Source organism: Cynocephalus volans, chromosome 7, assembly GCF_027409185.1.
Source record: "Cynocephalus volans isolate mCynVol1 chromosome 7, mCynVol1.pri, whole genome shotgun sequence".
Classification (NCBI taxonomy): domain Eukaryota; kingdom Metazoa; phylum Chordata; class Mammalia; order Dermoptera; family Cynocephalidae; genus Cynocephalus; species Cynocephalus volans.
The window spans coordinates 154,860,309-155,126,522 of NC_084466.1; the positions used below are offsets into that span (position 1 = coordinate 154,860,309).

A 266,214-nucleotide genomic window follows, 5' to 3' on the forward strand; every position below is an offset into this window, starting at 1 on the left:
CTGCTGCGTCCCAAGCATTGTAGCAGACGTTCTCCAGGTGACGTGTGCTCACAGGGACAGCTGTGGCTGTGTGGTGGGAGGAGGATCAATACTGGGTGCTAACTATATGCCAGGCACTGCATTTAATGCTTTATATCCATTAACTCATTTAATCTTCACAACATCCTCTTGAGAAAAGTAGAAGTATGATCTCCATTTTACAGATGAGAAAGCTTAGGTTAAGAGTGGCTATGGAATTGCCCAAAGTCACACGACTTATTCCCACACTCTTAGCCTCCACTCTGTAGCTCCAGGTTGGCGCAGGGCAAACAAAAAGTGAGCAGTCAGAGCCTTTGACATTTCAGCATTGTCTGTACTACAGTGGCAATTAAACTGTGCTGCAGAGACCAGCACTCATCAGTCACAAAAAAAGCCCTGGGTATGTGGTGTATAAGAAGTGCTCTGTGAGCCAGCCTATCCGAAGTCTGTAAGAAACATTTGAGAAAACAATTTGTAATCAGAAAAACCCCAGCTTCTAAGAAGCCTGTTTCCTCATCTTTTTTGGAGAAACTGAGACGACTTTAAATTACCGAACAAATTAGTTCATTTTAATGTCAGAATGCTTGGGGGGGGGGGGCGGTTCTGAATGAAAGAAAGATAAGTGTAATTGCTTCTTTTTTCAAAATCGCATCTTACTTTGTTCATTATGAAATAATGAGGCATTATTTAATCCCATTACGAAATAAATGAGATTTAGTAAATAGCACGTCTGCATTCATGCAGTGACATAGAGTCAGGAAATGTTTATCCTACCGAAATTTAAAAATAGCAGTTCAATTTTTCTTAGTAATGAAATTGTAGGTGTTTTCATCACAAAAATATATTTTATAATAAATACAAATATGGCATTGTTAAATTAACTGTTGAGGAGCCTCTCCTGCCAAAGGATTTCCCAGCTGGTTGGGTTTTGAAATGCCAATTCACTTCTTCAAAATCGAAGCCTATCCATGGCAGTGATGGATATGAAACAAAATCACTGGTGAAATAAAACAAACAAAAGTCAGTAGGTGAGAACTGGGTTAAGTCCACGAAACCCTATTCCAGTATGTGCACCTGCCCTCTTGTGGTACGCCTCTGTACGATCACTTACCTTGCATTTTTAAGACTATAAGAAATAGGGTATCCCAACCAATATTCTAAGTAGCTGTCTATGCATCTAACCACAGAGCCTTGTCCCCATGTCATTCTGATTCTTTTCAACAAATGTTTACTAGACACATCCCCTGCTAGGCATTAGAGCCCTCAACGTGCTCACATTTGGTGACAGCAACATTGGAGCAAAACTCTTTTACTGGCATTTCACTATTTATTTTGTTCTCACTATTAGGGCTGCATATCAAATTACCCCAGAGCTTAATGGTGCAAAATAACCATTCTATAAGTCAGAAACTCAAATGGGAGGGTTTGTCTGGAGCCTCGGGGGAAAGGCTCGAAGGCTAGGGGCTGGATACTTCTGAAGGCTGGCTGGAGACTGGGGGCTGTGGACTGGGGCCTCAGTTTTCCTCAGTGCATGTGGGCTCTTCACATAGGCCAGGTTGGGCTTCTTCAAGCACGGTGGCTGTGTTCCAAGGGTGAGTGTTAAGAGCAAGAATGCCAGGAAGAAGTTCCATTCATTTTTATGCCCTAGCCCTGGAAGTTAGATATGGTCACCTCCACCATATTCTATTGGTCACAAAGGGCCAGCCCTCATTCAGAATGGGAGGGGACTACCAAGGGCATGAATCCAGGGTGGCAAGAGTCATTGGGGACTGACTTGAAGACTGACTGCCACACACTGCAACAATGAACCAGTGTCTTTAAGGGAGGTGTGGCACCCCGTCCTAACATGCTCTCTGTCCAACTGTGGGCCAGCATTTAGGATTGAAGTCCCCTGTCCCTCCTGCGGCTTGAACGTGTCAAGGAAAATGGTCAAGGGAGAAGTCCTACCAGAGGAAGTCATCCCAGGGAGGGAGCTAAGTCTTGCAGGATTTATCTCTCAGGGAAAGAAGGGAGTGCAGAGGAGGAAGTCTAGCACAGCTGGGTGGGAGGTGGTCAGGCTGCAGGGAAGGGTGGAAATGGGGGCTTCTCTCTTCTCTTCTAAGATGCTTCCCTCCCAGCCCCCATTCCCTACCCCACCTTTACCTGCATTTTAGGAGAATCCCACAAGGACTTCTGGAAGAAATACGAATGACTAATAAACATTTTTAAAAATCCTCCATCTCACTAGTAACCCTGGAAACAGACATTGAAGCAACAATCAGACACCTTGAAAGGATTTTTTTAGGCAAGAAAGGTGTGGTCAGAGTCCTTTCTCTGAGTGCAGCTGCATGTGATAGAAAGATTAACTGCTGCCTATAATTATCTGAGTACATCTCAAGTCTTAATTCAGATATTTATTTTTTAAAAAAAAGAGGTTTTTGACTTTTAAAAAATAGCCTGGTATTCAGGAATACCAGATGCTGATATTATGATCATAACCCACAAGCTATTTCAGGAGACAGCCACGAAGCCAGACGCTCTCGGGGTGTGGTCTTTCTACAAGACGAGGGGAGCTGGCTCCTGAACTTGAACATTCTGTGCTGTTGGGATGAGAGACCAATGTGCTTTCTGAGCACGCTATCTTAGGGGTGTGAATGATCAACCGCAGGAGTGCAGAGGAGAATGTGATTCATCCTCCTTGGGTTTGGGCGTAGAAGAAGATGACCCAGGGGCATGGTTGGGGTGTGTAAGGAGCCAGAGAAGAAGGGTTGTACCTGGGCCTTGAATGAGGATGAACAGGATTTTTTCCAGAACCTCCCCTTCTGGTGGGCTGTGGAGAGTAGTCTTCTAGGTGGAAAGAACAGCATGAGCCAAGGTCCAGCGGTGTCAACAAGTGCCATCTGTTTGGGAAATGGTAGGTGCGGGGTACCCTGGTTGGTGGCACGGGAAGTCGGTGGTTGGAAGCAAGTGAGGCTGCATATGGAGGTTGGTACCAGGAGGTTAGGGCCCCGGCAGGGAGGCTGGACTTGACCCATTGACAGGGAGCCTTCTGTGGTTTTTTAAGCAAGGGCAGCATGCAGCTGGGCGTGTATTTTAGGGGAGTCACTCAGTGTGGTGCTGCATGAAGAAGCAAGACGATATGCCAGGAGATGACTGCGGGAAGCTGGAAGGGAAGCATCACCGGGTGGGGGTGGTGGGAAGGGAGAGAAGGAAATGTTTAAAGAGACATTTCTTGGACAGGATGATAGGGTGTGGGGTGTGTCTGGGGGGCCTCCCAGGCTTTTGTCTTTGGTAACTACATAGATGGTGATGTCTTTAACCCATCTGTGAGAAGGAGACTTCTGAGAAGAAGAAAGAGCCAGTATGGGAGAGAGCTTGAGCTCCTATTTGGACTGGCTGAGGCTCCCTGCTTATGAGATACCTGGGCAGCGATGGGAGGAGATGTCCAGGAAGAGCCAGCTCTGGCCCTGCCTCGGGGCATTTCTCTCCAGAAATCATTTTGGCTTGTCTGCGTATCTCTTTCCACTGGATGCACGATCCTAGAGGGCAGATGATCCTTCTTTGTCTTGCATCGCTTGTGCCCAGTCCAAGGCCTGGCACCTTGGAAGGGCTCACAGGCTTTGCTGAAAACACGGCTGTCTAAGAAGTGATTGGCCCACAAAATGCATGCAAGAATGAGGAAAGAGGAGGGGAGGGAAGGGAGAGGGCCAGGAGTATAACTCTGAGGAGCAGCATTTGAGAAATGGTTGGAAAAAGAGAAGCCAGTGAAGGTGATGGGGAAGAACAGAAAGGAGCAAGCAAGAGAACCAGCCCAGCAGATGTACGTGTCTCCAGCTGTGCATGTCAGATCTGGTCCCTGTTCAGCCTGATGGTGTGCACTGGGCTGGGTCAGATCTGCTTCTGTCCAGTGCACGCGGGATGCACAGACACGTGAATAGTCCAGCTCGTGTCTCCCAAGCCGGGCTCTTCCTAGAAATCCGAATGATATGCACTGTTTGTGGCCTCATCTCTACAGAGGGAAACGTTCCTAAACGTCGTTAATCACCTGAAAGAATACGACAGGTGGGAAAACCTGATGAGGGATTATTTACTAATGGGAGCAACTTTTAGAAATCTGCAGGAGTCAACAACATTCCAGATGAAAGGTAAACAATTTAGTCTTATGAAACTTAGTTGAATTTCTTGGGTTTTAGCTGATTTGCTAAACATTGGAAGTTTTACGTGATGTTCTTTGTTCTCAGTAGAAGCATCTGTTAAACAATTAACTAATTGTTTTACCGACAGGCTTTAAAAAAAAATTCTTTTTTCTAAAACCAATCTAGCAGCAGAAAATTTAGAAAACAGAGGGAAAACAGTCTTCCTAAATCATGCCCGCAGCACAAAGGCGCTGGTAGCAATTGCCCACTTCCAGACCTTCCCGTATGCAGGTTGCTTTTAACTTGTAAACACAGTGTGCCTTGTATCCTGCTTTTCTTCACTCCACATTATCTGATTCTTTTTTATGAGCAATGAAATTCCATATGAAGTGCTGCTCTCGTGATATTTTGAAAGACCGTTGTTGGAAGGATTGGTGAGTAGTTTCTAAGCCCCATCGACTTCAGGGAATCAGGAAATTAAACTTTTTATTTATTGGTCTTTGACTTTCCCATAAATGGACACGGTTTTACCTCGTTTGACTGTGTTGTAAAAGTAGACGCGGGCAAAGGCATGCCTGGAGTGATTAGGCTTAGGCGGGATGTAGGGTCGCGTTTTATGGGGCCATGAGTATCCACCCCGCTGCCTTGAAGGTTTGAGTCTGCTCCTTGGGCATTAGGTATCTGTAGTTTCTTTGGTTTAAAAAAAAATACCTCACATGTTTCTTTTGTTTTGTCCAAATGTTTAAAAACAATGAACTGATCTTTGTACAGTCATCTAAGGGAAAGGATAAAGGACGTTTGTTACATATGTGATCTGGGGGGGAAAAAACTGCTCTGTGAATCTGACTAATCTTGTGTAGTGCTTGAGTGCTTGGGGGACTTAAAATATAAATAGTGTGATTTGTTCTGCAGGGTCAGTGGAAACCAGTTCTCAACTTTACAGTGTGTCTCTTTGACACCAAACAGAGGAGGTGACCTTAACTCGTTTGCCTCCGTACACTCTGTGACATCCCTGAGAGGGTGTGTTGTTGTGACAAGTTCCTCTGCAAGCCCACTGGGGTTGTCAGTCTTGACTGGAGGCCTGGGAGAAAGCAGTTTTTGCTCTGAGCGTTTTTCCTCGTCAAAGGCATGTCTTCATATACTTAGTCCAGAGTGACTTTGTTGTCTTCTCCACCTGTGATCACAGCTATTAAATAAGTAACTGGAGGGAATCTGTCTTCAGAAGAGAAAATCAGAGAGTTCTTTTCCGTGAATACGACCTTAGTAAAATGCTGTCATCTTGCCAGACAAGTCTTTACTTACCTGCTGCAGCTTCATAAAGCAAAATGATAGTTGTTGCTGCTAGGATGGATAACATCCATTTCATTAAAACTTAGAAGGGTAAAAATGCCCACATCTGCACGTCCTGGTTTAGTGGTTGGCTGTTTTGAAAACACTCACTCTTACCAAGAGCCAGAGAGAGCTAAGCACTGTGACAAGCTAAAGGCAGAGCAGATGGATGAGAAACCCTGTCCTCAAGGCACTTGCTGCCTGGGAGGAAGATGGAGCTCGCACAGACACTCAACATGTGAGAGGGCTGTGCTCACGGCTGTGCTCACGGCTGTGCTCACGGCTGTGCTCAGGGCTGTGCTCACGGCTGTGCTCACGGCTGTGCTCACGGCTGTGCTCAGGGCTGTGCTCACGGCTGTGCTCAGGGCTGTGCTCACGGCTGTGCTCACGGCTGTGCTCAGGGCTGTGCTCACGGCTGTGCTCAGGGCTGTGCTCACGGCTGTGCTCACGGCTGTGCTCAGGGCTGTGCTCACGGCTGTGCTCAGGGCTGTGCTCACGGCTGTGCTCAGGGCTGTGCTCAGGGCTGTGCTCGCTCACGGCTGTGCTCACGGCTGTGCTCAGGGCTGTGCTCATGGCTGTGCTCAGGGCTGTGCTCAGGGCTGTGCTCACGGCTGTGCTCACGGCTGTGCTCACGGCTGTGCTCAGGGCTGTGCTCACGGCTGTGCTCAGGGCTTTGCTCAGGGCTGTGCTCAGGGCTGTGCTCACGGCTGTGCTCACGGCTGTGCTCAGGGCTGTGCTCACGGCTGTGCTCACGGCTGTGCTCACGGCTGTGCTCAGGGCTGTGCTCACGGCTGTGCTCACGGCTGTGCTCACGGCTGTGCTCAGGGCTGTGCTCGCTCACGGCTGTGCTCAGGGCTGTGCTCACGGCTGTGCTCACGGCTGTGCTCACGGCTGTGCTCACGGCTGTGCTCACGGCTGTGCTCACGGCTGTGAGGGAGTTCAGAGGAGGAGGTAACATTAGTGCCAGCTGGGGTCAGGATGGAATGACCGGGCTTCCCTTAGCAAGGCAAGAAAAGGAGTCAAGGCCACGCCAGACCCACTGCCAACCTAATAGTCCTTGGTTCTCCAGGAACTGGTGGAATCTACTGTGGGTGCATGAATTCTATCTAGTGACTTGATTTTGTGATGATTTAACAGTGAAGAATCTTGACAATAAGTGGCCACCGCTCCATTGCTCCATGCATCTAGGAGAGGGGACCCAGAAGAGTCACCCTGCAGGCCTCACTGACTGGCCATTGGAATCTTCCAGGTAGCTAGAGCTCCTACGTGTAGGACTCTTACCCTGCATCTAGAACTTTGAAAAACATTTTGCATGCATTTTCTCATGTATTTCTCAATTGCATGAGGTTGGTTCTCTAATCAGCCCCAATATAAGGATCTGAAAAGCAAGACTTAGAAGTAGCTTGCCTAAGGTCACAAAGACAGTAGGTAACTGAGCTGGGTACCAAAGCTTTGCTCTCAACAGTAAGCTAAGACTAGCCTTGGTGACAGGGGATGTGCACAGTCTCTTGCCCCAAAGGCCGCCATCCTCTAGGCCTGATAGCCTGGCAATATCCTGGTGTCATCTCATCCCCCTGGGGCCCTGCCTGCTTTCTCACAGTTCTTTCAGTCCCTCGGTCATACCAGCCAACTCCCAGCTCACCGCATGAATGAGTGTCTGAGCTGGCAGGTCCCATTTGTGGCCTAGACTGGGTCCCAGCCCCTCAGTACTCTTTCAACATCTGTCCTTGGGACCGGGCAGCCTAGGTTCTAGGACACCACAAATATTTGCAAATTATGTTTGCTGAACTATTTTAGTTTTAGAAGCTTATGTGCTGTGATCAGGGAGAAAAGATAAATGTCATAGAAACATGTTTAGTATTGGATACATATTATATTAGAGAGCAATTATGAATTTGTGTTTCTTGTGCACATTAAAATTTGGGTCTGTGTAAAGGATGAAAGCTGAGTACCTTAGTTTTAGTTTTGGAACTATTTTAGATGATTCATTAAATGAATAACCAAATGACCAAGTAACCAATTTTGGTACCTTTGTAAAAGTTCCAAAGGAGTTCACAAATATGACTTTTCTAAATCCTGTGTCCCAGTTCTGTAAACCTGCTCCACACAGTGTGACCCACCATTGTACCAGTTGCAGTCCCCACCCTCACTCAAGCCAGTTCTAGCCTCCTCTTTCTTATTTTTTTCTTGGTATGGGGATCTGAACCCTTGACCTTGGTGTTACAAGGCTGTGCTCTAACCAACTGAGCTAAGCAGCCAGCCCTGGTTCTAGCCTTCTCCAGGCATGTCCATCTTACTCTCAGCCCCTACTGGCTTCTCCAAAAGCCCTGGTGTATTTTTGTGTGCATATGGTAAGAACCCTTAGCATGAAATCTAGTCTCTTAAATTTTAAGTGTACATTATTGTTGACTGTAGGTACAATGTTCTACAGCAGATCTTTAGAGCTTATTCATCTTACTTAAATGAAACTTTATGCCTACCGATTAATAATTCCCCATACCATCCTCTCCCAAGCCCTTGATAAGTACCATTCCAGTCTTTGATTTTATGAATCTGACTTTTTTAGATACCTCATATAAGTAGAATCATGTAGTATTTGTCCTTGTGTGCCTGACTCATTTCACTTAGTATAATGTCCTCGAAGTCTATCCATGTTGTTGTGTATTGCAGAATTTCCTTCTTTTTTCAACCTGAATAGTATCCCACTGTATGCACATAACACATTTTCTTTATTCATCTGTTGATGAATATTTAGGTAGTTTCCACATCTTAGCTATTGTAAACAGTGCTCCAATGAACATGGGAGTGCAGATATCTCTTTGAAATCCTCATTTCAGTTCTTTTGGATGTACATTTTCTCGAGTCTCACCAGCAGTTCTCAGCCCTGGCTGACCCTAGAATCACATGGGGAGCTTTTAGAAAATGCTGAAGCTGGTCTCACCCCCAGGGACCTGACAGCTGGGCGGTAGACTCCTCAGGAGACTTGCAGGGCAGTTGGCTTCAAGAACCTTGTCCCAGGCCCATGAGCACATCTCCTTGCTTTTCCCTACAGGAACAATTTCTACTCTCCTTTCATTATTTTCTCCTGTCCTGCTCCTGATCTGCTGAGCCCTGTTGGGAAAATCCCAAAGCGGGACCATGAACCCTCTGCAAATCCAGACCATCTCCCTGCTTCCTCTTGGTTATGGACATCCCCGAAATAGCAACTCCACACCCTGCCCACCTTCCTCCAGACCCCATCTCAGGTGTCTCATGGCCAACTGAAGACCTACCTTTCACCTCCCTAAGACAGAGCAGTCACTCCAGATGGCTTCTCGATCACCTTGCTCTGCCCTCTAAAGTTTCTCTCATCTCTTCCCACCCACTAGTGCCATGTGACCCCCACCCAGAGGTGGGTCCCACTTCCAGGAGCATCCCCACCCAGTACTGTACCTGCCTCACCTACCCCCTTCCCCATCCTCAGGCAACCCCAGTCTGTCGATTCCCATGCCCTTTTTTGCCTTGGTTTGTAAGCACCACTCTTTTCTATGTTAAAAAAACAAAAACAAATGAACACTCTTTTCTATGTTAAAAAAAAAATCCTTAAAAAAAAAAGAGAGGGGGAAAGGGAATTAGAGGACAGACCAGAGAGATGGCAGAGTGAGACGGACTCGGCTCAACGTTGCTGGCTTTGCTGATGGAGGAAGGGGCTGCAAGCCACGGTAGCTTCCAGAAGCTGGCAAGGGAAAGGAAATGGATTCTCTCTAGAGCCTCCAGAAAGGAAAGCGGCCCTGCAACCACGTTGATTTTCTTCCAGTGATACCCACTGTGGACTTCTGACCTCCAGACTGTAAGATAATAAACTCATGTTCTCTTAAGCACCTCCAAAATTCTTCTACTGACTCCATTTCTCCATCAAGCTATGGCTGCAGCTCTTCCCTACATGACTGGTCCTCATCCTGAGCTATTCCGGAGCTGAGTCACCACACCCAGCTGTGGGCTAGACATTCCCTCTGCCTCCCCTAGGCACCTTGAACTGAACCTGTCTGTGGTCACACTCACTTTCTCCCCCGACCTGGTCCCCCTACTGTGTCCCTGCACTGGTCCCTCCATTTGAGCAGGGGCTACATGCTACCTAACATCACCCAAGAGCAACACTGTGACTTCATGCTCCCAGCTGTCAGGTGGGAAAGCAGCAGACCTTCCTCCACCTTCTGAATAACCTATTCTCCCTCCCTGGTACACAGTAATTCTTCATTTTACCTACCAGTAGGCTTTCAGCAAATAAATAAATGAAGCCAAAATAACTGCTTATATCTATAAGTAATCAAAGTGCATTTAGTGCTTTAGTAAATAGTTTGTTTTTCCAATTTTCCTTGAATTAGCAAAGAAGAATTAAAATCAATTCCTTATCCAGCAGATAAGAAATTAGACTCAGCTTTTATCCTTTACACAGATCCAAATTTTAATGTACACAAGAAACACAAATTCATAATTGTTCTCTAATATAATACGTATCCAATATTAAACACGTTTCTGTGACATTTATCTTCTCTCCCTGATCACAGCTTAATAAAATTATAATTATGACCTTTCAAAGCATCATCGCCTGAGCCACACTTACTTGGCATCCTTAGCTGGAAATCTTGGCTATTGCTGGGGGCAGCTGCATTTTGCTATCTGACAGACAGACTGCACTGGATGCGCTGTGTGCAAGGATGGGGGCTGTTGCTGTCGCCTTTGTACCCCAGAGGCCAGTACAGTGCTAAACATGGAGAAAGGGCTCAAAACGTAGTCACTGAATGAAGAGTGAATAATGAGGTATTTGGGCAAGCCTTCCATGTGCTCACATTGGTACACATGATAGTGCAGCTTCACAATCCACCCCAGAAGGAATGGGGTGGGAGCCGGTGGGAGTGAGTGGTGGAGTTGGGGTGGGAAGGGCAGGAGGACCGTATTAGGGAATGAACTGGAAACCAGCCCAGATTCAGTTGGCAAACATTTTCTGCCTTAACCCAAACTGGTCTGATTGACTGAAGATACTAACCCGTCTCCGTGTGTCAGCAGAGCCAAATCCTCCCTTTAAAGATCTAGAGTGAAGGGACTGGTCAGTTAGCTCACTTGGTTAGAGCATGGTATGGGTAACAGCAAGGCTGAGGGTTCAGATCCCCATACTGGCCAGTTGCCAAAAAATAAATAAATAAAGATCTAGAATATCTCCGAGAGTAGGCATTGCTTTCAATACCAAATACTCTTTTGAGAAATGATAATGTTTCTCTTGTGTTGAGATTTCCCAATCCTCTTTTAGAATTGCAATGGCATTTGTTGGAGAAGCACTGGATATGCCACTTATGGCTGATACCAGTCATGGAACCTCGGACAAAGCTTATAAGCTGCAGAAGAATATGGAAGACAGTCTCGATGCTTCCCCTTCAGGCCTATGGGACAACAGTGTGCTCTTCAGCAGAGAGGGCTGTGTCCTGCTTGGGTCTCTTGTCATCCTGTGAGTAAGCATGTGGGACGTGGAGAATGAGCGGAGCTGGTCCTTCCATTTGGAACTAGGATTGTCCTCTGCAGACAATGCAGCGACATCAGTGCCCAAGTACAGTGGAAATAATTGTCCTCGGATCTGAATATTCTGCTGCTAGCTCCTATTTGGGCAGGAGGAAGACAAAAAGGGAAGAAAATATGACGTGTGTTCTAGTGTCTGTATTACCCAATTGGGGAATTTGCAGATCTGTTTAATTTCGACTGGGAGAGAGAATAAAGCACGTGAGGTTATTTTGGTTACTCTGTGCAGGAATCACACGCTACACCTAACAAATTCAACAATTCCACAGAGCCATAGTCAAGCGCGTGAGTTACAGTTTTATTCATCGTGCTTATTCAGTGAGTCAGGCTCTGACGGGGGGCTGAATTGTTGTTTAATATTTGGGGGGGTTATTTTGGTATATCCATAACATGTTTACTTCAATGCTGTATGTTAAATGAGATGTTTTCGTTTGTTTTGATGGGTACTTATAAAGGCAACACGCAGCATTTCACACTTAGGCAGCACTTGCCCATCCACAACATAGCACCAGGATTAGCGCAACGACTACCCTGTGTTCTTGGGAGGTGCCAGCCTTGTTTCACCCAGAGAAGGACAGGACTCGAAGGCAGGGTTACTGCCAAGCCTCAGAGCCCGAGGCAGAGCTAGAAGGGTTTTCCCAAATCCCTGGCTCCTGCCAACATCCTAGGACCAAAGATTGTGGGTAGCAGCAAAGAGCCCAGAGGAGAAAATGGAGTCTTCTTGCTTGTTTCATGGCTCTTAGGGTGTTACCATAACAGCATGGATTTTCCCTGAACTCAGAACATATGGGAAGCCTATATTTAGCTTATCATTTCAAGCCCTTCCTCCCTCACACCACCTCTCCCCCCAGGAATCCTCAATATGGAACCAATTTTTTTGTAGGTGAAAAAAAAATAATAATGTTGTTGAATTGGGTGAAATGTCCTTTCCTGCTGACCTGTGGACCAGCAGTGAGATGCCCTGAACTCTGACTGGAGTTGTAATTGACCACTAAACTGAAAAGTGGAAATTCTTCCTAGAATAGCTGTCGCATCTGCCACGGTAGGAGAAACACAGGCACTACATCTGATTCCAGTGTGTGCCCACCAGCACAGAAATGGCTTTGGCCAAAGACAGCCACAAGATGCTCAAAACAAAAAGAAGGCATGAGGCAATCTTTAAATCATAGGCATAAATGTCAAAATGGATCAAATGAGAAAGTGCTTCTCTGTCCAAAAATAGGCAGCATTTAAGAGTTGGTTTCACATAGGAAATTATCACTCTGTTCTTTTAACTGTCATGTGTAGGGGCATTTAGATCTGATTTTTGCAAATATAAATTAGAAAAAATCCGTAGTTATTCACAAGCCTACCACATGCACAGTAACCGAAGCTCTCTGGTATTGTTCTAGAAAGAATTTGCAGCAGCATCACTCCAAAACATGATTATTAAGCCATCAGCTGTTCTTTTAGTGTCTAAGTCATTTCTCACATGGCACAAATCCAAGTCTAATTCATTAAAACAGAAGAAATCTGTAAACACCTGCATGTAATTGATTAGTAAGTTGGGGTTTCTTTAACTGGTTGTTTGTTCCTCTGTTTGAAACAACGCAGTAAACACGCTAAAAACACACACACACACTAAAACAAAGAACCAACAATAGCAAGTCATTGACATTGTGCCAAGTTATTAAAGACTTTTATTTTTGTAAGGAAAGTTATTTCATTTGGGCTGTCCATGCTGGAGTCCGCAGGACTTACCCCTCCATTGAAGGGCGGTATCCTTTTGTTCTTGGTTCACTGGATCGAGAATTGTGAGGTAGTTGAACGGTGTTGTTGTTGGTTTTTTTTATGTAGAAAACAATTAAGTGAAGAAAGGCAGCTTTAAGGGGAAATAATCTAATTTGTGTTTCTATAGATGGTAAATATACCCTCCACTCGCTAATCCCCATGTCCCTCATTCACGTAATTGCTGATTTGATTCTGTATACCTTTTTGGTGATTTTTTGAATTTCACTTCCAGTAAGTTGAGTTATATGTTACTCTTGCTGGACATGGTTGGGGTTTGGGCAGAGACGGGAGAGAAGAGGCAGGAGGCTCCAAAAGTGGGGGTTTTGTGAGGACTCCCCGGGAGAAGAGAAGGACATGGAAGGAAACACACCTGGTGGAGCAGGGCATCCCTGCATGTCAGAGGCAGAGACGGGTGCTTTGCAGAGAACTTATCAGGGGCAGCTCTAAAGCCACATAACGCTGTGCATCACATGTGAACGTGAGAGTCATGTACACTGCAAACCCCCAAAGATTTTCAAGTGTTCAATTACTGTGGGTGTCTGCAGCAGGCATGGGGCCCAAGAAGCAGGACTGGACATCAGAAGAAGCTCTGATGTCACAAAATCTGCCTGTTGTAAGGCAATCTATTAAAACAAGCCCAAACCAAAACAAAGCATCTCTTTAAAACTGGGGGTAGGAAGGAGCATCTCCAAAGTTTCCCTCAAAAAAGGAATGGGAGGTGGAAACTACCATGATTATTAATTTAAGATGTATAAAATGTCGTTTGATATTCTTCATTTTAGTGTCACTTTTTAAAATTTAATTTTAGTGAATGTACCAACCCTTAGTTTGTGTTTCCTAAAGCGTGGGAGACAGTTTTTAGGTTGCTGTCAGAGGCAGTGTTAAAACACATTGACTTACATATTAAGAAAAATATTTCTTTTTCTTTTCTATTTCAAACCATCTGTTTAGGTTGAGGAGACAACCTTGGGCTTGGTGACAATATGTCTAACACCTCTCTAATACTTACTAATCTCTCATTTCAACAAACCAGGGCAGCCTCACACAAGAGGTCTCCAGGATGTAAAGACCTCCAACTGGAATTTAATCACGTTGGCTTGTTTGTTTTCTGCTGTATTTACTTTTAGATTACCTCCTATCTATGACAAGTGATCCTGATTTTCTAACTAATGGAAGACAGGATCAAACTGTACAGGTCAGGAGTGTTGCAAACGTGTTCACTGCTGCAACGGTGCTGGCATGGGGACAGTGGATTTGAGGAGAGGTGGGGCCCAGGGCATTTGATAGGGTTATTTTTAGAGTTCTCTGCCAGGGTTGGTCCCTATCACATTGCCTGTACCAAGCAGTGAACCGGATCCATGTCAGTGTCAAAGCAGATGGACTGAGAGTAGTTTCTTGGGCCAGGGGGACAGGACAGTGTCCCAGGAAATTGGAAATAGACAAACTGGGAGCCTCCTCCTTGAAGAGGAGCTGGTGGCTGCACCCAGGGCAGAGCATCCTGCCTCTCGCCCAACCTCTTGCAGGCAGTGTGAGAAAAACATATACACTGCTCACAGGGTCATGATCAGGGATCCTCAAAAAACAACATGAGCATAAAACCAAGATTCACAAAAGCTCTACGCCATGTAAGAAAGGCAAACAGACAGCAAAGAGGCAAAATGAGTGCAGAAAAATAACAAGATATTGAAATACGTGAAATTGTTATCAGACAGAATTACACACCGCATTCATAAATAAAAGCCAAATAGAGACGCTGGACATAAAAATGTTGTTTGGCTGTAGGAAAACCTCAGGAGATTGGCTAAATAGCAGCATGGATCACTGAAGATCCACTTAGTAAACTGGAAGATGGAGTTTAGGATTCTCCCAGAAACCAGTGCAAATAGACAAGTAGATGGAAAATATGAAGGAATACTTGAGAGTCAAAGAAGATAGATCTGGATATTTCAATATCCATTCCTGGTGAGAAAGATGACAACATGTGCGAGGGAGATTCTCCATCGGGGGCTTTGGAGATGGAAGGGGCCGTGCAGCAAGGAGTGCAGCTGCAGGAGCTCAGAGGGGCTCTGGGCTGACAGACAGCAGGGAAGTGGGGAATCTCAGCCCTCCAGCCATAAGAAAGTAAGCTCTGCCGCAACCACGTAGGACCCCAGGCCTCAGATGCAGCATGCTCAACGCATTTTAGCCTGTGAGATCCTGAGCCAAGCACCTTACCACGTTGCCTAGACTTGTGGAACCGTGAGCTAATGAATGGCATTGTGGTAAGCCACCAGGTTTGTAGTAATTTGTTGCACAGCAACATAAGAGGAATACACTACTGTCCTTCAGTTACACCAGATGTTATCACTGAAGAAAACTGGATGAAGAGTGGGCAGAACCTCTCTGCATAAATTTTTTTTACAATTTTGACCCATCATTATTATTATTTTTTAAATTTATTTAAAAGGGAGATTGCACATCCTTTTTGCATTTAAAAAACAGTCACAGAAATTGACTGTGTTAAGCCACAGGAACATTTTAAAATTTTCAGGAAGCAGAAGTTATACAAATCTTGATTGCTGACCACAATGTAGAAATTATTTAATCCATTAATAAAAGATTGACAATGAAAAATAGCAAAAAAGAATACATTTTAAAATACACTTCTTAATCATTCTTGGATTACAAAAGAAAACAATTACAAACTATGTTAGAATGAACAACAACAAAAACACCACGATGCGTATACATAGAGCAGCGTTCAAGAGTAACCTTAAGTAGGTTTACAAGAAAACAGGAAAGACTGTTTTCTAGCTTTTTGAGAAGCTAGAAAAAGAAAATCAAAATAAGCCCAAGAAAGGAATTAGTAAACATGAAAGCGTAAATGAATGCGATCAAAAGCAAAAAACAGCAACAAAGACGTAGAGTTAGTAAACAAGGCAGAGGCATGAGAACGACATTCAAAATATCAAAGAGCGGGACGTGGCTTTAAAGCCTTAAAGATAATAACTATATTAAAATACTAAGAATTTAAAAACCCATATAAAACAAATGACTTCCCCTAAAAACAAAAATGACCAAATTTAGAAGGAAGGAAAAAAAAAGAAAAAGAAGAAGAAGAAAAAGAGGAATAGAAGCCCCATACAGACCAATCTTCATAAAAATAAATAGAAGAGACATTTAAAACTCTGCACCTATAAACAGCACCAGGTCCAGGAGTTTTTGTGGAAAATTCTACAGATATTTGCAATTTATATTTATATCAGAGGATAAAAAGGAGAGAAAGCTGCCTTCAATTCATAGCTAAAATAATAATTGCAGAAGTTTAAAAACAAAAAGACTGCAAGTAAAATGTTTGGATATCAAATCCTGAATGTATCAAAAGAATGATATTTCATAACCAGCCAGAGGTTGTCCCAAGAATGCTAGAATGGCTGAAGATTAGAAAATGTATTAATACACTTTACTGCATCGACAGATTAATATGGAAGATATATATGCTCATCTCAATAAATGCTAGAACATTATTTGCTATCATGTCACCCCATACATTAACAATAGAAGTACAACACAGACTCTTAGAATCATTTAATCTCAAACAAAGGAAGTCCTAAGTAAGGCATACAAACCAGAAGTCATTACATAAAAGACTCATTCATTTTACTATGTCAAAAAACATGCAGGACTGAAAATGTGGTATGTACCACAGCAATGCAAGATGTTGATAACAGGGGAAACTGTGGAGGGTAGGTATATGGGGAGAGTGGGTATACTTTGCATTCAATTTTTCTGTAAATCTAAAACTGTTCTGAGAAATAACGTTTATAAATTTTAATACACTCACATACATGTACGAAACAAAGGGGAACAAAAAATAACAAACTAGATAAAACACTTGGAACACATTTAACACAAAGGCTTAATACCTTAATATATAAAGAAATCATACAAATGATTAAAGAGCAAAACAAACAAACCAATAGAAAAATTAGTGAAAGATGAAGATGTTTCACAGCAAAAAAAACACAAATGGCTGTACCACAGCTCCACACACACAATGAAAGATGCACACTAAAAGCAATACTATTTTTAGACTAACAAATTGGCCGATATGATAAAGTTTGATGATGCAAGGATGTGAGAAAACAGGTGCTTTCATATCTCCTGTCTTGTTAATGAAACTGTAAGGTGAAGCAAGATCTCTTCTAGAAAATTTGATAATATGAACTAAAAATTTAAATCCACATACTCTTTAATTGGACCAGTTTATGTTTATGAATTTACCATATAGAATTGCTCATTATTGAATGCAAATATTTATCTATAAAGATGTTTATTTCAGATTGCCTAAAGTGGGAAAAGACTGGAAACTGCCTAATGGCTGTTGAAACTACGAACTGTGGCACATCTGAGTGAGATGCCAGGCAGCCATGTTTTTTAAAAAGGAAGTAGATTTCTAAGCACTGATGTAAAATGACTTTGTAGATGAATTTGGGATTTTTTGGCCACAAGTTTTAATACATTTGAAATACTAAGATCATAGAAAATACGTTCTCTGACCAAAATAACAGGAGGAAATTTAGAAAATTCACAACTATGTGGAAATTAAACAACACTCTCCTAAATAAACAGTGGGTAAAAAGAAAAGTCACAAGGAAATTAGAGAGTACTTTGAGATAAAAATCAAAGTGCCACATATCAAAGTTTATAGGATGCAGGGCTCATGCAGTGCTTAGAGGAAAATTTATACTTGTAAACACCTATAATAAAAATAAGATCTCAAACCAGTAATGCAAACTTCTACCTTAAGAAAATAGAAAAAGGAGCAAACTAAACCAAAAGCAAATATAAGTAGGAAATAACAAAGATTATAATAGAAATATATGAAATAGAGATTTTAAAAAACAGTGCAGAAAATTAACAAAACCAAAAGATGACTCTTTAGAAAGATCAACAAAACTTGCAAACCTTTATCTAGACTGACCAAGAAAAAAAGAGAGAAGACAGAAATTACTAAAATCAGAAATACAGCAGGGGCGTGGCAGAGCCGGTGCTGCTTCTGTTACTCTGGAGTGGGCTTTGGGGACACAGATGTCCTCTTCTTTCTCCAGTCTCCATTGGTGATTCTCCTTGTGTCACCGCAGTGGAGTGTCTGGTGGGCGTCCTGCACAGCAGCTGTAGCTGCTGCTGTAGCATCGAGCCACTTTTGCAGCAGCAGTGGCTGTGGTGGTGGCTGTGGTGGGCCACCAGAGTGGAAGTAGTATCTTCGGCATTCTTCTTGCCTGCTTCCAGGCAGGGGGTACTGTCCTCGGCTCCTGCCCAGGACCCCAGGCGTGCTCTGTAGACATATTTGTATGTATAGTCGGTAGCGAAGTGAAAGAAGGGAACAGTGGGATGGGGGGGGGAGGAGTATGTGTGTCTGAAAAAGAGAGACAGAGAGAATCTATACACAGGCTACCTGAAAAGGATACACTCAAAAATCGGTCAATAGGGACTGGGAGGCAGCGATGTGAGGAAAATTCTCTTTTTACTATTTATTTTTATTTTCTTTAAAAATTTTTCCATGTAGATATACTTTTTAAAATACTTCAGGGGCAAAAGCATTTAGGAAACTAAGAACATAAGAGACTATCTTTAACTAGATAAAGGTTATGTACCCTAAATGACAACAAAAGGCAGATTTCTTGGTGGCACATTAGAAGCAGCCTCATTAAATTCAGAAATAAAATAAGGATATGCACTTTCTGTGATAATATTCAAATTGTACCTGAGGTCCTATCCAGTGCAATAAGATGGGGGGGAAGTATAAATGGATAAATATATAAAAGTATAAATGTTAGAAATGATGTAAAATTGTCACTTCCACAAATGATATAATTGTCTGCATAAAAAATCCAGAACAGCATCAACTGAAAAATTATTAGAACATTATTTTTATTTTATTAAAATATTTTTTTATTATTATAAGTTTATCCAGGTGGCCGAACAGACAAATTTACACACAGAAATCCATAGTTTTCTCACGCATCAGCTAAAATCAATCTGCAAGTTCAACTTAAAAAAAAAAGCCACAAAATTTCAAAATATGCAGGAATAAACACAGAAAAGAAATAGATCTATGTGAGGAAAACTATCAACTTTACTGAAGGACATAATATTTGAATAAGCGGGGAGATACAGCATGGTATAAAGATGCCAATTCTCCCACAAATTAACATTTAAATTTGGGAAATTTGCTATCAAATTGCCAATGAGTTTCTTTGTTTGTTTTTCATGACAAGCTTGTTTAAAATTCATGTATAGGAAAAATATCCAAGAATAAACAAGAAAATTTTGGTACAGAAGGAAGGTGACACTGACCAATTTATAAAAGGGAAATATAAACAGCCACTGTGCGGGGAAAGAACTCAACTTCACTAATTAGAGAAATGCAAAATAAGACAATAACAAGATGCAGTTTTTGCCCTTAAATATCTAAGTGATAACGTGAGAGGAGAGAAACAGACACTCACAGATATTGAGGGTAGGAGTTTAACTGGTCCAGTCTTTTTGAAAGGCAATTTAGCCATACTTATTAAAACTTGAACTGTGCACACTGTCCTGTCCAGCATTAACAAGGCAACTTTCCAGCGTCTACTTCAGAGGTGCCTGTTTACATGCATCCAAAGAGGCTGATTAAGCATGTAGCATTGTGTCTGACAGCAAAAAATTAGAAACAATTCAAATGCTCATCAATAAGAAGAATATTTTTAAAAATATGGCACATACATATTTGGGAATACAGTGCCAGCTTAAAACAAATCAGTCTATTCAGACTGACTGGGAGAACTCCAAGATACAATGCTAATATCAAAAGAAAGTTGTAGAATGTTATGTACTGTGTGACATAATTTATGTCCAAAATTTTATGTATTTATGCACATGCATATGATTATAAATGCACAGAATAAAAACAAGTGATTAACTTACTTCTGTTGTTGTTTTGGTTTGGTTTGGTTTTTTGCAACTGGCCAGTTAAACTGAACCCCTGACCTTGGTATTACCAGCACCACATTCTCCCAAGTGAGCTAACTGGCCAGCCCAGAGTTAACTTACTTCTGGTGACAGGACAAGGATTGGAGATGTGATAAAATCAAGGGAGACTTCTGCTTCCTCTGTATTGTTTGAAATTTCAAAATGAATATGTTAATGCCATATATTAATTATGTACTTTTAAAAACTCCTCCAAAGTAAATGTAGCAATCTTAAAAGTTTATTTATGCATGTGTATATCTTCACACATTTTTATTTTATAAGGACTTGAATGTTTTTCAACCTTCTTAAAAATCACAGAAATATTTCAAAGATTAAATGGTAGTGCTGGATCAGAAAACATGTACTTTTAGAATGTCTGATGAAATACCAATATTACTAAACTCATCAAGAATCTTCTGGGAGAATTAGGGATCCAGTGGAGAAATAGCCTTTTTGTCAATAGTGAACCTTACTTTGGGCTTCTTTTTCAAATACTCTGTATAGCTTCGCTCGGGAATAAATTTAAAAGTGCTCCATATCTCATTATAGTGTCTTGGAAAGCGTCTGAAATTTGAGACCACCATGGCTTCCTTATAGACATATGATATTTGGTTATTTGAAAAGCCATCGAGACAAGATGGAATGTAGTCACATGCCCAAAGATTGAAATTTCTTGAAACATGTTGCCTTTTATCTGGAGACATCTTCTTACGTCCCAGGCCCTGGGGAAAAAATTACAAGAAGATTAGGAGGAAAATATTCAAGGTCTTTATTAAAACCAACTACATGACATGTATGTTTAAATGCTCCATATGAAAACGTTACAAGTGGTCTCCTTTACCAACTTGTTGAATGCTGTCAATCAACACTCACAGCATCCTTGTGATGTTCTGTTATTGTTCTCACACCTTCAGTGCCCCCAATGGGGCTGGACTTTAAGAGACATGGAAGGCAGAAACAGAAAGAGCCCAGCCAGAAACAGCCTATTAATCAATTTCAACTCCCGGGGACCCCAGGTAGGTTCCCTGCACCCTGATGGCTCCTTGGTGTACCCATTTCTGGCTGCTTCCCCAGCACTCAGTGGGACAGATGGCTCTTTCTCTGACAAGCTTGAGGACTCTGAATTCTCAACTCCAAGGGTTCCCCTGAAGGAAGCAGCACCTTTGGGTCACAGCTTCCTCATTAGCTCTCAGCACCTTCTATGTGAACCTGAGAATTACTGTGTAATCAAAATCGTGTCTTCGAAAACTAGGAAAGAAAACAGTGTGCTGACACAAAAGACTGAGAGGAAGCAGACATTAGATTACATCAATCTTACTTAAATCAGTAAAGTGAGGTTGTCTGTTCACAAGGGTCAGTATCAGTCAGGTTTGCAGCAGGAGACCAATGGCACACTCAGATTAGGGCAATTGGAGGGGAGTTTATAAAAGGACTATTCATGTAGGGAAACCCCAGGGCACAGTACGGTGGCTCGGGGTCTCAGGGGCTTGGGAAGAATGTAGACCACACAGATCAGGCCCTGGAGCCAGAACAGGGAGCAAAAGGAGAGAGTGGCTCTGGGGGCACAAGTGGAAGATGCTGGGCACACTGTCCAAGCTTCTCCTAAAAATGACTCGAGGATACTCCAGCAAAATGAAAAACAAATAAAAGGAAGGGAAGAAGAGAAGAGGGGAAGGAGCTACGAAGAAAGTAGCAAGTAAAAGTTATAATTAAGTCTAAATACTTGTAGATAATGTGTTGGAACTTTGAGTGAGAATTCACAAAGAGTAAAGAAGGGAGAGAGAGGGAGAGGAAGAAAGAAAGGGGGAGAGGAAGGAAGGAAGGATAAAGAGCAAAAGAGAAAGAAAGAGAGAGAGAAAGAGAGAAAGGAAGGAAGGAAGCAAGCAAGCAAGCAAGCAATCTGGAACTGAAATTCCAGTATTTCAATCTGACTAGAGAAGTCAGGCTACTGCTTTGAACTCCAGGTTGACATCTAGGAATGGCACCTCCAGGAGTTGGCAGAACACGACCTGGGCCACCCACCAACACAACAGCCCTCAGGAAGGGAAGTGAGGCAGGTAAAGCACTCTGAAGACTTGCCTTATTCTTGGGGAAAAGCTATAGATATTAATCCATATATTCATAGAGTAATAGAGTGCTAATATGTTTTTTAAACATTTGTACTTGAGAATGTAATAGAGAGGATATCAGTAGAAGTCAGAGTGTGCAAATAAATTCAACTACTCTAGCAAAGTCATGAGAGGGAGGGAAAAAAGAAACAGAATGTAAACACGATAAATAGAAATGTTTACCATGTTTATGATAAATAGAAATGAGTTGTTAGAAATGAAACCAAAAACATAAATTGTCATAATAATGTGAATGGGTTAAATTCTCATATAAAGAAACAATGACTCAGATTTTTTAAAAAACCATGCTGTATTCCAATAGAAGACAAACCCAAAGCAAAATGACTAAAAATAAGTACAAATTATGAAGACAAAGGAATGGACCATAACATAAAAAAACAAATGTTTGCAGAAAGAAAGTAATAGTGGCAATTCCAGAATCACAAAGTAGAATTCATAGCTAAGAGCAAAAGCATGTTAAGAGCGTCACTTCATATTGACAAGTGGCAAAAGGCACCACGAAAATAAAACAATCACGAACTTTTATGCAGAAAGATATGATATTAAACTATAAAAGGTGAAAAAAAATCTTTAGAAATTTAAGAGTAACCTCAGAAGCAGAAATTGACAGATCGAGGCAAAAATTGAGAAAAGAATATGAAAGATTAGAATAACATAATTACCAGACCTGAATTAATAAATATAAAGCATTTTATTACCAACAGGGTAGAATAATTATTTTTTGTAAAAACCCATGAGACACTTGTTAAAATTAATCACATACAAGACAACAAAGATATTCTCTATAATTCGAAAAGTAAAAATCACAGATCATACTCTATAAAGTTTACTATAACCCATAAAATTAGGTATTAGCAACAAACAGGTGATCTTTAAAAACTTCTAAGCATATAGAAAATTTAAAACTTTCATCTAAATATTTTTTAATTAAAAGGGAAATTAAAAATTAAATCATAGACTATTTGAAAGCAAATAAGAATGAGACCTTAATTAGAAAAACCTTTGAGATTGAGTCAAAGCAATAATCTGAAGAATATTTATAGTTTTAATGAATTTACCAACAAAAACAATTGCAAGTATATAAAGAAACCTTCAACTGTAAAAATTTAAAAAGAACAGCAAAATAAGAATTTTTAAGAGATATTATATCAGTAAATTTGAAAGGAATTACTATTTTAGGCAAACACTTATCAGCAAAATCTACCCAAGAAGAGGTAGAAAGTTTGAATAGATCAATAATTGAGGGAGAAATAGAAAAGATAATAAAGAACTTACTCTAAAAAACATATTAAAGCCAAATAATTTTAGAGCAAATTCTATTTAACCTTCATTAAACTCAAAATCTAGATGTTATGTAAACTATTCCAGAACATAGAGAAAGTTGGAAAGCTGCCAATGTTTTCTACGAGACCATCAGAACCCTGGTAAAATACATGGGTACAATCCTGTTTAAATTGTTTACAAGATATACATTTAAGAGAGTATGTTTGCATGTGAGTTGCAAAAATTCTCAAATTTTACCCACCAAACCATTCTTAGCAGGGAATCATCAAGGTGAGGTTGTAAGGAAGGAAAATAAGGGTGCAAATTTTATTTTTAATTTTATATAATTCTATGTTTTTTGAGTTTTTAAAAGGACATATGTTACTTTGGTAATTTAGAACCCAATATTAAGCATTCCATTTAGAAAGGCAGGCAGAGTGGATATTCTGGTTCTGTTTTCAACACTCCACAGAGGCAAACCAGATTTTTTATGTTATGCCACTTAGATTTAGTTAAGACATCCTTGCACAGAGTAAAAGGTAATGTTGGGCAAGTCGTTTAACTTTACTGGTTCTCAATTTCCTTGTCTCTAAATTGGGGATGATAAAATAATTGGCCTGCAGGGTCACTGTGAGGATTGAATGAGATAATATGAGACGCTGGTATATGGCAAATGCTTAATAAATAATGGGTATTATTAACGTCATCATCGTCGTCGTCGTCGTCGTGGACATTCAGGTTCCGTAAGGATTCTCAGAAATCACCTGATACAACCATTTACCTAAGATATGTTAGCCCTGGGCTGTCCAGTCTGGTAGCCAACAGCCACAGGTAGCTACTGAGCACTTGAAATGTGAGCCGTCCAAATTGAGATGCACCATACGTGTAAAATCCACACTGGATTCTAAAGGCTTAGTTTGGGGGGAAACAATGTAAAAAAATTTCATTAATAATTTTTTGTATTGAGTATATGTTGAATTGAAAACTTGGGGAATTCTTGGGTTAAATAAAATATGTTATGTTATTAAATTTAATTTCACCTGTTTCTTTTTATTTACTGTGACCACTAGAGAAATTTAAAATAACATATACGGCTTGCAGTGTATTTCTATGGGACAGTGCAGTGTTAAGAACCACTAACAAATAGTACGAGTATTTGTGTTTTGGCTGGCCGGTTAGATCAGTTAGTTAGAGCGCGGTGTTGACAACACCAAGGTCAAGAGTCCGTATCCCCAGACTGGCCAGGTGCCAAAAAATAAATTTAAAAAATTAAAAAGAATTTGTGTTCTCCATGACAGGGAACTCACTAGCTCTAGCAAAAAGACAATTGCAGGCATTAGGAAGTTCTTTCTTTTATGTAAACATCCCCTCCCTCTCACCTCCTCCTTGTGGGTCTTGGCTCTGCTGTCCAGAGACACACACAGGTGATCGCTCCTTCTCAGGACAGATCTTCACAAGAAAGCTCACGAAACACACAACTTACGTGAAGTCATGTCGAGAAGCATGAAGTGCACATAAACCTGGGCAGAAGGCTGGTGCAGACTTTGAAAGCCACGTGGAACCTTGAGAGCTCCGTGCATTTTTTGGTAACCTGCTATGAGTCTTGTTTAAGACCTCACTTGGTTTTGACCTTGTTGCAGTTTTGAGTTCAGTCCTCTATCTCCAACATGCTGCAGACAATGAAGAGCCCTGATGTCACTCCCCATTTTATTAGAAATTTGGGAAGAAAATACTCACAGAGTCAAGGTAGCATCCAGAGTTCTCAAAACTATGCCGATTGTCATGCACAGAGAAGGGGAAGTTGCTGTCCACTGCTTGCTGGAAAAGAGCAAGGGGAGAAATGCAGAGGCGCTGGTCACAACTCCAGGACACTTTCGGATCTGGCACATAGTGATGAGGAGGGAGATGGCTGAGGCACAGCTACGCTAAGCAAGACCATTAAACCCGTCACCAGAGATGGAGCTACCAGCACAGGACGGCCAGGACACGGATGTGCGCAGTGGCTCAGGGATTTGAAACTCAACCTTACTGCCAACTTTCTGAAAATCATAAAAATTCTCTTCCAAAACACCTTATTTGGAGGCAAGGGTGGAAAAGTGCACAGGCTCACAGAACCAAAAGCTGGAAAGGACTTTTGAGGCCGTGGAGACCAACTTCTTCTTCTGACCTACAGGGATCCCAGAGGACCAGAGCCCTGGCCCCAGGTCGCAGGGTGAGTTTGGTGGGTGAGAGGTCAATTCCTGCTTCCCACTCACGCCGCTTCAGCGCCCCTGATGCTGCTCATGAATGGCCCAGGGAGGCAGAACGTGTATGTTCAAGAACTGTGAGCTGTAACCACAGGTTCCCGTCCACAGACGAGCCTAACTTAATTGTCTGGACTGGGAGGTCGCTCCTTCAGGAGAGTATATGGGTTGCCATAGTGACCAGGGAATGCCATGGGGATACGACCAGCCTTGAGGGGTCCAGGGATGGTAAATGAGCAGTGCCCTACAAAGAGGAATTGTCTGGCCCAAAGTGCCAGTGGTGGTACCCCTGAGACAGCTGCAGAAGCAGGTGGCCAGTGCTCCAGACTCACCTTCTCCCGGACTTTGTATATTGGCGGTAGCTTCTCCTGCACTTGGTGATAAAAGCGTGGACTACGGGGCTCTTTTAACATAGCACTGGTGATGGATTCCGGAGTCTTTTGCTTTAGTCCAATGTGAGGGAACTGGAAAAACAGCACATGCCTTGATTAAAACCAGACACATCTGAATCTATAAGCCAAGTATCAGGGCTTCCTCCGTATAGTGATTAAAATGTAATTTGGGTGCTTCTGGCATGCAGTGGAAATGGCCTAATTTTTGTAATTTTCAAATATTCTTTCCGAGACAAAAATCACTGTAATGGCCCAACGCCATCACTGCCAGTGTTTCACATTACCGGGGCCACCCCCGCTGCGCTGGAGCCCGGGACATGTTTCCACAGCCTGGTGAGGAGGGTGCGGCCTCAGAGAGCGAGCGGATGTTCTCTGAGAAGACTGAAATGTGTTATTTGAGATCCTCCTCCTGGTCAGGGAGATCCTGGTAGGTGGGGCCAAAAAGCCAACCTGTGTTCATAGGGGTGAGTCAACCTCCAACAATGTAGGTACGAGGTGGGCTCGGAGACAAGAGGAGGGTGAAGTGAGGACCTCAGCTGCCTGTCCACTGGGAATGGAGGATGGTAGAGGGTAGGGAAGGCCTAGAAAGATAAAAGAGGGGTAGAAAGGTATAAAGAAAAAAAGCAAGGGCAACAAAGACTATGCGGGGGTGCCCTTGGGATCTCCCTACAAAAGGGAGAGGTGGAAACAGACTGGGCAGGGGGAGGTGGTCCAGACAAGGGCCTCAGCCGACCCTGCAGGGACCTCTGGACATGGGATGGCTCTTCAGAGCTGGGCTAGGGGACCTGGGCTTTATGCACCCTAATTGACCAGTCTTCATACTGATTCCTGGGCTGCTCCTCGAAAAGGGGTGATCTTGGGCATCTCTCTTCAGCCAAGGGTTCCCTAGGGGTGGACGGTAAGGGCCACAGCACTGAGTCCTTCGTGCCTGAAGGAGGATGTGGTTGGCACTTTGTGGCCACAGTTGTTCAGCCCAATTCTAGTTGAATGGCACCTCTGAAAAGTACCCCAGTGAAGTGAGCTGTGAAATAGGGATCTCTAGGAGAAGAAGCTGAGTGGCAACTAAAGTAAACCAAAGACAAGACCCACATCTTGGTGACAGGTCCACAAGGGGAGGAGGAAGCATAACCCGGTGGTTGGGACATGGGCTGTAGGTTCAGAGGTCCTGAGTCCATCCCAGTGCTCTCTCCTAACTTAACCAAGCCTCAGTTTCCTTCTCTGCAGAGTGGAAATAATATCTACCTGATAGGGTAGACTTGATTAGAAGTGCAAAGGCACACACTCAGACGGTGCTCAGTAACTGCCAGCAGGTTCTATTTTTGCTCATGGCTGTCCACTCCCTTGTCCTCAAACCCACTTCCACCACCTAAGGTCAGCCCCCTTTTCTTCTCTTTTGGAGTCTAGTGACATTGGCCACACGGCTACTATCTCTCCTTTCCTTCTCTAGTCTCAATAGAACCGTATGTTCAGGTGGCTTTTGATCAATGTCTGCCCACGAGTGTGTTTAGTAGGTTGCTGTTTATGTAAAAAGGTGGGGAGATTGTGTTCTGTATGTTAAGTACTTGGTGGGGCGTTCTCTGCAAGTGAGAAGCAATGGGCTGGATGAGACATAGCCAGGGGCAGATATTTTCAATGCAGTTGTGAGTAGGAAGAAGAAAGCAGCAGAATGAGATCGTAGCCCAACACCGCTTATGTAAATAAATAATCCATGCACACAAAACCATACATAATTGACAAGAACACATCTAAATAAAAGAACTCCCACTAAACTCGTCTGAATAGCTGTGTGAGGGGTGAGGGGAATGGGCATGGCCACCAAGGGCAGCGCGAGAGGCCCACGCGCCCACCTGGCCTCCCTGAAGGGCGCAGGAGGCTGGTGGCAGGTCCCCTCTGTGCAGGGCAGAGGGGGCAGGAGAGACTTTCTTCCCACTGACTCTCATTTTGCACCATTTAAATGTTTCCTAAGTAAGTGTGCATATTCCATTGTCTCTTTTCCACAACAAAAATAAATATATTTGTTTCTGATTAGAGTTGGAACACATACTCCTGGTTTAAAAAAAAAAAAAAATTCAAACAATAAAAACATAAGGAAGTAAGTAAAATTCCCCTGAAATCCTATCACCCTTTCTCCTAAACTCTTTGGCGACCCTCCTTTTCCCACATCCTTATGTGAATGTATATCCGTATCTATGTGTAATTTTGCATATGTAGGACCACATTATAAATGTAATTTCTAACAATTAGGAATACCCTTTTATTTAACAGTAACTTTTGGTTGCTTTCTCCCTCTCCTTCTTGTCACTCCCACTGCCACCCCAGATGGCAATATTAACAACTGAGCTCTCACGTGGTCATACACAGACACCTATACATGTGGAGGGGACTTACATTGCTTTATGAACATCCGATCATATTATACATTCTGCTTTTCCCACTTAACAATATGCCCTAGAAATTTTTCAAAATCAGCCTATGTATTTCTAATACGCTCTATATTTTACTTTTAAAATAGAAATTCTGTATTCAATTTTTTAAATTCTATTTTAAAAATTGTTTTCTAACAATTGTATGTTAGAGATAAACATCAATAATACTAAAGGCCTTCTGGCTCATAACCTTCCCACTTGCCCTTCCTCCAGCTGAACTGAGTCAAGGCGTTTCTCTGGGAAGCTGTGGAAAATCAGGTAGAGGGTGGGGAGGTGGTTCCAACATCAGGAATGATCCCTCGCACCAGTTAAATGACAACTGACTTGAGTTCATTTGTATTCTGCAAGTCTACAGACTAAATTGCTGTTAAAAAATGGCTCTAGCATTTTAATTTCACTCTTTTAAAATATATATTTAATGGCTATAACATGATAGCTGTGAAATAAACCCTTCTGTTAGATATTGTAACCGTGAAATATAGCTTTTTAACTAGTTGGCGGTGAAATTTTTGCTGCATTCAATCACTCAATGACTGAAATATTAAATAGGAAGGTGAATGTGTGTAGAAAAAGCCTTTTCTACTCGGCAACAGCCAGATTACAACCAGCAAGGTCAACTGCAAAATGACTGTCACCTCTAATGTGGCAATTACTGTCCTCCCAAATGGGCTGCTGCTGACTCAAAGCCAACAATTTCTTTAATTTTCCCAACTCATCTACAAGTTACTCTGGGAAACTTCATGATCAGCACTATTCGTTTTAATGCTCTTAGGTGCTGACAGCAGAAAGGAGTCATCACAAAGGCTCAAGTCAAACTTTGGGGGACAGTGCCTCTCCACCTAAAATCTGGGCACTGGGCTCCATTCCTGGGCTCTGATGGAAGGATGAAATGAAATTTCTGCCTATAAATGTTGATTCTCACTTTCTCACTTCTACAGAACCTCTTTAGAGGGGCAATGTCGTTGGTTAAAAAATGCATCTCCAGACTCCTTTGCAGCTAAATTGGCCATGTGACCCAGTGAGATAGAAACAGGAATCTGCAGGGCAGGGCTCCTGGGAAAGCTATTGTTTTCCCAATAAAAATGGGCTAACTTAGCTGACAGGTTCTTTCTGTCTTTCTGTCCTTTGACCTTCCCCTTATTTTAATGCCTGGGTTGCCTAGAGGTAAAATAGCTCTGCACCAAAGGTGGCACAACAGAAGGCTGAACAGAATCTGGGCTTCTGATGGCTTCTTTGAGCAGCTGTGCCAGCCTTGCTTTGCCGACTTCTGAATTTTATTGTTACTTGAGAAATAGGGTTACTTAACCCGATTTGGTTAAGATACTGAAGTCAGCTTTTTATAATATTCAAACACAATTCTAGCTGATATGTAGGTGATTGAAACAGGGGAAGCTACTTAGTCTGAGAAACTTATGTTTTTCTCTTGATGGGCAATTAGCATTATGTAGCTGGTACTATACCCCCTTTTACTTTGGCTGCCAGGGAACTCAGAGTCAAAGCTGATGCTCACATATCTCCCATGGAGGCCATCATGGCCCTTATATCTGTGTTATATATTTTCCCAGTCTTAGCCTCTTATTCTAAAATATATTTAAAGTGGTCTTGGATTTTTATTTTGTTTATACCTTACTATTTTATTGTGTGTATTTTCCATACATTACTTAAAATCTTTGTGCAATGAAACAGGGTGTACATTTTGTGTGTGTGTATATTAATAAGATAAATTCATACTGAGTGATTGCTGTGTGCTCATGCATTACCGAGCACTTTTGAATGAATTATCTTATTAATCCCCACAGTATCCCTCTATCCTTCATACACTACACTCCCATTTTACAGATAAACTGAGATTTAGAATGTCTAAGCTACTTAGCCAAGGCTATGTCCAAGTGGATACAGTTTTTTTAAACACTTCAGACCTGAATTTGCCAAGGACTTTTCCATTTTTTTCTTTCAAACAAAAATGCTTAACAGTTTTCTGCATATTGCTGCCCTAAAAGGAGTTAACACCAGGTTCTTCTCTGATTCTGTCTCTCACTGTGAGTGTGAGAGTGGATGCACACAGCAGTCTATTGCTGAGGTTCCTTCTTAACATTCCTTTTATAAATGACTTGCAGAAATTAGGAACAGGAAAGGCCTGTGAGCACATGAAATATACATATTAAAGAGCAAACGAGAGAAGTGTTGGGCCAACAAGGCTAAGACCTCACACCTAGGAGAGACCCAAATTGTTCTCAGAGATGATAGAATAGTGATAAATCCCACTGGGCTTTGTAAATGTTATCAAAAGAGAGGGGTCTGGGGAAGAGTGTGAGCTGGAAAGGGGAAGTTTCCACTAGTGGAGATGGGTAAATGGTGTGTTCCTAGACTCTTCCCATTTCATAGGCTGGCGGTGCCAAGGGAATCAGATCACGAGCCTACAGGAATTTGTTTATTAGAGTTATCTAGCATGACATCAACTCCTTCAATCAATGTCTATTGAGTGCCTTTTATGCACCAAATCCTATTCTAGGCACTGAGGTTATGTCAGTGAGTTAAAAAGATAAAGATCCAGCCCTCCTAGAGCTCGTGCTCTAGCAAGGGGACACAGACGCTGCACGTAATGTAGTACGTCCTATAATAGGTTAGAGGTAGATGCTGTGGAAGATGGAAGAAGCAGAGAAGACAATTACTGCTCAGCGGACATTTACAAGGCTCCAGTGCGCTGAGCATTTTACACGCGTTATCTCCTTCAGTCCTCCCAAGAATGCGAGGAGATTCCCATTTCACAGAGGAAGGAACTGAGGCCAAGTGAAGTGATCCATCAGAGGTCATGCTAGAGGACGTAGCAGAAGCGGGGTCTGAACTCATTCTGTGGCCCTGACCACACCCGGCTGGCAAGAGAAAAGTATCAGCGGCACCTTCTTTCTTACCCATCTTCCATCCTTGTGTAAAGGTGGGTTGAAGCGTCTCCCTTTGGCCATTCTGTGCAGGAAGCCGAAGGTGGCTGAGGTTGGCTTCCTCACACCCCCGTGGCCTCATAGGCCCTGCACGTCTGGGAAGTGGCTCCTCCTCCGTGTTCCCGATCTGTTCTCATCCTCGACCAGGAGGGGAGCTGGGCGGTGCCCACTGTTGTCATGGAATGGAGCTCACCCGTCACAATGGGCAGAGGAGTCTTCCAGCCTCTGAGGATTCCTGCCACGGTTCCTCGCAGCTGTGGCTGCCCACGGCACGAGGCAGAGAGTCAGCAGGTCCCAGCTGAGGAAGCCCCGTGAACAGGTCAGACAGGTGAGGATGAGAAAATCTTGGGGGAATGGCAAACTTTTTGTACCCTCTAAATCCTCAAACCAATAATATTTGAGCTGGAGGTCTCCATGGTAACCACCTGTCCCAACCTCTTAGTTTTCAGAGAAGTAAACTGAGTCCCAGGCTGGGGGTGACCTTGTCTGCATCAGTAGCACTGCTGTGCCCGGGACCCAAGCTTCCTACTGTCTCCTTCCACAGAAGCCTCTATGTCCCAGCTCAGATCCAACTGCGACACTCACCCACGGGCACTCTCACCTGCCTGGCACAGCACCGAGGCTACAAGGAAGTAACATTCATGAGTAGTTATTATATACCAGGTGCTGTGATACACACTTTCCTGTGTTTTTATTTTATTTATTCTCCATGACAACCTCCAACATTTACAAATGAGTGTCACACAGCCAATGGATGGGGTGCCAGAAGTCAAACCAAGGTCATGGGACAGCTCCAGAGCTCATGAGCCTTTCCAAGGGCCACCTGGCTTCCCCGAGGCTGCAAAGGCTGCTCCTGAAATCTGGCCTTTCTTTCTGGGCTGGACACATAAGTCCTGCCTCAGTTCTACTCAGCAATGTGCTTTCTGTTTCCTTTCCTTCCTTCCTTCCTTCCTTCCTTCCTTCCTTCCTTCCTTCCTTCCTTCCTTCCTTCCTTCCTTCCTTCCTCCCTCCCTCCCTCCCTCCCTCCCTCCTTTATTTAGTGCTGTGTCTTGCTAACTTTCTTGGCTATTCCATGTGAAGAGTAAACATCTATGGAGACTCTGTCCAGCTTTCTCTTTTGCTAAAAACTTGTGTCCTCAATCCCCTCCTCCCCCAATCATCTCCCCGGGGATTCTAACAAGGGTGGCCGTGGTAGTGATATGGGACTTTATCCTCTGCCAGCCCTGGTGGTCCAGAGAGGTGGGCTCCTGGGTGTAACGCCAAAAGTGACATGGTGAGGAGGGGAGAGAAGGTGGTGGGCAGCCTCTTTTGTTGTTGGGGAGCCGCCGTGCCAGCTCTGGCCAGGCAATCCTGTTATGTGGGTAATAAACCTTTCCTGGGTTTCTGCTACCTGCTCACAGACCCAGTGCAGCTGATACAGTGTGTCAACCCCGCCAGGCATGCTGATCACTCTCCAAAGCCGTGCTGTCAGCACGTACACCCAGCAGATGCACAAGAGAGTCCTGTTGTTCTGCAGCCTGGCCAAGACTCTATATTGATTAGGATCAAGTTTGGCTGGGACAGGAAACGCAAAGTAACAGGTGCTTAAACACAATGGACATTTATTCTCTCTGTGTAAACCAAGTCCAGGGGCAGGGGATCCCAGCTTGATATGGCAGCTTTACTGTACAGGATCCTCAGAGATGAGGCTCCCTCCCCCACCTGTCACCACTGCACCAGCCCCAGAAGGCAGCTGTCAACTCTTGGCCTCAGCTGCATTCCAGGTAGCAGGGTGAGGGAAGGAAAGAAGAGGGGAAAGGGCATGTCTCAATGTGTTACATCGGACTAATCCCAAGCCCTTGGTTAGTGAGACACTCCTGTCATTGGCTTGGCTGCTTCCTTCTAAAGAAGTTCTCGGCAGCTGCCACACAACACTTCCTCTCATGGGACAGAACTTGAGCCACCTGGCCACACCTCCCTGTAAAGGAGGCTGCAGAATAGGCTTTGTCCTGGAGAAGTCATTGTCTAGCTCAAAGTTCTTGCACCACGGAAGAGACCAAGAACTAATATCAAAGGACAGCCCAAAGGCTCTGCTCCTCTCATGGGTGCTCCCTTATCTTTAATTTTAATTTCCCTGGATTCTAATGAGGATGAGCCTAACTTCATCCCTTACAGCACAAGCTGGCCAGTGGGGCAGAAGAGGATGAAGAATGTTGTCTGTGCTCCGCATTGTGGTGACACTGGACCCTATAAGACACTGTATAAACTCTAAAGTGCACTGCAAAGATAAGGAAGGACATGTATGGAAAGCACTTACGTGTTCACTGAGCGTTTTGTTTTTTGGTTTTTTGGCGGCTGTAACTGAGTGCTTTCATATTCATTGTTTTTTACATAACTTCAACAACCCTAAGAGATATGCTGGTTATTTTCCTTTTGTGTGTTACCCCTGCCCCATTCATTCTCCATTCATCCCTCCTATTCTGCACACTACAGTCTGACTTATAAACACTATATCAATTATTCTCTTCCCCTTTGGCTCAGGTACTTCATCCAATAGGAAGTACCTGTGGGAATTGGAAGGTCAGGAAGAGAAATGGACGGCAGTTGTGTGCTGGGAAATGTTTAACAACCAGCTCTCCAGGGGAAAAACAGCCTGATTTGTATCAGTGTTTGCCAACGTCCATGATGTAAATACTTCTACCATGGTGGATTTCAAGCTACTAATGTTACTGAACGTGGAGTTGGAAGGAGATGTGCACAACAGCTTCCAGTACACCACTGGGTCAAAGTATTGATCCCGGGCTCTGTTCCTACTAGGGCATCATTTGGGGGGAGCTCCTGTTGGTGAGCAGCCCCTTCTCTCAGCCACAGCCCTCACTGTCAACAACTCCCTCTCCCTGTCCCTTTGGCCTAGGGGTGGACAAGCCCTCCTGCTCTTGTTGGTCCCGGGGAGCTGCACCTCCCTTGACAATTTCTGAGAGGAGACCCTTCATTAAACCCTCTCATATCAGAGTGTGCCATCAGTCACCCTCCAGGACACTGACTGAAACAGAGGCAGCTGTTAGTAATTATCTCCACTTACAGATGGAGAAACTGAGTCTCGGAGAAGCAGAGTGACTCACCCACAGTCACACAGCTAATGTTTGGCAGAGCCCAAACCAGAACCCAGACTTACTGAGGCCAAGTTCAATGCCAGCATCAAACAGGGTTTGTTCTGTTGCACTTTCCTGACCCTGTTAAATTATTGCACTTTATAAGAGGATTCTTTTTAATCCCCTTTCCTTAATCTGTGTAAAACAGGGCCTGTTTAAATGCCTACACTTAGCCACAGTCCCTCTCGAAAGCGAGCTCTTGTAAGCCGGGGGTCAGGTGATGGACTCACGTGCTGCTCCGGTGGGCCCCCCCCCCCCCCGTAGCAGCAAAGCAGGCAACACGCACAGGTGGGATGGGCCACTGCAGCATTCTGCCTCTCCTGTACCCAAAGCTAAAGGTAAAGTCAGGAAGGAGAGAGGAAGCCCAAAACTCAGAATTTAAAAACCTGAAAACATGCCATTTCCAACACAGTATCTCATGTACATACCCTTTGTCTCCACTGATGGAGCAGAAGATCGCTTAGAGCTGAAACCTCATTTTAAAATACACTTTGCATCTCCTCTTTATTTAGTCTTATGCTCTGTTGAACAAAATGTATGATCACTAGTGAAGGTATGTTCCAATTTTCCTTTTTTGGATGATTGTTAAAAATTCTTACAAATTTGTCCAAAAAAATCAAAACCAAATAAAGAAAACCTGACCAGGAAAAAATGAAATTTGATTTTTCTTCAGCTAGAATTTCTTGGTTACAGATTGGAGTAGTGCTATTCATTGAGGATGTTACTATTTTCAGAGGTTTGAATTACTGGACTGCACTTTGCGACTCACTATTCTGAAAACAGGTCCTGTAGCACTCAGAATGAGTGGTCCAAGACAGCCTGCTATGGAGTATCTGTAAAGGCAAAACTGAGCGATTGGCAGGGCTTAATCCCTCTTTCAACAAATATTACTGCACATCTGCCATGTGCCAGCATGGTTTCTAGACAGCACTAAGGCAATCACCAAAAACCAGTTTCTTATAAATAGAAAATCATGAATTTAGCAATACGAGAGTACTTTAAAAATTTTATGGAAAGACCTGCATTATCTCTTAATTCTATTTTTCCATGAACTTTTTGAAGTACCCTCATACATCCAATGATCAGTGCCCCAAATTATTGATGAACCAAAAGTTATTTTCATTGAACTATGTACAACATTTATAGCAAATTGTTTCAGCCAACATATTTTTTGACATCACAGTTGCTGTGTACTTTGAATTTCAGATCTTTTACTTCGGAAGTGTTATGGATTTTATGAAAGGTAGGTGCATCTGCCTATTCCATGCATTTCCAGCACAGTGTTCTAGTCCTTGTTTTAATGAATAATTTGATGTGTTTTTCCAGGAGAGAAGATGGTAGAATGATGGGTGCTATGCAGGGAAGTTTTTGCATGTGTGTCTGCAAATGGTCTCAGATACTGCACACACAGGCATGTCTGTCATTCCACCAAATGTTATAAGTTTCATTTTCATATTTGTGTCTACAAATCCTATACAAATAAGCATGCATTTGGGGAAAGCCAATCCATTTGCATGTGAAATGTTGACCATCTGAGAAAGTCTCAGGTATCTGAACCATAAAGCACATTTTTGTTTTGCCCTGCAAGGGTGAATCTGGATTCTTTCTGCAAACAGCAACCAAATCAAGGTGACTTGTTTGCACTTTTTTATTATGATACATGATTCATATGGCACTAATGGAAATTGTAATGGATGAACAGCACATTTTTATGCCATCTTGAAAAGTACTCAGGCATCTGTAACGGGAAGCACAATTTTTGTTTTACCTTACATTGCAAGCTATCTGGAAAATGAACTGCATCTCTCTCCCTCACACTCAAGAAAACAATTCTTGGATCAAGACAAGTAAGACTAATTGAAAGACAAGAAGGATACATTAACCAACTAGAAAATGTATTAAATTGAAAGGCAAAACTCACTGTAACGTTTATAAAAACTCTTGACTCTGCCGACCTGCATGACACCCCAAATTCAAGTTCCATAAGACATTGTCATTGTAGTGACTGAATTTTTGACATCCTTGCTGAAATGTGAATTGCTATAAACTTTTCAAATCATTTCTAGAAAACCTTTTGTTTAATTAACAATTTGGAGAATTGGTCACTCAAAGAAGCACTGCGATCTAGCAAGTTGCACTGGATACAGTGATGGGCACAGTCAATATGGTCACTGTCCTCATGAAGCTGGCAGTCTGGTGGGGGAGATGGACATTATTACACAAATAATTGGTTATAATTGTGAGAAGTAAAGGTGCTCCAAGAGCATATGACAGGACCTAGATGAATCTGAAAGGTGATGAAAAAATGCAGAATAACTTCAGTGAGCCCAGGCAAGAGAAAGAGAACATTCCAGACAGATGGACAGCATGTCGGAGGCCCTGTTGGTGGGAGGAGCTTGGCTCACCCAAGAGGCCAGGAGGCTTTCTTGCCATCGAGAAGGGCACGGGTTGGAGAAGAGGCTGGAGGGAAAGAAGAGTAGGCAGGCAGGCCACCCAGGCCGTCCGAGAGCCGAACAGGCACCTTCCCCTCTGTGACCTTGACCAGCTGGCCAATGTCAGTAGGAGGCAGGAACTACAACAACGAAAAACAATTGAGAGCTTTGGCTTTTTGAAGAAAAGCACCTTAGAAGTGAAACTCACCCTAAAATGCAGCAGGCGTGCTGAGTTTATTCTTTCTTAAAAGTCCAAAAAAGACAGGTAGAAATATTTAGTTTGATTTCTGTTTCTCTGCTTGTTGGGATTTTTATTCCTGTTTCCACGTCTGTGTTTCAGTGTTCATTGAGGGTTATGTGAAGACTTCACGCTTTTGTTTTCACCCCCTGGAAAGACGGCTCCTTTTGTCCTCTCGCAGTTTGAATGGGACGGTCCTTCGAAAACACAGAATCAAAGACAGCAGTAATTACACATGTGGTTCAAAACAGAGGGCACTAAAATGGAAAATGCCAGCCTCCAGAATCATCACACAAAATGGCAAAATAAATATCTATTTTTCTGCTGAAGAGAAAATGAACAGTGTCTTGGAACATGACAGAAAGTTCATCTCTACCCCACACGGGGAGAGAGACGGGGGGAGGCAGGTCCCTAAATGGAGACAAGAGCTGTAGGCCTTTTAAAAACCTCCCTTATCCTCTTATTTTGTACTATAAAACATAATGGAGATTTCATCAACTTGGCAGGAAATTGTGAGCTCATAAAAGAGCCTTGTTACAAAGATAATAAGAAGACAAAGTCATAAAGGCAGTGGCTGGGCTCCGGCTTTAGTCCCCACTTTCTCCAACTCTGCAGGGATCCAGGGTTCATCCACTCGGCTGAGCATGTGATGACCACCAGTTTGTCCTTTCCTGCTCTTGCTCTTTCTTCATATTCCAGGACATTTTCACCCAGAGGGTGTGCCTTGAAAAGGCAAATAGGAGATACACACAGTATCACCACGCTGCCTTCTGCACACAAGTCACCTGCTTGATTAGCCCAGTAAACGAGACCCTGATGGAAAGCCAGACAGAGCGTGGCGTTGAGGCTGGTCTAGATACGTCCCTTTGCTCAAGGGACAACTAGCTTGTTCTCTGTGCACTTTAGCCTTCCCTGTGGCTTCCGGCGCCTCTTCTCACCAGAACATCAGCTGTCTTTTTGTTTTTTTCCTACTTCCTGCTAACATTCCAGTTAGCTGTGAGGTAGGAAACCCTCCCCATAGGGCCTTGCTGTTCCAAGAGTGGCCCTTGGACAGCAGCAGTATCATCACCTGGAAATTCATCAGAAATGCAGAATCTCAGGTCCTCACCAGACCTAGTAAATTAGAATCTGCATTTGAACAACTCCCGGGTGACTCATGGGCACATGACAGTTGAGAAGCACCGCCCCAGAGAACCAGGAGGCACACTTGGCATGTCGGCATTCAACACTTCCTCAGTTCTTCCAAGGGGAGGAGAGTGGATTGAGTGAGCCCCTGGGGCACATTTGACCTTGTACCTGCAGATAAGCCCTGAACCTCCTCTCAACCTGCTCCCTTTGGACAGTGATCAGTGTCCTGCTAGACTTTTAAAGATTCGGAAGCCAAAGTCAGAGCTGAAAGAGTGATCGGTGTCATGTTCACCTAGAAGGTGTTCCCCCAGGAGCTCGAAGCCTTTCTAACAGTGCCATACCCACCTTCCAGTGTGCCTGATATGGAAGCAGGGAAGTCAATAATGTTTCCCCTGGAGGATCCTGAGGCACATGCTGTGTCTTTGCGCAGTTACATAAACATGCTACAGTGTGGTTGTCTCAATGTTTCATTTAGATTGCTGCCCCATTGATTCAACGGTGGCTCAGGCAAATGAGAATCAACAAAACCCATGGTTCTGCCATGCCACGGTCCAGTCGCTTTGACTATGCAAGAATGATCACGTAAGGGTGTGCGCCTAATTAAGCACTTAGTCAATAACCTGCTCCCTCCGGACTGAGTCATTTGCTTTATGCATTGCGGGAGTGAGATCAAGCTGGGCAGTGAATGTGGGTAATTCATGCAGGAAGAACTCGTTTAAGGTGAGGGTGCATTGATTGGAATTAGTTATGAAAGTGCTTTTCCTCCTCAGGTGAGTCCAGTATTCCTTCACCAACAGCGAGGCAAAGCCTGAGTCCCGCCACCAGGAGCACAAGGGCTTATGGGGACCTTTGAGTGCCAGCATGCCAATGTGGAGGTGTTTACCTCCCTGTGCTGGGCTCAGAGATTTGGGGACAGATTCTGTTGCTGGTATGCACACAGCTCACTGCTGTAAGATTTTTAACAACTAATTGGATGCATCTAATTGTTCTGTAGTGAGATAAGAATGCTGCATTTTATGTGAAGTCACAAGACAGCTTATTGACTGCGCTGTCTGACTGGTACAGCACATAATGGCATTGTTAGGGGAAGTGTCAGCAGAGGCACCGAAGGGTGGAAAAACATGAAATCAAATTTCTCACATGACAATAGCTTGAATATTTGTTGGACTCTGCTTCCACCAAATGTGGCTGAGGGTTCTTTTCAGGCTGATTCAATCAGTCACGGTACTGTGTTTGTCCAGCCAGCCCAACCAGCAGTTACACGTTTCAACAGCTCCTCTGCTCGTGCTCCTCCCAGGAAGAGGTTTGCACACTCTCCCCACGCTCCACCAGTCTCTCCGCAGGGCAATCATTTTCGTAACATCCCGAGCGTCCTAAGACTTCATGTCACATTCTTTCATCAGCCATCTGCCAGGGTAGATGCGTCCATAAGACATCGTCCTTCGCTGGCATAATTAAAAGAGAGGCTCTCCTTTCGAATGTTGTGTTACATTTACATTCAAAGTTATTTTGCTCTCTCTTTGCCCTTGCCCTCAAGGAATTGTGGGAATTCAAGTTAATAGGCTTTTAATGGTTCTGTGATAACTGTGATTATAAACTGTGAATCAGATCAGGGGGGAGCAGCCAAGTTCAGCTGCATCTCATGCAAAGACACCACCACTGCTTTTGATCCTCAGTGGAGATTTGGTTTTCAGTATTCAGACACCACCATCCTCAAAAAAATTTTTAAAAAAAGAAAAAAGAAAAAATTAAAGGTACCTCATTTGCTTTGCAATTGCTTTGATAACAATTTTAAAGCCTTTACACATTCTTTTTTTGATATGTTAGTGGTATTTAGAAACATCCTGTTGCTAAAAATTAAATTTCAAAGTCTACGATTATATTTCCTGCTTCCTTTTAGAGGGGAAGATGCTGGGTTTATTTAAAACACATGCAACATGTTGGACACACACACACACACACACACACACACACATTGCCTTCAACCTTTCAGTGCCAAATATTTAGAAATTAATTTTTACTGTGTTCTCTGAACATATAATTACTGCTTTGAGGCTAGTTAATGAAAATATACTTTTCTTTGAAACATGTTGGCTCTACTAAATGAGCCTGTCCTTGTGAGTCCATAGATGAATCGATTGTGAGCCTCCTTGAAAAAAACCGCATTCTGATCATTGTTGCCAGATGTCTCAAGAAAGCCTGCCAAGCTGGGGCTAGAAACACAGCCTTAAAATAGTAGGCACGTAATTGTGCCATCAACCAATTAGGGCCCTTAGAGCAAATTAGCTCTCGTTCCATTGGCCAGAGCGGCTGTGACTTTTGCATGGATAGCCCAGGGACATTCCGGCAAGCATCTCCTACTTCGGCCAATTGTTGCTGGCATCTGACAAGGCTACCAAGAACGGTCAGCTCTCAATTTTAAAAACTGCCTTGCTGAAACACTTCAACTCACTTCCCAGAAAAATCCAGATGGGTATCCCTGGAGACCAGGCCATTGTCTGGGCAAAATAATTCCTGTGGTTGGAATAGTTCCAAATGGTAAAGCCCTTGCTAACATTGGCTTCTAGAAAGGTCTTGCTCTCAGGTAGCGGATTACTTACCTACAGACCCTCCTTCAGGGGGTGTCCAATAGGAAACCCATGAGAATAAAAGTGGAGTGACGGAGCCACAGGTGCACAGCACCGCCTTCTTCAATAAGCACGGTCTCAAGTTGGAGACTGCATTCACCTCCATTTTAAGAGACATTTGAACAGGGAGCAGTGGTGTGGATCGGACCCTTGTAGATGAGTTCATCTGTAAGGAACAAAGAGCTGCTGTAGCAGGAAGGCTCATCTGTAAAGGCTGGCTCTCAGCAACATAGGTACTGCTGGGCAGCCAGGAGCATTTTTGACACTGTCAAATCATGCTGCCAGGACTGGCACCAGGACCAAGAATTAGGAAATTACTATTGGCAGCAGGGAGCAGTTTGATATCCATGGCTCCAAAAAAGCCTTAAAAGTACCCATATGTTGTGATCCAGCAATTCTACTTCTGAGAATTTACCCCAAGAAAATGTCCACATAATTACACAAAGATATATCCCTGAGTATGCTCATTATAGTACTTGTTAGGGGGGAAAAATTGAAATACAATATAAATGCTGTTGAACCCAATGCAGTCATGAAAAATATAGAATGACCCAGAAAAATGTTTGTGTCATATTGTTCAATAAAAAAGGGGCAAATACATCCGTAGAATGATCCTAGTTTAGGAAAAAATAGATACACATGTCCATGGAAAAAATAGCAGCTTACACAAATATTTAGAATTCTTTCTTTCTTTTTTCTTCATTGGGTTTTTCCAAATTTTCATAATGAACATATATTGCTATTGTGGTCAGAAACAAAATTTAAAAAAATTTTTTTAAAGAAGGCACGGCAGACCAAGTACAGTAATACATGATCAATGTCTTACAGCAATTCAAGACCCAGTCAATGAGAAGGACGTGTAAATTAAGCTACAAAGTATACACAATCGGTGATGGTTTGTTAAGAGCAGAAAGGGCCAAATTGCTTACGGTCAGATCGTGAATTTGCGTGTGTTCCAGAAAAGTGTTTTACAGGCAATCCTCCACATCGCGTTAGGTGCTGAAGATACCACTGTGCGGAAGAGGTAGTCTCCACTCTAGGGCTCACACTTGCCTGAGGACATGTCCATATTTCCGTGGAAGCATTGTCATTCGACCATTGGGACAGGTAGAGAAGTTCTCCTGTTTGCGCCTGTGGAGTTTGCTTTAATAAGCCTTGCATTATGGAAAGTGAAATCATAGAAAGCTTAGTTCGCTGGGGCATGATTTGGCCCTACCCCAGCCTCTTAAGAGGGAAGTCTTGTAGTCCAACAATGAGGAAAAACAAAGCTCTAAATTCCAGTAAAAGCCCCGATAAGATCTTTAGGCAGGAAGGCCAGGACCTGCTAGAATGTCTTTATGGGTTCCTCTAAACACAATTGTGAAACTTCCAAAGCTTCCACTCACAGAAATCTGACACCCCATAAGGTAAATTGTGTCAGTTTGGGATGTATATATATATATGTCTCCTCTCCATTATTGAAAAGCTTTTTGGCATGATTTCTTTAGTATCTGGTGCTAATTTTTACAGTAAATAGATCATCTAAGAGATTATTCCTTAAAGGGGTTAGGGCAGGCCTCAAGGCAGTGTTCAGTCCCAGGGACTGGGTCTTAATTGAAAGGGGCAGTGATAAGGGACTTGGAGGTAGGAGGAATTAGGGGTATGGGGCTTGCCTCTCCACGTGATTTAGGTGGAGTTGATTCTGCCCTTTGCTCCAACACTAGCCAGTTGGAACATCCTCTTCCCCTGGCAATAATGTTTGCTTCTGGAACGGGCACAAGACCCAAATCAGAGCAAATTAAACTCAGTTCCAGAACTCTTATTTGAGCTGAGAAAGAACCTCCGTCTTTCCTGGTAGATTTGAATCTGAGGAAGCGCACGGGCTGGCCTTTCTGCTGCCACCTTCCCGCCTCTGCGCCTTGAGAATGAGGCCAGCTCAGAGAAGACCTGTGGCGGGGCCTGAACCTGCACCTGCGGCCAGCGCACCCCTGAACTTCCCAGCTCAGAAGCCAGTCAAGTCTCCTCCTTCTGTTGGAAGGGAAGGAAGATTGGGGGAGAAGCTGGGAAAGAAAAAGGCTCGACCTCCTGGGCTGAGGGGGAGAGGATGGCCGGTGGGAAAGAGCAGACTCTGCTCCTCCAGGACCAGAGAGCCCTGCGAGGGCCTGGCTGCAGCCTTATGGCTCAAGGACACTTTCCTCTTCCCCACCCGTGTCTCTGACTGATCCCCTGCTTGTCTCCACTGTTGAATGTGCCTCAGTCCTCTACCACCCTTATCTTCTGCAGGGAGGGGTCTTCCCAGGGACGATGCTGGTGGGAAGCTGAGCCCCACCGGAGGTGGGAAGAGGAGAGGGGGATTTCAAGCTCCCTGGTCCCTGTGGCCTGTCCATGTACCTGACTCCAACCCCGCACACCCACTCTGGGTTTGCACTCACCCTAAAACACCTTCTGCTCTTTTGGCAAATCCCAGGACCTCCACAACAGCCCCACTGCTCGTCCTATTGCTTGGCCTTTCCCTCCAGCTGGGCCAGACAACCTGGGATGCTTGCCCCAGGGATCGAGCTCCCCGCTCCCCATCTAGCCCTGATTGTGCTCCCTTCTGGCTAACGAGGTCTGCTCATGTGTTACCCCGGAGCCCAGTTTCTCCCTTTGGGATATGACAGGCAGGGAGAGGACGTTACATAGAAAACTTTAAAAAAGCAAATGGCAAAAGATCCACCAATTCTATTTCATTGAACAAAGTTGATACATTTCATATTTATTCCCTTATTAGTCCCCGTATCAATAGCATTAATATAAAGCTGTATATTTTTCCGTTAAAAAACAGGCATTTTCATCCTGCATCTTTGTTGACCATGTTTTCTGGATTTTAGTGCACTTGGACTCTTTGGTCTGAAAAAATTGCCAATCTCTGTTCTAACCCAATCTCCAGTGGAGTAAAACACTTTTAAAAAGCACGTCCAGAATAATTTGTTGTCTGTTCTCTGTCATACTTGAAAGAAAAAGTCCCCTGGATGCTAATGCCACACTGTTTCTCTGAACAGCAGGAAAGTTTCCCAACACTCAGAAAGCAAGCAGCAATGGCCCTGGGAAACCCACCCAGGGCGGTCCCTGGAGGTGGTATTGCCCTGTGGGTAAGAGCATGATCTTGGTGGCAGCCAGCCTGCTTTTGCACACTTACCCTGCCACTTATTAGATCTGTGATCTTGGGCAAGTTACTTAACCTCTTCAAGCATCTGTTTTCTCATCTGTAAAGTGGAAACAATAATAGTACCTACACAGGAAGACAGTAGTGGCTGGGGGCAGAGAAAGGGGTCTAGGAAATCAGAAATGGGCAGGAGCAGAGCTAGGGACCCAGGCCAGCTTGGAGCTCTGGAAGTCTGTCCATAGAATCAGGGCTTTGGGACATCAGAGGAGGCTGTGGCAGAGGCAGATGCTCTCCATCAAACCCCAGAAGCCTACCAGGAAGACGCCCGAACTTCCACGCTGGCTTCTCCACCAGCTGTCACAGGTCCTGCCCTCAGAGTCTACTCTTCATCCTCGTCCTCTGCTCCTCTCAGCTGTGCGTCTGTCCTAACATGGCTTGGGGGTGGGGGAGAGCAGCCAGGTGGCCCTCCCCCACCTGGGATGAAGATGAGGAGGGGTGCTATGGGGAAAGGATCCCAGGCACCAAGTGGGGAGCCTGGAGGCCTCAAGGACAAGAATGGATTCTTTACAGCTGTGCTGATGGAAAGCCTTGCTTCAGCCTGAATTGAGGCCTTCCAGGAAAAATCACGAGCGATGACAGGCTCTTCAATAGGGGTTCCAGCCAAAGGCCAAAGATCAAGCATCGCTGAATCAGAGAGAGGAAAAGGATGACAGTCAGACGTCTTCTTCCGCACACAGACTGTCATCAGCTCTCCACAAGGTCATCCTGGAACACCAAGGACAGTCCACACACCTCCTGGCGCTCCTCAGTAATGGGCGGAAGCAGTGGTGCAGATAATTCTGCCAAATGGTGGGTAATCCAAAAGCCATTGCTATTTGGCCTTGGGAGAATTTTCTGTGTTTCTCTAAGTGTGGGTGTATGCGAGCCTCCCTGCCAGATCCATGTGCCCAGCGAGGTCTGGGCACGGCCTGAGGTGCAGGCTGTACCCAGGGGACCGTGTCTCCTGCCAGCAGCAGAGGGGGCTGTGGCAGTGGCAGGAACAGGCAATGACACAGCCGCTTCAGAAGGGATGTGGCAGGTGGTCTCCCTTTGTCCCCCTTCTTTGGTCCGTTCTTGTCCTTCTCAGCCCTGCCCAGAAAGCTGCTGATGCCATGGCCTGGGCTCCTTTGCCCTCTGGCTTCCACATAGGTTTGTGCCATGGGCGGTGGGAGCAGAAAAGGGAGAGAAAAGCTAGATTTCTTCCCTGCTGCCTTCCTGTCTGGCACTGTCTCTCTTGTCGTCTCTGATCCATCCACCTGCTCCTTGGGTCCAGTTTTCCCCAGGCTCCGGGAGCACCATTCCCTCCCTCGCCCCTCCAGCCTCACCATCCATATGGTCTCTTAACCCTGCCCACACCTCTTTAATGAGGTTCCTTCATTCAGGCTTTTTCATTAAGCCATCTGGGGCAAGCTCTGTGTCCCACCTGAACACTGACAGACAGAGGGTAGTGGAGGGTAGGGCTGTAGCTGGGACTGGGGCAGTGGGAGTGTTTCACCAGATAGGTAGCTGGGGGCCCGCTCAGAGGACAGCCCCTCACTAGGTCTTGCTGAAGCTTTTTGTTTAGGGGACAACCTACCCCACCTTCCTTGAAGGTGGGGTCTGGTCCATCCCACCTGGAGCTCTGTCCCGTGTCGGAGGCCAGCTCAACTCCTCGTGGTCACCCGGGATGACGCAGCCCTCCACAGATGGTTGGCTTCCCTTGGAAATGGTGATTTCAAGTTTCAAAAGGAGCAACTAACCCAATAGCCTCAAATTTTCCTTGTTCAGAGCCTCCTTCTCCAAGTCTGGGACTGGGATTTTGTCAGCAGGTCCTTTTGTCGGTCACTGGTTCTACGATCTTGATCCTGACCCTGTTGTTTAGAATCATGATTCACATTCTTAGTCTATTTGACTTTCCGATGGTGGAAGCCACAACTGCTCCAATTTTGCTTCCTTAATAATCTATTTGGTTGTTCTTCTATGGCCAGATGATTCAGTTGTTTCTCACAGGTTTTTTTTTTAATTGTGTGTGTGTTTCCTGTACAGAAATTTTCATGTTTAACTAAGCAAAGTGGTCAGTCTTTCCTTCACAGTTTTTTCTCTGCTGAGATAAGTGAGTCCTGGGGTTGGACTTCTGTTCTGTGCTGCTGCTGACAGCAGGAGTGCCCAAAGCACTGGCCCCAACAACTGTGATCTGGGATGTCCCCTGCCAGGGCCCAGGACTGCTCTGTATTCTGGAGGGAAATGTGCTGAGTCAATACTGGTCACAGAAGTAAACTGTGAGCATTGAATGAAATGGCCTCTGAGTTCCCCTGAAGTTCTCAGATTTAAAGTCCTTTCTCCCAGTCAAGCCCAGGCCCAGACAGAAATATTAGTCTGTGTTTATTCTAAATAAGTGATATCATTATCTGAGCCTCTGCTTCCAACTGTGTTCTTTGTTATTTATTTATTTATGTATTTATTAACTTCTTATTATGATTGTACATATCTGTGGGGTACCGCATTGAATATCAATACCTGTGTGTAGTATGTGATGCTCAAATCAGGATAATTAGTATATTCAAAATTATCCCATGTAATCGGGCTGGCCGGTTAGCTCAATTGGTTAGAGCACAGCCTTGTAACACCAAGGTCAAGGATTTGGATCCCTGTACCAGCCAGCTGCCTAAAAAGTTTTGAAAAAATAAATTGGAAGATATTTTTTAAAAATGGGCTGGAGGTTAGCTCAGCTGTTTAGAGCACAGCCTTGTAACACCATGTAATCATTTTTTGTGGCTCTTTAGCAATCTGTCACTAAACTTCCCCCTTCCCCACCTCTGGTAACCTCAGTTCTGTTCTGATAGCTCTTAAATTATTTTCTCAAACCCAGTTATTTTCTGGAATTCCCTGCCCCGGTGGCACCATTGTCTGTCCAGTTCCACATACCAAAGACATAAGCGTCCTCTTTGTACTGCCCTCTCCTCCGCTCCCCAAATCCAAGCCATCCCCAAATCCTGGCATTTTGTGACTCTCCAACTCTGCTTCCAGCACTAGTTCAAGTCACCACTGTTTCTGCATTGGCAACTGCCTCTGCCCTGCAATGCCCGCATGCACACCACCCTCCACCCAAGCCATTCTGTATCCCATGGTCTCTGTAAAACATGAATCAGACCACATCCACTTCTGAAATCCCTTCCATCACACTGAGCACAAAGACAAGGCCCTTAGCGTGGTATGGGAACTATGTGCAGACTACCCTGGCCCCGCCTTTGTCCTGGATCAGAAAAAGAAGATAGGCAGCTATAAAGGATGATTTGAGACTACTTGAGGAAATTCCCATATGGACTCTTGGATTTTATTGCATCAGTGTTGCATATCTTTCTGTGATAATAGCATTGTGAAATGTAAAAGAATGTCTGTGTTCTTGGAAGAGCAATGATGCAATATTTAGGATGGAAGCATGATGAGAGAGAGAGAGAGAGAGAGAGAGAGAGAGAGAGAGAGAGAGAGAGAGAGAGGAGAAGAAAACAGAAGAAGCCAATGTGCCAAAATGCTAATATAATGAATGCAGGTGTGTATGGTCTCCAGGTGTTCGTTCTTCTTTAGTTTTTAATGTAGGTTTGAAATTTTTCAAAATAAATAGAAAAAAAGTCTGAGTAGCATAACAGCAACGCTGAAAGCTAAAACCAAGAACAAGGGTGTCTTACAGGATACTGAGTAGAAATTATATTCAATCCAGAATTCTACTCCCAGCTATGCTATCTACCAAGATAGTGAGAGTAGAACAAATATATTTTTAACACATGCAAGACCTCAAAATATTTATCTCCTGTGTACTTTTTCTTAGGAAGCTATTGAAAGATGTGCCTAGAAGAACAAAGATGGGATGCAGGAAACAACACGAGAGGGAAGGAAAAGGGGAGCCAGGGAGCACCCGCTCCAGACTGAAACAGGAGGACACTAGGCTTCTGGAAAAAAAAGGAAAAAGAGAACAAAACCAGACAAAATAAAAAAGAACTCCTGTGTCTGATCAAATGGAACCTGCTATTGGTAAACATGTAGCAGAGCTTTAAGGAAAATGTAACGGTGATACATAGAAACCCTGGCACACATAAAACTAATGCCACTGTTAACTCCAGAAAAAAGAAAAAGACACATATTCGAGAAAAGAGACGTGGGTCTGAAACATGTATGGCTCAGCAGTTAACCATATTTGCACAGTTACAATAAAAATAAAACCACTGTTTTTGTGACCAAAGCTAAGTGGGGGTGGGAACGGGGACTGCGTATGTAGAAGGGTACGAAATTGATTACGAGTAAGTCCTCATCTGTCAAATTTACCATGTCTGGAAGTCAAAAGACAATGTAAAAACCACTAAATCAAGAAATAACTGCCGAAAAGAATTAAAAGCAGGGGTTTGAACACATACAAGTATTTGTGTACCCATGTTCACAGAAGCGTTATCCATAATAGCCAAAGGCAGAAAAAACCCAAATGTCCATCAACAGATGGATGAATAAACAAAAAATGGGTTATGTCCACACACGGGAATATCATTCAGCCTTAAAAAGGAATGAAATTCTGACACATGCTACAACTCGGATGAACCTTGAGGACATTAAGTGAATAAGCCAGTCACAAATGGACAAATATTATAGGATTCCCATTATAGGAGATAGCCAGAATAGGCAAATTTATAGAGCCAGGAAGTGGAATAGTGTTGCCAGGGGTTGGGGGAAGAAGGTAACGGGGAATTATTGTTTAACGGGGGACTGAGTTTCTGATTAGGAAGATGAAAAAGTTCTGGAAATGGATAGTGGTGATGATTGTGCAGCATTGTGGATGTGCTAAATGCTACTGAATTGCATGTATAAAAATGGTTAAAGTGGTTTAAAACATAGCTGTACAAGATTAATATTTAAAGTTCAGGTGGTAACTTTCAGGAGAAACAGCCAAGAGGAGCTGTGAGTGCTTGTAGCCAGGAAGTGGTACTGGGGCATGGGAGGGGTGCTGCAGGAGATGCTGCTTTTCATGACAATCCTTTTGGCGCTCTTTTAAAAGTGTAGCATGGTGGGCTGGCTGGTTGGCTCAGCTGGTTAGAGTGTGGCCTTGCAACACCAAGGCCAAGGATTCAAATCCCCAAACCAGCCAGTTGCCAAAATAAATAAATAAAAGTATAGCACTGACATTTAATGCAGTGCTTACTGTGTGCCAGGTATGCTTTAAAGGCATGACATATATGCGCATTTAATCCTCCTGTCAACACTCTCAGGTAGGTGCCTGTAATGATCCCCATTTTGCAGAAAAGGAGACAGAGAGGCATGGAGGAGGTATGGACTCCATCGCAGGCAGACGGCCCCAGAGTTCCAGCTCTGCATCATCCCACTCTGCCATCTCTCATGCACATAAATTATTGGGATAAAGGTAAAAATTTAATTTAAAAAATGTGCTTCAGTGACCATCCTCGTATATACATTTTATGTGCTTGCGTGAGGATATCAGACTCCTAGAAGTGAAATGCTCCGATTTTTTTTAAAGATAAAATATGGCATTCAGTTCACCATGTAGGCATTAAAACTATCAGAGTAACATTGATACTGACATAACACTCATCTTATTATGGAATTGAAGCACAGAAGCAAATGAGTTTTCTTTGTGTTTGTAATTTTTAACAGGTCTTCCAGTTTTTCTAGCCCTTCTAATTTTTCCTCTCACCTCTCCTGTAACAATGATCATCAGAATGGTACCTGTGGAAGAAAACATAAGAAAAATGAGCATTGAAAGGGTAAATCAAGCTTCTTTTAGAAAGAGATGAAAATAATTCTGCAGTTGAGAAAACATGTTGAAACATTACTTTTACAGTGAAAATAGTTGGATCACAATTTTATGTTACATTTCCATTTGAAATGGAGTCGATTTGCACCACCTACTGGAATGTACAGCTCTATATAGTCGGAGGTTTAAAGTGAGGAAACCACTTTGAAGAATTTAGAGTTACATTTCTAGTTATCTTTAAGAGACCAGCTCCTTTGACATGTTGGAAATGACAAACTCTAATTGACTTTGGGGACCATTTTCTAAAACAAACTATCTTTAGAAGCCAAATTTAATCATCTAGCTAAATTAACAAATTGTACAACTGCTTATAAAAATAAAATGATTAAGCCAAATACGTCAACCAAAGAGATAAAAATGTAAATTAGAAGCAAAGCTGAAATCAATACACATTATCAGTTGCTAAATCACTATTAAAAAACGGGATTCAAGCAGACAACTGGAAAATGACAGGAAACACAAGCAAACATGATAATAAACAGAATACAACTCAACATTAATTAAAAAAAGAACTCACCCAATGAAAATTTGATAGTGTTTACATCCAAAGTAATAATCATCGTCATGGCTTAATTACAGCCTGAACATCAATACACAAAGTATTCATGTTTAGGCTCTTCGACATTTTAAAGGAAATACCAACAAAATTTTCATTTTTCATGACAACGTACTCTAAGCAATAGATTTCTGAATATATAGTAGAACATTTATTATTATGTAATTGACAGGGATTCATAAAAAAAATTACATCGACAATGTCACTACTCTAGACGAAATTGCTTTAGAATAGAAGGCTAAATATATTACATTTTAATTTCTTAAAACCTATTATAGCATTTCACTTATTTTATGGGTATTTTGTCTGAAAATTGATTTTATTTTTATATGTCAACTAAATTAGATGTCAACTAAATTAACTGAAGCATAAAATATGCTGGCAAGATATATTTATAAGTACACTTCACAAAATGGGGTGCGAATAACAAGAATCTGATTTAATTTCACAAGCCCTAAAGGATCCCACACAATGGTGACCAGCTCATCCATAATCCTTGTTGTCACAGGTGATCAGTGTATGACAAGCCTGTCTACAGTGACAGATATCAAATGCAAGGTTCCCAAAAGATTTTCCTTTCTCATTTCAGTTCATCGCTCATGTGATTTCATTTTTAAAGTTCGCATGTGTGTTGGAAAGCTGGGATGGTTTAATTTCAGCCAGGTAAGTAGACAGTCTTTCTCCAGGTATCACCTCCATGGCTTCACTCACCAAATCCATGGAGGAGACTCCCACACATTTTGAATCTGTAGCCCCAACCTCTTTTTACAGCTTGACAGGTATGTCCTGCTTACTTACCATCCTCTTAGAGGTCCCAAAGGCGCCTCAAACCCATTTGTCCCAAAGCCAACTCATGACCCACCCATCCCTCAAACTCACCTTCTCAGTGTTCCCGGCTCATCCATCCCATCGGTCCAACCAGGTATCCTTGGTACCTACTTCCCCCTCCCCCCAATCCAATCCATCCCTGAGTCCTGTCCATCTGTTTTCTCAATCTCCCTGGAGCCTGTCTACCTCTCTCCATCTTCTCCACTACCCACAGGTCTAAAGAACGATCATACCTAGCCTGGACCCATTCGATAGCCTGGTCTAGACTCATTTAACCTGGCCAGGTGACCCCCTTCTGAAAGCCTTTCACTGCGGATAAGTGCAAGGTTCTTAGCAAGGCCATGAGGCCTTTCCTTGTCTGGTGCCCACCTGCCTGTCCAGACCCTCTCCCACCTGAGCTCCTGGCCGCCTCTGTCCAGCCTCACCTCCATCCTTCGGTGCCTCACCCTGGCTGTGCACCCTGCTGCTGTCAGAACTTTGCCCGTGTTCTTCTGACTCTCTGAAATTCTCTTCTCTCCCCTTTTTTGCATAGTTCCTTCCTCCCGACTTTCCTGACTGGCTCAATGCATAGATGCAAGTTTACATTTTGGGGGACCCTTCTTTGAAACTTACTGCCTGTTTCCCCTAGACTGTTTTTACCCATCTTTGTGTTCTCAACACCCAGCAGCACGTGACCTGCACATAGGAACTATGGCATGATTCACTCAGGCCAGAGTCAGAGGGGCACCTGCGCTGGGCCCCTTGAGGCCGAAGCTCCACTCTGGCCCTCCTCTGACCACTCACCTGTCCAGGGTGCAGACACAGGCTCACCTGGAGCTCCAGGAGCCTGCCCTAGTGGCTCCAAGCCTGTTTCCAGGGCCTGTCTCCCAGAGGACCTGGTGCACACACCCCTACCCCAGAGTGTGGCCAAAGGGCTGCTGCTAGGAGAGCAGGAGGATAAAACATATTTTATTTGTTTCCAAGGGGAGGCTGTTATGAAGGTGTATTTATCAAGGAACGAGGATGGAAAATATTTTATTCGATAATTAGTTAGCTTAATCTATAAAAACTTCAAATATTTAGACAGCTGCCATGCAGACCTCCACTTGTAATCTTCCCCAGGCCCTACTAATGTCAGCACAGGGTTTGTTTCATGTGTATCCGAGAATGAACTTTATTATCTTTGCTTGATACAGAGACGATCCCGTACCCCTTCTGAAATCTGTGTTTAAAGGAGAACGGACTGTGAAAGTCAACAGAGGCAATAAACACGATTGCCCAAAGTCATTGATAAGCATGCAGATTGCGGGTGGGGATGGGGAGCAGGTACCAACTACTGAAGTCATCCAGTATTGAAAACACGTCCCCAAATCATTATACGACACCAGAATACTAAAAGTTATATTCTTTGGGTAGTGGAACAATGAATTTTCTTGCCTTTTCACATTTTGCTACTGCTTGAGTTTTTTTAAAGAAACGTCTTTACATTCATACTGAAAACCTCATTCTTTTTGAAAAATCAAGTTATTATTCTGTTTCATTCACAAAATGTGATATTTTGCCAAAGCTCTCCGTCTTCGTTGTCCCTCACATGAAAGCAGTGCTAGAATTTTCTGTCCACGTGTCTACTCATTGGCAGAGGGGAAAACTGTATATTTTCAGGAGTCAGTGGAAAAGCACTATGGCTTAACTTAATTTTATGTAGTGGGAGTTATGACCAAGCTTCACCTATAGGTTAAAAAGAAAAAATGTGTTGCCTGGCTAGTGCGCCCAGAGGCCACTGTATCTTAGGAAGTTGCCTGAGTCTTTTAGGGTTTTGTTTTGTTTTTATTACCCCTGCTTCCTAGTTTCCATTAAATCCACATTGATTTACTTCAGTTTCCTAATTGTGGTCTGGAGTTTGCTTATAATAGCCACGCTTCTAGAAATCCGTTTTGTTTAATCATACTTAGAAATAAGCCGTTCTCGCTGCCCGGCCATCTCGGTGGCTGCTCTTGGTTGGGCGCTATTAGGTCGTATGAGAGCCCTTTCGGCCCGCCCCATCCCGGCGCTGGCTACCCTTCTCTTCCGCCTTCTCCTTCCCGCCGGCGCCACAATACCCTCCCGCCGGCGCGAATCCCGCGCCAATCAGCACAGGCTCCCGGCCCCTTAGCAACGCAATCCGTCCAATCCCCGACCGCCCCGTGTCCTCAGCAAACCTATCAGCTCTCTTCTAACCCTATAAAAGCAGATGTGCCCGCTGAATAACAAAACCTTCTCCGGCGAGCTGCCTTGCGTTTGTGTCTCATCCTTTAACTGGTGCTGAATTTTATTCCTTTCAGGGGCCATCCCGCACCTAAGGCAGGGAGATGGTGGCTGCAAAAAAAGACGAAAGAGTGGCGGCTGGAGTCGATCAACTCTAGGCCCCAGCTCGTGATGAAAAGCAGGAAGTACGGCTGGGGTCCAAGCAGACTCTAAAAGATGATCTGACAGGACAAAGTGAAATTGGTGGTCTTCGCCAACAACTGCCCGGCTCTGAGAAAATCTGAAATAGAGCACTATGCCATGTTAGCCAAAACTGCTGCCCATCACTGCAGTGGCAATAATATTGTATTGCACACAGCATGCGAGAAATACTACAGTGTAGACACACTGGCTGTCATCAATCCAGGTGATTCTGAATTAGAAGCATGCTAGAACAAGCTGGTAAAAAGAAAATCATGCAAAATGTTTCTTTAATAAAACTTGCCAGAACTCGTTTAAAAAAAGAAAAAAAGAAAAGAAAAAGAAATAAGAATTGTCCACCCGCCTGTAACCAGGCACGTCGCTGCCACCATGGGGCCCCCAGGGTCCCGAGGCAGGAGCCGGGGAAAGCCAAACTTGCTGCAACCAGGCAAGGAGCACACCAAAAACACCATTTCCACGCGGGTAGCCCACCATATCCCCCACAATTGCCACGGCTGCCGCAAAAGCGGCTAGTTGCTATAGCATTAGTAACAGCCACCAGACACTCCAATGCATCGACACAAGGAGAGTCACCAGCAGAGCCCCCCCAAAAAGAAGAGGATGTCTGTCTCCACAAGCACACTCCAGAGTAATAGAAAAAGCATCTGCTCTACGATAATATTGGGGGACCTGAATACACCTCTCTCAGCACTGAACAGATGATCTAGGCAACAAATCAACAGACAAACAGTTAATCTGTCAGGAGAGAACAAATCCACGGTAATTAGAGGCGGGAGGGGAACAGGGAGAGATTAGATAAGGGGCATAAAGAATAAGTATGATTTGTAACAATGAATATGCTTAAAAAAAAAAAAAAAGAATCATCTCATTATTAGCTAGAAAGAACCCAAGAGTTAATTTGAGATTCTAACTGCCTCCCTCCCCCAGCTCTGGACTCCCACCTGGCTACTGCACCGGGTGCTCCCACCTCCACACTTCAGTGTTTTCCTTCATGTCCACCCTCTGCCCAGCCCTCCAAGTCCCTCTCCAATGCCTCAGGCTCCACAGTCCTTCCTGATCCCAGCCCAGTGTGCACATCACACCTTGGAGCCTCCACACCTGTCCCTTTCCTTTCCCAGGGATCACATCCTGCCTCTCATAACTGAATACTTACTAGTGTCCTTATCCGCTACCCAGAACTAGAACACAGACCCTGGAGGTCAGGAATCACGTCTTACTAATATTTTTAATCCAGAGCTGTGCCTACGACTCAGTATGTAACTGTTGAATTGAGTGAAATGGAATGAATGAATGTCTGGTCGATCCCAACAGCTCTCTCAAAACTGCTTAGGGTTCTCTTGAGAAATATGTCTTTCCCTAGCCAGCCTAGCAGATGGTCTGACTTAAGACGATCAACAGAACAGAAGACATGGTCAGAAAAAATGTAACAGGGAGGATGAAACGAAATATAATTAAAGATGAGCTACTGCTAATAATAATCTGGAGAAGGGAGGAAGGTAAAGTAGATAGTAGACGAAGGTGGAGGAAGGTTTGTTTTATTGTTCTCTCTGCTTAGGTTTGCATTGGAAATTTTTTGTGATGAAAAGATTTGAAGAAGACAAAAAAAGGAAAAGCAAGAGCTGATTTGCAGACTCTGAGGAAGTCCCAGGCAAAGGTGTGAGGGAAGAGGTTTGGGACATGTGTCCCCTCCCCTTGGGTATCAACCCTCCCTGTGGCCGCACTCCTGCACTCCAAGCACCTGACCCCCCTTCATTTATATGGACCCGACACTCAGACCTTTGACCCAAGTAACACCACCCTATGCTCTGCCTCTTGGGTAATGTCCCATGTCCTGGAACATTACCAGATGGGAACGGGAGCCCCTCAGATCCAAGATCTATTTCAACTAATCCAGCTGGAAGACTCGCATGTGTGTGTGATAAGGTACACACTGAGATCTTCTGGAACAGAAAATCCCTTTGATCCTTCTTAAATAAAACCAAGCAGAGCCCCCCACCAAGAAAGAATATGCACAGTCATAGGAGCAATCTTGGTGGAAATTTCTCCATCTGGAAGCCTTCCTGTTGCAGTGGAGGCCAGCACAGACCATCCTCTGCCCAGAACTGTTGCGTTCTAGATGATGCCTCAGAGACTCCTCCCTACAACCGACTCTCCCATGGGTCACTGCCATCAGATAATGAACATTCATTGCAGCCAAGATGCACAAAGCACTGTATTAATTTCATATTCAGGTTTTTCCAAAACAATTTACAATACCCACAATCGATTATGTCCAACCACTTTTATGGATAAACAAACCTGAGACCCTCCAACGGGAGAGCTCAAGTTCCTCTTCCATTGTTCTCGTGCTGTGTGTCTCTTTTCTACCCTCAGGCCACTGGAATTAGTTTTGTAAATATTTGTAATGTAGATGAGGCCAGTGCTATTGCCCAGTGTTGACAGACAAGAGGAAGATTCGAGAGAGAAATGCCACAGCAGCAAATGAATGTAAATGATGCTTTTCCACTTTGTGCTTGTGAAATGCCTTTTGTACCAGAATCTCAAAGCTCTCCAGGAAGCAAGGCTTTGACTGGCACTTTGCTCAGGGTGAACGTGAATGGTCAGAGCTTCCCGAGTCATTCGTGATAGGAAAGAACAGAAGTCCAGACGTTTTGAAAATGCAATTTCTTGCCTTCTGGGTAGTAAACAAAAGTGTGCAGATGGATAATGACATGTGTGCATTCTGGCTCCATTTCCTAGAGAGGAAAATATGTAAATAAATATGTAAAAAATTGTCATATGTGGATAACACCCCGGTTCATCCTGTAGTTACCATCCTGTTCAATGTCCACAAGCGGATTCTATTACAGGGGGCCTGTGACTACATCACACTGAGAAAGTAAAATGTATTTCTTTGACGCCGAGGGGCAAGACAAATGTTATAGAAATGTTTATAAGAAGGTCCAGTCAGTGGCTTCAACGCTTTACGCTCTTGCACTAAGCGATGCTTTCCTTTTGTTTTCTCCATTGGAAGCTCCGTGGAAATGTTTAATAGCTAAATGATTCATTAAGGTCTGCAAAGACCAGGCCCTTAACTAGAAAGGCAGAGGAGACCCACAAGCAGTCTCTGACTGTCAGATTGATTGGAAGTTTCATTTGAGAATTTGTTCCTTTTCACCCTTAGCCAGAAGTGCACCCACAGAATGAATAACTGCTTGGGCTGTAGCCACTGACGTGTCTGAAGAGCATACGTTAGTGACTTTAAAACTGATCCTAGAATTCATTTAGGGTATTATTTAGTTTCCCAGGATAAAACTCACAAAGACTAAGAACTCTTCTGCTGCAAAAGCGATATACCTGGCAGAGAAAGCCTGCCCTTGCGATCGCTTGCATTATATTCTGAAAGTCGATGCTAAGAGCTTGCCAGAGATTTTGAGTTCATCAGGTGTCTAGAAAATAACTCCTTCAAATGTAAGTCAAGGGCCTGCCCGTGGCACACTCGGGAGAGTGCAGCGCTGGCGCTCCCGCCGCAGACTCGGATCCTATATAGGACTGGCCTGTGTGCTCACTGGCTGAGCGCGGTGCGGGCGACACCAAGCCAAGGGTTGCGATCCCCTTACCGGTCACAAAAAGATGGGAAAAAAAATGTAAGTCAAAATGGTTTCCAAACAGTTCCAAATACTCTGCTTAAATGTTATTAATCTACACAACAGCAATTAAATAATTATCAGTTAATAATAAGGCAGCAGATAGTTGTGACCAAGAGTGTCTTGCTACCACACTGGAAAACTGCACATCAAAGTTTGCATTGTCTTGTACTTTAAAATGTTTCTACTCCTGTCAAATTAAAGGGTAAAGCAAAGTATAAATCATTAACTTGCTAATTGTTCTTGCCTTAAAGAGTAGCTAGCACTTGATTTTCGGTACTGCAGTGTGTCTAAAATAGTCTTTCTAAAAGTATTGGTCTATAAGCTTTTTTTTAACCACTCACCATTATTAAAAACATTTCTGAACATGCAACCCCAATATATGTATATTTAGTTATTTATAAGTGATATACTAGCACTAATACATTGACAAAAAACATAAAAGTAAAAAATATTTTAAGTATAAAACAATCTATATTCAAAGCATTTTTATTTACTGACTGCAAACTAATTCTGTTCTATTTTTTGAAAGAGACCAAAGTGGTTGAATAGGCTTCTTTTATTTTTGAGACTCTTAGTTGAAAACTTTGTGATATAACAGTTCGAAGTCCCCTTCCAAGTTAAGTTTATTTTAAGATTTGGTTTTAATGGCTGTTATCACTTAAAATATTTCAAAAGATAAGTAAACCTATTTGGAAGAGTTACATGGTCTCAGGGCTTACCAAATCAAACCCCTTATTTCAATTGTATCTACAAATTATGCAAGGATTTAACTGAAATTTTGCTAGTTAAATTGGCATCTTCTTTGAAGTCCATCAGTCTTTCTTACAAACAAATTAGTGTCAAGGAATGACTCAGAGATAGTTAGTTTTTTGTATTAGTCTGTTTTTGTGTTGCTGTAACAGAATACCTGAGACCGGGTAATTTATAAAGAAAACAAAATTTATTGTTTACAGTTTTGGAGGCTGGGAAGTCCAAAGTCTAAGGAACACATCTGGTGAAGTCCTTGCTGTTGGTGGTGACTGCAGCGACACAGGGTGTTACATGGTGAGAATGGCAGAAGAGAGCTAACCTCCTTGCTTGCTCTCCTTTTAAAGCTATGAGAACCATGCCCATGATTAATCCATTCACTAGGGCATGGTCCTCATAACCTAATCACCTCTTAAAGGCCCCACCTTTCAATGACCGTAATAGGATTTCCTACCCTCTTAACACTGTCGCCGTGGGGATTAAGTTTGTAATATGTTAAACTTTGGGGGACAGAATTCAATTCATAGCGTTCTTTTGTTGCCAAATTCAGGTCCAGCTGCCTGTGCCCTTGAGAAGGAAAGAAAAAAGACTCAGAAGTCAAATGGTTGGTGTTAGAAAAGCAGATGTATTCAGCTGAAGGAGATCGTAGGTGATCCCATCTCAAAGACTTAGATTTAGTGAGGGTTTTTTAAAGGAGGGGTTGAGGGAATGCAACATGGGAGGTGAAAAGCAGGAGAGAAGTGTACGTGAGCTACAAGGGGTCTGTGTCTGTGTTCAAGGTTTCGCCAAGGCCTAGTTAGGCTTCTGTTCTCATCTTCGTTGTTACCTCAGGACCCTGCAAGATTTTGATGTGCTCTGGCGTAGAATCATCTTTTCTGCAGTCTTTTGCTTAGTTTCACTTTGCAGAACTCTGGTTGACTCGGCTGGTGCCCAAGGTCAGCTTCCAGTCATTTGGCCTCAATCACTTCTCAAAACTCTACTAGTCTCAAAGACCAGTTAACTTTGCAAAGTACTGATTAGCTTCTCAGCCTTGTTTTCCTATTTAGCAAGTAAGATAAGAAAGTTGGGGGGGGGGAAGAAGGACTGAAGAGAAAAAAAAACCTGTCCTTTTGAAAATCCCCCACCTCTTGCAGCCTAGGCAGTTTCAGGTTCCAGCACGGCTTCAGTTCTGCTCACTTCAATAGTCTTACATGCAATTTGTCTACTGGTACATGAGGAAGAAAAGTCAATAGACAGTTGTCATAGAACCAAATTAAAAACAGGATGTATAACAGACAGGAGACAGAGAAAAACCTGCTGGCAGCCTGGGAATAATGAATGTTGCGGGCATATTTTAGGGGTAAACAAATCAGTTGGCAGTTGACAAAGAGATCTGTCTGGGCATTCTGAGTAGGCCAACCAGTGGTATCAAGGAAAACAGTTAAGTGTGGACAGACGAAAACCCTGATGGTGTGGCTGAGGAGCATCCGAGGTTTGCTGCTTCTGTATGATCTCTGCTGGTCAGCAGCACCCACCGTACGTAAGCCAGACCCACCTGACTGTCCTCCTTAAAATTCTTCAGTAGATTTAAAACGCAAACTCTCTATTTGGAAGATTTCTAAAAGAGGTTAGGAATTTCAGTTGCTAAGGTAAGTGTACAGATACGAGTTTTTATAAGCAATACACATCAATTTTGGCAACAAAATCACATAAGGTTGGAAAGATTTCCAAACATCTATTTTCAAAAATGCTCGCTCTGTAAGAAAAGATTCTTTCGAAAACCAAATACTTTTTCAGTCATTGTGAAAACATCACGTTTATCTTGAAGAAACAGATTAAGTCTGTTTTTGTGAAACTTTTTCCTGGGTAGCATTCTAATGACAGCTACTTGTCATTACAGAAAAGATGAGAAAATGTGGAACATTCTTTGTAAGAGAAAACGTAGTAACTCAGTTTTGAGCATGACAACTCTTTCAAGTGCTTTGTCACAGATGACCTGTGACCTCTGTGTGGTATATGCTTTTCAAGGTCATTCCTCATCTCATTACAAAATTCTGAAAAGATTCTCCTAAAGCCCATTTCATCACCAAATTTAACATTGTGAATGGCATCTGATAGCCTATCCAAGCCACCATATGCTTGTGGTAGACCGCATACTGGTCACAGATAACCAGTGTCTCTCCTCAGGGGAGCATTGGTCTTCTCTGCCACACAGATGCTAAGGTTGGCCATCTGACTCATTTGGCCAAAAAAGGTGCGTGGCAGTGATGTTTGTCACTTCTGAGCAGCAGTTTAGGAGCTCGTTTACAGTTCACCAATCTGTCTCTCTCTCTCTCTCTCTCTGCCACTCCAACTGGCAATGCTCCAGACTGAAGCTGCTATATTAGCCTCAGTCCTGGATAGAGATGAACTAGTATAAGTATGTCCCAAATGTTGCATGGGACATACTTATGCTAAACATCTGGGACATTCTCACCCTAAATTTTTTTTCACTGTTTATCTGAGATTCAAATTTAACTTGGTGTCCTGTATTTTACCTGGCAACCCTGGTTGTAAACCACTGGCATTTGGGGATCATTTGTTTTGGCTGTATAACCCAAACTTACTTGGGCAACACACAGCTGACATAGCCCAAGGAAGGAGCACCTGTGTCAATCTGTATATTAAGTATTAATAAAGCTTAATTTTGCTCTTACTTAGCAGATTTTTTAAAAGTTACAGTTCTTCCTGTAGCCCAGGGGATTGTCTTTGGAGACCACGATCTTAAGGTGTAGTCTACAGGTCAAAGTTGTCAGAATCTCACTGAAAATGTAGATTCCTCAGCACTACCCCAGAGATAATGATTTAAAATCTGGAGGTGGCTAGAGGATCTTTTCCCTTAACAAGTTCCTCAGGTGATCATGAAACAAATGAAAGTTCCACTGGCCTACATCTGCAATTTAACTTTTCAGAAGGCTGCCTGAGCAGGAGGCCTGGGTACCAGTCCTGGCTTTGCTACTGACTAGCTTTGCATGATTTTCAACAAGTCAATTCAATTCTCCTTTCTCGACTGCATTGCTCTCAGCTAAAGAAGTGATTGGCTCAGATCATCTCAAATTTCTTCCACCTCTAACAGTCCAGGATCAGGAGTTAGAACCTTCCATGGTCCAACAAGTGAAGTAAATGGCTAAGACTGGTTAGGTGTAAGACACTAGGTCGAGAAGAAGACCATGGCAAACTAAAGAGCACATGTCCCAAATGTTCCCTGAGTTCAGAAGTTTTTAGAGTTTGGCATCCACTGCCACCCAGGCTGCATGGGAGCTTTGAGTGCCCTAGGCTCTTGCTTTTGGCAGCACCCCCAAACCACATATGCTTTACACATAATTGTCTTACTCTAATAGTTTTTGAAATGATTTCTGATTTTGCCTTGGAAAACACTGTGTGCAGTGAATAACTAAATGAATTTACGATTGACTGGGATTTCTCTCAAATCACACTGCATGCTGGGAGGAATTTTGCAAACTGAGAAAGTCTACAAATTGTTTTAGAATGGAACAAACTGTGTATCAACACCAACTTTAATAATTAATGACATTGCCACTGCAATATTTTGGAGCTACATCATGAAACATTTTTAGCTTTGATTTTGCAGATTAAAAAACTCTTTGGAGCCAACTACATTGTTTTTATGTCTCAAACATTTTGATGAGCGTTTTAAAAGTCTGTCAGCCCGAGTCATTTTCCTTCTATTGCCTAAGGGCTAAAACAGTTCTGTCGGCTGGTTCTGTGCCTGGTGTTGGTGAAACAGAGATGATCACAGGGGACACCCGCCTTTGAGAAGCTCACAGTCGGTGAGGGAGACATACAAACAGGTAATTTTTCTATAATGTGACAAGTGCAGGATAAAACGACACAAGCGATGGGAACAAAGAAAGGAACCTTGAGGGGAATGTAGGGGGAGGTGTCAGAAGAGACTTATTAGAGATGATACCTGAGATGCATCTTGAGAGGTGAACAGGAAAAAGCCAGGTAAGGAAGGAAAAGGTATTCTAGGCAGAGGAAAAGCACCAGCAAATATGGAGCTATGGTAGTAGTTGGAGCAGCAAACCATAAGCAGCTCATAACATTCAACAAACATTTTTTTTTTTTTTTTTTTGCCTTTTTCGTGGCCGGCACTCAGCCAGTGAGTGCACCAGCCATTCCTATATAGGATCCTAACCCGCGATGGGAGCGTCGCCGCACTCCCAGCACCGCACTCTCCCGAGTGCGCCACGGGCTCGGCCCTCAACAAACATTTCTTAAGTAGCGAGAGCGTCAGGCACTGGGGAGGCAGGTAAACATGTGAGGGCACCAGATGGCTGCAAGAACCAGGATGGCTGCACCCACAGTGCAGAGCAGACCATGGATGATGGAGTACATACATCCTCAGAGGGGCTGAGGGCTGGGGGTGGGTGCAGAGGGAAACGGTGCAGGCAGACACTGGTACAACACAAAAACGAACATAAATTAGTGTCTTAAAATATGAAATTCTGGAAGTAATGATCCATGTTTTCCCACATTATATTTCAATCACTTACATCAGAAACAGTGATAAAAAAAATAAAACAAAAACCACAGCACGTAAAAGTGCTTTTCCCTTTGCATAGGGAAAAAGAAAGAATTAATAAGCTCTCAGAGCTAGAGAAATGTATAAACTTTACGTAACCCAGATGTGCCCAATTCCTCCAGCCCTCAGGGATCTTTACGAACTAAATTACTCTACTGCTGGTCCTTTGTGTGGCTGCTGGAGACTGCACCGCCTCCTTAGGCTTCCCTCCACAAGAAGTCCCCAGAGTCCTGGTCCCCTCAGCCTCAGACCCTCAGCTCCTATGATCCTCTCTCTGTTGCTGATGTCTCTCTTTTCTGTGCTGAGTTACTGATTCTGTTTCTTTCTTCTCTGCCTGTTCACAGGCTGTTTCCAGTACATTTTCCCACCAGGCATCATCAACAAGGGTCCAGGCACTTAATCCTCAAGAGGCATGTAAAATATTTGAGTCCTGAGAAAAGAATTACTGCTACCTCAGGAAATCCCTTCTTACAACATTGTAATTATACAAGAAAACAACATAATATTAAAGATTATCAGAAGCTAAATTATATATGTATAAAAGCTTAATAAAATGCATTTTATTAAAAAATAATTCATCATCAGAAAGGAAAGATAGGAAAATAAAGAAAACTCTAAAGAATAAATTTTAAATCATTTTGTATTACCACTCAGATCTGCTTTTGTGGACACAGACACAGAAATATGACAAGTCCACATATTTTTTAAATAGGGATCATAATGTACATTTGCTTTTTAAAAATTTTATCAGTCAACATTATATGATGTACAATTTAAACGTTCTTGAATATTCTTGAAAAACAAGTTAATGGTTGCACAGGGCTTCTTTATTATGTACCAAACGTACATTTAACCATCCTCCTATTGTTAGATATTTAAGTTGTATTCAACTCTTTTTTCTTTTTATCAATACACAATGTAGTTGATTTTCATGTCCCTTTACCGATTCCTCCCTCCCCCTACTCCCGCCATCAACATCATATCTGTTCACTTGTCTTAAGTTCAAGGAATTGTGATTGTTGTCTTCTTCTCCACCCCTTTCGTTTGTGTATTTATTTATTTTTAGCTCCCACAAATAAGTGAGAACGTGGTATTTCTCTTTCTGTGCCAGACTTATTTCACTTAATATATTTTTTTCTAAGTCCATCCATGTTCCTGCGAATGGCAGTATTTCATTCTTTTTTATAGCAGAGTAGAATTCCATTGTGTAGATACACCACTGTTTCCTTATCCTCTCATCTGAAGATGCACATTTGGGCTGGTTCCAACTCTTGGCTATTGTAAAGGGTGCTGCAATAAACATGGGAGTCCAGGTATCCCTTCGACTTGATGATTTCCATTCCTCTGGGTATATTCCCAGCAGTGGAATAGTTGGGTCATGTGGTAGATCTATCTGTAATTGTTTGAGGAACCTCCACATCACTTTCCATAAAGACTGTACCATTTTGCAGTCCCACTAACAGTATAGGAGGGTTCCTTTTTCTCCACAACCTCATCAACATTTATCATTCTCAGTCTTTTGCATATTAGCCATCCTAACTGGAGTGAGATGGTATCTCAGTGTGGTTTTGATTTGCATTTCCCGGATGCTGAACGATGTTGAGCATTTTTACTATAGTAAATAACAAATACTTGCTAAAAAATTATTGGCTGCAAAATACAGAATGATAAAAATCAAAATCAATACAGTTGAAGTAAATGTCTACAAAATACACTATTACATCAAAATCATTTTTAAATTTAATTCATCAAAATGTTTTGTTACATTTGAAAACAATTTGTAAATTGAGCTTGCTCAGAGTCACAAGGATTCCTCAACTAGACACATAATAAGTTCTCAGAGCCACATGAAAATTACGAATTGAGATCCCCCAAAAATTCAAAGGCAAAATTTAAGTTTTTAAAAACTTTCCATATCTTACCGCAAAACAAATTTTTACCACATAGGAATATTTTATGAGGGGTGAGGCTCGTTAAAGGTTTGATATGATACTGGGTCCGGAGTCGGAAAGTCAGAGTGTAGACAGACCTTCAAAGGTTGAAAACAGGCCTGGCTATCTCCCTACCTCCTTGCTCCCCAAAGCACTAGCGTCCTTCCCTGGGAACTTGCGAGATGCAGAATCCCAGGCCCACCGCAGACCTCCTGATAAGACTCCCAGGAGTCCCCGCCGCAGGTCCACCTGGAACGCCCCGGGCCAGTTCCCCGGAGCCTGACGAGCCGTGGGCCGGCTCCGTGAGCACCTACGGAGGTGCCGCCTCCTGACACCCATTCGTCCCCGACCGTGCAGGGCCTCCCGTGCGCCTCCCAGCGCCCGTCTCCCCACGGAACCCCGCCGCGCCCACATTCTGGACTCGGGGGGGGTCCACGCAGGCATTGTGATGCAGGGGAGGACGCCGAGTCGGGGACCCCGGACTTGAGCTGCATCGCCCCCTCGCCTGGGCACGCCTTTCCCCTCCTGGGCCTCAGTGTACCCGAGTGTAGAACGAGGGGGCACGGAAGGCTGGGAAGAGGAGCGCTAACCCTTCACTAACACAAACACAGGGAGCCTCTGGGGGCGCTGAGAGCATCACTTCCCCTCCCCCGCGGAGAAAACACCTCGCTCCGACTGTCTCCGGAGCCCAAGTATTTGCCAACAAAGACGAGCGGCGTGGAAGAGGCGGAGCCTGGGCAACTGATACCGCGAGAAACGGCCTCCCGAAGAGATGCTGGCAGGCGCAGGCGCACTACAGCTCCCACCCCCGCCGCGAAGCGGGCAGCCGCAGCGGCAGGCGGAGCCGGGCCTCTGGGATACCACTCGCGAGATTTGAGCGCGTCAGCAACTCCTTCCGGTCAGAGACCGGAAGTGCGGGCTGCGGGGCGTTTCTGGCGCTTGCTGTGCGGTGCTGCCGCGCCGCTGGGGCCGGGTTCCTGTGGCGGCTTCGCGGGTCCCTCTTCGTCTCGTCTGCACTGGACGGAGGTGATGGGGGACTTCAGGGAGGCCGGGGCCGCGGCCCCGCCGGCTCTTCGGGAAGGTCTCAGCCTTCTGTCTCAGGGAGAGTCCGAGGAACCTTCTGCACAGGTGAGTTCTCCGCGGGGCGGCACCTGCCAGGGCTCCCGGAGCTGCGGGCCCGCTCCGCCGGAGAGGGACGTCACGGCTCACGGCAGCTTCTGGAGCCTTCTCCACGTCTCCCTGGCTCCCCAAACAGGGAGTGAAAGTCCGTGTGCCTGTCGCCAGGGATTCAGGTATTTACCTGCAAGTCATTCGTATCCAGAGCAGCACTGTCTCCCACCTTGGTGGTGACCGACTGGTGAGTTTGACACGATCTCTGCTCCGGAGAAGCGCACGTGTAAATACGCGGTGCCAAAATGTGGCACAGTCGTGCAAAGCTGAAGGGAAGAGAGAGAGTGCCAGGGAGGGACTCATCGAGAATGGGACCGAACTGATTCTTGAAGGGTGCAGAGTGTTTGCCAGGCCGAAAGGGAACCACGTGAAAGAAGGTTAGAATAGTGCACCCAGAGACCCAGCTCGCTTGGAGTGTGTAGTTGAAGACTGAGAAACCCCTAGTTCCTTGCTGTAGAATTAGAGGTTCAGAGTATTTGAGTAATGTACTGGCGAATCAATTACTAAACATTTGCTTAAAAACAAAGTCCCAGACTACTGTGTAAATGATGTATATTGTTGAAAGTAAAATACGTCTTCTTTAATATTGAAGAGAGATTTTATTAAATTTTGTATTTAATTAACATGAAACTCTTGAGTCTCCTTGGTTTCTGCTTCTACACTTTATGTGAATAAATTCTAAAAGGTTGGTTGGCCTGTTTCCTAGGTGGTAACCATGACTGTCATGCTCTTTGACTCATCTGTGTTCTTTGAAATGATGTGAAATGAGAGCTAAATAGGTGTGATAATTTATGCTAGAATTCAGTGCTATTAGTAACTGATAGCATATGTTCCTTGTGAAGCCTGATGTGGTGGGTTCTTGTTTTCTTTTTATAAAGGTGAGATTTTCATTCCTCATGGTGTTCATTAAAGTTTCATTCAATGTGTTAATTAGGGATCAGCTTTATTTCTTGGAGGCAATGAAGTGAAGAGCCGAGCTGTGGTGAAATACTCTTCTGCCCCTCCTCGAACAGCGTTTGCACGCCTGGAAGAGAAAACAGACTTGAAACTCCCACCTGCCAACTGGTTACGAGAGAGTGCCAAATTGGGGCCAGCAGGAACTACCATTCTTGGCAGTACTAAGAAAAGCAAGCCATTTTCAAGGTAAATATTAATCAATGGCATTTTTACCTGCTCCTCCACCTTCACCCCCACTTAAAACTCTTTAACTTTTAATTCTTTACATGCTTTGCATTTTAATTTGTAATGCACATTCATTTGCTGAGATTTTGCTTTAGAAAAAGATCACATTTGACTTTCAAAGCCTTTGTTTCCCCCAGTAATAGAATAATGTGGCAGTATGAAGCTATTAACTACATATGCTTCTTTCAACTCTATATCATATTAACAAAGATGAGTTTTGACCACTAAAGTTTAATCAGCTGTTTATTTTATCTAGTTTGCATACCTCTTGAATGTGAATACAAAGAATCAGCGTGGCACTTGAGGAGGAAAACCCTTAACCCTGCCTGATCTGCCCTGTAGAGTTGTTCATTAAATAGTGGTGGACTGTCTGGTCTGAAAAAGCCTGATGTAAAAACTCAGCATGTTGGGTGAAGTACACCCTTGACTTTGATACTGGAAATTCTCCTGGTCGTATTTACTGTCCATGTACTTGTAGGCCATTTAACATGTTGAGTTCTGGTTTTGTTTTATCTCTTGGTGATTCAACCTAAAATATTTCCATGTAACTTGTAGTAAGAGCCACAAACACATTAATACCTCATGAGCTAGTAGTTGGAAATTATCCTAATGTCTCAGAAGGTAAAAGTTATCCAGACTGTGGCTTGTTTGTAGGATTATTAATTCTAAAAAAAAAGTTGGAAATAACTCAAATATTTTCTTTTAGAAGAATGGCTTAATAAATTATGATATGTCAACACAAATGTTATGAGGTGATATGAGTGAGAAATATTGACTGTATACATACACTGTGCTAAGTATTTTATATGTTTATTTTGTTTAATTCTCACAACAAGCCTTTGAGATAGGCACTGTTAACTATTCTGCACATGAGAAAACTGAAGCTGAGAAAAGTTAATAACTTGCTTGGAATGCATAGTAAATCAAAAGTGCATGCTTTGAAGTCAGGCAGTCCTAGGTCGGTATCCTGATTCTCTGCCCTTTACTTTCCAGAAAATGGTGACATCAGCTACCTTTCAGACTTGTAGACTATAGATGTGCCTCATGTGGTACCTGGCATGAGTTGCGTGCATGAGTTGCGTGCTCAATTTAACATCTTTTTTCTTTTCTCCTTGTGGCTGAATTGGTGTCAGCTGCATTTTGTTCATTTTTTTTTTTTTTAAAGAGGAGTATTTTGTATCACTAGGAACACAATCCTGGAAACTAAAGTCCTGATAAATGTTTCTGTTTTTCTTATCTCCTCACTTAAAAAGAGTAAAGTCTTAAACTGTTTTCTCTTGGAATTTTTTTGCGTTTCATGATTACAGAAATAAAAATAATTTTTTTTATTCTCAATGTTTTCTACTATTTGCTTCTAATGATTATTACTATGTTTTGTCAAATCTAAGGTGCCATTGATTTTTAAGATGTCATTATTTTACATACTGCTAAGGAAGAACTAGCCAACTGTAATGGTGACAGAAATGTTAAAATGTGGAAAATGTGTATCCCAGAAGTGATGAAATGTCCAGTATTCTGTTATTTTGCTTGCAATGTTATGAGCATGACCTGTCAACCTGTGGTCTTTTGTCCCTTTGGTAGTTTTGGCATGGCATATGACTTCATTGATTCGGTGGGAAATGATGTGGATGTTGTCTCTGACTCTGAAGTAAGTGTTACTTATTACTTAATGTAATTTTGGGGGTGTTTTGTGCTAGGTGTTTTATATCATGCTTTGTTTTGTGGTCTTGAGAAATTAGTGATGAAATAAGTTAAAACTGATTATTGAATACCTTTTCTGTTAGTAAAATATCACTTTTTAGCACATCTCCTTTCCTCAAAGAGGAGAGAACAATCCCCCAAACACTGGCAGTGGCAGTAATACTGATAGTGATGATTGTATTTGAATAATAGTAATTGAAATTAATTATAATGTTTGGGATTGTTACTAGTTGAGAATTATCAATGGTATTTCTAGTAGTCTATTGATTCTTAGTTGGTGACTTTTATCTGATATGCTAAAAGCCTAGGTGAGTGCAACAATGTGACCTAATACGCCCTTAACTTTAAGAAATTCTATCGTGCTAAAATAAATGTTTGACTATCATTTATGTTAACAAATATGACTTATAAGGTGTAGGTGATTCTGGTCCATTTATTTGCATGTAGCTTTTTGTGTAAAGCACAGTTTGTATAACCTTAAGGAAATATTAAGGTTTGTTGTGCTTTAAATTGAATGAAGTTAAATTTTGAAAGATTCCAGATCACACTAAAGGGGTCTTTCTAAACTATTTTTCCTCTTAATTTTTTTAAGAACATAAAAAAGCTCCTGAAGATTCCCTACAGCAAGTCCCATGTAAGCATGGCAGTACACCGCATAGGAAGGACTCTCTTATTAGATGAGCTGGATATTCAAGAGCTCTTTATGCGATCATCTCAGGTAATACTTTTTATTGAAAACATCCAGAAAAGCATTTTCTTAACAACTTAGGCGCACTAGAAATATAATTTTGTTTCAAAGAAAGGCCAAAGTAGAAATGTAGTTGAAGACTTCAGCAATCAAGAAATGAAAAGTTTCACTGAATATTTAAAAAAAAAAAAAAAAAAGCTTTAATAAAGAAAAATAGAAGAGAGAGAAAGAGAGAGAGAATGAGGAAGAAAATTATTTTATTGCTACCAACAGCCAGGATTCTTTCTTAAAAGGAAAAGGATGAAGCTAATAAAGTTATGAAAAATCGGTGAAATTTAGGAGACTAGTTAAAATTTTTGAAAAATCCTTTGATGTCTCCATTAAAAGAGGTTCTCATATAACATGGCCAACATGTGAAATGTAAAAATGTTAAAAGCTATTTCTGTGAATAAAGTTATTAGAATTGATGGATTCGCTTAAAGCCTAGCTTCTCAAACTGTATGTTTGTACATGACTGTTTTTCTCCCATGTGTTGAGAATGGATACTTTTGTAAAATGTAATAACAATGTTCAGTTTCCCAAGGCTTACTCTCCATTTCTATACTCACTTTTTCGTGGACTGGTAACAAATAAATAGTTCGTGATCCTACCAGTCCATAGGGGCTACTCTTTAAAGAATATTCCTGCAATGCTTTGATAAAGGAAAATAAGTTACATTGATTTAAGTTGACACTTAACATAAATGTTTTTCCCTTTGAAAAGACAATAGTTCAGTTCAATTTATGCATATGTGCTGGGCACTGGACAAGGTCTTGGGATGTGGCAGTGAATGAATAAATTGCAGTGCTTGCTCCTCAGCAGCTCACGGTTTTGGGGTTATAAACGCATGTACAGATAATTTCAATACAGTGGGCTAGTGGGGCTTACTCCAGGTACTAAAGAAAATGTTAGAGTGGTCACTTCTCCCGGCCTGGCTTAGGGAGAGGAGGAAGACAAGGGTTTCCTAACAGAGGTGGTATGAACTGAGACCAGAAAGATAAATGATTTATGAGTATGTGTTTATGAAGCAGTATTCAAAAAATAAAGAGGATTTCTTGTAAAAGAATAATAGGTAGCAAGTTGTTTTGACTACATGTGTGTTGTATTTATTTAATGATATCTTATGTGGCTCAGACTGGTGATTGGACCTGGTTGAAAGAGTTTTATCAAAGACTAATTGATCAGAAATGGCAGAGGAAGAAAAAGAGCAAAGAGCACTGGTATCAGAAGGCTATTCTTTCCAAGTTTTTATATTACAGGTATTTGGCTACTTGTTTATTTTTATCTTAAGAAGAAAAATGAAATTACAATTTAAAATTTAGTTTGAATCTAGTAAAAGTAATTAAGTTTTGCCACCATGGAATTGTTTTTTTTTTTTTTTTTTTTAAATTTTATTTTGTCGATATACATTGTGGCTGATTATTGCTCGCCACCATGGAATTGTTAACACTTGTTTTACGTTTCTTTTTTACAAGATGTATGCTTGATTACAGAATCTAGTTTTTATCAGTGGGTGGACTGTTACATAAAGTTAACTTTAGTAACAATGTGATATTTTTTAATTTCTGATTTGGCTAGTATCAATGGTGATGGAACTGCTCAGCCTGTCCCACCTGCTGCAGAACAGCAGCAATCATCCAGTTCAGATCAGACGAATGACTCAGAAGGGGCTTCGTGGCCTGCCCCCTTTGAAATGCCGTCTTCAGTTCCTGAAGACCCCAGTGCTTCTAGTCAGGTTTGTTATTCCTTAAATACTAATCCAGTCAGCCCATTTAGGAAGACAAAACCAGTTATCTTGTTTTAAAAATATAGGCGAATGGGAATAAGAAATATTCTATCAATTCATGTTTCAAAATGAGAAAAAAATACCTTCTCTAGTTTTTCATAATAGAATTTACAAGAGCTCTTATGAATGGCTAGATCAGAATTTTTATTAAGTAATTTAAATTTTTAAAATAGCTGACTGGTATGTTTGATAATAGCTTCTTAAAGTCATAAGAATGCTATATAATATAGTGATATAGTATATTTTTAATTTTAGATATGTATTAGGTGTATATCAAATATTGAGACTTACAGGACTGTTCATAGTTTAAGTATTATACTGACCTTTTTCGCCTTAACCTTTAGTCAGATTGTTAGGCCTAAAATAACCCTTAAGATCTTCAGAGTGACATTCCTGAGACTTAGCTTACAATCATGTTATAAAGCATTTAGAAATGAAGAGGGAGTAGAATATGTTGTCTGTTTTGTCTCTTATATTCCTGGTTTCTTCTTACTGCTTGTTTGTTTATTTTTGTCCCTATTTTGTCTGTCAAAGAATAAAATAACTCCATAGATGTAAATTGTGGCATGTCTGTTTTCTGGAAAATACATTGATAAACCTGAAGAAGATAAAAATAAGATTTTTAAGTTGGTAAATTATGTTTTTTCCTCTTGCTGTGTTTTCCCACATTGAATACTATTCAACCAGATTGTTTCTAATCTTCACATAGGGTCACAGGAAGCAAACACATTTAACTTGATTTTAGGTTTAGTAGGTTTTAAAATAGAGAAACCTTCCCACAAAACTACATAATTTAAATGTTTTCCAAACGTGGAAAAACTATAAGGAAAAGGAAAAAAAGTAATTAACATGCAAGTCACATACTGGTAAATGCCCAGAGGTGGGGATGTTGTTTGATTGAGAAGGGACATGGTGGGTGCTGGCGGTGTCCCATGTTGTGATTTGGGTAATGGTTATGTGGGGAATTTGCTTTGTATTTAGCCATTATACTCTATTATTTGTGCTATGCCCTTTCCTATATGTGATTATATCTCACTGAAGAGTTTTTTAAAAAATTCATTTAGCGTGCATTATCTTCAAAACCCATGCTTTAAAAAAAAGACCACTTAACAGAAATATTATTTTCCCACTGTCTGCCTTGTGCTTCTCCCAGCCTATCATTCTATCCTTAGGAGTTACTGTGAAAAATCTCAGTGACTCTTGAGAACCTATAGACTTACATGTGGAGGAAGTGAACTGGCATTTATTTAATGCTCTTATGCCATGTACTTTGATATGTGTGTGTGTATAGATTTTTTTTTCATCCTTGGAGCTGCATATGTAGTAAGTTTTAAGGGTATCACTTTACAAATAAGCAAACTAAAGCTCATAAAAAGCAGATGTTTTTCCATGGTTGTATAGCTTGTGAAGTCTGAGCTAGGGTTTAAACCTAGATCTTTCTGACTTCAGAGGCCTATTCTTACAGCAGTACTCCTCTGTGTCCAAATACTCCACACATGTTTAGGAGGGCCCTACATGCAGTCAGATTGTCTTAGCAATGGCATACCCCTAAGCAGAGCTAGCCTGCCATAAAAATAATCTTTTACAGATTATTTTTCTTATATTATATTGCCTAAATTTTGACATTTTGAGATTTATTTATGTTTGCAAACTATTACCTCGTGAATTCTTGTTCCCCAAACTAAAACTGCTAGTTTGAGGCCTTTGTTAAGCAATAATAGAGGGTAAATAGGTGTCTGTGGTATGGTCTTTGAGCCAAACCTTTATTGAGAACATTGTAACCTGTAGAGCCCAGACTCCCACTAAAGCAAAAACCTGGCAAATATAATTTTGGAAATTGGTCCAGAGGTTGATAACTTGTCTGCATAAACAAATAATAAAATGAAAGGCATTTGAAGTTCTCTTAGGACTCCTCAGGGAGAAGACAAGACACAGCAGCAGTACTGGAGATCTCCCTGTGCTTGCAGTCAAGCACACTTTGCAGACAGGTGCTGAGCTGACTGGCATGTGAATAGATGAGAAGACAGAATTTCATGGAATGAGCAGCACATACATGCCTGTCTCAGGGTCTGTTGGGTCATTGACATTAAAGGTTTAAAGTAGTGTTTCCTAATGGCAACTATCCTAATTGTTGGAAAATTGAGTGGTAGACTGAATTTACCCAGTGTCAAAGGGACCTCTTCTTAAATGTTTTCCAAAATATATTCCGTAGAATATATTAAGAACAACAGGTGTTCTGAAATTAAATATGTTTGGAAACATCAGATTATGCAGAGGTGAAGTAGATTTTTATACTGAAGGATGGCTTAGAGATTTTCTTTGGGTTTTTTTGTTGTTTGTTTGTTTGTTTGTTTGTTTTAATGGCAATAAACATTGTTACTCTCCAAAGTGAGTATTTGGCAAGCAGCATTTTCCAAACCTGACTCTGGAAAATTTTCACTGAGGATCCCAGGAACTAGTATTCTGTGAAACACACATTAGGAAATGCTAAACTGGAAACTGTGACAATGATAAGTGTCTCAAAACTATGGCTGAGGTATCTTAGGAATTTTTTAATTCAGTAGAGATGGGGTAGGTTGAAAGAGCACTGGTATTCATATTCACAAAAAACAAAAAAATGAAAAACTTTGAAAGCTTAAAATAATCTTTAATCTTTCTCATTTGAGTAAGATCTAAATGTGATTAGCTTCTTATAGTAACTATGATAATTAAGAGCTGAAACAAAGCACCTAGTGATGAGTGTTATGATTTGTATTAGCTTTAATTCACAAAGGTAGATTTGGTGTGTGCTTTGAATGTTTAGGTGATACTCTTTAAAAATAGGTCAATTTTAGGAAATGTTGGCAGCAGAATCACTCCTTATCCTTGCACTTTTCACAGGGAAGTGAGCCTCTTGAACCCTCATACATAGTGGGGCATGTGGCCTCAGCACCCAAAGAACAAAACCTGACTACTTTATTCAATGACGGGGAGAACAGTCAGGTATGCTTTCCATGGTGTCCAGGCTGAGACACCTAATCCCCAGTCTACTCTGTCATTTAAAAACCAGTCTAAATTGGAACTGATAGGGAAAAAAATCCACTTGATCCTGAAAATTGCTTTCTAGACATCTCTGTGATCTTATAACTCTGCGACTTTAATTTGCTTTGTCTCCTTTGTCTTTTCGTTTTTCTAGTCTTTCTGTGGATCTTGGGGGGAAATTATGAATCTACTGTTTATTATATTCTTTCCTACTTTAAATCAAAGGGTCTTAAAAATGATTTTGTTCGGAATATTTTGTGGACGTTTGAAGATATCCATATGTTGGTCGGCTCCAACATGCCTATATTTGGAGGAGGCAGATATCCAGCAGTCAGCTTACGTCTCAGGTAAACCAACCTCATACCCTCAAGCTTATGTTATTTAAAGTTTTCCTTTAGAATCAGTGTTCCATCTTCTTTCCCTTGTCTCTTTGGGCATCCTCTTCTTTTTCTAGGTTTTTTCACCTCCCTCCTTTTCCTGCCAATTAGAATGGCCACAGTGAGGAAGGAGCTTTTATCAGCAAACGCTGAAAGCCCTGTAGCTAAGTCTTCATTCCAGACCTAATTGAATAGAGTCAGAGGTCCGTTGGACTGGCCTAGTCTTATGTTTGAATCAACAACTTGTGAGAATACAAATAGAGTTTACTGAATTAGTTAAGGAGGTGGTTTGCCAGCTTCGTATTAACTGGTCATGAGCATTTTTCTTAATGCTTATGTGTATTTGTTCACATTAGCCAGCGTGAATTCTGACTTGGGCATTTTCGGGTATGATAGTTTTTCCACAGCTTCTGTGAGGAGCATGCACTAGGCTTACAGTTATCTCCCATCATATTTCCTTCTATTCTTACTGAACGCTTATCAACACCAGTTAGAAATACAAACAAAGCTTTTGGAAGGATGCTAAGCATAATGCAACCACTGAGCTACATATGCGTATCTTATCAGCAAAGAAAGCATATATGGCATTTTCCATTTGGGGGAATAGGTTAAACTACTTAAGTGGGGAAATAAGTCTCAGATGATTCATTACAGAACATCTTAATTAAACCAAATAACAGTTGAAATGTATATTTTTAGGGATAACAACAAACCAATTAATGTGCTAACTGGAATTGACTATTGGTTGGACAACTTGATATGCAATGTACCAGAGCTTGTGATGTGTTTTCATGTAAATGGAATTGTACAGGTAAGATACAGTGTGACTTTTCTAATAATCTCTCAAATGCCAAATTGGTGCAGAAAGTACCTCACCAAAGTTTTTAAGGCCCTTAAATACTAAGGTATATTTTTGGCAGGGAAGATAGCTGTGAATAAACTGGAATTTGAGTGTTTTCCCATTTAAATTGGTGATATTAGGATTCTAGATGTTACATGAGTATAATTTTACAGGTAATTTGTAGGAGGTCATAAATATACTTAAACCTACATTTGTAGCTATAGAATTCATAGTAATTAACTGAAAGTGTCTCTATATTGGAAGTGTTTCTTCATTATGCAATTATCTACTCAGCATATGCAAAGTTTTGGGGAAAGGCCACAGTGAAAATTTCATAGGGTAGATAGATAGCTTATGTAACAAATTCTTACTAGTGAAAGGACGAGTCACACCAGTTGACGATCCACCGGAGAGAGCTCGTTTATTAGGCGGCACACACACACACACATATATATATAGGGCTTTTAGGGAAGGCTGATTGGCTTAAAATACAATCCCTACTTAGCATACCGCATGGGGCTTGGGGTGAGCTGATTGGCGTGCGATTCGCGCCGGCGGGAAGGAGAGTATGGAAGAGAAGGGCAACCAGCGCCATGATGGGGTGTGGCCGAGAAGGACTTATGTGATCAGGGTGTGATCCCTTGGGGCATTTGGGTTCTTATATTCCTCGGTGTGATCCCTTGGGGCATTTGGGTTCTTACAACTAGCACATTTTGCTAAGGAGACGCTTTGTCTCTATTGTACATGTTGGGGGAAAACAGAATAAGTTTGTCACTACTCAGAAAGAGATAATCTCATGGGAAATAAGGATGTGCAGAGAGAATAGTTGGAAACAGTAGATAAGTATTAAAAGTGTAGAACACACAGAAGTCTGGATAATCAGAGCAGGGTGAGATCACTTCTGTTTCGGTCTGAGAGAAAGACCTTGGAAGAAATGGGATCTTAACTGGGTTTGGAATGATTAGCTAGTATCTTTAAAAAGAAGAGCTGGAGCTTAAAAGACTAGAATCAGTAAAGGAAGGAATGGATGATAAATCCAGCATGGAACACAGATTCACATAGCAGAATAGTTTGAAAAAGTCATGGCCAAATAACAGAGCATCTAAAATGCTGAGCTAAGAAGTTTGGACTTGGTTGGTTATCTGGAATAAGGGAGGGCTTTGCATCTGGGAGGTGAAATTTGTTGTGTTGAAATTTAATTTGGAGATAGCATGTAGGACAGGCAAGGAGGACTTGGAGACAAGAAGACTGGTCAGGCATTGTACTAGTTTGCAAATAATATAATGTACTTAAACTGCAAAGGAAACATTGAGAATCCACAATTTATTGAGTGTGTATTTTGTTCCAGACACTTTGCTAAGTGCTTTACATGCATTATTTTATTTGATCTTCTTAGCTAGCTCTTGTACTGTTATTCCCATTTGATGAAGAGGGAAACTGAGGATTAGGGAGCTCAAGTGAGTTGTGCAGGATCACATTCCTAGTAAGTAGTGGTGCCAGTATTTGAGCCTATATCTGGCTGAGGCTATGATTTTAACCGTAATACTCTGACACAGTGATTCTTATCCTGGAGTGTGCATCAAAATCACTTTTGGCCTCTTAAAAAATACACTTGCTTGGGCCCCCAGTGTTCCAGGACTGGTGAGATCTGTGCATCTGTCTTTTGGGAGAGCTATATACACGATTCTGATTTGCAGCCTTGATTGAGAACCACTGTTATACTGTCACTCTAAATGGGAACATTTAGAGAGAGGCTGCGCCGAGGGACAGGGAGTGGAGGGTAAAGCATTAGTGAGGAGGAGAGAGAGGAAGAGTCACAGAGAATTGCACGTTTCAGGGACTAGAATAATGGTGGTACTTTCACTAAGATAGAGACATTGAATTGGTTTAGGCAGGGAAGAGAATATGTTTTTGTCACGTTAAGTTTGAGGAAAGCATAGAAGTGTTTAGTGAGCATTTTGAAGTTACAGCCATTAGAGAAGATAGGCTACAGAAATAAATTGAAGCATCATCTGCCTAGATACTGTTAGATTTCATCACCAAGAGAATTTATTAAAATCAAACATTGGAGCCTTTCCCCGTACAGATGAAGAGGGAGAGGGGAGGAGGACCAAAACAGTGCAGTGTGAAATACAGGAGCGGAGTGTTTTAAGGAAGAAAATAATCAACATTGGGGACTTTAAATGAACCAAGAAGGATGAAAACCAGCCTTGGGTAACTCTGCTTGGTCTTATATTACAATTGACTTGGAGTTTCTAGTTTTAGAGTACTTCAGAAAATGTGGTAAGAGGTGTCACAGGAATTGTACACAGAAGACAAGTTAGAAAAAAATACTGAGTCGCTTTAAATAGTGGTAGTAATTTCTGTGCAGTCTTTACTTCTGTTGCCACCTCCACCCCGCTGTGCTCCATCCCTTTAAAGGAAGAGTCAGTAGCTCAAGGGAAGAGAATTGTCTTCTGGAAAAACTTCTCAAGTGATTCTGTTCCCTTGAACCACTGATTCTAGTGGCTGGGGACAGAAATGTCCAGAAATACATATTTTTAAAAAGCTTGCTAGGTGAAGTCTACCTTTATTTACCATCTTCCCAGTTGAAAACCATTACGGTGGACTAGAAGAAAGTTTTCAGTACAATTTGTTCCATGTTAGAATAGAGGTAAGATCATGCCTAAATCTGAGGTTCCAAGTCTGGTAGTAATTCTCCCTTGAAAATTATTCTAGTAATTGCCATTGTTGATGGGGGTGGATCAGATTCCTTTGGAATACTGGAGAAGAAAAAAGATTGAAAACCACTGGTTTGAACTCCTTCATGGTGCATCGATCTTTATTTGTAGGATTTATATATTTGGTTGCTTTTTAAAAAGAAAGATGTTGCTGCCTCAGATTTTTTCTTAAACTGCCTGCCATCTGTGTTTTACAGAAATATGAAATGATAAAGACAGAAGAGATTCCTAATCTGGAAAATTCTAATTTTTCTACTAAAGTCATAAAAGACATTGCACAGAATATCTTATCATTTCTGAAATCCAATTGTACCAAAGAAGGACATACCTATTGGCTTTTTAAAGGTAAGCTAATTCTTGGGATGAATAATAATTGATGTGGGTGACTACTGTAAAATGAGGTTTATTTGTTTTTCTTTTCAGCAAGCGGCAGTGACATAGTGAAGCTCTATGATCTCACTACTCTTTGCGAAGAAACTGAAGACAAATACCAAAACCCATTCACAATGCCAGTGGCCATTCTCTTATATAAGTGAGTGCGTTAAGAATTTAAGATGAATCAGTAGCCTTTTTTTTTTTTCTCTTTCTTTCTTTCTTTCTTTATTTATTTTTGGTGGCTGGCCAGTATTAAGATCTGAACCCTTGACCTTGGTGTTATCAGCATCATGTTCTACTGAGTGAGCTAACTGGCCAGCCCTTGAAGTAGCCTTATATAAAATTTTAAAGTGTATAGTCACACTATCCAAGCCAAAGCTTTTAAATACTTTTTAGGTTTTTATGGGGGGGGGGATATATACACACACATACAGATGTGTGTTTGTAGATATGATATACTGTACCAAATATTACTCAACTTCCTTTGAAAGCATAGTATAAACTTTGGGGAGGTGAGTAAAATACAATATTTAGTTGTTTCTTATAGTCCTTATTCTGTTGGAAAGAAACAAGAATGTGTCTAGACTTGAGTCTTGCAAAGAATGATGAATGAGGAGTGACATTGATATAAACATTTCTTTTAGGGTTGCTTGCAACATGATGATGAAGAAGAATCAAAATAAGAAACACTATGGGACTATTAGAACTTTGCTTCTTAATTGTGTTAAATTGTTGGACAAAAGCAGGCATCCTCAAGTAAGATTAACATTTATATGTTCTCTTAAAAAGTTCTAGCATTCTGTCAGAGATTTGTTGCCTGGACAGTAAAGCCTTTTGATTCATATTCTATAACTACCCTATCCAGTATGGCAGCCACTAACCATATGTGGCTATTGAGCACCTAAAATGTGCTTAATCTGAATTGAGATGCACTGAATTATGTAGATTTTACATGTGTATGTGTGTGTACACATTACATGTTGAAATGATAATATTTTGTATATATTGGATTAAATATAATATTAAAATTAATTTCACCTGATTTTTCTGTTTTAATGTAGCTTCTAGAAAATTTAAAATATTGTATGTGGTTTACATTACATTTCTCTTGGACAGCATTGTTCTATAAATTTAGAACTCATGTAATTCTAACAGAGTAGTGCTGTTTTTTCTTTGTTTTATCACTATATAGAATAGAAGGTGGAAAACTTATAGTAGTATTTAAAAGATCCATTCACATGAATGGACCTTGTTATCAGTTTGTTAGTATAAATAAGGTTCACATTCCAACTTCAGTGTTTAAAAGCATCTGTTATAGTATTCTCTCTGTCATGCTCCCTACAATTTTACCACTTTTATCCTCAGATGTCTGTATTTGACAACTGTATTTTTGGTATAAAGCTAATTGTTGTATCCTGTTAAATTAGAAAAGGTATATAGCATATGCAGGTTTTTTTTTAATACCCAAATTATTTTTAATTGTAGCCACATCCAGTTTGGAGATAAAGATTATCCTAGAGACCAAACTCAGAGAATTTCTTTTTGAACAAAATGTCAAAACAATTTCTGATTTAAATATCTAATTGCTAATTGTGGTGGTAGTGTTTGGTGGAACTTGAATGGTTTATGTAAAAATCAGAAAATGGTGTTAAGACTTTTAAGTGTAATTAAGAATCAATAAAAGAGTGGAATAAATGGTAATATGTAAATGCTAATTTTAAGAGATATCAGGATGGTCTTTTACCTCTTTAATCTAGTGGGATTTCCCCCCCTAGAACTATAGATTGTGTAGTAAATATTAGTAAACTTGTATTCATAGTTTGTAAAGGGAAATTCTGATTGTCACTTCATATGGGGTGGTATTTGCTAATATTTTAGTTATGACATTCTACACGTAAAAGCTTTTATCGCCAGTGAAATACAGTTGCCGTCTTTTGTAAGAGGAAGGGTGGAATAATTTCAGGAAATAAGAAATATATCAACCCATGAGGATTTCACAGAGCAGATCCAGAATATTTGTAACTTTGAATTGGGAACATTTCTGTGTGTATTACAGTCTGCATGCTAGAAACAGCCTATTTGCAGACCTTTTCCTGAAATTTGTTAATATGGTAGTAAAATTCATTCCACTTTAGATGAAGAGACAATTTTGATAGTCACTTACACATTTTTTTTCCTTTTTATAAGATTATTGCTTCAGCCAATTACATGCTTTCAGAACTTTTCCAATTGGATGAGCCTAAAAAAGAAGAAAGTTCAGAATCTCCTTTAAATGAGAATTCTGATGAAAGTTACAGTGAAGAGGAGGAGGAGATGCCAGACAGCGATGAAAATGGATCCTACAGCACCAGCTCTGATCCGTCAGATGATAACAAAGCAGTAGCTATAATTAAGTCTGTTGGAGAATTGTCGGTACCAGAAAAATACAAATCCATTCATCAAATCAGAGTAAGCACGTTAAAATTTGTATTAAATTTTTATCAGTAGAAAAACAGACAGTTGTTAATTAAATATATAGGTAGCCTCTCAAAAGATAGCATTGTTTCAGTAAATCCTTCATGGTCCAGGGTCTAATAATCATTAGCTTTATAAAATCCAAAACTTGGTTTTATAATTGTTCCAGAGTAACTGACCCACATTTTGCAAGCCTATGGTAGACAAATGTGTAAACCAGACATCCATAAATTAATTTTTATGTAGGGGATTTTGCTTTCCAGTGACTGGTATGTAATCATAATCATGTCTCCTGACCAGGGCACTTCTGTCCAGTTTTTGGTTTGCTTTAAAACCATATATGTAGGTTGTTTGGTGAACATAGAATCATGATAGAGAAGGGGATAGCTCTTTGAACCACATGTGTAGACATTTTCCCTATGCTATATAGGCCAGTACTTTTTGTGTGACCATGGTCGTGTCTGCCAGATTGTACATGTCAGATAGACCCTAACAACTTCCTACCCTTCAGGTTTCTCCTGGTGTGGGTTACATTGACTGTCCTTCTACCATTAGTCTGTGTCTACACAGTTTACTTACAAGTTTACTGCCTTTCTATGATTAGATCCAGGTCAGCCTTAACAGTCTGGCTGTTCCCTGAACTGAAATACAGTTATATTTACAGATAATCTCTTAAGCTCTGATTTTAACTTTTAGATGGAAACTTTAATTGAGTTTTTGAGAGACTGTCATCTCTTTGTCATCCTAGAACATTGTCTATCTCTCTGACCTTCACTTTCCTTTTTGGTTTACCATGGCCACGCTGGCTTTTTTTCTGTCTCTCAGAACATCAAGATCACGCACATCTAAGGGCGTTTGCACTTGCTGTTGCTGCTTCTTGGAGGGTACATTTCCCCAGATCTTTTCACGGCTGCTGTTTTCTAAGCTTTAAGTCTTGGCTGAAAGGTTGCCTCCTGAAGGAGACCTTCCCCGACCACTCTAGCCAAAGCATGCTCTGTTTTTATCTCCTTCATGGAGTCTGCCTATACCTAAAGTTCTTGTTTTTGTATGTGTTTGTCCATCTCCTTCACTAGATTGCAAGCTTCCTACAGGTACAGACTCTCCTGTCTTCCATGTCTACAACACATAATGGGTGCTCAGGAAATATGTGACTGAATGACTCCAGGAATGTGTCGTTAACTGTCCGTCTAAATTTTAGTTCACTTTCAGCTTAAACCCCACAGTGGAATAAAGTTTTTCTAATTATAATCATTGATTACAAAAGTTACATGTATTTGGAAAACTGCATTGTAACACAAGGCCCTGGACTTATGGGGCAGTTAGGTGATAATTAAAGATGTAGTGGTATGTTAACATCACTTTTATACAGAGACAGCACTTTTTGTCAATGTCTGAAACACATAAAAAATACAGTTACAGTATTCATGTAAACGTGTTTTTAGTTAGCTTTGTCTTATCTGTTGTTCAATGACTTTTTGAAGTACGGACAATGAGCATGGGCTCCAGAGTCCCATCTTCACCACTCACTCACTGTGTCCACAGACAAATTACTTAACCAATGCTTGCTTCTCGTCTGTAAAATGAGAACAGTAATTCCAGCCCCACAGGATTCAGCAAAATGAAATGCTTCACGGAGGCCTTTACACATAATATGACTTAGTAGATGGAGGTTGTTAACTGGTTTTACTCCTTAATTAAGCAAATAATTTATACGATGAGACCATTGGTGATACTTGTTAACTTACTGCTAAATTGATGATTGTGTGCTACCAATCATCAATTGCTAACTGTGTGCTAACTGTGTGCTACCAAGTATCAGTGCTGTTTAGGAGTTGTGCGGAATTACTACTCTAATTCCCACTTTTTGTCTGAATTGTTTTTAAATTTTAAGTACTTAATTTGTTAAGCAAGATTTTTGTTGATAATGCTTGTAACAGTTTAATCTGCAGCAAAAACAGTACATTAACCTTAATATCAGATATCCACTAAGCTGAATATACAAGCACATTTCTACATGATTAGTTTGTAGAGTTTTAGTATTTCTCAGGAGATGAGAGCCATGGAGTGTATTATTGTCTGGGTAGTATATTAATTATTTTAAATGTTTGTTTCTGAAGCCCAGTTGTGCATTTCCAGTCTGTCATGACACAGAAGAGCGCTGTAGACTTGTACTTAGCTATGTTCTGGAGGTAAGTTTAAGTTTAGTCTTCACTTTCTCGGTAAAGTTTGTACTTGATATGCAAATAGCACTTGTTTGTTGGTATCTGAATGTTATTCAGAATAGTGTTGTGCTGTGATATTTTTTCTTTAATTGGAAATCAAATCAGTTTTTTCCAAATCTTTCAGATCAAATGTTTTTAAAAGGCTTTTTTTGAAATAGAAATTCTCCTCAATGTATTCAGTAGTTCAGATACTTCCTTACATTCAGTTTTAAGTTGACCTTCAGTTAAATGTATAGTAAATGTTTTTCCTTTTTTTAAAGGGCTTAAAATCTGTAGATAGCAGCATCAAAAAAGAAAGCGATCTTCCTGCAGCTGACCCCAGCACCCCAATCCCGTTAAAATATGAAGATGAATCCACAAGGGGGGGTCCCGAGGGGCTAGAGAAGCAGATGGCCTTGTTTTTGGACAAAAGTAAGTTGAATTGATGTGCAAATAAGGCCTTCAGTAGAATAATATACTGGTCCTTTATCAACAACAGACTTATGTCAATTAAGGTATTCATGGAAAGGAATTGAGAAAAAGGATATCATGTGAACAGGAAGTGGGGGGAAATATCTTTCTATTTGAAATATGAAGCAAAGCAACATAATTTTGATGTCTCACAGATATTTCTAATAAGAACATAAAGAACCTACGTCTTCCTGTTACTGGCTGTGAGGCACTGATTCCTTTAGCCCTGTGGAGTTCTCCCAAGCAAGTGCTGCTTCAGTAAAAGCAGTGGAGGGTTGAAGAGCACAGACTTAGGAGCAGACTGCCCAGTGTCGGGTCTTGGCCTTGCTAGGGCAACTTGTTCCACTTTTTTGAGCCACGTTTTTTTTCTCTCAGAATGGAGACACGGGCTGGCCAGTTGCTCAGTGGTTAGAGTGCAGCGTTGATGACACCAAGGTCAAGGGTTGGATCCCTGTACCGGCCAGCTGCAACAACAAAAAAGGAGGCATTAAGTGCCTACTTTAAGGGTTGTTATAATGATTACTTGATAGTATATGTAGAGTGCTTAGAACAGTGTACATACAAGCATGGAAGTGTTGGCTGTTGTTACCTCATGGTATTTGAATAAGCTAGAAATGTTGCTTTTAAATTATATAGTTTGTTCCTCAGGAACATCACTTCATGAAGAACATGTGAACTTGGAAGTAAAAGTCTTGAGTTTCTTCTTTATTTTAATCTGAGTTGTATTTCTTTTTTCAGCCTTATCTCTTCTCCCCTTTTTAATTTGTTTTAGTTGTTTAAAAAAATGTTATGATAACCTGTATCTTTTGAATAATACAAGTGCTTGCTGGACCTTTCTTTTCATGAACTTAAATGGGGGAGTCGGGGACAGATTTATTTCCCTAGTATTTATGTAGTGCTCTTGTGGGCCCGGCTTGCACCTGCATGTGGTGAGGAAAGCCACACCAGGCCGTCTGCTGTTCTTTTTTCTGAAACGCCCTTTCTGTCTCTCCTTCCCTCTCTGTCTCCCCTGTTGAAAATCTTGCTCAAATTCAAAATCTCCATGCTCGCCTCTATCTCCAGTCAGAATTATTTGATTCCCTTACCACTTTGTCCTGTGAACACTTACGGACGCTTTCCTTATATCATAGTTACCCATGTTAAACCGTTTTACCACTCCCCCCCACAGACACAGCTGTGAGCAAGAACCTCGCCTCATTCATCTTTAGTTTTCTCACGGTGCCTCACACACTCACGTGACGCTGATAGCAGCAGAGGAAAGAGAAGTGCATGCACAAGTTAAACCCCAGTAGAGACGAAGTACCTTTCCTTGCCTTGAAAGACTCGTGTTCTAGCTGATCAAAAAATGAAAAATCTTAAAGCTGGGGAGAGAGGGAACGTGGTTTTGTTATTTGTGGAACAAAATGTTCCACAGCACTTTCTTCTTATCTCTGTAATTACACTTAATACATTTTGTTGTGGTTTATGTTACCAAGGATAGAGGCCATACAACTACATGTCACTGTTTCTGGTGCCTGGCACAGTGCTTGGCACAAATGTGACCACCTGTTGAATGAAGAAGGTGGTAATGGGCTGGACTTTAAATAGAGTGTTCCTGATAGAAGGTGCAATAAACTGAGATGGGAGATAGAAATAGGTATCTGTGTGAGCAAAAAGTAGTAAATTAACTTTGGCTGATGGGTAGTTAGGGTGGAGTAGTAGAAAGTAAAACTGAAAAAATGTAGCGTAGGAAGTAGGTTAAGAGGCTTAGATTTAATAACTAGTGAGAAGCCATTCTAATGTTTGAGGACAGGGTTTGACCATGATTAAAGCTGTGCTTTAGGAAGGTGTACATTTTGACAGGTTGGCACATAGACTGGAGAAAGGAGGCAGGGGTCAGTCGTGAGTTTAGCTATATGAATGACCCTGGAAGGGAATGACAGAGTTGCCAACTGCGGGGAAGCAGGCCTTAGGACTCCCAAGCAAGAGCTTCTTTAACTCTGCCGTTTTACTCCATCGTGTTTAAGCAGTAAAGTGTAGTATTTACCACCCTTGTAGCAGTAGTACCTAAGTCTGGAGTGTTTTATTGAAGAACAGATGTTTTTTAAAATGTGCTGCCTTTTTTTTTCTCCTTGTCATAGTGGGCTCCCTTCAGAAGGGTAATTATTCCAGTCAATCTGGAATGATCCCTGGTTCTTGGCAACATAAAATGAAACTTCAGCTGATTCTCAAGTCATCAAAGGCCTATTACGTCTTGTCTGATGCTGCCATGAGTCTTCAGAAATATGGAAGAGCATTACGATACATTAAATTAGCCTTACAGAGCCATGGTAAGCCACTCTAATGAGTATGTTTAATAGGCACTGGGAGGGGAGAACAAAGAAGGCATCTGAATCACAGTGAAACCTTACTCCTGTTTCTCCTGTAAAATTTTATTTTAATACAAATTTTTCTAATCCTGTGTATGTTTATTTTCTGCTCAGAGTGGTTTAACATCTCTTCATTCTGAAACACATGAAAACATGTGTTATCTGACATAAGATAAATTAGATACAGTAGTCCAAAGCTTTCAGCTGGTGACAACTTTTATTCATATTTACTGTATTCATTAATTTTTAATGTGCCAGTGTTTTTTTCTCCTTCCCGCCTTTTCCAAACAGATACTTACTGCTGCCTCTGCACCAACATGCTTTCTGAAGTGCTGCTGTTCCTTTCTCAGTATTTGACACTCTGTGGTGATATCCAACTAATGCTGGCCCAGAATGCAAATAATAGAGCAGCACACCTGGAAGAATTTAATTATCAAACAAAAGAAGACCAGGAGATCCTACACAGTCTTCACAGAGAGTCCAGTTGTCAAGGTGTGCAAGAGAGACAGCATTTGATTTACCATGCAATTATTGTCTAGCTCCTGCTTATTTGAGAATGTCCAGAAAAGTGGCAGAAATATAGCGTTTGGATATTTTCTCTGTTTTGTTTTCATTTGTTTTTCAATTTTAAAATTGAGCATGGTCCAGTGTATTTGTATAAAATGTTTTTCAAATATTTTATAATTACTAATTATACAACAAAAACCAACTATAAAATAAGATCTGAAGACAATTGTGTTGACTTTTTATGCTCTTTTTTTTTCCAATAAAGATGACTGGTAAGGGGATCTTAACCCTTAACTTGGTGTTGTCAGCACCACACTCTCCCAAGTGAGCCACAGGCCAGCCCTATGCTATTTTTTTTTTTTTTTTTAAATGAGGATTTTCTAGGTAATACTTTTTAGTCAACTAACCATGCCGTGGATTTTCTTTTGAAAAGGAGTAACAGTTTGTGAAAGTGGGTTAATTACCTTCTGAATGATTCCTGAGGGCTAAAATAAAGAGATCATCATTTTTAAAGTTAGTTAATAGCCAGCTGTCTTACTGAATATATCACTGTATGTGGAGTTGTCAGATTTTAAAACTGGAAAATAGGGTAGTTTAATCCATAACAACAGTATCTTCCTCCTTAGCTCAGTACGGTTATGTAAGCGCACTGCAGCTAGGGTAGCATGAGGTAAAAGATCAGTCTTCTGAAGGCATTTTTCAGTGTGTCATGGAATTGTCTTGTTATGCTCTTAAATTGCTAGCATCAATGATATCAACCTCCCAGAAAGTTTTGGACAGTTAACAGGGAAGTGCATTAGGGGACGGGGGGAAAGTATTTATTTCCTGATATTTTTTCACTCATTCTTCCCCTTTGTTTCTCAAATAATTTTATTTTAATAGACACAGTGGGGAAATCCTGTGTTTTTACCACTCCCGTTACAGTAATTTCAATTAAAATACTTCTTTGTGAGAGTGGTGTCCTCCCATATATTCGAATGTTATGAACAGGAGTGCTACCTTTTTTCCTCTTGAATTTTGGGTTCTGTGCCTATATTAACTCCAGTCCCCACTAGATGGCATTTTTAAGTTTTTGAGGGCTTATCTAGCAGCCTTCACTTATCAATGACTTAAACTTAACTTGGCACATTATTTCAAGAACTATCTTCATTAATTAAAAAAGAAATAAAATTTTACCTGTATCAGTGGACAAATTTAGATCTGTGCCAATAAACAAGTGTACCTGAGAAAATCTGGGTGGGTGGAAGTTGTTTGGTATTTATATGCAGTAAATTATTTCTTTTAATCGACATTAATGTCCCAAGAAAATGTGGTTTTATAAATAAAGGTATCTTTTCTATGAAACTTAAAATTTTTGTTGTATTGATTGAATCTTACTGTGTTTATTATACTATTTGCATTTTAAAATTTATTTTGACTTTAAAATATCAGGTTCAGTTGCATACTAAAGAAGTAATGTTCGTGACTCACACTGATGTTTACTTTTTTTTCTTTTAAGGATTTGCATGGGCAACTGATTTGTCTACAGACTTAGAAAGTCAACTTTCAGTTAGTTGTAAATGTTATGAGGCTGCTAATGAAATCTTGCAATTTAGTGATTTAAAAAGCCAAAATCCAGAACACTACATACAAGTACTGAAAAGAATGGGTAACATTAGAAATGAAATTGGTGTGTTTTATATGAATCAGGCCGCTGCATTACAGAGTGAGAGAACAGGTGAGTATCTCTTTGGATTCCTCTTTTTATTGTCTGTTCTATTAGAAAATCATGCTGATTTCTTTATGGATCAAAGAATTGTGGCACTTGATTTTATGTCCTCCTAAAGAGGTGCTCTGTTAAAGAATCTTTTGTTGTTAAATTCTCACAAAACTGGGGGAAAAAACTTTTCTTTTCCTTGGGATTCATCATTTGTGTCCTATATTCCCACTTTTGTACTTTATTCCATTTGATAAGTTCAAAAGCAGATTGGACAACCAGCCATGTGCCAGGTTCTATGTTTGATATAACTGCCTAAAATACGGTCCTCCCAGTTGGGAAGCCACATATGAATACAAATCTCTGAAAAATGCGATTGTACGAACGCAATAGAGTAGGAGAGTGGGGAAAGGGGATATTTATGGGGGTTGTAGGGTTCTTGGAAGGGAAGAAGGTGTAGCTGAGTAGGGTGGTGTGTGATACGTAGAATGTGAGCAGGCGTATAGGAGAGGAGAGATTTTCAGAGTGACTAGGCAGCGCTAGGAAGGAACTGGAGATGGATAGTCCAGTATATGTTTAGAGTGCAGCAAGAGGCCTTGTGTGAGTCAGGCAGGGGATGATGGCTCACCTGGACCCATGCTGAGTTTGGGTAACCTGTGGAACTTGTATGTGAAAAGGTCCAATTTAGTAGTCGATTACAAGAGTGCTTAGAGCTATTCAGGCTAGCAAGACAAAGATTGAGAGCCACTCACATAGGGTGATAATTGAAGCCCTAAGAATGGATGAAAATGTAAAAGCATGAGAAAGGGAAGGGGGCTGAGATAGATCTGAGGGTAGCAGGTAAACTGAACAAAAACCTGTGTGCCTGTTGATCTGTGAACTGTACTTGGCACTAGGGATACAAATATTGCCCCCAAGAGCTCATTGCTGGTGGGAGAACCTGCGCATTTAGGGGCACCTGGAGGAGGAAGTCAGTGAGGGGGCAGAGAAGTGGCAGTCAGGGACCTGGGGGAACTGGGTATGCCCAGATTCTGACCTCGTAACACTCTGTTGGTCCACAGCTTTTGAATCTTTACAAAATAGTGCTTTGCTCACGTCTTTATTTGCTTGTTTTAGTATCAGTAAGTATTGAGGGGACTATGCTTAAGTGTGGTTTCAGTCTGCTCCACCTGCTGTAATAAAGTACCAATGACTGGGTGGCTTAAACAACACAAATTTATTGTCTCACAGTTCTGGGGGCTGGAAGTTCAAGATCAAAGTGTCAGCAGAGTTGGCTTCTTCTGAGGTCTCTCCTTGGCTTGCAGAAAGCCACCTTCTTGCTGTGTCTTTACATGGCCTTTTCTCTGTGCACGGCCTGATGTCTCTCCCTCTTATAAGATAGACACCAATCATATTGGGTAGGGACCCCACCCTTAAGACCTCGTTTAACCTTAATTACCTTTTAGAAGGTCCTGTTTCAAATAGTCACATTCTAGGGTACTGGGTCTTAGGGCTTCAGCATATGAATGGACCACTTGCCTTCATGTGGCAGGTGTTTGAGAGCAGGGCACTATGGTTGACCCCAACGGGCGGCTCCCCAGCAGACACCCTGCCATCCTCTCATCATTGCGTCGAGAGACACTGGTGGGGTTTACATTGTCTGCTTACATGATTGTTTTCTTTCTTTCTTTGTGAAGTGAGCAAATCTGTGTCTGCTGCAGAGCAACAGTTATGGAAAAAAAGCTTTTCTTGTTTTGAAAAGGGAATTCACAACTTCGAGTCAATTGATGATGCTACAAATGCTGCCCTTTTATTATGTAACACGGGGAGACTCATGCGAATTTGTGCACAGGCGCACTGTGGTGCTGGTGATGAATTTAAACGTGAATTTTCACCAGAAGAAGGCTTGTATTATAATAAGGTAACACTTGCTTATATATTGGGCTTCATTCATTCATACCTGTCGTTTATTTACACTTGCCATTGCTCCACTAAAATACGGAACTACGAATAACTAAATTATGGTGATGGCACAGTACTAGACAGATCATTAAAACACTTAGAAACTGGTTGAAGGAGGACTTTCCCAGCATGGCATGATAAGCGGAAATCGTGGGTATAAGGTGAGTAAACTTAAATGTGCAAAGACAAAGGTTTAAAAATGCACAGCAGAAAGTAAAATTGGAAGCAGACTATAATGTAAGATATTTATACATGACAGATCAGAGGTTTATCATCCCTAGTGTATAAAGAAGTACTAAGAACCGTTGAAAATAAACCATCCCAATAAAGAAAAGAGCAAATAACCATGAACCTAAAATTTATATATGTAAAAAAAGTAAATGGCTTAATATACATGTAAGGAAAAATTTCAAAATTTAAATTTATATGAAATTTAAAAATTGAGTTTCTTTTATTTATCACATTTCCACATTATTTGGCAAGTGGTAGCAACCAGTGTTGGAGAGGGATGCCAGGAAATGAGCACTCATCTAATCAAGTACTTTGAAGCTGTTAGTGAAGAATGTTCATGGCATAGTAAATTTTAAAATAAAAGTGACCTCGTTTTTGTTTTTCTAAAGTTTATATATACACAAAGAAAAGAAGAGTGAATAAATAAATACACACTGGAAATGTAAAAATGACTGCTGGGTGGTGGAGTTGAGCATGCTTTTGTTTGTTGAAGTGCAATGGCCGTGCGTTTGAGGATGGGGGTGACAGAGGGTGGGAGGAGTTACTTCTTTTTACAGTAAAGTCTGGCAAATTTTTTATCCAGAAAAAAATATTTTTTTCTACTTTGCTAGCTATTTAAACTGTAATTTTCATTTAGAAAGAAGGAAGAAGATGCACCATCCTGCATCAGCATGAATCAAAGCAGCAGTAGGGACTGGCTTACTGTAGACAAGAGGTGGAAGTACGGAGTGGCTATCAGCTGACTTTAAATAACTTCATTAATTTAGTTTTTTCCTTTCCTCATAATATTGCCCTTTTATAAATCCTCCCAAAATTAAATTAACATCTGAGTGGTTTGAAGTGTGTTTTATTTTAATGCAGTGTTGGCATATGTTTAAATTAAGTCAGAGATGTTCACTTTTCCTTCCTCACAGGCTGTTGATTACTATTTGAAAGCTCTAAGGTCATTGGGAACACGGGACATACACCCTGCTGTTTGGGATTCAGTGAATTGGGAATTGTCCACTACTTACTTTACTATGGCAACTCTACAGCAAGATTATGCTCCATTATCTAGAAAAGCTCAGGAGCAGGTAATATTCACAGGATTGAAAAATAAGCCTTCAACTTTATGTTTAACAAATATTGAGCATCTGTTGTCATCTTTTCCTTGACAAGCAGCAGTATTTAAACATTTAAAAAGTTCTTGTAGTCAAATTGAGCTTGTCATTTTAATTTCTCCCCTTAAAAAAAAAAAACAGATCGAAAAAGAAGTCAGTGAGGCAATGATGAAGTCTCTGAAATACTGTGATGTTGATTCAGTATCTGTTCGACAGCCTCTTTGTCAGTACCGAGCTGCAACCATCCATCACAGGCTGGCTTCCATGTACCACAGCTGTCTGAGGAATCAGGTATTGTTCCAGTTTAAGTTCAGTGCCAAGTCAGTTTAAAAGTGTTCTGGGTGTTTTTCTTACATTTCCATGTATATTTTAAATGCCATCTATTCTAATTAGCTACTTTAGAAAAATTTGTAATATAGGTGTTTTTCTCCCTCTCTCCTATGCTGTATATTTTTCTCTACTATAATTGATTGTGTCTTGATTTGTACAATTATATATTTACCTGGGTGTGTTATTTAGATTTTGTTTAAATGTAGTTAGGCTTTATAGTAATGTTCTATGAAAATTTTAAAGTTCTGTTCTTCCATCTTTTATTGTGAAATAAAGCGTGCGTGTGAAAGCACATAGAAAATATATGTGGAGGGCTGGCCAGTTAGCTCAGCTGGTTAGAGCATGGTACTGATAACACCAGGGTCCAGGGTTTGATCCCTGTACCAGCCAGTCACACATACACACGCAAAGAGATATATACACACATCCCCCTCCCCCCCAAAAATAAAATATATAGAGAGAGAGCACATGTACACTTTAAAAAAATAACAAAAGGAAACCCCTATGTACCTCACCTGGAGGTCAAAGAATGAAGGCATGTTCTAGAGAGCCCCCGAGTGCCCAGATTAACTGCTGTCCTGAATTTTCTACTGTCCATACCTTTTTTGTGTTTTACCACTTAAACAATATGTTTATATTTTACTTTGTTTTGAGCTTTATAGAACAAATCACACTATATGTATGCTTCTATGGCTTATTATCTTTCACTTAACATCATGTTTTTGAGATGTATCCACACTGATGCATATAGCCATTTATTTTCTCAGCTCAGTAGTATTCATTAAATGAATATATCATAGTTTATCTGTTTTGTGCTTACCGAACTTTTGGGTTGTTCCAGTTTGAGGCTGTTAGAAGTAATCTAGTACCAACAGTGCTCAGGAAACTTGGTGCTGAAATACATGTATTTCTAAGAATAATTTGTGGCTTAGAATGAAGGTGGCTTCTTTCAGAGAGATTGCTGTGCTTCTGCCAGGAATCCCTACAGTTTCTCAGTGACGATTTTTGTTTGTTTCATTGGTTTTCTCCTTTCCAGGCTCAGTACTCAGACAACTTACCTTACAGTTCCTTGGGCGTGGGTTTACTTCTAAGTTGCCCTAATCCTGAGATTATTTTCCTTGGAAGTCCAGTTTAATCTGGAGAAGATTTCTTTCCACTTTGTTGTAGGAGGTGCTCAATCAAAATTTCTTCTTACCACGGAAGGGCCCCAATCAAAATCAAGTTTGCCCAGATGGCCTGCTGTCCTCAGGACAAAAGCAAGCTTAAGAGTGCCAAGACAATTCAGAGGGGAAAGAATAGTCTTTTTAGCAAATGGTGCTGGGACAGCTGGATGTCCACATACAAAAGAATGGAGTTAGACTTCTACCTCATATCATATGCACAGATTAATGGAAAATAGATTAAAGACCTAAATGTAAGAGCTAAAACTACAAGACTTGGGGCGGGGGGATCAACTAAGAAGCATTTAGTGATCCAGTCAGAAGACTTGATTACATGGTTATTGTGAAACCCAAGCCTTAGGATTTGCTTTTTAATTTTATTTCTGTTTCTAGGTTGGGGATGAACATCTTCGGAAGCAGCACCGGATGCTGGCAGATCTTCATTACAGCAAAGCTGTAAAGCTTTTTCAGCTTCTGAAAGATGCTCCATGCGAACTACTTAGAGTGCAGTTAGAAAGAGTAGCATTTGCAGAATTTCAGATGACCAGTAAGTCATGCTTTTTATTTCTCAGATATGTGTGCATTGGCTTAGTGTTGGATTGTCTTAGAGTGAAGCAGACCTGTGGATATTTCTTATCTGTAAGTAATATTATTTTCCTTTTAATTTGTCCATAGTTGGTGACTTCGGGTAGGGACCAAAAGTCTCTATACTTCCTAAATTCCTTTTGAAACTTATTGAACTGCCTGGCCAGTTAGCTCAGTTGATTAGAGTGCAGCCTTGTAACACCAAGGTCAAAGGTTTGGATCCCCTTACCAGGAGCTGCCCCCCAAAATCCAAAATATATAAATAAATAAATAAAACTTATTGAACATAATCTAAGTATTTCCCTGACTAGAAATATTGAAATAGAGTCTTTGATCCCTTACTTGGAAAAATTTTGACAAGTCAGTTTAGACAAGTAAAGATTTAACTCAGCATGAAAAGCTTGGGAATGGAGAAGCAGCAGTAAAGGAGTAGTGGTCCTCATTGAGTCCCTTTAAACATAGAACTGGTCCTTGGCAACTGTGATTTGTGGTTCTAGAATGGAACTTGGCCAAGGTAAGGATAAATTGGGAGGTAGGGAAAGGGTGAAAGAAAGTGAGAATGCTTCATTATGTTACTTTCCGTGGCTGGGAGCAGGCAGGTACTACAAACACTTAATGTTTTTTGTAAGTTCTCTCTGTTGCTCCTGATACCTGCTCCCCTCTCCTGCAGAAGGATCTTTCAAGAAATACCTCCTGTGTGGTAAAGAAACAAGGAACAATTATTTGAAATACAGCAGTTCATTTGGTTTCATTTCAGTTTTTTCTTCTATAAAATTAATACTTTAAATATGTATGACTTAGTGTGTTCAGGTATACAGTAATCCTGGATGAGATACAGTAGCACAAGAAACTGGTAGCATTGTTGCTCCTGTGGAGGGAACCTGGAAGGTCAGGTGTGGGATTTTCACTGTATACCCATTTGAACCTTATAAATTTGGGGAATGTATTATGTATTCAAAACAATTTCTAAAAATACTTTTTATTAAAGTTAATTTTGTTAATTGTTTGCTAGTATATAATACACGGCTAGATGTGTGGGAGAGTCACCAGGGTTAACAGAAGCTCTTTCTGGTGGTGGGTTTGGGGTGATCTTTTCTCACTTGCATCTTTGAATTTTCTGCCATGTTTGAATTCCCTAGAATGAGCAGGTATCATTTTTATAAAAAAAGAATAGAGAGAAACTGGGAACAAATTTACCAAGGTGATTAGTGTGGTTAATTCCCTTTTTTAAATGTTTTAATACTATGGGTACCTTAGGAAAATCATTTAAATATTTTGGGGAGTTTTGTTAGCCAGGTTTATGGTTTTGGTAGGCCAAGTTAATAATACCTTTTATTCTCTTACTTTACCCATTTTCTTTTTTTCCAGTACATTTGATTTATATTTACTGTATTAGTCCATTTTGTGTTGCTATAACAGAAATACCTGAGACTGGATAGTTTATAAGGAAAAGAGGTTTATTTGGCTTAGAATTCTGGGGCAGCTGCATCTAGCATGGGCCTCAGGCTGCTTCTACTCATGGCAGAAAGCTGGTGGGTACAAGCAGATCACATGGTGAGAGGAAGCAATAGAAAGAGAGAAGGTGCCAGGGTCTTTTAAACAACCAGCTCTTGTGGGAACTAACAGAGCAAGAACTCACTTACAACCCCCACCCTCCAGGGAGAGCATTAATGCATTCACGAGGGATCTGCCCCCATGACTCAATCAGTTTCTAGCACTGCCACATTGGAGATCAGATTTCCACATGAGTTTTAGAGGGGACAACACGTCCAAACTCCATCATTTACCTTCCTTATTATTGTCTGCTCCCTGCCCCAACAGCATTTCCATACATAATCGGTAGTTTGTCTTCCAGAGGCTAAATCTACACTGAAATCACATTTATCCATTGATTTTAAAGAGAATAAATTGTTTTGAAATTTGGGGATTATGCTGTTAATCAAGAAGGCAGCAGTTTTCCCTTCCCACCTGCAGTGTTGGGGAGTCCCCAAGACTATTTTCACTTCTGATACCAACTGCAAGTTGGGGGGTCCCCAAGGCCACTTTTAGACTTGACAGTTCACTGCAAGGACTCATAGAACTCACTGAAAGCTATTCTGCTCATGGTTATGGTTTATTACAGTGAAAGGATGTGCGTTAAAATCAGCCAAGAGAAGGGGCGTGTGAGACAGAGTCCAGGAGAGTTAAGCACGAAACTTCCAGCTGTCCTCTCCCAGTAGAGTCATAGATAGCACTGACTCTCTCCAGCTATGACATATGACAGTATGCACAGAGTATTGCCAACCACAGAAGCTCACCCAAGTCTTGGTGTCCAGAGTTTTTTGGGGGGACTTGGTCACAGACATGGTTGACTGCTACATGACTGACCCAATCTCCAGTCCCTCTGGAGGTCGAGCTGTTAAACATGGGGCCCAAAAGCCCCACAATAAATCACATTGTTAGACTATCTAGGTCCCCCAGGTAAACAGACACTCTTATTAGGCAGGACATTCCAAGGGCTTAGAGATCACCTTCTGGGAGCCAAGACCAAAGGCCAGACCTCTGTTTGGACAAGATTATTCCTCCACTACACACCACTACACAGGACTACACACACAATTGAATGTAACCTCCAGGAGAGCAGGAGTAAAAATGCTTTGTAATATCCGATAGCTGTAGAAAAGTTTTATTCATAAAGTTCTGGAATGAAATAAAACCTTGTTCATCTGGTTTGACTTCCTGCCTTTTAACAGAAAGGTGATATACTTATTTTACAGATAGGATAACTGATACTAAGTGCTTAAGTGACTTGACCAACATCACACATCAGGTAAATATAGGGGTGGCCTTTGAACCACAGACTCCTCTCCCCTAGTCCCCTTTCATCTAATGCTTTAGATATTGGCTCCTATTCCGAACAGATTGTGTTCTTACCTTGATAAAACGAAATGGTGAAGCAGGAAAACTTATTTATTGCTTTTTCTAGACTTAGTATTTTTCTCAAGGGAAAATTATTAAACAGAAGTTGGATTTAGAAGATTTGTTGGGATTCTCATGAGCTACCTTTACAGCATATGAAAATCAGAATTTTCATTAATACACGAACATTGGATGGGTTTCTAGATTTACATTTAAAGGAATGATAATTTGTGTTTAATTCTTTAGGCCAGAATAGCAATGTTGGAAAATTGAAAACACTATCGGGGGCTCTTGATATAATGACGAGAACTGAACATGCATTCCAGCTCATCCGGAAGGAGCTTGTAGAGGAATTTGACCAGGTAAATGGAAAAATCATTAACTGTATTTTTTGTGTATATAATGTGTTTATGTGTTTATTTTGTGTATGGCGTGTGTTTATGTATATGTGTGTATGAATATATATTTTGTGTGTATATGCTCTGCATGAAAACACATTAACAGCAATTTGTTATGTTTGCTTGGTAGAATTATTAATTTGCAATTATATCTGTTATATTTTAAAAGTTTTTCTTTAAGAATATGCTTAAACAAAGGCCCATAGACCATGTTTAGCGAGGCATAGGTTAGCAGGTTATGAAGCTGTTATTTGTGTGTGTGTGTGTGTGTGTGTTTTGGGGTTTTATTTTGTTTTTCAGAGAAAGAAAAGGCCTATGCCCTCTTTTATAATTTCCACGAAACTGCCTTGAAGCAGTTAAATGGTGAATAGGCTTAAGCAGGCTCTTCCGTAAGTAATTTCTAGTTTTCTGGACATTCCAGCATTCGTGCTTCCTTCTACTGTTGCTGAAAGCTTCCCTATGTCCCTGTGGTCTATCCACCTATTACTTTCCTAGGCCTGTTTGGTCAGATCCTGTATGGTAGCCGTTTCCATGTTGCTCCTTTAGCATCTGATGTTGGGAAGTCAGGAGATTTTCATTCAGAATTAATTTCTTCTATGTAAGTGCCTATTAGGTGTGAGATATTTGTATTATGTATTTTAGTCTGTAAAGATGATGTAAGCTGTGCTTTTTGTTTTGTTTTTCGTTAAAAAGCTTATTACATTGATGAGACTGTAGTTCCATCATTTTAGTATGAAACTACAGTTGGGTAGCTTAGGTAAAATACCTTTTTGTTGTTTTTAGCATAAGACTGGTGAGACTGCTGCAGCTGCTGATTCTTCTGGTCTTAATCGAGAAGAAGTGATAAAACTCCTCAGTATATTTGAGTCTCGGTTGTCATTTCTTCTCCTTCAGTCCATCAAACTCCTTTCTTCAACTAAAAAGAAAACAAGGTAAATTAAATGATTATTTGTGGAAAATTCTTTCCCAGGACTTTACCTGTGAAAAGAGTATAAATAATCTGTACTGACATTGTATAAAAAGTAATTTGTATTCTTTCTTTCCTTTTATGTGGATAATCCAGGCTTTTAAGTGGTGTTCCTTCTTGACTTGTCAAATTAGGTGAGAATTATCTCCATGTGGGCTACTACATATTACAGTTATAGATACAGAAACCTTGCTGCCTAAGGGTAAATACCCCATTGTTTGTAATATTTTCACAGAGAGAAATGAATGACCCTGGCCTGACGATCTTAAATGTTTCTATTAACACTTCTGAGCATGGTTTGTAATGAGAAGTCTGGACTGTGGCTGAGACTCAGGGCCAAGTGCAGTGTGATAAGTAGATGGCAGAGCATTCAAGTCTGTCTAAAGTCGAAGAGGTTAGTGAAGAGAAAAAAAGGACCTCAGCAAAAAATGTTCTCATATATCTGTATCATCTTCCATAGTTACATTGTTTTGCTAGGGTTATTATTTTGGCATTAATTAATTAAATTTAAAATTCTAGTAGTAAGTACTAGATCAGGAAAGTGACATAAATAATATGCCTTTCTCTTTTTAAATATAAGTACAATCTGGCCCTACTACAAAATTTGAAAAGAAAAAAAAAAGAAAATCATCCTAATATATCCATTGTTATCAGGTATATTATGCATATTTGACCTATCTATATTTTAGGGTGTAGATTTTTGTCTCTTTTTTGTTTTAATTTGTATACAGTGAAATTCACGTTGTAGTGTATAGTTTTTCCAGCTTTGACAAATGCATACAGATGTGTGTCTCCTACCACAGGAGACAAAACAGTTCCATCTCTCCAAAAACTGTTCTAATAGTTCAGTTTCCTCCTGCTGCCCCTTTGTAGTCAACCCCTCACTCATCCCCAATTCTGTAGGATTTCAGGGAGAAAGCATGAGGACTTTTACCGTTAAGTATAACATCAGCTGTGGCGCTTTCATAGATGCCTTTATCAAGTTGGAGATGTTCCTTTCTTTTTTTTTTCTAAAAGATGACCGGTAAGGGGATCTTAACCCTTGACTTGGTGTTGTCAGCACCACGCTCAGCCAGTGAGCGAACCGGCCATCCCTATATGGGATCCGAACCCGGGGCCTTGGTGTTATCAGCACCGCACTCTCCCGAGTGAGCCACAGGCTGGCCCTGGAGATGTTCCTTTCTATTCCTAGTTTGCTGAGAGTTTTCGTCATGAATGGATGTTGAATTTTTGTCACACACTTTTGCCACATTTATTGAGATGACCATATGGTTTTCCCTCTTTAGTCTGTTAATATGGTTGCTTTGGATTGATTGATTTGTGTCCCCAAAGTTCATATATTAGAAGCTTGATCCCCACTGTAACTGTTGAAGGTGGGAAATCCTATTATGGTAATTGAAAGATGGGTCTTGGGGGGCCGGTCTGTGGCTCACTTGGGAAAGTGTGGTGTTGATAACACCAAGACCATGGGTTTGGATCCCTATATGGGGATGGCCAGTTAGCTCACTTGGGAGAGTGTGGTGCTGACGACACCAAGTCAAGCGTTACCTTACCAGTCATCTTTTAAAAAAAGAAAAAAAGATGGGTCTAGAAGAAGTGATTTGATTGTAGGACCATGCTGTAGTGAATGGATTAATAATGGTCAGGGGCGTGGTTCTTAGGGCTTTAAAAGGAGGGCACATGAGAGGTTAGTCTCTCTGCTCTGCCATATTCTGCCATGTGGAATGCCTGGGTCGCTGTCATCACTGCCAAGACCCTCACCAGATGTGTTCCCTAGACTTTGGACTTTACAGCCTCCAAAGCTGTAAGCAATAAATTTTGTTTTCTTTATAAAATACCCAGTTCCAGCTATTTTGTTATAAACAACAGAAGCGGACTAATATAATGGTTGATTATATTTACTCTTCAATTTTTTTTTTTTTTTTTTTTTGGCTTTTTGTTTTGTTTTGTATTGTTTTGGTGACTGGCCAGTATGGGGATCCGAACCCTTGACTTTGGTGTTATAACAGCACGCTGTAACCAAGTGAGTGAGCTAACCAGCCAGCTTACTCTTCAAATGTAAACCAGCTTTGTATTCTGGAACAAAGCCCAATATGTTGTGATGTATTATTCTTTTTATATATTACTGGATTCAATTTGAGGATTGTTGAGGATTTTTCTGTCTGTACAAGGGGTATATTGGTCTACAGTTTGCTTTTCTTGTAATGACTTTGTCTAGTTGGTATTAGAGCAGTGCTGGCCTCATAAGGCCAGTTGGCTAGTGTTCTCTCTCCTATTTTCTGAAAGAGATTGGGTAGAGTAGATATTATTTCTTCCTTAAACATTTATTAGAATTTACCAGTAAAACCATCTTCATCTGGAGTCTACTTTGTTGGAAGTTTTTAAAACAATGAATTCAATTTCTTGTCATAGATATAGTACTATTCAGGTTGTCTTTTTCTTGAATGAATGAAGGTTCATTTCATCTAAATTGTAGAACATAGAGGTTCACAGTATTCCCTTATTATCCTTTTAATGTCTCCAGGGGTTGTGGTGATAGCCCTTCTTTCAGTCCTGATATTGGTAATTTGTGTCTTCTTTCTTTTTTTTTTTGTCAGTCTAGGTAGAAGTTTATTGATTTTATTGATATTTCCAAAGAACCAGCTTTTGGCTTGACTGACACAATTCCTCCATTGTTTTTCTGTTTTAAATGTCATTGATTTCTGCACTTAATCTTTATTTCCTTCATTCTGCTTGTTTTGGGCTTAATTTGCTCTTTTCTAGTTTTTTAAGGTAGAAGCTTAGATTACTGATTGTAGACCTTTTTTCTTTTTTAATATAAGAATTTATATATTCTGCTTTAGCTACATCTAACAAATTTTGCTGTTATATATTTTTTTCATTCCTTTCAAAATAGTTTTGATATCCCCAGAGATGACTTCTGTGACTCATTTGTTATTTAGGAGTGTGCTGTTTAATTTCTAAATATTGAGACTTTCTAGAGATATTTCTGTAAGTAGGTAAGTAGGTTCATAGTATCATTCAGGTCTTCTGTATTCTCACTGACTTTCTACTTGTTTTGTCAATTTACTGAGAGAGGAGTGAAGTCTCTGCTTACAATTGTGACTTTATCTATTTCTGCCTTCAGCTCTATCAGTTTTGTTCTATGTATTTTTGAAGCTCTGTTAGGTGCATCCACATTTAGGATTGTTATGTCTTGGAGAAGTGACCCCCGTGCCACTATGTTATGTCCCTCTTTGATATTAATATAGCTACTCAGCTTTCTTTTGGTTAATATCTTTTTCCATCTGTGTCTTTTGTATTAAAAGTGAATTTCTTATCAATAGCATATAGTTGGGTCCCGCTTTTTTAATCCAGTCTTATAATTGATGTCTTTTGACATTTACATTTAATGTGATTATTGATGTAGTTGGATTAAGATATATTATCTTAGCTTTTCCATTTTTTTTTTTCTTTTTTTCTCTTTTTCTGCCTTCTTGGATTAATTGAACATTGTCTATGATTTCATTTTATTTCACTATTGATTTATTATTTATACTAGTTTTTAATTATTTTAGTGGTTGAATTAGGGGTTTATAGTATACCTCTATAATCAATCAGAGGCCACCTTCAAAATAATATTCTGCTTCACATTACTGTAAGGACCTTAAAACAGTATCCTCCCAGTTCCTCTCCTATCATTTATGCTATTGGTGTCGTACATTTTACTTTTATGTAGGTTGTAAACATAGAATACACTGCTACTAGTTTTTGCTTTAGACAGTTATCTTTTAAAGCAACTAAAAGTAAAGAGAACAAGGAAATTCATTTATTTATTCCATGTCCATTGCTCTTTACCTCTTTGTATAGGTACCATTTTCTGTCCAGCATCATTTACTTCTGCCAGATAAACTTCTTTTTGACATTTTTTGTAGTGCAGTTCTGCTGGCAGTGAATTCTGTCTTTTTGATAGTCTTACAGACTTTATTCCTCCTTCAGCTTTGGATGATCTTTTTACAGGGTATGGAATTCTGGGTTGACATTCTTTTTCTTTCAGAATTTTAAAGATGTTAGTCTGCTGTCTTCTGGCTGGTGTGTTTTGTAACCAGAAGCCTGCTGTGGTTCTTACCTTTGTTCATCTGTATGTAATGTGTCTTTTTTTTTCTCTAGCTTCCTTTCTGTCTGCACCACTCTTCTCCGTTTTCTCTTCTTTTTCTATGGTTCCAGTTATACCTATGTTAGACTGTTTGATTTTGTTACACAGCTGTTCAATTCTGTTTTTTATGCCCTTTTTTCTTTTTGTGATTTAGTTTGGGTAATTTCTACTGATCTGTCTTCAAGTTCACTGGTTCTTTGTTTTGTGTCATCTACAGTTGAACTTTTTAAAGGCATTCTTTATTTCTGTTACTGTTTCTCATTTCTGGCATTTCAATTAGGTTTTTCTTATAGTTTCCATCTCTGCTAAAATTACCAATCTGATTTTTCATGGTGTCCACGTTTTTCATTAGAGCCTTTAACATATAAATTGTAGTCCTTTTAAATCCCCTTTGTTATAGTTCCAGCATCTATGTCATATCCTTACTCTGGTTCTATTGATTCTTTGTCTCTTAGCAGTGCATTGTTCTTTCCTTGCCTTTCATACATCTCATAATTGTTGAAAACTGGACATGTCATATAGGACAGAAGAAACTGAGGGAAATCTTTTCTCTTTTTTTGCCTGGAAAGTTTTTACACCTTTCCCCTGCTAGGTCTTTAGTGTGGGGAGTTGAGTTCATTTTTCTATCCTGGAGTTGAGATATTTTTGTTGTGGTGGTTACTTTCTGTGCCCCACAGGCTTCAAGTTCTCCTAGCGTCACCTTGGTTTAGGGTGGGTGGCTCTGAGCCCATGGTTCTTCATGTCTGCTCCACCTTCCCATTCAGGTCTTCCCTTTGAGCAGCACCCCAGGGAGCATCTGTCTTGACACTTGTACAGCTCTGCCAGCCATATTCCACTGTCACTTGTCCTTGGTTGCTTCTTAGCCTGTTTAGCAGGGGAGGGGGGGAGTTGGACAGAACTTCTCATGTGTTTTGAGTAAGCTTCCATCTTAAGCAGGCACTGTGTCCCTGAGTCCCAAAGCTGCAGCCTTTCCGCTGCCCCTGCCCCTCCCCCAGGTAGAGTGTTTTTTTCTGTTCCATTCTCCTGTCTTCATTGACTTTCACCTGTGCCGAGGGTTGAAAGAGTTCATTCCCTCCGCGCTCGCTAAGGTTTTGTTTCATAGGGGAGAAGAGTCCTGGTGGGGCTGCCTGCCCCTCCACAGCACCTGCCCTTCCCCTTCCCCAGGTCTATGCCAGCAGGGTAGGGTCACTTTCTCAAGACCCTCGCTGGTCTTTTAAGTGAGCACCTGGTGGTATCCTTGGAGAAAAGCCTGCAGCGAGATGTTAGCTCCTCTAGTACATGCAACTCCCAAGGTCCTCACTCCTTCACCCGCCTTCACACGCACTACCAACTCAAGTATTTTAGCTAAATTCTTACCAGTGTCTGGCTGCATCTGCCCCAGTTAAGGAAGTACCACCCATTTCTCTATATATCAGCTTGTCTCCTGGGATTTGACTAGTTGGTTGCCCTCATGAGTTTGAGAAAAGCCATGACCTTTTAGTTTGCCCTCCTGTTGATGTTCTTGTAATGGTGGGTATGACACTTTTTCTAACTCTACGTCCCTCCAATAATTGCTGTTGAATAATTCTCTATAGCCTAAGGAGAGCTCTTATGTGGTGAGGAAATCTCAGTGTTAGTACACTGTCATCTCATTGTTGTTAATCCTCAATGTCTACTCCACATCCTGGTTCTGGTGTTTACACCATATCCTGGTTCTAGGACACAGCAAGGTATGGGGATGTGTTTGCTTAAATTTAGCAGATATGTTCATTTTTCTAAAGAACCAAAAGGCAAAGCAGATAGTGCATGTAGTAATACACAGTTCAAAGGAACTCATGGCTTTTCCTGCTTAACAGTGGGTAAATTTTAAAATTTTGTATTGGTTTCCACAAGGTGGCAATATAAATATATGATATTTGAGAAACAGTAGTAATTCATTAATTTTCACAAATCAGTGGTTCGAGTAATTGACTGACAAGTAATAGTTTCAGTGTTATTATGTCTTTTAGAATTGTAAGTCATATGCATGACCTAAGTAATTTTTATTTTAGTAGAGGGTTTTCTAGCTTTCCAGTTTTTCAGTTTACTGATAATACTCTGTTGAAAGAGATTTTAATGTAAAGTTTTCATGCATGATGCATAAAGTCCCATTTAGCTAATTTGTGTTGATTTTTCAAGGTTTATTACATAAAAGACTATTAAATGTGGTATTATGTTAATACAATATATATGGTGACAGGTCAAAACAAAAATATTGGATACTAAGTCAATGACTATTCCACTGATGTGCAAATGAAAACATCTATAATTTTATTGTTAAGAGGAAAACATCCTCTGCCGCAAGCCTAGTTATTTTACCATGAATCAATGGATATTCCCTTCTGGAATAAAGGAAAATCAAAATGAGACCTTAAAAAAAAGGAAATGTTAATGAATTTGTTTTGTCTTGACTGCTTTTTCTGTTTCTACCACTCCAGGCCAAAAAAAAAAAAGTTGGACTGAATAATCAAATTCTTAATTTTCTTAGATTCCTATAGAATTACAGCGAAATCTAAGAAAATTAAGATGCATTCAGTCTGTTAAAGTAAATCATTTTTATTTTCAGATTATGCAGGCACTTCATTATAAGACAACTGCAGTGGCATTGTCCTGCTAGAATTGCTAGTTTTGTTTGTTAGGTTGTGGGGTTTTTTTGTTTTTTTTTTTTCCTTTTTGGATTAAGAGTTCATTTGCTCTTATACAAATCATGCCTTCCTTAATGCATTTTCATCAATAGTTTCATTGAACTATAATCCCTATTCGAGAGTGTTTAGGCCAGCCATCAGATGGGAAGGTGGGTCCCATGGAGAAGAGATGAATGGAGCCAAGAACAGAAGAAAAGGGGATTCTTTACAGCTGGAGCCCTGGCCTGGTGGAGGGGGAGCTCTGCACTGGGGTGCTCTCCGGCAGGCCTGACTTGAAGGGCACTTGGGCGAAGAGAGAGAATTTGCATGCCATAGAGGAGAAAAGAGCATAGCATTTGGAATAAGAAAATATATTTTGACCTTGACCCAAATTATTAACCCTCTGATCCTTAGCTTTTACATCTGTAAAATAAGCATACTATTCCTTGCCCTCTGAGGGGACAGGCTTGCTATGGGGCTTAGACATGGCCATGCACATTGTGAGGGGTCACATCACCTGTTACCTGTTTGTGTGAGCCAGGGGTCTGTGTTACTTCTGGACTCATTCAAAAGGATTCTAGTAATGAACTGCCATGTAATTACTAGTCTTTCCAATAGTAACATAAATATAATGCATTGATCCATCATAAGGGGTAAATTACACAGCAAACTGTAAACGGAAGCAGTTTTAAAATGGAGTACTATCTGGTACTCTGCAGCAGAGGGACATTCTTCACACAGAAGCTACACTGACATTTTTAGAGTCAGTTGAGGTGCAGCAGTGCCTGTAAGTCAGGAGACTGTGCTTAAAGTCCTAGGTGCTTCTAGCTCTGGAGATAGCAGCCCAGCTGCCAGTTTAGACATGGGCTTGTTAGCACCGTAGGAGGTTTTTAGGCTGGGCTTGAAGAAGAGAGGAAATGCTGTGTACCTTCCCCTATGCCCGAGCCTATCTCCACTGTATTTTCTTCATGGTGTGTATCACCTGACACTCCATTTTCTTAGTTGTTTACTGTATGTCTTCCCCTGTCCCCTCCACCAACTCTTACCTCAGTAGACTGCAGATCCATGAAGGCAGGGATTCTTTTGTCTATTTTGTTCACTGCCGAGAGCAGTTCCTGGTACATGGCAGGAACTCAAATATTTATAAAAGGAATGAACATTGGTTTTAATTGATGTATTGAAATAAATGCTAAAAACAGGTCCACAAGGAATAGATAGAAGGAGGTAGGTATGGAATAGGCATTAATGGAATACATGCTTCTCTGTGAGAAGTGACAGCTGGGCTGATGCTGCTTGTTTTTCTGGCTCCATTTGAACTGTTGGTGGGCACCACTGTTCTGTTCATGTGTCTTCTTTTTTTTTTTAAACCTCAGCAGTAACATTGAAGAAGACGTAGTCCTCAAAACCAACAAGCAGATTTACTCCCAGCTTTTGAGAGCGACTGCGAACAAAAGTGCAGCGCTTTTGGAAAGAGTCGATGTCATCATCCGTTTGCTGGACCAGCTTGCTCCCGGCAGCAGGGCGAGTGGTGGCGCCGTGCAGTGACTTGTGCACACCTGTGTCTGCAGACGCACTGTCAGTGCCTTCTGAACACGGGAGCTGGTGTGTCCGTTTGGTGCTTCGTGTCATTAAATGTGAGGGAAATATCCACTTAAAATAGGTGCAGCAGTCGAATTACAAGGTTATCCTTGCCCACAACAGATAAATTATGGTTGAGTTCTTTGGCTTCATTTGAAGTGCTGAAATCCGTCAAACTTAAAGCTTTCAGCATCTGTTTCTTTGAGAAGTACATAGTACCGCAGTATTAATAGACTTGCTGTGATGCAGTTACACTTCTAAATATTTTTGAAGTATGTTAAGCTACACGGGTTTAAGATGCGATTATTTTGGATAAAATGTTACTTTGGTCAAGAGAACTTTTATCCAAATGATTTTATAGTTCAAATGGGTTTAAGAATTTCTAGTACATCTACAACGTCTCCTACATTGCACAGAAAAAAAGCGTGCCCTTTTTAAGCTTCAGTGCAGGATTTTCAAAGACTAGCCATTGTGCAGTTCTCTTTATTTAATGCACGTTCTGAAGGGACTCACTTTTCTTTGACTTTATATGATAGTTGGTCAAGAATAGGTACTACCCTTTTTTCATTTTAAACTTGAAAATGTGAATAAGGCAAGAAAACTATTTTGAATAAATTATTTATTTTTAAAAATGTCTTTGTATTTTTCCATTTTGCATTTTTCACACTGAGTTTTGATTTGAACTCAGTTTAATTAATAAACTTTACAAAGTAAGGATCAAAACATTAAAATTCTGCCATCCACTAAATTCTCTCTAGAATATTTTACTTATTGCTGCTGCTTTGTGGATCTTGTCCAGTTGCATACAAACATACTGTTTTCAGTGCCTACAGTGTACAAGGCTGTTTCTCTTTCATAATTAATACTCTCAATTTCAAGAAGGATAGTATATAACATGTAAGTCAAACAGACTCAGTCGTGCCAGCGTGAGGGTCTGGATTCCTGTTCATGACACTGTTGTAGACAAGGCTGCGGCCTGGGCCTGGGCCTGAGCGCAGGAAGAGGTGCTACTGGTTCCTTGAGGCCTCCAGACAGCTGATGTGCCCTGTGCAGATGCTGCCCCTCCCACACCAGCTACACGTCTATGAAGGAAGAGGAACTATGCTAGAAAATTGTCTGGAATAAACTGGTTTTGGTTAGCTCAGTTGGTTAGAGTGCAGCCTTACAACACCAAGGTCATGGGTTCATATCCCCGTACCAACCAGCCACCAAAAATTAAAAAGTAAACTGGTTTTAAGCTGAATTTTTACAAGCCACTTCCTTTTACACAAGGATTTGCAGGTGTTTTCATTGACAGTGAGTTGACACCCATCATAGCTTGACAGAATTGTCTCTTGCCATTTGTCCACTCCCTTATTTGGTTTGCGTTGTCCTTGGATCAGATCTGCATCTGTTTGCAAAAATTAATCTTTGAAGCCCTTAAAGTTTTGCCCAAATTCTAAAGCAATTGAACAAAGTCAGCACTGTCTCGTTTCCAGATTACATCATTCTATTGCCTTTTGCAGTAGGCACACACACTGAGTAAAACTATTCTGCTAGTTAAACCTGGACACTTCCATTGATTATATTGTCTCCTGGATTAATAAATTCAGAAATGAGCTGGAGTTAGGGACAGTAGAGGTGCTGATCTTGTCCCCTACCCCCTATCCTTAGCCAAACAGCCTATCAGTCAACAGGAAAATTTGTTTTTAAGCAAGAAAATATAAATTCTAGCTGTCTTCTCTTGTCAAGGCAATAACATGAAAGTACCTACAGAGAAAAAAAGATCCTTTTAAAATCTGTTTGTAATTACCTGATTTTAATTTAAACCTTAAAGAACCTGTTTTAACCATTTCTTTAGATGAAATGTGATATTTGTGGCCTGATCATTGAGGCTACTTTTAATTTCATTGCCCAATTTTTTTTTCACATAATTACATATGACATTGGGATTTTTGTGTCAAGAAGAGCTGAGAGCCATATTATGTAAAAGATGAAGGGACATAATGCCTATCCTAGATATACCTGATACTGGAAAAATTGTTACCCAATTAGCTTCAAGAGTTTTATTTTGGTAGTCTGGCCTTCAGACATGTAAAGTATACTTTAAAGTATAAAGTATACTTCAGTCATAAAGTATTCACTGCTTTGCAGGGAGAGGAGAGCACTAAATGAATAAGAGTAGACCAGAAAAGCTTTTCAGGACCACTTGGGATACAGGCCTGTGTGTTCACACGGGAGAACTTGTCTGGCCACAGGGCCAGAGACCACCCCCGGGATGCAAAGTACCAAGGGCACGGGGCTGGAGTTGGGAGAGGCGGCAGGAGCTACCACTGGGTCTGACTTGTGGCAGGACACAACTAATGAACTTTAGTTTCTTTGACTACAGATTTGTACAGCAGTGTTTGTCCCGCCACTCTGACAGAGGTGTGAGGATCAGGAGAGAAATACATGTGAAAACCTTTTGTTCACTGTCAAGTATTAGAAAAATACATCGTTATAACTTGGAGTTTGGATTGAATTCTGTGACCTTTCCCAGTCAATCCCTCAGTTTTAAGTGCATTAAAAATCATCTCCATGCCCTTGGTGGCTTATTGACTCATGGCTTTAGCTGCCTTCCCAACGCCCAAGAATGGGGGGGGTGTTTGGGGGGGAGGGGCAGTGTTGGGACCTGGCTCCAGAGCACCACAGAGAGCAGGAAAAAGAGTTAAAAAGACAGGTTCCTCAGGATGCTTGCTTTTTTTTTTTAGCCTTTCCTTAAAAATGAGTGAAGTTATTTGGTGTCTTATTTTTTGTGTGAGCATTTGATTTTTAAATCACATATTTTAAAAACTCAAGTAATGCTTTTTCCATTGGCTTTTAACTTAGGGAGCCATACTTGCTTCGGCTACTAAAATCTGGTTTGTTGTCTTTGTAAAAGAAATCAGACTTTTGTAAGAGATATCCTATGACTATCTCCACTTTCCTCTTTGTCTCATTACATGTTCAGTGTGGAAGTATGGACATCACAAACGTCAAACCACTTCTCTGAAATAGACTTTTTTGGAAGTAAACCATTAGAAGGCAGACGAGAATTCTGTTGTCTGTCCTTGTCATTAACTACTTTCCAGTATGCATTGCCTTTGAAAAAGAAAATTGAGTTGTGTGCATAGGAGTAGTAAGCTGAATCTATACTTCTGAAAGGATGGTCTTGTGGTTTTATTGCTGGAAAAACTTCAGTAATCTTCTTTGGATAAGAATTAAGTACTTGATTTCTGTTGACATCAAATGCAAAAACCTGCAAAGCAAATTAGATAGACTGGCTTTTCTGAAAATCACTGATTTTTTTTCAGATTAATTTATAGCACTAAGGTTAGTAAATCTGACTGCACCAAATTCTTTAGACTTGAAGTTATTAATGATTTTCCATCTGTAATTATCTGCCATTGCTATATAGATCTGAAGTAAGTGAGAACAGCATTTAACTAGGCACTTGGTCATCTGACCAGTCTAGTTAAGGGTGGCAGAAGCAGCACTAGTTTAGAGAGGCTTCTACTTACAAAGGACTCCTTGAAGAAGTAAATTAACTGCTGTCTTCGGTGATAAAAGGCAGTGTCCAGGGGACTTGGGATGCCAGGAAATCCTTCTGAAATCGATTTGGGGTAGCGTTTTCCTTGTTCATCTTCTGTGTGGGCCTGATCCTTGTCACTGTCGTATCTCCAATATTGATTTCCTGAGAGCCAACCAAAAAATGTTTATGTGGCTTAGTAATATTAAATCACAGGGAACATGACAAAGAGGACAACTTTCAAGAAAGGTTCCAGGCAGTCATGTGTGATGTTCTGCCATGATTCCAGGAGAGAGCAGGACTTACAGCATCTGAGTGAAGCCTCACTCTAATGAATGATTTTCCCAGGCCTTAAATTACTTCTAGATTTGACTCCAACGATCCATTTTCTTTCCCGTTCACCAGTGCTGCAGTTAGAATGTTGGTTGCCTTTCACAGTGAATCCCAGCCCATGAACATCATCATACTGACTCATCAAAAGCAAAACAAAACAACAGATATAATGTGGTTTTTTCACCTCTCAATTTTTTTTCTTCTTCCTTTACACTCTAGAGATCTTCATTTTATTTATTAGTCAGCCATGGGTTGGCCTGAATCATTTTTCTGTCCTAGTTGATATAAGTCCTCTTTTTACAGAAGAAATCATGATGCTTACTGTTGGATTACACCTTTATCTAGTGTTTTAGAATCATCTAGTTCCACCAACACCCCCATTTTACAAATAGGGAAAGTAGAGAGAGTGTGAATGACTCACCCAAATTTAGACAGCCAAGCGTGAGTCGAGTGCAACCCAGGACTCCCGAGGACTCCCGAGCGAGACTTTACTCACTATCCTATGAAGTAATATTTTGTAATTTTGCTCCATTTTGTTTCAAAGTCCAAATGCTAATTTCACGCTCTGAAACAGTAGGGGATTATTCTAGACTTTCCTTACTGTTCCTAATCCTGAATATTTGGCATATTGCCAGCATACAATAGACTAAATCCACTGAGTTAGATGCTTCTGTGTTCACAGCTCACAGAACACATCAAGCAGTTACATTCCTTAGCAACCAAATATTCCATATATTTGGAAAAGTTCACCATTGAGAATAAGTGACATGTCCAGTTGGCGATGCAGTTCACTCTAACTGGAATGTTTTTTTTTTAATTTAAAGTATTCACAGCAAATTAAATTTAAGGTGTTTTTAAAGCTCCAAGAATAAAATACAGCTGTATTATAGCAGTCCCCACGATGATCTAATTCAGTAATTAAGACTCTTTGGATGGTGCCAACCTAAACTCCAGCTGGGACTTCTCCAAGCACCGACAGATGTGCTTCCAAGTCTGAAAGACCTGAACTGTAAGTCTGCCATAGGTGATTTCTTTATGAAACTAAACTAAAATAATTCTTCCTTTGTGTGATGTGAGGAAAATTAAGACCAAACTTATATGTAGGATCTTTACGAGAAAATTTTCATAGAAAGTTCCTTCAGTTTGGCTCTTGCCTTGTTAACTCTTTCTGAATAACTTAGAGTAATAACGCTTATATTACTTACATACATTACAATAATGGTTATAAGGATTCGAGCAGAGGGAGTGTGCATGACTTATCTCTGGGTGGGAAGGGGAAGGGAAAGGCAGTAGCCACGGCATCGTGTTTGTGACTGGACTGCGTGCTGTTTGGTTTTGCAGAGGCAGCGTGCCTACAGGAACCGGGCACGCAGTGCTTGACATAAGGCAGGGTGTGCACAAGCAGCAGCCAGACCTGCTCTCCCCTGCCTGCTCACTGTGACCCCAGACCCCAGCACCCCAGCTTCTGCCTCCCAGCAAAACACCAATCTTCCCTATTCAGAATTGCCACTGATTCTTCACTGCCCGCTGGATGAAGTCCAGCCCCTGACCCTGGCTTTTGAGGCCAACCCGGTCTTCCTGACCTAATCTCATCCCGGGTGAGTCCCCCCAATGGACTCAGCTGTCTCACAGCTCTAAGGCTTTGCTTCTGTCTCTTGTCTCTGACCGCTCCCACTTTCTCACACCCATGCCCACCTCCCCACGGCACACACACCATTCTGGATGCCCTTTCTGGGAACTCAAGATCTGGGAAGTCAAGCCCTGACTCCTGGTGATGCCAGCATCTGATTCCAGGTAGCAGTGATTACCTCTTCTGCTTGGTCTATGCTTTAAAAACATACTTCTATTGGAAGGCTTCCAAGATATTTTTTTCCTCTGGAACCAAATTAAGACTTCTGTAGGGCAGCGCCCTTATATTTTTTCGGCAGCCACCTCAGTGCCTAGCAAAGTGTGTTCACTCATTCATTCATTCAATGACTTCAGTGTCTTCTTAAAAAGATCAAGGGATACAATTCAATCCCTGTGCTCACAGAACTTAATTTCTGTCAGATGGAGCAGACAGAATTTAAACAAGCAGTTACAAGGGCATTCCACTAGATTCCTTGGTAGGGGCTCAGAACAGTTATTATGAATGTATTTGTTTAATAAGAGGAATGAAGCCATACATTCAGAACCTTTACCTTTAAAAAAATAACGTTCATCTCTTCTCCACGTCCAGATGTGGATGAAAGCATCTATGTTCTGTGTGGGGATCCCATGCCAGCCAATGGGGATTTGGATAGGGTCCCCGTAGCGTGTCCTGTTGTTTCGATTTTCATAAAGCCAGTACCAGCTGTTGCGGAAAAAATATGTGCTAAATCTCACCGTCACTTCCCCATATTGGTTTCTCTCTTTGTGAATCCAGTCAAATGCAGTATCAAATGATCCTTCACATGAACCTTAACAAAAAGAAAAATCCAGCCATTTGTCACATGGTGCATAAGCCAACTGTTCTGCTTTCACGTGTGACTTGAACAGAGACCAATGCAAAGCTGGTGTTTTCTATTAAAACACCCTAAAGCGAGACACCGTATAAGATTGGAAGTTGGCTGAGCAGAAGGAGCTGGAGGGACCCAGGGTGCCAGTAACAGTCCTGCCCACGTGACTTATTCTGGCTTCATGATCATAGTGCTTTGGGTCACTCTCAAAAGTGTCTCAATTTGCATGCTAAGTTACGACCACCCTAAAGAGAGCTAGCTGACACCTCTTTTGATGGACAATCTGACTTCACTAGGGGGAACAAGTTTGGTTCTGGGCACACACACGAGGGGTTTCCAGTGGGGGAAATAAACGTGTCCTTTGTTGTCCCCAAAGATGCTGGGTACGGAGAAGAGAATGTGAGTAGAACAGAAATGGGGATGGTCTCTGTTGGGGACCTTTAAATGGAAAAGAGAAGAATAGCTTTCCTTTTGGGGGGCTTCTATGCTAAATCATTAATTACTTTAATTAACTAATTAACCACTAGGACTTTGGTCTGAACAATTAAATGAAGATTAAAGCTTATCCTAGCTGGGCTAAGATCTCTGCCTTGGGACTGCAGTAAACTCCTTTCAGTGGCTCTCATGGGCTGCTTGGCATGGGTGGCCCAGCTGTGTCTAGAAGACCACTGTGTTCTCCCCTTTCCTCCCAGCCAATGTAAGTGGTGCATGGAAGAGAGGACACAGGAGGGACTGCCCATGGGGAAGGTGCTTTGCTCTCCCCAGTGGTTACAGTCTGGGCATGACCACTTTCAATCAACCGAGCTAAGCAGCCAGCCCGCGTGAGCACTTTCCACTAAGAGAATGCATCACGGATCGAGAGGGCAGCTACTCTCGGGCAACATCATTGTACAACTTTGCTCTTTGGGGACCAGCTTCCCAGTGAGGAGTGAGTGGGGTCCCGCTGTGCGCTGGAGCACTGAGTGTCCTCTGAGCTCTGGGGACGACCTCCCCAGCACAGTCTTACCGTACAGCTTTTGAATTGCTTTCCTGTCTGACCAGTCCAGCTCAAACGCAGACTCCTGCGGACTGTAATTGGGCTGCATTATGGATCCCGTCCTGTAGATGTGAGGCAGGCCGAGGACATGGCCAATCTCATGCACGGCCACCTAGAAGGGGAACAAAAACCCTCGGGGCTGGCTGGCCTGGGCTTTGGAGCACCGCTGGGACCCACCGCTCGGTCGCAGAGGGCAGGCGGTGCTTGGTGCAGAGCACAGGGAACCAACGCCCTTTGCCCCGTCAGCCCCAGGCCACTTACTTTGAGAAGGCTGATGCCCGCATCGCTGCTGGGAGGCGTGAAGTGCTCGTCGTCGTCAAAGTGAATGTCTCCCAGGCGCCAGGCATGTGCAAACTCCTGCCCGCTCCCGTCAAAAACCCGAGGACAGCCCAGGTGCCGGCCTGGCGGGGGACAAGGGCCGGGGGAGTGAGACCCAGGCACAGACCCGTCCCCCCCAGTGTGGCCGGTGCGGTAAGAGTGTGGCGCTGGCCAGACCAGTGGCTCCTAAGACCTGATGGCCGAGCGGGTCAGAAGGATACCGGATCTCAGCCCTGACATCTCTCTGGGCTTTCAACAAACCGTGTCCCACGTGCTGTCCCCTGGGAAGTTAGTCCGGGGAGACCAGCAGGGCAGCCGTGAGCAGCTTGGCTCACAAATGGGCCGCGGAGACACCTCGGGTGTGCACGTGCAGCCGGGGACAGGGACGGGTGGGCTGGGGTCAGCGCCACACTCGCCTGCCTGTCAGGGCGGCTTTGATGGGCACACTGAGCTCTCCGGTGACCTGAGTGTCCCATGGGGCCGCTCCAGGCTCTCTGCAGGGTGATGAGCCCGTCCCCTTCCCAGTGAGTTCTAATAAGGCAACATCTACAGAGGGTTTAACGCTGCCCCCGCTGTCACGGGTGTCACCTGAGAACAAGCCCAGGAGGTGGGGGTAGGGCCAGGCTTCTGCAGGTGACAGGCGAGGTGACTGGCCCCACCACGGCGCGGTGGCCTGGGGCCTGCGGAGGGGGCAGGGCGGGTCACGAAGTCTGCCCCTTCGTACCTCTCCCAAAACCCAGCTTGATGTCGACGGTGGCCCCGGGGGCGGTGAGGTCCTCGCGGAAGTGCAGCGGCGTCACCTCGCTCCACATTCTGAAGGCCAGTGTGAAGATGGCCCTCTGCTCGTGCAGCGACAGCTGGCCGCTGGGGGCCTCGCGCGCCAGCCTCCAGCTCAGGGTCTTCTTGGAGAAAGCCCTGGCGGCGCCCGGGGCCGGCGTCTCCTGTCGCCTCCTGCGCGGCAGCAGCGTTTGCAGGAAGCGCCGGGGGCGGGCCCGGGGCGGCGGCGACCGGGCGGCCGGGGGCGGCGGGCTCGTGTCGGGGACGCCACAGCGCGGCCGGTTCATGGTCGCCAGCGTGGCCGCATCCAGCTCCCCGCTGGCCGGCAGCGCGTTCGCCCGCTGGAACCTGCGCACGGCCTCGGCCAGGGCGGCGCCCGCGGGGACCTTCGGCGGCCCCTCGGGGCTGGGACCCCCGGCCGCGGGCGCACCGGCCCAGCCGTACCTGGACAAGAAGCGCTGCGGGAGGGAACGCGCCCGCGTCAGGGGACAGGGGACAGGGCACGGTCCCCCGGGTCCCCCAGCGCCCCTGAGTCTGCCCTGCCTCAGCGTCTGCGGGACAGAGACGGAGACAGAGGAGAGACAGACAGAGAGACAGAGACAGACAGAAGGACAGAGGCAGGGACGGAGCGAGCCAGCCACGGGCAGCATGGCAGGCGCGAGGCCTCCGTGCATGCGGGCCCGGCTGGCCAGCAGGTGTGTCCCGAGAGGAGGAGGGAGCCACGGCGGAGGTGAGAGATCAGGGCTGGAGGACACGTGCAAGGCCATGGGAGGCACGGGAAGCCGTGTAAGACCGGGGGTGGGGGTGGGGGTCACACCGTGCAGGAGGCTGCAGCCAGGCGTGTCCTGAGAGCTGGGAACTAGGACCAAGGGGCCTGGGAGAGGTTGGGTCCCAGGACCCGGGGCTTCTTCAAGTCCACACAGAGGGAAGGAGGCAGGTCCAGGCTGTTAAGGGCCAGGCCCCAGCTGTGCAGCCTGTTGACAGCTGAGACAGGCCTGGCCCCGGCTCCCCTTCCTCACCGCCCTCCACCTCCCAGGGTGTCCTTGGAGCCAGGGATCAAACTTGGAATTCCTGACCATCTGTGGATGGCGAATGGTGACTGCCAGGACCACAGCGTCCAGGGCGCATCCAAGGGTTTCATCTGGTCCACTCCCTGGCCCCACCCACGACTCTCTCTAGGACGGCCTCTCCTCCAGTAGAACTCTTCCCCTTGTCACCAGAGGGCCAGGGAAGTCGGTGGATGCCAGCCCCTGGACAGCTCTGTTGAGGATCCTCAGTATTGCTGTGTGGGGGATATTTGTAGGGACCTGTTCCTGTCTCTGTATCCACAGAGACTGGCATGGTGGCAGCCAAGGAATGTCATCGGAAAAGTGCCTTAGCCACTTACAATATCACATGCTTGCATTTAGAAAGGTACTTGACATTTAAGTCTGTTGTCTGTATTCAAGTCTGTATTCACAAGGCAACATTAATCACTGACTAGAGGCTGGCCCACGGGGCTGTCAAGCATGGATTCATCATCGTTCCTATAAGAGCCATGGAAGCCGCTTTTCCCAGGAAGCCTGAGTAGCTCCCTCCCAGACCAGCCTGCCTGGCCCTTCTCTGCCTTGGCCTGTGCATGTGTGTGCATGAGTGTGCGTGCATGTGTGTGCATGAGTGTGCGTGCATGTGGGTGCATGAGTGTGCGTGAGTGTGCGTGCATGAGTGTGCGTGCATGTGTGTGCATGAGTGTGCGTGCATGTGGGTGATCCTGTTCTTCTGTCCTTCTCCTACCTGAGCATCATGGAGGTCAGCGATGGGCTTGGCCTGGTGCAGGGGCGACAGCTGCAGGTCCGAGTGGTCCCGGCTATGGAAGAGTGCCTCAGGCTGGGCTGGCTGGGGGGCAGCAAGCCAGCAGAGCAGCAGAGTCGGACGGAAGATGGAGGCAGTGAGCATGGCCCGCTCTGAATCTCTGCCCTCCCTGCCTGGTTCCGTCCCCGTCGTCTCTCCTCCTTAAGGAGCGTGGCCTGGAACTGCTTTTATAAGCAGCCACGGAGGGAGCTCGCAAGTTTCCAGGCATTTTGCACTCAGCCCTGAAGTGTGTCCCCTAGGAGGCCACGTGGCAGGCCCTGGAGGTGCCGCCTTTGAAGGCCCCAGGACCACCTCTGTTGTTGAGGTGAGAACTCCTCCTCCCCTGGCCTCCTGTGTTTACAGCATCCTCAGGTAATTACATCCCAAAGTTGCAAATGCCTGTGGATTCCATTTCTATGGTGATGTACATGTGGGCAAGTTTGCTGCCTAAATGAGCGGTAGAATTGCTATGAATTTCCATAGCTTCTGTGACCGAGGCACAAACCCTCCCCCTAACAACATGCAGCTCAGAATGGGGCCTGCATCTACAAAGCATGACTTAGTCTGTGCATAGTTCAGGTCAACTATTTTTTCTTGGTGGGCTGGGGTTTGGGGATTTTTAGTTTGTTTCTCGGACTTTTTTTTTCTGTTTCTCTTATTGTTTTTGTTTCTCTTTATAAAAAAATATCTAAATTAGTAGATATTGTAAATTTTAAAAGTAGTGAGAATAAAGGGGAAATCTATGATTCATTTCAGTGACCATTCTTGCAGATACATATGTATACATGCATAAAGAAGTATTCGTGTGTGTGTGTATAATTTTATATAAGCTACATGTTTTCTATTCTAACTCAGCAGAATGTTATGGGCACTTCTGTGTTTCTGAATGTCAGTATTTGTCATCCTAGTTAATACTGCATGTTGTCCCGTTGAATGGGTTAAGATTTTTATATGAGGGTAAACTAGAACCACCTTAGGTTCTAGAACATACCTTGGCCCACACCTCCCACTCGGTTTCCCCTCATGGAGAAGCCAAGAGTCTCTCCAGGATCCTGAAGACAGAGCCTTTCCCCCAGCGGGCTTTCATTCCAGCAGATCAAAGCTGATGGCCTCCAGAGAGTGCGGGCTGACCAGGCCACAGCTGTCCACAGGACTGACCATAGAAATGTGGACACGGTGATTACACCACTTGCAGGCCTGAGCTCTAAGACCCTCCAGTTCTCCATGATTTCTCTCTTGCCTCACTCCTGGCCAGATGCAGAGCATCTAGTGGGAGTAGCTGGGTCCCTGAATGGACATGTGGAAGGCCCCCCTGGAACACTTGATTGATCTGCGAAATGAGCAAGAAATAAACCTTTCCTGTGTTGAGCCTGAGATTTGGGGTTGGCTGGTGCAGCAGTTACACACCCTGACTAATACCAGCCCCTAAACCCTCACTCCCTCCCCAGAAGGACCCTTGACATTCTTCTCCCTCCTGTGAGCTTTGCCTCCCACCGAGGCCACAGCTCGCCCTGCCCCCTCGCCAGTGGAGGCTGCACAGGTCCAGGGGTAGGACTCCTGCGAACTCATGCCAGTTTGCTGTGTCACCTCCAGCCTTGCTGGTGGCAGTACTCTCCTGATGGCCCAGGCACCCTGTTCTCATAGAATTCTTCTGTAGCCCAGGTTCTCTGGTTGTCCTGGCAGACCCTGGTGTCCACAGGGAGGAGAGACACACTGCTCTGGCCTCTCTGCTCCTGACTTCCTCCCATTGGAAGATTGTCACCTCCACTCCATCTGAGCCACCCACTGGCCTGGCCTCACTGCCCAGTGCCCCTGGCTGCTGCCTCTGGAACCACAGGTGCAGGTGGTCCCCTCAAGACTGCTGCCCACTCTCCTTGGGTCCCATCACTCCCTTGTCCCTCTGGTGCAGCCCTGTGACCCCAGCCAGACAACGGCCTGAGCAGCCTTCTGCCTTGTCCCACTTATCAGCTTCCTCATGCCCTTGGTTTTTCCTCCGTCTAACTTGTTGCACTCTCTCGGTCTTCACACAGATTTGCCACCTCTCTCCCCTGGGTGACAGAGATGCAAAGGATTACTCAAAGCCCATTTCCTCTGAGCAGTGAGACACACCGAATAGATTAACATCCCAGAACCCTCAAGAGAGAGGCATTCCTCCTTTGGGAAGTTAACACCGAACTGGGGCTCTGTCTCAGTATTTATTCTCCAAGCCAGAAAGTTACAGAAAAGCAGCACAGGTGGAGTTATGGCTAAGTATAGTTTAACAATAGAGGCTGGTAATATCAGTGAGATAACAAAGTGACATTCCATAATGCAATTTGCAAAAGGTTAAGTCAATCCACCAACAAAAGCTTGTTCTCAGCAAACATTTTCTTTCCCTACAGCAATTTCCTTAGTAGGTTTACATAACAATCAAGTAAGGTTAACCTGCACCGAGGACATCTACTCTTTGAGCCAGCAATTTTGCTGTGTTACAATTCTTTATCTATATCAGAGTCTATAGCCTGAGGAAAGTTTCCTGTCTTTTGCAAGGTTAACATTTCTACATGTAATTTTAAGAAGTTAGGCTAAACCTGAAACTGCAGGGCTTTGGAAACCAGGCCCTGTGAAATACATTTGCTTTATAAATGTTAGAGTACTCCACACTAACTTAGATCTATGGACTAATTTCAATCACCCCCTTGCCCGAGAGCCTTCCGCCACCCTCGCAAGGAGGACCCCAGCGCCGCTGGGCCTGGCTCTTCACCTCCTCTCTTCTCCAGGCTGCTTGTTGAGACCTGCCAGAGAAAATCAATGCATGTGACACTCCAGTTCCTTTCATCTGACGGGCTCCTGCAGTGCTGGGCAGCCTCCCCATCTCCCACTTTTCCAGGGGGCTGACCCTGAGGGGCGGGGGGTGGGCAGAGGATGGGGAGGAAAAGTAGGGCAGATGCAGGTCCTGCTGCAGGAACTGCTACCTCAGCATGTGTGGAGAGGCTGGAGGAAGTGAGGTAAGGCCCTTCAGGTGCTGTCATTGGCAGATGAGAGCTTGGAGTTTCATATCACAGGTCTCATAAGAACAGCATGTGTGGGCATGTGTGGCCATTACTGAGTCATTCAGTCATCATTCAGCAAGTACCGATGACTGTTGCAGGGTCAGGGATTAGAGAAATGACCCTGACCTCATGGAACTTACTTTCTAAGTGGGGGAGACAGACAATAGACAAAAACAGTACAAATAGTGACAGTTGCTGAGAATATAATTAGGGAAAGTGAGTGCCTTGGGGTGGCGGAGGGGAGCCAACATTAAGGTGGGCAGGACAGACTTCTTGTGGAGATGAAGTTTGAGCAATGACAGAAAGAGGGACACAGTCACATGTGACTGGGGATTTGGGGATTTAGTATATTTTAGGCAAAAGAAAGGGCAAGTGCAAAGGCCCTGAGGCAGGAACGAGTTGGGCATGTCTGGAAGATAAGGGAGGGTAGTGAGGCTGGATGTGAGTGCAGGGGAGCGAGGTGAGAGGTGAGGACAGAAAAGAGAGCAGGCAGTGGTCACATGCTGAAGGTTCTGTAGGGCAGAGGACGAGTTTGAGTTTTATTCTCAGTTCAGTTGGAACTTTCTGAGTGGAGAATGACATGCCTGACTATTCTCAGAGAAACTTCTGAGCAGCTCTGTGGAGGTCTGAGGTTGCTGTAGATGGGACCTCCTGGGTTGAAACCTTCCTGCTCACTGTCAACCTTCCATGTTGTTCTGCCTGTGCTGCAGCCCAGGACCCTCACAGGGCTTCAGGACAATGGGCTTCCTGGGAAGGGCACAGTCCTAGAATGCGACCCAAGGGGTCTATTCCTCGTTGGGTCTCTGGATCAGGTGCAGGGCTGCAAGCCAATGCTGCAGTGGCAAGGACAGCACCTGTGATGCCAGGAAGTGCTGCTCACGAGGAGCCTGGACACCCACCAAGGTCCATGCACAGCCCATGTTGTGGCTGTTATAAAATATGGATCCAGGCAGTCCTGTCCATCCCACTAGCTCTGGCCAAAGACTGATTCTGAAAGTCAGATCTTAAAGCTTGCATGACAGCTGTCCCTATTGGGAACAAGATGATCTCTCTCAGGATTGCTGTGGTTTGAATGATGGTGTCTTCCAAAATTCATGCTGAAACATAATCCCAGCGCAACAATATAAGAGGTGGGGCCCTTAGGAGGTGATTAATTCCCTCATACGGATTACGGCCTTCACAGGAAAGGCTTCAGACAGCACGCAGCCCTGTGCCCGTCTGTCTCTCCCACCACAGGAGGACACAGTGTATAAGGCACCATCGTGGAAGCAGACATTGGGCCTCACCAGACCTGAATCTGCCAGCATTGATGTTGGACTTTCCAGCCTCCAGACTGTGAGAAAATAAATTTCTATTACTTAAATATTAAACAGTCTCAGCCATTTTGTTATAGCAGCACAAATAGACTAAGACAGAGATCACAGGCTTAAGGATTCATTATTGAAGGAACTTGTTCCCTAAAAAATTTTAAAAAAATTTTAGTGTGCACTCGGCCTCATCAGCTCCGGATGATTAGACCTGGCGAAGTGTGCTTACCATTCTCGGAGCATTTTTCCCCGTTATCACTAGGCCTTTGAATGTGCCGGCTTCTCAAGGGTCAGAGCATTTGATTAACCAAATTACTTATTCCAGGTGAGCTGGATTTCAAGGAAATCGGCTAGATTTAGGAAGAAAAATGTCAGAGGAAGGTGTGTGATCTACAATAAAGACAGAATGAGAAGCAAGGAGCTCCTGGTCTGTGCGGACTACTCCCTGTCTCTGACCCTGGGGAAAAATTTGGAAGCTTCTAGAATCTCCTTGAACCATGAGATGCATGACCTAGCGGTCAGTGGGAAAATTAAAAACTTTTTTTCCTAAAACACATTATCACAAAATGGGTTTGTACATTCTCAGCACTGCACAACATAACATTTTGAAACAGTCGTTCTGTTAGGAGATCATTGAGCCTGATGTACAGTGAGGGGTCAGTTCTGACCAAAAGTGAACAGAGGCCCAGGTGTTTGGGAGTAAAACCACCAGCTCCAGCACAGGTCTGCTTGTTATTTATAACTGCACATTACCACCTGTGAAAGGGTAAAGATTCTTCCGAATTTCTATCATTTTGCCTTTCAGTCCCTTTTCGTCAGGGTTGGACTGGATCGATCTCCTCTTGCCTGAGCTGGGAGCTCTCAGGGTGATCCCTTGTTCACTGCCGGTGGCCTTGGGGACAGTGAGGTAGGCCTATAGGACTCCAGGACAGCTGTAAAGGGGCTAGAGTTCGGGATAATTAACTTGGAGCTCTTTTCAAAATGTTTTTCACTTTATTTGGAGGGGAGCAATTTTCCATACGGGTGAAACAAGATGGGGACCCTGCCACTTCTCTTCAACCATCTGAGTGTGGAAAGTTGAGCCTGTGAATAGATGGCAAATCCCAGGGCCTGGGGCATGCAGCCTGAGCCCCTTCCCCGTCCTGCCTGCACCTGGACGGCTGGCAGCGACCAGGCCAGACTGTCAAATCCAGCACTGCGTATGGCTGGCTTTCCTTCATCTGTTTTATCCTTATTTAACATTATTAAAGTATTTGGGAAGGAAAGGATTGGATAAAATTTTGGAAGAGGGAGAGAGTATAATCTATAACGGCATGATTTGCTGCAGCTGACAACCTCCAGACAGCAGTAAGAAACAGCGTTAAAACTATAATCTAACGCTTTTTATGTCTTTTCTTAAGAACTTTGAAGAAAGATATCAAAATCAATGGCATCAATATGAAAGGCTGAGACAATTGGAAGGAGGCAACCCTGAGACTGCCCTGTGTCCTCATCTCCACTGTCAGGCTCCCAGTGAGGAAGCCTCAGAGAATGACATTGAGGCAACTGTCCCCCAAGAGGGTGACTCCCCATGCCTCCTCTGCCACCATCTAGTCCTGTGCAGCACAGACTGTCTATACCGAGCCCAGCTGCCTCCAGACCTGCTTGTGTGAAAAAAGCGAAGGAATCTAACCTGGCAATGCCAGGAACAAATGCTGCTATGAGTTGATTTGTTTACTAGCGGTACATACATGCTAATTTCAGACGATAATCATAGGATTGTCTCACCTGATTAAGGCCATATTTATATTATGTATTACATAGTGTTATACACTTTTTAATAAACGTGCAGCTCTGAAAAATCCTCCATGCCTCTAGTAAGTTTTCCTTTGTGGCAGTATTCTTTCCTTTTATCCACTTTGGGACATGAGGCAACTATCGTGCCTCATATTGCAATATAAAAAAGACAGCATAGAAAATAAAATGAGAGCTGTAAGTAATTTAACAAAAAGGAATAACACTATGCTAAATGCCTGGAGTGAAACAGTAAAAACAGCCGAGAAACAAGTTTAGATTGAAGCTTCTTAGCAGCCTGGGCAAAAATGGAAACTTGGTGTCTCATCTGGCAAAATCCATCCACGGTGCTGTTTTGCCTAGACTATGTCAGAGGAAGACTCTATATGAGACCCTGAGAAACCCAATGAATGTCTTCAGCCTTGAGTTTGCAAAAGACACAGAAACCAGTCTCAAAAAATGGGCAAGTTATCCATCAAGGTTTTTTTTTGTTTTTTGGTTTTTTTGCAGCTGGCCAGTACAGGGATTGAACTCAGGATCTTGGTGTTATCAGCACCATACTCTAACCAACTGAGCTAACCAGCCAGCCCAACATCTTTATTTATTCAGTAAGTTTTCAACTAGTTTTGCTCTGAGAGCAGGACTTTCTGATTAAGGAGATGCCCTCAGTCTGCTGGTCAAACCCAGCTCTTCTCAGGTCAGTTGCCAAAGCAATAGCAATGGTGCCAGCAAAGAAGTTGAGATTTCCCAAGTGTGATGGTTATCTTTATGTGTCAACTTGGCTGGGCCAAGGGGTGAACAGATAGCTCTTAAAACATTACATGGGTGTGTCTGTGAGGGTGTTTCCGGAAGAGATTAGCATTTGAATCAGTGCACTAAGTCAAGAAGACCCACCTCACCAATGTGGGGGGGAACCATCCAACTCGTTGAGGGCCAGATAGAACAAAAGGTGGAGGAAGGGCAAACTCTCTCTCTTCTTGAGCTGGGACATCCACATTCTCCAGCCATTGGACACTGTCATGCCAGGTTCCTGGGCTTCGGACTCTGGGGCTTGCATAAGCAGTCCCCTCCTTTATCAGGCCTTCAGACTTGGACTGGGAATTACACCGTCATCTGCCCTGGTTCTCAGGCTTTCAGACTCAGACTGAATAAAACCACCAGCTTTCCTGGTTCTCCAGCTTATAGATGGCAGATGCTGGGACTTCTCAGCCTCCATAATCAGCAATTATGAGCCAATTCCCATAATAAATCTCCTCTTATCTATCTATTCTATTTATCTATGTATGCATCCATGTATCTATCTATGCATGTTATCGGTTCTGTTTCTCTGGAGAACTCTGACTAATACACTGGGAGAGAGAAACCCAGGAGCAGACTAGTGTCACAGGTAGAAGGAAGCTCTCTGCCCTGGCACAGATACGGAATCTGGCTGGTTATGTGGGATTCCTTTCTGCCTCCAGAAATACATTTTTATAGGATTTGGAGTGTTTGGGTAGGGGGTGGGGGAAAAGGGTAATTAACCCCCCCAATCCAGATGTTCGTCATGGAATGGGCACTCTGTAGAATAACTCAACTTGGTGACAGGCCCTGTCGGTGTGAATTATAAAGAATTTTCCATATGAAATAAAACAAGCCCCTGTAACCTAGGTTACGCCACAAAACTCAACTCAGTGCTCTGAACACATCTGCCGCCCCCTTTCCCATCTGGTTCTGGTCCCCCCCACCCCCTGATACTCCTGTAAAGCTGCTACATATGAGCCACATCTGAGATGCTAGGATGAAGTCAAGAGGTAGCTCCTTCCGTCATGAGCCGTGCCTGGATTTCTTTGCTGGCTTGCAGAGCAAGTAGCATTTCAGAGGGTTCAGGAAGCTTAAGTAGTGGAGAAACATGGCACCTGGGAGGAGGGGGCAGGAAGGAAACATCTCAGGCCCAGGTCCCAGTTCCTGCCCTACCCTGACTTGCTGGTCATCGCTGAGGAGTCACTCTGCCCTTGGAGCTTTTCTCCCATCTGTCAAGAGAGGTTTGAGCTCTCGCCTCCTAATGTTTCCATTGCAACTAAGAAAAATGCTGCTATATCACACTGGAGGTAGAATCAATAGCTTAATGTTGGTGATTAACAAACAATGTGTAAAATATTCTTATTGATAAATGAATTAATACTGTTCTCTGCTGTGTCTCAGTTGAGAAATTTATCTAGGGACAAGTGTCACCAAACGGGCAAAGGAGATTCGAAACATTACCCCTGACACCTAAGGAGTCCTAGGCCTCTGCTAGGTTCTTAGGGACCAAAGATAAGTGCAGTTCCTGCCCTCAAGGGGCCCAAAGACACCATGAAGAGAACAAAGTCACAGGCTCTGGATTTCTTGAATACAAGAGAAATACCAACTTTTGTCCTGTTTAAGTCACTATGATTGTGAGGTTTTCTGTTAGTATCAAATCTAATCCTAAACAATGAAATAATCAAGCAGAGTAATCAAGTCACGGTGGGCCTTGCAGGGCCAGGCAGTGAGCTGGCCAGTTCTGCAGGGAGGGTCCACCCAGCCTGAGCCTTTAAGATAACTAAACCCATCAAGGCCACGTCCCTCCAGGTACTTATCATTTTGCTGGAAAAAGAAAACAAAACTCACCATTAACTAAACTCGGAAATTATTTATGCAAGCACCTACTGTTTGCACAGTATTGGGTTGGTCGAGCTGAGTGTCCAGTTGGGGCAAGAAACATGCTGTGAATCGACTGGCTAAAAAAGTCACATTGCAAAGGCGGCACCAGCACAAAGCATGGGACACAGCAGGAGGAGGAATTAGTATGAGGAGGGGCAAGTGGGAACAGGAGAGTCTTCCCTGGGGAGAAGGCAATGGAGCGCAGCCTCACGGGGTCGGGGAAGTGGCGGAGGGGAGGCCCAGGCTGCTGGAGAGAGTGGCCAAGGCTCAGGGGTATGAGCACATGTGTGCTGTGGGACAGGCAGTGGGTGACCAAGCTGGAAAGAAAGGCAGGCCCTGTGTTTTTTAAATCCAGCTGGATTTCTCTCTTCTTCCTTCTGCATCACCTCCAGTGTGCTTCCTTCTCCACTTCACACCACGCTAGAGGATGTTAGTGATCCCACTCTGGCCATGATGGACCCAATTCAGGCAATCCAGTGGTTTTCAAATGCTGTTGCATACTGGAATCACCTGGAGAATGTCTAACAACTCCAGTTGCTTGGGTTTTACCTAGAAACCAGTCCAGTAGGTTCCCTGAGGGTGGGGACCTGAGCAACTTAGTTTTCAAAGCACATCATGTGGCTCTGATGGGCAGCCAGTTCCCACCTCATGGTCTAATCTATTTCACTTTGATACTGTAGAGACGAACATGTGTACAACGCAGTGCTTTCCCAAACTGTTTTATTTAATACTCTGGGACAAGTGGTCACTCCAAGCAACCATCACCATGACCCAGTTTCAGAGCAACCCATAGCCCCAACCATTCCCTCAGGCCTGCTTGCATCAGGCCTGCGCCCATCCCTGCATATGCGTGCTTCTCCCAGCAGACTGGCCTAGTCCTTCTGTGGCGCTTCTTCCTCAGGATGTCACCGTCGAATTTCCACCTGGTCTGCTGCTCACTCTAACTAGCAAAGCTGCAGATTTCCCCATTTGTTTCCTATCGTGTTCACAAAATTTAGATGAAAAAGCCCAGGGCCCCACAGGGACCAGGGCAAACCTACATCCCTGGCCAGGGCCCTGGGAAGGATGAAAGTGGCTCCCAGTCACATGGCCACAGGCTCCTGTATGGCTGACTCAAAGCTCCAGCAGGTTCCCAAGCACAAATGCTTCTCAATTTGTTGTATGACTTTGGTCAATTTCCAGAACCCTGAAATGGTTATTTTTGAGAATTTTGTCCAGTTCTGCCCTTTTTTTCTTTTGGAGAGGATGTGCCTAACCCTTCACACCTAGAAGTCTTTCACGTGTTCAATTTTAAATTGCAAAGTGTACAGGGTCTGCCCTGAGATCAGAGCAGATTCACTGCAACTTCCTGTACCACTTGCATCTGCGATCCCAGAGTGACTCTCAGGTCTGTGGCAGTGGCCTCAATCCTTGAAAGTAACGGGAAGAAAAGGTTAAATAAATAAAAGCCGAGAAGGAAAATTATGTTCACTGCATTTACTAAGGCAGTGAAGTGGACTCCTGTGGCTCAGCAGTTTTTCTACATAACTTTTAATTCTGTTCATAACCCTGAGGTTTTGTTCCTTGCACCCTTTCCCTAGCTAGAAGTTAAGAAATAGAGTAGGTGAAAACTGAGAAGATTTACAGCAATTTGGCATTGCTCTGACCTCCAAGCATAGGATCAGGAGACTCATCTCATCTGGTTCAGGTACTATCGACCCCATAGGACAAGTCCTTTGTGGCATGAGCTGCATACTTGTTTTACACGGTAGAACCATATTATAATCTGTGATATTTTAAAGTTAGTTTAGCCATCTCTGGTCCCAGGAGGGGACATTAAATCAGACCAGACTCAGGACATTCCTGTAGTGACCCTGGTGTGATGATCCTGGCAACCACTGGCTCTTACATGGCTGATGCAGAGAAGCTTTAGGGAGGCACAGGGGGGGTGGATGTGATGACGGACCAGTCCCTTGGCTTCCTTTGCTGTTGGGTCCCTGGAAGGTGCTGCCAGAGTCCTTGGACTACTTGGGGCTGGGTTTTTCCCCAAGAACAGATAAGTCCTCTAGAAAAGGGTTCTTTGAGAATGGGAAGGATTTTAAACAATCTAGATTTGACTTTCAAACCAGAAAGAAGTTTGTGGGATAGATTCCGCCTATGTATCCCATGATTCTGACCAAAAAAAGAGGTCATCATGGTACCTATGCTGCAGAATTTCTGTCCAAGTCACACCACCAAGATTCGTAGTCAAGTATCACTGGATACCTCTGATATGAGGTGGTTTATGAATTTTAGTAGTTTAGGTCTATGTGCTTACACTCACAAATCCGTTTTTAATTTGTCCTGGTTCTGTCATTCACTGGCTGTGTGACCCCAAGCAAGTCATTTCACTTCTTGAGCCTGTTTCTTCACCAGAAAAATGGGAACAATAGTAATATCCACTTCCCAGGGTTGCTATGAGGAATGGAGATCGGACACGTAAGCTTCATGCATAGAGCTGTGGCACACGATAGCTGCTCAACCCAAGACACCTTTCAGCCCGATCACTCACGGACACAGAGACATGCTGGCAGCACAGTGATCTTTCCTTCACCAGCTCACATGCTATTAAAAGACAAACACAGGTTTCACTTAACCCCACTCAAATTCCAAACCAAGATTTAAAAAGTGGAAATAAATTTGCGGACAGATTTTTGAGGCCTTTCTCCAGGGCACTGTGTTTGCAGATGAAACTTTTCTAAGTCAATATCAACCTCCCCAGCCTCCAGACGGCTGGAATATCAAATGATCTGACTGACCAACACTGCAGCTGTATTGCTGAAGGGAAGAAAGTCAGTCTGTATTTGAATTACAATTGTCCACAGCTCACAAACAGGAACTTCAAGGTCCCTTTTATGGGATGAATAAACCTACTTCATACACAGCAAATTTTATTATTCATACCAGGTTTGTTGGTTATCAGAGACATGCATATCTGTTTCCTCCCTGAACACAGCTTTGCAGAGAAAACCATACACAGTAAATAACAATACACACTCATTAAGCACAAGTAGCCAGTGTGGTTTATTTGATTTCCTTACTGCTGGGCACAGGAAGCTCTTGCAGGGCCTGGGAGTTAGCGTTTGCCCAGGCTAGGGTCCAAGGAGAGCAGTCATGTGCATGTGGGCTTGATGTCTGCCCCAGGTCCAGTCCCAATCCCTAATTCCTGATCCCTGGTGGGTCCACTCAGGCTTGAGGCAGGGGTTTGATGGTGGCAGCTTCCCGAGAGCCCCTGCCCGGTGCCTGGCTCCATCCCAGAGGCAGCAGCAAGCTTCTCTCACCAGGCTAAGGAAGAAGGCACAGGGCTGGGCTACAGGGGTAGCTGACTCAGCAGCAGCCATGGGGCTGGAGTACCGTCCTAATACCAGTGGCCAGGGCGTGTGGTGTGGGGCTCTTGGCGGTGCAGCTCACAGGCAGGCCCTGGGCAGCCAGGGCACGAGCCGTGGTGGGGCCAATGGCTGCAAACTGCAAGGAGGGAAGAGAGAACAGGGCCTCAGCACACTATCAGGGATGGGGAAGTAGATGACGGATGTGTGCAGGGGCATGTCAGCCAGCCTTTCTGTTAGGACATCACTCCTTACGTGAAAAGTTTACAGAAATGACGATGACACCTGACTTGAACCCAGCTTCATGGTCTGCAAAACACCTTTGCATCCACGATCTTACCACAGCTCCATTACCATCCTGAGTGAGAGCATGCTGTCCCCACAGCTCAGATGAGAAGCAAGGATTGAGGGCCCCAGGACTGGCACCTGCCATCATGGCTGCTTCTGCACAGCCCTTCTTTGGAGGCTCCACCTGAAGACAGTTCTCTGCTGGGTGTCCAGGGCCTTGGGTGGGATCAGATGGAGTGGGCTGTGGCAGGAGCAGTGACTGGATCCCTCAGGAGAGCAGAGCAGTCAAGACAAGGTGTCTGGTGCCAGAGGGTGAGGGTTCCAATCCCAGCTCCACAGGACAGTGGTCTTGGCACATGGCTACCCTTTCTGACCTCCATCTGCTCATCCATAAAACAGGAAGGGTAACAGGACCCTTCCCTGGGCTGCTGTGGGGATCACTGAGGTGAAGGAGTAGTGCCTGGCACAGGCACACGCTTGATGACTGCCAGTGGCTGCTGCTTGCTCTATCATCATCATTCCAAGCTAGCAGCTCCATGGCCCGGGCCTCATCAACAGGATACCTCTCTCTGAATCTGAACAAGCAGCACATGTTCAATGCTCATGTCCACAGCCAAGCCTTGGACTGAACATTGTTTCTGTCCTGACTCTGCCCCTTACTAGCTGTCATTATAAGTCACTTAGCCTCTATGACCCTCAGGCTCCTCATCCACACAAGGCAGCACAATTACCCCTGCCTCACAGGACAAGCGTGGGGGTTAAGTGAGAAAACATGCAGCTTCTGCCAGAGAGAGGTACTCATGCCCCTCCCTGCTCTGGATTAGACAATGCAGCTGCGTGGGAGTGGGTGAGCATCCTGACAGTGGCGGCCCTCGCCAAACACTCCTCTCCATCCTGCCTTTCCAGATACTGGGAGCCAGGCGGGGTGGTAGTTACCACCTCAGGATGCTGTGGGCCTGATGCTCCCCACTCCAGGGCAAGTCAGGATGAGAGGAGGGAGGCATGGACTCCTGGCCCCATCCCCACACTACCAGCCTGCTACGCACCCACTGCTTAGGCAACTCTTACCTCCCGATACACAGAAAAACTGACTCAAAATGGATCAAAGACCTAACTGTGAGAGCTGAAACTATAAAACTCCCAGAAAAAAACATAGGAGTAAATCTTCATGATGTTGGATTAGGCAATGGTTTCTTAAATACAGTACCCAAAGCATAAGTAACAGAAGAAAAACTAGGTAAATGGTACTTTATCAAGATTAAAAAAACTTTCATGCTTCAAAGGACACCATCAAAAAAGTGAAAAGACAACCCACAGAATGGAAGACAATTTTTGCAAATAATGTATCTGATAAAGGGCCTTGTATCCAGAATAAAAAACTACTACAAGTCAACAACAAAAAGACAAATAATGTGGTATATGAATGGGCAAAGGATTTGAGTAGATATTTCTACTCAAATGAAAAGATGCTCAACGTCATCAGTCATTAGGGAAATCCAAATCAAAACCATACTGAGAAACTACTAGGATGGCTATAACCATAAATACAGAAAACTAACAAGTGTGGCAAGGATGTGAGGAAATCAGAACCCTCACACACTGCTGGCAGAAATGCAAATTGGTGCAGCCATCTGGGAGACAGTTTGGTAATTCATCGAAATGTTAAAGTTACCATTTGGTCTAGCAATTCCACTCCTGGGTATATACCCAAGAGAAATAAAAACATGTCCACACAATAAATTGTATTTAAAAGTTCAGGATTATTCATAGTAGCCTAAAAGTAGAAACAACCCGAATGTCCAGCAACTGATGAATGGATAAATCAAAAGTGGTATAGCTACAGAATGGACTATTATTTGGCAATAAAAAGGAATGAATTAGTGATACATGCTACAATATGGATGGACTTTGAAAACATGATGCTAAATGAAAGAAATCAGTCACAAAAGACCACATATTATATGATTCCATTAATATGAAGGATCCAGAATAGGCGAGTCCATAGAGACAGAGAGTCTACTGTTGCCAGAGACTTGGGGGGAATGAGGAATAGGAGTGACTGCTAATGGATACAGGGTTTTTTTGGGGGGTGATGAAATGGTCTGGAATTTAATAGTGGTAATCATTGCACAACTCTGTGAATATACTAAAAACCACTTATTTGTATACTTTAAAAGTATACATATTGAATTCATAGAAAATGAATGTTAAGGTTTGTGATTTATATCCCCAAATAGCTGTTTTTTTAAAAAAAAACATTAAAAAAGAAACTCCCAAAGAATTGGAACCAGCAAATTGCAAACACGATTTCAGCAGAGGGTGGGGTTATCAACAGTTAGGTCACAAAATGACTGTTGCACTGAGCCTTTTACTCCCTCTGAATTCATTAAGTGATCACAGGACAGTGCCCTATGGAGCAGAGCAGTCTTCCCCACACTGGGCCCCTGGAAGCCCAATGCTAAGGTTCTCTCCCACCACTGGGCAGCACCTGGGGAAAGAGGGCACCAGCTCGGGTGGGGGAGGTCAGCAGGCCACATTCAGAGTCCAGCTCTGCCTCTGGCTGGTGACCTCTAGGCACAAAGATGGCCACCTCACAGGCTGTGTGGGAGTCAACTGAGAGAAAGCAGGTGGTACATGGGAAACTTAGTTGCTTTTATTAGTTTGGTGATGGGGGTTATGAATTTTCTCACCTGCTGCTTTGGCCTGACTCCTTTCTGGCATTTATAGACAAACACATGGTCTTCCCAAGTCAACTCTAAATAGCAAGTTCAGGTCAGGAGTCACCCTGTTAACCTTCTGTGACCTACCTGCATGTTGTGTAGTGCTGTACAAACAGTGGGTCCTACAAGACTCCTGGGGTGGAAGGAAGGCCACCTAGCAAATGTGGGGCAGAGCTGAGACAGGGAAGCCAAGCTACCCAATCCACGGGTCTAAGGACTGTGTCCTCTGTCAACCTCAAAAACACCTGTACGAGCCAGGGCTAAGTCCCAGTAATAGAAAATGACTCCCACCAGATACATAGTGCCTTCGTGGCTTCCAAAATACTCAAGGTAACTGTGAGCAATGCCAGCTGTCACTCTTTCTCTTCCCTAGCAATGGCAGAGCCATAGACCCTGGTGGCACACTTCACACTGGTGGGTGGTAAACTTAACCGCTGCAGTGAGAGGTGACTTCTGGCTGCTAAGAACCCTCAAGGATATCTGGAAAGTTCTAAAAATGGGCAATGACATATTTAAGATGGGCGCTCACTTAGCCCCCAGCTGCTGTGCCGTCCTGGACAGGCACTCTAAGTTTAGATTTCAACAGTTCATTTGTGCTTCTAAATATGTTTGTTTTGAAAGAAGGAGTATAAGTATATAAATCTTTTGTTCTTCATCGAGGTAGACAAACACTTAGAAGGCTGGAGGGGATCCTGTGTTGTTTATATTACCAGGCTGTCCAGGCATTTTGTGGCCATCATGTAACTTACACGAACACTTACTACAGGTCCAGGAGAGAGGAGGCGTGGCACACAGGAACAAGGACTGGGTTGGCACCAGCCCCATTACTAATCCCAACCTCCAGTGTGCAGTAAGCGCTCACTACGTGCCAGTTACCGTGCCAAGCACTTTATAGGTCTTATCTCTTTAATCTTTCTAACTGCAAGATTCAGATATCATTTTCCTTCCCCAGACCCATGTGTGAGTCTTGGGCCTTCCAGTAACTCATGATATGATTTTGGCAAGTTGTTCCACCTCTCCGGGCCTCAGTTTCCTAACCTGTAATGAGGACAGTCACCCCTACTTTCCTGGATACCTACACCTGGACTGGTGAGAGAACTTCATGAGATTCTACCTAAAAGTGCTCCTACCACTGATCAGTAGCTTCTGAGACCATGATGAGGTATCACCATGGCTACCAATGTGGAATCAGTCTTCCCAGGTTCAAATTGTGGCTCTTCCTTCTTGGTAGTGTGACCTAGGGCAGGACACACAACTTCATCTTTAAACACTTCATCTTTAAAACTGGGAAAGCAGTCTGGACTCCCCAGGTGAGATGCACCTGTGATAAGGCAGTTTCCATAAAGCCCTTCACTTTGCCTGACTGCAGTGAGTGCTCAATGGTGGTGGCAGCCTCTGTTCTTGGGCTCTAGGTCACACCCCCACACTCTCTCCTCAGTCCCCCTTGAGTCAGTTCAAGGTCATTTCCATTACAGGCACCACAAGGGTTGTGATTACTTGTAGACTCATAACAATTATAGTTCCTAAAAAGTGTGAATATAGATCCATTAAATTAAAAGACATGAAGAAAGAGAACACTTTTAGAATAGATAACAACTTCAAAATATATAAATGGGAAAAAAAGGAAGGAAAGGGTGCTGACACCTGTACCAAGCCCAGAGCTAAGGACTTCATTTGAATTTTCTCACCTAATCCTGAGGCTAATCCTATGCAAGGAGGACCATACACATGGCCATAAAAGACACAAAGGTGTAATTATCCCCAAGTTACAAATGAGGAAACAGGCTCAGAGAAGTTAAGCACTCTGTGCAAGAGCACCAGCAGGAAGTGGCACTGCCTTTCCAGTTCTACAGAGCTGCCATCAAGGCATTTGCTGGGCCAGGAGTGCTTTGACTTGACATGGAAACTCTAGGATAATTAACAAAGATTAAAAAAAAAAGTCCACGAATACCTTACCTTAATTTGATCCATGCTGTCACCAGATAACTCTTGAATATGCTTGAGACTGTATGCAAGGCCAGAGGGACTGAAAAATGTGATGCTGGCTGGAACTCCCTGTCGGGAAGAGAAAATGAGATCAATGCCTGGCGCTGAGACTGAGCAGAGAGAACGCTCCTCTGGCTCCATCAGCAGGAACTCCTCCAGCCACAGGCAGCCTCGGTGGTTTTACAACAGGAGAGGTTCCTGACTAATGTTTCACTCTTTACTCAATTGAGGCAGAATTCTGGTAAGGAACTGTTTAAGAGAGTAGTTTGCAATCGGAGAGGCTGGCACTGCTCCCTGGTCACTCTGACAGCCCCCAGGTCCATGTCTACTTGGCCAGAGGACACGAGCCCTATGGAGCCCACGTGGAGCCCAGCAGACTGAACAGTGCCTCTAGCTCCTGTGGTCAAGTGGCACTGGTCAGGTAAGGCAGCAGTCTTGCCGGCTCCATCTGGAAGCAGGGCAGACAGCACACAGAGCGGCCTCACGGCCTTTCTGCATTTGGTTTCTCCTAACAGGACCCCCCAGTATCAGGCAAGGCATTCAGAAGCTTTCCTGGGAGAGGACAGGGAGGGGTCCTACAGAATGTTGAAGACATCAATCAATGCAAATAAGAGCTATCCAGTCTCCTGTCTAAACCCACCTGAGGCTGCCATGGCCTCCCAAATTCTATCCAGACTCCCCGGGGCACTGTAGGCTCTCCCCTGTGTGGGCCCAGCCTCCCTTTCCAGCCTCTGCCCCAACAGCTCCAGCAGTGCCCCACACGATGAAGCCCACTATTTACCTCAGGCTTGTATATATGCTGGATGCCATACAAAGAACTTTAGGTAGATTATCTTCTTTAATCCTTACGAAAACTTACTACATGGGTTTATTCTCATTTCACAGCCATAGAAATGGAGCCTCAGAAAGGCCACATCCTCAAAGGCACATAGCTGGGGATGACAACCCCATGTAGAACCTACATCTATGAGCTCATGCCCCTCACTCTGTGCTTCCACCATCCAGGTGCCTGCCCCGCCAGAGCTTTGCCTGGACACAACACATACCTGTTTGGAATAGTAGCTGTTCAGATTCACTTGGATTCCTGGGTGTGGGATTGTCTGATAGACCGTTATGCTTTCCATGGGAATCCCTGGGTACAATCCAAACCAGGAAACAGGAAACAGCCTTTACTGCATTGTGAACACAATGGAGCCTCCACATGTCACTGGGCAGGTGGTGGAGACCTCCCAGTGCAGCCACCCTCCTGGCACAAGCTATAAGGAAACTGAGGGGCCGGACTAAGGGCAGGAGGCCTCGGCCAGCCCTCTGCAGCCTCCGGAACACTTCCAAGGAGGCTGAGATGGCACAGAAAGGCAAAGGTCCAGAAACCACAGCCTTCATTCCTACCCATGATGCCTTTTGCTCCCATGTTTGTGTGGGTCTGTCCACACAGGACTGTCCCTAGCTACTCCATGAATCCCACACAGACAGGATTCATGATGCCAAGAAGTGAAGTCCTAGGGCAGCAGCTGTTGGGGGAGGCCATAGTCAGGAACCCCAGCTGGTCCCAGCTCTGCCTCCTGGCCACGTGTGCCCTCTCCGGACCTCAGAGTGTCCAACTGTAGATGAACTGATTAGGCACTGGACCCTCTTACATTCTTTCCTGTGCCATTCAGTGACTCTGAACATTCCCAAAAGGTTTCAGGGCTAGTGGTGAGTGTGGAGGCACTGAAGTGACAAGCACAAATGTTGATCATATACAGATTTACCAGGGGCAGCCATACAGCAGGCAAAACAGCATTATGTAGCGAAGCTTCAAGTTTATGAATACGAAATGGGATAGGAAAGAAAATCTCAGAATTAAGATCATTTCAGCATAAAACAGCAACTTAACACCATTTCATATACAAAAAATACCTAAAATAATAAATTGAAGTATCAAACCTCTGATTTGTATATGATTTCTTTAAGGATACTTGGGGCCAAGTGTTTTTATTTTCTCCTGAAATTTTCTTGTTCCAGAAAGGCTAATGGTTTTGCTGATCTTATTCTCTAATGTCCTCTGCTTTCATTCCTGGTAGCATTTAAAAGACAGATGATAATATGGGCAGAAGAGATATAATCTTGCTCCATTTTAATACAGGAGGGGAAAATTACAGGATCTAAGATCACCTTGAGTCATATTGTTCACATGGATTGTTAGAGGTTCCAAACAATGGTGAGAAAGTAATGGTTCCATGAAGTGCCTGCTTTCAGAGAGAGAGGCATCATCGACCTGATCTCAGAGCAGCTCTGTGAGGTGGGCACTGTGGCTATACCTATTTCACAGGTAAGGATGCTGATGCACAGAGAGATTCTATCACTTACCCTAGTTCACATGGCTAATGAACAGCAGGGGAGAATCCAAATCTGTTTTTGTCTCACCTTAAGGTTCATACTCCAAGCCACTGACACCTCTTGTTCCCAGATCAACTATATGACAGGAAAAGGTGTACAGATGACACCTAAGACATCTGTGTTAATGGTGGTGGAGTGCTCCAGAGGTGTGAGCTGGCTTCTAAATAGTGACAGTCCTGGAGCCATGGCAGATGGAGCTGGAGGACACTGCATGCTACCATAAGATGAGTTCCATTCTTAGACTTTCTTCTACATGTGGCACCAACTCTATGGTTCATCGCTTTAGTTATCTGCCCTGGAGTCATCCCGCCCCTCACCACCCTGCCACCCTGCCCTTGATGAAGGCTTAGTGACACCCTGTGTGCTCCAAGTAGGCTGGGAAAAGCAGATCCAAAGCAAGAGAAGTGTAGACTGTATGCCCAGGCTTCACATGAGGAAGGTCCCTGCCGTCCCTTTTGTGATCTCTGCAGGGCTACCCACGTTCATCACCACGAAAGCTGTCGGTGGGTCCCAAAGAGGTGAGGGATGCAGTCAACGCATTCTAGTCACCTTTGTCCTTAAGCATTTTAGGCAGGATTTCTCTTTTGAGGGCTCCACAGGGAAACAGAAGAGGCAATGCTGATGACTCCCCTGTGAATAAATAACCAGATTGTAAAAGCTTTGCAAGAGCTCAGGGGGTGGGGCCCGAGTGTAGGGCAGTGTGGAGGGCAAGGCTGCAGGGAGGGGGAGGCAGCCCAGGGCCCCAGGCCCAGCTCTACTCTAGGTGTCAGTTCCAGCAACTATACATGGGAGGAGCAACTGCTACCTTGCTGACCCTGCAGGGGTGTGTAAAGATCACAAGAGGTAAGGTGGCAAAGGTGCTCAGAGAGCTAACGGCCACACAGACAAGGGCTGTTTTCATCCATGCTCTTTTAACTCTCTCTAATCCTGAAGTGGCTCCCTGGCCTGCAGCCACTATTTGGAATGCAGGCTTTGCACCATAACTAAGTAAGAAAGGTAAAGAGCAGGCCTGTTGTTGGGGCTTGGGCAAATGTTTTCTGTCTCTGAAGGAGGCCCTGGACGATCCAGCTCATACTCAGGAAGCAGCAGAGAAACATGGCCAGGAGTGGCTCTTCAAACACATCCAACAAAGACAAGTTCTGTGTCCACCCCTCTCCCAGCCATGCCAGCAGCCACTAGGCCAAGTGTCCAAAGGATGGGCCTTATAGAGACAAGCTTGCTAAGAATGGCTCTGCCTCTCACCCCCATCCCAACCCCAACATCTCCACTCTGGAAAGACATAAGGACATTTTCAGCCCTAAGCTCTTTGCAGAATAACAACATGATTTGAACACCAATGTGCAACAATACCATCCAACAGAACAGATGGGTTGTCAGATGCCAAAATCTTCCCCAAATGTGAAAACAAAGCATTTTAGTAGAACTAACCATTTTCCCCCTACATCTATCCATCACATATAAGAAATTTTAATAGGTGTTGGTCACACAAAAATATTGTGTATTTTTCTATATCCTTAAGAACTCTCGAGCACATCTTCCCTGGTGACTGCAATCAGACGAATGCGCAAAACAAGCTCTTCCTATCCAGCACCATCTCCACGGAACAGCAGCTAGACAACAGGAATAACTGTAGGCTACTTTATTTCAAGTATGTATAACAGCTACATGCTGGTGAATGTCTTCTTTATTTAAACTGCTCTGTAAATATCAGTACCAACATAAAAGAACACATGAGTCAGGAAATTGTTAAATACAGGTCATAGATACCTGCTGATTTCTCTCTTCCAGTGTAAGGAAGTGTTTTCATGCACTGAAGATGCCATCCCTGGGGACATATTTTTAAAGCCAAGTTCAAGTGCTGTTTCCTTAACCTAAGCCCAGGTGTGCCTCCTGTGTCTGTGTGTTTGTGTGTGTGTTGGGCCGGAGGGAAGGGGAGGGTAGGGATTTGCACAATGCTAGGGGCTAAAGCTCTTCTTGAGGCAGCTGTGGAATCCAGCAGGAAAACCAGGAACCCAACTTTCCAGCCAGCCTGACCCCAAAGACACGGCAAGGGGCCTTTGGAGGATTCTAGAATCTCCCTTTCAAAATATCTCTTCTGAAGGTCCAGCAGAGAACTGAGTATTCTTATTCTGACTCCTAGAGGAATGGGAAGCCCCCATGGGGCTGGGACCATGTGATGAGGAGCCCAAACCAGTGCTCACCCCAACCTGGACTGCTGGGGCTGTCTATGGCTTCTCAGCAGCTGTGTTTCAGCACCTGGCAGCACAAATGTGAGCACCTGCCATGTCTTGGCCAACATTAAAGAAAATGGCCCTCAGAAATCTATAGTCTGGAACATTCCACAGGAAAGCAACAAGGCAGTCATTGGGGGCCTTTTGCTTAAGGAGCTATTCAGCTGTTCAGACTCGAATGTACTTTTAGTCTGCCTCCAAAAGTGCTTCTCCACAAAACAGTATCAAGAAAACTCCGGAAGTGCCAGGCTGAGCCTCCTGCCCTTAGGGGATCCTCACCTCACACGGCACTGGTTGCCTAAGAAGAAAGGGGGCCACTGATCTTCACCAGTAGCAAATGGTGAACACTTTCTTCTCCAAATCACAGTCTCTGGAACCGTATGTTTTTAACTTGAAAATGTCTCTCAGTTCTGGCTTACAAAATGTTCTAGAGAAAACCTAGCAGTGATGACCTCTTTTTGCATACAGCCCAGTTAGAGAGATTGGGTTTGAGTCTGTATCACCTCCCAGCAGTGCAGACCATGACATCGGTGCGAGGCCCTGCTGCCCTTGGAGATGAGCTCTGAGGTCAGGGAGTCCCAGCAGGCCCCCTTTCCTCAGGGCTCAGGCTGCTGTCAGCAGTAGCTGCCCTCATGGGCCTTCCCCACAAGCCTGTCCATTGTCATGGACACAGCTAAAACCCAGACACCACCATGGTGATTCAACAGCATGAAGGATGTGTCCAAACCCACAAATGAACGGGACGAGCTCTTGAATCCACTTTCTTCATTTGAAAAGATTCCTTTGACTTATTCACCTGATGGAAAAGAATTGAGCATATTTTGGACTAAGAAACTTCTAGAAGCACGTAGAACAAGGAAAATAAGAAGAGCTTTGGAGTCAGCCATCCTAGACTTGAAACCCAGCTTAGCACCAATTAGCTCTGTAACTTTGGACGTTACCCCCTCTCCAAGCTCAGTTTCTTCATTGGTCAGTGAGTCTAATAATCATCCCCATGTCAAGGGCTTGGTACAATACAGTAAGCAAATAGAGACAATATGCACAAAATGCCAGTCTATGCTGGCACGTAGCAGGCCTCCGACCTCCTTACAATACTCAACAAATGAGCGTTCCTGCTGGTATTTCTGCTATCCCTCCAGTCTCTAGGACTGGTCTGGAAGCTGCCAGGCCAAGAGCCATGGAGCAAGGCAAGCTTTGTGGGAGGTGGCTCCCTTTCAAAGCAGGACCCACCACAGCATGCCAGGCCCTTCTCTGCTCTTCTCTTGGTTTGGTGATGTCTCTGCAGGTTTTTAAAAATGCTCTTTCTATTTAAGGGATGTGTTTCTGAGAAACTTTTACAAAGTCCTAGGACAATGGAACTGGGTCCTAATCCAGTGGCTCCCTGTTGGACCCAACCCTGGCCAAAGCTAGTGACAGCCTGGGCTGGTGCCACAGGGAGGGGGCAGATGCACTGAGCTTCCTGCCTCAGGTCTGGGAACAACCATTTCAGCCTGATACTGGACACGTGGGTGCTTAGAAAAGTCTCAGGACTCTTGATCATCAGGCAACCTGCCTGTGACTCTCCAGGCCACCCACTGCTCCCACTATGCCTTGCTCACCTGCCTCCTGGACAAACCTCTCCTTCTACCTTCTCCTCTCTGACTGGGATGGTATGGCCATGGCTACTGCCCGAGGAAGTCCTGTGCTTCCCGTAAGCTCCTCAAACACAGCTCTCCTGTGACAGGGAGGCCATGGCTGTGTTCCTTTTATGTAGACATTCCTGAAGACCTCGACCTTCTTTTGGTCACTCCAGCCCCCTGTGATACTGTGATATAATAGGCAATACATATCTTAGGAAATATTTATTTGATCTTCACCCCTCATTCCTGGCGCACAACTTCTAAAATGCTTGAAATTTCCTGCATGATAGGAGAGAAGCATTTTTTATTTACAATAAGCTCCTTTCAACCTTACTACAGTTTATGCTAATGAGGTGACTCTTGATGGGCTGCTAGACAGCCTCAGGATGGGGGCCGGTTGCCAGAGGAAACAACCCTGTGACTAGAGGCTTGGAACTTTCTGCCCTACTTCCTGACCTCTGGAGAGGGGAGATGGGCTGGAGACTGAGTAGCTCATCAGTGGTCAATGAGTTAATCAATTGTACCCACCTAACGAAGCCTCCATAAAAACACTAAACCATGGGTTTGGACAGTTCAAACCCAGGTTGGTGAGTTCACCCACATGCCAGGAGGGTGGTGTCCCCAACTCCACAGGGACAGGACTCCTGTGCTTGGGACCCTTCCAGACCTCACCCTTCATGCTTCTTCATCTGGCTGTTCATCTGGATCCTTTATTGTATCCTTTATAATAAACCAGTAAACTTAAGTGAAATGTTTCCCTGAGTTCTGTGTACCATTCTAGCAAATTACTGAACCTGCGGAGGGGGTCATGGAACCTCTGATGCGTAGCCAAGTTGGACGAAGTGTGAGTGACCTGGGGACCCAATACTTGCATCTGAAGTGGGGGGCTGTCTTGTGGGATTGAGCCCTTAAACTGCGGGGTCTGTGCTAACTCTGGGGAGTTAGTGTCAGAATAGAATTAAATTGTGGGCTGCCCAGCTGCTGTCTGGAGAGTTGACCAACCAGTTGTTGGTGTAGGGAAAACCCCACACATTTGGTGTCAGAAGTGCTCTGGGGGGAGAAACAGATGCTAGTAGCAGTAGCAGCCTCACCACACACAAACTGTTTATACCTCTTTTTGTCACTTAATCCACCCTGCCTTGTAATGGTCACTGATATCTATGTCCCTCCCACCCCACTGCCCGCCCCAGCTAAGCTGGGAGCTCCTAGAAGGCGGGAATGGAGTCGGACCCCTCTCTGGCCCCCAAGCCCTCTAAAGGCCTGGCACACAGGTGTTCCTGGGTAAGTGTCTGCTGCACCATATTGAACTGACTTGTTCTTATGTGACAGGGAGGGAGCATGGGGGATGGGGCAAGAGAGGCATCAGTCAGTGCACCAAGTGCCTGAAAGGCCTGTCCAAGCCGATGAACATGCATCTGCTGAGCTCAGGAGAGCACAAGCTTGGGATTTCCACATGGCTGAACCACTCTGTGGCTGGGGCTTATTTCTTTGAAGGAGAATAATCAGAAAAGACCCATCCAGCTCTTAAAAGCTGGAGGCCCTGTGAGGCTCTGCCTTCACCAGAGTCAAGCACACTTACCCCTCCCGCTGTGGGAACCCCAGCCCCTGAATCCCAACAGATGGAGGGACTCAGCTGGCAGGTCCTCCAGGGCAGGTCGATGCAGAGCAGGTGCTCAGTCAGCTTTGCTGACTGTGCTGGGCTATGGGGACAGTGATGGCCTCGCAGTGCTAGGTCTGAACTCCAACCCTGCCACTTCTTAGCTTGTGACCTTGGACAAGACTTGTCACTTGGACCCCCAGAGCCTCTACAACAGCACATCAGAAAAGAACTTTTGGTGATGATGGGAATGTTCTGTGCTGTCCAATGTGGTGCCATTAGCCATGAGTGACAACCGAGCTTGTGAAATGTGCCCAGTGTGACTGGAGAACTCAATTTTTAATTCTATTAGAATTAATTAATTAAAATTTAAATAGCCATATGTGGCTAGTGGCTACCATCCTGGACAGCACAGCTTATAGAGAGGATGACTGTGACTTCACAGGGTGGTGATAAAGATTAAAAGAGATGAAGTAGGAAGGGTCCACCGAGCCTGGCAGTACCTCTGCTGTTCCCTGACTGCCTTCTGCTGCCTCTCCTATAGACTGCTCTGTCCAGGGCCTAACTGAGCTCCAGGGATCCTAAGCCCACAGTGTAGTAAAAGATACAGGACTTTTTCCAGGACTCACTCCCAGTGGTACACAGAAAAATACAAGCTAGAGAACCTTCAAGCAACAGTAATGGCTTATGGCAGGAAGACTGTATAAGACTTTAGTGTACAAGTTTGCAGATAAAAAAGGACCAACACCACCTTAAGAAGGAACATTTAACACATACATCTTATTTTGCCTTAAAGCAAAACCATCCACTACTGTTTCAGAAGCCATAACAAGACCTAATATTTAAGGGGTTCTCTCTCCCTACCCACCCTGATATCACCACCCAAGGGGCAAAGAATACACACCTCTCCAGGGACAACCTTAGAGGAAAACCTCAGCTGTCAGCAGTCCATCTGACCCCTGCCTCCCAGCTTGGCAGACACCCAAAGAATCTAGAATGGGGTCAGCAATTACAGCACTGGGTCAGAGCCAAGCCCACTGTTTGTGTATTGTCTATGGCTGCTCTGTGCTACCACTGCAGAGTTAGTGGTTCTGACAGGGAGCATTTACCTGCAAAGCCTAAAATATCTGGTCCTTAGCAGGTGAAGTTTGCCAGCCCCTGATCTCAAGGAGCAATGCCCTGATTTCCTCTTTGGTAATGTAAGGCAAGATTACTTCATTCTCCCATGTGGGTATATAACATCACACCTACACCAGGGAGGGGTCGCATGACAAGGCTGCAAGAGCCTGCTGGATTGTCTGCAGTTGGATTGGACACTCCAGTAGGGACATCCAAGAGTAGGGAAGAGAAGGAATGGGAGATGTTACCTGGAGGCAGGACTGCCTACACATGCACATTCAGCCTTCCCATCCCTCTCGCTCCAAAATCTCTGCTCCGAAAACCTCTGCCCCTGTATTCTCCTGAAGTCTCAAATTCCATAATTTGCCTAAGGTTTAATCCCCATTTAAATGCAAACATCCTTAGAACCAGTGCCATTTTAGGTTCCAGTGCTGCCCAATGATGAGCTTATTAGGCAAGTCAGCTCTTTATACGGGAGCAAATTTGGGGGAGGGAATGTAGAGAAGGAAGCAGCTCCTAAGCAGAAGGGAAAAGACACAATTCAAAAAGGGAAGAGCTCCCAGCAGCACCTACTGCCTCTGCTCTCTTTAGGAGCACATCAGGTGGTCTCTTCTGTCTTTGTCTCCAAAAATTTCGTTTTGTGTTACATTTACGTTGACTCAAGTCCTTTTGGGACGGGGGTAAGAGGTGGGCTAAATCTCAAACAAGTATAGACACACATGAATACCAACAGGTTATGGTCCCAGAGTGGCTTACACGCTGCTTATCCATCAGTATCACCCCTGAGAATATATTCTCTTCCTAAGGTAGTAGTTGTGAGATCAACAAACGAAAAAAAAAATGGGCTTCATTTGGGCTGATCTTTTTCTACTTACTGGAACAAATATACTCTGCAAGCTTTTCTGCACTTCCACAGTTTTCTCCTTCTGCATCCAGGCCAATTTTATTCACTGGAAAACAACAAAGAAATGTATTTCTTTACATGGTTATTAAAGCCCTTTTGTTCCTGTGTTGTTTTTTAATGTGCAAATACACAGGCATATACTTTACAAATCACACAGAGAAAGTCTCTTGAAAGCCAGTGTAGGAGGATCACAAGTGTCCACTCAGACATGAAGGCCCCACCCTTCAGAGACTAGTGGCTTTGAGTAAGGCCTTAGCTAGCTCCTCTGAACCCCACTAAGCTCATCTACAAGAGGAGAAAACAGCAACCAGATGGGGCTGTATTATTAAGAATTATGTGAGATAATGAGAGAAAACTCCTTGCTATCTAGAGGGAGCTCAATAAAGGCTGTTTTCTTACATTAGTCAGGAGATGGTAAGCATTTGGGACCTACAACTTTTTACAGGAGTCTACATTGGAGAACCCTCATTCTGTTAGAGAGATGAGGCCAGCCCCCATTCCGAAAGGTGTCATGGGGTGACATGGCCAGACTGAAAGGGAAGGGAGGGGAGAAAGAGCTTCCTAATAATCTGCCAATGGGGACTCCCAGCAGTATGAATACAAGCCATTTATGGTGAGTGGCCAGTTTCGTGAGACTTCTATTCAGGAACTGAGTAAGAAGCAGATAAACCCAGGCTCTCCTGCACTTTTCCAGACAGTGAACACTTGGCCACTCTGCAGAGGTGTTGACAAAGGAAGGGTCAGCACTGCTACCTGCCCTCAAGGATGTGGAGCTCCTCTGAGAAAAGATGCTGTGGCCATTTCATTTATGAGTCACACAAGAGGCTGGCTAGTAATAAACCAGTTTCAATGTAAACACCATCAGCTTTCAATTTATGAATCATTAAAAACGTGCTGAGTCAAAGAGAAAAGAGTCATGTGCAGCTGTAAACTTTGTCCAGGAACAAAGCCCTCGCTTATGCTGCAGTGCCAACCCAAAATGGGCCTCTCTTCTGTTTGAGTTTGGAAGGACTAAATGCACGAAAGAATCTTGAAACCCTCCCCAGGAACTGAACTGAGACATAAGAACTTGCAGTGATGCTGGTACTTAATATTGAAATATATTTGCATTTTTCACTAAGTAATGAGTCAATAGGAATCACACCTAGACACTTACTCTCAAATACAGCTTTGCTGTTCACAAAGTGAGCACCTGCTCATCTGATCCTTAACACAACGCTATGAGCAAGACAAGCAGAAATTACTACTGCGTTTGAGAGAGGAGGAGACTGAGGCTCTGAGTGGGTCAGCGAGGGCAAGGACAGGGCTATGGAGCTGTATGCTCCACCCTGCAGCCCACAGAAGGCTCTCAAGAAGTGTTTGGGGAATGCATGTTTGGTTTAAGGTCTCAGCGCTTGTATGTGGCAAGGCTGGCTCTGGTCCCAGTCAGTAAGGACAAGCATTTCAACCAACACTTGGGCTCAGGCAAGCCCATCTTAAGGGCCTTCTCCAAGTAATGACTGACACTGAAGTGTGAAATTATCCACAACTGTGTTAAATAAACCAAGCCAATCACAGACAAACCTGTCACAGAGTATTTTTCACATTTGAGAGTTTAAGACATTGACTGACACAGTGGATCCAGTTTTCTGGGCTTGTGTAAATAGTGGGGTGAAATTCTCTGCTGGCTGATGTCTATATTGAAAAGGTGACACTTGGTAAATCTGAGAGGAAAATAAAATCTTTAGTGCAAAGCAAATCAGTAATAATCAGGAAACCATATTTGAAGACATTAACAAAGTTATGGATAAGATAATTTCCATAAAGTCTTTCCAGTGAAAAAAATTTATGGCTTTGAAAATGGTAAAATATCTGTGTGCTTATGCAGTGGGGCATGGCGGCTTTGGAAAAATGCAGTAATGGACTTAAACAATGACTGTACCACTTTTTAAGCATGTGAACCTGGCAAATCACATCCTTTCTCTTAGGCTCAGTTTTTATTTTATTTTAAATCAGGAAAATGTGCTTACTAAAACCTTCCTTATGAAAATGAGAAATCATATACATAAAGTGCATAGCATAGTGCCTGCTGTATAATAGCTACTCAAAAATGATAGCTGCTGTTAATTATAGTAACAGTAGATGATAATTTGTTCAAACAGTACAATTATAAAGCTCATGATGAAGTTGTCTTAAAAAGCATCTTTCTGGGGCCGAGCCCGTGGCACACTTGGTAGAGTGCTGCGCTGGGAGCGTGGCGACGCTCCCGCCGCGGGTTCGGATCCTATATAGGACTGACCGGTGCACTCACTGGCTGAGTGCCGGTCACGAAAAAACGACAAAAAAAAAAAAAAAAAATCTCAAAAAGCATCTTTCTGTGCTCTGAGTTATTCATCGCAAAACTATCCTTTTTGGGGTAATTAGTCTGGGTTTAGAAGGCTAAGCACCAGTGACCTCTCAATGGCTCCCAGGTATCAATGCTGCAATTAGATGGGGGAGGTAGGGCATTTCACTTTTGGCAGTTGAATGGAAGGCTTTCCCCCTGGGCTGGCTGAGTTGTAGGGTATCAGCCCACGAGTCAACCAACTCTGCTTCTTCAAGACAAACTGAAATCTTATTAAACTATGCATGAATTATACAGCCAAAATAAGTTTCTCAAGAGATTTTATGCAGACCAAGTGCAAAGTTACAGAGCATATGCTTTTCTCCATCTATTAATAATCAGATTGTAAGTCAAGTTGCAACATTTATGAAGAAACACAGACATCTTCTCTCACTGGACTTCCACACTGAGACCCGTTGTTGTTCACCGGACTCTATCTTCATTTCTACTTTGAGAAAAATGTCTACCTTTTCTTCCCTTTGCTTCAAATGTCCTGCTCTCCTGACTCAGACCCCAGACTCTGCGAAGCCACAGCAGCTCCTCTGCTGCAGCTTGACTCAGGGCTCCCAGGTGACGTAAAGGGGCCCCCAGTAACCCCTAGGATTCGTGCCTCAGCTGCTTGAAGTCTTGAGACATATATTTTTATCACTGTACCACCACTGTCTTTTTTCTAAGATGCATATATTGATTTCGCTAAACTCAACTGAAGGTTGTGATAGCTCCAAATGTTTATCAGCTAATGTGCAGAAGTTTGAATTAGTAGTACAAGAATCAAAAGGGGAAAATATACGAATATTTTGCATATTTGATAGTTGTTTTTTGTATGCAAGTCAGAAATTGCCTGTATTATTTTCTTTCCTCTTCTCATTTAGAAAAAAATAAATAGTAAAAGAAAGTACAAGCAAATTCACAACTTATTTTGAGGGTGATGATATGTGGGAGTGTAGGTGGTTCTCCTGGCAACCAAGCTACTGATTGCCTCTCCCTGGCTGATCCACTGAGCTTGCAGTAAGAGTTATGCTGTGCAGAAGAGCCAGGCATCATCTTTTAATTAGCCTAGCAACTCCCAACTAGTTTCTTCCCCAACCTCATTTTGTTCTCTGGAAAACGTGCTTTCAATTCTTTTTTGTTTGTTTTTGGTGGCTGACCAGTACAGTGCTTTTAATTCTTGAACTTTTTTTTTTAAAGATGACCGGTAAGGGGATCTTAACCCTTGACTTGGTGTTGTCAGCACCACACTCTCCCAAGTGAGCCACAGGCCAGCCCGAATTCTTGAACTATTTTCACTCACACTACACCTTCCCCCAATATTTTTAAATTCATTTAGACAAACTGCACCATTTTGAAACAAAGTCACAAGCTAATTTATTCATAATTGCTAAGCATTAAGTATTAAAAATATTTTAATGTTAATTTTTAATGACTTCACAATTTATGCTTTAAAAATAATATATAAATTCAAGACTATTTGGAAAAATGTAGAAAATATTAAGAAAACTAAAAAAAAAACCAACTATGATATCACTACCTGGAGATTTAGGCTTTTTTTATTGTAGTAAAAATATATCTTATGTATATATATTTTGTAGTAAAAATACATACTATGTGTATATATGTATATACACACACATGTGTATAAGTGTACATATGTATAAACATATACATGTATAAACGTATATATGTATATACATACATATGTATATGTATATAAGTATATATACAGCTATGTGCGTATATGTATATAGGTATGCAAAAAACAAAATTTACCATTTTAACCATTTCTTAAGTGTGTAATTCAGGGGCATTAAGTACATTCACAATGGAATTAGTGGGCCAAGGGGTACAAACATTTAATATTGAATACATACTGAGCAAATATTTCTCAAAAGGTGTGAAGCAATTTTTAATGCCATTTAGCAATGTTTGAATATATTTGTTTCACTGCACCCTTATCAGTAGTAGTATACATTTAACTAGTTAATTACTTTTTGCAAATTTAGTAAGCAAAAGATAATATTTTTAAGCTGAATTAAAGTGTTTTTTTTTAAAAAAGGCTAAGCCATTTTTCGGTGTTTTATTTTTACCTTAATTCCTTACCTAGAGAAGCAGTAGCATTTCCAACCACATACACTGACTTAGCATTCCATTTTTCTCTCAGAGACTTCTCCCAGACTGTAAAACATGAAATTACATGTGCGTTGCAAATACCAAAGTGGCCATTTGGACTGTTGCCCAAGGTTGCTTACTTATTCCAAGAGATGTGTGAGCAAGGCCAGCTATTAATAACCAAATGTAAAGAACAGCATCTCAAACTACAGTTCCATTTTCATATTGTTTTTATTTTGCAGGCAAATTTTAAAAAATCACTTTGGCAAATGTTTCAGTATGCCTGGCTTAAAATATTAACTCATTTCCACAGTTGGCACTAGAAGCATTTTTAATTTTTTTTTTTTTTTTTCTGGCGGCTGCCCAGTACAGGGATGGAACCCTAGACCTTGGTGTTATCAGCATCATGCTCTAATCAATTGAGCTAACATGTTTTTAATGTGTACTAGAAAATGAACATAACTTGAAGAATCACTTTGCACGGTAACATTAAAACTAAAAAAATTCAGATATTTGAAGAAAAGGTCACTGGTCATTAAAAAAAGCAACTTAAATATCTAATAAAGCAATATAATTAGTTTTATTTGGGACATAAATCTGAAAGCAGCAACAAACTGTAGTCTCAGATGAGAGTGCTCATTTATCCATTAGGTCAAAGTAGAAATAAATCTTAGTTTCAATAACAAATGTAATTTAAAATAGAACACTACCATTTTACAACCAAAAAAATCTTTAAATATGGATTAAAGAAATACAAAGAGAAAATGGATTAGGTAAATATATCATAAGGCCACTGGGCATTCAGTACATTGTTAAAAGACAAGGAAACAATAGTTCTTCCTAAATATATGAGAAAATGCTTTTCAACCTGTAAAGCACTATAAAAAGTTATAGTGTGCATTCTGGGTTTTTTTCTCTTTTTCATTATCTTCATCATCAAAGCACATAGAAAAAGAAAAATACAACTGGAGGACAAAGCACCCTGAAGCACCACTAGGAGACAGTACACACGCTTCTCTGCCTCAAGTTTCTTTCTCTCCTTTGGAAACAATAGTACCTTGGTTCTGTCCCTATACTGGCCAGTCACCGAACCCCCCCCCCCCAAAAAACAGTATTTCGGTTCTGAGTTTCTTAGGGTCCTCATCCCTAATAAAAGCACCAAGCCTTCTCTCCAACAGCAGGCAAATGCATATATGAAATCACCAAGCAGGTGATTTTTTTCAGGTTATAATAAGAGGCCAGTTAAATGTGAAGACAGATAATAATAACAACCTATTATCCCTGTCCCTGAACTCCCACTACGCTCCAGGCTTCACTTTGGGACACAGACTCTACAGCTTGAATCATAAATCTGTGATTTACAGACTTTGTGGTCTTGGAGAGTTTCATACCCTTTGTTCTTCAGTTTCCTCACCTGCCAAGTGGAAGTACTAACTACACCTACCTCACAGGATAAAACATTTAGGACAGAGTCTCTGGCACAGAGCAGGCACTCAATAAGTTCTAGCTGCCAGTAGTAGAAGTAATAATCCCATGATTCAGGTACTATTATGCCTACTTCAAAGACAAGGAAACAGGGTCAGAGAGGTGAAGGAACTCTCCAAGGTCAGAATGGCTGCATGAACACAGGCCTCCCTCACTCCAAAGTCTCTGCGGTAACCACTCTCCCTGCTCATTAGCACAACTGTAGAGCCATCGGCCTGGGTGTGAAGGCTGGCTCTGCACTGACTAGTTCTCTGACCCTGGACAACTGTTTACTCTTCCCAAGCCTCAGTGCCTCTTGGTTGTCTAGGATTAAATGAGATAACAAAATGGAGTATTTAACACAGAGCCTGATATATAATAGGCACTCCATAAATGTTTGCTAGGGAGCTATTCAGTTAAATTCATTAAAAAGGTAGTTGTTCAGTCAAAGCCTGGGGCTCTGTCAACATGCAGTGCCATTTTCATCCTGCTTTGATGGAGAGGGAAGGTGGAGAGAAGCAGGGTTGAAGAGATGACAGAGTCACTATGTGCCTGGCACGGTACTGACCAATTTCTCCTATATTGTTGGAATCCCTGTGAGGAAAGAGCTATTTATTCTATTTTCCCCTGAAGAGACTGGTGCCCAAAATATTCTGAGAGGAGATAAGAACGCCCAGCAGATGGCCATTTAAAAGACAGGAGAGAGAGTCCCCCTCAGCCACATCTGCCTGGGAGTTTATGAAGCAACTCTGTCTCATTTCCCCAGGAAGTATCTGTGAGCTGGCACTGCTAGGCATCCACATCTGTCAGAAGTGCAGCTATTTTTAGAATCCAGTATCCCAACAAAAGAAGGAGTAAATAAAAGTCCAGTGGAATTCACAGCAGACCCACTCTCACCTTCGGTTTTGTTGTTTTTCTCCAAACACAACTCCACTGCTTCCACTGCTCTGGGGCTAGTAAAAATGAGTCCCGTGTAACCTTCAGGATGAGACAGCTACAGACCAAAAAGCAATAAAGGAATTTTATATAATGGCGACGTTAAAAATCTCCCAAGGAGCTCTGACCCCAAATTCCCAATGCTCACAAAAGTAATAGGTAAACCAATTCTTTCCACCCTTCCACCCATCCACCCAAGATTTATTGAGTGCTTACTATGCACCTGGAACTACTCTAGGCCTTTTAGCACATACAGATGAATTCACTTCAAAGCATTTCCCTCAAGCTCACAGTCTAGGGGAGAGGCAGACAACTGCAACACAGGGTGACATGTGTAACTGCAGCAGAGAGGGGCAACCTGACTCAGCTTGGGGCTGGAGTGGGGTGCAGGTAGAAGGGTAGACTTGACTTACATCTGTGATAAAACTAGAATATTCCAGGGGTGATATCCATGCTGAAGCCCTGATTTTCAAGGATAATAATGGTGATACAATCTACTAAACACTTATTCTGAGACAGGTACTGGGCTGTTGTATACATCTGACTCCACTGAAGCTGTGGGCACTCAATCTTTAATCTGAGACACTTAGAAGGCTTTACTGGGCATCTCTTGCAATGCCACTCCTATACCTGGAAGCACAACTTAAGTTGTGGGCAGAAGCCCTGGGTTTGAGTCTCAGCTCTGTGTCTTACTTGCTGGAAGCCTCAGCTGAGTTGCCTAACCTGGGGCCTCAATCTCTAAAATGGGAAAATAACACCTGTCTGGCCTGCTTGGCAGAGGTTGGGGCCAAGGGGTGGGTTAAAAGAGAGGATGAATGTGGGAGGGTCTAGAACCGTTGAGAGCAATGCAGGTTTAGGGCTCTCACCATCACCTGCTCCTGGGCCCTGATCTCTTGAGTCTGGGTGGCTTTCTGGAGGAGCTGGTACAGACTCAGCCAGAGAACCCCAACAGCAGCAGTCTCCTGGAGCCAGGCAAGGTTGTGCTGCCCTTGCTTAAAGTTTAGCAGTAAAGTTATGAGGGGTTAGTAAAACAGTTCTTCTAGCTTGGACTGGCAAGGATTCTACATAAAACAAACACTAGCATGGTGTTTAGATACCACAGGCCTTACCTTCTCAGAGAAACTGGGAAGAGACAAAAACTCAAATGATAAAACAGGGATCAAAGTGGCTTCAAGTCCATGTAATCCCAATTCCTGCAAATGAAAGAATATAGTTCTGGATTGGCCAGGGCTGTCTTGATAATAAGGAAAGGGTCGTGGTATCACATTAATGATTTACTCTGTGTCAATTCCTCAGAGTTTTAGCAAACCCCTCCCCTGCCAGCTCCAGCCCCCTTGACTCCATTTGTAAGAAAGCTATTTGCTTTGCAGGACAAGGAGTCTCAGACTACTTACCCTGATATATGGATCCTGGCCACAGTCATCCTCCTTAGCATCCTTCAGCAAAAGAACTTTCATTACTGCTTGGCAGTCCTTACAGGGCTCTGTGACAGAACAGAAAACAGATCTTAAATAGATCTCAAAGACTCTTCCTAAGCAATGTTGGATGTGAACGGAGCACAAGAAGAAGGTAATCAATTGCTTGCTGAAGAGACCTATCCCTCCCACATGATGACTTAGCATTAATGGGCTTGTTCTTTCTGAAGACCTCTGACACTGATAAGGCCAAGGGAGAGCATGTTAGCAGTTGATATCATGTGGAAAGGCGGACGAAAGCCATTAGTGAAAGTCAAATGTCCTACACCAAACGTTTACAGCTCCTAGAAGAGAAGTGGTGCAAATTATGGGTTGTATCAATAACAAATAGAGAAATAGATATCTTATATTTTGAGGCGATAAATAATTATTTCCATTTCAAGATAAATAGACTAAGTATGCTCATAAACACTTTAGGAAATAACTATATGGATTCTTTCACTTCTCAAACGATGTTTTATAAATGTTGTGAAGTATCATGAGATAATAAAACAACTTGAAAATCAATTTGACAAAATGTATCAAAAGCCCATATGTTCATACCCTTTCTTCTTGTAATTTCACTTCTTTATGAGGCAATACTCATAAGTGTCTACAAAGATTAACATAAAAATGTTCATTCTGGCATTCGTCATAATTGCAAATAACTGGAAACAACTGCAAATAACACCATTATTAAATAAATCATGGTACAGTTATACAAAAGTATTAAAATATTAACACATAATTATAGAATTATTTAATCACAAAATGATGTTAAGTAAAAAAAAAAAGCAGGATTCAGAATTACATAAATACTATGGTTATATATATATACATATATGAAAGAATATACACCAGAATATTAATAGTAATTATTTCTGAGTAGTAGGTTAGGATGATTATTTCCTTCACCATTCCGCTTTTTTTTTTTTTTTTTTTTTTTCTGTTTTACAATGAACAAGAATTTCTTTCTCTTGTATTAAGGGAGAGAAAGCACATTATAATCATCCAAAAGGCCTCAAAATAAATGCTGCTGAAGAACTGGAGAATAAATCTGCTTGCGATGCATTTAACAAATAGCATTAGACCCATCAGTTAGTTAGTTAATAAATATTACGCAGGGGTTCATAAGAGTACATTGTTTGAAGCAGGGAAGTGTTAACTCGGGGAGCCATTACTTATAAGTTAGTATTGAATATATTTCTGGAATATTATAATATCCATGGAACATCTCAGGAAAATTTGGCTTAAAATGAATTGCTTTGTATCTAAGCAACCAAACCTGGGTGAACAAATAATAATTATGAAATCAAGTTATGATTACTGCTGCTGTTGAGGTGTTAGCTAGAGAGATTGGGGACTTGGGGAAATGGCAGTGTGGGTCTTATCATTTTCTCAAGTTACTCAAAATGTGTCTCACACAGAAATTAGGTGTCTGCCCTGCTGCAATGTCCACTTTTTTTGGTGTCTGGTCTGTATGGGGATCTGAACCCTTGACTTTGGTGTTATCAGCACCACACTCTTGCAATGGTTATGTATCACCTTGACTAGGCTATTGTTCCCAGTTATTTACAAACGTAAATCTAGGTGTCCCTTGTGAAGGTGTTTTGGAGACATGATGAAGTCCATCGTCAATTGGCTTTAGGTGTGGGAGATTATCCTAGATTATCTGGGTGGGACTGAATCCATCAGTCCAAAGGCCTTCATAAAAACAGAGCTGAGGCTTCCATGAGGAAAAAGAAATTCCACTGTGGACACAGTCAGCTTGTGCTGAGTTCCAGCCTGCCCTTCTAAAATGCCGGCCCACCCCCGTGTTGGCTTGCACCATGGATTCAGACTTGCCTTGCTAACCCCCACTGCTCCACAAGCCAATTCCCTGCAGCAAATCATCACTTGTTGGTTCTGTTCTGATTGAACTCTAACACACTTTCCAATTTGGGGGCACTAGGAATCTGGCATGTCACTCATAACAGGTAAAATTTGGCATTTTCTGCTAAAGCCTAAGTCCCTCTGGGGCACGCAAAGCAAGCAACTAGTGTGAGGATTAAACAGCTGAGGCAAGACGTTGTCAGAAGCCGACAATCCTGTGGCCACAGAGCTCCACGAGTCCCCTACTACATCTCTGCCATGGTTCTAGGCTCTGGGATACAGACCCCCACATTTTCAAGGGACATTTTAGTAAAACTTTCAAATACCAGCAGCCAATCTCTCACAAAAGCATTTCTGTACAGTTCTCAGGCAGTGTTGCCTAATTTGCACCTGGAATCTCCCTCAGGGAAATTAGGTCTGCATTATTTATTGGGGATGTGTGTGTGTGATTTCAGATACTAATAAGCACTGTAAGTTGATGTGGCAGAGTAATTGGGTTGCTGATAGCTCGTTACCTCTCCAGGGAGGCGTCTCTGGGGAGGTGACATTTGAGTGGAGATCTGAATGACAATAGCAGTGAGGAGAAATTTCAAGCGTCAGAAAGGGACCCAGGGCGTGCCCAGGAGAGAACAGTAAGTGTGGTCAGAGTGTAATGGACAAGGTGGACTTTAAATTTCATGAGAAAAAAGAATCCACTGAAGGGTTTAAGCTGGGAGCGACAGTGACAGGATCTCCACGTTAGAAACACCACCAGCTTCTGCGGCAAGGATGGGCAGGGATCCTGCAGGGAATGGCAGATTGGGCGAAAGACATGTGGGGTGGATCTGGGTTGCAGTGGTGCTGCTGGTTTTAGCAGTCTGGCGGGTAAGAAGTGACTGGATCAGGGATTCATACTGAGGGCAGAGTTATCAAGACCTAATGATGCAATTAAGGGTGAAATCATCTGTCCACAAACTAGTTTGAAATGGTTGGGACCAGGTGGCAAATAAGTGTCTTCTTTGAATCCCAACTGAAATTTTTTAGGTATGTCCAGTTTAATCCTAAGTCAACAAATACTTAAGAACAGTAACTGTGTGCTATGCAACAGTAACTGTGTAATATGATCCCTGTTTCATGATATTTACAGGAAGGTAAAACAGGTATTTTACAAATTAGTAAAGACAATGTTATACTGCAATAAGTCTTCTGAAAGAAGATTCAAGATGCTGTGGAAACATGACTGGCAAGTCTTATTTGGACTGGGAGGTGGGACACAGATTGTCAGTTGCCCATATATATCCACTCTTTCCTTCTTCCTCATGGAAATGGAAGCCCTCACTGTTAAGTGGGCACATGGTTGCCTAAAATAAAAATATGTAGGTAGAGGTTGCCAGATTATTAGGTTCAGGTCAACAGGAGGCAAGACAAAGTGATGTGTACAACTTGTGGGTCCTGCTCTTAGAAGGAAATGTACATCCCTCCCCTTCCCTTTTCTGCCTTCCCTTCTGGCTGCAATGTGGATGGAGCGGCAACACTTTGTACTTGCAGAGGATGATCTAGGGATGATGGAACAAGACAGAAGGAGCGTCGGGATCCCTTTGTCTGACAGAGCCATCACGCTGGCCAGAACTTGTACATCAGAGAAAAGAAGTCCTACCCTATTTTAGCCATTGTTCATTTGGATCTCTGTTAGAGTAACTGAACCTATATCCTAACTCAGAGGTAAGAAAGGATTCCTTGAGAAAGTAGACTTAAGGCTGGGTAGGAATTAGCACACTGCCGAAGCTCCAAGGTAGGTATGCCCAAGGGACAAAGAGGATATTCCAGAGCAGCTGGAGTGTACAGGGCAGAGTGGTGAGAGATGGGGCCGGCAAGACGGGAGTGGGGGTGGGGGTGGGGTGCTGGTGTCGATCACATTAGGGAGTTTGGATCTTATCTTAATACCCACAGAAAGCTTCTTGCTTATGGATTTATTTCTCCTCTCTTTTTCTCATTTCTTTTTGCCCTTTTCTCTTCCCCTTTCTCTATGGGGATAACATAAGGAAGGAAGTTTGGTGTCATGGAACAAGCACAGGACTAAGCTCCCAGGTGCCAGCTTTATTACTCATGGTGTGATCTTGCTTTCTCCTGGGTTAAATGGGAATAACCTCTTTCCCACCAAGCCATAAGGTTGGTGAGTGACTTTAAAAGGATAATAATGACAGCTAACACATTTGTTGAGCACTTACTATGTGCCAGGCACTGTTCTAAAAGCTTTATATGCATTAAATCTATGAGGTTTATGTGGAAGCTGAGGCATATAGAGTATAATACTCATTCAAAGTCTCAGAACTGCTAAGTGGCAGAGCTAGGATTCATACCCAGGCAGTCTGGCTCCAAAGTCTGTATACTTAACCCCCATGCTATATGTTGGCTCTCATATACTTTGTGTGGAGGGTTAGAAATCTTGATTCTCATTTGATTTTAGGTAAATACATGTATGGGGCAAAAGCCCTCGGCTAGGAGACACAGTCTACAGACAGAGGGCAAAAGCCCATTTAATCAATTCTAATTAAATAATGTTGATTCTCATTTGACTTTTATAATAGGGTTTTTAGTTAAATACATATATGGGGCAAAAGCCCTTTAGTAGGGGGCCACAGCCCACAGATAGCGTGGCAAAAGCCCATCTAATCAACTCTAATCACTGCTTAGGTAGGGGATTGTATACTTTAATGATGTTAGAGCTAGCAGGTGGTTGTTATACCAATCCTGTTAAGAGATTTTAAGAATTGCTGAAGGGAAAGATGTGAAAAAAACATTTGCTAGGGGTAAGCTGTTGGGGGAAACTTTAGAGATAATTGTACTTAGCTTTTATCATGGAATGTAACTTTTGCTTAAGGAGAGGTTATACTTTAGATAATGAGCCAGTCTGACCAACTTAGCTTTTCACTAATTGTACTTTGGAATGTCACATTGCTAATTTTACTGATGTTACTAGTTTCCATTATTAAGCTATATTTACCCATAGAAAACTTTTGTAACACTGCCCATGTCTTTGTGTCCTTTTCTAATGATTGGATCAACTGATTTTCCTCGTGAAACTTCCTTGTCTTTACAATAAAAAACAGAAGCTAATATTGAATGGTCGCTGCACCCAGTTTTCTCCTTCTAACAGAGGAGTGAGTTGCTGGGGTGCAGACCCTTCGGGCTTCTCAGCGCATTCATGGTGTTATGAGTAATCCTTTCTTCGTCTCTGTTACACAGTGAGAAGTGTAACACTTTGCATACAAAAATGATTGGGGAAAATAGAGGTATGAAGATATAATACATTTAAGTGATATTTAAAATATCGCTATAGCACAAACTGCTTAGTTTAATTATGTAATCTCATGAAAGCAAAATCAATTTAACCACAGCAAACAGAGAAAATATTTCTTGGGTTCTAATCTGCAGTTCTTTTAGGTAATAAAACTAATGCCAGCATGAAGCTCAGACTTCCGGATAATAATTATTAAGAGATTCCCTGAGACGTACTGCAGGGCTTGACAAAAAAAAAAGAAAAAAAAATCAAATTACCAAGGTCAAGGGTTTGGAACCCCATACCAGCTAGCCGCAAAAGAAAGAAAGAAAAAAAAAAAGATCTAATTACTATCCTTGTCCCTTCTCTGCCATCACTGAAGGTATCTCTAACATAAAATTATAAAATTAAGAGAAACCACTGCTGATGATTCTTTGCCACGTTAGAGTCCCATATTATCTGGCTGACTGAGGAAGAAATCAGTTGATAGGTGCACACGGACAGTCAGGTTAGTACATTACCACTTTGGACTTCGGGAAGAGGCCTAGTGGACTGGAAGGTGCTTGCACTAAAAAGCCAGGCCTTGTGTTCTGGTCTAGACTGCTCTTCCTTAAGCCTCAATTCCTTCATCTCTAAAATAAGCTCAGGGCCTTTCAACAGCAGGATTTTCTTAGGCACTTTCTATCCCGTAGTAGATGCTCGGTAAATATTTGTTTACAATGTAGGAAAACAACACTTTAAAATCTATCTAGCATCTTTGAAACAGGGAAAAAGATTACTTTCCCCTAAAAAAGCAGGGAACTGAGTGGATTAAGGCTATTTCACTGGTAAGAAATAACCATGCCTCAAACCCACGCTTTCTGTGTCCTGCTGCTCTGAGTGTCAGCAATAACAACAGCCACCCTTTTATTGAGCATTTGCTCTGTGTTATTCACTGGGTATATTAGTCAGGGTTCTACAGAGAAACAGAATCAACAGGATAAATCTGTATCTAGAAAGAGATTATTATAAGGTATTGGCTCAAGCAATTTTGGAGGCTGAGAAGTCCCATAATCTGCCATTTGTTAACTAGAGACCCAGAAGTAGATTCCAGTCCAAGTCTGAAGGCCTGAGAATCAGAAGCCCCATGGGAATAAGATCGATGTCCCAGCACAAGTAATCAGGCAAAGAAAGGATGAATCTTTCCTTTTTTCATCTTTTTGTTCTATTCAAGCCCTCAATAGATTAGATAATGTCCACCCACTTGGGGAGGGCAATGTACTTTTATCAGTCTATTGATTCAAATACTAATCTCTTTTGAAGAAACTTTCACAGACACACTAAGAAATAATGTTTAACCCAATATCTGGGCATCCTATGACCCAGTCAAGGTGACACATAAAATTATCACACTGGGCTAAGCATTTTACATGCAAGATCATAATCCTCATTTAAACCTGCAAAGTAAGTGGATATTACAGGAGGGGAAGCCAAGTTTCTGAGAGGTTTGAGTAACTTGCCCAAGGTCACACAGCATATTAAGTGGCAGAGATGGAATTTGGATCCAGGTCTGAAGCTCATGCTCATTTTCCTAACCACTTGTTACCACCTCTCTGCTCCTTTAAGATAAATTCTGAGCTAAAGATAGAGCCAGTGGTAAGAAATCTAGTTCATGACTGAGTTAAGTTCCCTGGGCCTGCTTGAATGAGAAAACCATAGGTGGGCCATTTATTCACATTTGCTACTCTAATTCACACTCTGACCATTGGGAACTACGCTCAACACTGGCTACTAATCTCAGGGAACAAAGTAAGGCTCTCCCACCCCGCCCTTGACTCCATCTTTTAGCAAAGCAACACGTTTATTAGGAAAAGTACAAAATTTGCAAACTACAAAAAAGCATCATAGCTCCTCAAAAAATTAAAAATAGAATTACCATATGATCCAGCAATTCCACTTTTAGGTATGTACCTCAAAGAATTGAAAGCAGGGACTTGAACTATTTGTACATCCATCTTCATAGCAGCATTATTCACAACAGCTAAAATGTGGAAGCAACTCAAGTGTCCAATGACAGATAAATGGCTAAACAAAATTCGGTATATACATACAATGGAGTATTATTCAGCCTTAACAAGGAAGGAAATCCTGACACATGCTACAACATGGATAAACCTCAAAGATACTATGTTAAGTGAAATAAGCCAGCCAAGAAAGAATACTATACAAGGCTACTTCAAAAAGTTGGTGGAAAAATAGAATTAAAAGGTAATGTAAATCTTTCCATGAACTTTTTAAAGTACACTTTTATGATTTCACTTATGTAAGGCTCCTAGAGTAGTCAAATTCATAGGAGACAGAAAGTAGAAAGGTGGTTGCCAGGGGCTGGGTGGAGGAGGGAAGGGAGAGTTACTGTTCAGTATAGAGTTTCAGTTTTGCAAGATGGAAAGAGTTCTGGAGATGGACTGCAGCCATTGTTGTACAACAATGTGAATGTCCTTAATGCTACTGAACCATACTCTTAAAATTGTAAATTTTATGTTATGTATATTTACCACAATAAAGTATAAAGAAACAGGGAAAAACTACCCATGATGTCTCATTGTAATCCTATTGCTATGTTGGCATGGTGCCTTCGAAGTCCTTTTTCTAATCTTAACCTTCTGATAGGTCTTTTTGACAGCTTCCCGTCTTGTACATTACAGGAAGATGTTTTTGCACAGCTGTGGGACCCAAAGTGGCCATTTTAAGCTACCCATCAGATGTGGAGACCTGATGTGTAAGTATATTAATATCCACACGGCCAAGGAGACAAGAGGTTCTCAGCAAAGATGCAACTCACAGAACACAATCATGGGGACTCCGAGGTACCCTGATTCTATCTCCTACCGATGAAGGATCACTGAGGTCATCGCACTTTTGTTTAAACCTTATCAGCGATGGCCACCTCACTACTGGAAACAGCTTATTCCATTTTTAGAATCAAACATATCCAACCCACTCCTCTCGTTTTAAAAGAAAAGATGGAGAACCATAGATCCTATTCTGAGAAAGCTGTCTTCTCTAATTAAGGATTTTCTTTTCGAATGATTGTCTTTACAACGGACTGCAAAATGGTAGCCTGTGGGCCGACTGGTGGATGCATTTTATTTGGCACGGGATTTAAAAGTCAAGACATTTTTCGTAAAAACTCAAACTCTAACTTTTCTTGTAATGGAAAAATCTGACAACACTGGGCTAGTATTTCCACTTGGCAGCTGAGGGGTACGCACTCCCTAGTTTGCCACAGTCCACTGTGTCCCCTCAAAACAGGCTCAGGTCTTTAATTACCCGACCGGCCCTGAAGCGTTTAAGGTTGCGACGCCTGCTTGAAAGAGCTTCCAGGTGGAGACGCGCGCTTCGGGAGCGGCAGCCGGGGCAGGATTCGGCTCAGCTTCCTCCCATCACCGACAAGCCCGAACCTCCAGCCGCGCTGGGGCGACACCGCAAGGTCAGGTCTGAGGCTGGCGTGGGGGCGTCCCCAAGGATCCGCGGACCCTGTGGCCGGGGCCAGACCAGAGCTGCGGCCGCACCAAAGGCCCCACTCTGTCGCATATCGCTAGGGACCGCAGGCGAGGCTTCGCACGTCCACGGGCCGCGACACCTACCTCGCGGGGCAGGCGAGGCGCGAATGCACTAAGAAAAGGGACCGTGCCCGGCACAGCGCACGGAGCCCGACAGTCACCCGGTCGGGGGGAGGTGTCTCGCAGTCGCAGCGAGTGGCTGCTGAGGCTCCAAGGGAATGACAACTAGGTGGGCGGCCTCTCACCACGTAGCCTGACCTGCCGCGTCGACCACCCGCGCCGGGGCCCGGAGAACCCGGCACCTCAGCCGGGACATGGTCGCGGAGACCGCGTCGCTGACGGCCGGGCGCTCGCGCATGCGCGCCGACACCCAGGAAGGCCGGGACAGTAGGGCGGTCAGGTGGGTCGAACCACTGCGAGAGGGGGGGGAAGCCTCGGAAGGAGGCGTGGAGGACGCAGAGAGGAAGAAAAGGCCAAGACAGGACCCCGAGCTGGACTTGACTCTTAGCGATTAGGGCTTTGGGATCCAGAAGGGGCACGGACGTTGACGTCGACTCAGCGCCGAGGTTCTTCGTAGTCTGCACCTCCCTCGGCTACTATGGGTTGATCCGGAAGGTCAGGCGAGCGGAAGCTGCGCAGGCGCGCTGTGGGCGGCAACATGGCGTCCAGGTCCAAGCGGCGGGCTGTGGGCGGTGGGGATCCCCGGCCGCCGGGCGTCCCGGCCCAACGCGACGAGGAAGAAGAGGACGATGAAGTCGAGGATGAGGACGAAGACGATGAAGACAGCGACGAAGAAGAGGAGGAAGACGCCGAGATCGTTGGCGAGGTGAGAAGCACACGCGGTCCCAGTTGGGTTTACAGCTGAGAAAAAGCTTTCCGTCAGCGACAGCCGTGTGAGGACGGTGTGCGCTGCCTGGTGGGCGGTGGCCTCCCTGCCCCCGAGGGTCTGTAAGCGGGAGCATCATACCGCACAGGCCACCTCTTCACTTTGGCTCCTTCCCGCGAATGCCGTCGCGTTCGACTGGCTGTTTTGCAAATTTTGGGGTTATAGAAATTAACGTTTCTTGTATTAACATGGAACGTCTACTGGACCGCCAAGGATTACAGACTTGCGTAATAACCATCACTGATGATGACTTAGGAAAACAGGCGCTTACATCTACGGTCGTGGCGATATAAATTGGTGCAGTCTCTTCGGAGGGTAATTTGACAGTATCAAAATTTTAAATGTAGACATCCCGTGATTCAGTAATTCTATTTGTAAGAATTTACCCTTCAGAAATAATAATAATAATAATAATAATAATAATAATAATAATAATAATAATAATAATAATACGTGCTGTTCCAAGCTCTGTGCATTTTGCGTTTCTCTGAAGTTAGGAATTGTCACCATTTTACAACTGAGACCGCCCAGCAAGTTAAGTGAAAACAGCGCGTGTATATAGTCTTTATGTGAAAGAAAGAAGAAGAGAAAATGCACATTTGATTATGTGTGTTGAAAACTTCTTGAAGGAATAATTTACTTTTGACCTATGGAAAGTAGAAGTGTGGGATGAGTAATAAGGTTTTTTAACTTTCTAACTTCTGCGCCCTTGTAGTTTTTACCCTTGGCATTTATGACTTTTTTGATTGAAGAAATTGTGGCTTTTAGGGTAGTTCCCTATAGTGAAACACTTAGTGGATATTTATTCTGTTGTTTATTTGAGGGAGGCTTTTATTTTCTGAGATGTTCAATAATCCACTAGTCATTGTTCTGACGTAGCACTCCATGAGAGGGGGCTGGCCGGCTAGCTCGGTTGGTTAGAGCACCATGTGATTACATCAAAGTCAAGGGTTTGGATCCCCTTACTAGTCAGCCACCAAAAAAAAAAAAAAATTAAAAAAAAAATTCTATGAGAATTATTCTAAGAATTCAAAATCTGCCTCCGATCTTTTTTGAAACAAGATGGTGTATAAGTAAATAAGGAAATGTGCACAGTTATTTAAAGTTTTAGGATTTTAAGTAATAAGAGCCTGATTTAAAGGACAAGGTGAGGCAGCTGGCTGATAGAAAATGGTTGTGAGAACTTCAAGGAGAAGTGGAGGTAGGGAAGACGAAAGGAATAGGACTGTTTAGTTACGGTTCCTCTGATCATGTGGTTGAGACTCTTGTTTGTGCTCAGTAGAACCCCTTGAAGGATAGCTTCAGCAGAAAGGGGGATTTGTGCTAAAAATACACTATCTTACAGATCTCCAAGGGCAGGAAAGCAACTAAGCCTCAGGAATAGACTGGGTCCCAGAAACTGGAATGCTATAGAGAACCCTAGAAGTCCTTCATGTTTTTCATCTTTGCTTTACTCTTCTGTGTTACATTCAAAATATTTGGTTTTCTATTTCTACGCCATAGAGAAGAAAATAAAAAATGCTGACAATTTCTGAGATTTTCATTCAAAAAAACCAAAAAAGCTAGATGCCACTATAGTCTTAATTCTAAATTCTAAATCACCAGGGGTGAGTGACAGGGCTCCATCTGCAAAGATGATTGTTCCACTGAAACCATATGGAAGGGAGCCCATGCCCATGGAAAGGAGTGTTGGACACATAATCCATTTGGTATCCATTTCAATGGTGGTGCCATTATAGCCTAGGACAGAGGTTGAAGGCTTCTATCTACATAAGGAAAAACACAAGAAGGCATTTTTTAAAGAACTTATTTTTAAGGAATAAATTCAAGACCTGAACAATAATTTGTTGTTTGGTTTAGTTTGATCCTGTTTAGAACACTTTTGCCCAACCCCCTGGGTCTTACTGCTCACATAATCTGGCTGAGTCAACTTTGGAGAGTCAGGATTTGAAGTCTGCAAGCTGAACTTAATATCCAGGCCCTGGCAAGTTTACCAGCCAGGGGAGCACTTAAATGTGCACAGTCAGGATGGCAAGACAAAAGTAGGTCTGATTTCCTGTGACGTCCTTTAGCTGAGATCCAAATTCCAAAACTTGTATAACCTTAAGTGTGTGTAAATACACTATTTCATCAGAGCCTGAGGTTCAGTGTGTCATTTATCAAGGTAAGATTTAGGGTCCTCAAGGACTGATCTTGTATAGCATTTAAAATCATATAAGGTTTTATTTTTTGCATGAAGTAATGCTTTCATTTACTTGCAGGATATATCAGCGGCATCTTCTCTTACATTCTGTTGTTGTTTTGCAGATAGATCAGGGAGCTCAGCTACACATACCTTCTTCTAGTCCCTTGCACTCACCATATATATTTATATATTTCCTCCTGCTTTTGGGCCTTAGCCTGTGCTGTTCCTTGTGCCAGGAACCCTCTACTTGTTCTCAGTTCCCAGCTCCAGTGTCACTTCTTTAAGGAAGCCTTTCCTGACTTTCTGACTTCCTGTTTTTTAGGTTGTTATAGCGCTGTGTACCTTTGTTTTATAGCAGGTATAGTTGCAACTTTACATTTATTTCTGGGAATATTTCCTTTATGTCTGTATTCCTGCCTAAACTAAGCTCCATGAGAGCAGGACCGTTCATGTCTGCTTTGTTCACCATTTCGTCTGGAGTGCCTGGCACAGTGCTTGGTACTTGGTCGTACTCAGTAAATATTTGCTAAGTGAATGAAGTGTAGCCACAAATCCATGGGCTAAGTCAGTCTCTAGGCAATTCCAGGAACTTCTGAAGTGATTTTGTTCTTTGCCCACCCTTTTTGCAGTCAGGTAAATAATTTCTCCTATGTAGCTGCTGTGACTGTTTTATCCAGACTGAACATTTTCAACATTTAAAGTAGGTCACTCTGAGTGTTTTGTTTCGCTCAGGCTTTTGTGTCACATGGGGAAATGGTATGAAGGTGCTTTGTATTCTTTACAGAATGGCAGTCTTGGCAATTTTTGTCTATTTTGAAGCCTAGACACTTAGAGTTCTTCAGATAACATTTTCCTCTTCTTGTCCTTTTTCTGGCATCTTCTGTAAATGAAATAACGGATAGAGAAAGAGCCTAAAAGAATGGAGGTGGAAGAAAAAGAAAAATCTGTAGAGTGGAAAATAATGCCTGAATCATTTTAGACAGTAATGTATGATGACCTATTTTGTGTATTGTTTACAGGAAGTGAATATTGAATTTGAAGCTTATTCCATCTCAGATAACGATTATGACGGAATTAAGAAATTACTGCAGCAGGTATTGTCTTTTACATATTACACATAAATTTGCTCTTGTAAGAATATCCAGGCCATTCAAAAACAAGCTCTCCCAAATTTCATTCTTTCACAATTCCCATTTCTATCCTTTCCACCTTGCCTGGAAGCAAGACTTTTTTCCCTTCTTTTCCAGGGCTAACCACCTCTATTCGTGTCTCTGCTCCCCGATCCCTTCCTCTGATTAATATATTTAAGTATTCTTTGTTCTAAAATACCCACCTTTTCATTTGCTAATTACTTAAGCTACTACTCTGTTTTCTGTAATTCACATCCAAACTTTAGGGGAGAGAACTCTTCTTATACACAAGTAGTAGCCATATAACGGACTGTACCATGTGGAGCTACAAAATCGATGCTTGCTGCCTCACTCACTCTTTACCCCAGATGATATGGCCTTGGCCCTATACCCTATGTAGCCTCCAGTGATCTAGTCACCAAAGTCTCTGGACTTAAGTTCATCCTCCTTCTCTCTCTTCCCCACTTTCTTCTCCCCTCCCCCATACCTCCTGTGTTACTACTGACTGCTGCTTTCCTGAAATTTCCACACCTTTAGTACCTTTGACTTTCCTGGGAATTTTTTTTTTTTTGCTCTTGGGATTGCTTTTCTAGGTCATCTTCTTGTTCAAGTCACTGAAGTTTTATTATTTTTATTTGAACATGGAATTTGAAGTTTTATTAGATATTGCACTTTAGTGGCTGGCTGGTTAGCTCAGTTGATTAGAGTGTGATGCTGATAACACCAAGGCTTGGGGTTCAATCCCTGTACCAGACAGCAAAACGAAACAAAACAAGACAAAAAAATTATAGGGGCTGGCTAGTTAGCTCAGTTGGTTAGAGCATGGTGCTGATAAGACCAAGGTCCAGGGTTCGATTCCTGAGCTGGCCAGCTGTCAAAAAGAAAAAGGAAATTATGCTTTGACCTTCATTTAAAATAATGTTTCTCCTTCTTTTAGCTTTTCCTAAAGGCTCCTGTGAACACTGCAGAACTAACAGATCTCTTAATTCAACAGAACCATATTGGGAGTGTGATTAAGGTAAGCAGGACAATTGTGTTTATTCTGATTAAATGAGTTCTTTATCCTTTTCACCTCAAATTGGAAGGAAATATTACTGGAGGAAGGGAGAGTGTTTAGACGGTCATTGCAGTAATCCAGGGTTATTAAATGCAGTTATCCAAGTAGCGGCAATGGAAGATGATAGAAGTGGACTGATTCAGAGCATATTTGGGAGATGAAATATGATGAGGCTTAGTCCGCGATTGGGTCTGAGAGTGAGAGGAAAAGGAGTCAATGATGACTTCCAAGTTTCTGGCTTGAGCAACTGGGATAGTAAAGATGGAAGCAGACGAGGTTAGGAGGACCAGCCTGAGTTTGGATTCGTACATTTTGAATTTGAGTTGCCCTTGATATGTGCAAGTGAGATACTGAGCAGCAGCTGGAGCCCTGGAGACTTGGAAGTTTTCAGCAGATAAATGGTCATTAAAGTCATAGAAGTGGTTGGAATTGCCCAGGGAGGGCAAGGGACAGACACCTGGTAATACCAACATTACCTGGATGAGTAAAATACATGGCAGAGCCAGCAAAGGAGATTGAAAGGAATGACGAGAGGTAGGAGACAAAGCAGCAGAGTGGTGTCATGCAAAGCAAGGGAGGAGAGCATTTGGAGGAGGGAATCGTCATGATTGACAGATGTTGTAGAGTCCAACAAAATGAAGGCTGGGTTGAATTCTGGCTCTGCTGCTTATTGTCTGGTGGCTCTTGCGGTTATCTGTTGCTGTATAACAAACTACCCCACAGCTTAGTGTCTTAGAAGAGCAGCAATCATTTATTTGGCTTGTGGATCTGCAGTTTGGACAGAGCTCAGTGGGGATGACTCATCTCTGCTCCTGCTCTGTGTCACATTAGCTGGGGAGGCTCAACTGGAAGCTGGAGGATTCACTTTCAAGGTGGCTTACTCGTGACTGGCAAGTTAGCGCTGGCTGGCTGTTGGGAGCCCAGCTAGGATTCTGGGCCAGGGACCTCAGTTTCTCTCCATGTGAGCCTTTCTACTCTTTGGTTGAGTTATAAGAACAAGCAGCCCAAAAGAACCAGGCAGAAGGGCATAGCATTTTATGATACAATGTCAGTTACACCATTCGTTGGATCAGCACAGACACAAAGGTCTACCCAGGTGAGGGCACACAGACCCCACCACTCAGTGGGAGGAGTGTCTAGGTCACTTCGTCAGAAGAGAATGTTGGAGAAGAGATATGGTTGGGGTCATCAGTGGAAGTTTATATTCTGCCGCGATGACCTTAATTTATTTCCGTTGCCGTCTCTGACAATGAAGATGGTACTGGTCCCTATCTTGCAGGGTGGGCAGGTGAACAACGAAATGAGTTGCTGAGTGCTTGGAACAGTGTCTGGCACATGGGAGTGCTGTCTGTGTGTAGCTCTCACTGTTCACATCTTTCTCCTATTCCTAGCACCTATTATCTCGCCTGTCGTGAAAAACAAAACAAAACTTGCCGGTCATATGAGTGAGCCATCTTGCAAGAGAATGTTAAACATCTTTAACATTTAAAACGTCTGTTAAGCATCTTTAACAGACATTTTAGTTTAATGTTCCAGTCCACCTTACCTTCAGCCACCTCACTCTGTCGTCAAAGCCAAAATTCTTGAGAAGTACTCTCATTCAGGGTCTTTACCACTTCTCCTGTTCATTCCTCAAACACCCTAGTCCTGCTTTTACACCACTAAAATTCTGACACTGAATAATAGGGTTGTCAGCATCTTTGGCACTAAATGTAAAGAAAACGAGAGAAATAAAACCCACGGTGACTTCCTCTTATTAGGCCATGATAAAAAGCAGACCACCTGCTCTTACATCAAATAAATGTGACCTCGAACTCATTAGTGTCTTACAGGACCTTATGGTGTATATGAGAAGCAGTTGTTTTTATCCTTGAAAGAGCTTATCATCTAGTGGGGGGATTCACCTTTTAAATGGATAATCACACAAATAGCTCTACAGTTATAATTACGGCTTCTTTGGCTTCTGCAGAGACACTTGAGGTGTCCCAAGGACAGAGACTTCTTGTTCCTAGGAGGACTGCCCAGAGCATTCACTGGAGCCCTTGGGATTGCTGGGGAGAGGGGAGAGTGGCAGTTGGACTCTTCTCTGTAGCAGCCAGTCCCTCGGGCCATAGAGAGAACAGGGCAGGGGAGCACAGCATGCTGCATATGTGTGAGTCAGATAGAGAAGCTGCAGACTGAGGGGCAAGGTGTTACTGAGTTCTCCCTGGCCATGATGAATTGCTCAGTACTTAGGTACTAAAAAAATTGTGTTGAATGAAGAGGCTTAGGAGAGGTAAGGGGTGGGATGGGAAGGCATGAGAGTTGTTATTTTGAAGAGTCAGGGAAATGGGTCAAGCTGAGAGAGCTCTTACTGGAGAGGCAGATGGCTGTAGATGTGATTGTGACCCCAGAGCTATGGAAATGTTGTGAGGTTGTCGTCCAGGAAAGGAACCAAACATTTAATTAAGAATTTTAACAGTCTTTATTAGCCAGCCGGCGACTGCTTCCCCTAGGTATTTTGGGAGAGCAGTGACGAGCCTTGGTCTGGTGGAGTTTATAACTGCAAAAACCACATCCTGTGTGGGTTTTTTCAGGTGCAGGAAGCAAGCTAGGTAGCTAGGTTACAGAAGCCAAAGTACACGCAGTTAAGGCAGTCAAGCATATAGTTCCTGTTTCTTATGAAAAGGTCAGCAGTTTCTCACGTGAGGGTGTTGCCTGCTTGCATCTAAGATGGAGCTCTTACCTAAGATGGTGCCTGTAATGTCAAGGTTCTGTTACAGAAAGGCCCTGAGTGGCCCTGCCTGGATGGTTGACAGGGCCCATCGCAGGGAGAGGAACACTGAGGATGTTCCAGGGGGAGGCTAATTGCTTGTGAGCTGAGTAACAGTTCTTTGGATTTCTTAGGGCTTGAAACGGAGGGTCCTCTGAAGTGCAGGGAAACTGTCAAATGTTGGTCTTGGAGGACCAAGGGTGATTTATCTGTTCTTTTCTGGACTTCTTTCCCCTTTCTCCTTGACGAGCAAACAGGCCCTTGGTCCTCTCACTGAAACTGTTAGTCTCCTCGTGAGTTTCATTCTTATTCTCTGCCTTTTTTTTTTTTTTTTTTTTCCTTTGGCAACTGGCTAGTACAGGGATTCTATCATTCTCTATCTTTGCATTATCTTGTTTTGTTGAACATAAGACTTCTCTCACCTTGGCACATGTTAGTTGCTAGGCCTTCCAGGTCTTACTGGAGCCACTCCCACCCTTTCTCCTGCCAGCAGGAAGGAACTGGTGGTTTATTACAACCAGGTTTAGCAGACATGCTTTGCTTTGCTTGTTTTGCTTTAAAGCCTGGTAACTGCTTTGGAAACTCGTTGCCTGAACTTCCTCCTCAATGATGTCATCAGCTTAGATCCCTCGTCCCTCTCAAGTGTGTCCAGTCCTTCAGTCTCTGGTCTGCTTTGATGTTCTGCCCCCTGTAGAAGCTCATACCCACTCTATTCAGTGACCAGAGGTCCTGGGGGTGTGGCTCAATGCTGTGAACATCCTGCTAAAGGCCGCAGACCATACCTAACTGAACCAGTGTGCTGAAGGGTACGGCTAGAACTACCTCCCTGCTTTGTATAAGAACAGCAGCCTCATATCATTTCATTCCTTCAGCATATATTCACCGAGTACTTACTCTGTGCCAGGCTCCGTGTGGGTGCTGGGGACGCAGTGAGAGAGGAGCAAAGGGCTTGGACAAGCAAACTGGCAATACGTGAAAGAGAAAATGTGGACTGTGCATTGAGGCCTCCAGTGGAAGGGCTGTCAAAGTAGGGCCAGGAACTCATGTTGAAGTCAACCATTTCATTCTTAATTGTTTTCTTAATTCATTTCCTTTCCAGCTCTTTTTTTCTTCTCTCCTGCTCATGTGGTAGGTATAAGTGGCACCCAAGCATTGTTCAACCTAATGGTTAAGACTGGCAAGCACTCTGGAAACATGTGAGTTTTAGGTGAAGCAGTGCAGGTCAGCAGAGCAACAAGCAAGGGCTGGCTCTAGCCAAATTATTTAGAAAACTTATCAAAATGCTTTATTTTATGAGGTTTCACCTTTTCTGGATTCACAATATATTGGGAATCTGGCAAAGGCAAATGTCTTAAGGATCTAGTATAAAGAAATTTAGAGTGGGATGAAATAGTCCAGAATATAAAAAGAGGAACAGAGTCAAGGGAGGTAAAGTGATATGAGCAAGGTCACACAGTATATAGGACATGATGCTGTTCTAAGATGACGGCATAAGACGGAGTTTTACTTTTGAAAAGTGGAAAGATAAATGTGGCCTAGATTCCAAGACTTGGTGTAATATTTCTCCTCAACCAAATATAAAATTTTAATATTTTTTCTTTTTAAAACAGCAAACAGATGTTTCAGAAGACAGTGATGATGGTGTGGATGAAGATGAGATTTTTGGTTTCATAAGCCTTTTAAATTTAACTGAAAGAAAGGTTGGTTTCACCTGGTAGCATCTGAATGGTTTTTAAGGCCAAAACCACTTTTATTTAATGCATGGTAAGAGGATCTTTTATGCCAGATAGTGGTAATTACTATAAGGATGTATGCTCTTGAGAAATCTTATTGTAATTCTTTTTCAATATGAAGGTTATGGTGTTTTGTTTTCAATAATCTGTACCCAGTTAAAGTCATTTACTGCCTGTAGTATACAGAATCATCTGGCTTTTCAGTCACTGGTGTTCTGATGCTGATATTGACATGGGAGCTGTTTGTGCTGTGTCTCTGTAGCTGTTGTCTTTGCTACTTGTGTAGTGTGACTATTCTGAGGCTTTGCTGCTTTCCAAAGTTGAGGTTACTTACTGACATTTACTTGTGTTTTGATTCATTTCTTTTTATTAACTCACTGATGAGTTCTAATAAAAAGTAAAACAGCTGCCTACCCTCCTAAGAATGAGGGGCATGCTACACTTAATCTTTAATTTTAAAATGAACTTTCCAGTTACTCCAGCTGTCTAAATGAGATGGACTAGAATTGCAATTCTAGTTGTGACTGAGTTATAACCGTCTTATCACTGACATGGGATGGTAAATTACCAGGTGTAGTTACTTCAGAGAAATACGTAAGCCATCAACACTGAAGACATACAAGATTTTAAAGGCTGTGGCAGGAAACTGCCCTTACCTGTAAGATAAGAAGTGATAGCTCTCGCTTTCAAATTTTCTCCTATAAGTGATGGCCTGTTATAAAAAGCAAGCCTTCTCTTTACTTTCTAGGGTACCCAGTGCACTGAACAAATTAAAGAGTTGATTCTGAGCTTCTGTGAGAAGAACTGTGAGAAGAGCATGGTTGAACAGCTGGACAAGCTTTTAAATGACCCCAGCAAGCCTGTGGGCCTTCTGCTAAGTGAAAGATTCATTAATGTCCCTCCGCAGATTGCTCTGCCTATGCACCAACAGCTTCAGTAAGAGACTTCGGAAAATGCCTTTGCACAGTGATTTTTTTCCAAGTAGATTCAGAAATGTGATTTAAGTGTGATATATAGATATAGAAAGAGTTCTGCCTTTGCTTTAAGCAAGTTTAGTGTGAGAGAGGAAGAAACATCTTGTGAGGTGCATACATTATTAGTAATCGACTTTTTGAAGAGTTTTGTATATTTGTGACAATAATTTTAATTGAAAAGATTTAAGTGGTATAAAAGTAGATGAATTTCATATGGACTTTTTATCCCATTTGACTGAAGTTTTCAGCTTCTTTACAGATTTCTGTACGAATAAAATGCTGAACAACTACAGCAATAACAAAAACTGAGTTAAATTCCTAAATTCCATTGGTATGTTTTATAATTAATGATCCTATAGGCCTGATAGTGTCTATGGCTTCTTAGGGTTTTTGGTGGCTGTTTTTTAATGTGGGAATTTGAATTTTACAAAAATATTCTAAATGTAAGAAGAGCTGTGAAATCTTCCAGCAAACTAAGTGAACTAAGGATTGTATTGCCTGTGCTTTGAAACAGAGGACGAAGTATAGACAGGTCCTTTACAGAACATTATTTCTCAGAGGTCATAGTACTTGTGTTGTCATTTTCCTGTAATTCATTCTGCTGTTCCCCACCCTCTTAGCTCCTACTCAGACTGTACTTCTGGTGCCCTAAGTGTTTTGGTGTTTTCTGATCAGCTGGAGCTCATGACTATTTGGTTTCATAGGACGGTGATCTGCTTTCTCCTGAGCCTCTATTAAAAGAAGGTTGAAGGGCATGGTTCTGAGTTTTTTTGTTTTTGCTTAGTGGTAGCCAGAGGCACAGGGCTATGTAGAATTTTCAGAAGGAAAAAAAAATTAAGGCTCTATTGCCATTCCATTGACTATTGCCATTCTAGAATTTAGGGTATCTATGTCTATGCGATTTCTTTCTTTTTGTTTGTTTTTTGGCGGCTGGCTGGGATGGGGGTCTGAACCCTTGTCCATGGTGTTATAACACTGTGCTCTAACCAACTGAGCTAACCAGCCAGCTGGGTCTATGCCATTTCTGCCCTGTGTCAGAAATTAGTCCTTGACTCTAGCAGTTAGAGACTGTACGAGTAGTAACATGCTTTAGTGACGTTGGTTGTGGCTGTATGCCTTTGTGTGTTTTAGTTAAATGTTCATGCTTTAAAAAATTCAGATTCTTATATATTTTTAACTTATGTACAGGCAGAGCAGAGATGTTGAGTCAATTGAGACTCATCTGTTAGTTTCTGTGTATCCACAACTCAGAGCATCATCTGAGAGACTCATCATACTATTTATTATAAAAAGTAGTGCCATATCAATGGAAAGTGTAACTGACTGCATAAATAAAAATCATTGCTTTATAAGTGTCCAGATCGAATGCCTGTTCGTTAAGCCTGTGTCACAGCAGAACCCACGGAAGATGCCTCACTTGTTTTCTCTGGGCTCTGGTTTGTTGATGGATTTCACCTGACCCAGCAGGTACCTGATCTGTGTGTATGCCTTGCAGGCAAGAACTAGCGGAGGCACATAGAACCAATAAGCCGTGTGGTAAGTGCTGCTTCTACCTTCTGATTAGTAAGACATTTGAAGAAGCAGGAAAGAACCGTTCCAAGAAGAAATGGAGCAACCAAAAGAAAGACGAATTAATGTTCGCAAATGCAGAGGAAGAATTTTTCTATGAGGTAAGGTTATACTGTTTCATCTATTTATTTAAATGTCAAGAATTTTCTTGAAAATAATCAAGGTTTATTATTCTCCCATTTTATGTCAAAGTCCTTTGAGTGTGGCCACTCTATTTTTCTGTGTCCCCAGTAACTGGTAGCTAACATAGTTCCTGGCACATGAAAAGGACAGTCGCCAGCCTTCCCACCCCTACTGTTGGTGATAAGTGTGGCGGGGAGGAGAAAAGCGATTAGCCTGCTAAGAATGATTAGACATTTATAATATGCTTACTGTGAGATCTTTAATTCTAAAACCACACCGTGAGGTAGGCAGCAGCCTGGGTTTACACATGTGGACATTGAGTTCGAGGGAGATTAGGGAAATTACCTGAGCTCACACAGCTGGTTGGGGTGGAACTGGGGTACCCTGCTGCTGTGCCCTTAGTCGTGGATGTTATCCCACTGGTGGGGTCTCTAGCATTTTTTTCCTATAAAGGTAGCTTGTACCGTGATGGACAACGAGATATCAGAGAATATTCTTTCTCACAGTCTTCATCTCAAAACGTTGAAATAAATCTCTGAGGGGGAATATATTTTCCTGAATTGGATGATATCACTTACTACTTTAAAGAACTCCACTGAATACTGAAGCACTACAAATTCAGCTCTACTCTTGTGTTCCAGGAAGTAAACAGTATAAATAATTTTTAAAAAATTTATGCGCCTCTTGATCTTACTCATGTGAAATCTAAAAAGGTTGATCTCACAAAAGTAGATGGTAGAATAGTGGTTACCAGAGGCTGGGGAGGGAGTAGAGGGAGCGGGGTGGGTTGGGAGTTGGACGAAGGGTTCAATGTTGTAATTAGATAGGAAGGATAAGTTCTGGTGTCCTATTACATAATAGGGTGACTGTAGCTAATAACAATGTATTGTATGTATGTCAACATAGCTAGAAAAGAGGATCTTTAGAGTTATCATCACAAAGAAATGATAAAGGTTTGAGGTAATGGATATGCTAAATATACTGATTTGATCATTATACAATGTGTACATCTATTGAAACATCACACCATACTATAAATATGTGGAATTAATATGTGTTAATTTTAAACAAACAAAATTTATGGCTCAGCACTTCCGGTAGACCATTTCAGGGAAGTGTGTGTGGGGTGTTTTAAGATGGCCTGACTGTGCAAACTACTGTGTGTTCACATAACGGCCCCATGCTAAGGAAGCAGCAAAGAGAGACACAAGATCAGCATTTGAAGGCTGATTCTTCTCGTTAATTGTCAAATGTTAACAAGTCTTAATTTCACTTGTGTGTTACAAGATTATTTTGAGAATCAAATGAGATCATGAATGTGAGTGACTTTGGAATGATAAGCAGTATATGAATGGGCAGAAGTACTGATATCATGGAGCTGCTTGTTCACCTCTTAGAAACGGTAGACTTCTATCCATGTTCCTCGTGTGGGTTTAACACCTATTTGGTGAGCATGCTGTTAACTTCTGCCTGAACGTCCTATTTGAGCTTATTTTATTCTGAGTTTTGCTTCCTTTAGCTGTCATTCTTATTTAACATATGCCAAATACAGTATTCTTTGTTGTATATTAAATGAGTTTTGCCTTTGGGTTATCCAAATTTTTAATTCATGGTTACTTATTTGGTTTAGAAAGCAATCCTGAAGTTCAGCTACTCGGTACAAGAGGAGAGTGACACTTGTCTGGGAGGCAGATGGTCTTTTGATGATGTGCCGATGAAGCCCTTGCGAACTGTGATGTTAATTCCAGGCGACAAGATGAATGAAATCATGGATAAACTGAAAGAACATCTATCTATTTAGCCCATTTCCCACGGACCGTGATGGGCTTGTTTTTTTAAAATTACCAGAAAACTCAGTGGAGATTTACTGAAAAACTCATGACTTTATTCAGATTGAGTCTTCTACAAAAAGTAGGGTTCTGTCCTGTGTGTCTATGATACATTTACAAAATATCTTTTTAAAAAAATTTTGGTCAAATTATGAATGGTTGATTAAAAACTTTTCCAATAAGAAGAAAAACATGGAGTAGTAATTTAAAGGACTCAGTAAAAACCTCTATTTTTTTATTTTAAAATAACATACAAAGCGTTATTTTTCAAGACTATGCTGTGGGGTGTGATATCCATCGACGTGTTAAATATTTGCAAATCACTCCAGCGTGCCAACTGTCAGGGTTAATTCTGGGACACTTATTGCATCTTGTGTCTGGTGAGGTCACTGTATTGTGCATCTCTGTTCGGTAGTTTCAGGGCACTTATCACACATTTTCTGTTCCTTTTTCATTGTTGAAATAGGAGATAGGTGATCCATTACATGCTGTAGAATATCCTTACTTTCACTAGGAGGCAGATTACTGAAATAGTATTGTGGTGCCAGTTGCACAAATCTGTTTGTTTAAAACAAAAAAATTAAATTTGGGGATGGGTGGTGATAGATACTAAACATTATGTCTGGGCACTTCTCAGCCCTGAAGGATCTACCTGTGGAAATGGTATTTAATGTGAACTCCTCAGTATCTCAGTCTGCCTTTGTAGAATACTTTCTGGTTTTCACGTAACCAATCCAATTGCATATCTAGAATAAGTTGGCTTCTCTAGTGTTAACGCCATGCAGTGGAAGTGCTGCCCACCACTAACCATTGGTGGAAATAGTACTTCCCCTAGGCCCATCACTATATGAGAGGGATCAGACTGTATGCTTGGGAGAGTCTTGGTTGGTAACAGAGTGGGTGTCTTTGCTGCTTTCTCATCTTCACTAGTACCACTCCACATCTAGCACTGAAGCCCGACACCTATGAATTACTCTTGGTTGCTGCCTTGACTGGTCACTTTGCCCATGTAGTATTGGCACATTCAAAATGGATCCAGAATCTGCAAGAGACACTAGTCTCCCTTCTCACCATTGCCCCTCTTATCTGTTCTCCACTTAGCAGTCAGTCACTGTGATCTTTCAAAGTATATAGAGGAGTTGTTACTCTTGCTGAAGTCTCCAATTGCTACGTACCACACTTAGGATAAAATCACAACTTTGCGTGGCCCACAAAGCCTCACTTGCTCTGCTACCTGCCGTCTCTTCAACCTTCCCTCCCCTCCTTCCCCTTCTCCCCACTAGCTCGTCTGCTCCTGAAATGGCTAAGCTCTTTCCTCCTCAAAGTCAGTGCACCTGCAAGACAGTGCATTTCTCTGTAGCATTTTGTTCCTCTTAAAGATTCATCATGTTTTGTTTTGTATTTCTACATTGTCTTCTCTTTTTATGCCGTAATCGCCTCAAAGGCAGGAACACGTCTTAGGTATCATCCATGGAAACCTGCCCTTATTAGGTACTCTTAACATAAATTAAGCTTAGTATCAGTATAAACATAACTAAAGACAGAATAAAAACCAAACTTGTCATTTACTCCTACAAGTGTGAATTCAAAAGAAACCCCTTTCTTCTCCATTACACTTACAGTTCAGGAGAGATTTCTGAGGTAATCCTGATGTAGTTGTTCTCAGATATGCTGAATTTATGGAAGAGGACCCACTCTGGCATCTTCTTGGTGAGAGAGTAACTAGACAGGGGATGCAGCTGAGCAACTTGCTTATGTGTTAGCATTAAGTAGTTACCGGATCCATCAACATCCCTGGCAATCTAAAAGGCAGAGTTTTAAAGAAAAAGGTTTTTGCATTAATATGGAGATAAATACACAGAAATGCTTGTTGAAAAACTCCACAGTATTTCATACAGAATAATAAAACTAAAATTTGCCACCCATGTTTCCTATTTTCAGATGTAGGAAATAAGCCATAAACATGCTTTGCCCAAAACTTTGAGACCGTGATGATGTTAATTAACTTCAGCAATCTCAGGGCAGTATGCTGAAAGAGTGCAGCTGTACAGTTAATGTTGTAGTTATGAACTAAAACTTAGCGTGTTACCTGCTGTACTACATATACTCAAATGTCAAGTGCTTTACACTTGATGTTTTAGTTCATTTAATCCTCACAATAATCCTGTGTGATTTATGTACCTTACTTTTTCCTTACAGATGAGGAAATCCATGCTGAGATGTCATTTTTCTCCATTAAGATTGCTTTAGGGTTTGTTATGTGGAAACACCACTATATTTCTCATACTGTGATGTGAAGTATATACCTACTTCTGTAGTGTGTGTTAATTTAAAGGAGCTATGTTAGCCTTCACTATGGGAAATAAATAAATGAGACATTTATTTGTCTGGCCATTCGTATCATCAGTTAAATTGAACTAGTTCACAAACAGGCAAGATGAGAGATGCTCAGCTTCCCTTCTGTAATGAAAATATCTTTTTGTCCTTTTGGACAAAGTTGACATAGTCTGGCGTGGCCGTTTTTTCCCTTGAGGGGATGTATATTTAAACACCAAATCTTATGGAATTTTATATATGGATTTTTAGTTTTATTTAAAGTTATCGTCAATAAAATCATCATCCTAGGTGAGAGGTTGCCAGCAGAATGTCCTGAATATGTGAAGTGCAGTGCAGCCCATGACGAGGCAACCCTGCCCCTTCTCACCTGCATGAAGTAACCAGACAGAAGAGCTTTCTTTATGTTCAGAGTGTTTTCCTTGGAGCCAAAAGCAGGCTCTGCATAGGGAAGCTCAATTCGCTTGATAATTTCTAAGAGTTCAGCTCGGATAACATCTGCCATCCTGAGAGCAGAACAGCTGAGGAAGTAATCATGACACCACTTTTCAACACCGTCTAGCGGGGAAACAGGAACACAAGGCTATTTAGAAATTATTTGTCAAAATTGCAGCTAGATAGGAAAAATACGTTCTAGTGGTGTACAGGAGTGCTAGGCATCTAAAACTATTGTACATTCTCAAATGGCTAGGAGAGGAGCTCAGATGTTATCACAAAACCATCAATTTTTGCAATGATGAATTTGCTAACTACCCTGATTTGATCATTAGATGTGGTATACATGTATTTAAATATAAGTCTATACCCCATAAATATGTGTAATCAATACATTTCAATACAAAAATAAATTCCTAAAAATAAAAAAATACAGGAACAAATAATACTTTTAGTATAAGTATGTCCTGTGCGATATTTTTACATTAAAAAGGTATTCATTGTTTATCCAAAATTCAAATTAAAAAAAAAAATTTGTCATAATCTCCAAAGAACCCAGGCCAGGAAGATGCTATCTTTAAGTCCTTGTACTCTCCCGAAAAAGAATTCACACAGGTGAGTAGAAGGAAGGCAGCAAAGACAAGCATCTGACTGGCTGTCTGTGACAATGCCAGGAAGGGAGATGGGGCCACTGGCAACACCTACACTAGCTGCTGAGGTTCCGTGATCCTAGTGAACCATGGATCGGTGTGTTCCTGATGCTGATCAAAAGTGTATTTCCAGGGCCGGCCCGTGGCTCACTTGGGAGAGTGTTGTGCTGATAACACCAAATCAAGGGTTAAGATCCCCTTACTGGTCATCTTCTAAAAAAAAAAAAAAAAAAGTGTATTTCCCTTCATCTGTGGCTCATAAGGGGCAGAGAAGATTGCATTAAGATCTACATTTTTGTCTCGTGTGTATACAGCAAGGAAGTACATGGCCACAACATTAAACCAAAGTAGGAAGGAAAAAGCCTACAGTATAAATTCCTCTGATTAATGAAAATATCTCATATTTTACTTAACTGTAAGAAAAAGATTACTACTTGGCTGACTTGGGAATTAATTATGTTATAGTTAAGCTCATCTATCTACACTAGCTGCAACTTTCATATTAGAATTCAGCCACCTGGTTCAGTTTGAAGTTATTCTTTCTTGCCACCTGTAATTATTTAAGATGGAACTGGAGTTTTGCCTTGATCTGGGAATGGACAGAGCCTTGGCAAAATGGGCAGAAAACCCTTGTTTACCCTGTCCTGTCTGTCCACTCAGGCCTGCTCAGAGCAACAAAAGCATGTACTTCATCAGTCAGTGTCACCCATTCCATCCTACTTGCTCTCAAAAGCCACCACCAAATTCCCTATGTACTTTCTGGCTCCACTGACAACTTTTTCATCTCACCTTTGAAACACGAACTTCCTGCTTGCCATATGATTCTATTGCCTTTCAAATTGCTTTCATATTTTTTACCCCATCTTTTGGAGCAAAGGAGAAAACAAGGGTAAGAAATATCTTCTTTTAGGTAGAGAACTCCTCAGTGGCTGCCCGTGTTTGGCAGCTCCAGCCCTCTCTGCCCCTTAACCATTCAAATAGGAGCTTCCATTTCACTTAGCACCCTCTGTGACACTTAATTACCCACTGTCATTCAGGCACACACAGGACTTCTGCCTGTGTGCTTCTGCACATGCTACTGTGCTCTTCCGGACACCCTCTGTGCTCCTCTGCCAAGCTCCAGGCAGGTCCCCTCCAGCCTCTCCTCAGCAAAGCAGCCTATCCTTGACTATTACCTGGAGCAGGGGTTTTGTTTTCCAGTGCTCTATACCTCCTCTTTCCACGTGTACAATGAATGAGCTACGATATGAAAAGCACACAGCTCAGCTCCCACACAGTGGGCACTTGCAGATGTCTGTTCCTTGTTGTCCTCCCCAGACCCAAGTTGTGCAAGTCTCTGTGTTTGCCGTCACCATGCCCCAAGCAGTTCACTCTGAAGGCTGGCTGAGTGAAATGCAGAGATACAGGCATGCCATGGCAGTACACCAGAGCTCTGTGGGAGCAGGAGGAGGACGAGCCTGTGGGTACATTTAGGGCCTCAAGTGCCATTCCATTCAAGTGGCCAACGGGGCGAGAGAAGAAGGGCATTTGACTCATAAGAACATGGCATTATTTGGGGAAAAGAAGTTGGAATTAGTAAGTAATTTCTGAGAATCACAAACATTTACTTACGCTCACTGGTAGAATTCAGAGTTGTGTCTTGGTAGGCCTTGTAAATGTTGATAAGGGTAAAGTGATCGCCTTCAGGATGTAAAAATGTCTTCCAACAAGTCAAGGCAGCCTCTTCAGCTCCATGTGGCAGATATGAAAAGCAATTAGGAGCTTTAAAACACAAACGGTCACGTTGTCAGCAATAAAGAAGACATTCATCTTAGCACAACATGCAGAGGGGAGGGGACACTCTTGCTTGTGACTCCTGTCTTGGTTCGCTGAATAAATATGTTATTCTTGTTACTTAGAAAGAAATTTAAAGTGAATCATCCTAATTCTTTCTCTCCTTTTGTGTGTGTGTGTTTGCTTTCTAAGGTCTGCTTAACACAGTTAATACCCAGCTTGTATTCCAGGGGGAGCAGGGAGGACCTGAAGGGCTCAGAGGCCCAGACCCTTCCAGACACAGGAAGAAGATTAAGAACTGCAGCACAGTACTGGTCTGCTCCGCTGGCAAAAGAATGATAAAACATATAAGCCAGGATGAATGAAGCTGGTAAAAAATGAAAAACATGCACACATAATTATTGGGGAATACTCTAGTGACACTTTTCACGATCTGCACTGATTACTTCTGCAAAAGCAAACTTGGTATGTTTTCACATGTCTGAGTAAGAAATTCACTGGATTTTGATTTAGATTTTTTTCACATTAAGACGATTGTTACAATTTCTCCTTTTTAATCTATTAAAATACTTCACTACAATTTCAAAAGGTTAAATGAATTGATCACTGTGTCTGCAATGTACGCCTCAAAATATAGTTTCAAATGGATCTCATTTAAATCTATACCTGGTGCAGATTCACAATACAAAAGAATAGTCACTAGGGAATACCTGTTACCATGGCAGCAATTGTTAGCATTTCATCTACACAATCAAATTCACAGGATGCTAAGATAGACTTTGAGAGCTGTGGATCAAGAGGAAATTCTGACATGATGATCCCAAATTCAGAAAGATTTCCATCATTGTCCAGTGCTGCCAAATAATCTAAGTCTTCCAAAGCCTGCATCAAACTTTCTGGTGCTAGAAAAGGAAAAAAAAAAAAATCAGAAAGTCTCATATAGGTGAGATGTAGTAACAGGTACTGGATTTTCTCTCCTGTAAGAAACAGGCAAACAATGGATAAAATATGTGAGACAACAGTTTGCAAGACACCAAACATCAGGCAATGAAGGACAGTGATTCCTGATGGGGAAACACTGAGGTGAGCCCTGTGGTTGTCCAGGTAATGCCTTGAAAGAGCTTCCAGGCTGCAGTGTAGGGAGGGGAACCCAGGTGGAGCCTGCATCATGCAGATGGTGCCAAGGATCCAGGGAGACTAAGGTGGCCAGAGCTCGCAGGTCAGAATACGTGAGAGAGCTACAGACAGAACTGTGGGATCTGAGACAGTCCCCACTTGATGAGGCAGCAGAGCACCAGCCAGCTCATGTGTACAGAACTACCCAGGCCAGAGAAAGAGCTGTGTGAGAGGACTGGAAGGAACAATGCCTGGTGCTCGCAGGATCTAGGAAGGGCCTGTTCCCACCAGCCAGACTGGAAAACCTCATGGTTCAGTGCACTGGCTGGGAAACACAGAAGGGAATAACTACCCCTAGATGAGCACTGCTCCAGTGTCACCTGACAAATCTACAAAGCAAGCCCTGAAAGGACCACACTGCATCCCAGGACAAAGCTCAAGAATATGTATAGAAAAACAAAAATAGTGCCCAACAAGGTAAAATATACACTCTCCAGCGTCCAATAAAATATCATTGAGGCACAAAAAGCAGGAAAATACACTGCATAATAAAGAGAAAAATTAATCAAAACTGACCTGGAACTCAGATGACAGAAATAATAACCAGGATGTTAAAAGAGGTATTTGTCAGTGCAAATAAAGACAGCAGGCTGACTTTCTCCATCCTTTTATTTCTTTTAAGTTTATATAACATCAATAATGGTGTTTATTATATGTGCTTAATCTCTACCAAAAAAATCTGTTTATTCAAAGTAATCCACTTATTCTCTTTGCCTTTGCAGAATAAGGTTATATTAAAGTAAATACTTGTGTTTTTTCACTTTTCTGGTACATGGTATAGCAATAAAGGCCACACAAAGAAGTACATCACATAGTATAAAGCTGCTGTATTGTTCTATCCAGAAATCAAAGGATTTATGAGAGCTACTTGATTGTTCTCAGTGACTCAATTCCAATATGTGCAAGGTGAGGAGTAGATGAAGACTGTGGGGACCTAAGAAGCTAAACTGTTTGCATCTGGGAGTTTAAAGTAACAAACAGAAATTTACTTATTTGTTGTTCTAACTTTGATTATTAAGCTATTCGTCACAATTTCAGGCAAACTGAGTAACTCAAAAGCCCAGTCACAAACTCAGATTTGATCAAATTCCCATTCCTGTCAGGCCAACAGGAAAGCATTAGGAGAAACCACCACTGTGGTCTGAGAAATGACTCTCTCAGGCTGTGCTGCAGCTCACTGCATCTCCAGTCCTTCTGCTGGAGGGGAGCAGAGCAAGTGACAGATATGATTTCAACCTCTGAGACATCCTCTGCAAGCAAAGATCAGTTACTGGGAAAAGCAATTGTCAGGGATTGAGGAAGCAGTAAGAAACTGCCCAAGGGAAATCTTCAGAGAACCCAGACATGTGCTGGGAGAGTGAAACAGCTTTAAACCCCACCTGAGAGAAAATACATTGAATTTCCCTATTATTTCTGATTTTTCCCATGCAGATTTAAAACTAAGCAGATGATCATGGCTTTTCAGGGACATTCTTTTCCAGGTTCTTGATCCCTCTGTCTTGCGTGGGTGATAGCTTGAAATACTGGTGTCCTACTTGTTCATTCTTGGGGACCCTTGGACTAACCATAACGGCAAAGATGAGACCTTAAGAAATCAAAGTTCTGGGAAGGAAACAGATGGGCTATTTAGAAAAAAAAGTTTGAGAGTTCCTTCAGTGAGCCATGAAATAGAAAGTCATAGCTGATCTGCTGGAGAAGGTGCGAGAAGCAGCAACAGAATCAAGCATCTTAGAATAAACGGAGCAAGAGGGGTTGGGAAGTACAAACTTAATTACTGAAAACTTTTTAGAAACCAGTTTCTATAAATCAGCAAAGCTTTTGCATTATAAGTTACAGGATCACTGGCAATTGTCCCTATAAGCATCTGGCTTGACAGCCAGGCTCTGTCCCCAAGGGGCACCTACTACTCATTTTTATGTCCTGGAGTTGAGTTGGCTGCACACAGAGTTAGTAACAGATTCAGCTGCTGGTCCTAACACCAGAAAAACAGAAGATGTTCTTGGGGTTCTATATATTAGAAAGAACAAGTTAACGAATGCAGATTACACAGGTGAAGGGATATTAATAAATAACTGAATAGGATTTGCTAATATTACATTCTACAGTTTATCTCCCCAATGTGGCCCATAAAATTGTCATAGCTAAAAAGCAGAAGGGTTTATTTAGATGAGGGTTCCTTATGGCGGTGCTATTTAAGTGTAATCCATGGTAAATAATGCTAACAAAAGGAATATAAATGTTTTAGTATGAGGCCTTTTCTTCACAGCAGTGCAAAATCAGACTGCTTTATTCTGAAGGCAATTTCAAGAAGAATTAAACATTTTTATTAAGCTTTCTTGCCAACAGCAGCCGAACTCCCTTTACAATAGCTCACTGCAGATTACCCCCCACCCCCACCCCTCACTGCCATCACTCAAAATAATTTGAAGGGCTATCATCACAGTATTTCTTCATGGTTCTGTATGTCCTTTCTCCATGGAATCCATAATGACAACATGTATCCACATTGTCCTTCCAGGGCATCAGCAGAAAGGCTGGTTACAGAGGTTGTTAGCTTGTAACAAGGCCCAAGTCCCCCAGCAGAAGAGGGGCTGATGCAGTGCCAACTCTGAGCAAGAGTACAAGGCAAATGAGGAGTCAGCCAAAGGCTCTGCTGGCATGTTTCCTATGTTCTTAAAATGTATGCCAAAATTTGAGATGTAAAATGGTAGAAATCTTAGGTTGGCCCCCTCCCTCCCCTTTACAGGGAAGTCTGCTACTCAGGTGCTCAGCAGATTTCCTCCTCCCGGGTCTCCTTTGCTTAACAAAATCCTACTTTCTGCCTCACTTGCCAAAACAACAGAGAAACGCTGAATTTCCTCAAAGGTAGCTGATATTATACAAATTTAGGCAAATATATTTCCATGTACTTCCCCGCAGGTAAGTTTTAGTCTACAGTTATTCCTAGGAACATACTCAGCGGAGCGTCGTGCCTTCTCTTGTCTGGAGTGGAACAGACAGGGAGTCTCTTGTAAGCAATCCCCAAGGCCAAGCAATCCCTCTTCTGCCACACTTCTTAACCCCCTTTCTTACCAATAAGGCCATAGGATTAAGGCTGAATCTGAGTCATTAGAGTTGGAAAGAATTTTAGATATAGAGCAGAATCCAATGGTAAACTGAAGAGAGACATTTTCAACTCCCTGCCCACTGGCAGAAGCCAAGATTATTTTGTGTCCAGCCCAGCCCTGGTCAGGGCTCTCAGGTAATGGCAGTGTTCCCACGGCCCTCCTAGCACCCCTGAGTTTCACTGTGCCTGAGACCTCTCATGTGCCAGCTCTGCTCCTTCCCATAACATGGAAGGAAACAAGCAGACCACCGACAGCCCTAGGTACCTCCTGAACCTTTCTTCTCTCCCAACAAGTCACATTGCTCCCACCCAGCCCAGGCCTCAGAAAGGACTAAGCAGGGAAGAAAGAGGCCGAGTTTCTGTCCCATGAGTGGCTGTCTTTGTTTATGTCCTCCCAGGGAAGACCACGGGACTTCTGCAGGGCACACATCTAGATGGTGTTCCTGCAGAACAAAGGCACTGTGAAAGTTCTGCCACTTCACAAATTACAAACGGTCCCCACCCCCAGCAATTGCTCTGACAGTCAAGAAGCCTGGCCCCAGGTTCTTGCAGTGGTGACTAGCTGCTGGCTCTCCTCACTGCCATGCTACTACAGAGAACCATCTTTAGGCAAGATTTACTTTAGACAAGTAGTAATTAGTTGGGATGGAATTGGCAATACCAGAACAACCTGGAAAATCAGGAAAAAGAAAAAAATTATGGGCTTTAAAATAGCCACACATGAATGGTTTTAATATAAGTAGGTAAAGGATTTTGTTTGCTATTTGTTCCTTAAAAGGGTAAGGCTCAAGTCATTGACTTGCTCTTGGTCCATTTATGAGTATCTGTGCAATTGGCACTTGCAAGGCCCCGGGGCAGGTACACACAGGGGACAGGCCTAACCTTGGCCCTTCCGGAGTGGAAAGTCTCATGAAGGAGATGCACATATAAACTAATAAGCATGCCATCCTGGAATTGCAGGTTTTCCCCCTAACTGTCCCCTCTTCTGGGAACTGTACCTCCACTCTACTTCCTATACTTGATGGAGCATGGCTTTGTACCATGTGACTACCCCCACCACCACCAAACCACCAACCCCCCAGTCACAGGTGACTGGTCAGAATGGGCACCTTCTCTGATTGAACCAGTGACTCCCTTCCTTGGAAGTTGTAGACTTTGGATCAAGAGAAACTGGGGAGTTTCAGGGGGCTGTGTAGTACATCACGAAGCTTAGGGCAGAGAGCAGCTAAGTCCTGCCACATGGATTGGAAAGGGGGAGGGAGGCCAAGAGATACAGAGACAAGAAACTGAGTGCCAATGCTGTTCAAGTCTCTGTTTTTAGATGTTCCTAAGGTACAACCACACTCTTGTCTTGGATTTCATAAGATATGCCAATTTCGTTATCAAAATTCATTTTTTGCTCATGCTAGTTTGAGTTGGATTACTGGCGCTTGCATCTGGAAGAATTCTAACATATATACTACAACAGAATACATGTGTAACAAAGAGTGTATCCAAAGTGCCACTGGAACTTAGAAAGGGTAAGGACAAGGTTGGCCTAGGGAAGAACAAAAATAGCTCTGCTCACATAGCACTATGTGCCAGGAACTTGTATTAATTATATACATATTGACATATATAGACAGATGTAGAGAAAGAAAGTAATTGCTTGGGAGGTCTAAAGGAGCGAATGAAGTTTCTGTTATTTTACGACTGGGATTTGGACACTGTGTATCTTGAAGGAAGAAGTCCACAGAGGGGAGAAGCTGAAGAATCAAGACATGATGCTCGTTTTGATGGTGTAGACTCTAAAAAGTCTTGGGACTTTTGGGAATAGGACTGAGAGTTTGGCTCTGAAGAGGACAGGGAGGAAAGGCTTCTGTTCCACTTAATTTCACAAGGACATGCTCACAAAATCTGACATTTGCCTAACTCCTACACCTTTACACTATACATAACACTTCTGCTTGAATATCTCATTTGTACCTCTTAATAACCCCATGATATAAGAGAGCAAACACTAACTTTACAGATGGAAGAAAGAAAGTGACTTGCCAAAGCCACGTGGGCAACCAGCTGTTTCCTCACATGTCAAATGAAGATTTGCACTCAGGCCTTTTGCCTTTAGCATTGAACTTGGAACCCGCATGCTGTGCCAGCCCACCTAACACTGGACTCCAAGTCCAGTGCTCTTGCTCTTGTCTACCAGGGCTTTCCCGAGGCTCCAGCCTGTTTCAGAGGCAATTTGGTGTCTCCTAATACCTGTGGGTCATTATCTATTTTTTCCACCCATTAAAATTGCCTTTTGCAGGATCTTTTGCAGCTCAGGGCCTCCTAACCTGTGTGTCAGAGCCACTCTGAAGATGACAGTTCAAGTGTGAGGGCACTTCAAAAAGAGCATGGAAAGACTCATCTTTCAACTCTATTTTTCCATGAACATTTTGAAGCACCTTCACACTTACTATATGCCAGGCACTTTTCTAAGGGGCCTGGATATATTAACTAATTTATCCTAACAACCTGATGAACCAAATACTTCGTCCTCATGTTCAGATGAAGAAACTGAGACACTGAGAAAGCTAAGTAATTTGCCGAATAATACATAGCTAATGAGTGCCAGGGCCAGGCTTGGATCCTTGGAAATCTGGTTCAAGACCCGAGCGTCCTAGTGTAGTCCCCTAAATATAGGCAGCCATCTGTCCCAGTTTGCCCAGGATGGCACCTGTCTCCAGCTCTTGTCCCAGCTTAAGCATAAACAACATCCCCTTTCACTCAAAAACACACGGGTTTAAACCAACCACATGATCACCAGACCCATGAAAAGCCTAACTGGTATCAATTGTTAAAAGGACCTCCATTCTGTGCCTTTTGAAATCTCTCCCAGATTTTTTCACTTTCTGTAAAATTACTTACTTTATTGCCTCCAGGATGCTCCAAGATCCTCACATGCTGGCTCTCCAAAATTGTTTTAGCATATTTGCCCCTCTTTTTTACCCCTCATCTGAATATAGCAATAAGTGTTGTGTGGCCTTTAAAGAGGTAACAGTGTAATCTTCGTTAACTTAAAAACCTAGACTGTGTCCTCCTGCTGGTGCTGGAATATCTGCTTACCTCTCCAGGCTGCATGGGTGGCACCCAGCAGCATAAGACCTGCCTGCAGACACAAGCATCTGCAGCATAGCTACTGGCGAGGGCCACAGTATAAAGGCGAAGCCAGCAGCCTGTTTCCCTCCCATTCGCCTCATAGTATAAACTATAAAACTTTAAGATCACTTTGTAGGTTCCAAAGCAAAATCTTGAGTTTCTAGTGATTTACAAACAAGCACATATATTTCTCTTGTCTACTTGCAAACTGGGCTTTCAGTTTGATAAATGATGTTCTAGAAGATCCTGATTAATTGATTTACGAGTCCTCTGTAGACAAAGCTGCACCATCACCACAGGTGAAGGCACTGCAGAATCTTTAACTGCTCTTTTTGCCAGCATCATCACTGCAGCCTCCCACCTTTATTCTTTTCCCGAACTTCCTTCCCTGCTTTCTTGAAGTCTTCGTCTTATCTTACAGGCTATGCCTGGTAGTTTGTGTTTGGATCCATTTTTCTTAATCCAAAGAATCACAGACCATATCAAAGCCAGTCCTCTGGCCATCACCAAAATGAGTTCTGAGTCTGAAGAGAAAGATGACATCTGATGTAGTCTGGTTCATTTTAGCTAGTTTTTCTCTAATTTCCTGTCTAGCTACCATAGCCTTCCCAGGGTAACAGCAGTCTCATACCATCTGTTTCCACCGAAGTGGTCAATTGGTCCTGAGCTTCCTGACCCAGATTGACAGTGACTGTGTCATTCATGATGGAGTTCAATCTTCAGGCAGCCAAGGAAGAAAAAAAAAACTTGATTTTTTAAAAAAGAGGTCCATATCGAGGGAATTAAATTAATAGCCTGCAGCCTAGTTATGCCAAATTCATTTTCACATGGTTCATGAATCCTGAAAAGGGCAACAAGTTCGCTGTATTTGCGTATTTCAATTATAAGTTGAATTAAATGCAGCAGCTGTGAGCATCCTTTTTTTTTTGCTTCTAAAACGATGAGTCAGAATTAATCCTCAATTGTATTTTCCCCAAGCACAGCAGAAAATAGTTATGTGTGTATTGTCAGAAGACAAAAATAAATTGCTACCCTAACCCCTTTGTCTCCCAGCTTTAAGCCTCATGGAGTAAGCGGCACAGAGGATGACCACAGAGACAACAAAAGAATGCTACTGCACTGCTAGGGCTTGCTTTAAAAAATCTCCCTTCATTTCTAGTGCACTGAGCATCTTCTATCCTGAGCAAGCAGATGCCTAGGAAATCAACAGGTGTTGATTCCTGGGCTTAAAAGATGAGCAGTGGGGCTGAAAGAGCAATTTTTAAAAATGAAACATGTTCTTGTTGGGGTTCAGGACATACCACCCCAAAATCCAACTGTAGGGGACCAGAATATGCCATCACAAATATATACTTCTTTGGCATATTTTCAGCCAGTTATTATGAGAAAGGGCAGACACAGGAGTAGTTGTGAAAAGCTATCCTTTTGAAAAGAAATCTATAAAGGAAATCTACATCAGTAAAATTATCTGTACCAGGAAAAGACAGACTGAGAAATGCAGAGAGGCAGAAAGTCAGAGGCATGCTGGAGAGAGAAGCCTAAATGAAATATACGTAAGGAAGACCTTGAAATTTAGATTCCAAAGTATGCTCTACTCTAGCTCTGCTCCAGGGAGAAGCAGACAATTTCAAAAAGATAAAAGTTGCAGGCAATTTTTATTACCTGTTGCATAAATAAATGAGACTTTATCTGCATACATAACAAGACAACCTTTGCACACCGTGCATTTCCTCCCTGCACCCTGCAGAACTTGTGTCACCATGAACCCCCAGAGGCCCAAGCCCCTCTTCTTTTCTGTAGCTCAGGACCCTATAAGCTTCAGTCATCTGACTCTTCTTCAAGTCTCATAGTTTGTGGGACTCCTGTGCGTACGTACATAACTAAATATGGTTTTTTTCCTGTTAATCGATCTTATGTCAACTTAATTTATAGCTCATCCAAAGAACCTCCAAGTGAGGAGGAAAACCATTTTTCCCTCCCCTACATTCTCCAGAGGAAGGTTCCTGAAACGATTATCATAGCTGATCCATCTATGACAAAAGCCAAACCATCTGAAGCTCTGAGGTTACCAGTGAGAAAGTGGAAGAGACCCTCACCTTCCACACTCCTCCTTCCTCAGGGACCAGAAGAAAAAGCCAGAAGGAGGGTGGCTTCATGATTCAAAAGGGAAGGGATCATAGCTAAAGGAATACAGCTGCCAGTATCTCTCAGCTTGTGTGGGCCACATGACCCACTCTCCCATGTCCCCACCCAGCTCCCTTTCTAACTTGCCACCACTCTTATCACTCTAAGAAGTTCTACATAAGAAAAATAAATTGGATCTGAGTTTTCCATATACATTTTATAACTTTATATCACATTCTATGACTGTATCTTCGGAGATACTCTTTTTTTAGATTTATTTATCACAAATATATCCATCAATTAAACCAGTTAGAAAGAGGCCAGTCCTAATGAACCCCCCTTTTCAGGTGAAAAAATATGAGCAAAGAAAAGCTGGGTAATATGCTCTGAGTCAGACAGGACTGGGGACCCTTGGCTGTTACCCAGGTCATGTGCTAACTTCTCCTGGAGAAGAGCTAGAGTAGAGCATACTTTGGAATCTAAATTTCAAGGTCTTCCTTACATATATTTCATTTAGGCTTCTCTTTCCAGCATGCCTCCAAGTTTCTGCCTCTGTATTTCCCACCTCTGCATTTCCCAGCCTCTTCCTCTTCTTATTTCAAAGAACTTTCTAATTTACAGTGCTCAGAGACCTTGATCTCCTAAACTCTGAGGAAGCCAGAGTTTTCTGCCCAAGAATAGCCTCCGACAGGGCTTCAACTGCTTTTAGTTTATTGCTCCTATTTAGTTTGGCTTCCAGGGCACCACACATTTTCACTGAGATTTAGCACAAAAGGCAGCAAATGGGGGAGGGGCACTGCATGTGTTTGCAGAACAGTAGCCTGCAAGCCTTTTATTGCAGGAACAGATAGCTCCAACTGGGTGAAATGGCTACAGAGGAAAGACATCTATTTTAGAAGAGATGAGGAACTCCTTTGGTTCCAAGAATCCATTGCTCCTTTAGGTAACAATCTTTTTTATGAAAATTAAAAATTCCAAAGGATTCCTGAAAGTAATTGATTTTTCAAGGTGTATATTGGGAGAGTCCAACATAAAACTCCCTAAGAGGTTCTAGGGAAGGACTCAGCATTGTTGATGAGCAGGATCTACTTGTCGTGATCTCCAGATACAGACAACTTCGAGTGGCGTTGGTGAGGCATCCTAAAGCAGCAGGTGACACAGTTTCTTAGGCCCATCCAAAATGAAATTCTTGGACTATCCACTTCAGCATTGCTCTTCTTACAATTGATAGACCAGAAATCTGTTCTGACTTAGGTCAGCTAAATTCCTAAAAAGGCTCGGGTGTCTGAAATGGGGCAACAGTCATATCCACATTCTGGAACTGTTACCACAAGTCTACTTTTAGCTTAAAACCAGACTTATGCTTAAAAAGTCTATGTATTAACTTAGGAATGCTGAAAATGTATCTTGTGATCCTTACTCTGCACATAGGATGTAACCATGAGCCAATCACTAAATTACATAATGCCATGTAACCAACAGAAAAACTGAGATGCTAGTTAAGGGGCTTCTCCTTTTTCCCCCTTTGTTCTTCAACTTTTCTGTAACTACAAAAATTGCTGAGGCTCTGCTGGCCCTTCAGAAAGCACCTGAAGGCAACTTGGTGGTGTTTTTCCAGGCTGCAGTCACTCACATTTGGCTCAAATAAACTCTCTGATACTTTATCAGTACCTCAGGTTCTTTTTCCAGGTCAACATAATAATATACTGACTCCACAATCTATTTTTCTTTACAGTTTAAAACATTAGCATCCTTAGGTGGCCCTCCTCTTACTAAAAATGGCTTATTCTAAATTCTACCATAAAAATTTGAGAAAGAGTAACTCTAAAATAACTATATTTCTCAAGTGCTTATAAATCCTATTGGTATCATTGGACAAAATGACCAAAGAGAAAGCATTGCAAAAAATTAGAAATTATGCAGGTTCTATTTTAAGTAGACCCTCTGTTTACAATGTCTTTCGGCTGCCTTCTTTCTCTTGTGCACGTGTGATAAATGCCAGGAACACCAGAGCACCCAGACCAATAGACTGTCATGGATTCCTTTGACAATCATACTGAAAATTTCAACCAGTGGCCTAAAGTGTGGAAAAATTAAGGAAGTTCCTTTTTTATAAAGCACACGTAAAAATTACACTATCAGCTGAAGGCCAATCAATACTTTAAATCAGGAGCCTTTATACGGGACACTAATACCCACTTGGAAGTTAAGCTGCAGGGCAGAGGACAAAGCAGCCGTTCCAAAGGGAACCTATGCGTTGATCTGGACAGTGGGAAGGTTGCTGCCTGTGAAAGCTTAGTGATTCTGCCTTGGGACTAGAGCTCTCTGTGGTCCTCAGGAGCAGCAGCAGAAGGGTGGAACTGAGTGAACCATATTCTATATTCACTGGTGTTCAATGGTGTGCATTTCTAGGTCCCTGGTGACTGGGCTTAGTGAGGAGCATCTAACGAGGAACATCTGACCTGCTCTACGCTGGCTTGGGGGTGGGGGGAAGGAGGCAGGAGGGGAGACAGAACCAGAGTACTTTTAGAAGGAAAAGAAGGCATGATGACCAGGAAAGCTCTTCGGGACTATGTCTAAGCCAGTGGGGTCTGTTTTGAGGAGACACTGTAGCAGAGTGGTTGGGATGACTCCGCAACCACACTGTCTGGGTTTGAAGTCAACCTTCTCCGTTTGTGAAAGCTACCTACTTTCTCTGTGACTCAGCTTCCACATCTGTAAAATGGAGCAAATAATAGCATTCACCTCACAGGGTTGCTGCAAGTATTAAATGATTTAATATATCAGTAAACACCATACAAATGTCTTGCTGTTCCTGAGAGAATAGGCAGGTGTTTAAATGGACAAGAATAAGCAGAGTATTTGCTGCTTTCAAGCTTTCCTTACCAGGTGGCTGGTGACATTAAATATAAATAGCCAGGGGCTGGCCTGTTAGCTCAGTTGGTTAGAGTGCACTGTTGTAACTCAAAGGTCAAGAGTTCGGATCCCCGGATCAGCCAGACACCAAAAAATAATTAATTTTTAAAAATAAAATAAGTAGGCAACATCACCTTCTGGATTCTATATCCAGTGCTGAAGAAATGTTTACTCAGCAGACAGGATAAGCTGACTGGGAATGCAGAAGAGACCCTGAGGCAAAGAAGAAACCATTTGGGCTTCCTTTCTTGAGCACATGGCATCACTTTGCTCTGTGGCTTTACCAGCTCTGTCACACAGGTTGAAGCTACCTGCTCTTGTGTTTCCTTAGCCTTTTACCTAGCATTCTGGTGGCTTTTAATTAAGCAGCCATCTGCAGGAGCAGCAAAGTTCCCAACAAAATATGGTACTAAGTAGAAGGGAGAAAGCCAGATCCTCTTCTGGGACAGAGGGCTTTTCTCACTGAACTCATTAGAGAAGAGAGTCTTCTAAGAGAAAACAGTTCAGAATGTAATTATAAAGTCTCAGTCCTGAGTTTAGAAAATTTACCTTCCTCAAATAAAAGTTTGCCCGAAATCATAAAGGAGTGAAATGCTAGCGGATTTTCCACGGGTAATAAATAGTATGATTCATAAGGAAGGTCCATTTCCCTGCAGACATCTCCTCCAAGAAACTCCAAGCTGCTGAGAAATCCAGAATACCCTCTGTTGATTTACCTTTACACTTCCTTCCTTTTTTCTGCTGGCCTAGTACAGTCTCCCTATGCTTGTGTTCAATGGCAGGCTAATTTTCCAGTGTCAGAACAGATATTTCCTAGAGGCTTTTTTTTTAAAAAAATTTACCTTCAGAGAATTTTTACCTCTTCTGGGAAAAATGCTTCAGTACAAACCAAACCCTTTATTTGCTAGTACTGTTAAGTACCCCTTGCTCTTAGCACTGGGAAGAGGCAAGAGGTAAGAAGATAAATCTCAGCCCGCATGCCCTGCTAACACATGAACATAAAGCTACCTGGTCTATTCATGAAGTCACAGTGGCCTAAGCCTGCAATGTCTATCCTCTTCATAAAAAGCACCATGCTTGTTAGGTTGGCTTCCTGCATTTCTGCTGGCTTAAGTGGCCTCATGTCTTTGGAGGCAAATTCTTCAGTGTACAGACGGAAAAGTTTTCCTAAAAGAAATCAAGGAAAATGGACTTAATATATCTGTGTCGCCTTCATACAAAAATTTATGTCATTTAGTTTCTGTGTCTATAGTGCTACCTGAAGAAGATGAACCGAGAATCTGCTTGCGTATCTCTGCTTGGCTTTGGCTGATGGGCTGCATGACAAGTGAGTTTGCTCTTATTCTAGGGTTGTACACCTTCAAATGGAAAGACAGTATCTTTAGCTTCCGAGAACTCAAGATTTAGCAGGCTCACTGAACCTGAAGTGATTGTGCTGAGTGCAGTACTTTACTTCATGAAATGTTGCTACAGACTCATTTTCTTTGTACAATATTTATTATTGTTTCACTTGCCTTGAGAGGGAAACTGCAAGTGCTTTGATAAATGCATTTAAAGGTTGTCTGCTTTCATTGTAGCTTCAATAACTCCAGGACCTCTGCATCATCCACTGAAATACTAGTGCTGTCAGTTCTCAACACACTGTACTGGCAAATGATGACAGATACTCATATGCCACATGGAGAAAAGGATAATCACTAACAGTGCTGTGTTTCTTCAAAGTTTGTTCAAATCAACCGTGATCTCATCTTTATAACATACTCTCAGATTTTCCAGCCATAACAGCTAATACAAAAACTGCGTATGGCATTAACAGTGATTTTTCTTATGTGTGGTTTAAGGGGCAAGTGGTAGCCCTGGGTTCTCTGAATGGTGGACTAATTCAATCAAGATCAACCCTAACTGGTTCCAGGGGAACCTTCATAACCACTGGGATCACTCTGTCACAGTAACTCAAGGATATTTAGGAAGCTCGTAGTCTCTTGAAGGGATAAAAGCTACTCAACATCTAACAACGGTAAATGAATCACTATTTGGTAGGTTCCTTTCAGATCTCAAATGCTATGATTTCTAAAGTCCCAGTGTCTTTGAGAGTTTGAGATATGTTACTTTCATTTTTTCTAATATTTTATTTAAAGGTAGTGATAAGAATAATATATTTTTTTAAATTTTAGGATGAAAATTTTATGCCAATTTTAAGGCAGAATTTGTTAAAATTAAAGTCAGTGTCCTTGAAACTAATTTGTGGTAAATTCCCTGGTGCAAGATGCTAATTACTTTGATAAAGGGACTATCAAAAAATATCCAATGTACATAATAACAGATTAGTTTAGGAGTGAAATTATTTGTTTTGCTAGTACCTTATCTAAAGAAAAAATACTGACAAGGAGTACCACCACCTTTATGCTTTACTAATGATGTCTTTACTCAAAACTTTCTCCTTTGGCACCTCAATCAATTTATTTCCAGACTACAAACATGCTAATGAAAAACAGTAACATGTGATCAAGACTTTTGTTACTGGCTGCAATAATTCTTCTTTGCACACATGACCAAACAGTTAACCCTCACTTTCTGGTCAATAAAATGGTAGGAACTCAAGAAACTGGTACTCAACAACTATCAGCAGTCTATTTAACCTACTGGATAATAATTACCTTTCTTCTTTCCATACCCACATCAATAAGAAATTTGACCGAGTTGTTCCAGATTAAAGACTCTCCAGAGCTAGTAGTTAACACCACTCTTCTTTGATAAACTTGGCATCTTTTTTCTGTTTCATCAATTGGCTTGAATGATGTACATTTCTCTTTTGGATACAAAGGAAACACCACCAGTTCTCCAAGATCTGGATTTAAGTTAGATCCCTCTTGACAGACAATTTCATAGGTTCTTTCAATATCCTGAAGTAAAAAAAATATGTATATCATCCATGAGAATAAAGTACAATACAAACAACTTCACTACTTTAAAAAAAAAGTCTGAATTAAATAAAATGTTAGGCAATACTACATAATGTATACATGGAAAGACATGCCTGTGTTGTTGCCTTACGTGTATCTTCAAATAAGAAAAGAAGATGTAACTGGATAAGAAAACTCCTTTAAGAAAGTTAAAAATAATTTATAAGCAATTTCATTGCTTCTAGTCTAAAATAGTTTTCTTCTTGTGAAATGTACTATCTTTGCCTTTATGTATTTACCCAGCTATATTTCTAGATTGATGCAATTTCCCATGTCCATTAACAGTGACAGGTAAACATAAGTTATTCTCAATCAATGATGAGGCATCCTTGTGCTTTAATGATGGCAGAACTAAGAATTGTAACACAATCTCTAGGTTTCCTATAAAAGCACATATACAAACACAGCCTGTAAACAGTATCTTCATCTGGGTCATTCGAACAATTATTTTGACCCATTAGCTCTTTATTTATTTTTTCTATCTTTTACACGTTAAAGATGAGAATCATTAGCATTTTAATATAGCAGAAATGCAATCAAGAAGGCATGAAATGGTCACTGCTATTTAAATCTTTGCATGATTCAGGCATTTAGAAACATCCTTTTAAAAGGTTTCACTGTCAAATATGTTTGGGAAAATGAGTAAATTACTTGCCATGAAACTACATAGAAGTAACTGGTGTAAAACACTCAAAAAGATAAGGGATTTTAGGTAGTATTTTCCTATTTCTCAAATCACAACTAGTTTTTTAGAACCTCATATAAAATAGATGTCACTTAACATAATTCTTTCTCCTTTTTGTTTCCAAAACTTCTACCTTCTTAACAGATTCTTCTACCTTCTTTTCATCAGATTTCACTAAAAATCTTAGTAAAAAAGATGAATTCCCACAATCATTATAGTTTTAAAGGCTCCATTCCATGCTCCATTTGTCTCCTTCCTTTCCATACCATTTGCAGAAGGGACTGAATTAACTCAAGGGTTTTGTAAGAGGACAGATTTGCCTAGAAAAAGAGCAAGGCATCACAAGTCTCTAAGAAGTGGGGTGAGCTGTTTTCAAGAGTTCCTGATCTGCTGAAGGCTCCTGGGAAGCAGGAACCAGGAAGCAGGGCGGGGCCACTCCACTCAGTTCCACATCAGCAGTTGCACGGGCACCTTCTCCTGCTCATATTTCCTTTTTCTGCATATTGTTGATTTACTTGGGGCAGATTTTTTTTTTAAACCAAGCAAATAGCATGACTATTGATCATAAGGAATGAAAACTTGCCAATTGGAATAATAAGAACCAAACTATTTCTCCATTTTTATAATTCTGCTCACTTCATTTTACCTCACATCTTATACGAGGATCACTGAGAAATAAAAAGGCACAGAACCAGCACTTGAGCTGCGTTCTGAACCTGGCTGCTGCTCAGTCTCACAGGGCTGTGCCCCTCATTCCTCATGCACGGCCAGCAGCCAGCCAGCTTCTCACAGGTGATGCCCTGGAGTTGGAAAAGGAGATTTGATTCCTGTAGCCCACTCATGAGTAATTTCCTATCAAAATAAACTTTCAAATTACTCTGAAATATTTACTCTTATTCTCTTAGAACACTGTTGAAAAAGTAATTTTGAGCACAGTTGATATAGGGCTTTGAGGCCACAATCTTCAGAATTTGAAAAAAAATGCTTAAAATATAGGTAGGGTGTTTCATGTCTTTTATTTATTAATTTGATCAGTGTGTACAGTACATTTACATATGTGGAACTTGCCTATAGCTACCTGCACTTACGGAAAACAGCAGCAGCCACTGGAGGAAGATATCTAGCAGATATCTAGCCCCCAAAACAAAAAAAGACCCACAACTACACAGAAGGTTTCTCAGGAAAACCTCCAACCTAATGACATCACTTTGTGATAGCTTATTATTGCACAATAATCTGGCTAGATATTACCATAAATATCAATTTTATGTTTTCTATTTCATTTATTTCACTTTTTGTTTTCAGGTTAAAAGATGGTTAAGTGGTAAGGAACAATATTCAGGACTCTTAGTCTCAATTAAGTGCCAAGACACAGGGCAGCATGTGAATTATGGGGATTAATCCACAGGAGGTGTGGGGCTAACTAAGCAAGCGGTTAGAGAAAATGTGTCACACCTAATGTGAATAAATTACTGGTTCACCAAAACCAAAATGAGAATATTTCTGCAATTTAAAATGTATTTTCTAAAATAAACAGTAACAATTAGTACATTTTTATTAGACTGCTTGGGTTTGTTTTCATATAATATTTAAGAGCTATTGTAGGTTATAAACTTTTACATAGAAATCAAGACAGCTTCAAATAGTAAGGGGAAAAATTGATCAATAGCGGTTAGCTTGGATTTCAGAGCAAGACAAATCTTTCCAAGAGACAAATTCCAAGCCCATAGAGAGGGATATCTTAACAGTAATCCTGACCAAAATACCAAGAAAGAAAAGTCCATCAGTATACTGAGCTGCATTCAGCTTGTTAGGTAGTAGAAGGGAAAGGAAAACCAGGAAACGTGGAATCTGAGCTGAATGAACAGTGAGAAAAAAGCTGGTTTCCAGGTAAGGGCTGCTGAAGCCAGCAGAACCTCCGCGGCTGCCTTGCTGCACTGCCCACTGGGCAGATCTGCGGCTGAGCCTCTCTGGACAGGGAGGAGCCTCTCCGGACAGGGAGGAGCCCAGCGCCCTCAGAGCGCCAGAACCCTCAGAGGCTGCAGTGCTGGGGCTGGGTTGCAGTGGCACCCGCCATTCTCAGAGGCCCAGAATTGCAAGCACCCCTGCACCCTTCATGCACTATTACTTTCAAGATTTTAAGACTATGCAAGTCTGATGGTTTTTAATAGGAAATGCCTTTCCGGCCTGACTTCAAGGGAAATTATATACCTAAGTCCTGTGGACTTTATACTTTCCACTACCAGCCTGGATAAAAATGCATCTTCTAAAGTCTGACAGTTCAAAAGTCACTATGCCATCAATTATAGCTATTAGATTTATAAGAATCAAATACTCTAAGTCCACCCTCACTCCAATTCTGCCGTTAAGAGCTTTAAATCCATTTTGGAAGTTTTCCTTACTCTGATGTGAAAGATGACTTCTCATCCTATTAATTATATTTCTTCCCCCAGAAATGTATGTCCTCTTTTTCACCTGGCAATTCTGACTCTCAAATGTTTTAGGTTTCCAGTTTTCCCACTTTTCCCTTCCTTAAGTTTCACTCAGGTACACTGAGAACCTCGAATTGTTTTCACACATCCTCCATCTCCTCAATCATTTTATTACTTTCCTCAAGATTTTCTTGAATATCTTGAATCATGTAGTGGTTAGGGAATGATAACAGAATAAATCATTGTAATAGGTAGAAGATTTAATATTCAAGAGAATGTATATATCATCTATATGCAAAATATTAAAAAATATGCTGTAGTTTTACATTTGAGAGTCTAAATTACTTTCTTTAAGGGAACAGATAAAATATAAGTTGTAAGAAAACTGTCCAAATTTCCCAAAGCTAGGAGAATCAGTCATCCTTTATGCTTTGAATATAAAGCAGAATAAATACTTCTGTAAGTGTTTTTGAAAGCATGCGAATACTTAAGAAAAGGCTCTGATAAGAGAGTTGACACACTTGTCTTTGTTCAGCTGGTGGCTCAGCCTACATCAATTTCCTTTTTAGTTTCTGTTTAATCACTAGAATCATTACATGTTTGGGTCATGGTCTAAAAACTTCGTGTTTTTAAGGGCTGGCCGGTTAGTTCAGTTGGTTACAGTGTGGTGTTATGACACCAAGGTCAAGGGATCAGATCCCCATACTGGCCAGTCACCAAAATAAAATAAGTCAAAAAAAAAAAAAAAAAAAAAAAAAAAAAAAAAAAAGCTAGTGCTTTTACTCTCTGAGTGAGAAGATGGAAAGCAAAAAAAGTCAAGGCAATTAATCTCTAGCAAGAGAGGTCTACTTCTGGAGGTCCTAGAAGCTTTTAGATTTTTTAGAGTTAGCCAATAGAACAGTGGAGAAAGTAGGGCTAGTGTAGCTGCAATTAAAAAAAAAAAAAAAAAAAAAAGCAACCCCAAATGGCACCTTGATTGTAACAGAATGAAAAAGACGCTCAACCATACATTTTCAATCATTCTTCTGAAGAGACGTTTTTAAGAAATCCAAGTTAAGATTTTTCACATTCATCTTTTGAGAAAAGGAGCCACAGTATAGGGATGGTCTTCCGGAGTGGGCTATAAATTATATTTTTCTGCCTCAAACCCTCATATGTATGTATGTCAGTACTGACTACTGCAGGAACATTTGTGGGAAATTTTTTGTTCCTTAACTCTATGCTAAGTGCTTAGGTTATAATTCTGACCTCCAACAAGTGCCCCTGGTCACAAGGGAGACAGCTGAGAGTGTGACTGGAGTCAGCGTGTATCTACTGTTCTAAGAGACGACAATTCCCAGCAGGCAGGAGCAGAACCAGCTTTGCATTTGGGGCAGTCCAGATCCAGCCTTAGTCTGGTGGAAGGAAGTTGGCTCTGGAGATCATTTCTATAAACTCCTCAAGATGCCTCACCCATTCTTTGTTTTTAGAACTGCACGTGATTTTAGAAATACTTCCTTGTTCTTTCAGCTCAGGTTTTATTTACCCTATCAATGATTCTTCTAAAGTATAAAAAAATGAGGTGTGATGGAACCAAATATTTAAACAGTTAATTAGCAAACTGAAACCTGTATGTTAGTTATTAAAAGCTTCCCCCAAAGAAATACCTTATTACTCTGTCAGGATAGGATGTTACTTACTTACTTGTTCACAGGCCAGAAAGACTACAATGTCACCCTTTTCACCCGAGTGATGAATTTCAAAGATAAGGCGTAAAATAGACTCAAAAGAATCCTTTTGAGCCTCACTAAGGTACACAACCTCCACAGTGTGCTTATTTTTCACTTCTATGAGAGGCACGTTTCCATAATAAGAATTGAGTCTGCTGATCAGGTGTGGTGAGGAGTTAATTATGAGCTTCAGTTCTGGTCTTGCCAGTAAAACATCTTTAAAAAGTCCAAGTAACACATCAGTTGCAATGCTTCTTTCATGAATATCATCTAAGATGATGACCCCATAGCTACCCAAAAAAGGATTGGACATCATTTCTCTTTGCAACATATCATCAGTACAATACCTATAAAGAAGAAACATTAAAGTTAGAATATTCTTATGAAAAGTTATGCGAAGAACTTCTTAACAAAAATGCCTTCCCTATATCCTTTTCTCCAAATAAGTGGTTTTAAGTCTTTACTGGGGACAAGATTCCTTTAAGTTGATAAAATGTATGGAACTTCAACACAGAAAAATACATATAACAAAATTTATACCCAGTTTGTGTATGTTCATGGACCCCCAAAGATTATTGCTGAACCCTAAGTTAAAGACCTCTGCCTAAATGTCTATTACAAATATTAACGCAAGCTGCATTTAACATTTGCTCTGAGCTTTATAAACAAAAAAGTAATATCATAAAACACCCTTGACAAGTAAGCATTTTCCCCCCTCTTTTATCAGCAGAAGAATTTTGAGTAAAAGCATTCACTTTTCAAGGAAAGGATACAAGAGTGACGTTCTGGCTCAGGCTCATGGCCCAGCTAGCCCACTGTTAGGACTCCACTACTGGTGGCACATTGTGGGAGACGATGTCACCAAGATGTCAGCATCAACAAGGTTGATATAATAATCAAAGTATCTAAAAAGCAACCACCTATTTAAGGGCAGCATGCAAAGTGGCCAGAATTCTGGAGGTGGGGAGGGATCATTACTGATTTTAGTGGTATTTCCAGTAGTTCTTGGGATCATAATTTTATTTTATTTTATTTATTTGGTAGCTAGATGGTATGGAGATCCAAAACTGTGACCTCAGTGTTATAAGGCTGTGCTCTAACCAACTGAGCTAACAGGCCAGCCCTTAATTAAAAAAAATAATAATAAAAATAAAAATAATCACCTCTTAGTCATTCAGCACCATGCAAATATCTTTCTCACACTATTTACATATTTACCCATATTACTGCTTAAAGAAACCAATTCTGTAAGTTTTCTACCCATTCAAGATATTTACTTTTATTTATTCTTGCACATAGCAGTTCTGAGACTGCTATCCTTAGAAAGGCCTGCTTGCACTTAGATTTGGGGAGGGTTCTCACCATTTCCAGAATTAAGAGTGGGTCATTGTACCTAAATTGTTTGTACATGCAATATGGTTTATGCTGAACATGTGCTTTCATTCTGGGAATCTGGAATTCTGGAACACACTAAGCAGTGGGTGCCTATGTGACCAGCCACTAATAAAACCTCTGGGCTCCAATGAGTTCATCTGGTAGGACACCATTTCACATGCATTTTGTCACAACTCAGTGCTGGGAGAATTAAGCACATTCTGTGTGACTCCACTGGGAGAGAATTCTTGGAAGCTTGCTCCTGGTTTCCTCTGAACTTCAGCCCATCCACGATTTCCCTTTGCTGATTTTGCTTTGTATCCTTTCACTTTAATAAATCTTAGTTGTGAGTAAACTACATGCTGAATCCTATAAATACTCCTAGCAAATTATCAAACCTGGGGGTGGTCTTGGGGACCTTGACACAGTCCTCAATTAATTTCCTTCAAGGAAGAAAACAAACATTTATTAAGGTCCTAGTGTGTACCAGGCATTGTACTGGTACATACATTTTCTCATTTAACCTTTAAAATAACTCTTTGAGGTTTATTTTATTATTATGATTATTTAAATAAATCCCATGCTTATAAGAGAAAACCAAGGTTCAGAAAGATATAAGTATCCTGTCCAAAGTCACAAAGCCAGGGATAGAGTCATGATTTAAACCAGCGTATCTGTTACATTTGATGTCATTGTCAAATTACAAAGATTGCTTCCTTGGCTTTCATGGTTTTGGTGATAAAGTAAATGTTCTTCCTCTCTATGTCACTATAAAGTCAAAGCGCATATTCTGCCTTTCTTTTTTTTTTTTTTTTAATTTTATTTTGTCGATATACAATGTGGTTGATTATTGTGGCCCATTACCGAAACCTCCCTCCCTCCTCCCTCTCTGCCTTTCTTTTAATATGTGTTCTCATCCCATGTCTTACCAAACTAGCAGTGATAAATTGTTGATCATTCCTTTTGTCAAACTTAAAGAAAATATCTTGAACACTATAGTATTATGCTTTGTGCAAGATGCAAACAAAACAAATAGATGCATCTGAAATCAAGCTTTGAGACTGTCTTTTTGCTGAGATTAATTAGTATAATACAATGGTATAAGTTACTATTGCCTCTTGTCTCAAAACATATTATTTTAATCTATGCTACTTCCCTAATGTTAGGAATTAAATCTCTGTTCCCTTTCAGCAAAATGCATCTAACCACACTGATCTTAGAGGAAGCAATGCTCCCCATAAAGTGGAGGAGTTATATTGGTATGTGACTATATCTAGACTTAAAGAGAAGATGGTGACATTTAAAACTCTGCTAGATTCAGCAAGGCCTGACCTTCCAGATGACTGTATACTACTAAGGGAATACAAAGGCTCAATCCTAAAACTTACTATATAAACCTTCATTTTTTTCCTACAGAACACAAAGATAAATTTCTTACCTTTATATTAATGAGATATTGTGTGTACAATGTTTAAAAAGTACTGTTACTAATAACTATGTAAAAAAAAATATATAGATACACTGCCAAGGTTTCAGGAAATGCAGTTTATATTTTAAATTCTTAAGATTTAATTTCTAAAAGCTAAGAATATAGTAAAATATTTAAAGGTTTATTAATATTTTCTAAAATTATAAATATTGAGTTTGTCCTTAAAAATTTGAGAACTTTAGAGTTCTCAAAACTGAAAAGGTCAGTATTTGAAATCTATGTGTCACTTCTACAAGGTATCTTGTTATGTAGTTCAGAAAGACTATTTTAGGTATATAATATTCAGGTATCCACTGTTTCAAAGAAGGCGAGAACAAAGCTTAAAGAAGAACTAAATTGTTATGTATAAGATCCCCCCCCCAAAAAATGGGAGTCGGCATAAAGACAGCTTTAATAAGTGCCTATTATATGTCTGATAGATTAGATACTAAGAGGTTACAAAGAAAATGAAAAAGACAATATCAAATATAGAACACTGTCTTCTATAATCAATAGTCAACCTTAAATCTTCTGATTTAAATAGCTATTCAATCTGAGCTTATTCAAAATTTTGGCTAGCCTACCTCTACAAGAAAATGAATGTGGTACTAATTATGATTATAAAGATATGAGGATACTTCAAAGTTTGTGGCAAAACAGTACTAAAGGATAATACGAATCCTTCCATGAACTTTTTGAAGTACCCTCGTACAATTACAAATGTAATTATAAAAACAGCTACCACATACACACAATTTGCATCACATATATTAACTCATTTAGTCCTCACAACACTCCTCTGAGCAGGTATATTAATCATCCGAGTTTTTTTTTTTTGGTGGGTGGCTGATACAGAGATAATCATCCACATTTTGCAGACAGGAAACTTATGCATAGAGAGGTTTGGTGACTTACGCGAAGTTACAAGTTAGCAAGTGGTAGAGACACTCATTTTACAGCCACATTGTCTCCTCTCCAGAACACACATTACCAGGAGGAAAACAAGGTATTATTTCCTTTTATCATGGGGGGCTTTTCAATAGCTTTGGCCTCTTTCCCATGACTCAAACCCTATTTACAACAATGTAGCAGAGTATCTGTTGACTCTGGACATAGTATGGTGGAAAAGAAAATGCAATGTCCCAGCAACAAGAATAATCATAAAGTGAAGATATAAAAACAATGAGAGAATAAGACAGCCCAGCAATAGCATTAAGAACCTGCGTGGCCAAACCTGAGGGGCTTCAAAGGTGCCCTTGCACTTCAGCCCCACACACCTGGAAGCTACTGTCCATGTTAAGAAAGGAATGCCACATACAGATCAGAACTAAAGATACTTTAATGTAAACTGTAGTTTCCTTTGGCTGTCAGAATTGAATACTTGAGTTTTTCAACATAAAACAATCCCATGAAAGCCAAGTTCAACCTGTGACAGAGGTTTACAATTGAGGCATGTCTTTGACCTACTCTGACACTATTAGATTTCCCCATAATTATTTATCTCTGTGGCTTTCTCAGAAAAAGAAAAAAAAAAAACCAAAAACAAAAACATACATATATATGTATATACACACACACACATGTAGATTCCATATTAAGATAAAAACTGTTGTAATATTTCATTTTTAAGACTATATCCAAGAGCTCTTTCCAATGGGTTTCCAAAGTCTAGATGGTGTTATAGATATAAAAATATAAACATTAACTTTAGAACCAAATAAAGAATGAATCTGCTAAGCTTAGGGATCCTTCACCCTTTCAGGGTTGTATGTCTTGTCCTGTCCAACTTTTCAACTAGTTTGTGTGTTCCTAAGAAGCAGGGAGGCTTTTATGTTTTTTTTTGTATCACTCATATACCTTTCACAAAATAAGTGATTTTTAAATATATACTAATGCGATGACTCAGGGACATCATGGCTATAACAGCAGAAGGTAATATATCTTCAAGAAGTTCAAGTCAGAATGCTGTTAGTCTAAAGATTCCCTATGTTTTGACACTAGCCTGAAGACTAATGTCTTCTATTTCTGAAGATAAACATTTGAGGGAAAGCTGCTTAATACAAACCAGAGTAATCACATGGGCTTTCTGAATGGGAAACAGAACTCCCCAGCGTCTACAGCAGCTAGCAGGGACAGGGCCAATCTCCTTCCTTCCACTATCAAATTTACTAAACATCCTCTGTGAGACAAGCACATCAGACACTGGGGACATGGGTATGCAAAAACCATCCCTGCCCTGCAGTGCTACAGCAGAGCTTCCCTGTGGTGAGCCATGGCACGCTGGTGTGCCACACAGATGGGTATACACATGCAGATCCACTGATCCTGAGATACCTATCTTCTTAGCTCTCTGTGGCATGGATATTTCGAACTACAAGCAGCTTTGACCATGTCCTTGAGGTGCTATACAGATACTATCATTTTCTGTGAGAACTATGATATAAAACTGCTTGAGAAGCACTGGCCCACAGCGGTAATTTTTCCAATTTTCCTACTAATTTCTTTTCCCTTTTTCTTTCCTCTTTTTTTCTTTGTATCAAGCTCTTGGAACTCCTGTTCAAAAGAAATCGTACAATGAAGCTAAACACAAAAAGGTACCACAACTTGCGATAACCACAGAGAAGGCTCCTCGGAACCCATAAAACAATGTATAGGCTGAAAACACTGATCTAAAATGCCATGATGAACACCAAGGTCAAGGGTTCAGATCCCTGTGCCCGCCAGCTGCCAAAAATAAATAAATTAAAAAAAATGCCATGATGGAGATTGATACCAAGTTTTATAGAAGTTCAGCAGAAGGTTTTCTAATTTATACTACTAGAGGGTCAGGGAAGCCTTCCTGGAGTGGGTGACCCTTGCACTGAGGCTTGAGTGACTAGGAGGATCAGCCAAGCCCATAAAAGGCACAGGCCTTCCAAGCACAGAGAATGGCAGGTGTAACGGCACGGAGGTGTGGAAGTGTGGGACACACAGGGAGCTGTAGGTGTCCACATGGCTGGCACGCAGGCAACAATGTGGACTCAGCATGAAGCACAGCTTCAGAAGTCCAGGCTTGCAAGTCTTTTGGGGCTAACTAACAAGTAGTAACTCTTTCCTGAGGACTATGGGGAGTCATGGAAGAAATTCAGACAAGGAATATCTGATGATGCCAATGTGGGAAAACAAATGGTGTGTGTCAGGCTGGTGACAGAGAGACCAGTTATTATGATACAGCACAGATGCTTAATATGCAGAATGCAAGAATAATGCTCTATTAAGATTATCTCCAAGCCAAGAGTCATCAGCAGGGAGCAAATGAACCCCCAAAACCAACCTGAGGATTGTTTCACTGGTACAGCAGTTTTCAAAAGGGATCACATAGCCAACTTCATGACCAATGTTAACATCCATTTCATCTGCTACCCGCAGGGCAAGCTGGACCACAGTCTGCTTGTGGACCTGTGTGCATATCACGCCCCCGTGCTGGTAGTGGATGGAAAGGCAATATTCAGCACACCACTGAGGAACCTTTAATGGAAAAATGAGACAGGATCAGCTCCCACTATGAAAATAAAAACCAAGGGACAGCTCTGTTCATAGCAGCATTCATCTTATAAATGATTTTTTTTTCACCAGTAAATCACTAGTGGGCTGTATTAACACTTATTTAGTGAAGCTCTGAGCAATCTGTATTTTGCACAAAGTTATTAGTAGGAAATAAAGTTAAGAATAAACAGGAGTTAGTAGGGACTGTGAAAGTCTGACTCCCAGATGAAAAAGGTAGATAAAAATAAAGGACAAAATGAAAAAAAACCTATTATTAACCTTAGCCAAGTTTCTAAAAAGACTAACGTATTTATACATTATTATTGTCCTTCTGATTATAAGAAAGCCCCATCAAAAACATTCCTTTTGGTATCAGCTATTATGTAGGTAGCATTTAGATGAAAAATAGTGACTTAAACTTAAAGCATTTACATTTAAATCCACATGATCACAATAAATATCGATAAGTCTTCTTAACATTTCTCTGGTAATAAAAGGCAAAATATACTGGTAATCTGTTCATCCAAACACAATTAAAAATAAACCCAGTGAGATGATCAACTAACCCATGTAGATTTGGAAAGAGTCAATACTAAGTAAGGCTGCTCTTGAGCCATTGTATTTAAAAAAATCCTTTTATCTAAAATATATTATAGTTCAATTGATTTTTATCAAGTTTATTTGTGCAAGAATTATTACAGTAAAAAGTAATGAATTCAATTGTATGCTCTAATCTCTTAAGGCACTGTCAATAAATTATGCTTTGTCACATTCATTTTAAAAATAAATCATTCCAAGAGTGTTTTTAAGCATATCTAAAGAATGTAAAAAGTTGTAACATTTTGAATTATCTTGAGCTCTGCTATTTACTAGACTCATCATGGAATTTTTAGATTTTAATCCTCACTATAATTTGAAAACTAAAATGGACCAGAAATTATAAGTCTCTCCAAAATGACCAACTGCTGTAGTCCCAATGATTAAAAGTGCAAATGCACTTCCTCCATTAAGATAGGTGTCAGCCTTGTCAACAGGGTAAAAATTGTCAGTAATTTACTCAACGCCTACTTTGTTCCATGAAAAATGAAAAAGTTAAGGTATTGCATTCAGGAAATATCGAATCAAGGCAAGACTCAGGAAACAGCAAGGCACCTAAGAGACTGGAGTCAGGACTTGTAGGCCTGGCTTGCCACCAATTTGTTCCATGTAAATCACAGTTTTTCTAACCTTTACTTTCCCTACTGGTAAAATGAATGGGTTGAACAGATGAGAATTATACTTCAAGTTTAAGCTCCTGTGTCACTTTCTCCACAAGTCTTGCTATGACCCACTAGGCATTAGATCCCACAGTGTACTTCTCAACCATGGCAGGTGTCATACTTCCTGCGGTTGCTTCTCTGTTCCTAGTACCTACCCCACCTCCCAAACCCTGAGCTCTGAGAGACCAGAAACCTATCTGCCTCGATTACCAAATAATCCAAAAACTCAATAAATATTTGTTGAATGAACAAAACTAATTTCTTATACTTCCCAGAAATATTTTAAAATTCAAAATTGTTTCTACCTGAAGTTGTTTCATAATCACTGGATCGCCTAATTGGGAATTTTGTCTCCCTCATTTCCTAGGAAGTAATTTTTTATTCTTGCCAAATCCTTACCTTTTAAAGTAATTCCCTTCATCTCAGGGTCCCATATCTAGAGTCCCTAGCTGAGACTTCAAACATCATTCTTGTGAAAAATAGTATTAAAACCACTTGTTTGAATCTTTGTCTCACTAATAGATGGGAAGATCCTTAAGATGTACAAGTGCGGTTCATATCTGTCCCCGATACTTAACAGAGAACCTGACACACAGTAGGGATGGATGCATAAAAACATCATTATAATTGAAAAGAAGGGAGAGAAAGGCTTGGGCTCAGGACTAAGCATGGGAGAGAAGTAATAAAACGGAGGGACACTTATTGCACAGGAAGAATTAGCAGTACCCACTAACAGACTCATTATGCAAAGGAAGAATAAATATTCCATGAGGTCTAATTTAAAATGCCAGGGTAATAGTATAATTAACAAGAACAAGAAATTGGAAAGTAAAATAAAATGAATGAATGACGCTAAATAGCAGCATAAAGTTCTTTTGGGGGGAGTGAGAAGTTAGGAGGACAAGGAGAGTCAGAAAGACGGTCAGTGATGAAGTTGTCTTGATGGGAGGACATCCAGGTGTAGCCGTCCTGAGATCAACTGAAAAACAGGCTGGGAGCCCGAGGGAGAGGTCAGAGCTGGAGGTAGACATGGCAGTTCCAGCATTTCAGAGCTGAAAGGAACTTCTGGAAGGCATGTAGGCCAACATCCTCATACAGGAGGAAACAGACTTAGAGGGTGACTTGTCTGAGGTGATGCTGCTAGTAAATAGCAGGGCCAGAACTGATTCAGTTCTCAGTTCTCAGCTGGTGTAACTTCCATGACACAGTTGCTTCTAAGCATCCTTATACAAAGGTGGCAGATGAAGCCAAGAGATTCTCAGGCAGTCCACATTTTGAATTACTCTTTCTAGCCTAATGACAATGTCAAGGGACAGTATTATGATGACAGTGAGCACTGTTTTACATGGCTAGAACTGTTGCTGAAATTACCCTATCCAGTTTTCCTAAAACACTTGATATGCTCAGTTTAGTTGCTACTTTAAGGTCCAGGATAGCTGTTTTCAAACTCCAGATTTCTAATGATTCCAGTGATTATGGACCATGTTCCCAAGCTTCTGATTTTGTTTTCTTGACTGTATTTCATTTATTTCTGTCTACTCACATAAACAAATTTTGCAAGATTAGATTGTTACAGTATGTTTATAATGTTATAAACATCACATAGGCCTGGAAGTTCAGTAAATATACCAATCTTTGTTTTCCTTTATGACCTCCTCCACAATAGAGCAAATTATTTTACCTAGGAGGCAAAAAAATTAATTCAGAAATGGAAATAGTTCTAAATATAAATTAAAAAACCAGAGGAAAGCTAAACACATACATATTGTGCTTAATGTAGGAATGTTTGCTTACATGGCCAAGTTAATAGTGGAGCAGAATCCACAACTAATTACAGACAGCCTGCTCAACTGGGTCTGTGAATACATAGGATCTATCTGACCTTTCAGTAACAGTTACTCATGGACGGTAATAGTAAGTGATGCAAATAAAAACTGAAAAAGTTATCTCTGAACAGAAAAGAGATAAACACGAAATTATCTGTTCTATTTATTAGAATTTCTACATTTTTGTCTGCCTTCTGAATCACTCTAAGCAAGCTAAGGCACATTCTGAAGTTTGATTCCTTAGCAAACTTGAAGTATTGGTGTTGAGAAAATAGAATAGTTTAATCAGGGCCCCTCGCCTTAGGTCTGGTTGGGGGTGGTGCAGTGCATTCTTTGTAAAGGAGTTGTGTGTGGGTGGAGTTAGTGTGCATGCCCGGCACCACCACCTTGGCTGGCATTGACTGCCTTGGGCCACTGCCGCATGCAGCCATGCTCTCCAACCTACGGCTCCAAGGACCTTTTGGCTGGTTACCTAGCTCACAGACCTGCATGTGAGGGGTCTGGTGACCCAGTCTGGCATGTGAGGGGTCTGGGGACCCAGCCTGGCATGTGAAGGGTTTGTGACCCAGTCTGTGAATGGGCTTGAGGGATCTGTGAGCTCCAGACCCAGCCCTAGCTTGACAATTGGCCCAGTCAGTGCTGGATTATGGACAGGTAAAAGAGCACTACAACTGGCCACGTCAGCAGGATTCTGACATTAGCCTAGCACAATAATTGGCTAGAAAAAGTTATGGTTCAGCAAATGCTGGAAAATTAACATTTCATAATTCCAAGGGACACTAAGATTACAGCTTTACAAAGAACTCTTGCTCTTGCATTCTCTGCACTTACAATAAATACTGTACCTACTGCTGGTGTTAGCATTCTTTGCCCTGATTATAATTCTCTGGGTAACTACTCAGCAGCAAAAAAGTACCTTACTCTCCTCACTACTAAATTATGTGCCTGTTAGAGGTTCTATTTCTCCCCCTATAGTTTCTCTTAGGAAGACATTCCCTTCTGGTATTTAGAAAACATTACTCCAGGTGGGCTAGTTGCCAATTTGGTGCCATGGGAAATAAGAAACCTTAAAAAAGCTGCACCTTTCAATGAATTATTTGGCTTTAGTTTCTTTCAGAGACACACTGAATTCTGGGCTACTTTCTACTTAAACAGCACTAAGTACTTAGCAAAAAGTTGTACAATATGGTAAAAAAAAAAAAAAATAAGAAATTGCTCCTTTAACAACATGAAAAAACAAACCTGTTTACCAACTAATTTTTTTTTTTTTTTGTCTTTTTCGTGACCGGTACTCAGCCAGTGAGTGCACCGGCCATTCCTATATAGGATCCGAACCCGCGGCGGGAGCGTAGCTGCGCTCCCAGTGCCGCACTCTCCCAAGTGCGCCACAGGCTCGGCCCTTACCAACTAATTTAACTGGCAGTTTTGGCAATAGACAACCTCCAAATTTATATATTTGCTCTAAAAACCCTCCTCAACTAGAATTCTTTAAATATTTTCATTCTGAGTTCACCTAATAATTTTTTCATATTTTCTCAATCCATTTTATAAATGCAGTTTTCTGTACGGTATAATGTGCCTAATGTATCAAAGCCTGAGCACGAGGCATACACTGCCTCAAAGCCCACCTTGACCGGACTCTGTGGAAAGCAAGGTAGCCAGCATTAGGGCAGATGACAAGAATGTACAACCCAGGCCTCTTATCTCCTGCCTGAGAGGAAATCACTAGCACTCTGGCCAATCTGCTGCTATGAGAGTAGGTAAGGAGTCCCTTGGGTAACCAAAATCTAATCTACATCAGGGCTTTATCAACTTAAGTTAGTAACTGGACTTCTACAAATTGTACCCAATCAGAAAGTGAAGCAAAGATGCTCCATTTCCTACTCTGAGCAGCATGCACAGAGGCTGGGCTGCTGGATTCTGGGTGGGCTGCAGGGAGATCTTGTATATGAATCTGCAGCAAGATCCAGATCAGAACCACGGGAGCAGCATGCACATCAAGCATCCATCCGTGTATGGTTTCATCACTGCTGCTGTAGCAAGAGGACATCCGCATGAACTACATTAGCGTAGAACTTTATGTCCTTTCCACCCACTGCTAGAGATAGTCTCACCTTGTTTAATGGATATGCGGTTAAATAAGAATAAACAAAGTGAGGAAGAAAGACCTAGGTGAGACACAATGCTACTACTGTTCTGTTAAACACAACCTAGGCCCAAAGGCTCCATGCCCTCCTTTTACATCACTAGTCTGCCTTCAGGCCCGATTCCTCTTCTGCTTGCTTCTCTTAATGTCCCTAGGACCACCAATCCTGCACCTAGTGCCAAGGTCCCAATCACTCACTTTTATTTCAGTATCAGAATCACAGAATCCACAAGTTGAAAAGAACCTTAAGGACCACCAGTTTACCCAAAGGTATGAATCCTTTCAACAATCTTTGCAAAGTGCCTATGTCTGCTCATACTCCTAAGGCAGCTCATTCTACCCAATATGTCAGAATACATTACTGAGTGGGACCCTTCCTGTATCAAATGTCACGCATCCTCGTATATCACAATTCACACATATCTTGGCTTTGAGTAAATACAGGTAGGAATCTACCAGCAGAAAATGGTGGACAGGTTTACTCGGTCAATAAGGTGGAGATATTCTGTGCCATACAGGCTTCTTAATTTAAATTAAATCTTAGTTATCTCATGCTTATTCACCTCATGGGAAATTTCAGGACAAAAGCTAGATTAGGAGAAACAAGCAAAATAATTCTAAAAATGTTTCACTCTCTTTCTGGCTCTTTCATAAACCTGCTCCCTATACAGCAGTAGCTCTGAAAAGTTGCCCTTTTGTAAGAGAAATTTACATCTCTATAGGCAACCTCCATTTGTAAGGGCGTCTCCCTCTCTGCACCAGGAAGAAAGGGATTGCTGTGTGGAGAAGGCATAAGTCTGCAGTAACAGACCTTACTTTGTGGAAGGTGCTCTTCCTGGTAGTCCCATCTTAACTGGGCTTTTCCGACATCTTTTTCTCTTTGTTCAGAGAATGGCAGAGTTTAAGACTGAAGTTTAAGTGCTTTCTTTGAGGTTGACTCTAGAGATTTACTAATTTCTCTGGGTTTTCTCCCATGTATACATGTTAATAAACTTCTGTTTGTTTTTCTTCTGTTAATCTGTCTTTGGTTAAGGGAGTCCCAGTTAAGAATTATGAAGGATACAGAAAATTATTTGTTTCTCTCCTATACTAGTGACTGTTAAGAGAAAATTTTAATTGGGAGGCCCTAGGTGGGAGCAGTCCCAGTGCTGTAAGTTCCTATGTAAACAAACCAAAGCCCAATGTAAACAGTAAAACAAAACTAGAGACTTTACCAGCCAGAAACTGCCAACTGTCTTCTCACGAGGAACTTTCCACTCTTACCAATCAAATATATTTTATCTTACTTCTGTGTTCAGTCTAGAAAAGCTCACTGCCCACCTTGTTGCAGCAGAGCTCACCAAACCTCTTCTGGTTCTGCGTGCTGCCTGATTCATGAATCATTCTTTGCTCAGAAAAACTCTTTAAAATTTTAATATATCTGTTTATCTTTTAATAACCCTAATTTTTCCCCACCATATTAGACCACAAAGTGTCTGGTCCAGGCCTGGATCATATTTTGTCACTCCATTATTTCTTATTGTCAAGAAAATAAGAATTTCCTTGTGCTTTTGAGTTTTGGCAGCTTAGCCAGCTTCACCAATAAGCATATCCAGACTTTTTGATTATCAGACCACTGGGCATGTAAACATAGTGGTTAATCCCCAAATCTATGGTGGGCAAATAACATCTACCACATCTTTTAAAGTATAACATGCACAATGAGATCATCTGAATGCGCCGTTTTGTCTACTATTCTAGAGATAATTCAGTGGTACACTAAATACAATTAATTTCCATGTAAGTATTACTAACTTATTCAGCTGGCCTTAATAAAATGAATTACATTAGGTGACTTAATTGTTGTACTTGAATTGCTAATGTTCTTTTTTGTTTCTTGGTTTAGATATTATTGTTATTAAAACAGAACACTATTCTGACATGTAATTATTTAAGTAATAAAAAAAAATACAACATATAAAGCAAATGGTTTTTTGTAGTGGTTACTCACCTGAGAGCTCTTGCCACATTTCGCATCTCCTGAAACAATCACAATTTGATTTTGAAGCAGATTCTCCATAAAGGAGTATTTTTCTTTCCATATTGGAAGATCTTCTCTTTCTTTCAGAAGTTTATAATAACGTGATGAATATGGCAATCCATCAAAAGGGTTAAGTTCCAGATCCTCACAGGCCAAAACTCCTTCCTCATCCCCATCACTGGAGTCAAGGGATTCAGGAAAATAGCGTTTTTCAGAGGAAGAGTTTGGACATTCCAGTTCTTTTCCTTCCATCTTGTCCAATACTGAGTGAGCTTAAGCAGTTGACATTCCACAATCAAGTTTCTCCTGACAATAACCCATTGCAAACAGGGTTTAACAGTATACTATACAAACTCAGATGTCCCAATCTCTAAGACTTCAGTTCAAGGTTCTAGCAATTTAAATTCCTCAACCCTGCATTTGTTCTTTGCTGCTGTGTCATCCACTGTGCTGGCTCACTTCAGCACTCCTCTGCATATTAGATGACTGTCAATAAACCATGCTAAACAGCAAACAGCAACAACAAAAAAAAAAAAAGGAAAGAAAAAAGAAAATCAGGCACGTGTACAAGTTAAAAAAAAGTACAGGCATTCAAAACAAAAGTATTATTTTTTTCCTGTTAACTGATTACTGTCATTTCTGCTGCCTGTTTAAAAAGATCAGGAATAATTTAGGCTAGCTCTTAAAGTTTAGTCGGTTGCAATTTTCCTGGCCAGTTCAGAAAATGATTCTGCATTGGGCCTGCTGCTCTCTGCCTGACCTTTATCACAGGCTCTGTGTCTTGATTGACTGTGAATAGAAAGCAACAGGGGGGATATGGTTGTGACTGTGAGGCTATTCAATCACGTGGTCATCTAATCCCACGACAAAAGACATGCTGGGTCCATAAAAAGGAAAACTGTGAAGGACTGGTGAGTGCTCCCCTAACACTGGCTACAAGAAAGTATATTATCATTATTAAGAAATCGTCGAATTTAAAGGGAAGCATTGAAAAAAACTTTATATTTTACTTTTGCTGTGCCAGTTTAGAAAGCAAAGTGAGGGAAACTAACTCATTATTTCTTTCCATCTGAGGTTATGGTTGGCTTTTATTAACAAGGTCTTTTGTTTAAACAAACCAGGAATCTCCAGCATATTTCTTGAGATTCCTGGGTTGTGAGTCCAACATGTCAGATCTAAGAGCCAATAAAAGACAACTTTTAATTTAAATGAAGGAGAGAAATTACCTAAGAAAGGCCAAGATTTATACCAGTAACTTATTCCCTACATGTCAGGTTAGGGGTCTTTACTATTCCAATCACTAGTGATTAAAAAAGAAAATAATCCAATCAGTATTGCTGGAAATAAGTCCCCTTTTCACATTAACCAGGTAAAAATGAAAAGGACAGAAAATTCAAGTCAAAAAGAACAAATCACAAAAATACAGTTCATGATATTTTGTCATTTAATTACTTTTTTTTTTTTACTTACAGAACCCGAGTTACCTTAACTATTGCTTTAGACTTTTAGTGGACTCAAAGGGCTAGTGCCTAATCAGTAAGTAATATAAAAAGTTCTCTCTCCATTGGTGGAGCTGAGCTCCAGGGAGTCAATCACTCAAGAAACATTTATGGAGTGCCTTCTAAGAGCTTAGATTAATAAACTAGGCACTAGACATACACATAAAGGATATTTTGACTGTAGGAGCAAGAGCAGAATAGAACTTTTAAAAACTCACACACAAGTAAGCTAAAAGAGAGAGAGAAACTAACAACTAGAAGGGGACTTTTATTATCCATGAAAAAAATACATATCTAATTCACGAACAACCTCAACAACACAGAATCAGAAGTTGAGGAAGCTATGTCTTAGTCATTTATATATGTGTAGCTCTGGTGTCGTAATTCTAGAAATATAGTTCATAGAAAAGGAAGGACAAAGTTTACAAGGGATTAACTGAAGCAAGTTTGTAAAATTTATCCTGAGTATAAAGGATATATATGTTTTTTCATGTTTCACCATTTGATGCTCCTCTTTTGCCTTCTTCTCTGTGTCTAATTCAATATAATTGCACTCTTCACACCTATCAAATTCTCAAATGTACAATTTTAGCACTTTGCAGAGATCTGGAATTTCTCGACACTTAGTCCCTGGACCTCTTCCCTTTTATCTCTGTATCAGTGCCTGTGTGGTCTCCTCTAGTCTCGTGGCTTTAAGTGTCATCCCTATGTAGAGGACTCCAATTTACACGTCCTTATGATCCACTTTCTTCTACTACTCACTCGTCATCTGCCACTTGGAAATTTAATAGGCATTTCAAATTTTTTGTGTCCGAAACTGAGCTCCCAACATCCACCCCAAAGCCACAAACTTGGTCTCCCCATCTCAGTTAGTTCCTTCCTTACACTTGCTCAGACCAAAATATTTGAAGTTATCCTTGATTTTTCTTTATCTCAAATCCAACATCTGATCCTTCAACTGATATAGTAGTCAGAATAATGGCCTCCAAAGGTGTACATGTCCTAATCCCTGGAACGTGTGAACGTGTACTTTGCATGGCAAAAGGGAGTCTGCAGATGTGATTAAATTAAGGACCTTCAGATCAGGAGATTATTCCAACTATCTTGGTGGCCCAATGTAATCACATGGGTCTTAACATCAGACTTTTTCCAGCTATAGTCAGAGGGAGATATGACTGTGGAGGGTCAGACGGATGCAACGCTGTTGGCTTTGAAGATGGAGGAAGGGAACTATAAGCCAAGGAATGATATTGGCAGCCTCTAGAAGCTGGAAAAGGCAAGGAAGCGGATTCTCCTCTAGAGTCTCCAGAAAGGAACACGATTCTGCAGACGACTTGATTTTAACCCAGTGAGACCCACGATAAACTTTTAACCTACAAAACTGTAATAAATTACTAAGTTGGTGGTAATTTGTTACAGGATAAATAGAAAAATGAATACATCCCATCATATCAGTTCTACCTTCAAAAAATATCAAGGACTCCATAACCTCTACTGTGAACACCTGGTCTAAGCCACCATTCTCTCGACTGCTTTACTGCACTAGTCTCCTAACTGGTCTTCTTGTTTCCACTCTAGCCGCTTTCAGTCCATTCCCAACCCAGCAGTCAAGGTTATCCTGTTAAAGTCAGCTGATGTCTCTTCTACTCAAAATTGTCCAATAACTTACCATCACATGTCACTCCAAGGAAAAGCCAAAATCCTTAACAGAATGAGGAAGTCCTGTGCGATCTGGATCTCGCCTCCCTGCCCTCATTTCCAACAGCTTCCTTCCTGGCTCACTCTTCTCAAGCCGTGTGGCTCCCTCAATATTCTTCAAATATCATGGCAGATGCCTGCCTCAGGGACTTGGTGCTTGCTCTTCCGTATGCCTGAAATGTTTCTCCCTCAGATATCTGAATGGCCAGCTCCCTCCCTCCATAAGGGTCTTTACCAAACGTCAGCTCAGGAAGGGCTACCCCAACTAAACGTTTACCCAACCATCCCCATTCCTCGCCAACCCTCCTCCTATCCTCTTAGCTGCTTTGTTTTTTCTCCTTAACATTACAATCTAACATAGTATATATTTTCCCTCTTTAGTTTGTTAATTGTTAGTATCTTCCACCAGAATGCAAGTTCTATGAAGCAGGAGTCTGTGTCTATTTTGCTCAGTGTATCTACATTGCCTGACACTCATTAAGCATTCAATAAATATTTGTTGAATGAATGAATGATGATAGAGCTTCAGAGATATTTTCGTTAAACTTTCCAAGTTGCCCTATATTGTCAGTCGCCAAGTCCTTTAAAACTTCTCAGGATTCTGTTCCTTCCATTTCCCTGGGCCTCCATGCCGGATGCCTGTGACAATCTACCTGCTTAGTCTCTACACTTTCATTTTACTCTTCTCATAGTTCAAGTTATCTTGGTGCTGCTGAATAAAGTTTAAACATTACTGTAAGGAACTCACTATGTTTCTGGATTTGTTACTTTTCTGTACCCTCATCAATGATTAGACTCTGCTATTCTTAAAGGGTATGGCCTAAAATCTTGGCAAATCCACAAACTGGAATATTTGTAGGTTCTTGGTTTTCCCTCAAATCATACACCCCCCCCCCCAAATTAGCTCCTTTTTCAACATTTATTAAAACTTCTTCTCTTGATAATTCCAGAAGAGTTATTGAGTAGAAAATAACAAAACTGCACTGAGATTCAGACAGTGGTACGCATCATGCTTGCTTCAGCAGACCACCGATCTTTGGGACTGCTTGTAAACAGCCAATACTAGGAGGCAGCATCCTCAAATATGAGGGAACTACTGGACTATCAGTACTACTATCATTTTCCTACATTTCTTTGTTTTTTTACTTAAGACTGTTATTGGAGCTATGGTTTCTTCATTGGTAATTTCCACAGTCCTAAACCTGAATATAGAGGGTGCTCAATTAGCAATTACAGACTAAGTAATGAATAAATTATTTTCTGTTCTTTGGGAATTTTATGCTTTTAAGATTAACATCTGATTGCATATTATCATAGGTATCATTTATAATCTAATAGGTTCCCTCTATCCTCAAGTTTTCTCACCCTTAATTCCCACATTTTCAGGCCTTCTGTGTACTCGTTCAACCAATACTTGAGTGTGCCTACTTCACGTCTGCACTGTGAACATGCTGGTGACACAGAGTGAACAGGCAGGGTGGTGTCTGTCCTCATGAAGCTTACAATCTAGCTGAGGCTGAGGGTAGGGGTGTGGAAATAGAAATTCTTTGTCTATGACATAGAAAGACTCTTAATCTTAAATACAAGTAACTAAAGGAAGGAAAGTGTGGCTGGTACATAATAGGAGAGAAAGACAGACTCTGGTATAAGATGAGTCCAAAGATGAGACAGGTGCCAGATCACAAAAGACATGATACACTATGGTAAAAAGGTTGTGTTTTATTTTAAGTGCCATGGTCTCACTCACCTACTGCTGATCAAATTTTTATTTTTTACTCTTTCTGCTTTTCCTTACAATTCTCCTCTTAAATTTGATGTCACACTGTTTTTTTGAATATTATCTGCAATTTTTCCAACACCCACCTTCAGTTTTCTTAGTCATTAGTGAGATCAAGTTCCAGGACAGCTAGAGCTGGTGACAGTTTAAGGCAAATGGCACAATGGAAGTAGTCATGAGCAGGTACACCAAGTAGGGCAGGAAGAGAAACCAATAAATCCATTTTCACACACGCACAAAAAAAATTCTAAGAAATATTAAAAACTAAATCACATTTCTTGACTTTAACACGTTATTTTCAAATAAGTCTGTAAAAGTAGGTCAGCTCCATGATCTAATTCGCAGGGTTCCGAAACCCTACATAATATATATATTACACACACACACATGCATAAATATATAATATGTATTCGTAAATATATTATATGTATATTTATGTAGATAAATATATATATATATACACACACACACACATATCTTGCCTTTTAAGAAATTGTTTCTTTTATATGACTTCCAAATTAGATTCAGCACTATTTAACCAATGCATTTTTTGGAAAAATCTGTGCAAATTTTAACAAATATTTTAATATCTATTTAATGTCTCTTTATATTCTGTAGAGCAGTAAATCATTTATTATTTGTATGTTTGTACACAGGATAAACTAGAGAATCATTAATTTTTAAAAAAACCTAAGGATGAATCTTCTATAACACTAACCTTAAAAAGTTATAATTTTGTCATTCGTGTCTAAAAACTCAGATATTCCCTAGTGTTGCAGATATCTGAATCCCCTAGGAGATTCAAACACTACCTCATTAAAGTAAGCTCTGATCTCTGTTATGACAGTATAATGCTGAAAAGGTAAAAGGTATTAATTCTGTCCTTTTATGGGAGAAGCTTAGCAAAAGGAAACATCCGTCTACATGGAACCTTTGGAACTAGGTGTAAAACTACCGCAAACACTCACTGCATGTACTCAACACATTTATTCAGATATTCATTTTCCTCTTGCTCTAGGTTTATGGTAGACTTCTTAAAGGAAAGATTAATTTCTGAGCCATCTTTGCAATTCCTACCTAATAAGAGGGCTTTGCACAGACTGTGTGATCAATAAATATTCGCTGAACTAATAAACAATATACTATAACGCATGGTTGTTTAGAAAAGAGGTTAATCTGGTTATTATTAGTGAATGTTTTCTGGAAAAAGCACTATTATTTTTCGGAGAATGGGATCATTGGTCCAATATTCCATGCCAATTCTACTCAAAGTTCTGGTTTGTGGCATGATAAAGAGCTTGCACCAGAATATAAATCAACTTACTGTTTCCTTCACAGCAGTCTTGCTATGAAAAAGTCAGCTGAACTAAACAGTATGTTTAGTGACATAGCCTATTTACATTCTGGCACAAGCTCCTTATCTCATTGCAAACCAGTAAGTCTGCAGATTGGCACTGGTCTGCAGGTCACACTTTGAGAGGCATGGCTCCCTACTACTACTAAAATTGGAGTATTAACGATGATAATAATGATGATAATTCTACCAGTTAGCATTTATAGAGTGCTTATTGCATGCCAGATGCTATGTTAAGCACTTAAGTACTTTCTATGGATTATTTCATTTAAACTCTTAAGGACCCCATGTGGGTTTACTTTATTATTTCATTTTTTGAAAGAGTAAATTTAAGCCTTCAGAGGTTTAGTTAATTTATCCAGCTTCTAGCAGCTCATCTGTGGTAGAGCAGGTGCTTGAAGTCAGGCAGTCTGATCCCAGCTTAACCCTAGTTAAGTGCACAGTGTATGCTTAACCACATAACCATGCCGCTTTCTGACTGCATTAGAGAAAATGGGCTCACATTGCGCCATGGTGGGTTGAAGAAATACTTGACCCTATGGGAGCTGTCAGGCAGGGTGGTCTGGAAAAATACCATCAAATGGAAAAACATGGTATAAATAGATTTGTAAATCTTTTTTTATAGATTTGAAAAATATGGTTCTAATTGCCCACATGAAGTTACAGTAAAATATTTAATATGCACTTTCTCTCTCAGGCATGGCATTCTTTAATTAAACAATGGACTTAATCATTACTGGGACTTTTAGAAGGCTACTTCTTTGTTTGCTTTTGTTTTAACAGGATCAAACCTCCCCAAAATAATTCCTATTTCGTTTCCAGTATCTATTTAAAATTTTTTGGAACAAAGCATAGTCAAAATTCAAAATTTATTTTAAGAACCATATTTCTAGGCTTCTAACAAGTTGACTGTTTTGATTTTAAGTAAGCAAATCAAGTTAATCAGCTTGTTTAAAACACTCAAAAAAAAAAAAAAAGATTCACTTTTAATGCAATATTGGTTCACATGAAACACAGCCTGAATAACCAATCCTGAACAACTAATTTTTTTAAGAATCCTACATTCCAATGGTAATAATAATAATAAAAAAAGACATATACAGGAAGACTTCCTAAGCTCAATCAATGCTTATGTATAACAGTAATATAACACTCCCCACAAATAAGTTTTAAGTCAGAGGTTTTGTTTGAAGTTCAGAGTCAGGGTGTCTTCTGTTGTCCCTTCAATTCTTACTGTAGAAAGAATTGACAGAAAATCACCCAAGGACAAAGTTGCACAAAATACTAAAATTTGAATGGCACTCATCATATATAAAACTAATAGCTAGATGCAGAGGAAAATTTTTTTTCTTCCAAATATTATTATATTCACAGGAAGAACAGCTTGATTATCTAAAGACCATGCTTTTACAAGATAATCTGGGATAACTCTGGCTTTCCTAAGGTTTAATTACTATTAGCTTAAAAGAATTCATGTTTGAAGATAACTTGAAAAACACACGGATAGGCACACCTTTAAAACCAGTCAGTGGCTATGGCAACAAGAGGTTTTGGAATCAAGTGGGTATAGAATGAGAATAGTTTATTCTACTTTATAGGTTGACTTCATTTTGCAGCCAATTTCCTTTAAGAAACCTAGATATCTTAATTTCTTTTGCTATCTCTGCTAACATTCATTCACTCAGGGTCACTGTTCTGACTCCTCCTACCTGGCACTTTTCCCCCCACATGTCTGCTTGGCTAACTCCCTCACCTCAAATCTTTCCCTAAGTCTCATTTTCTCAACGAGGCTCCCCATATTTAATACTGCTTCCTACATGCCCATATCCACCATACCCTGCTCTCTGCTTTCTTTTTATAGCACATACTATCTTAACCTAATATACTATATAATTTACCCATTTATTATGTTCATTACTAACTATCAGTCCCTTCCTGCAACCTCTGACTATAAAAAAAGAAAAAGAAATGAAAAGAAAAAAGAAGTTCAAATGTCTGGACCACTTAGTGCTTTTCAATATTATTTTGATGATTTTTTTGATTGCATGTCATTCTAAAAACTAATTTACTCTGAGTAAAAGCAGAGTTAATAAAGTATGCTAAAATACTAATCTGGCTTATTATTGTAGTCAGATATCAGAGCAAATGTGTGAGATCCAATAAAAGCTGAGATCTGAATAATCTACTACCAGTCTCCTTAAGGAAGTTAACATACTTGTATGTATTTTACTTGAGATACACAAAGTAAACTTTTATTCATCTTCTTTTAAATACAGTATTTGCTTGTAGCATCATAATTAACTTATTATTATTATTATTATTTTTTTTGGCAGGTGGCTGGTATAGGGGTCAAATCCTGGATCTTGGTGTTATCAGCTCTAACCAACACAGCTAACCTGCCAGCCTGATAATTAACTTGTGAAGTTACATTTTCCTTGAATTGTTGTCCCAAATGGAGATTGTGGAAAACCATAAATATCAGTAAGCTTTCTTTTTTTGTTAACAAAGTAATGAGCAGTCATTTTGCATTAAGTTTAATAAAACAATAGATTGATGGCTATATTGTGCATCCTATGGTAGATGGAGGAAAAGGTAATGATTTCAAGGAATGCCAATACATGAACTCTTCAATAGAAGGGACTCGTTTATTAATCTTTCCAGATTTTCACTTTACTTTTCTGGCCACACTATTTAGGCTCCTTGGGCACCAGCCACACACCCTCTAATGTAGAATATGTGCACCCCAGGATTGTATCCTTGACCCTCTTCTCATTCCACATAATCTCCCTGGAGAAAATAATTCACATTTTAACTTCAATTACTGAATGATTAATCCAGATTTCTATCTTCATCTTAGATTTCTTTCTTTGTTCCAGACCCACATGTCCAACTACTACTACCAATTTAGAAGACAGGCATTGCAAATGTTAGCATTCAAAATCAAACTCATCATCTACCCCATTTCTTACACTCCTTAGGAATTTTTTTTCCTTGGGAGAGCACAGGAGTCATCCCAGGCCTCTCCTCCTATATCATCCAGACCTGCCAATTCTACCTCTTTCAGTGGCCTCCTCCTCCCTGTTCCCACCACCATTGCCTTAGTTATCTCATCATTTCTTTGCTGAATTACTGCAAAATCTCAAGTTTTGTTTTTTTCTGCTTCTAATCTTGGCTCTCCACCATTCCCATGATGCAAAATCGATCGTGTCACTGACCCAAATCCTTATTACCTTTAAAGAAAAAAACCCACAGTCCTTAGGTTCTTTCTGATTTAGTGCATATTTACCTCTCTAGCCTCACTTCCTCCCACTCTCTTCTAATATATATGGAGTACCTCTCTCCTTCAGCCACAGTGAACTACTGCTAATAGTTGTTCTCTTGTGCCTTTGCCAAAGCTGTTTTTCTGCCTCAGAAGCCCCCCGCCCTCACACAAAATCTACCTGGTCATTTCCTATTCACCCTTTTTGAATAGCAACCCAGAACCTAGGAAATATCTAACACACTTTAGATGTTCAATAAATGTTTGCTATATGCTGAATCAATTGCAACCCTTTACATTAAAAAGTTCTTTATAATATACAAGATATTTTCATTTATATCTATAAACACATTTATTTTGATTCTCACAACTAGACTATTTTTATTACTATTATCACAGGGTTTTTTACCCCCAGCTATCAATGAGGAAATAATAGCTCCTCACTTTCCCAAGGTGGCATAGCTAGAAATTAATGCAGCCATCCCTGACTAAAGTCTTGTCCTCTCTCTAGTATTATCCCACTTAAGTCATCAGGAACACACTGAAGCTCACTATGTGCTAAAAGGAGGACAGAAAAAGCATGTCATGGATTTAGCTCCAAGGATGTTTAATCTCAATCAGAAGTACAAGACCCATACACATAAAATGAGAGAAAACACTATGAGAAAGTACAGTACAGGACTAAGTGCTTAATTGTGTAGCCCAGTATGAGAAAGAAGCACAGTTAGCAGGCATTACCCTAATCCTGGAAGATTTACCAGAAATGGGGGTGGGGGATGCACATGGTCTTGCAGCCCAATTACAGTAGGAAAGAGTGCAAGGGTAGAGAGATGGGCATTCCTCATTAAGTCCAACAATTTGAGTGCAGACATGACAGGTTTTGAGGATGAAGAGGAAACACACCAAAAATGGAAATTGGATTGTTTTCTACCTTTGACTGAACTCCTTATGAGTTTCAGAAAGTAACAGAGAAATAGAGAGGAAAAAGTATCCTCACTCTGGTAAAGAAAACAAAAACCCCAAATCAACAACAACAAAAAATGAAAATTTCCTCCTGCTTATGATAATAAGGCCAGGAGACAGAACTAAAACATTCATTTGCTATATTTTTATCATCTTATTTGCATTAAATAATGTTAACTTCCCACTAGAATTACTGTTACTTTGAATTCTGATGTGGCCAACAGATTTAAATTTTAAAAAAGAAAGGCTATATTTGTCTCTTCATTGCTACCTTGTTATTCCCTGGTCGTGCTTTGGTTTGTTACATTTAGTTAAGCATCAGCAAAAGAAACAATAATGTAACTATTCCATCCAGTGATGAGCATGGAAACTTAAAAAAACAACACAGGACTTCATTGTTTTTCATTTGACCACCAATAATATATTGAAAATGCCAGTGAAAAGAAATAAACACAGTGAAATGCCCTCAGAAGGGACAACCAATACTTCTACAATTCATCTCCAACTCCTTTCCCATTAACAACTTTCTGATCTCCGGGTATTTTCTCCAATAGTAAAACATCCACATATCCCCATATTGAAAGCAATTTCTCTGAAGCTCTTTCCATTCATTCAACAAACATTTAACAAATACATTGTACTAGGTGCTAGAGAGAAAAAGAGAAACTGAATATTGTCCCTGCCCTAGACATTTTAGTGCCTTTCCCTCTCCACTTCCGCCCTCCTCACCAGTCTTTTCTTCCATAAGCACACTATCCTCTAAAATGGAGTGTTGCTTTTCACAGTTGCCTTTACCTGTTACCTAAAGTATTTCAGTTCAAGACTTCCTCATTGTCAACTGCATAGCTACTGATAAAATAGTTCTTCTATACCACTACAAAGTACTTCACCAAAATATACCTCATTTTTCCACCCTTAAAATCTGTAACTACCAAGTTCTTGAGTCCTTGTTACCTTAGCAAAGAGATCTGAAGTGTTTCTTTTTTGCTTTTTTTAAAAAAAAATACAAATGCCTACTCTTTACTGTTTGGGAAAATTTCTCCTACCATCTGTTTTGTGTCAATAAATGCCAGGCCTTTTCTTTCTTTTTTTTTTTAATCACTATCTCTTTTGAGTATGATATTACTGATGATCATCACTATGTTTGTATCTTGGATGAAGACTTCCTGATTTTGCGAACGATATGAAAAACTAGAGTTTGAGTAACACTGTATACGAAAGTACTGCTGATCTTAGATACGTTCTAAAAATGCATCCCTCCTCTCTAAAGTTCAGGAACTGGTAGTTAAGGTACCACGAAGTGTTTACTTTCCAATCTGAATGTATTACTTTTATACTTTAGCTCACAAATTGTGGGGTCTGTATATGTCACACTGCTTCTCAACAACCACACAAAAACCTTCTCGTTTTGACAATATATCTGGAGAAGTTCCCATATAGCCTGAGAGGAGAAAGCCTAATTTGGCAGAACATCATAAATGTCCGTTTCCATCATAGAACGTATGCTTCTCAGGTTTAATTAACCTCTGAATGATTTCCTTCTTAAGAGGAAATAATTCTCTTTGGTGTCCTGGTCATCCATGGAGTGGAACTCTCTCTAGTGACAAAGATGAGGAATCACTTACATGACCCCAAAAGGGCTCTTCCTTCCCATTTCCTTCAAGTACCGTCTCAAGCGGCGTCCAGAATTGATAGAGGGGCCATAATTTCCAGACCTGAGTAGTCAGTCGGTCCTGCAGCTCGCCCCCACCTGCACTTCCTTTCTCACCCTTTCTTCTCTCTTCTCCATTTTTCTTTCCTCCTTCCGGTTCGTTTTTCTAAACCTACGCCACGCGCCTGGTTGTTTGTTTACACGTTTACGACCTACTAGATAAAAACCCCTGATCCTCAAAGGTGCCGTAAAGCAGAACCTGAATCCGTGTCCTTAAAACCAATACTATGAAAGACTACCGTGTAGGATAATGTCACATTTGTCCGTGGGCTGACACAGTAACTCAGCCGAAAACGGGCAGGACTGAAACAAGCAAACACTCACAAAAAACCAAACCAACCGGAAAGATCCGCCCCGGGCCCACGGTCTGAGACGTGACACTCGGGATGACAGAGCGACGCTGGGCTCGGGAGTTCTCCCGGGTTTCCAGTCAGGAGACACCGTTGGCCCACGGTGACGACAGGGAGGCTCCCACTTGCTAACGCCTCCGTCCGTGTGGCCCGAGTGACGAGTCCCCCGGCTGCAGCCGGCTCCCGGCGCTGGGAGAACAGCTGTGCAAACGCTCGGCCCTGAGGCAGCTCCGTGAGAAGGCGGCGCGGAGGGCGCCCTCAGCGGGGGCGTTTCGGGGGTCGGGGAGGGGTCGTCCGCGGCCAACCGCGGGCAGGGGGCCCCCAGGCGGCCGCAACAGGTGCCGGGCCTGGGCCTCCCCGCCCGCCCGGGCCACCTCGCCCCGGCGCCCGACCCCTCCCGCCGCCCGGGCCCCGCCGTTACCTGCAGCGGTGGCTCCCGGGAGCCGGGAGGGAGGCCCAGGCCAGGCCGCCTTCCCGGCGGGGCAGGCCCGCTCTCCTGACGGACGCCTCGGGGCGGCGACGGCGGGGCCCGTAGGCCTCCTCCCCGGGGGTCGGGGGCGCGAGGGCCACCAGGGAGGGCCCGACCGCCGGCCCAGGCCTCGGGGGCTGTGTCCTCAGGAGGCGTCCGGGCCGCCAACCTCGCACGGCTTCCCCCGGCGACGCGCGGGCACTCGCGCTCGCCCGCGTTTCCTCGCGGCTTTTGGGCCCTCTCTTTCGCTGTCCTTCAGGCCCCGCCTCCCTGGCCTCCTGGTTGTCAGGGCAACCGGACCGACGCCTGCGGCGGGGGAGAGGCGTTAGGAGGGGCTGCGGCGGCGGCGGCGGCGGCAGCGCCGGGCTCTGCCCGTGGGGGCCTGGGAGCGGCTGAACATGGAGCCCCAGAGTAAGGGAGGCCGCGGCCGCCGGGGCCGGGCGAGCCGGGGAGGGCGGCTGAGCCGGGGCCTCCCCGAGAACGAGTATGGGCGCCCGCGCGGGGCCCCGCAGGCCTTAACGCTTTCACGTGGAAATACGGTTTGCGTCTCCCTCTCGCAGTTTTCTCTCTTAGGGCGGGAAAGGGTCTAAATCCTGCTTAGTCTCTCTGGTGGGGTCGCGAGCGCCCGAGGGTCACCGCTGGGAGTCGGAGGGACGCGAGAGCTCGGACGTGTGGACGGAAGGATGCAGCGCCCCCAGTGTGATCCTTCCTGAAATTCTCCCTAAGCAATTCAGTGTATTATGAATCTTCTTGTCACCGTCATTGTTTTAGTTTGGAAGTTTGGTTCATTCATTCCTTGTAAGTAGCCTATCCTGTTTCTTTAACAATTACACGTGCAGCGAGGCTGGGTCTTGTATTTGTTACAGGCCCCGTCCTACCTCCCCACCCCGCCCCCCAATAGTCTGCGAGATAAAGGAGAAAAAAATTGAGCTTTATTCGAGAGGATCTGATTCATTGTTAGAAGTTCTGTGAGGTAGGACATGCAAATATTTTTTACGATTTCTTTTTTTCGTGTAGTTGTTTTCCCACATTTTTGATGTATGGCAAAAGGTGTGCAATTTGGAGTTATCAGACCTAACATGGGCTCTAACTTACAGTTTCTGGGTTTTTTCCAAGCCTTTCTAGAGACTTTGTGCTAAGCCCTTCTTTCCCCGTCCCTGTCCGAACTCTTCTTTTGCTCCTTTCGTTCTCAAAATAAGGACGTTGTTTTCTATGGAGACTTGAAAGATCTTAAACCTTTACAGAAGGATGAAGTTTGACTCAAAATCAAGTCGTCTCTTCCTGCACAGTTTCAGAAATGAAGTTCTCAGACCAAATCCTTTCTCTTGGGGGAAATGCTGGCATTTGTAAAGGTCATTCGTTCCCAACAAGAAGGTTTTAAAGACTTTTCTCTTTTAACTCATTTGCTGAGGAGAAAGGTTGTAAGTCGTGAGTTATAGTTGCTTGAGTTGATAAGATTTTTATACAGTATCCTGTCATTTGGATTCTAACCTATTGAAAGAAATTTAGCGTACAACAATACTAAAATTTTTGTCTCATGTCAAACTGGTGCTAGGCTGTGTATGTTTTCTCCTTAGAGAAGAAATTAAGTGAATATACATGCACACAATCTTTTTAAAACAGCAGCTTTATTTCTTCACATTTATGTTATCGTTTAAATGTGTAAACCATACATTTCAAATTCTTTAGTGCTTACTGTCTGTATCCATTCGTTCATTGTGCCTATTAGGATGTGTAGCACTGTTCTGGTGATTGCGGATTAAACAATGAATGGGACAGTCTTAGTTTTGGCTATCTCAGGAAAATTAAGCAGAGACTTGCTCAGGAACTACTGAAGCCTCCTAGGGGTCTGAGATTGGAGTATGGGAGATGGACAGAAAGCTTCTGAGAGGAAGTGGTACTAGGCCTGCAGAATGACCCTGCCAAGAATGAGGGAAAGGGATTCCAGGCAGAGGGAATTGCTTGCATGTATGTTCTGAGACCTGAGAGAGCAGCATGGGTTTGAGATGAAGAGTAGGAAGATTAGTAAAACTCTAGTTACGAAGAAAGGGAGAGAAGAGGAGGAAAAAAGGGTCAAGTGGAGAAGAAAAGAAATAAGGGTGGAAAAGTCAACAGGAGCCAAATCAGGAAGGCTTTATAAAACTGTTTTTAAAATGTCCTACATATGTGAAAGAACAAAATTACAAAAAATTTAGTTTCAAGATCTCAATTGGCTTTATCGCAATTCTAGAATCAGGCATTATTTCATTCCATAAAATAGTGTTCAACGAGCTGAGCAAAAGAGGTTAAGTTCATAGACAGAAAAGGGATTGAAGAACAAAAAGCAGATTGGTCATTTCAAACTTACTTTCCTTGTAAGGTGAAGGCAGGGAGACAGAATAGTAGAAAAATAATTGATTATTTAACATCAGGTTACTTCAGGCTATCATTTTTGTGAGAGGATTAAAGCAGAGGGAACTTCATTATCATGCCTATTGAAGATTTAAACTGTCCTGTTTGGGAAATTGGCTCTTATCTCTCTTCCGATTTCTCAGGTCTGAAAACTTATTTGGGTTCTGTGACTTGGAACTTTAACAGGGGTGACTCCATTTCAATTTTTTGTCTGATCTGTTGGGGCCTAGTGCAGAAACTGAGTCCAAAACAATGGCTTCCTATAATTTTTACTTAACGCATGTAAGCTATACATATATATCTCATCTCCTTGGATTTTTTTTTTTTTTTGGTGGGGGGTGGGCGGCTGGCCAATAGAGGGACTGAACCTTGGCTCTAACTAACTGAGCTAACTGGCCAGCCTTCATCTCATTGGATTTTGAGGTGGAAAAGATTTGTTAAGTAATTTATTCCTGGGAAATGATTGTAAATTTATTACTTTCTGCATATTCTTAAATGCTTTTATCAGTTTAATTTTAATAATTCAAACAATCACCATTTACATTAGGAAATTCTTTCACAGTCTAATTAATACCATTTTGGATAAATATTTACTAAATCTGTCATGGTTAGTAAATACTTAAAAGAACAAGACTAAATGATCTCCAAGGTCCCTTTTAACTTCAAGATTCATATCCAACCTGGGGGCTGGCTGGTTAGCTCAGTCAGTTAGAGTGTGGTGTTATAACACCAAGATCAAGGGTTCCAATCCCAAGATCTAGGGTTCCAATCCCCGTACTGACCAGCTACCAAAAAAAAAAAAAAAAGATTCATGTCCAACCAGATCTCACCTAACTGTGACAACTTACGTCATTCTCTCAAAGATAATGGAAGCACTATAGATACGATATTAACAAGTATTACAATTATACATAATTACAATTATACTGTTATCAATATTCTATTAACAACATATTGTTATACCAATACTATCTAACATTTTAAGCCTGGTGTTTACATTTTAAGCCTTTTATTATTGAGGGGTTTCAAATAACATTCTACAAGTGTAGTTGGCTGTAGCATTGGTAAATTGATTAAGAGGAAGGATCCTTCTTAATCGCTTTTAAGGATTAAACATATATCTAAGGACAATACCAAGGAACTAATAGAAATAACCCCCAAGTCAGTCTTATTCATTCTATTTCCACACACTTAGTTTTCTATTACTTTTAGGAATGACCTTTGTTAGCTGAGTCATTAAAATCCAATAAACATAAACTCTCCAAACCCCCCAGCTGGATCATCCTCTGGCAATAATCAGAGGATGACAGGGGCTACCACTGTTTCACAGAATAATAACAAGTCAATGATCCAAGAAATGACTCTTAAGGGAAAGGACAAATTAAATAAGTTCACAACCTTGGGCTCTTCAGAGTGGTTTTGGCTCTTGGTTTGCACATGTACATTCTTAATTATTTTCTTCCCAAACTAACTACACTGTTGGAAAGATAACCCATGGATGAAATAACATGGAAAGTATACATCAAGTTTCTTTTTTTGCTTTCTTTTGAAAAAATAATTAAGTTCAACAGTCTTCTCTCTTTCCTAATTTCTTAGTGAGTGACAGTACTAACGGGTGGCTTTGGAGTTCTTTAACCCAAATTTAAGCAAACATACAATCAGAAAAAAACTGTATATTTATCAAATATTCTTTAACCCAAATTTAAGCAAACACACAATCTGAATAAAAACTATATTTATCATATGCAGTTCTCTCCCCAAACCTGTTTCTCCACTAGTCTTCCTACCTTCCCAATTAATCCGGCCTGGAATCTGAGTCATCCTTGACTCCTCTTTTTCACTCGTCACCCCTCACACCCTCCCCATCCCCCAGCTTGACTGTTTATTCCATCTCCAAAATATACCCCAAGTGTGCTTCTTTCTCTCCCTCCCCAATGTAACCAATGGTACTCCAAGCCACCGTTTTGTGTAAATCGTGATTGTAGGCTCTCCTGATTTCTGCATTTTCTCCTTCTGGCTCCCACCATTACTCCACCTGGAAGCCAGAGTGACATTTTCAAAATATGTATCATACCAGGCCGCTGCCCCGCCAAAAGCCCTCCAAAGTTACCATGATCTAGCTGCCTCTTCAAACTCAACCCAAATCCACTCTTAGATATGCTTCAGGCACATTGGTCTTCTTTTAGTTCCTCAAAAAATACCAGGCTCCTTTCAGGACTGTGGCTCTTTGTACAAGCTTTTCCCTCTGCCAGGAATACCATTCCCTCCTGCTCTGGTAGATCTGACTCCTGAGGTCCTTCAGTCTGTTCAAATGTCACCTCCCTTCTTCCCTGACTCCCTAAGGAAGGTAAAGCCTCCTCCCCAATGTTATTCCCAACTTTACACGTTTTTCTTCGTACCAGTAATCACAATTTGCAATTATCTTGTTAATTTTTAAAATCTACTTTCTCCACCAGGATGTAGGGTGGTGGAAGAGGGCAACGGCCCTGTCTGCCCTGTTTGCCATCCTGTTCCTAGTGCCCGATGCAGAATAAGCCCTAAACATACATTTATTGAATGGATAGCACTGCTGTTAACAGCTGGATGCCTTATCTAATTTTATTTCCTTAAGTGTGTTGCAGTGTACTTAAAAAAAGAAAGCCGTTTTACTCTACAACAGAAGGGGCTGTGCTTCAGTGAAATTTAAAGTGCTTCTTGTGGAGTATGGTTTGGGTAAAGTTCATTTAAATCAGGTGCTTATAAATGTCAGGTTGATTACAAATAGGGTGTTCTGGATTCTTTTCTAACTTAAATGAGATGTTTTAAAAGTCTCAATCTATACGGTAAGATTGAAGAATTAGGCAAGTAATCTCATTTTTTGGACCAAGGGGCAACCAGACCAGCTCTTAAGACCCACCAAAATCTTTGCAGTGCCAATGGAGTACTTGCTCATTAATTATCTGAGAGACTGGTAAGGATTTAAAAGCAATTTCTTACTTAAGCCCAGGAATCATTTCAAAAATCTGTATAACAATTTTTTCTCAAGTAGTCTTAGTTCCTAAAGAATATTAATTCTATCAATTAGGTTACAATTCAAATCTTAAGAAATAAATGCGTATGTAAATCAAGTTTAAAACTTTTTAAAGAATATCAAAGCAATGCCTTTTAAACAGCCATATTTTAAAATCCTCATCAAAATATAAAATTCATTGCAATCCTGACCTGATGCTCAGTCAGCCACAGGAAGGGGAAAAATGACTTGATGGTTGAAGCTCTTTCTCCTCAGAAGCTCAGGTTCACCCAGCGTTGTCCCCAGATGAGTCTATTGCTGTAACTTGGGTTTTACTTCCTCTCAAGGGAAAAGGAAGCACTGTTACAACTTGTCCAGTCTGAACTAGCCAACCAGATCAGAGGAGGGGTGTGTGCATACCAGCATCACCCAAGAATGGCCCAGATGACTCACTGAATACAGAAGGTGGAGCAAGCTCACTAACAAGTAAACAACTCACACCAGTGATCTGTGCATTTATGTGCTCACAGGGCTGGATGGCAAGCCAGGGGCAGAACTGGGGACAGTTATCGTTGGGACCCTGGAGGTATCCTGGGGACATTTCTCTCAGGGAAAGCTGGAAGAAGGGTGGAGGCATTTCCTTCTCCTAGACCCAGGTGCCAGTTCCTTCAGCTGGTCTCTCACCTCCTTCTAGGTTGTCAGGGACCTGTCCTGGCCTTGACTTCTATGAAGGGTGCTCCTGTCTTTGTACTCCTTCCTCCTTTCCTGTGCCTGGAACGCACTCACTGCTCATCCACCTGTTTGTCCTTTAAAATCTCTCCAGATATCACCATCTCTTAGGGTCTTTGCATGTCTTTTTACCCTCCCTCACCCCAAATCAGAGTCATTTTCTCCCTCCTCAGTCCCATGTCTGCATTTTATTAGTACTTTTGTTATTCTAACATGTTGTAGTCAATATGTATTTATATGTTCAACTCTCCTGTGAGAAGTTTCCTTGAGACAGGGATAAGATCTTCATCTTTCTGACTCTAGTGAATCCCTTTATTCGTGTTAGTGTGAATGAAGGAAGGAATACAAAAAAAAAAACATCAATCACAGAATTTTACTTCTTCAAATGTCCCAGGGGGCTGGCCAGTTAGCTCTGTAGGTTAGAGCATGGGCTGATGATTCCCAGGTCCAGGGTTCAATCCTTGTACTGGCCTGCTGCCAAAATAATACAATACAATGTAATACAATAAAATGACCTTATGGATCTTGTCTACTTGAGAGAAACAAACAGGTAAATTAATTTATTCAGGATAGTGTACGTAGTTTAGTTTTCTAGTAAAGTAATTCACCTTACATTGAGAATAGCATTGCTAATTTATATATTACTCCTCCCTAGGCAATCAATATTTTTTTTATTGAAGTATAGGGATACTATAGAATATAAAAATCTTAAGTGTGCAGTATAATGACTATTTGCAAATTGAACACATCCACGTTATCACCACCCAGATAAAATATAATATATTTAATATAAAATATATAAAATATATAAAATATAGAATATTCCTTGCATCCCAGAAACCTTCTTCCTGCACATTTCCAGTTATTGCCCCCATCAAGGTAACCACTATTGGGATTTCCATCACAATGGGTTAATTTCACCTCTTTTTGAACTTTATTTAAGCAGAGTGATATAGTGTGTAATTTCTTCTGCCTTTGGCTTCTTTTGCTTAATATTTTACCTGTGAGATTCCACCAGGTGGTTACATGTAGCAGTAGGTTGTCCTTTTCATTGTTAAATTGTATTCCATTGTATAAATATCCCACAATTTTCTTATCTCTTCTTTTGTTGATGGACATTTGAGTTGTTTCCAGTTTGGGACTATTACAAGTAATGCTGCCATGAATATTCTTGTACATGTCTTTTGGTGTGCGTATGTGTGCATTTCTGTTGTATATATACCTAGGCATGGACTTGCTGAGTCATATTCATATTTAGTAGATATTATCAGTGTTGCGAAGTTGCACCAGCACTGTATTAGAGAGTTCCAGTTGCTCTACATCCTTGCCAATGCTTGGCTTTTTGCTCTTTCTAGATTTAGCTAGTTTAATGCATATGCAGAAGCATCTCATTGTGGTTTAAAATTATTTCTTCAATGACTAATGATACCACATACTTTTTTCATATATTCTAATAGGCTACTTCAATATCCTTTAATGAAGTGCCTGTTCAAGTTTTTTGCCCAAGTTTCCATTGGGTTATCTGCCCCACAGAGCCTCACATATTTACTCTCTGGACCTTTACAGAACAAGTTTGCTGACTCTTGCTCTAGAGTATACCAGGCAAGTTCTGACATTTCAGTTCATTTGGTTCAGTTCATCTTTGGATCCAGGTTTCAGTCAACCAACCAAGCAACATGTAAGAATCGCTCCCAAAGACTTGATTCAAAGACTCCAGAATCTCTTTTCAGCACATTCACTGAGTTTAGCCTGGTCCAACATTTTATCTCTTTCATCTGATCCTACACCCTTAGGAACCATTTCTATTCATATTCTCTACGTTTCTGTCAATATAAATTGGCAAAATCTTATAATTGTTTTATTGTGTATTGCTCTTCCACAAAGGTCACACTTTAAACTGTCTGGGTCATGCTGGGATATGAGTCTTGTTTTAGGGCTAGAATTAATGAGAGGTGGTAAGGCAGGTCATGGGGAGAATCAGCAGTTTCTGCAATGCCGCTCCTGCAGGGAAAGCCATGACAGGACCTTTATGGAAATGAAGAATAACCTCAGAAACAGAAGGAAAAGCTGCTTCTACCATTAAGGAGACTTGGCCCAATAAAGAGGTTCAAGGTTTCCAGCTTCACTGGAATCTGTCCTCATGACCCCAACCCAATTTTTAGTCTCCACTCCTTCTCGGCCAGTGTCCTAACTTTAACATAAGAGACCCTGTAAGCTTGGAAATTCACTTTGTGTTGTCATTAAGCCACCCACAGGATTAGACTTGAATTTGTTTAGAACCTAAGAGATCGCTTGTCAGAAATCCTGGCTCTGCAACTTCAGGAGATAAGAATTTCTTTTTGGGGCAGTCATAGTGTTTTCTTGATTTTGAACTGGGAATTTAAAGTCATGAGCTCATCATCATTTTCTTTCCTGAATCTCTCTAGAGCACTTGGAAGAAGCCAACTAACCCTATTTTATGTCTTATTTTTATTAAAGAGTTGTAAGGCGACAGCTGCTTATTTGTCCTAAGTCTTGTCTTCTACAGACCTTTGATGACAGGTGTCTACTTGATATTTTGAGTAACTCTTTTTGCCACTGTAAGCAGTGAACTGCCAGTGACCCTTTACTACTGGAGGTCATTAGTGTCTTTAATCAGATTGGAGAAACAATTGTAGAAAACCCAGTAGCAATTCAGAAGACGCGTCCTTAAGGTTCTGTTCTCTGGATCCCACTTCTGTATTAATATTTGCATTAATTAGGGCTTAATCAGAAAAGCAGAACCACTGCGAATGGTAAAGAATAAGGGGTTTTTGATTGCGATTAGACCTAATACAATTGTGGGAGCTGGTGGAGAAGTCAATGCAAAACTGTATTCATGTTGGGCCCAATGTTGTTCTAAGTCAGCTGGGCCATTACATGGGAAGGAAAGCTAGATAGGAGGTTGGGGATAGCAATGACAAATTAGAGCCCACAAAGAAAAATGAACCTGCCAGGATAAACTAGAACCCATGTCTGTCTCTTACCACCTCCAACTTAAGTGGTACATATGATCTGCAAGAGAAACTGGTGTCCTTCACCAGGAAGCTGTACACGTGCCCGACACAGCACTGTGAGACACGGAAGGAGGAGATCTGGAAAGATTTCAGTGCTACCCCACGCCAACAAGGTGATCCAGTAAATGGAACAAGAGTGTGTACAAACTGCCACAGTGCCTGGTGCTCTATACCAGCCTTGAGAGGACAACAAAGGACTGTTCTTCATTTCCCTTTCTTTTTTTTGGCAGCTGGCTTGTGTGGGGATCCAAATCTTTGACTTGGTATTATCCACACCATACTCTAACCAAGTGAGCTAGCTGGCCAGCCCCTCTTTCCCTTCTGAATGTACCGGAAATTACTCATGGAGCTAATCCTAATCTAGAGCCATACAGGGAAGGGAATTCTTCAGTGTAGCTAAATTGACACAGTATAAAACCACCAAATCCTTTATCACATTATCAGATTAAGGAAATTCTCTTCTACTTCTAATTTGCTAATGTAGCTAAATTGACACTGTAGCAAACCACTAAACCCTTTATTAGATTATCAGATTAAGGAAATTTCCTTCTACTCCTAATTTGCTAATGTTTAAAAAAAAAAAAAAATCATGGAAGAACTACTATTGGCTTTCATCAAATGCTTTTTCTGCATCTATTGAGATGACATCTTTTGCCCCCCCGTTAATGTTACTTACACTGATTTTCAAATGTCAGACTAACCTTGCATTAAAAAAACCTCCATATGATTGTGGTGTATCATCTTTTTTTAATAGATTGCTGAATTTAATGTACTGTTTTTAAAAATGACTTTTGGGTTTGTGTTCATATGAGTACTTAGCCTGTAATTTCATTTTTTGTAATTACTTAATCTAGTTTTGGTACCAAGTTTATCTTAATCTCAAAAAATGAGCTTGGAGAAGCTAGGAGAGAGGCACGGAACAGTCCTTCAGAGAAAGCATGGCCCTGCTGATTTCACGATTTCAGACTTCTGGCCTCTAGACTGTGAGAGAATATATTTTTGTTGTTTTAAGCCACCCAGTTTGTGGTATTTTCCTACAGCAGCCCTAGGAAACTAATATACTTTCTCTCTTGGTTCAAACATCATGAATTTGTAAATATTAACACTAGCAGGCAGAGAATGAAGATGGCAGTATAGAGTCCCCAGCATCACTCTCTCGCACAATCAACCAATTTACAACTGTTAAAAAGCAACAACTGCCAAGCTGGGGCCGCTAGAGCTCAGGGGAAGAGGAGAGACCTATGGAGATCATGAAGGCAGGAGAAGCCACAGTGAGAGAAAGAAGGGACCACTCTGATCATTTCTAGCCCTGGCCATTTCAAGGCTGGCCCTGGTGAGCACACAGAGCAAGAGCTGGCAAAAGCCACAGCTTTGCCCTTCATATGATGTTGCTTGGAGGCTGCAGGGGAGAAGAAGGCCTTGGTGGCCCCCAGGCCAGCAAGACCACTAACAGGGTTCCCATGGACCCACATACAAGTGAGGGGCCAAAAACAACTGAACAAAGGAGCCACTCAGAGGTCCATGAGTCATCGCAAAGGACCAGCCCACCCCACAGGAAGTGTTTGGAGTGCAGGGGGTGGGGGAGATGGATCCACGGGAGGAACATTGGGGCACAGCATGGACAGCTGATCTGCCCTCCAGTCAGCCCAGGCCCAGTCAGTGGAGACTAGTCAGGAATATAGAACTGCAGGGGGTGCAGTTTGCTGAAAAGACTCAGGCCCAGACCAGAGTTTCCACACAACCTGGGTGTACCAGACCTCACAAGACCCAGAAGTGCTTACCAGATCAAAAATTAAAACGTGAGCTGCACAAAAAGCCTTCCCCAAAGAATCAGCAGCAAAGCAGCAATTTAGCTCAACCACAGGGCTCAAGTGCTGGTCCCCACAGGAAGTTCACCCATATTAAAAGTAAGCAAAGGACAAAAAATTAGTTCCAGTGCAGAGTTTAAGTGGTGGGTGTAGCTAATAATCCAACACAGACTGAAAGAAAACACAAAAGCCCACAGAGCAGAGACAAAGTTCTGATATTAACAAGTGAAGGTCTAACACCACCAAAGAACACCTGTAAAATCTAGAAGAGCCAGGGGCCTCCGCGGCCCCCTGCCCCAGCCAGAGAGTGGGTGGGGTAAGGAAGGGTCTCAGCCACATCCCCTGACATTCTCATTCAACCCAGTGACTACTGACTACCATGTTGCCACCAGAAACCCTCTGGGATCTCCAGCTGGAGTTGGGGGGGGAGGCCTGTGGACCTCAGCCACGCCCTCCTGCCCTCTGCAACCAGGACAGCAAAGGAGCAGGTCATGGGCCAGCCCAACTCCCCACCCCACTTCCATTTCCCTACCTCGGTTCCTGCACCTCCTCCCAGTGCTCCACAACAGCATCTTAGAATGTAAAAATAAATACATAAATAAATTATGAAAAAATGAGTTGTTCTATCTATATTTGTGCTCTTAAAAGTTTCTGTAATGTTGGTGTTATTTCTCCAACAAATTGAAGAAATCACCAGTAAAGCCATCTGGAACTGGGTTTTTTTGTCGTTTGGGAAAGTTTTAAATTATGAATTTGATTTATTTAATACATATAGGAGTATACATACTTCTATTCTGTTTGGTTTTGTTCAATTGTATCTTTCAAAGACTTAGTTCTTTTTAATCTAAATTATCTAATTTATTGTTATAAGTTTGCTTATAATAGACTCTTATCTTTGTACTGTCCATAGGATCTGTAGTGATAACCCTTTTCGTTCCCTATATTATTAACTTATGCCTAATTAGTTAGGCACAGCTATTACTAATTAGTTATCTATTGCTGCATAACAAATTACCCAAAACTTCAAACAACAAACATGTATTATCTGTGATAGGCATACTTCTAAGATGGCCCTAATGATCCCCATGTCCTGGTGTATAATCTCCTCTCTTTGAGGGTGGGTGGGATCTGTGACTTGTTTATAACCAACAAAATATTGCAAAGGTGATGGGATGTTATTCTTGTGATTAGGTTATGGGAGGGTTGGGGGAAATAAGTCACAAGATATGTACATTGCTAGCACATGCCAGCAAGATTCTCTCTGCTGGTTTGGGGAAATGAACAGCCGTATTGAGGAAACCCAACTGCAGGTGGCCCCTAGGATCTGAGGGTGGCTTGCAGTCCATAGCCAGTAAAAAACCTGAGCACTCAATCATACAGACACAGGGAAATTAATTCTGTCAACAACCAGAAGGAGCTTGAAAGTGGACTCTTTTCCAAGAAAGCTGCCAGATGAGAGTTTAGCTCAGCTGACCCCTTGACTACAACCTTGTGAGACCCTGAGCAGGGAACCTAGTTGAGTAGGGCCCAAATTCCTGACGCACAGAAAACATGAGACAATAACTGTATGTTTTCTTAAATGAAATTCTGACCCACAGAAACTGTAGCAGATAATGTATTAGTACATTAGATCATGTATTAGTATAATAATTTTTTAAATTTTTCATTTGTGGTAATATGCTACACAACAGTATAGAAAACTAATATATTATCTCATACAGTTTCATGAGTCGGAATTTCAGAAATACCTTAGCTGGGTGGTTCTGTCTTGGGTTGTAGTCAGTATGCTGGTAAGGGCTGCAGTCATCTGAAAGCTTGACTGAGGCTAGAGGATCTGATTTCAAGATAGCACACTCAAAGTTCCTGGCAAGTAGCTGTCTACTAGCAGGAGCCCTCCGTACGGTAACATACTAACCTCTCTATTGGGTTGCTTGAATGTCCTTGCAATATGGTGGCTGCTGTCACCCAGAGTAGAATGATTTAAGAGAGCAAGGCAGAAGCTGCAATGTATTTTATAATGTAGCCTCAGAAATCATACTCTGTCATTTGCACTGTATATCTTTATAACACAGGTCAGCCCTATTTGATACAAGAGGGAACTACATAAGGGCATGAAAAACAGGAGGTGAAAATCACGGGGGGTCATCTTGGATGCTGGCTACCACAGAAATTATCAGCTGTATTATTCTTTTCAAAGATCCAGTTTTGGCTTTTTATATTTTCTCCATCATGCATTTGTTTTCTATTTCATTGCTGTCTGCTTTTATCCTTATTATTACTATCATTTTAATTTAATTGGGTTTAATTTGCTGGGTTTTCTTTTTTAATGCTTTTTGAATTGGATGCTTAGATTATTGTTTTTCAGTCTTTTTCAAATGCGTGCATTTAAACGTATGAATTTCTCTCTAAACACAGATTTAGCTGCATTCCACAGGTTTTCTATTTTAGTAAAGTTGTATTGAACTGTAACATACATGCAACAAAGTAGACAGCATTAGATGTATGGATTGATAAACACACGCCTGTAACTAGTACCAAGATCAAGAAATGAACTACAGCAAAACCTTGAACAACTCAGGTTTGAAATCTATGGGTCTGCTCACGTGTAGATTTTTTTCAATAAATATATCGGAAAATTTTTGGTTAGGTTATGTCATGAATGTGTGACAAACCTAACCAAACAGTTTAGTAGCCTGCCTACCAGTGGGCTATTAGTAGGCAATTAATGATGCTTCCCCCCACCACCCCATGTTGTTCAAGTGTCAGCTGTACTACTTGTTTTTATAAAAGCCTGGGTCTGATAATATGACTTACTTTAAAGTTCATTTCTGATAATTCTACTGCCTAAATCACTTATGGGTTTTTTTCTCTTTTCTCTTTTCACTCTTAGCTTTTAGTCACTTAGTTGTGTATCCTGGCATTCCTGGTAATATATACATACAGATATGTACCTATGTATGTGCTTTTTATTTAGAAAAATTTCACAGCTATACAATGGTTTAAAGAGTCCTAAATGATTGGTTATATACCCTTCACCTAAATTAAGTTGTCTTCATTTTGCTACACTTGATTTCTGTCACTTGCTTTCTCTTCCTTTCACTCTGTCTTCATCTCTCTCTCCTCCTCCCTAGACACGTGTGCACACACATACACACACATACTTTTTTGCTGAACTATTTGAAAGTAGTTGCACACATCGTGACACTTCAGTCTTAAATACTTCAGCATGTTTCTCCTAAGAACTAGGATATTCTCCCAAGTAACCACAATACCATTGAATGGCCCCCAAATTTAACATTTTGTAATGTTAAATTTTATCTAATATTAGAGATTTTATCTAATATTTTATCTAGTATTAGAAAATAGTAATATTATTTTATATGTAGTCCTTATTCATATTTTCTCAATTGTGATAGTAATGTTATTTTTGGCTGCTTTTCTTCTTTTTAAATGATTCAGGACCCAATCTAGGATTACACATTGCATTTAATTGTCATTTTCCTTTAGTCTCCTTTAACCTGGAACAATTTCTCCATGTATTTTTTTCATTCATGACAGTGACATTTTTTTTTTTTTGGTGGCTGGCCAGTACAGGGATTGAAGTGTTATCAGCACCCAACACCACACTCTAATCCACTGAGCTAACTGACCAACACGGACTTTTTTTTTTTTTTAACACTGACATTTTTGAAGAGGCTGGGTCAATTGTCTTATAGAATGTTCCATGCTGTATTTGCCTGAGTGTTATTTCATGATGTTTTAAGTCAAATATTTTTACAAGGAGTGTTATATAGTTGATGTTGTGTCTCTTCCATTGCATTATTTGGAGAGCACATGATGTCAGTTCTGTATAGTATTTTAATACAGAGTCAATGCTGCCACTGAAGAGGAGATCAATTTTATGGAATGATCTTTGTTAAGAAGAAAAAGACAAGTTCCTTGAGGCTCTCAGGACTGGTCAATTTTGAGAGGTTGACCAAAACTTTAGGCACTGACATCACTCTCTGTCACCATTATAAATGGACTTATTTGGTCTCAAATTCCACTGGGAAACAGCAGACCAGTAGGTTTGATAAGGTAGGATCATGGAAACAGAACAATAGGGAAAAAACCTTGATGTTACTTTTTCATAAGGTTTCAAGCAGAGGGAAGGAACTTCCTTATTATGCTGCAATCTCTTGCTTTCAGGTGAAAAAAAACAATTGGTCCCTTTTGAGAGCTATCTGCTTCCGTAAAGTTTCAGTTTGATTATGTGGCACTTAACATGAGTTTGGTCTGATCTGTTGGGGTCTAAAGCAGGAGCTCAGTCCAAAACAATGGTCTCCCATAATTTTGTTTAACACATGTATAAAAGAATTCTCCAGTGAGATGAGAAAAAATATTTTTCAGCTTAAGTTCAAAGGCATAGGTTTGAAATTCCAAATCACCCATACAATTAGGGAGATCAGCATGGCAGGAATAGTGAATTAGTGGCTTGGTAATTAGGCCAAACCTCACTCTCCACGTTTTCATTTTAGGTGTTCCCCAGTACACCCTTATGACTAATGAGGCCAGTCTCCTTGCTGCCCTCCAAATTCGCTGTAGTCATTGGCATTTTTACTCCCTCACTCGTGGTTCCTCACCCATGCCCTGCCCTCCGCTGCTCCTCACTGTCTGTGGCAGCCAGCCTCTGAGATGGCCCTGAGGATCCCTCCTGTCTCATAATACCAAGGTTGGTCTGTGTGACCAATAGCGTACGGTAGATGTGAGGTTAGGTCATTTCCAAGATTAGCTTATACAATGCTGGGGCTTCTGCTTTGGGCTCGTCTTTAGTTTCTCTCCCCTTTTCTTTCTCCCTCTCTTTTGGATCACTCACCAATTGCCTTGTCATGAACACACTCAAGCATCTTGTAGAATGGCCTACATGATGAGGAACAGAAGCCTCTGGCCAAGAACCAGCAGAGACTGACTTCTGCCAAAAGTCAGTGAGTGAGCTTCCAGGCAGGTTCTCCAGTCCCGGTTACGCCTGGGGATGACTGCAGCTTTGTGAGAGACTCCGAGCCAGAACAACCCAGCTAAGCCATTCCCAGATTCCTGACTCCCCAAAACCTGTGACATAATAAGTGTTTTCTGTTTTAAGCCACTAAGTTTTGGGGTAATTTGCTATGCAACATTGGAATCAGGTACCATTTTGTATCTGTTGCTGTGAAACCCTGGCCTTTCTTGTTTCAGCCCGCACCGATCTCTTCCGTCTGAAACTCCTTTTACACTTTGTTTTCTTTCTAGACTTTATTATTTTCTTTTTTGGATCAGTAATATAGTTACAAGTTTCAAAAATCAAAAATTGTAAGAGTATATAGTGAAAAGTCTCATTTTTGGAATGATGTCACCCAGTTCCTACAGGTACATACTATTATTAGTTTCTGGTATATCATTCCAGAGATAGTTTAAACGTCATATTCCAAGCAAATTATATATACTGCATTCCTTTGTCTATTTTGTACTTCACTTTTTTTTCATTGAACATATTTTGGAGAGCTTTCTGTTTAGTAAGTAATGAACTTTCTCATTTTTTAAACAACTGTGTAGTACTCTATTTATGAATTTATCATAGTTTATTTAACCATGTAGTTGTCTACTACAGATGGACATTCAGTTTGTGTCTAGTCATTTGCTATAGTGATAGGCTGAATAAAAGATGTCCACATACAGATTCCCTGAACATGTGTATATATTTTCTTACATGGCAAGAGGGGCTTTGTGATTAAGGATCATGACATGTGGAGAGTAGCATGTGTTGCCCAGGTGAGTCCAATATAATCAATCACAAGAGTCCTTATAAGAGGGAGGCAAGTGGGTCAGAGTCAGGTGATGTGGCGATGGATGCATGGGTTGGCATGGTACAATGTCAGGAGCCAGGGGATGTGGGGGGTCTCTAGAAGATGGAAAAGGCACAGAAATGGACTCTCCCGTAGAGCCTCCAGAGGGAACCAGCCTTTGATTTTAGCCCTGTAAGCCTCAGTTTGGACTTCTGACCTCTGGAACTATAAGGCAATAAGTTTGTGATTTTTTTTTTTTTCTTTTTGTCTTTGTTGTGACCGGTACCCAGCCAGTGAGTGCACCGGCCATTCCCATATAGGATCCGAACGCGCATCTGAACCCACAGTGGGAGCGTCGCTGCACTCCCAGCACCACACTATCCCGAGTGCGCCATGGGCTCGGCCCAAGTTTGTGATGTTTTAAGTCACTATAGTTGTAATTGGTTACAGCAGCAATAGGAAACTAGTACACCTACTTTTTACAAAGTTATAAACAGTTACAACAACCTTGTGTATCTGACATTTTGCATTTGTGCAAATATCTGCAGAATAAATGTCTAGATGTGTAGTTGCACAAAGGTAGAGTTTTGATAATTGTTAAATCACCGTTCACAAGGGTTATACCAATTTACACTTTCAGCAGCAATATACATGGGTGTCTCTTTTTCTACAGCCTCCCCACACAGCGTATTAACAAACTTTTGGATTTTTACCATTCTGCTGGTAGAAAATTCTAATTTCTTTGGACAACCTAATTATTAGATTTTTCTCATCTGTGCAACATGTTTAGAATCTTCTTCAGAGTTAGGGCTAAGTCCTTATTTCTATTGTAGTCTACACTGTTTACCTTCGTGTCCCTACTATTACCTTACATGAGGGTACTTCAAAAAGTTCATGGAAAGATTAGTATTATCTTTTAATTCTGTTTTTCCATGAACTTTTTGAAGTACCCTCATGTAAAGTGTTCTCTGCATAGACTGATAAATGCAGATAAAATATCCAAAGGCATTTATGACACAATAATTGTGGATAAGAAATGTCACATAGAATTGATTCTATCTGTCTATAAACCTATCAATTCCCTTTTATAAAAACAAAACGTTTCCTTTGTTTTGGGCTGAAATATCCTAATCACTATTATTGATTAGTGAACTGACAAAACAGTTGCCTGGCAATGTCCTGATCATTTTTGATATTGATTGATATAGGGTGGGATTAACAAACACAGAGCATGTGTGTGGCCTGCCCTGCCTCTGTACCCCTGGTAGCTATTATAGGTCGTTCCCACTGAGGGCAACAGGCGCCTGGAGTTAGCCACTGTGTATCAATTATTTGCACATGAGATAAAACCTGTTTGTTGTGCCATAATGAAGGACCAAGGGCTGTGCCACAAACTAAAGTGCTTTTCCAGTGGAGAATGAAGCAGATACTTCTACCTCCTCCTCCTCCCGTAGACTGCGGAGCCTTATTACCTCCACTTCTTGTTTCCTTCTTATTTATTGGCAGTGCTGTTTCGTTTTCTTGTTTTGTTTGTTTTGTTGAGATGTTAAAACGTCAGGAAAAGAAATGGCTATCACCTTCGTAAAAATATCGATGACTTGAATTCATTGCTTTTGTTTAGAAAAGTAGCCTGTTTTGTTTGAAATTTAATAAAAAATTGGTGTGTTACAAGTACTAATTTGAGAAATATCCTGGTTAATAGCTTGAGCTCTTGGCTAAAATGTTTACTTAATACATAGGGCTTAGCTTCAGTGTGAACCAATGCTAGAGTACAATTTGGAATTTTTAAAACTTCCCCGAAGCTCTAAAACTTAATAAATTGCCATTATCATGGAAATACAAAACAAATCTATTGAAAGTGAGCCCACTGATGATAGTTTTTGTTTCCTGAAAAGGGAAAAGGCTGCAAATGGATGAGGCCTTCTAAGGAAATCATGTGACTTCTGCCCCCTTGCTTTTCTGAACTGGATGATTGACAGAAACAGCCAACAGGTGACTCTAAAGGAACACTGATGGTCTTCTGTTCTTTTCTGAGTATGTGCTACATTTTGATTGTTGCTCATTCTGCATGACATCTAAACTTAGGCCCTCAGGGGCCCCGGAAATGAAAGCAAGTTTGTGAAAGAGACAACTGGCCTAAGGCCTGTTGCCCTGTGAGCTTCATTCACTAATCAGTTGTCACATGGTACCTTGATTACAGATAACTTCCGAGTGAGTCAGGCTGGTTTGCCACAGCTGTTTCTACTAAAACTTTCTCCTCTGATCGTAGTCCTTGCTGCCACTACTTCCAAATGGCATCTGATTACTTTGAGTTAATTTTAGACAAAAATGGATTAATTTACAAAATTGTGACAATGCCAACAAGAAGGCAGCATGGATTGGGCATTGGAATCAGGCAAGCCTAGGTTGCTGTGTAGTAGTTTTGGGATTTGGGGCAAGTCGCAGCAGCTCTGAGCCTCCTGCAGCTTCATCCGGACCAGAGGATTGGGGAGACCTACCTTGCAGGGTTCCTGTGAAGACTAAATGAGATAATGTGTGAACGGTACCTACTGGTGTGCCCAGCCTGTTATGACCACACAGGTTACACAAAAACACTTGATAGAAACTGTGTCACAAGATCTGGAAGAAAACTAATAACGTAAATCCAAACTGATCAGCCAAATGAAAGGATGTCCAAGAAGAAGCACAAAGAGAACGTCTGTGGGTGGGGTGGGACAGCCCTCTCTTCTTACAGTGGGTATCGGGGTATCGTGGGAATCTTTCTCTACCTGAATCAACCACTTTTGACAACTGTTCAGATATGTTTTGTCAGTTAAATTACCAATTAAACTACTGCTTTGAAACTCGCTAGATACTCATTACGGTAAGGAACACTATCCCCCGCCCCTGTCCTCCTGCCAAAACAACTACGGATAGCAGTTTTTTTAACATAGGATATGTAAAGTGACAGCCTTCATTCGTTGAGATGTCACATTCTAAATTTACATTACTTTTCCTTCATTTTCTGAAGTTCCATCTCAGGATTGTTTTATGACCTTTTATTTTTCCTCAGTAGCATTATTTTATGTGGTAATTTCTATACCCCACCCTCAACCAAACTGTAAACTCCATGAGGCCAGGATCCAGCATGTTTGCAGTACAGAGACATGATAAGCACTCAAGTGTTGTTTGAATAAGTAAGTGGAAGACCTGAAAATGTAGGAAGAATTGAAAACATGAGGATATAGAAACCCCACAGTGACATGGGAAAAGAAAAATTGGCCCAAAGCAGTGTTTCTTAATCATGTTTTTATTTTTAAGGAGAATAACTAAATTCTCCCTAACAAGAGAAATTAAATGCTAAGGAATAAGGTTTTTGTCAGGCATAGGTGAGCACTGTGGGGTTTTTTGGGGGTTTTTTGTTTGTTTTTGGCAGCTAGCTGGCTGCAATATGGAGATCTGAACCCTTAACTTTGGTGTTATATAACACTGCACTCTTACTGAGCTAACCAGCCAGCCCTGGTTGAGCTTTGAAGGGCCACAAAAGGCTCTTTTAATATCTGAGATCCTTTCCATTTCCCCACCCACAAGAACTAGTTTTAGCCCCCATATTGCCCCGGTGGAGATATGGGTCTGAGCCTACTAATTCCTGAGCTTACTTTCACTGCCTGAAGGTTTGACTCACTGCAGAAGGGGTGGTGAGGTCTATGAGCTGTGGGGCTGGCTTAGGCAGAACTGCTGGCAGTGAGCTCGTATCCTTGTCTCTCAGGAAGGCAGAAAGCAGTTGGCAAAACCCAGGGAAAGATTGGGAGAGACTGTTAGATCCAGTTCTCTTAACGTCTTGCAGTCAGTGATGTGTATTACCCTGATATGACTCTAATGTGTCCACGAAAGGGATCCTGCTAAGTGCAGTACTTCTGAGGTGGCCGACATTCTGCATTTCTGACCACAGCGTCCCAGGGGATGGCCAGGCTGCTGTTCCACAGGCTGCACTTTGAGAAGTATGGAATTAACTCAGCCATGGAGTTACTTTTGTTAAAGGATGATTTTTCCTTTAACAGGTAAAGTTATGACTCTCATACAGATATAAAATGAATACATGTTAAATATTTTATTGAACTTATTAATGAAGTACCAGTAAGATGTTACAACCAGTTCAAAGGGGAAATCCAAAGAACAGACACATCTATAGATCAGACTATTGAAATAGACTTGAAAATGAGGCGTAAGTGGCTTCGCCATGTGGAGGGAGGATTGGCCTCCATGAGATGTTGATTTGCATTTTCATAGAGAAGAATCATTCACACTGTCATCAGTTCTTCTCACCTTGACAAATTGTAAAACAGGTGAAAGGCTAGATGAGAAAACCTGAAGGGTATAGTCCAACCAATGCACAGCGGAGCACAGATTTCCCCCTACAAGTTGTAGTTGATTAGCATTTTCAAATTGCCAGTTGTTCTATGTATTAACTTGAAAGTTTGTTATAACTGGGATTAGCAGTTTGTTTCTTTCCTCATAGTTAATTAAAATATTTCATTCATCTGTATAGTATGAAAAAAAAATGGGAGCCCTTACTAGTGTTTTTATGTATAGAAAGTTGATCCTATTGGTATTCCCCTTACATAGGTTTATGAAGAATTCATTTTAAAAAGTGAACCTTTGTCATGGATTAGGGAGACAATTGGTGCTCTGTGTGGGCCTGGGACAAACTCTTCTGATAGTGTATATTTGGTACAAAAAATCTGTAGTTAAAATACTTGCCATTTACATTATTCATATAGCTAAAAGGTAGAAGCAACCCAAGTGTCTATCCACAGATGAAAAAACAAAATGTGGCCTATATAAACAGTGGAATTTTATTCAGCCTTAAAAAGGAAGGAAATTCTGACACATGGATAAAAGTTGAAGACATTATGCTGGTGAAATAAGCTAGTCACAAACAAAAAGACATAACGTATGTGACCAAGTTCAAGACATGCTGCCCTAAAATATGGCACGTTGGCATATTGCATATCTTAAGCTGAAGAAATTTGGAAAATAGCAGGAAGGATGCTCTGAAGCAGGTCACATGAGAGATGCCCTCCTTACACCTGGGGGAAAGGAGCTGAGGAATGCCGAGAGGAATCTGAACAAACGGGGTTTGCTGTTCCCCCCACTTCACTGCACTTAGCTCGCACCCCTTTTTGTCCTATCACGTTTTCCATGACTTGCCACGCTTCATCAAACCTAGTATAAAAACACTCAGGAAGAACCGTTTCTTCAGGTCTGCATTTCCTTATAAAGGCTCCATTGTCATGTAAAAGTTACTTTAAATAAATTTGTATGCTTTTCTCTTAGTAATCTGTCTTTTGTTACAGAATCTCCAGATGAGAACCTAGGTAGAAAATATATTTTATTTTAGTCAAATTCATAGAAATGGAAAGTAGAATGGTGGGTGCCAGGGGCTGCAGGGGGAGAGAGGAATTTGGAGTTACTGTTTAATAGGTACAGAGTTTCAGCTGGGGTTGACAAAAGTTCTGGAGCTGGATGATGATGATGGTTGCACAACCGTGTGAATGTACTTAGTGCCAATGAACTGTACGCTTAAATATGGCTAAAATGGTAAACTTTATGCCATGTATATTCTACCACAATAAACTTTTTTAAGAACCACTTTCCATTTGACACTTATTAAATGCTAAGTGCTTTACATACATTTTCACCAGTCCTTATAACAGCTTTGCACACAGATCGGGAAACTGAGGCTCAGAGAGGCTAGTTACTGATCTGAAGTCTCACAGCTGGTATGACTCAGGCCTGTGTAATGTTAAGTCATGCACTCTGTTCTCCACCAGTCATACTCCTTTGTAGATGGTTGGAGAAATTTCGAGGGAGAATCTCAGAAATAACTGATAGAATTGAAGTTGTGATGATAAAGAAACAAAGGTACAGTGTGCGAATAGAGACCAACTAAAGATGTCTGGGACTGGTTAAGTCTATGTATAATTGAAAGGTAAATCAGAAAAGGGAATTTCTAGGTTTCAAGATGAAACAGAAGTCATAAGAATTATATAAATTTTAATTTTAATTTATTGAAGAGAACTAGGAGTCAGCTACTGTTTGTGGATAATATTCAGTAAGGAGCTAACTTATAATATTATTAGCCTGGGGGAGTGTTTAATGTCAAACATAAAGAAACACTAGAAAAACAACACCTGGAGGTAAGAATGCCCCTTTGAATCTCTTGTGACTGACCTGGTAGAGCTTTAGGAATGAGGGAAGGAATCATCTATCTTTGAATCACTGGGATATTGAAGATGAGCTGGTCCTCAGTCTAATGATGGTTGTTGCCGTTCCATTGTTGAACATGAGCTGTGACGCTTAGAAAGGAACAATTCTTTGTGGAATACAAAAGATTTGAAGCTGGTCAAAGGTGTGTAAACCCAGCTGACCATGATGCCTTCAAGTGAGGTTTTTCTGCTGAATTTGATTATTTTCTTGTTCTGCACTTGTTTTTGATCTGACTTCTTGACTAACCCAGAAGCTGAGTGGTCTTACTCTTGTAATTGTATTAATTCTCTTGGAGTGCTCTTTCCTGATTTTTTGCTTCTCCAAACAATGAGTATGTAAGCTTTTTATTTGTTTCTGCCTATGATAATTCTGGAAATTCTGGAATCTTTTTAAGATGACTGTGACTTTTTGTTATGAGTGGGTTTTGCTAATACTACAATCAGTATTTGTTTCAGTTCAAAGGACACTGAGACTATTTCTAAAAATGTAGGCAGAATTTGGACTTGGGATATAACTATAGTTGTCTCTCAGTATCCTTGAGGATCTCCCACAGATACCAAAATCTGTGGATGCTCAAGTCCCTGATTTAAAAAGTCACAGTGTTTGCACGTAACCTATGCACATCCTCCCATGTACTTTAAATCATCTCTAGATTATCTATAATACATAATACAATATAAATGCTATGTAAATATTTGTTATACTGGATTATTTAGGGAATGGCAAAAACATCTGTCATGTTCAACACAGATACAATTTTAAAAAATATTTTCCATCCACAAATTGTTGAATGTAGCTTGCAGAACCCGGTATACAGACAGCCAACTGCACTGCTTCTGCACTCTGTAGCTCTGCTTATCAAGTTACTGTTTTAATTCACCAAGTTTGTTTTGTCTCTTTGCTGATGGGCACTGTCACACATAAAGTGTAATTTCCAGTTATAGTGAAAAAACATGATACAATATGCAGAAGAAATCAGCAATCATTTAGCCTATGTATTTTGTTTTTATTTTTTCTGGACTTTGGATATAAACTAGACCTTGAACTTTCTGGCCATTGAGTCGTCCAGAACTGCGATACATTAGCTCAATTTTAGAAGTTAGATGTGACTCTGGGCTGTTTGCTTACAGTCGTTTTCAGTTGTCTGAAAGAACTGATATTGCTCATCATAATTCAGTAGATTTATTAAGCAGGAAATTTAGAAAAGCTTTTTATTTTTGCTGTAAATGTTTTTCTTGGTTAAAAAACTTCTTCTAATATTTGTCTCCTGGAGTAGACCTAGTAATAAGTGCAAACACTCTGGAATGATTATTATTGGCAGAAGGCCACATAAACATTTCTGCTACTCTGTGATTTGTGGATAGGGTTGACCTAAATTGTTGAAAACAATGATCATAAATAACGTGTCAGAGTTTGGGCTCAGCCACTGTGCTGCTGTTGACCCAGAAAGAGCCCTAGGATCCTAATATCCCAGTGTTGGTGCATCATTCGTGGTTATGGACATTGTTTGCCAGAACGCAAAGCTGTTAGTAGACTGGCCCTTTAAGAAATTTGATGAGGACTTTTGGTTAAGATTCTTTTTTTTTTTTTTTTTTTTTTAAGTAAAAAAGGCTTACTGTGGGTTTATATCTATTTAAAAATCAGTTTCCAATATATTAACAAAAAGCCTGTGTTTATTTTAAAGCAAACTTGAGGGATACTTACATATGCCTACTATTATTCTTTTGGGTTGCTTTAGACATTCTGGCTTAATGGTACAACTAATTTTGCTGGGCTTCTAATTATTTTATTCATTAATCAGAAAATATTCGTGTTGGTCTCCCTGCATCCTCTCCCTTGATTGTGGCAATTCTTGGCCTTTTGCACTTCCATATAAATTTTAGAGTTGACTTATCAGGTTTAACAATACTTGTTGGGATTTCCATTGGATTAAATCAATAGGTCATTTTGGGCAGAACTTTACAATATTGAATCTTCTAATCCATAAACTTCACTCACCTTTCTACTTATGTCTTCTGTGGTGCATTCCAAAATTATAAAATTTTCTCCATGAATGTAGATTTATTACTATTTCATTGCATTTTTTATTCTATATAAACCATATAATTTATTAAAATTTAGTTTTGAATTGTTGAGATGTTCATTTTGAATTGTTGGATATATGACTAGCTAACTTGCTATATTTATCTATACATTTTTTGGTTCTCAGTAAATATAATCTTATCTGTAAATAATGATAGTTTTGTTGCTTCATTGTCAATTCTTTACTTTTTGTTTCTCTTATTGCACTGACAGTGATGATCTGTGCCTTCTTTCCAACTTCAGAGAATGCTTTCTGTAGTTCATATTAAGAATGATAGCTTTTTTCCATGGTGGGTCTCCTTCATCAGACAAAGGAACTTTCCTTTATTCTTAATTTGCTTATTTTTTAAATCATGGAATGAGTTTTGAAGTTTATCAAGTACTTTTTTATGCGTCAGAGATGGTCATTTGTTCTCTTTTATCTGCTAATGTTTTGATTATGTTAATTGTTTTTTTCGTGTTAAAATACTGAGATAAAAAACCCTTGCACTATCCTTTTGCATATTGCTGGCTTTAGTTTGCAAATACATTTTAAAATTCTGTTTTAAAATTATATATAGTACAATTTTTGGTATATAGCTCCGAGTTTTGACAGATGCAGAGTCCCGTAACCACTACCACAATGAAGACACAGAACAGTCTGATCACTCCAAAAACTGTCTTGTGCCATCGCTTTGCAGTAAAACCCTCCACTGTTAACCCCTGGCAACACTGATCTGTTTCTCTAGTACAGCTTTTTTCAGAATATATAAATGAAATCATTCAGGATGTAGCCTTTTGAGTCTGGCTACTTTCCTATAGCACAATGCATTTGAGATTTATCCATGTTGTACATATCAATAGTTCATTCCTTTTTATTGCCAAGTAGTAATCTATTGAATGGATACCGCATAGTTTGTTTATTGGTTTGTCATTGGAGGAACATGGAATGTTTCTACTTTTTGGGGGAATTAATAATGTATTTGCTATAAACATTCCTCAACTGGTTTTTATAAGAGCATAGATTTTCATCTCACTTGGGCAAATACCCATGATTTTTGGGTACTTTGGGTACTGTGCCTACACGGTTAGTGTGTGTTTGACTTTCTGAGAAACTGAAATTATCTTCCAAAGTAACTGCACCTGTCAGTTTCTGTAATAATACTCCCTCTCTCATTCCTGGTATTGGTTGTTTGTGTTCTTTTTCTTGGTCAGTCTGGCTAGAGGCTTATCAATTTCATTATTTTATTTTTCCCCCTCAAAACCGGCTTTGAGGGTTTTTTGTTTGTTTTTTGCTATTTTTCTGTTGTAAGTTTTGTTGATTTAGTCTCTTACATTTAGTCTTCCTTCTGCTTGATTAGGGTTTATTTGGTTCTTTTTCTACTTAAAGTACATGCTTAGATTATTGATTTGGTACTTTTCTTCTTTTCTAATATAACTTAGTCCTATAAATTTCTCTCTAAGCACAAATTTTGGTAAATTGATGTCATGTTCATTCTTCATATATTTTTACTTCAAAATATTTTCTAATTTTTCTTTTTAAGACATGTCTTTTTAAGACATACTTTTTGACCCATGGATGATTTAGAAGTATGTTGTTTAATTTTCACATTGTATTCCAGTAATGCTTCTATTGATTTCTAGTTTAATTTTATCACCGGAGAACATAATCCATTTGACCTCAATTGTTTAAGGTTTATTTTATACCCCAGAATATCATCTGTCTCACCACTGCCATACTGATCATTCAAATTTTGAGTTTTTTCCCCAGTCTGCCTACTATTTACTTTTCAGAGTCCTCAGGTCATTACTGTTTGTCCAGAGTTTTAAATTGTAATCAGTGGGAATGACAGGCTGTAGCAAGGATACCAGCACTGCACTTGTTCATACATTATTTATTTATTTATTTATTTATTTATTTTAAGTTTTATTTTGTCGATATACATTGTGGCTGATTATTGCTCCCCATCACCAAAACCTCCCTCCCTTCTCCCTCCCCCCCTCCCCCCCAACAATGTCCTTTCTGTTTGCTTGTCGTATCAACTTCAAGTAGTTGTGGTTGTTATATCTTCTCCCCCCCCCCCCGGTTTTTGCATGTGTGTGTGTGTGTGTGTGTGTGTGTGTGAATTTATATATTAATTTTTAGCTCCCACCAATCAGTGAGAACATGTGGTATTTCTCTTTCTGTGCCTGACTTGTTTCACTTAATATAATTCTCTCAAGGTCCATCCATGTTGTTGCAATTGGCAGTATTTCATTCGTTTTTATAGCTGAGTAGTAGTCCATTGTGTAGATGTACCACATTTTCCGTATCCACTCATCTGATGATGGGCATTTGGGCTGGTTCCAACTCTTGGCTATTGTAAAGAGTGCTGCAATGAACATTGGGGAACAGGTATCCCTTCGACTTGATGATTTCCATTCCTCTGGGTATATTTCCAACAGTGGGATAGCTGGGTCGTATGGTAGATCTATCTGCAATTGTTTGAGGAACCTCCATACCATTTTCCATAGAGGCTGCACCATTTTGCAGTCCCACCAACAATGTATGAGAGTTCCTTTTTCTCCGCAACCTCGCCAGCATTTATCGTTCAGGGTCTTTTGGATTTTAGCCATCCTAACTGGGGTTAGATGGTATCTCAATGTTCATACATTTTGAAAATAATTTGTCATCTACATTGAGTAACACTGGCCTGTAAATATTTTTTTTGCACTTGTCTTGTTGGGTCTTCGTATCAAAGTTATTTTTATTTTAACCTCTTAAAATGAATTGGAGAGTTTTCCTTCTTTTCCTGTTCTGAGTTTGTGTTAGTGATTTTTGTCTTGTTTTATTTGTATATTTCATGCATCTTTTTGGTGAAACCATCTGGGCCTGGACATTTCTTTATGGGGAGTTATTTTTTTGAGTACTGACTCAGTATATTTGTATACAAGATTTTTTTCTACTTTTTGAGTCAGTATCGATGTTACTTTTTCCTATAAATTTATGTTTTAAAGACTAGCATAAAGTTTTTCATAATTAAAAGTTATCTTTTCAAAATCTTCATAACGATCTGTGATTTTATTATGCTTTTTAAAGAACCAGTTTTAGCTTGGTGATTCTATTGTATTTCTTTTGTATTGCATTTGTTTCTATTATGCTTCTCCTTTTTCTTTGAGTTTCTTGTTCTTTGTCTAATCTATTGATTGATGCTTAGTATATTTTTTTCCATGTTCCTTTTCTAATGTACACATTTAAGACTATACATTTTTCTTTTGGAATGGATTGGAGCTTATGAATTATTCAGAAGTGCATTTCTTAGTTTCTAAACTTGTGGCTTTTCTAGTTAGCCTTTTGTTTCCCATTTTTAGCTTAATTATGTTATAAGGAATTATGATCTGTATTCCACTGCTTTGAAATTTGTTACTTGCTTTAACATTCAAGTATATGGTTAATTTTTGAAATGGTGTCACAGTTTTTTGAAAGGAAGTATATTTCTGCAGTTGTTAGATCTTGTGTTCCATATATCCCCTGAGTCTATTCTTTCGTAATTTTGTTAATCTTCATCCTTTCTAATTATTTTTATATTTATTTACTGAGAATATGTTGAATATCCCACTATGATTATAGGTTTGTCTATTTCCTTACATTCAGTCAAAATTCTTTTCGAGGTTACATTTGGGTGCATGTGATTTGAAAAAATATCTTTTTTGTTATTTGAACTTTATCAAAATGAAATGTTTTTTCTTCATTTGCATGCTTTCAATTTTATGTATGATTGATACAGCTACAGTAACTGGTTAGACTTTGAGCTGTGTAGGATGTGTGCTTGTGCATGTGTACCACATATATTTTAACACCTTTTACTTCAAACCATCTGTATCTTTATTTTAGATATGACTCATAAGCAGATTGGATTTTAACAATTTGACAATCTTTAACTGGATTACTTAGTCTGTTTGCATTTATTATATATCCTGACATATTTGGATTCTGTATATGTAGTTATTTGTCTGTGTGCGTGTGTATGTGTGTATGTGTTCCTATCATCTTAGTTTGTACTTTCTATTTGTCCTACTTGTATGTTTCCTTTTCCCTTCCTTGACTCTATTTTTTTGCGGCTGGCTGGTACAGGGACTGAACCCTGGACGATGGTGGCCTTAACACCATGCTCTGACCAACTGAGCTAAACGGCCAGCCCTCTTTTTTGCCTTCTTTTGGATTGTTGTAATTTTTTTCTTTTCTCTTAGTTTGGAAATTAAAGTCTTTGTTCGTGTTCTTTCAGTGGCTGTCATACTAATTTAAACTATTACATTTTAAATTTATTTTCAACTTTTTATTTTGACATAATTGTAGATTCATGTGCAGTTGTAAGAAATAATATAAAGAGATCCCACATTACTCTTCACTTAGTTTTCCCAATGGTGACATCTTGTATAACTATTGCACAGTGTCACACCAGGAAATTGTTGTTAATGTAGTCCACTAACGTTATTCAGGTTCACCAGTTTTATTCACACATTTTCCTTTTTAAATTTGCTCTTTATTCCTTGTATCTCAGACATACCTCTTGGAATCACTTTCTGGTTAAAATTCTTCAGTATTTTATTTAGTGATGGTCTCCAGGGGCAAGTCCCATAAAGTTCAATTTTTGCACATTATAGACTGTATTTCATTCTCATACTTAAAAAAAGAAATAACTGTTAAATTGTGGTATTAGATACATACAGACAAGTATGCAGATTTTAGTTTATTTTCTTGGAGACTGGCCAGTATAGGGATGGAACTCTAGACCTTGGTGTTATCAGCACATGTTCTAACCCCTTAACTAACTGGTCAGCCTAGTATGCAGTTTTTAAGTGTACAGTTCAATGAATTTTTACATAGTTAATACACTAGAAATGGAGTGTTACCAGCAACCCAGAAGTCTCTCTTATATTCCTTTCCAATTACTAACATTGCCTCTTCCCCAGAGGTATCTCCAGTCCTGACTTTTTACATTTTTAGTTTTCCTCACCTTTAGGCTTGTGAGCTATGTCAATGGTATTGTGTTGCACAAGGCAGTAGTTCATGTTCATTGTTGTATACATTTCATTTTACTAATATTCTACAATACATTTATTCTGCGGGTGGTGGACATTTGGGTTCTTTCCAGTTTGGGTTATTATAAGTAATGCTGCTATCAACTTTCTTGTCCTTATCTTTTGGTGCACATGTGTGTACTTTGGTTGGATGCATACCTAAGAGTGGAAGTGTTGTTCTATAGAGTATATGGATGTTCAGCTCTAGGTGATAGTACCAATAATTTTCCACAGTGATTATATCGATTTATACTATTATCAGCTGTGTATGAATGTTTCAGTTGTTTTCTGTCCTTCCCAATATTTACTATTGTGTCAGCTTTTAAAAACTTTTAGTAATTCTGTTCGGTGTATAGTAATATCTCATAGTGTTTGTAATTTGAATTTTCTTGGTGCTTAATTAGATCTAGCATCTTTTTATATGTTTTAATACTGGCCATTTGGTTATTCTACTGCTCAAATGTCTTGGCTAATTTTCTGTTGCCTGTCTTTTTAAAATTATTGATTTGTAAGAATTCTTAAATATATTCTGGGTCAACTTTCTTTGGTTATATATTTTTTCCACCTGGTGGCTTCTTTTTCATTCTCTTAATGGTTGATTTTTCTGAATAAAAATAATTAATTTTAATATAGTCCACTTTATCTTTTCCTTTGTGGATAATAAAGGAAATGTTTTTGGTGTTCTTCATAAAAGTTTTTGCCTAATCTAAGGTCATAAAGATATTCTATGTTATGTTCTAGAAACCTTTTCACATGTAATCTATATGAAATTGAATTTATATACACAATATAAAGTAGGAGCTTTTTTCATATAGGTATCCAGTTGACTTAGCACTGCTTGTTAAAATGATCATCTCTTCTTCACTGCTCTTCAGTGTCACCTTTATTATAAATCTAGCACTATACGTACGTATATACCTCCTCCCCCGCACCCCCATTTCTGGCCTCTCTAAGCTGTTCCATTGTTTGATTTGTCTGTATTTTGTTTCATTCTGGGAATAAGAAGCATAATAAAACACAATCCCTGCTCTTAAGGTACTTGTAATCTAATGGAATAATCAGTTAAATAAATAGTTTATTAAATAAATTTCAATATAAGGTGGTATGGAAGAGAAAAATGTTAAAATTGTGCTGCGTTTAAAGTTTTAGAATTAAATTGCCAATGTCTTTAGTAAAATGAATCTTATAATGTGGTAGGAAGACTGTTCTCATAATCGAAAGGTATTATGCATATGATTACTTGGCTTTTCTTTATAGTTTACCTTATATGAATATACCCTAAACATATTATTATAGTTTTGCCTGTTTGGGGGCAACATCTATCTGACAGAACACTGGGTGAGGGCTGAGATGAATGTGGCTATGAGGGGATCCTGCCTTGGGCAGTAGGTGGCAATGTTGGGCAAGCAGATGAAGGTCTCACGGATGTCTGGCTATTCGTGGAGATTGAGCTGTGGCCAGAATTCCAGTCCTAGATGAGTTAAGGCTGTTCCCAGGCCCAAGTGGAAGGAACAAAACAGAGTGGAGGAGGGGGCAGGGGGCATGATAAGAGCTGCTAACAGCTGTTTAACACTGTGTACTAAGCTCTACACAGAGCATCTAATTTACTTACCATGTAGTGAATTGGCTGCCCATCCCCTTTTTTAGCAACTAAGGAAATCACAAAGGTATCTAGAATGTGGCAGAACCAGGATTCCATCCCAGTCTGTCTTTACAACTCATGCTCTTAATCACCAGGCGACAAACTCTCTGGCTGGAATTGCTAGTTGTTGCAGGTTGGGTATAGTTGGTGTCTGCCCTGCTGGCATGTTGCCATGGGCCTCGCTGAGCTTTGGATCCCAGTACAATGCTGTTCCCTCTTCTGGGTCTGCTTAACCCCTGCAGGGTTGAGACCTTGCTGTCTACATCTGTGTCTCCTGTGCCTGGGAGTGTGGGCAGAAGTATTCTCCTTCATCCCTCTGCTTCTTTCATCAAATACCTCCTCCCACGCGGATGCAGACACCCTGCCATGGGCACTTCCCCACCCCAGATTCATTCCTTTGCTGGAAGTCCTATTTTACTCTGTGTAATCTTCCTTCATTGCACCGATGGTAGTTGTAACTAGGAGATTGCCTGAATTTTTTTTCTCTGCCCCGTAGAAGCTGTCAACTTCATGAAGGCAGGGGCCATATGTGTTCATTCACCATCTTAACCCTGCAGCTCAGCACAGTGCCTGACATCCAGAAGGCCTTTAACACTTACTCGATGAATACATACACGAATGACTTCCTTAAATTAATTTTGTCTCTTAGTTCTTAGTTGCCAAGCAGTATATTAGATCACAACCCTGCCATCTTATATTCAACATGATGAATGAGTAAAGCCTTGCTATGAACTTAAATCCCATTTAGGGGCAGATCAAGGTTTCGTGATTCTGGAGGAATTTGGGGAGTTTTCTTTAAGAAAAAGAATGTAAATTATAAGTACAGAATTGGTTATAAACATATATATTTAGAGTAACAAAAAGCACAACCAATTGAAAATATAAAAAGCTGACAAATATCACAAATGCCATAAAATCCAGAAAAATATCATTTATTAACTAATTACCCAATACATTTCCATAATAATTCTCCTATGTATTTTGGCTGTATGTTATTATATCGCCTTTTGTATAGCAATAATTTTATAATTTCTGTGGCTAGACTAGAAAAATAATTTAGTCTTTTCATTGATATAGTTATTAAATTTTTTTCTTAGTCTCAAATGGTTAGAGTTATTGCATAATTTTCTAACTATATTATATAATTGCAATTTTTTTTTGTTAATGTGGGTCACCAGCAAGAGAAAGGTTTGCATACTTTATCTTCTCTGAATGCATTATTCTGTATGCAGGTAGTAGCGCTCTTGGCAGTAGGTTTGTAAACTACAGGAAAAGCATGGTACATCTTCCCAGAGCATCAGTTTTACTTGTTAGTATATGCATAGAAACCTTTTTATATTAAGACAAATACAGAAACATCAGAGAATAGAATGTGAAATGCATATTAACTGTAAAGCTCAAACACCAGATTTGACAAGGCTATAAATTTGAGCTAATAGCTTGACACTTCTGAATCTAAGACAGTCATCCTGGTATCCATTATACCTCTTCCCTTTGTCTTTAGGTATTTAGTTGAATTTAATGATTTTGTTCTCTTTTTTTCATTACTTAAATATAAAACATACTTTTTATTGAAGTAAACTGTGTATGCAGAAAAATGTACATAAGTGTATGGCTTGCTGAATTTTCACAAAGTAAACCCACCTGAATGTACATCCTGGAGCCCAGATCAAGAAACGCATTTCCACTACTCCACAACAACTTCATGTTCCCTTCCAGATTCTACCTCCACTCCTGATGAGTGAACCACTGCCTGACTTCTTCCAGCATAGATCTGTGTTGTCTGTTTTTGGACTTTGTGTAAATGGAACCATATAGTATGTACTTGTTTGGATCTGGCTCATTTTCCCAACATTATGTTTGTAAGATTCATCTATATTGTTGTACATAGTTGAAGATCCTTCTCTTTCATTGCTATTTCGTTGTGTGATTATACCACCATTTATTATCTATTCCACCATTGATGGACATTTTGGTAGTTTCTAGTTTTGGGCTATTGTGAATAATGCTTCTATGAGCATTCTAGTACATATCTTTTGGTGAACATATGTATGCATTTCTGTTGACTGTATACCTAAGAGTGGAATTTTTGGGTTATACATTCTGCAAATGACCAACTTTGGTTAGATATTGCCAATCAGTTGTTCAAAGTTGCAATTTAAATTCTCACAGTGTATGAGGGTTCTGATTACTTCACAATTACTAACACTTGGTGTTTTCTGTCTTTTTAATTTTAGACTTCCTAGTGCCTATGTAGTGGTATCTCATTGTGGTTTTAATTTGCATTGCTATTTTTTTTTATTATTATTGACAATTTAAAGATGATTCTACTTGAGAACTTGTTTCTGGTATTGTATAAATTTTTGGTACCGTCAGATTTGGAAAGATCTCCATCAATTTTCTTCATGTATGAGCTTTAAGATTTCAGGGTATTTCCCATACATAGGAGTCTGGTTGAATAAACTATGGTACATCTGCACAATGGATTACCACGTGACTGTGTTTAGAACAAAACAAAACAAAACTGAGGATGATTCCCATGAAGAAATATGGAGTGACTTTTACGATGTATTAAGTGGAAAAAACCTAGCTGTAAAAGAGTTTAGATAGCATGATAACTTCTCTGTGTGTGTGTGCGTATAGTCAAAAAAATAAGCAAAAGAATAAATCAAACACCAATGAACTGAAACACCCACAATGTGAGGTGAATGGGATTAAGATTGAAGGGACAGGTAAGGGAATGAGACTTAAAACTGTACTTTGACAGTTACCTGTTAAACCATGTTGATGTTTTACATATTCAAAACATAAAATTTACAAGGCTGAAAAACTAAAATTTAATACAAATAGAAACAAGTGGACCTATTTATAAAATTATTAACAAACCACAGAGAAAAATAATTCATCTAATTTTTAAACACATTTTTTTCGGACTCTGCACCGTTATTGGTATATATTCCAAAGACAGAAAGACTGTAAAGGCATACTGAACATTACTTAGTATGTTGATATTGGTTTTGATACTACTTTGTATGTATTCTGAGATTGAGTGATTGAGAAAATAAGTTGATACTGTTGGATTTTTCTCTGTGGAAGAAGGAATATATATAAATATGGAAGGAGAGAAGGAGGAAAATAATACTGTCATGTTGAATTTGAATTCAATGATAGCATGAACTCGTGATTTAAAAAAAAAAGTAATCCTTACTTTCCACTGACAGGTCCTTCCTAGAAACAATGACTCCCAAGTAGGAATGAACACAGTACAAGATTTTGGTTTGTAAATGTATTTCCCATTAAGGGAAGTAGTAAAAATGGCTTAGCAAATTGGATGATTCCAGTATTGGAATATAAAAAGTACAAGGTGAGCCTAGGATATTCAGATGTGCCAGAAAAGCAAAGAGATGCTTAAAAGTCTACGGAGATATGCTAAAAAGACAGAGGAAACAACCAGCTTGAAGGGTCTCCCACTGGCCAGATTTGGAACAATTCGAGCATCAAAAAATGACGTTAATACTTTTCCAATGGAGAGATCTGGCAAACTCCATCATAACCAAGTGATCAAACTCAGTATCACTAATAATGAAACATGCCGATATCATGTGCTACCTGATGAAATGCAGTGGGAAGTATACAACATCATCTACGTATTATTTACACTAAAATGTTCCCTCTGAATGTACTCATGGTAATACAATCAGACAAACTCAAATCGTGGCAGACTTTATAAAACGACTGGCCTGGACTCTTAAAAGTGAATGTAATAAAAGACAACAAAAGATGGACATCTGTCCTAGAACAAAGGAGGTGAAAGAGACATACCAGCTAAGTGCAATTCATGATTCTTCACTGAATTCTTGATGGATTGAAGAAAAAAACCTACCTAAAAAGGACGTAAATAAGACAACTGGGGGAAATTTGAATATGGACTGTACATTAGGGAATGTTAAATCAAAATTAAGCTTTTTGGGTGTGATGGTGTCCCTTTTCTTAGGATATGCATGCTGAAGTATTTAGAAAAGTATTACATCTATAACTTACATTCAAATGGTTCAAGAAAAAATAAAAATGTACCCATATGAGTATATATCTGGAAATAAAGCACATGTGGCAACATATTAAGAATTCATTGCACCGTTCTTTTATCTTTCTGTAGGTTAGAAATTTCTGAAATAAGTTGGGGGAAGGTGATTTCTGGCATTTCAGGTATTTTTATGCAGTGACCAATCCCCATATCTTTTAAAATTAAGGATACTAATTTACCATTTTCTCACTGATGGTTTCCTGATAGGAAATCAGCTAATATAATTTACAGTATTAACAAATTAAAAGAGGAAAGATGAAAAGGCATTTGATAAGTCAAAATCTTTTCCAGTTTTAAGATACTATTAAAGTAGGAATATACAAATGAATCCTTTACATGATAAAATTATATATTTCATTCTGGATGCTGGTCTTATGCTTTAAGGGAACAATACCTAGAAGTATTCTCATTAAAGACAGGGTCACGAAAATAATTTCCACTGTCCCTGTTCATCTTTATAATTGGGTCCCAATACCTAAAATGGATAAGAGAAAACAATAGAAATAAAACTTGGAAAGGAGACTGTTGGGAAAACAGGATAATTTAATCAGGACCCCTGGCCTTAGGCCTGGTTGGGGGTGGTGTGGCGCATTCTTTGTAAGCAAATTGTGTGTGTGTGGGTGGTTAGTGTACATGCCAGGCGCTGCAGCTTGGCTGGCGTCTGCCTCAGGCATCTGCCACGTGTGGCCATGCTCTCAAACCTATGGCTTCCAAGGACCTGTTTGCCAGTTACCTAGCTCATAGACCTGCATGTGAGGGGTCTGGTGACCCAGCCTGGCATGTGAAGGGTTTGTGACCCAGTTTGGACAACAGACTTGAGGGGTCTGTGAGCTCCAGACCCAGCCCTAGCTCTACAATTGGGCCAGTTGGCAGGATTCTGACATTAGCCCTGGTGCAACAGAGATAAATATTTCATTGTCTGGACATGATTATTTAGCTAGGAAACCCAAGAGAATTAACTGACAAACTATCACACAATTATTAGGTGAGATGTCCAGGTAAGAAATTAACAGAACTTTGTCTCCAGAACTACGGAAAATGAGGTATTCAGAAGAACACTTCCTCCCATTATAAAATAACTAGATCCTGGTTATGACTGACGCATTGCTGGGCCCACAGGAAATAGGAGATCTTTCCCAAGACCCAGTCCCTTCTGAAAACTCTACGACAGAGTGAAAGAAGCAACACGCTTTAAGCTGAGACAGCAACGTATAAAGTTAATGTCACAAACAGTGGTTTATTTAGAGATACAAAGGAGTTTAATGTTATAAAATCTATAGATATTTACCACATTAACAAACAAACAAAAAAAACTGATTATTCCTAGAGAAGCAAAACATTTGATGAAAATCGACACAAATGTGACTAAAAGCTCTCAGCAAGCGAGGAGTAGGAACATCTTAACCTGATAAATCGTATGCACCAAATTTTTTTATGATGTTTTTTAAAAAAGCATTGTCTTTAAAAACGAGGAGCAAGACAAATATAACATTGTTTGAGCATTTTTGAACAAGGAAAAGAACAAAGGTTGAAGATTGGAAAAAAATGAAACCAAATGTTCTTTTTTTTTTTTTGCAGATGTTATGATTGTTTACCAAAAAGGTAGAAATCATATCATACCTTCCAGAAACTGAAGACAAATTATTATCTCTAAGAAGATAGTCTTACAAGGTGGCTAGTAGAACAGCAACATGCATATATCAACTGATGCATTTCTCTATACTAACAAATTGCTAGAAAGCGTAATTTTTTTTACCCAACAATTAATTTTTTTAAATTGAGAAGTAGAAATTTAAATATTATTACACAAAAGTATAGGGAACTTAGGAATTATCTAATAAAATATATGTAAATCTTGTATGCAGAAATGTATACAACTTCACTGAAAGACGTTACAATAGACATGGAGTTTACAGGTAGGTGTCATCAGCATCGTAAGGATTTCATTTCTCTCCAGTTGAACTATAGAGTTAATGCAATTCCAATCAAAATGGTGCTGGGATAACTGGTGGTAATATGGGGGAAACCCATATGAAATTGGATCTCTATCTTAATATATAAAAATCAATTCCAAATGAATTAAGGGTTTCAATGTGACAGGCAAAACTTAAAAACCTTTGGAAGGATATATAGAATATAACCTTGGGATAGGAAATCACATTTTTCACAAAGGTAAACCATAAAGAAAGTGCAGTAACAAGACATAGTCTTCTAGAAATTCCACATTCACAATATATCTGACAAAGGAGTCAATTCCGGGATATATAAATAATTTTTACCAATCAATCAAAAATAAACCCAGTGGAAAAATAAGCAACATGTAGATAATGGACAGTTTGCAGAAGAAGGAACTTGCTTGGCAAACAAAATTACAAGAAGGCATTTAATCTCTTTGGTAAAAATGGAAATAATAAAACCTTGATGAGATACCACTTTACATCTACAGGATTGGCAATAATTAAGTTAATTATGTGGATATATTATGGGTCAATGGGAACTCATACTTCTGGGACAAGTGTAAATTAGCATAATAACTTTGAGAAGCAATTCGGCATTATCACATAAGGCTGAACATTTGTTGTACCTACATACCGACAGATTTCACTGCTAGGTTTAGAACTCGAAAAAACTCATGTGTGGATACTGGGAGACCAGGAACGTTTATAGCTGCACTGTCTGCAGTAGCAAAAACGTGTAAACAACCATGTGCCTGTTGTCAGGAGAATGACTGAATAAATTATAGTATATTCACATGACAGAATATAAGACAGCAACAAAAAAGTGTGAACCACAGCTCTTCAAACTTGATATATCTTAGTAACATTTAATGAAACAGCAAGTTTCAGAAAATAATACAGTTTATTACTGTTATAATGGTGTTAGCATTGTATCAGCAAAACTATTCAATATGTAGGAATCCATGTATACAATGTTAAATCACTTTTATAAAACAATTCACAGGAATAATAAACACAAAATTGATGGTATTATTTTTGGGGGCCTAGTGGAATGGGATGGGGCCAGCACACATGTAGAACCACCGATCGTAGTAGCGTTCTAGGTCTTCAGATGGCAGCTGGTTTACAATGCGAGCTTGATTATTGTGTTTTATCACGTATGTGTTCTCCATACTCTTGTGATGTCAAATCATGGATAATGATAAATAGAATTACTGATAAGAGATAGCCTTTATAATATAAACGGTAATCAGTTAGAAGATATAATGTAGAAAGGGAACTTCCTAGATAAAATGTTGGGAATAATCTCACAGGAAACGTACAGTATCTATATGAAGACAGCTTTGAAAGGCTACTGAGAGCCACAAAAGGTGACTCGAACAATTGAAAAGGCATAATTTGTTCTTAGAAAAATCTATTCTCATAAAATTGTCAATTCTCCCTGAATCTAGAAACTTAACATTTTATAAAAATTTTATAAAAATTCTAAAGTTCTTTTTCAATCCAGACAAGCTGAAAATTCTCAGCAAATCTTAAGCAATTTGAGGACAGGGGTATTCTTTAAGGAAAAAAAATACAAAATTAAGAAAATAGGTACAAAATTTAATATTAATTACAATTGAGAAAATAAATCACAAATACTAAAAAACTGATAAATACCATAAACATTACCTTCAAAAATTCAGAAAAATAAGATTTTTAATAAATTGCTCGGTATATTGCTGTTTTCCCCCTATTGTCATTGGCTACATATTTTTAAATTTTATACTATTTTCTGTCAAGAAGTAGGAAGATAGTTTTTTCTTGATTGAATTTTATTTTATGATTTCGAAGAATTTTAGCTTTGCAAGTCATTATTGGTAGTATCATGTACATTTTTTAGGATTACCATCAC

At 41.3% G+C, this 266,214-nt stretch overlaps 6 protein-coding genes and 1 pseudogene across 19 annotated transcripts; 3 read left to right on the forward strand and 4 right to left on the reverse strand.

Annotated features, from left to right (window-relative positions):
* Positions 1–20,200: 20,200 nt before the first annotated feature.
* TEX36 (testis expressed 36) lies at positions 20,201–31,191 on the reverse strand. The gene is made up of 4 exons (XM_063101618.1): positions 31,141–31,191; positions 25,743–25,874; positions 24,905–24,985; positions 20,201–20,497 (listed from the first exon to the last, which is right to left on the reverse strand). The coding sequence occupies exons 1-4, from the start codon at positions 31,189–31,191 to the stop codon at positions 20,201–20,203; spliced, it is 561 nt and encodes a 186-aa protein (XP_062957688.1).
* Positions 31,192–50,860: 19,669 nt separating this feature from the next.
* LOC134381816 (large ribosomal subunit protein eL30-like) lies at positions 50,861–54,001 on the forward strand (annotated as a pseudogene).
* An 11,326-nt stretch (positions 54,002–65,327) lies between these two features.
* On the forward strand, positions 65,328–106,533 carry EDRF1 (erythroid differentiation regulatory factor 1). 6 transcript variants are annotated; one of them, XM_063102035.1, is made up of 25 exons: positions 65,328–65,487; positions 66,464–66,672; positions 68,293–68,359; positions 69,005–69,130; positions 70,274–70,398; positions 70,718–70,874; positions 73,806–73,907; positions 74,172–74,293; positions 75,023–75,134; positions 78,082–78,229; positions 78,308–78,416; positions 78,904–79,015; positions 80,447–80,707; positions 82,831–82,902; positions 83,196–83,346; positions 85,506–85,694; positions 86,025–86,225; positions 87,739–87,957; positions 89,613–89,836; positions 91,023–91,181; positions 91,350–91,499; positions 93,092–93,245; positions 96,428–96,543; positions 97,363–97,511; positions 105,697–106,533. In XM_063102035.1, the coding sequence occupies exons 1-25, from the start codon at positions 65,389–65,391 to the stop codon at positions 105,866–105,868; spliced, it is 3,705 nt and encodes a 1,234-aa protein (XP_062958105.1). In that variant the 5' UTR covers positions 65,328–65,388; the 3' UTR covers positions 105,869–106,533. The 6 variants fall into 6 exon arrangements, with proteins under 6 accessions (XP_062958105.1, XP_062958106.1, XP_062958108.1 ...); XM_063102036.1 differs by having other exon boundaries at positions 105,700–106,533; XM_063102038.1 differs by having other exon boundaries at positions 91,425–91,499.
* A 2,324-nt stretch (positions 106,534–108,857) lies between these two features.
* On the reverse strand, positions 108,858–116,303 carry MMP21 (matrix metallopeptidase 21). Its single transcript, XM_063103520.1, has 7 exons — positions 116,142–116,303; positions 114,316–114,826; positions 113,535–113,674; positions 113,244–113,385; positions 111,941–112,198; positions 109,420–109,592; positions 108,858–109,157 (listed from the first exon to the last, which is right to left on the reverse strand). The coding sequence occupies exons 1-7, from the start codon at positions 116,301–116,303 to the stop codon at positions 108,858–108,860; spliced, it is 1,686 nt and encodes a 561-aa protein (XP_062959590.1).
* Positions 116,304–125,693: 9,390 nt separating this feature from the next.
* On the reverse strand, positions 125,694–160,498 carry UROS (uroporphyrinogen III synthase). 7 transcript variants are annotated; one of them, XM_063102416.1, is made up of 10 exons: positions 160,238–160,498; positions 151,421–151,509; positions 151,136–151,219; positions 149,988–150,084; positions 147,618–147,692; positions 143,130–143,204; positions 136,238–136,318; positions 134,356–134,441; positions 133,280–133,378; positions 125,694–126,380 (listed from the first exon to the last, which is right to left on the reverse strand). In XM_063102416.1, the coding sequence occupies exons 2-10, from the start codon at positions 151,481–151,483 to the stop codon at positions 126,375–126,377; spliced, it is 666 nt and encodes a 221-aa protein (XP_062958486.1). In that variant the 5' UTR covers positions 151,484–151,509; positions 160,238–160,498; the 3' UTR covers positions 125,694–126,374. The 7 variants fall into 7 exon arrangements, with proteins under 7 accessions (XP_062958486.1, XP_062958482.1, XP_062958480.1 ...); XM_063102412.1 differs by having other exon boundaries at positions 134,356–134,481; XM_063102410.1 differs by lacking the exon at positions 125,694–126,380 and adding an exon at positions 127,990–128,274.
* Positions 160,499–160,791: 293 nt separating this feature from the next.
* BCCIP (BRCA2 and CDKN1A interacting protein) lies at positions 160,792–174,582 on the forward strand. Its single transcript, XM_063101901.1, has 7 exons — positions 160,792–160,979; positions 164,244–164,318; positions 165,292–165,372; positions 169,774–169,863; positions 170,645–170,832; positions 172,366–172,540; positions 174,193–174,582. Exons 1-7 carry the CDS (start codon positions 160,812–160,814, stop codon positions 174,361–174,363), a joined length of 948 nt encoding a protein of 315 aa, XP_062957971.1. The 5' UTR covers positions 160,792–160,811; the 3' UTR covers positions 174,364–174,582.
* Positions 174,454–226,731, reverse strand: DHX32 (DEAH-box helicase 32 (putative)). 3 transcript variants are annotated; one of them, XM_063101898.1, is made up of 12 exons: positions 226,468–226,731; positions 213,406–213,937; positions 205,973–206,166; positions 199,792–200,164; positions 194,686–194,931; positions 193,287–193,386; positions 193,037–193,195; positions 180,294–180,485; positions 179,422–179,571; positions 177,096–177,283; positions 176,012–176,193; positions 174,454–174,949 (listed from the first exon to the last, which is right to left on the reverse strand). In XM_063101898.1, exons 2-12 carry the CDS (start codon positions 213,685–213,687, stop codon positions 174,778–174,780), a joined length of 2,238 nt encoding a protein of 745 aa, XP_062957968.1. In that variant the 5' UTR covers positions 213,688–213,937; positions 226,468–226,731; the 3' UTR covers positions 174,454–174,777. The 3 variants fall into 3 exon arrangements, with proteins under 3 accessions (XP_062957968.1, XP_062957969.1, XP_062957970.1); XM_063101899.1 differs by lacking the exon at positions 226,468–226,731 and adding an exon at positions 226,037–226,439; XM_063101900.1 differs by lacking the exon at positions 226,468–226,731 and adding an exon at positions 226,021–226,439.
* Between the last annotated feature and the right edge of the window lie 39,483 nt (positions 226,732–266,214).

What these genes read in the sequence shown, in the direction of transcription:
- MMP21 (XM_063103520.1), bottom strand. Translation starts at nt 116,303, where the DNA reads ATGCTCACTGCCTCCATCTTCCGTCCGACTCTGCTGCTCTGCTGGCTT. An exon ending in CTGACCTCCATGATGCTCAG is followed by an intron (nt 114,827 to 116,141) that starts GTAGGAGAAGGA and finishes TCCCTCCCGCAG; the next exon opens with CGCTTCTTGTCCAGGTACGG. An exon ending in TGAACGTTATTTTTTTAAAG is followed by an intron (nt 109,593 to 111,940) that starts GTAAAGGTTCTG and finishes GTTGGCTCTCAG; the next exon opens with GAAATCAATATTGGAGATAC.
- TEX36 (XM_063101618.1), bottom strand. Translation starts at nt 31,191, where the DNA reads ATGGCCAAAGGGAGACGCTTCAACCCACCTTTACACAAGGATGGAAGA. An exon ending in TACACAAGGATGGAAGATGG is followed by an intron (nt 25,875 to 31,140) that starts GTAAGAAAGAAG and finishes CTGTTTTTCCAG; the next exon opens with TTCCCTCACATTGGACTAAA. An exon ending in TATACAAAGTCCGGGAGAAG is followed by an intron (nt 24,986 to 25,742) that starts GTGAGTCTGGAG and finishes GCTCTTTTCCAG; the next exon opens with CAAGCAGTGGACAGCAACTT.
- DHX32 (XM_063101898.1), bottom strand. Translation starts at nt 213,687, where the DNA reads ATGGAAGGAAAAGAACTGGAATGTCCAAACTCTTCCTCTGAAAAACGC. An exon ending in TCTCGGTTCATCTTCTTCAG is followed by an intron (nt 193,196 to 193,286) that starts GTAGCACTATAG and finishes GATTTCTTTTAG; the next exon opens with GAAAACTTTTCCGTCTGTAC. An exon ending in AATTGCTGCCATGGTAACAG is followed by an intron (nt 179,572 to 180,293) that starts GTATTCCCTAGT and finishes TGTGTTTTAAAG; the next exon opens with CTCCTAATTGCTTTTCATAT.
- EDRF1 (XM_063102035.1), top strand. Translation starts at nt 65,389, where the DNA reads ATGGGGGACTTCAGGGAGGCCGGGGCCGCGGCCCCGCCGGCTCTTCGG. An exon ending in TACCTATTGGCTTTTTAAAG is followed by an intron (nt 78,230 to 78,307) that starts GTAAGCTAATTC and finishes TTTTCTTTTCAG; the next exon opens with CAAGCGGCAGTGACATAGTG. An exon ending in ACAAAAGCAGGCATCCTCAA is followed by an intron (nt 79,016 to 80,446) that starts GTAAGATTAACA and finishes CCTTTTTATAAG; the next exon opens with ATTATTGCTTCAGCCAATTA.
- UROS (XM_063102409.1), bottom strand. Translation starts at nt 151,483, where the DNA reads ATGAAAGTTCTTTTGCTGAAGGATGCTAAGGAGGATGACTGTGGCCAG. An exon ending in GCCAGGATCCATATATCAGG is followed by an intron (nt 151,220 to 151,420) that starts GTAAGTAGTCTG and finishes TTTCATTTGCAG; the next exon opens with GAATTGGGATTACATGGACT. An exon ending in AAATGCTACTGCTTCTCTAG is followed by an intron (nt 143,205 to 147,617) that starts GTAAGGAATTAA and finishes GTTGTTTTCCAG; the next exon opens with TGAATAAAATTGGCCTGGAT.
- BCCIP (XM_063101901.1), top strand. Translation starts at nt 160,812, where the DNA reads ATGGCGTCCAGGTCCAAGCGGCGGGCTGTGGGCGGTGGGGATCCCCGG. An exon ending in TAAATTTAACTGAAAGAAAG is followed by an intron (nt 169,864 to 170,644) that starts GTTGGTTTCACC and finishes TTTACTTTCTAG; the next exon opens with GGTACCCAGTGCACTGAACA. An exon ending in AGGAAGAATTTTTCTATGAG is followed by an intron (nt 172,541 to 174,192) that starts GTAAGGTTATAC and finishes TATTTGGTTTAG; the next exon opens with AAAGCAATCCTGAAGTTCAG.